Raw genomic sequence first — 288,358 nt, forward strand, 5'->3', positions numbered from 1 at the left:
ACCAGACTAGTTCCTTCTGTGTGCGGATATCTACTTAACTGAGAGATCATTCTTCCTCTGGCGCATTTTCTTTCAGACTTGCTCCAAACTGTAAACCTGTGGGGCTGTGTCTACGTTCTCTGGCCCCTCCGCTCAGACTGTGCTCTGCGCGTGCGCGTGTGTGTGTGTGTGTGTGTGTGTGTGTGTGTAACCCTGAGTCTCTGGTTGACACGACTTGCAGTTTGTTTTGAGGACGGACACTGTAGTGCCTCCGAGTTCCTTTTGCTGAGAATTGCTTCGGTTGGTCTGAATCTTCTGTCATTCCATACAAATTCTAAGACTGTTTTTCTCTTTCTGTAGAAGTTTGGTAGAAGTTACCTAGAGTCCACAGATGTAACGTGCTTTCTTATTACGTGCATTTCACTATCCTCTGCGTTCCCCACCTCTTTCCAGTTCTCTTCCTGGAAAGATGGCCTAAGCAGTAGATTTCCAGCACCTACATGGTAGCTCACTAGCTTCATAATTCCAGTCTCAAGGAGATTCAGCACCTTCATCTGTCCCCTGCGGGCACTGCATGCATATGGTGCACGGACAGGCATATAGGCAAAACACCCATACACATATTATTAAAGATCTTTTCCTCCCATTTTATGATCCTTGCTAGATTTGTGACCTACACACACACACACACACACACACAAATACCAACACATAATAATTGTAAATCTAGAGTCTATGTAGAAAAGAAAACATGGCATATGTCTTTGTGAGTCCAGCTTGCTTCTTTTAAAATACTGATTCCCATTTCCACCCATTTTCCTGCAGATGCCATGATTACAGTTCTCTTTATGGCTGCATAAAATTCCGCTGTGCATTAGACATTTATCCAAACATCTAATGGCTGGCACCTAGGTTGGTCCTACTTCCTGACTATTGGGAGCAGCGCGGAAGTTAACATAGATGAGCAAGTATCTCTGTGCTGTGCTGGCTTGGCAGCCTCTGGGTATACAGCCAGCAGTGGTACAGGCAGGTCCTGTGGTAGTTCTGTTTTCAGTCTTTTGAGGAATCTCCATGCCTGTTTCCACAATGGTTGCACACGGTTCCATCCCACCAGCAGTGAGTACGAGTCCCTCTTCCCTGTGTCCTCCTCATCAGCATTTGTTGTCATTTGTTGTCATTCTGACTGGGCTGAGATGGAATCTCAACGTGGTGGTCAGACTTTTTGTTCCCCTGATGGCTGAGGCTGTTTACACTTTGAAAAGTATCTATTGACCATGCTAGTTCTTTTCTGGTGAGCTGCGTTCTTGGTTCATTAGTCCATTTTTTGGCCAGGTGACTCGGTGTTTTCAGTGTTTGACTTTTGCAGGGTTTTTTTGTTTTGTTTTGTTTTGTTTTGTTTTAATGTATCCTAGGTTTAACTTCAGAAATGCCATTTGTTAATTCTTTTTTTTTTTTTTTTTTTTTTTTTTCATTTGTTAATTCTTGGTACTGTTTCCTTTCTTTTCTTTCTTTCTTTTCATTTTTGTTTTTTGCTTCATTGGTCTCACGGCTATTTGAGGGGGGTGAAGCGGGAGGAGTGGGTGGCCCCGATACCATGCCAGCCTTACTTCACGGGCTTGTAGGTGATGGAGAGCTCGCCTAGGTTGTGACCGATCATCTCTGGTTTGATCTCCACCTGGTTGAAAGTCTTGCCATTGTACACGCCCACCATGCTGCCCACCATCTCCGGGAGGATTATCGTGTCCCTCAGTGGGTCTTCACCACCTCCAGCTTCTCTATGGATGGAGCCTCCTTCTTGGCCTTTCTCAAGCACTTGAAAGTGAGTGCCGCTCCCACTGCTGGCCCCGGTTCAGTCTGAACAACTGCATCAGCTGCTCCTAGGACATGCCCAGCAGGTGGTCCAGGTCCATGCCGCGGTACGTGAACCTGAGGAAGGTCCACTTCTCCTGCTCCACTTCAGCCATCTCTGCGGCTGCCTGGGAAAGGAAGTGTTGGCTGCGTCTGCCCACTGTTTCCTTTCTTATGAGAGTCCTCCTTTTCAGAAGTCCGGGCATTGCCTATTCTTTTAGCAGTAATCTTACAAAGGCCTTACATTAAGGCCTTTGATCAATTGTGAATGGATTTGTAAGCATCATGTTGTCTTAGTTAGGGTTTCATTGCTGTGAAGAGACCCCATGACCATGGCAGCTCTTAGAAAAGGAAACATTTAATTGGGTCTGGCTTACAGTTCAGAGGTTTAGTCCGTTACCATCATGGCGGGAAGCATGGCAGCATGCAGGCAGACATGGTGCTGGAGAAGGAGCTGAGAGGGCTACATCTGGATCTGTAAGCAGTAACAGGAGACTGTGTGCCACACTGAGCATAGATTGAGCATATACAAGACCTCAAAGCCTGCTTCCATAGCAACACACTTCCTCTACAAGGCCACACCTACTCTAGTATGGCCATATCTCCTAAGAGTGCCACTCCCTATGGCCAAGCATTTGAACACATGAGTCTATGGGCGCATACCTGTTCAAACCATATGTCTAATTTCATATTTTGACATTTGACTATCCATTTTCCTAGTGCCATTTGTTAAAGAGACCCTTTTTGGTTTTGAAAAATGTTTACATTTATTAACTTATTTTATGGCTGGATATGTGTGGGTGTGTCCGCTGCAGCATGCATGTAGGGGTCAAAGGACAGCATGCAGGAGACGAGGAGCTGGTTTTCTCCTTCAACCACTTGAGTTCCATGGATAAAATTCAGGGGGTCAATCTTGATGGTCTTCCAATGTATGCTTTTGACAGCTTTGCCAAAACTTTGATGGCTGCAATGGTGTGAATTTATTTCTGGGTACTCTATTGTGTTCCATTGGTCTGTATGTCTGTGTTGTTTCTATGGCTCTGCGATGTAATTTGAGATCAGACACTGTGATGCCTCCAGAACTATCTCCCCGGGCCCCTTTGGTTTTTCTGAGACAAGGTTTCTCCGTGTAGCTTTGCCTATCCTGGACTTGCTTTGTAGACCAGGCTGGCCTCGAACTCACAGCGATCTGCCTTTGCCTCTGCCTCTGCCTCCCGAGTGCTGGGAGTAAAGGCGTGCGCCACCATGCCTGGGTCCAACACTATTCTTTCTACCCAGGATTATGTTAGCTAGCCAAGATAGCTTGTACTTCCATATGAACTTTAGGATTATTGTTTTTTCTAGTTCTATGAAGAATATCATTAAGATTTTCATGGCAACTACTTTTGGAAATATAATAATTTTTACAATATTATTTCTGCCAAATCCATGGGCATGTAAATTTTTCTGAATCTTTTAGTCTCTTCTCCAATATTTTTTCTTCAGTGTCTCTTAAATTTTCAATGCAAAAATCTTTTGCATCCAGGGCTGGGAGGTGGCTCAGCAATTTAGAGAACTTCCAGAGGACTAGGGTTCAATTCCTAGCACCTACGTGTTTGGATAACAGTCAACTGTAATTCTAGTTCCAAGGGATCCAACGCCCTCTTCTGGTCTCAGCAGGCACCAGGCACAAGATTACAGATACACATGCAGACAAAACACCGGTACACATAAAATTTTTAAAATACATTTTTAAAAGTTTTTTGTCTTTGCTCAGGTTTATTCCTAGGGGTTTGGATGGTTTTGTATGTTTGGTTTTAGGAGTTTGTTTGTTTGTTTAAACTATTGTGAATGGATTTCCCCCGAATTTTTTTCTTAGCAAGTTATGTGGAAAAACTGCTTTCCTTGCATGTTGATTTTATGTCTCACCACCCAGCTGAAAGTGTTTATTATATTTCACTAGTTTGATAATGGAATCTTTGGAGTTTTTGAAATGTAAGAACCATATGGTCTGCAAATAGAGATAGTCTGAGTTCTTTTCCCATTTGTATCCATTTTATTTCTTGTAACATTACTCTAACGCTTTGGGTGCTGTATTTAATTGGAGAGACCTTGGGGCTGGAGAGATGGCTCAAAGGTTAAGAGCACTCTTCCAGAGGTGCTGAGTTCAATTCCCAGCAACCACATGGTGGCTCACAGCCATCTGTAACATGATCTGATAACCCTCTTCTGTCCTGCAGGTGTACATGCAGGCAGAACACTGTATAAAAATAATAAATAAATAAATAAATCTTAAAAAAAAAAAAAAAGATTGGCAAGACCGAGTCCCTTGTTTTATCCAGCTTTTAGAGGACGTGCTCTACTTTTACCATTAGTGTTGGCTGTAGCTTTGTCATATATGACCTTTTTATGCCAAGATATGTTTCTTTGGTTCCTAGTTTTAAGCCACTTTTAATTTTTATATATATGTGTATATGTCTGTGCATCATATGCATGCAGTGCTCATGAAGGACACACGAGGGCGTTAGATCCCTGGGACTGGGACAGTTTGTTGGTGCTAGGAATTGAACCTTGTGTCCCCTAGAAGAGCAGCCTGTGCTCTTTACTCCTGCGCCATCTCTCTGGCCCTCTGGAGGCCTTTTATTATGAAGAGCTGTTGAACTTTGAGATGATCAGATGATTTCCATCCTTAAGCCTATTTACGTGCTGGGTTTCATTCACCAATTTGTGTGTGTTGAAACAAACTTGCATCTCTGGACAACACCACCTTGTTTACAGGGCATGGTCTGCATGTATCACTGCATCTGGCTTGCAGAAATTTTATTGAGAATTTCTGCATCTTCATTCACTGGAGAAATTGGCAGTTTTCTTTCTCTCTTGTGTCCTTATTCAGTTTTACTCAGGATGGGTTTGATGGTGTCCCTTCTCTGGTTTTACGAAACAGTTGGGTGAACGTTGGTTGGATTAGCTTTTTTGTTTCTTTGTTATGTTTTTTGAGACAAGGTTTCTCTGTCTAACAGCCCTGACTGTCCTGGACTCACTTTGTAGACCAGGCTGGCCTTGAACTCAAAGAGATCCTCTGCCTCTGCCTCCCGAGTGTTGGGATTAAAGGAGTGTGCCACCACGCCCAATCATTGTCAGTTTTGATTGAATGCTTTTTCTGCATCTATTGAAATAACACTGTGTCAACACAGTATATCCTTGCATCTCAGTGTTCAATCTTATCAATGCGTGGTTGCTAGTATTTTACAAAGTATTTATTAATGTAGTTGACATGAGTGTATATATGTGTGAGCATGTGCAGGCTGCTATTGTCCTGTGAAGGTCAGAGGAACAGCACACAACTCACTGAGGGTTACCTGTAGAAAATAGACTGTAGTGCTGGAGAGATGGCTCAGAGGTTAAGATCACCGGCTGCTCCTCCAATGACCACAGTTTGGCTCCCAGCACCCATGTGCTGGCTTACAACTACCTGTAACTCTAGCTCCAAGGTATCTGATGTCCCCTTCTGGCCTCTATAGGCATGTCTGCCCACAGACACTTAACTACCTACAAGCACATATATCTATTTAATTAAAAATAACATAAAAATAATCGTTTTTAAAAAGAAAATAGGAACATAGTTCTGGGATAGAAAAGACTTTAACTTTAGAGTGTGTGTGTGTGTGTGTGTGTGTGTGTGTGTGTGTATGTGCGCGCGCGCATGTGTTTAAGTTATTTAATAGATCCTTGTGATATCTGCATTTAAAAATTTAACTCTTGCATAATTTAAATTTTTTTATTTATAATTTGCATATTTACTTTGCTTCCCAATCGTGCCCCGTTTCTTCTCCTGGTTCCTCCCTCCCACCATCTTCCTCCTATCTCCCCTCTACTTGTCCTCCTAAGAGGGGAGGCCCCCTCCAACCAACCCACCCCAGCACATCAAGTGGCGTCAGGACTGAGCTCCTCCTCATCCACTGAGGCCAGGCAAGGCAGCCCAATTAGCACAAAGTGATTGAAAGTAGGCAACAGAATCCATGTCATAAACAGCGCACACTCAACTTACTAGGGAACCCACATGAAGATCAAACTGCCCATATGTTACATGTATGTAGGTGGCCTACGTCCAGTCCATGCGCGCTCTTTGGATGGTGCTTCTGTTTCTGTAGGCCCCCATGGGTCTAGGTTAGTTGATCCTGTTGGTCTTCTTGCAGGGTTCTTGTCCCCTCCGGGTCCTTCTATCCTTCCCTCCCACTCTTCCACAGGACTCCCTGAGCTCTGCCTAATGATTGGCTGTGAGTCTCAGCATCTGATTTAATCAGCTGCTGGGTGGGGCCTCTCAGAGAAAGGTGAGTTAGGCTCCTGTCTGTAAATATAGAGGCATGTCTGATGGTGTCAGGGCTTGGCTCTCTCTCATGGGGCGGGTCTCAGGTTCGGCCAGGCATTGGTTGGCCGTTCCTTCAGTCTCTAATTTATTTTTATCTCTGCACATCTTGCAGGCAGGGTAAATTTTGGTTCCAAGGTTTTGTCAGTGGATTGGTGTTCCCCTCCCACCACTATAGGTCCTGCCTGGCTAGAAGGGGGCCTCCTCAGTCTTGTGGCATATCCCCGCCCCCACCCCACCCTGCTGCTAGGAGGCTCAGCTAGAGTCATCCCATATCCTCCCTATAGCCTACCCTGTTGAACACATCCAGCTTGTCTCAGTGATGCTCCCACCTTCAGTTTCTCTTTTCTCTCCACGCCCTAAAACCTTCCTTTCCCACCCTTCCCACTCTTCCCAACCTCCCCACTCTCCTCACCCTCCCCACTCCCTTCACCCTCCCCACCCTCCCCACCCTCCCCACTCTCCTCACTCCCCTCACCCTCCCCACCTTCCCCACCCTCCCCTCTTTCCCCACTTTCCTCACCCTCCCCACCCTCTCCTCCTTCCCCACTCTCCCTCACCCTCCCCACCCTCTCCTCCTTCCCCACTCTCCCTCACCCTCCCCACTCTCCCCACCCTCCCCTCTTTCTCCATTCTCCCTCACCCTCCCCACTCTCCCTGCCCTCCCCACTCTCCCTGCCCTCCCCACTCTCCCCATCCTCCCCACGTTGGATCCCCTCCTCATTTCCTTCCCCACATTATCCAGTTCCTTCTCTTTTGTATTTTTTTATTCTCTATTTCTTCACATCTGTATAATATTTCCACTAATTGCAAGTTCAATTTTTTTTCCTTTTGAGTTTTCTTGAGATATATTACTAAGTTGTTTATTTGAAATCTAATTGTTGTGTAAGCATGCAATGCCACAAACTTACTTCTTAGTATTAGTTTTGCTGTATCCTATAAGGTATGTTGCCTTTTAAATTTTATTTACAGAAATTACATTTTTTCCTTTTGATTTCTTCATTGATCTATTAATCACTCAAGAGAACACACCTAATTCCCTTGTACATGTTCTAAAGTTTCCCTTGTTACCAGTTTCTAGTATTATGCACTATTACTAGTAGAGCAGGTACATAGCATGGTGTTCATTTTAAATATTTTCATGAGTACATTGTTATTTGTACATTATTATACAAATTGTATGTTATAAACAAATACATTTAATTGTGATATTTTGCATATTAATGTAACATACTTTGGTCATGGCTTTTTTTTTTTTTTTTAATTATTGAGACTTAGCTTGCGGCCTAACATACAATCTGTGCTGGACAGTGTTCCATGTGTGATGAGAAGAATATGCATTTCGGAACTGTTGGATGTTATGCCTGTACCATGTTTAATCTCAGCCAAAAGGCTGAGAAGTGGCAGAACATACAGTTCTGTAAATGTCTCCCTGGTCTGTTTAGTTTGTGGGACATAATTTAACCCTCACGTTCTTTGTTGGTTTATGTAATCGTTTCAGAGTTTTCACCAGTCCATTGGTGAAAGTGGGTGTGAAAGTCACCAACAGTTGTTGTATTAGTGTTCATCTCATCCTATAGATCTAATCGTGTCTCCAAGAGGACAGGGGATAGGGAAAGAGGCAAGGCGAGGAACCAAAGCCCGCTGGGAAGGAGATCCTCCAAGGTGGGCTTTCCCTGTGTAAGATGAAGTGAGGGGGTACAGCATGTGTCAGGTGAGGAAACAGAGTGGCTCAGTCTGTGTGGATGGATTAGATGCATGCATGGCAGCGTGGCTGGCTGGGTGGCCGGAAGGCTGCATGGCTGCCTGGCTGCATGGCTGCATGGCTTCAGGGGTGAATGAATGAATATAAGCAAGTGAGAAAGGCTGCTTGCAAGTAAGGGAGAACCTGAATGTCACAGGAAACCCAACAAGCCAGGAGATTCAGATCCGACCCAAGGACTGGGCTAGGGAGTCCCAGGGATAAAAAGCCAGAGACTAACGTGGCGAGCTTCCCGTTGCAATGCTGGGGAATGCTCTAGTGTGGAGAGAGAAGGGAGACCAGAGTGGCAGGCTTGTGGGTGGGTCCCCTGAAAGCCCAGACGGTCCAAGAGGCCCTGTGAATGGCCCGATGGCAAATGGCAGGTACTGAGTGGTAAGGGGCCAAAAGACCCAGGAGAGGGCGAAATGGAAACCTTTGTATCTTTGCCAGGTTTGGGGGGAACTTGCCAATAGGAAAAGCAACAAGAAAGGAGAGGCCCCAAGAGATGGGTACCTACTTAAAACACAGTGGTAGACATAGAACATTTTTCAGCAAATGCCAACAGCTTGATAGCTTTGGACAGCCAGATTTCACAAACTTCCTGCAGAGGCTCCTCCGTCATTCTTTCTCATTGCCATCTTCCTCCTCCTCCTCCTCCTCCTCGTCCAAGCTGTTCTCAAAGCACAGATTAAGAGCAAGGAGCTCCCGCTCCACATATCTCACGTGCCATTCGCTTATCTTCGCAGCCGTCCATCCAGACCGTGAGCGCCTGGCTCTCTGGCTTTTCATCTGCTTTCTCCCTTTCATCTATTTTTACCGTTGACATGCTACTATCGTTTTGTGGCTGCCCTCTCTTCCCCTTGCTGTCCTCTTACAGCCAAACCCTCCCTCCTTCTCTCCCCAACCCCCCCCCTCCCCGCCTCCTCTAGGATCTGCTTAGTGTTGTCTTTCCAGATTCCTCGGCTTAGCATACAGAAAGGCCACCGCATCTGTTGGCAGACTTGCCCCAGAAGAAGCACAAGAACAGAGGGGTCTCCAGACTTACTGTCCTCTCCAGGGTGACACTAGACAATAGATCTGCTTGGTCCTTGCTGGTGGTGTATCTGCAGTTATTAACCCGTCCCATGAGGGTCTCTAGCCTTACTCTAACCTAGACTTGATTGAGACCCCTTCATTCTAAGAAGTAGTGGCTTGGGGGTGGTTTTGACTGAGTCTTCATTTTGCACACAAGCTCTGCCTATCAGCTGACCCACGCAGGGTTCCTCTTAGGGCACCCGATGGCCAGTAAGGCATAGACAGATTGTGGTTTTTATGACTGCGTCCCATTGATGACCAAGAAGTGAGTTACTCTATACCAGCTTGTTAACTATGAGTCCACACCTCATGGGATGGATCACGTAAACAAATGTCCTGGTCACCAAAATATTAAGAATATAAGGTTTCATGAATGTGTCATCACTAAAATTCAATTCAAAACCAAATCCAAGCTGTTTTTGACAGCACGTGCCCATGTAGTAGCTTGTAAGTTTCCTGCCTTGGTTCTGAGCTTACATCACGTGCATCTTACGCAGCACATGCTGTCATCCTACATATTACCAAGGAATACTGCCCAAGACACCTCAGCTTGGAGTCGCGGCTGCCCTGTGTTGGGAACTGTAGTATTTTTACTGTGCAAACATTCCTGCTCTGTACAAGCACAGTGATTGAATTACAGAAAAAGAGACTTTTAATGTCTCCTGACATCATTCATTAGTGTGTAAATATCAAATTAGTACATCTGTGGGAGGTATTGTAATAGAATTCTTGATTGTAAAAACTGCTGTTTGAGTTACTGACTGGAATTTTGTAAAACCGCCATGAAATTAGGGCTGGACATTGCAGAATGTCTTCTTATTCCTTAAGCAATAAGTCTGAGAGCTATTGTACGTGGTACTTTAGAGCATTTGTTATGGATGTGTGCACACGCACACACACACACACACACACACACAGATGTATGTGCTACTCAGAGGACAAGCCTTGAGTGTCAATTCTCTCCTTCTATCATCCACATGATCCCTCAGGGATCAAACTCAGGTCGTCAGGCTTAGCAGCAAGCACCCTTACCCACAAAGCCATCTTGCCCACCCCTGTGTTTGGTATAAGTAACCCAGAGATGATTTAAAGTACATGGAAGGATAGTGTGGGGTCTGTGGAACACCCTGCCATTTTACAGAGAGGACCTGAGCAACCATGGGCTTGGGCATATGTAAGGATGCTGGACCGATTCTCCCCTTCCCCACCCCCCACCACCCCCACCCAACCCCCCTACCCGCCAATACTAAGGGACAACTGTAATTGTCCGAGAAATCCACAGATGGCGGAAGGAAAAGAGTGTGGTTTGATCTGTATTTAATTGGGAGATAAAGGTATTTCTGTAATTAGTACATTTGAGAGGAAGTCCAAGCACCAAGTTAGATTCCATGGAGTTTTCCTGCAGACCTGTGGTTGAGCCTCAGTCTTGCCACAAAGGCTAGTCATCGCTCAACTCACCCCTCAGGAATTTACCTCTCAGATGCAGACCCGGAGATAAGAGTCAAAGGAAGCCTGAGCTTGAACAAGGAGGCAAAGGCCTTTGAAGGGTTTAACTGGTACCAGCTTGCTCGGAGCAGTTTCTGTGTCTGTCTGCGACGTGGTGCCAACTGTGTAGAATGGTATGACCTTTCATCTCACCTAGATCTCTTGGGCAGCCTTCCAACAGGGGCTGGAAACAAGGTCTCAGGAGACCCAGGCAAACGGACCTCTGTTGCTCAGGCAAGAACAAGGCAGACACGGCTCAGTAAGCGGGACCATAATGCTTACACTAAGGCATTCTCCCCATCTTAACACAGGCTTATTTTTGCATACTCTGTGTACATGTAATTCACCATAAAAATATGACTGTCATTTCATTTTTTCAGATGGAGCCGAGACTTGTCATAATAGGTACTTAAAAAAAAAAAAAAAAAAAAAGGTTAATCCCAGCACTCTCAAGGCAGAGGCAGGTACATTCAAGGCAAACTTGGTTACATAGTGAGTTTAAGGACAGCTAGAGCTATGGGGAGGGAGGGAGGGAGGGAGGGAGGGAGGGAGGGAGGGAGGGAGGGAGAGAGAGAGAGAGAGGGAGGGAGAGAGAGAGAGAGAGACCTTGCCTCAAAAATAAAGGGCGGGGGGGGGACTAGAAGGTGGGTATGTTTGTAGGGCTGGGATGGGGTTGACAGACATGGGAGGACACACAGAATTCCCGTGACCCATGAGGAGCCTGAACGGTGTGCTGGAAAGCTGGCCATCGCATTGGGCACGAGTTGGGAGTTTGGAAGCCATCCTAATCTATGATGCCACAGAGGCAGACAGGTTGGGCATTCATTTTCCACATCTGGCCCCATGCGTTTCTGATACTAGACTGTGAGCCACTTGTTGGTTTGATGGGGGTGGGGTCGTGTTGATTGACATTTGGGGATTTTGGAATATGTGAATAATGGTTGAGCATCTCTAATCTGAAAATCCAAAGTGCAGCTACTATGAAGTCCATCATGTTGGCACTTAAAAGGTCTCAGATTTCAGGAGCTGGGTGTGGTGGGGCACGCCTTTAATCCCAGCACCTGGGAAGCGGAGGCAGGCTGATCGCTGTGAGTTCAAAGCCAGCCTGGTCAACAAAGTGAGTCCAGAACAGCTAGGGGTATTACACAGAGAAGAAACCCTGTCTTGGGAAAGAAAAGGTCTCAGATTTCAGAACATTTGGGGTTTATGGTTTTTCAAATACTCAACCCATATGATCCTGACTCAACCAGCCCCTTTGGGCAGGTGGCTCTTTCACTTTTCTGCATTGCATGACATGAAGTCTCTCCTGAGAGCCTTGGCCTTCCCTCTGCTATGTCTTAACAGAATACACAAAGAAAGCTTGTCAGGAAGCGCCTTTTTGTTGGCGTGGGGGTTTTTGAGATAGGATCTCATAAAACCTAGGCTGGTCTCAAACTTGCTATGTGGCTAAGGATGGATTTAAAGTCCTGATCCCCTGTCTCTATTTCTGGAGTGCTGGGATTATAGGCATGTGCCAGAAAACCAGCTTTATGATACTGAAATAGAAGAGTGTAAGATTTACTCCTCTGATGTAAAAACTGTGCCTTTATCTTTTTCTGTGGTCCAGCCTCTGCCACACACTCACAGATGCCCCAAAGCCTTAAGTAGGTTCTCTCCCACTATATCTTTTTTTTCAATCAAATTTTTTACATTAATTTATTCATATTACATCTCGATTGTTAGCCCTTCCCCTGTTTCCTCCCATTCCTCCCTCCCTCCCACTTCCCCCTTTCTCCCCTCCCCTATGTCTGTGATTAAGGGAGACCTCCTCCCCCTATATATGCTCTTAGAATATCGAGTCTCTTCTTGGTAACTTGCTATCCTTCCTCTGAGTGCCGCCAGGCCTCCCCATCCAGGGGACATGGTCAGAAAAGGGGCAACAGTGTTCGTGTGAGAGTCAGATCTCACTCTCCACTCAACAGTAGAGAATATCCTGTTCGTCAGCTAGGTCTTGGTAGGGATTCGAAGTTTACTGCCTATATTCTCCTTGGCTGGTGCCTTAGTTTGAGGAGGACCCCAGGACCCAGATCTGCCTGTCATAAAGTTCTTCTTGTAGGTTTCCAGGACCCTGTGGATCCTACTATTTCCCCATTCTTCTATGCTACTCTCGCCTAAAGTCTCAATAGGATGTCCTCTCCTCTGACCCACTTTCTTGGTAAGTAAAGTATTTCATGGGACATATCCCTTGGACTAGTGTTTTGATATAAGTGAGTATATACTGTTTGTCTCTTTGCTTCTGGATGAACTCACTCATTATAATTTCTGGGTCAATCCATTTGTCCACAAATTTCAGGAATTCCTTGTTTTTAATAGCTGAGTAGTATTCATTGCTGGTGGGAATGCAAACTAGTACAACCACTTTGGAAAGCTATCTGGCGCTTTCTCAGAAAAACGGGAATAGGGCTTCCTCAAGACCCAGCCATTCCAACCCTTGGAATATACCCAGAAAATGCCCTACCACACAATAGGGACATATGCTCAACCATGTTCATAGCTGCTTTATACATAATAGCCAGAAGATGGAAACAGCCTAAGTGCCCCTCAGTAGAAAAATGGACTAAGAAACTGTGGTACATTTACACTCTCCCGCTATTTCAACATTTTCAGAATAGTTTGAAGCAGATCTCTCAACTCCATGGTCCATGATTTCCACCTTCGTAGCTTTGTGGAGGCTGACAGAGCCTCAGCCCCAAGTCCCTTTCCTGCTTCAGAGCCCACAAAGTGGGCCCCCCTAATCAAGAGCACCTGAGGTGTGAAAAAACAAGGCCAGGCTGGAATCGCCTCTTCTTTAAAGACTTTATTTGCCATTTCATCCTTTTTCCCACCAATGCTCAAGCCATCAAAGCCATTTGCAAACAGCTGGAAGCATTGTTGCAGCAGCCCAGGCAGCTGGTTGAGCATGCGCACCACAGCCCAGAACGTCATGCAGGCACCAGTGGATAATATCCACTCAGGAGCCTGGAACTACAGATCCCAACCACAGAGGGAGGACAGGCCACCTCCAACTCCATAGTGATTTGCCTTGAAAACACTAAGCCCTGTTGCAGTCATTGTCCTTTATCTTTTAAATTTTTTCTTTTGTTGTTTAATAATAGAAAACAAAAAGTAAAACCTTCTATAATTTATAAGCTATTTTTTTCTATCTACATTATATATAAAATATAGACTCTGTTTTACTTTATAACACACATCTTTTCCCTTTGATAAATAACTTTAAAATATCTAGTATACATGCCTTGCCTTTTTATATATAAGTTTGGTTTTATACATATACATACATATATACTCATGTTTGTCAAACAATAAATATACACTAGACAGTGACAACCAAACCAATGCAATTTTGGTTTTAAAAAAGGAAATGAAAACAAATAACATACTATAAAAGCACCAGGCAGCAAACAAAGCCGTAATTGCTAGAAAGTTCTCCCTCCCCCTAGACAAGGGACAGGGCAGAATAAAGGAGCGGGTCAGGTAATAGGCTTTTGCTTCTTTGCCTGGGATGTCCCTCGGCACTATAAATATGCTGTTGCATTTCTTAGAAGCTATGGGGCTCATTGAGCAGCCTAGCCCTTGTGGTGGCTGCAGGGGACAGCAGAGAGCTAGACAAGGCACAGGAGACAACCGTGACATGGTGACCCCATGGCCACAATGACTTCCCTGCTCTGCTGGCCCAGGCAAGCCTTCATCGCTGCACTAAGCATCAAGCATTTCAACTAGAATCTTCGTTTTATCACTCCGTTCTCTGCTGGTGCAAACAAAAGGCGGCAGCAGGTCGAGAGTATTCAGTAGTGCAACACGTCAGTAGCCTGGAAGAGAGCCAGAGGCTTCGGCGGCCCTCTCAAGGGCTCCAGCAGATAAGGACCCTGATGCAGGGGAGAAAAGGTCAGTTGGGTCAGCAGGCCTCTCTTTACGAATGCAGCCGCTCAGATTGGCACGCTCCAAGGAGCCCACTGACCTCTCAGAGGAAGCACAGGAGGGCTTACCACCACTGCAGAGAAGTTCTAGAAGACCCAGCTAAACTTAGGGCATGATCTACCTGCCAAGTGCTGACCGGTGTGGGCCAGCGGGACAAACAAGTGCTGGAGATGACTCCGGAGCTATATGGCAGACTCCAGAAATTTCTCTTCTCCCCCCCCCCCACCCCCACCTTGCCCAAACAGGATGGTCTGACAGGTGCTATTTTTCCCAATAAGTTCCCGAATGCCATCACCATGTCCCGTAAGCTCCAGGGGTTTAGTGGGCAAAGGAAATCACCAGAGGATGGAGCAAGAGTCAGAATGAAGGTCCCTTCTCCAGCAGTGGGACAACTGGCAATAGTAGAGTGGGCCTCAAGTCCTCTTCAGGGTGGACATCTGTCCCCTAGCCTCCATAAAGACAGATGCACATTAGAGACAACCCTTCTGTTAAAGTCACAAGGTTTTCTGAATACTTTTAAGACATAATTGAGGCTGGCGGGGTGGCTGAATGACAAAGAGCTTGCCTAGCATGCACAAAGCCCTGGGTTCTATCCCTCACACAGCATGTTTGTAAACTGCGGGTTTACCTGTCACAGCTCAGTGAACACTGTGCAGGGGAGTGGGGCAGGTCTGAGCTCTCATTCTGACGTCTCTTATCAAGTAGCCAGCTGGATCACCTGGATGAGCCTGCCCTGCCCTGTGTGGTAGCCAGGAGGGTGCAGTAAGTCAGAAAGAAACTGCCAGTCAGGAAAACGGGCTCCCCAACCCAGGATCTACCACTAAAGAAGTGGGTGACTGTGGCCATGACAGTCCTTTCTGAGAGGTGAACAAAAGAGTTTGATAAATGACACACTCTCAAGTTCTTTCATAGGCAACTGGGTCGGCTTTCTCCCTAGGGCATCATCAACAAAGCAGATTTCCTCCAGTGCCCACTGGAAAAGGAGGCCAGATCAGAGACCTGGTTCATAGTCACAGGTCAAGTTCAATAGCTACAGTCACTGGACAAGGCGAAGTAAGAGGAGTTTGATGATACAAATGCATAGTTGAAACCTAAGGCCCAGACAGACCTAAAGCTCCCCCCGCCCCCCACTTCCTGGGGAAGGATGTCTTCCTATGTTACAAGCAGGCCCCAGCAACAAACTCCAAGGCCATCCATCACGGCCAACAATGCTTAGAAAGTCCCCAGGGCTGAGGACTGCTGGGTCACTGACAATTACAACCCAACATAGGAAACACCATCTTAAAAGCAGCTGAGTGACATTTCCATCTGGGGAAGAGAACAAGACAAAAAAAAAAAAAAAAAAAAAAATATCCCCAACTATTTCTTATAACTGCCAACCTGCTGGCAGGACATCAAATTTTGCATCCTGTTCAACAGGACAGTGTTGTGTGGGCCACTCTTCCTACAGCTGTGCCTTGAGGTGGGAGCACGCCTCCTACAGGGCTTCCTGAGGAATGCTTTTCCTGGCAAGAACTACAGAAGTACACACAAGACCCGACACAGAGATGTGCTGCCAGGAAAACTAAGATGCTTTGAAGGAATCCCATGATGCAACTTTACCACTGAGAGGAGAGGTCTTAGAGGAACTCAGAGTGGCCACAGGAGTCCTAGTCGCCAAACTTTGCAGATAACCTGGGGCATTCCCAAACACTCTGTGTGTGTGTGTGTGCGTGCGCGCACACTTGCTTTTGTAGAGGCCATCAGCAGTATATATAAAATGATGGGGAAAAAGGCAAGGAGAAACCGAATGGAAAGGCCCCTAACAGCCTCTGTTCCATCAGGCCTTTAACCCATGTAAAAGAAATTAGAAAGAGGTTGGGGTATTGCTGGGCCTTAGATCCAAGTCAGTTGCAGAATGTTGTCCAGAGCTTGGGATTTCAGCTGCACATTGCTTTTGCTTCAGCCACTCAAGAATCTCCACATGGAAAGGCAAAGGCTGGATGAACAGTAAAGAAGCGCCCAAACCCATCTGCTGTCATTTTTACACTCGGAGCACTGCCTACCCCTCACTCCCTCCTGTCTCTACCTCTACCACATGCACCCCAGTAGGTAAGATTCCAGTACACTTACTACTTCCTCCTGCTGCTCTCAAAGAATACATCCTATTTCTATGTCCCCTAGCCGCAAATGTGAGGTGTGTGCTTGTTTTAACCCCTGCATGTTTATCACAGAGATCTCTAGGGGGAACCTCTCAAACATCATGGGAGAAGTTCTTAGGTAACTGACTTGGAAAAATGAACTTCGTAGAGTCATTGGTCACACCCCCTGCTTTAATCCTTAATATAGCTTTTCAGGGTGGCTGGGGGGGGGTGGTGGTGGAAATTACTTCCCTAGAGAGCAATTTACAACAGCAGGACCACCACCACCCCCGCCCAAAAGCCTATGATGTGGCCATGTGCACAGATCAAACTTTTGGTCTGATAACTGTGAACCTGGAACACTGGCCATGAAGGGTGGCAGCCAATCAGGACCATGGAAGGTTTCAGCTGAGGCCCCAGGACGGAGGAGGGGTCCTAGCAAGGCAACACCTGCCCCTTCATGCTAGAAAATGACCATCATTCTACTGGCATGACTATCTCTGTGTCTCATCAGGATCTCAGGCAGGAACACTGACTGGACTCTAGGCAGACTACATATAGGGACTAGTCTATATATCCAGCCTTAAAACTGCCAGGTGCCTGCTGAAAGCTAGCACAGCGAGCCAAGAAAGTCAATCCCATTTTCAAAATGTATATGATTGACCTTTCTTTCAAGACCAGACTCAAATTGTAAAAAGGCTGTTTAGTGATACTGAGGCCAACAAACATTTACAAAGGGATGTGTCTATGTGACAGTTGGCTTTGTCTCAGCCTACTTCTAAGCTAGTACGTGACCAGCTTTAGTTTCAAATGAAGGGTAAAAAAAAAAAAAAAAGCTACCAGGAGAGAAAGTAAAAGATGGTTTTTTGTTTTTCCAACTTGAACCTTCTCCACCTATGTACACCCCTTTCTGGGCTTTAAATCCCTATTTTAGAAACACTGGGAATTATGTTTCCTTCTGGCTTGTTGTTTTTATACCTATTTTAAGAGTTTCCAAGGCTGGGCGTGGTAATGCAGAGGCAGGTGGATCGCAGCAAGTTTGAGGCCAGCCTGGTCTACAAAGCAAGTCCAGGACAGCCAAAGCTACACAGAGAAACCCCATCTCAAAACCAAAAAAGAAAACCAAAAACAGAGCTGTCAGAGTCCTAAAAGCCAAGGCCAAAGTTAAGGAGAAAAACCTTGACTTGTCTTAAGGGAAAAGGAATCTATGGGGTGAAACCAAAGGCTTCCTATTTAAACCTACAAAGATGGGAGTCCTAAAAGATTTTCTTCAGGTCAGCAGTTGGGCCTTACAGCAACCCTGGGGCTGGGCTCGTGTCCCCTTCTTTTGGAAAGCTCATATTGCAACACTCAGGCAGGCAGCTACAGTCAAGCCCATGTCACATTGTGGAGTTCTTAGCACTGCCTAGAAAGCCTGGTGGCAAGATCACTCACACTGGCCCCGCCCCCGGCCCCGCCCCCTGCTGAAAGTGGGCCCTGAAGTAGCTCCTTACAGCCTGTCTGTCATCTTGGGCAGCTCAGAGGTACAGCTTACCGCTTCATTTGCTCTCCATCATGGATGCCCACGGTACCAGGCTAACAGCAATGAGCCAGTTAGATCTAATGCGTCCTAGGAGACAGAGAAATCAAGGAAGCTGTGCACTTTGCTACCAAGTACTTCAGATCCTTAAAGCTAAACACACAATGCCTTCCTGGAATTACAACCTTCTCGCCAGCCCCACCACCTCCTCCACCTCCCTATGACAAACAAAACAACCTATGTAGACATTTGGTGAAGTACCCTTTCTTTCCAGGAGGGGGCGCCGATGGAGAGCCTAGTTCCCACTGAGCTTGTCATCTGATACAGAGCCTTGGCTTGCAAAGAAGGCCAAAGTTTGTGGGTGGATGAGGTAGGGCGCAGGGGGCAGACCCTCCTTGCTTCTCACAGTAAAAGACTGCAAAGGTGCTAATTAAACTTCCTTTTTCTTATCAGATACCCAGTTATGATGGCAGGCCCTCCTGAATAGGAGACCGGCCTACCACCACCTTTGACCACGGGGCCCTCTACCTGAGATGGGGACCACCTTCATAGTGCTGTGCATTCATGCTGCCCTCCTCCCGTAATCCCCACCCATGACTACCCACTCCACTGTGCATTTCCCCCTAACCGGCCCCACTCAGCAGGATTGAGTCCACCAGGTCCCAGTGCTAACAGTAAAGGGACATCCTGCTTCTGCGCATGGCCTCACTGATCAAGTAGGCTGGGCTCAGCTCTGGCTCCTCAGTCATGATGGCAATGTTCTGCCACTCTCCAGTCTGGCTGGACCTCTTGATGGTGTCTACCACGCAGAGGGCATACAGGCAGTCGTCGAAGGTGGCAGCCATGGTAAGAGGCCGTCCGTCCCACGTGCGCCGGTCATCCTGATCCTGGAAAGCCTGGCGCACTGCCTGCATCATCTTCATGGTGCCCCGCAGGTAGGGCGAGGGGATGTCGCTGAATGCCTTCTCGGGCAGCAGGGAGTTGCTCACGGATGTAGTGTCCTGCAGCAGCAGCTCCTGCTCTGGGGCGCTGTTGCGCTGCCCATAGAGGTCGGTGCCCACTGCCAGGAGCCGCCCCGCGGAGCCCACCACGGTCACGTCCTGCTTAAACTCTCCGGGCACGTTGAAGTTCAGGGTAACGGTGCAGCACACTCCACCCTCCAGCACCATCTGGAAGGTGCAGAAGTCATCGCTGGTGATCTGGCGGATGCCCTTAATGTGGTCCGTCTGCTTGACAAAGGTCTTGAGCAGCCCGTGGACCTTGACAGCCTTCTGGCCCGTGAGGAAGGTGAGCAGGTCGATGATGTAGGTGCCCACAGAGTGCAGGCCGCCGCCACCCATCAGGTCATCGCAGCTCCAGTTGTACTTCTTGCCCAGCAGACTGCCGCTGTGCACCTGCACCTCACACACCAGCAGCTCGCCCACGTAGCCCTCCTCAATCAGCTGTTTCATGCGAACGAAGGCTGGCAGGAAGCGCAGCACATTGCCCATGATGCTCATGAGCTTGGGGTAGTAGTGGGCAGCCGACATCATGCGGAAGGCGTCCAGGGGCGTGGCAGTGCGGTCACAGATGACGTTCTTGCCTATACCTGGGGAGAGGGGAGAACAATAGATCAGTGTCCTGTGTGGAAGGAACGCTAGGGGGCGCTGTAGCCACCAAGGGAGCACCTCTGGATTCTCCCACTCCACAAACTAGCCAAATAGGATTGGCACAAACTGGAGAAGAGAGACAACAGATACTCGTGACCTTCCACACACACACACACACACCTAGTTGCACCCTGCCTGAATCCGCTTCCCAGTTCCACATGGCACTAGGTTTAGTTTGGCTGTCCCTTCTCAGGACCACACATGCACAGTAAGAAGCCATTTTTAACTCCTGGAACCCGGGTGAGGACAGAGGCTCTGGCAGAGGAATGAAGTAATGATTGCTTGCATCGCCAGATGCCATGTAACTGTATCACACAGCGCTCTGACTACAGGTTCATGTTGCCAAGGACAGATGTAAACAGAGTATCCATCCCTACAAGGATGGGTGACGAATACTGACTGCCAGCATCTGCATTACACCTGTGGACTATAGAATCTGGCTATGATCTGTGCTGTACCCTACCTCGAATGCCCCCCCAAATCAAACCATCTAACAGTCATCTCTTTAGTTGTATTCTCCTGGACATGATAATAACCCTTTTGGAATTTTTTTTTTCTATTACGAAAACTATGAAAGACCAAAACAATCCACTTCGCCATATACACCCCAACTGAGCAGCGGAAGGGCAAGCCTTGGCAGCTCTGTCGATGAAAAGATTCTGATGAGCACTCTGGATGAATATGCACGGGACACTACTCCACCCAGAAATCCGTGGATAGATCCTTGGGGGTACAGTGTCTCTTCCTTTGGGCTGTTGGTGCATGTTGCGGGTCCCACATCCAGTAAGTTCCATAAAGAAAAGAACTAGCTGTTGCGAGTCTTATACCCAGAGCCGGGAGCGTCCTGCACACACCCTTACCTGGCCCCAGCCCTCTGCCTGCAGCCTGAGAGTCCTGCTTTGCAGATGGGCGTTGGTAACACCCCTGCATACTCTATCCTTGAACACCATAAGCAACTCCTGCCCCAAAGGTGCTTTGTACCTATTATTTATAACTCAAAACCCTGGAACTGTATAGATGGCCAAGAATGGTAAGGGAACTGAAGTGCAGCCTTGAAGCGGAACAGCAAGCACTCTGGAGGCAGAAGCAGGTGGATCCCTGTGAACTTGAGGCCAGCCTGGACTACATACAGGGTGAGTTTCAGGACACCTGAGGCTACATAAAGAAACCCTGTCTTGAAAAAGAAAAAACAATAGTGAGTCATCACGGGAGATGGTGGCCCCAAAGACCATTCAACGGCAAGAGGACTATGATGCAGTGGTATATGAACAGGCTGTATTCATCCACATGGTATGACTTCATCTCTCCTTAAAGAGACAGAAACACATACTGGAGGGGAAACATCGTTTACAGTGGTTAACCCCTGACTCTGGTCATTAGGGTTGGGATTGACCTTTCTCCTCCTGAACGAGGGCCTGACCATCTTAGTGGGTCCTCTCTCACCGAGCTAAGGTACCCCAAAGATTTGTGTATGATCTTTATAGCATACTATGATCAGAAAAAAAACAAAAAAACAAAAAAAACAAAAACACTAGGTTGTTTTGTAAACTTGAAGGAGACAGGGAGACCTTAGAAGGCTCTACTCAGAACCTTGTGTCTTGAATCTCTTCTGGTCCTTGGGCCCCAAGAGCTGGTACATTTTGACAGGCTCGGGCTGCACGCATGCTCCTCTTGCTCCAGCTGTTTTACAATCTCTTTGCATGTGATGTTGGAGAGTAAAATGCTTGTTGCAGGCGAGGCAAGACCTCTGCCAGCAACCCACTGCCCTAACCCCCTTCCTTTTTATTTTTATTTTCTTATTTTTTTGAGTTAGGGTTTAGCTAAGTTACTCAGGCAGAATTTTAATGCCCACTCAGCTGGGAACTATGATCTTCCTGCCTCGACTTCCCAAGTAGCTGGGATCAGAGACCTGCCACCACTAGAGAAAGGGGTGCTTTGGACTCACCTTGTTTGGTCTCAGGAGACAGACTATGCTATCTCTCTAAGGAAAGGATGAGAGAGGCCCATGGGTAACCACCCCATATCCTCCTGGCAGTGGGAGACATGAGGTGTGGTATGCAGCACCCCTCATGACAAACGTATCTTCCCTCAAAGGCAGAGGACCCCGAGCTTTGGGACTTCAACAACCTCCCAGGGCACTCACACTGCAGCAGATGTGGCAGAAGCCCTGGGAACAACACACGGGTTCCATCTCTGGACACACAGGAAGGGCAAAGCGCGTGAAAAGCAAAAGATGTAGCTGAGAAAACGCACTTATGTGTTTGTAAGCCCCAGCCGCTTCCTGGACGCTGCGAGGGTTCCGTCAAAGTCTTCCAGTGTTCACAGCAATAGGAGCAGGCATGCCGAGCAGCCACTGCAGCTGTGGCAGATAGCAGCCACACTGCGACTTCACCACGGCCACTGGGAACCATCGTCCCACAGCTGGCCCACTGAGAGACCTGTCCTCGCATCCAGAAGTGAATGCCTTGGGATACTGCCACATCTGTCCACGTGGTCTTGTGTGATCAAGAGTGGGTGGCAGAGAATACACTGGACTTTCTGGGGCCTCTAGGGAAAGCTTTTTAACTGTCCTCTGCATGGCCACGGACGTTAAGCCAGACATAAGACCTCTGTATCTAAACTAACTTCATTTTTCAGACCAGAACCCCCATCAACAAGTAAAGTGAGAGCTGTTTGGTTATTAAGGAGAAAGGTGGGAGCTGAGGCTGGGAGGCGCAGGAGGTGGCACAGGAGCCTAATGGAGGGTAAACATACTCTCAGCAGGCTGGCGGGGGGTGGCGGGGTGGGGGTGGGGGCTGCTGTTCTTCATCACAAGCAGCTAGAAGCCCTACTGAAATGAGGTTTCTTCCAGCCCGCTGAGTATGTTTTCTGTCCATGGGCTAAATGCCCACAGCCTTTGCAAGGAGGAGGAAGTTTCCAACTGTGAGATACCAGTCCCAGCTGTGAGCAGCTGTTTCCCTCATCTCCGCCAAGCTCAGGGGTCTCCCAGGTTGTGACTAAGTCCCAATTCACATCTTGACCTCCAAGAGACCAGTACTTCTGTGCGCTGACACCTCCATGCAACTGTTGCCTCCACATCCCGGGAACCTAGGTGAGGCGCCTCCCAAGGACAAACACGCTGGGTAAAGACACCACCAACTCTCTGCTCTCCCGTGGAGCAGGCAGAGGGTGGCAGCCACCCAGGAACCAGAGCCCAGAGCTGTCCCAGGCAGAATCAGCCTGGATCTTCAGAGCACCCCTCCCTGCTGGCATATTTCCAAGTACACACTCCCTTATCTAATCAGGATGCAATCTTCAAGACCGATGCCAGGTTCCCACGCTTCCTCCCCATCATCCACTTGTGCCTCTTATCCTCTGGAAGCCCCGGGCAGCTGTCCAGCAGATTGGCAAAACCCCCAAAAGACATTCCATCAAATAGAGCTTTCTCCCCTTATCGGAGGATAAAGAGAAGCCCTTTCTGCTGGTAACTCCTTACCCCAACTTATACCCTGACCCTTGACCATTCTGCAGGTAACTCCTTACCCTAACTATACCCTGACCCTTGACCTTTCTGCAGGTAACTCCTTTGTAGTCTGACCCTCCAATACTCTCAGGCACTGGGACCAATAAGTGTGAAAAATGAATAGGAGCTCCCAATCCAATTAGTAGAGGAAAACAACCAGGCAATGAACATTGACAGGTGCAGATCTGAGAGAGGAGCGAACAATGCAATACAGCATAAAAGAAGGGCGGCCCAACTGCTTTGGGCAAATGAGAAAGCTCTGCTTAAGAGGTGACATTTTAGCTGGGTTCTGAAGCATGTGTTGGAGTTTGCCTAGTCAACATTCAGATGGTGTCCCATATAGAAAATGATTTAAAACTAAGGTACTTAGCACAGGATCCAGAAGCCACCAAGCCTGGACTGTTAATAGAATACTGTGACTCTATTGTGCAGTGCAATTTTCTGAAGGTTAGGCTCACTAGATTCCTAAAAGAACCCACCATTCAAAAAATAAGCTGGGAGTCTAGAAAAATGGTTCAGTGGTTAAGAACATGTTACTGCTCTTCCTAAGTTTTGTTCCTAGCACCCTCATCAGGTGGCTCACAACAGCCTGTAACTCCAGCCCTAGGGGACTTGACACCTCTGGCTCCCATACCTACCCATACACAGATACATAAAATTTTGTTATTTTTTTTTTTCCCCAAGACACAGTTTCTCTGTGTAACAAGAGCCCTGACTGTCCTGGACTCGCTCTGTAGACCAGGCTGGTCTCTGTCTCCAGAGTGCTGGGATTAAAGACACACACACTGTACCCAGCTGGGGTTTTTAGTTTGGTTGGTTGGTTTGTCTTTTGAGACAGGGTCTTAACTATGTAGCTCTTTCAGGCCTCAGAGATCTGCCTGCTTCTGCCTCCTTAGTGCTGGGACCACACTCATCTCTTAATTTTTAAAATCAATCTTTTTTGTTTGTTTTCATGGTTCAAATAGAAGCAGATCTCGAAGGGAAGGAAACAAACAGGAGGGAGAGCCAAAGCCCTGGCTACAGCAGACGCCATCATCTTCTCAGTGGCCTGCCACCCAAATGGAGAACATTTACCAGTAGCCAGCTCCCCTCACAGCAGCCATCATTTACCTCTGGCCACTCTCTCTCCTCCCAGCTCCTCCTTGCCCCTGCTCCACCCCCACCCACCTCTCTCTCTCCTCCCAACTCATCCCTGCCCCTACCCCACACCCCTCTACTTTGACCCCTGTTTCATTCCCCAAGGCCTCTCTCTCTCTCTCTCTCTCTCTCTCTCTCTCTCTCTCTCTCTCTCTCTCTCTCTCTCTCTCTCTCTCATACACACACACACACACACACACACACAGCATCAGTATGGACAACTCGTCCAATCCTACCTGCCTGGCCCTTCCCTCGTACAAACCCCACTCTTTAATTGCCTGAGCATCCTGACAGACACTACGTCCCAATTCAGAAAACCCATCTGATCATGAGGGAAAAATGACACCGCTTCAAATAGTGAGTACAAGGGACTGCAGCGATGGCTCAGCGGTTAAGAGTAAATCCAGTTGTTGTAAAGGATCTGAGTTCTGTCCCTAGCACCCACGGAGGCAGGGGAGGAGGCAGCTCTCAACTGTCTGTAACTCACTCCTGGGAATCTTTATGCCTCTTGCTTCTGCAGGTGTCCACGTTCACAGGCACAAGCCCCACCCCACCCCCAACACACACAGGTAAAACTTTTCTAAAGTAGCAACTACAGCCATGTGCTAAGTACTTACTTCCTGCCAGAGAAGGCTAGATGCTTTACATGCTCCTCTACCATCCAGTCCTCCCGATCCTGGGAGGCAGACTCTAATACAGCTGTGGAAACAGAGCCTCTTGCCTTGGGCATTAGTCACATCTGGGACTTGAACTGGTGCCTATCGGGTTTTATACACTGTCCCCATCTCTGAGCACCCTAGCAGCCCTGCAGCATGTTCCCCAGTATTGTATGCTACAGGGGCCTAAACACAGAGCCAGTGTCTGCAGCATGCAGCCCCAAAGGAGGCTGGGAAGAGAGCATGTGACCATAGAGAGCGAGCATCAGAAATCAGGGCAAAGGAGGCTGGGGAGCCTCACGCACAGCTGGGTGGCATTTCAAGGCTCAGAGCAACTTGATTAAGTTCCCACCCTAATTCTGAACTTGAGATGGAAATGGGTCAGGGTGACCCATATTCAGCTCCTTGGTTACAGCCCTGGGTGCCATCGCTGGGCTCAGAAAGAGGGTCACCACTAATGAAAGGAACTGAGCATGCGTGGCTGGGCAGTGATAGGACCTGAAATGGAACTTTAAACGTAGCTGTGCAGACTTTTCTACACCAGACTCCCTCCAAGTCCAGCACGACCCCCACAGTCCCCACAGAGGCAGGATAGAGAGATGACGAAGCACGGGGCCATCTACTCCAAAGTCCTCCAGGAGACTCTCCCCAGCACAATTCACACAGGTCACCTAAACGCGAAGAATATTTCTTATGTAGAAGTATTGCTAAATAAGCAAGTTAATATAGCAACGGTCCTGCCTCGCGGCCTGAATGCCTGTAACTCGAGGAAGGGTTTCATGCCTTGCAAGCAGGACTGTTAGCATGTTGCCAGCGGAGGTGTCCTAGCTGCCTGCAGCCCTATGATGCAGGCTCATATAAACTCCTTTGCAACCCCTCAAAGATCCTAATCAGAAATGACCTAGACTCTACAAAACAGCTGTTGTGAAGACAATGAAGTGTGGCTCCTCCCAGAAGCCCACACCTGGACATACCGCCTGTATCCCATAATGCCTTCCTATTAGCTCTGCTTCTTATATTTGCTAAACATGTCTTTTAAGAAGCATCAGCTGTGCTTCTTTCGGGCACGTCCTGAAATTCTTTCCTTCAGCAAAGCCAAGGACCCGGCTTTACCCAAGCTGAGGTCTCTTAAATAGGGCCTCCTTGGGTCCTGCTGGCTGTATGTAGCATATTGCTGTCTCCACGCCCACCATGGCTCCAGTGTGCTGCCTCGGTTCCCTTTTGCACAGGAGCACTGTGAAGAATAGAAATTTCCCATGCTGTTTCGTGAGCATTGCTATCACAGAGGGATGAGACCACCAATGCTATACCTCTCCAGAAGGCTACAGTAACACAGAAGATACGTTGTTGAGAAGTCACCAGCCAGCTCCTCCCAGCCCAGACATTCCCAGAAGTGTTGTTTTAGGCGGAAAATGCCCTTCTCTCCCCCATAGCTCATGGTGTTTGCTTGGAACTTTTGGGAAGTGTGTCATGGAAGGCCTTGAGGTTTATATTGCACCTCCACCTCCTGCCTCATGTCTGCTTCCTGTTTCTTGTCCCACCTGCATGCCTCCTGCCATTATGTCTTCCCTTCCTTCAAGGACTAAGTGCCCTAAAACTGCAAGCCAAGTTAAACCTTTTCTCCTAGAAGGTGCTTCTGTCAGGGACTTCTGCTAGCAGATAAAGAGCTTCACAAGCCTGCCTCCAGGTTACCTAGCAACAGCTGACCATCTTCACCCGCCGCCACCACCAGGGGGCCCAGGATAAAAAGGACAAACCCACCAACCATCACTCTCTTACTCTGTCTCTCTCTGAGGCGCCCCTTGCTCTCTTCCCTCTCTCGTCTCCCTTTCCACAATAAATCTCATACCATGCGTTTCGTGTGGTGTGTATTTCATATTTAACAACTTGGGCACAGCAAGGAGAGAAAGCTGCTGCTTTTGACCTAGGGGAGGTTAAATGCGTGTGGAGATGACATGCCCATCAGCAGGAGTCAAAGCGCTGAAGCGCCCCTGGTAGGTGGATCTGGGGAGAAAGGAAGGGTAGGAAGATGGAGGAGGAAAAACAATCAGGACTGTGCCTCAGTGGTCACGATTCTGGGGAGCAACCACTCTTGAGTCCTGGCCACGTTTCCCTACTCGGGACAGAGTCCTAGAGATCCACCAATTGGATCCTGCGAGTAGAATTATGGCGCTAAAGCAGCCATAATGTCCCCATAGATGTAATCGCTTTGGGTGGTGGTGGAAGGTGGGGCAAAAGGCAGAATGCTGAACCATTAGCCCATCAGAGTCACTAAAAAAGAAAATGCAAATGACAGTGTCCCATGAGATTACTAGACCTGCCAACAATTTCATTCCTCAACCCCCTTGCAAGATGGTAGCTTAAAACAGCCATTAGCCCAGCTGGAGAGGAAATACAGAAATGTACATTGTTTTATCCTCCATAAATGGAGTGTGAGTTCTCATCAGAACTCCTGGTGTCTCCCAAGGCACACAGTCTTTAACCTAACTTTACTGCCTGCTGCTTGAAGCCAGTCTTTTCAAGAGAAACACCTCTCTGTGGGTAAGAAAGACCACAGGCTTCAAAAACTAGGCAACATCTCAAGCATGGGAGCGAGGGTGGGGTGGAGGGGAGGGAGACAGGGGCAGGGGTGTATCTCCGTGGGAGAGCAGTTGTTTAGCATGGACAAGGCCTTTGTTCCATCCCCAGGACTGAAGGCAGAAACAATAGAGAAAGAAGGGAAGAAGAGAAAATAAGCCAGGGGCATTGGCTCACACCTGTAACCCAGCTCTCAGAAGGTACAATTGTCACAAATCCACAGCCAGCCTGTGCTCTAGATGAGACCCTGTCTCACAAAATAAACAAGGAGGAAGAGAAGGAAGAAGAGGAGACAACCCTCTAAGAGGGGCTCTGTTTAGAGGAGGGATCTGAGCAGATAACCCAAAGGTTTTTAGGGTTTTTTAGTGTTGTTTTAAAAACAAGTCATACAGCCCGAGTTTCTGGCCTCTCTGGAAAAGTGGAAAGCTCAGGGCCGGGCGTGGTGGCACACACCTTTAATCCCAGCACTCAGGAGGCAGAGGCAGGTAGATCACTGTGGGTTTGAGGCCAGCCTGGTCTAAAAGGGAGTCCAGGACAGCCAAGACTACACAGAAAAACCCTGTCTCGGAAAACTGAAAAAAAAAAAAGTGGTAAGATCAGGGTTGGAGAGATGGCTCAGTGGTTAAGAGCATTGATCTCTTTTCCAGAGGACCTGAGTTCAATTCCAAGCACCTACATGGCAGCTCACAATAGTCTGTAACTCCAAGAGCTGACACCCTCAGACAGATGGACAGACAGACAGACAGACATGCAGACTAAACACCAATGCACATAAAATAAAAATAAATTATTGAAAAGTGGAAAGATCTGAAAACATTGATCTTCTTCCCCGGCGTGGCGGACGGCACTTGCCTTATCAGCCCCTCAGATAGAATCGGTAAAGTACTCAAGGGTTTTAAAAAGAACCTATTATTAACCTGTTATTAGTCTCCTTGTTACCAAGGTGACTGTGTCCCCACTCCCGCTCTTTCCAAACAGCGCGAGCAGGTGTTTGGGTGAGGCAGGAAAGAGCAGCAGGAAGGAACAGAGGACTCAAACTGTTCAGTGCCCACAAAGCGCCACACCAGTGCCATGTGGCCCATTTATGACAGAATGGGCAAGTTGAGGCTTGACTAATTACAGGAAGACCAACAATACATACCAGGGTTAGGCTGTGCGGCAAGGCTGTGATGCCAGGCCCCATGTTTCCCATTTAAAAAAAAAAAAGTTTTTACTTACATTCATCATTTATTTGGGGGGCGGGAGGGATACCCGGCTGTGGCCCGTGTGTGGAGGTCAGAAAATAGCTAGGGGAAGTTGGTTCTCTCCTCCTCCTATGTGAGTCAACTCAGGTTATCAGGGCTGGTGGCAGGCACCTTTCCCTACTATTTCTCCTGAGCCATTTCCCAGCTAGACAGTGGCTGCACGGGGAAGGATTTGTGCAGACCGCCTGAGCCTCCATGCTCCCGGAATCACTCAGAAAGAAGCCCCCAGCTCTGGGAGCTTACCCTGAGATGTGGTTGAGTGGCTGGTGAGGCAGCAGAGCCTGGTGTTTGCAGAGCACAGTGAGAAAGAGGTTGCCCGCAAGACAAGAGGACTGTTGCTCTTTCTTTTTGAGGTCAACTGTCTGATTACTCCATATCCCAGGCAATAAACTGACCAGATCAACTTAAAGATTGCTATCAGGGAGGGAGCGGCTGAGGAAACCAGCCATTGGTGGTGACAGGGTTCCACAAGCCAACACAAACACCCCCCAAAGGCTCTAACCTCTACAAGCCAGCACTGGCCTTCTTGGCCAAAGGTTCTGTGTGACTTTGGACTTGCCTGAGGCTTTACCTCAAGACTCTCATGAGAAAAACATTGTGTGGTCAGGCTCATGACACCCAGGGCACCAAGACCCATAGTATTGCAGGCCCTTGCAGAAGCCAGGACACCTCAGTGTGGCAAAAAACAAAAACCATCTTCAATCCCCAGTTAGGGGAGACAGAGGACATACCCTGTTAGGACACTGCCGGCCTTACAACCTCCACCCCCAAAGACTAGCACAGTTAGGAAACAGCCACAGTCCCTTTCCATAGCCCCAGGCAAACCAGATCATGCTCTCCGCCCCCTCATACATAACAACTGGGGATAATTATCAACAAGCCATTTCTTAGAGCTCCTTCACCTACATTGTCACCATATTATCCAATCAGTGACTAAGCCTAGTGAGTGGTCATCCTAACTGGAAACTGATAGGCAACCCAAAAGGTGTGTGCGCACGCACTTTCGGAGAGTCTGTGCGGCTCTTTTATCTAGGTGGTGTGCTGGGATTTACCCCACCTAGGAGTCCTTGTAGGAGGTACCGTTTCTATATGTTAGGTCTCACAGGCAGTCCGAATATCCAGAAATGAGCTCACCCTGGACTACAGGAGGATTTGTCAGTTAGATAAAAGCCAGCACTCCTCCGGAACTTGTGAAACAGGTTTTCCGGTCCCTAAGAGGAGTCAGGTCCCTTACCTCTGACAGAAGGGACATATGGCTCTCCAAGTGACACATACCTGTGGCATTCACCAGAGCCCATGCTGGCCTCCAGGCCCCCTCAGTATCACAAGCTCCTGTTATACATGTCAAAGGCCACAGTAACATCTAGGTCCTTCCTCTCCCCTCCCCCTCTCTCCCCCTTCCCTCCCCTCCCCCCACCATGGTCCATTCTCTATCTCTTGCTTTTTTGTTTGTTTGTTTGGTTTTGGTTTTGGTTTTGGTTTTGGTTTGGTTTGGTTTGGTTTTTTTCAAGACAGCATTTTTCTGTGTAGCCTTGGCTGTCCTGGACTCCCTTTGTAGACCAGGCTGGCCTCAAACTCACAGCGATCCACCTGCCTCTGCCTCCCAAGTGCTGAGATTAAAGGTGTGCGCCACCACCGCCCAGCTCTCTTGCTATCTTTCAGTCTCCACTATTCTCCTTAGCCCTGGCCCCGTGCAGTCTGCTTCCGTTTCTCTCTGGACTCTTGCAGGTACCCCTGGATATTTTCACAATAAAAACCTTCTCCCTAAAAAAAAAAAAAAAAAAAAAAAAAAACCTTCTCCCTAATAATGGAGCAGGCATATTGACCGTTTCATTACTGTACCCCTCACATACACTGTGTCCTGTGAAGCCAAAGCCAGTAATTTGCTTTCCCAGCAGCCTTTGCACACATGGGCTACACACATGAGTTTTGACCAATCAAGGATCTTACCTGAGCCTGACACATGAGGAGAGAGGAAAGAGAGTCATGCTGACAGGGGCCAGACACAACACTTCTCCTTTGCAGGCTGTGGTGGCAGGGATGACAGAAAAGCTTTGGATGCTCTGTGCCACCTCTACCAGATGCCACAAAGTCTATCCATACTGGTTGGGGTCCCCAGTGTGTTGGGGATCGCTATTTTAGCCATTCTAGCCACTTACTATAGATGACTATGAGCGAATTAACAACACTCCCCCAAAGTCCCAGTCAGCTAAGATCAGCCCTCTGACCTCTGTGGGGGCAACTGAAATGCTCCTCGGATACCAACTTCCCTAGCCTGCTAGAACCCCTCCTGAGAGAGAACAGGACAGGGGAAGTGCTGCACACCTATTAAGAACCCAACACACCGCAGACTAACTGGGTGGATAAGAATGGGACCCGCACAACATGGATTTAGTCTGTAAACGCTGTAAGCCCAGCCACTGGATAACAGAGGAATCTTGGTTCCCGCATGTCTAAAGTTAAAGTCATTACACTACACCCACTTCTCAGGGCTGTTGGAAGTACAAAGAATAACCAACATGAGGCACAAAATTGCTCCTAGCAGCCTGATGAGGTCAATAACAGATGCAAATAAAAACTGCAAGCTCTAACTGCAAGAGTTCAAAACAAGCCATTGGCTGAGCGCTAAGTGTGTTAACTATGCAGTGGGGTGGGAGGGGCAGGTCTGTAAATCTGAAGACGTCCTAGGCCTGCCATGGTGCAAAAGCAACAGCAGGTGGCCTGCAAGCTCCCTAAGAGGGTGAAGCGAGCCTCGTACAAGAATCACACGTGGTAGTAACAGTGCCAAGTTTACTTTATGCCATGTATAGCCCGGGCAAAGCCTTTGAAAGTGTTCCTGCTTGTTTGGAGTGGCCACGGGAAGGCTAGGCTGGACAAATGTAGGGCAAAGGTTGCCCATTAGCTGCTTCTAGTAAATAAAGATGACCTGGCTAGCTATAAGAGACTGTCAATTAAAAATCCTCTGGCAAAATTACAAACAAGAGGCGGGAGGAAGTCTCATAGAACTCAGGTTGACTTTGAACTCCCTGTGCAGGGATGACCTTCTGATCCTCCTGCCTCCACCTCCCAAGTGCTGGGATCATAGGCACACACCCACAAACTGTTTTTATACTACACTGGGATGGGGGTCAAACTCAGGGCTTCCTGCATGTTGGACCACTCTACAGACTGAGCCATGTCCCCAGCCTGGGGTGGATGTTTTGGTAGGTGTATGGTACTCTCGTCCATAGGCAATAATTACAGCTGTCAACAGAGCTCAGGAGCCCTAAAACCTGAAGATGAGGAGTGAATGGTAGAGAGGCTGTTTGCAAAGCGCTTGACTCCTGATCCAAAACCTGAGCTTCCCTCAGCAGCCCTGAAGCCGCCTGTTGATTTCCTCTCTCGGCTAGCCTTTCTCTTAAAGGAAAACTGCTTAATTTTCCACCTGAGGTGAGGGTTTGGGAAGTCAGATCATTCAAAGCTAAGAGGGGAAGGAGACTAGTGGCACTGCCCTCTCCCTGACACCCCTCCGCAGTGGCTGGAGAGGGGCCCGGGTTGGCTGTCTTCTTTGCAATAATTTGCAAGCAAGGCAGACTGTTTTTAATGTGGTATGTGAAGTCCCGAAAAATTGATGCGCCTGGGGTTACGTGGCCACAGCAACTGTCTTTCAGAGCTAAAACAACCCATAGCCCTCATGATGGTGTCAGGTGGGGAGGTCCCTCTCTGCAGATGAGGAAGTGGCGTAGATGTGTGTGTATGTGTGTGTGTGTGTGGTGTGGGGTGTGTGTGTGTGTGTGTGTGTACTTGCATGCATACCGTAGTACATGCATGCAAGTCAGAGGATGCCTTGTAGGGTCAGTTCTATCTTTCTGCCACACAGGTTCTGACTATAGAACTCAGATCCTCAGGCATGGTGGCAGCCATCTTGACGTCTGTCATCTTTTTTGTTGTTGTTATTTATTCATTTTGGTTTGCTTATCTGTTTATTTCATTATTATATTGAGACAGGGTCTTTTTACATAGCCCTGGCTGTCTTGGAACTCACTATGTAGAGTAGGCTGGCCTGGAACTCACAGAACCACCCCCCCCCCCCCACCCGCCTCTGCCTCTGGAATGCTGGGGAATAAAGGGATGCCCCACCATGCCTGGCCTGGAACGATATTTGAATACCTTTTCATCCCTAGGCTACAGGGAGGCCTTAAAAAGAGGCCTGGATGGTGGCACACGCCTTTAATCCCAGCACTCGGGAGGCAGAGGCAGGTGGATCACTGTGAGTTCAAGACCAGCCTGGTCTAGAAAGCGAGTCCAGGACAGCCAAGACTACACAGAGAGACCCTGTCTCAAAAAACAAAACAAAAACAAAAAACAAAGACTGGTGTCTGGGACCAGAGTCCCGACAGGGCTGAAACAGACTCCTGCACACCTAACCTGGCCTCCATGGAAGGCACTCACCGATTCAGAGACTCTGTAGGGACACAGGCCTGGGAGAAGGCTGCCTGGGGATGCTGGAAAACAAATCACTCCTCAGACTTGCCAAGAGCTTGGGCAAAGCCTGTGGGAACATGCCTACTGTCTTAGACCAACGTATGTCCCCAGGGACGTGCCAGATAGAGACGGTAAGGATGAGGACATGCTGGCTTGGCTCACTCTGTTCCCCAATTGGTGAGGTGGTGATGGTGTCCCCCACTCACCTTCCTGTCACTAACACCTCTGGCCTCACATCTCCTGATTATGTAATTGAGGAACTGACCTGGACTCCCTAGGTTGGTGTAAGGTCACTGGTTCTTTGATCTCTGAGTAACTAATGACCAAATCACTAAACAATGTAATTAGAAGAACCCATCCCCACCTAAGTGTCATGAACCTGTATTTTAACATTTGGGGGGAAACATGGTATTTGACAATGTACTGGACTCCAGGAGAATGACTGACACAGAGAAGGACACTGTTCCAATGCTGGCTACACTTGAAGAACTTTCAATGCCTACCTTTCTCTGTGAAGCCAAGCTTTTATAATCACACATACACACACACACACACACACACACACACACACACACACACACACACACACGCGCGCGCACGCGCGCGCGCACATGCAGCAAAACACAAAATCGGGGGAAATGAGGACAGTGATGTCCTGAGTGGTTCCAAGCCTGAGAACATAAGCAGGTGCACATCCTGTTTAAAGTCATCCTGATGAGTTAAGAATAAAATGTAAGACATTTTCACTCTTTTAACGTGTATGTGTTATCTTTTAAGCATGTGCCAAGTTGTTAGGAAAGAAACACTTTGTTATTAGGACTTAATTACTTCTTAAGTGAAGTTGGTGAATCTTTTGGTCTAGTAGCACCTTATAAATATAAGTATTGGCATATTAAAAGGCACAGTTAATAGAGAATGGGGCCTGTGTTCTAGAATATTCTGTGTACACACCACCACCCCAAGCCACAACAATAAATTCTTTAGAAGGGAGATTATTTTATATTGGTCAGTACTTCAGTTTACCCCTACCATAATGCCTGAGTTTTGCAGGGCCTCTTTAAAACTTACTGATAATTTACAATACAAGTCAAAACTTGGCTCTGAGGGGGCCTCGGAGAAGAGCAGAGCTCTAGTGAGGTGTGAGAAAGAAGAGAAACAATGGCTCTCTAACTCAGAGGACCCCGAGGTGCCAGTCTGATGGGGGTACTGCCTCCCTGGCCTCTAAAATAAATACTTTCCTGAGCTCCCTGGTGCAAAGTAAAATAATCAGCCATCTCTTGGGTGGGTTTAAATGATTTGTTGTAAATCATCTTAAACTCCTCTAAAATTAGTAAGCTTCTTGGCCCATGTCATCGAAGTTTGAATCTATCATTTCATAACTCTAAGTTATTTCTCCCAGTCTCAAAAGGCAGACTCCAGCTCCAGGAAGGAGGAGCCCCTAGGATGCAGAAGTCAGTCAGATTTGCTTAGGGGCAGCAGAGTTCAAGTTCCCTCCCCTGAGGTATCTCAGGGCTGAAATTCTCCGATAGGAGTTGTGGTATTGGTCTGTCTGCCTTCTGCACCTGCTGACCAACCAAAAGGCCACTGCTACAGATAACGCAGTTGCTTAGCAACTGCTGCAACCCAATGCCAGGGGAGAGCAGAGAAGGTGAGTGTTGGATGCAAGGTTGATGGTCTAGTGTCAGGCATGTGTTATCTCAAGATAGCACAAGCAAGAGAAATTCCACACAGGCAACTGCTCCCACTGGCAACTATCCCCCCCTCCCCCCACCCTCCCATACTGTCCTTCACAACTGCAGAGTGGTGGTGACAGGAAACGTTCTTAAAGACCATCCTGTCTTTATGACACAATGGTCTGTATCCCCTGCAGCTAGAGTTAGGAATTTAGGAATGCAAGGTCCACAGAGGACTCATATCCTGTACTTGAGCCTAGAGAGAGAAGTGCTGTTCCGCTTTTATAGTGTTTTGTGAACACTGGTCAGATCTCCCCAACTAGCTCCCTGTGCTTGTTGTATGTGAGCTAAAACCCACAAGTACAAACAGAGTGTTGTAGGTGAGGTATGTATGGTGTAGGAAAAACAAAGTACCTGAAACAAAGGCAACCCAACACCCCTCCCACCCCACCCCCACTTCTAGGGCTTAAAGCCTGAAGAACAATGCATTGTGGGTATACACTTGTAATCCCAGCCCTTGGGAGACAGATCAGGAGTTGAAGATCATCCTCAGCTACGAGAGGAGTTCAGGGCCACCCTGGGTTACGGGGACACTCTGTCTCAAGCCTCTTCCACCAAAATAAAATACACAAAATGCCATAGAACACACTGGCTGAAAAACCGAAGCACTTCCAGAGAAGAGTAAAAGCAGACGCTCCATAGGGACACCACCTCGCTGGTACCTTCCTGTGTCCATAACAAAGAGCTGAGGTGAATGAATGGCTTGGAGATGTTTGTCTTGGCTCTGGCTCAGAGTTTCAGCTCAGGATCAGTTGGTCCCTTCTCTGAGCTGGCGGGGCACACGATGGCAGGGACATGGAAGAATGAGGAAGAGGAAGGGGCTGCGGTCTACCACACTGTCTCCCTCGAGAGCACACGTCCCAATGACTGGGCCCCATGCCATGAGCCAAACAGTATACGCTGTCCAGCCCCGGGTACTGGGTTGTAGCAATCAACAAAATGGACCAAGATAGGGCCCATGTTTTCAGAAGAGATTGTCAGAATGGATTAAACAGGGAAAGGACATATCCATCAGGGTGACAGCATGGCCTTCAGCACTGTCCTCAATCAGGAAGCACTGAGCCTTGCCTTAGAGACACAAGGGGGCAAAACTAAAGGCAGAAATGCCCACACTTTAACTCGCAGACCCTGACTACTTGGGATCTGGCCTTAATCACATGTGATGTCTTACACAACTCTTTAGAGCTTAGCTCCAAAAGACCCACGGCCCTTACCCCAATCGGCCAATCTTAGTAGACAACACAGCTGCAAAATGAACTACTTGACAAGATAGCAAGATGTGTTTATCTATCCAGATATGGGCCCCACAGAATTGGCTCATGAGACAAGACCAAGTAGTTTGCTTAACTGTGACGAAAGAGGTCCTTTTCCTTCTCAGAGCCAGTCAACCACCACCACTACCACCACCACCTCATCTCTCTCTGCCCACCTATTATAGCTCTGTCTCTCTAAGCAGTATATTTTCTTTAATACATTTTCTCCAACTAATCTTTTCTATACTTGGTTCTGGTCTGGTAAGCCCTCCCCCGCCCCTTCCCCATCCCCAGTGACATTTGTCTCCTACAGGGTATCTCAATTTTCCTTTTTTGTAATATAATAAGAGATTGTGGCTCAGCATGATGTTCAGATATTAGAGAAGCCACGCTTGCCCCTGGGAAGGCAGATGAGGGAGTAAGCTGCTTCTTCGGCTTCTGGCTTCCTCCTAGATAATAAGTGTGGATAATAACATACCCATCAGCAAAGATAATGTAACCTAAGACAGATGGCGAAAATCAGCCTCCTTCCCCTAGAGCTAAGGAGTCCAGAATACCGGCTTGGAGACCTCACGATGGCCTTGACCTTCTTTCTCACCAAAGAAACTTCCTCCACATAAATGTCCTGTCCAAAGTAAAAGCCAAGGGCAGGAGGAAATAATCACAGGTGCTCTTTATTGAACATGGTCAGCCAGCCACTGGGTCAAATAGTTCATCTCTGATCATCCTTGCAGTTAGATAGACTACTGCCTCCATTTTATATAGATGAGGAAGTTGATGGTCAGAGATCATATATTTAGCCTGTGCCACATGATAGAACAGTCAGGTCCGAATTTGAACTTGAGCCTGAGCAATGAGGTGGGGGTGGGTAATAACATAGCACTCCCCTCCCCCAGGGCTGGGGACCTGTTCCCAGGAGCTGGTGCCAAAGGTTGTAAGTCCTACTGAGTGTGAGATAGATACCTCACAGACAGGAGAGCTGGCACACTGAGAGACTTCACAAGCTGCCTCAGAATCCAAAGCCTTCCCATCGTCCCTTCTCCCCGGCCCCCTACTTCTGGGACAGTAATTGGCTTTCTTCAAAGCTCCCTTGTCTGCCTAGAGACAGGATCCACCAGAAGAGGAAGCAATGGCCAAAGGCTTTTTACTGGAGGCTAGTAACCACAGAAGCCTGGACCCATCAGCAGACAGACAGAGCAGACTCAGTCCACACAACACGACAGACTTCTGTCCCACACTATTATCCTTTTGCCTGACTGTCTAGAGAATCATCTGCAAGTCACTTTCTCTTCTGCAGGCCCAACACACCCTCTCAAGTCACCACATCATCCCCAAGTGCACTGGGTTCCCCTAAAAACCATTTACTGTTACCCTAAATGTTGCTGACATTTCTACTCTGTCTCTTCCCTTCAGAAAAGGGGCACATAGTTTTCCAAGTGATGTTGGACTAAAAATAATCACCATTCTACGCTGCCCTGTGCATTTACTCCATCTCTATGTCTCCTGGTTTCTAACAGCCCTTCACACTGAGGGGGATGACTCCTTTGTGTCCCTATGGTATTGGTGTAGCTCAGGCTTCAGAATGTCAAAGTCCTAGTCCCCAGAACTTGTGGGTGTGTCCTTTGTGTGAGGGACAAAAGGGACCATGAGAAAGTGAAGAGCCCAGATTACCCAAGTGGCCCATTGTGATCAGGTGCTTTCCCTAAGAAGGAGGTGAGAGGTTAGCATGAGAAACCACAGGTTGGAGATCAAGAGACTGAGATCAGTCGCACAGAGGTCATACGCCAAGATGTACAGGCAGCTGCTACAAGCTCCCAGAGAGAGCCCGGTTCTGGCAACGGTTGAATTCAAACTTCTTACCTTTGGAATTGCTAGAGAATAAAAATAAATATATAGTTTTAAGCTACTACACATGTGATGGCAGCCAGGGGAGAGCCATAAGTAGATATGAGGATGTGTTACATCAGGGGAGGGATACTTACCGCCCAAGAATGCACTGAGCAGCACTGATCACATCACCCCTCAAAGACCCACACCTGCAGAGCCACTGAGAGGCCATATATCAGAGAACACCTCAGGGAAGGGACAAGGACACCTGAGACAGTCACTTAGGGGGCTTAGACCAATGGCTAAAAAAGGGGAAGAGGGAGCAGATCCACTGAGCATCCCCCTCAAGGGGAAAAGGGGCACAGGCTTCAGGACCCCTCTCCGTCTGAGCAGAGTGGCCTGCTGTGAGAAACTGCCCTGAACATTCCAGATGACTTTTTGGTTCCTCTTTCACTTCCAACCCTTGGCCATATCCTGAAAGGCTGGGAGCCATATCAAATCATAAGGCAGAGAGACAGCTGTGGGGAAGGCCTGAGGCCCTGGTACCAACTGGTGTGCAAACATCTGCCTCATCTGGTTCCTGGCTAGAAACCAAGCCAGGGTGGGAATAAGAAATACATCTGGGCAAACTGCCTAGGAATGGTGAAATGGCAACAGTGACTTGCAGTAGTGGTGGCAGAAAGGATCCGTGTCCACCACCTGGCACCCCTCCAGAGAGCCTGGATGCATTCGGGGACAGAAAGAGCCGGGGCTTTTTTTTTTTTTTTTTTTTTTTTGTTTTTTTAATGCAATGATTTATACCAAGTGCATTTGGAACAAAATCCAAACTCTGCATTATTCTACTACTACTACTACTACTGTTGTTGTTGTTGTTATTATTATTATTATTATTATTATTATTATTATTATTATTATTATTATTATTATTATGCTTTTGAGACAGGCTCCTATTATGTTGCCCAGGTCACCCTGTCTCAGCCTCCTAAACATTAGGGTTATAGGCTGTGATACCACGACAGTGTTGCATTAATTGTATTTTCAGTAGTGTGGTGGTGGCGGGGGTGGTGTGGTGAGACAGGCCCTAATGTGTAGCTTAGACTAACCTCAATCTCAGAGCCATCCAGGTTCCTGCCTCAGCCTCCTGAATACTGCAATTTACTTTCATCTTTTTTTTGGGGGGGGGGGGGAATATATGTATGTGTTTGTGTGTGTGCAGATGTGTGTGCAGAGGTTAGAAGTTGTTGTGAGAGTCTCCTTCTATCACTCTCTATCGTGTCTTCTTTATTACACTTATTTACCTACAGTTGGGGGGAGGCGGTGAGTCCACACGGTGGCACCTGTGTGGAGGTCAGAGAACAACCTGTGGGAGCTGGTTATCTCCTTCCATCATGTGGGTGGTGGGGATCAAACTCCTGTCAGAATCAGCTGCGGACACCCTTACCCACTGAGCCGTCTAACCGGCCCTTATCTTCACATTTTTACGGTTTACATATTTGTATGTGTGGGCACACATGCATACATGGAGGTCACAAGGGGATGGCTGGATCCCTCAGAACTGGAGCGCACAGGCCTTGGTGGGCTCCCCAGCTTCCTAACTCCGGTCCCCGTGATCGAGCAGTAAGGGCTCTTAACCACTGAATCACCTCTTAGTCCCACCACCTTAATTTTGAGACAGGGTCCCTCAATTGAACCTGGAGCTCACCAATTAGATTAGATCGGATGGGACAGCCAGGGCCCAAGGGATCCTGTCTCTGCCTGCCTGACCCTAGAAGTGGAGGCTTACATATGGCACTTGGTTCTTTGTTTGTTTGTTTGTTCATTTGTTTTTTGAGACAGAGTTTCACTGTGTAGCCTTGACTGTCCTGGACTCACTTTGTAGACCAGGCTGGCCTCGAACTCACAGTGATCGCCTGCCTCTGCCTCTCGAGTGCTGGGATTAAAGGCGTGTGCCACCATGCCCAGCTCCATACCTGGTTTTTTTTTTTTTTTTTTTTTAAAGATTTATTTATTTATTATGTATACAGTGCTCTGCCTGCATGTAACACCTACATGCCAGAAGAGGACACCAGATCTCATTACAGATGGTTGTGGGCCACCATGTGGTTGCTGGGAATTGAACTCACGACTTTTGGAAGAGCAGCCACTGCTCCTAACCTCTGAGCCATCTCTCCAGCCCGGTACCTGGTTCTTTATGTGGGTACTGGGACTGAACTCAAGTCTGTATGCTTGTACACCAAGCCCTTCGGTGACTACATCATCTCCTCAGCCCCTGCACTAAATTTCAAAAAAAAAAAAAAAGAGAGAAATATAGGCTCTAAGTCACACCCTCAGCTGCTCTCTGCCCTCCAAAGGACACATCCCCTTTCTCTCCTTTATACCAGTACAGCATAAAGTGAAAATCAGCTGGATTTATGAAACAAAACACAGACACTGGCGTGCTCACCAGGCTTAGCTGCAGGTTCTCCGGGAAAGGAGCTGGTTGCTGCCCTGTGCAATGTGTTGTTCTCCATTCCAGTATGCTCTGTTCAGTTTCCTCATCTAGAGAGGAGAATTGGGACTCTGGCCTCACAGAGCTTGTCGGAGCAGCAAATGGGATCAAGTGCAGGCCTGCCTCACACAGGCTGTGCTTTCTATAAGGTCTGTGGCAAGTCTACCTTAGCCAAATCTAGGCATGACTTTTCCCCAATACTTTACATGGCCAGGGACATTTTACATTTTAGAAAGTTCATATTTACTGTGTGTGTGTGTGTGTGTGTGTGTACACGTACGTACGTGTGTGTGTGTGTGTGTGCATGCATGTCACGTACGGAGATCGGCAGATACCTGAAGGGGGTTGTTTCTCTCTTTCCATCACATGTGTACCAAGAATCAAACTCAAATCATCACACTTGGTGGCAAGTGCCTTAAACCTGAGCCATCATCTCTCCAGCCCTCAGCATGCTCGTTCGGTTCCCCCCCCCCCCCCTTTAAGCAATAAAATACTTTTTTTTTTTTGCTTTCATCGGGATATTTTATCAGAGCAACCGAAATGGAACTAGAACACACATCATCCCAACACATCACTGGTAGGCAGTTCCAGCCTTCACTCCACTCTCTCCACTCTTCAAGTTCCTTGATAGACTAACGAAGGCCTTCAGAGTTTGTCCCAGCCAGTGTTCCTCGGCTTCACGATGACAGAGCTATCCCAGTGCAATAAAATACTTTTAAATTGGGGCTTGAGAGATGGCTCAGAGGTTAAGAGCACTAGCTCTTCTCCCAAAGGTCATGAGTTCAATTCCCAGCAACCACATAGTGGCTCACAACCATCTATAATGAGCTCTGGTGCCCTCTTCTGGCCTGCTGGCTCACATGCATGCAGAATACCATATAAATAATAAATAAATTAAATCTTAAAAAAATAATTTTAAGTTACGGTGTGAACAGGTTTTTTAATTCAGCTTTAAAAAAATAATTTTAAGTTAAGGTGTGAACAGGTTTTTTAATTCAGCTAATAATGATGTCTTTCTTTTTCCTGTGTGTATGCATGTGTGCAATGCATACCCATCAGTGTCTGTTCACATCAGCATCAGTGTACAACTTGCTCACAGGCCAGAGGCTACAAGCCTTAGCTGACACTCCCTCCCTCCTTCCTCTCTTTCCTCTCTCCCCAGTATCTTCGCCTGGTAACGACATCGGGTTATTGCTTAGCAGCCTGCAAGAGACTATAAATGTAACTTTTATAAGCACTAAGAGACAACAACAAAACCCAATGTGACTTGCCTTATAGTCACATCCACTTCACTGCACCCCCTGGAGCAGAGCCCTGAGAACCCTGAGGTGCCACCATGTCTCCTGCATTAGCTAAGATCTGAGTCAGATCTGTCACAACACTCACTCACTTCCCCGTCAAGCCTGGGTTAGCCACGTAGGAGTCAGGAACATGCCTGGCCCTGGGAGGCGGGAACATGCCTGGCCCGGGGAGTTGGGAACATGCCTGGCCCTGGGAGGTGGGCACATGCCTGGCCCTGGGAGTCAGGAACATGCCTGGCCCTGGGAGGCGGGCACATGCCTGGCCCTGGGAGTCAGGAACATGCCTGGCCCTGGGAGGTGGGCACATGCCTGGCCCTGGGAGTCAGGAACATGCCTGGCCCTGGGAGGCGGGCACATGCCTGGCCCTGGGAGTCTACATGTGGCCTCCTTCTCAAGTTTATCTCTTTGACATATACAATTTCATTTGTTTGGCTTTTGAGACAAGGTCTCACACTGTAGCTCAGGCTGGCTTGGAACTCAGAGCCATCTTCTTGCCTCTGACTCAGCCTCCCAAATACTGGGATTCCAAATACCAGTCACCGTGTCCAGCTACCGATGTTCAAATCCTGACCAGAGTTATTATTTGAATGTATGTTTATAAAATAACTCCTTAAGCTGTATGCTTACCTAACTTTATATTTCCCCTGCATGTAAACTTGCCTCAAAGAAATTATTTTAATGTTCCTTTGTCCTCAAACATGCATTTTGTATGTTTAGCACAGAATGTTCCCTGTCACTGCACAAATTCGGCACCCAAGGAGCTTAAGTCAGTTGTCGGGTTTTGACTAATGGGTTTCCCCGGATGCATAAAGGAAGTCATTTAGAATCTCAGTGCTGGAGGCAGAGCAGGGATCTATAGAGCAATGAGCCAGGCATGGTGACTTGCACACACACACACACGCACACACACACACACACACACACACACACACACACGCTCACACAGGCAGCAGCTTCTCTCTCCTATTGTACATTGCCATCACCAAGAGCAACACCCAGATAGGACCTAGAGTGACATCCAGAGACCCAGAGCTGTTTCTTGACTAAGCCACCATGCTTGTAGCCGGATCCACTCTTTATTCCCAGCACAGAACAGGAGAGTTAGTTCCAGGAACCTTGCACATTTGGAAGAAGTGTGCTAGCCAGGTGTAGTGGTTACACACCTATAAATGCCAGCATTAAAGAGCCTGAGGCAGGAGAATTACTGTGAGGACTAAAGGCCAGCCTGGACTATGTAGCAAGCAGCACATCAGGCAAGATACAATGTTAGAGCCTGTCTTTTTTAACATGTTGAAAAATAAAGTAGGGGCTGGGGAAATGGCTCAGAGGGTAAAGCGCTTGCCATCCAAGCCTGAGGACTAGAGTTCAAATCCCCCAGAGTCCACATAGAAAGCTGGATAAGCATTGTAGCCACCTGATAATCTCAGCCCTGGGGACCAAGGCCGGAGGTCTCGGGGCATGCAAGCCAGCTAGAGCAGCCAGAATTGGTGGATTCTGAACTCCAGGTTTGGTGGGAGACTCTGCCATGGGCAGAGAACCTGACTTCAGGTGTCCACATACATGAACAGCACATGCATGCAAACATACACATGCAAGGATAAGATAGACGGGTAGGCTGTAAAACTACTTTGGAAGTTAGACACCGTTTCCACCAGGAATACCAAGTATCTACCAACAATTTTACTCCCGGAAACTCGCTGATGGCAATGCACACATACAACAACCCAAACGTGTTCATAGCAGTTGTGTTTACAGTCGTACCAAACTAGAAACAACTGTGTCTGCTAACAGCTGGATAGGAGAGCAGCTGCAGCCCATGAAACAGAATTGACTTCAGAAATAATCTGCACTACTGAGACAGGTAGGCGCAACCCTTCAAAGTATTACACCAAGGGAAAAGAAGCCAATGCAAATGACACAGAGGAGATGCCTCTGCTCATACAAAAGCGAAAAACAAACAAACAAACAAAAGCAAGCTATCACAATAGAAAGCGGGGCACCACTGTCTGCCCAGACTGCCCTTGGGGCGGGAGGGTGCAAATCCACAGCAGGATGCCTAGAATGGTAGAAAGAGTATTTATCAGTTGGTAAACTGCTACTGCCCTCAAACAGGTAGATGTCCCCCACAAACAGGAGCCCTCCTCACCCCCAATAGCCCATCCATTGCAAACCTTTCTGCAGCTCTGGTGAGGTAGGGTTTGGCCATACCAGATGAGGAATCGGGCGGGGAGGGGGGGGGCTTTGCCCACAGAACAACATAGTTTAGTTTAGGGTTAACCCACAGCAGACGGTGATCAAGAGTACACTTTTTTTTTTTTTGTCAAAATGACACGTTGTCAATGAGGAAAAGTAACAAGAGAAGTAGGAAGGAAACGTTTCAGGTTTCGCTATTTCTGAGCTCTGCCTTGGCCCTGATTGCAGACTAGTGTCTCTGCTTCAGATCAAAGCTTTCAGTGAAGGAAAGATTATCAAGGAAGGGCAGTATCTGGGGTTAGAGGAAGCAGAAAGCATGAACACAGAGGCCCTGAATGTACAACTTATTCATCGAATGGGGCGGGTGGGGAGCCTGGGTTTAATCATACCTTACGAGTACCCTATTAGAGAACATGAGATGCTTGAGGTCGCTCTCCATCACTCTGTATAGCAATTCCTCATTGGCTCTCAGGTGCTGGCGGCGGAGATAGGGAGACGATAGAATTCTGCCCAATGCCTTCAGTAAGGATTGTTTCTGCAGCAGGTGCTGAGGTGAGAGGCGGGTGTCAATCACAGCACCAGCCACTTGACTAGTCAAGAAATAGGAGAGAAAATGATTCCGTATGTTGAGTTTCTTCCCGTGAAATGAAAAGGGAAGAGAGCTGAGATCGTGGGACTAGAGTGGTCAGGTTATGTGAGCATGCAGGTCCACTATGCCTGAGAAATAGGAATTTAGACACCCAATGCATGACAAAGAAGAAAAGAGGACCAGAAACTTGAGGCGAGTTGAACAGTGTTGCTCTGGAGTATAAGGCGTGGCCTGGGCTAGACCGTGACCAGGGAAAATCAGCCACACACGCCACCTCTTCAGTGCTACTCAGAGAAATGAGAACTGAACTGTGTAGTGGGTGCGGAAAAAGGAGGGAAGGCTACAAAACTAAAACTGAAAACCAAAGACATTGCTGAAAGAAATTAATAATGATAAATGGAATGCATAATAAATAACTAGAATGATGTCATGTGCCGACAGATGAAAAGGTGGCAGCATTCCCCAGGCTGAACTACAGATTCCCCACAGTTCCTCCCTGCCAATTTACTTGATGCAAAAAAAAAAAAAAAAAAAAAATTGATTAAGGAGGCTCTAAAATTCATATAAAAATACAAAAGACAATGAAACAGCAAAAACAATCTTGACCGAGAATAAAGTAAGAAAACCTGTGTTTTGTCATTTCATAACTTACTACAAAAATGCAGGCACAGAGCTGGTGTAGCACAGGTGCAACGATGGATAATAGATCCGAGAAAGAGAATTAAGCCTAGAAATGAATCCTCGCTTTTATGTTCCTATTTCTTTTCATTTTATTTACTTACTTATTTTGTGTGTATATGCATGTGAGTAAACACAAGCCAGTGTGTGTGTGTGTGTGTGTGTGTGTGTGTTTATGTTCCTATTTCTTTTCATTTTATTTACTTACTTATTTTGTGTGTATATGCATGTGAGTAAACACAAGCCAGTGTGTGTGTGTGTGTGTGTGTGTGTGTGTGTGTGTGTGAGTGTGTGTGCGTGCGTGCGTGCGTGCGTGCGTGCGTGCGTGCGTGCGTGCGTACAGGCCAGAGGACAACCAATGGGAGTTGGCTCTCTCTGCATTGTGGGGTCGGGGGCTACAACTCAGGACATCGGGCTCAGCGGCAGGAGCCTATACCAACTGAGTCATCTCTACAGCACCCATCAACTGATTTTTAATAAGGGTGCCAAGAAAACCCAGTGGAAAATGAATAGTCTTTTCAGGACCTAGTGCCAGTAAAAGTGGGTGTCCATATGACAGGACTGGCCCTGGGCCCTTCCTCACATCATACGCAGAACACTGTGAACTTAGATGGACCAACAACCTCTATACCACAATTGATGCTCCAAACTCTTGGAAGAAAACAGAGCAGTAAACTTTGATGCCACAGGTAAGGAAACCCTTTTAAGACATGACACCAAATACAAGGGAACAAAAATTAAAGAGAGAGAGAGAGAGAGAGAAGAGAGAAGAGAGAAGAGAGAAGAGAGAAGTGAAATTGGGAGGGAAACTGGATTTCTTAAATATAAAAAGTTTGTAATTTGAAGGATATCATCAAGGAAATATATAGCAATAGGAGAAAACATTTGCAAATCATACATCTGAAAAGGAGACGATGTCAGCAATGTGTAAATCCCTTTATAATTCAATAATAGTAAGATAGACCAAATGAACATTGATTGAGAAAAGGACCCAAGTAGACATCTATAAGAAATGCCTAAAAATAACCAAACATTTGTGAAGAGGTTCAACCCTTCTAGTCATAAGGGGAATGCAAATCAAAACAATAAAATATCAGCTCACATTGACCAAGATGGCCAAAACAACAACAACCAAAACAACAAACAACAAAAACAAAACAAACAGAAAAAAGCAAGGGTTGGCATGGCTATAACTACTGGCAGGAACAGATGATGGTGTGCCCACTTTGGAAAACAGTCTGGCACTCTCTCCAGAGGTTAATCACAATGTGACTCTGTGACGCATTAATTGCATTCCTGGGTATATATAAAAAGAACTAAGGTTGTACGGTAACACATACTTGCACGTGTATTCATAGCCACACTATTTATCGTAGCCAACTTTTGAAACAACCCCAGTGTCTATCATTCAAGGAATGTATAAACAAAATAGAGTTTATCTACATGGTGGAATGCAGTCAGCTATAGAAAGGAATGAAGTTGTGATGTATGCTATACCGTGGGCGACTTGTGGAAATGTTATGACATGAGCAAAGTCCCACACACTCACAAACCCACGTGTTGTATGATTTCATGTATGTGAATTCCTCAGAGTTGGCAAACCTGAAGAAACAGAAAAAAATTATAGAGTTCTCCTAGGATTTCAGTAGAGGGAAGCGAAGAAAAATAATTGATAATGAATGTAAGATTTTCTTTCAGGAGGATGAGAAAGTATTAACTTAATTATTGTGATGGTTGTAAACTAAAAACTGGGGCAGGCAGAGAGAAAGTAGAAAGCTGCAGATAAGACACATATAGCAAAATGCTTGAATATTTCACATGTTAAAAGATCTATTTTTATTTGGGTGTGTATGGCTGTTTACCATGTGTGTACAGTGCCCACAAAGGCCAGAAGAGGGGCGCCGTATGCTGTAGAATTGGAGTTATGAATAGCTGTGAGCTGCCACGTGAGTGTTCAAAACTGAACCCTGGTCCCTGGAAGAACAGCCAGTGCTTTTATCTGCTGGTCCATCTCTCTGGCCCCCTGCTTTCACCAAGCTAAACAAAATAGTTGGAAATCAAAATCTAATTCTAAGTGAAAGTTGGGATAAATTCCTGCGGAGTCATAATTCCCGGCCACCATGTAATGCACTGGAGAGGGCTTTGTGAGAGGCTGTATAAGCCAGTTGAGGGCTCCCAGGGGAGAAATCTCTTCCGGGTGCAGCATCTTCTTTGCATGGTAGAGGAGGATGAAGACACAGGGCTATGAAGCCCAGGGTGATGACCACCATTCTTCTAAACTCCCCATCCCAAATGCTAGGGTTACAGATGTGCACCAGCATAGCAAATATGTGTATGTCTATGCTCCTGGAATGGAGAGAAATCACTGCCAGGCAACCGGCGAGAAAGAGTGACTTACCCAGAGCCTCTTGCCTTTCACGAGGCCATCTGTAAGGATCCAGTGAGACACTGTATGAGAAAGCCTTTTAAATCCTTGTGATTAGGGGTTTTGGCATCTAAACTATGTAGGCTTCAATTTGGGCTCTGCTTTCTTGCTATGACCAAATAAGAGGTTTAATTTCCTGAGGTCCAGAGGTAGCCAGATGGATTTCTTTTAATAATACACTACCTTTAAGGCAGTATATCCTGAGGGTTTTTTTTTTTTTTTTTATGAACATGTAACCATATAAACATTTGAGACACATGGGTATCATTCAAACCATCCCTTGGAAATCTGGTGGATATTTTACACTTACTGCATGTGTCAAGGTGGGCCACTCAAGTACTCAGTAGCCACAAGTGGCTCCCAAAGTGCACAGCACAGATGAGGACACAGGCATGGGCTGTGTGTCCTGGAAGGAGGAGATAGGGTGATTCAGGAAAGAGGACAGCACAACAGAAGTTGTTGACATGTCACCTCGGTGGTGACCAGGGCTGCAGTATCTCGCTATTCTAGGAGGTGGGGATGGAGGCGGGTGTCCCAGGCTTCTGTCCTTGTTGCAGTCCCTCCTTCTGTCATCCCTGTGTTCCACATATGGACACACCATGCCTGGTCTAGCTTCATGCCAAGCTCCAGTCATCAGAGGCCTGAACGGTCCTGGGGCCAGGAGTCTTCTGGGAGGCCTGGGAAAGCTGCTTCCTGTCGCTCCTCTCCTCCCCTCCCCAACTTCTGGGGGCAGCATTCTCTATCTCCAAAGAACAGGCCTCCTGCTCTGCTGCTCAAGGCATATTCTGTTCTCCCAACTGTGATATTTTGGGTCTTTTTGGCAGGAGGTAGGGATGGGCAGGGGTGTAAAGAACCCCCGAATGTTCTCACACGGACATCTGGTGCTTGGATTTTGCTGGCTCCAGGGACAGCACTGTAAACCCACTAACACTAATTGCTTTTCTGTCTGCCTCCACTTCTAGTGGAAATAAAATGCCTCTCTAGCTAATGGAAAATGAAACGCCCATGCGCCCGAGTTACCACCTTACATAAGGGCTCTTGGCATCTCTTCTTCTCCCCAGCCCCTGTCTTCTCAAAAGCCCTTAAGGCCCCTACATGCACAGGAGAACAGGGCTCCCGAACGGTACCCTCGTGCCTCCAAGGACTGTAGAGCTCCATCCTAACATATCTGGATGTCAAAGGAAGAAGGGGAAAGCAGAGGGAGAAGGGAGCGGGAGACAAAGGTCCCTCTTTACTTCAGATTCGTTCTTTCAGGAATAGTTTGTCCACCATTTTGTTTTGTTTTGTTTTTGTTTTTGAGACAGGGTTTCTCTGTGTAGCCTTGGCTGTCCTAGACTCCCTTTGTAGACCAGGCCGGCCTCGAACTCACAGCAACCCACCTGCCTCTGCCACCCAAGTACTGGGATTAAAAGTGTGCACCACCACGCTCGGCTGTCCATCAATATTTTATGTTGAATACAAAGACATTAAGATGTTTACTGACTGCCCTCCTCCAAGTTCAGCTGCCCTAAAAAGGGAGAAAAAACAGAAATAGCTGGAACTGAGGTTCAAGAAAAGATACTGGTGTTGGGCTTAATACTATGGTCACACGAAAGACTTTGTTGACAGCTCTTCTGCAGATGCCTGTCCTGCTTTAGGTCTCACCACAGAAAGTGGAGACCAGTGAAGTCCCCCATACCTATCCCCCACCCTCAATAAGCTACTTTCTTCTCCTGTATCCAAACTACTCATTTTCAGCCACAAAAAACAAAACACAAACAAACAAATAAAACAAAAACAGACTACATTTCCCACTTTCCTTTGCAATAAAGAATGACCATGTGACTAAGTTCTAGCCAATAGGATATAGCAAAGATGACAGATAACTGTACCATGGAGCAACTTTCCATCTCCCCGTTTCCTGTTATGAATGCCACTGAGGGTAAGACCATGTCGGACCACAGAGGGCAGGCCAACACATTAGGGTGGTGGGGTAACAAGACAGGATCGTGATGGCTGATGCTACGGAGCTGCCTGCCATATTGCTTACGGAGGGACAGCAATGTGCAAGAGAAAGTGGGTTAGGGTCTGGATTACAGGAACTGAAATTGGTATCCTTGGATTTTGTCTGCTGAGGAGAAAAAAGGGAGACACACTTGAAATAGATGACACGACCATTTGGCTTTCACCCCACAGCTAGCCTCTAGCTCTCACTGCCTTCCATCCCCAATGGAGACTCTTATCCTTCCTAACTCCTGAGCTGCTGAGATGCTTTTGTCCTCTTCTTCATCCCATGACTCCTTCTGCTCACTGCTGCTTTGGGGCTCTACCCACAAAAGCACCACGCCTTGACCAGACCCACGCCAGCATTTAGAATAAAAGGTTCACATTAAAAACAAAGCCCTTTGCCCTGGCCCGGCTCTGAGGTGCCCAGTTAAAATGATCAAGACAGTAAGAGCTTTATCTTAGAATCCAAATCTTCAGAGCCAAGACTGGGTGTTTGTGTGCACACCACCTTCTGCCCATCTCTGAAGTCATATCAAGCGCAGAAGGAAACTGAGGTCAGCTATACTACAGGACTCCGTTGGCTGCCTTTGTCCAAGTCATTGGGTTTCTTCAGCAGACAATTGCAAACGCAAGGCCTTGTTTAACATAGCCGGTGATGAAGTAAGTGGGGTGACTCCTGCTCCACCATTCCTTTTCCCCAAGCTCACCCAACTGACTTTTGGAGATTGCTCAACCAATAAGCAGAAGTTCACAGAATTTCTCCTCATGGGCCAGCTCTCAAAGGATAGGCATGCTTGGCTTGGCTCCCAGAAAACACTCTGGGGCTGCCAAAGGTATGTGAGCGATGGTCCCTTCCCCCCACTGAACACGGGAGAAGAGAGTGGCCTGCAGCCCTGTCAAGTGGCATTTGTCCTCTGTGTGGAGAGTGTTGTATGAAATGACAAGTTCTCTCTCTGGCTCCGGAAATAGCTGCCTGATCAGAACACAACTGAATGCAACCTTGGGCCGGGCTGTGGCGGGCAGAGGTTAATGTCGTTTCCATCTGAAGGCAGGACCTAGTTCCAATTGTTTTGTTTTGACTAATTAAACTTGCTGCACAACATAACAAGTGCTTTAGCTTGGGTGGGGAGGCCAAAGGCTGCTCTCTTGTTCTTCCCTGTGAGGTCAAACGTAAGTGAGATAAGAGGCACATTTGGTCTCAAAAACCAACATTAATTAAGAGCAGAAAGTAGGTTTTCTTTTTTTTCTGTTGGTGCTGCTAACCTCTAAACATTGGTGTTGGCCTGTAAGGACCTCCCCCAGGTGACCTGACAGGGAAAAGAACAGCCCTGTAAAGGAGCTGGGGTGAACCACACAGGCTCCGAAGGAAACTAGGCTAGTGGGTCGAAATAAAATCCAGCCAGAAGCAAACGAAAGATCTGATACACACAGGAGCTAATCTGATGCCCAGCACAGCCCTTGGGCTCTACCCTCTGAATTTATGGCTGACTGTTCTCAGATTCTGTAAAGGGAATGGCGGCCACTCTGTTGCTTTGCTTCCAAATGTATTTACCTTGGAGTGACTTGATTGTTTTTAGAGAAATGACACCGTTTTGTTTTGTTTTGTTTTTCCCTCCTTAATTAAGCAATGCAAGCAAACTTGAAAGAGAAAATTAAAATCGTTCCCAGACCCCACCACCTAATCAAGGACCTAGCATTAGGTTACTTTCAGTAACTTCTTCCTCCATAGACACCTGGGAAGATGGAGAGATTTATAGGCAGAGGCAATTTTGAAGGAAATATATTGCATTTTTTCTTTAATAAAAGAAAAAAAAATTGGAACCTCACTAAGAAAAAAACTAACAGAAGAATCCGCAGGCTTTCTGAAACGATGTAGAGGCAAACATGCCCAGCCAGTGGATCCCAGGACAGCTGTGAATGTCTCCCAACACATTTGTGGATGACAATACCATATCACAATATCAAAAGGTTGACCCACCTCCCCCAACCCTACCCCGAAACTTTTAGCTGTTTCTGAACTGGCAGGATTCTGAAAGCAGTGGGGGTAAAGGTCACAGCCAACTGAGGTTACCAGAAAGGCTGGTAACAGGAGAAACGAAGCCCCAAGCCCCAGTGACTTGAAAACATTTTCCTTGGCACTCTATCAAGATGCCTGAACTTCAGATAAAGGCCGCACACTGTGTTGGTATCTGTGCTGGGACAGTGCAGCGCTCTGCTCTGACAATGCGAGGGCTCACGCTCTGCGCTAGAGTGGGTTATCCGACTTTCTCAGTTGGGAAAGAGTGTCTCTCTGATATTTAGGAAATCCTTACAAGTGCGAAGGAAAGGCATCAAGCACCCCCATAGACTTGCAGGAAAGAAATGGAGAATGGTTTCCGAGACTCCTGGCATGGACAGGGTAGGTCTCGCCAGTTTAGATGGGAGAAGAGAAAGAGGCAGAAAGGGAGGAGGAGAAAAGCAGGGCAGAGCCCCACTCCCTGAGAACCAAGGCCTTCCCCGCCTCACTCTTCCCTGGACTCTTCCCCTCAACTTTCCCATTTTCTCAGTAGAGACTTGAGGACATAGTGGGAAACCTTTCAGCATTACAAGGAGCTCTGACACAATCTCATGGTGAAGCCTTAAGTTCTTTCTAGAAGATTCCATGCTGCTAGGAGTAGCCTAGCATATGTGTCGCCCACATGGGCACTCTCACTGCTTCCCAGAGCAGTGTGACAGGAGGAGGTCCTAGGCAAAGAAGCCAGCTCTAATCCTGACAGGATCCACCTGTGGTGTGGCTCGGCCCTCCTCCTCTGTGTGCTGATCACGCCGGTGTAGTCACCTCATCATCAGAATGGCTCCTTCTTCCAGGACCACTAGCTTCATGAAGGTGTTAGCTGAGTCTATGACAGGAGCTGAGGTGCCAGTGTGGAAGGCGGCTCAATCTGCCCTGTCACCAAGGGCTTTGGGCCAGGCTACACCAGTCAGAGACTGTCATTACCTATGTGAGACCTGGGTGAAGCTTCAACTTCAGAGGCCACGTGGGGACCTCAGGGCATAAGCCATACAGTGTGTGTGTATGTGTATGTCCTTTGAGCAAAGCTATCATCATCTGATTCTGATCTGAGAGGCCATCGAGAGAGTCCTGCCTGCTTCAGAGACTATGTGCTTTTGAGGACGAGACAGAGTTACAATGATGATAACCACGGTCATGTTTGCTCAGCACTGTTCAGGCTTGAGTGGTTTCAGTGACACTATGTTCACAAGAAGTCCAAAGGCAACCCGCCCTGGGAAAGCAGCTCACCCAGACCATCATGGAAATCTAGGCTGACAGCTGAACCATGTATTTCTGCCACTATATACTGAGCTTTGCCCACACATCCCCCCAAAATGTCTGCATCCAAGATTCATATGACTCTCCTGTGTGATAGTCCCCTCATTTTTTAAATTACTAGCCACAGGATTTGGTGGAGCATCTGCCCACAGTGGCCCAACCCTTTGTGTTTTTTTTTTTTTTAAGGTAGCAGGAAGAAAGAGAGGGGACCTGTCTATCTTAAACATCTGCCAAGTGACAGACACCATGGACTAGGTTCCAGCTGCCTGTCACCGGCCAGCAGTTCTCTCTCCTGCTGCCATGGCACTTGAGCGCAGTCAGAGCTGGCACCCATGATGACGGGAGAGCACTAAGCATATGTTCCCCCATTCTAGGGTAATCAAAAGACAAAGGTCTAATTAAGAAAAGCCAATAAAAATCCTTGCTAAGGGATGGTGCCCACAGAGCTATTTGGCTCCAGTGGAACAAAGGGGGCTCCCCACTGGGTGTGGCTCAATCCTTTACTCTCCTCCAATAAGGTAGGCCATGGGTGATGTAACCAGAAAAGAGAGGTATTTCTTATCAAAACAGGGAAAGCCCCCCCCCCCCCATGGAAGCATGACCTAACTCTTTCCTCCAAGGATGCACCCACTATCAGCTCCAGGGCCATCAGACAGCCTAGGATGCCGCCAGACAAGCCTGTGTACAAAGGAAGATGGTAAAGGCAAAGGAACAAGCTGGCAGAGATGACACAATCCCTGGAGGTTTTGTTCTGTTGAGACAGGGTTTCTCTGTGTAAGAGCCCTGGCTGTCCTGGACTTGTTTTGTAGACCAGGCTGGCCTTGAACTCACAGCAATCCGCCTACCTCTGCCTCCCCAGTGCTGGGATTAAAGGCATGCACCACCACCATCTGCCCGCCTGCCCCACTCCCCCAAAATTTTACCAAGCAAACCAGGTTCATTTGCAGAGCTCCATCTAATTCCATCCTTTGCACAGAATAATAGGAGTGGCAGCCCACTCAGATATTATCTAGCACAAGGATGTCTGCTAGAAAGAAGACAATATAAACTGCACACGATTGCCAGGCTCCTGCAAGTCACACAGAAACCAGGTTGATGGTTCCCATCTGCTCTACAGTTGCCAAAGCAACCTCATCTGTTCTCAAAAGAGATAAGGGCTTGTTCATGCTCATACCAGATGCTCTTCGGGTAGGCTTTTATCAACGCGCACGCGCACACACACGTGTACACACACGCACACACACACACACACAGACACACATACACACACAGACACACACACACACACACACTGGGTGTGGTAGCTCACACCTTTAATCCAAGCCCTCGAGAGGCAGAGGCAGGGAGCTCTCTGAGTTCCAGGCCAGCCTGATCTACAAATCCAGCTCCAGCATAGGCAAGGCTACACAGAGGAACCCTGTCCTCTTAAAGCCAGTCCTGTCTCCCTCCATCTTTTCCTGACCTGAGCACACGCAGCTCTAGAGCACACTGCACCATGGGAAACTTGGCCTTTCTCTGCCATCCTGTTTGCCCTGCCTTTCATCCACTGAGGCCCTTATCTGAGGCAGGGGCCCCATCCCAACACCTCCAGTGGACCCTAAGACGAAGATAGCACCAAACCCTATACACACTCCCCTTTTTCCTACACACATACATCGTATCTGTGGGAAAACTTAGTTCATAAATTAAATATCATATGGGGTGGACAGTCAGGACAAGGCGACATTATCTCATAGAGGACAAGGCGACATGTCACATTCAGAGTGGCACAGAGAGAGAGAGTCTAAGATTTCATTACATTGCTCAGAATGGCACACAATGTAAGGCATGGATTGTTTGTTCCTGGAGTTTTCCATGTAATATTTTTCAACAGCAGCTGACTGCAAGTAATTAAAAGTCTGGATCCAGGGGCTGGGCATGAGGGGGACTGTGGTGCTGGAGACTCCTCTAGCACTCTGTGCTTAGAGATGTGTTTCCCACTTCCAGTGGCTGAGCCAAGAACACTTTGCTTAAAGAATGCACTGTCTGCTTAACGGTTCAATCGACTGAACTGGGCCCGGAGGACAGAACCCAGAGACTTAAGCTCAAGACACAGAACTAGTGCGGCTCACCAGCTGCCATGGCGCTGTGGATACAGACAGCAGAACTGAAGGTGGTGGGGTGCTCACCGCTTCACACACCTGTCACACAAAGACCCAGAACAATGACAAGCTCCAAACAGGAACAAAGCCGGGGACACTTCTCATAATTGCGGCAGGAAAAGAATTGGCAGAACACAGTCCTTTCAGCCACAGTGTGATTGGCAACAGTAGCTGTCACGTCCTTGTTATAACAATAACATAGACATCTGGATTCAGAGCCTGCTAGGAAGAGACTAAGCTAAGAGAAGACAACATGCCTCAGTGTAGCGTACACGTGTAGGGGGACAGACACACACACACACACTTTGGTGCTGGAAAACATTGTCCCTTTAAAACACAAAAGGATTTCACAGCATTATTTATCATTTACAGCAGGAAACGAAAGCAACCTGAGAGGAGACACACACACACACACACACACACACACACACACGTAATGTCGATTTCCTCAGGTCTCTCCTCCTGCTGTACCTGAGACGAAGGTGTTACCTTGCAGGTAAGATGTAAGGTATCAGGCTTATCTGACCTGGCTTCGGTCCTCGCTATTTTCCTACTCAGTTAAACCCTATACATCAGAGCCCATGAAGGGGGCAGGCAAGAGCACGAGATGAGGAGTGGACCGGAAGTTCAGTCTTAAGGACCGGGGCTGGAGGGAGCGAAGCTGTTGGGGTCCTGGTAGTTGTTCCGTTCTCATCAATCAATCATTGCTGTCAGATGGGAAACAGCAACCCAGACACAGGGACTGGCCACAAAGACTCAGGTCTTTTTGCAGAGCACAGACACCAGAAATGAGTCTCCTTTCATGGGGACTTACTTCCGTCAGTTGTACAGATTATATATATATATATATATATATATATATATATATATATATTTTTTTTTTTTTTTTTTTTTTTTTTTTTTCTTTTAAACAGACGAATGTGGAGAATCATTGGCTGAATCATCAGAATTCAGATCCGGACCACCACTGTCAGGAATCTCCCAGGGGAGCAGGTGGATTTCATCTGCTACCATTGTACCTTATTTCTTAATTCTATTCGTCACTTAGAATTAAACAGTGTTAAAGCCGGCAGTGTTTTAGAAATCTAGGGGGCTGGGACTCAAATCCAAGTTGAAGGCACAGTCCCAAAAGGGATCCACGGTTCCAACCTCGGTGTGGCACCCCTGCAGGTGGGTCCTGGCTTTGACTTTGCCAAGTTTCCTGTCCCCAACAAGCTTGGCACGGAGGATAAACAGCAGCCGCTTCTGGCCAAGTCCTGACTGCCATGCTAAACTTCTCCCACACTTCCTCAGGAAGAGTGAACTTGGTAAGAAAGACACGGGCCCATTTGAAATGGTGAGCTGCTCTTCAGAGAAATGGCTGGGATGGGTTGGGGCTCAGGGATTGATGAAAAGTATGAGGGAGACCTGGAGTCAAGATTCCAAGAGGGGAAAAAATCCTATGGGTTATAGTAACCCAGGGCTACCAGCTCCGTCTGTCACCACTTCTCTTTCTTCTCCTCTAGCCCTCCTTGCTAGGATGGGAAATCCAACTGTACTCTGATGGCCTCTGAGCTTACTGTTGCTTCCATCTGCAACCTGCTGTCCCCAAGCACACTGGGTCTCATTCCTCAACTCCCTTCACATTTCTACCTGCCAGCGTTGCCCCCATCTCCTCAACCCCTTTGTTCCTATGACTTCCCTTAACTGCATGGCTTTTGGTCACTGGCTCAGCTTCAGCAGAGGAAAGACAATCCTCTCTTTGGTGTGTGTCTCTTCATCCTTCCAGAAGGCACATAAGCATCACGAGGACAAGACGCGGCCTCTTCGCTGGGATGCTGAATCTGGCTCAGAGATGGCACTTGGCGCCACATGCTTGCTGGCATGTATGGCGCCCCTTTCATGCTTTTAAACTTGACATGCTGGGGAGAAAGTGGCTGCCAGGGGAAACCCAAGTGCCTGGAGCCTCCCCCCACCCTCAACTTCTTTGTTTAGACAGCTTTGTGTCTGGACACACATCCTCTCACCTTTCAAAGGTGATAACCAAGCCTGGGGGCACAGCAGAAGAGGCTGGTTGGGGGTGGGGGGAGAGGAGGCTGAACACAGAAGCTGCCTTCTGCTTTGGAGTGGAGAGAGGCTGGAATGTTAGGGGAATCCTACTGTCAAACCTCAAGAACGATCTAGATTCCTGGGCATCTCCTTAGAGAAGAACCCAGATCCTGGAACCTTCCAGATACAGTGGGGTATGAGGAGCAACATTCCAGGAGTTGGGAGTGGAGAGAAGAGCAAAGGAGAGGCATGGGTGAACTTGTGGGAATGAACTTCCTCTTGCCTGAGGAACACCTCTTACTTGCAGTCAAAAGGAATCCAGCCAAAGAACAGCTCTCACCTTTCCTAAGTCTCTAGAACAGTGGTTCTCAACCTGGGGGGTCGCATATCACACATCCTGCATACATATCAGATAGTCCTGATTCAGAACAGTACCAAAATCACAGCTTTGAAGGTAGCAACAAAAATAACTTTATGGCTTGGGGGGAAGGGGTTCCACCACAATGGGAGGAACTGAATTGAAGAGTCACAGCATGAGAAGGGTTGAGAAGCCTTAGAATAAACGCAGCTGTGTGTGTATATATATGGCTTGAATTATCAAGATGTTGAGTCACACAGCTAGCTGATGGCTCAGTGTCAACAAAGGGCTGGGTTTTTTCTAAATCTTTCAGAGGAAGTAGGCTTGGGGGGGGGGGGGTGCTCTTTCGCGTGGGACCGTAATGTCACACCGAAGCAAGCCTGCAATGCATTTCAAGTTTTGCTCTGTTACTTTTTAAATTCCATGCCCAGTAATTGTGCTTGAGAGAATCGACTCTAAACAGGATGCTGTAAATCACACAATTACATAAAAAGATACTCATCTATGTACTACTTAAAACAGGAAGAAGAAAAAGAAGAAGAAAAAAAAACCTTGAAAACAAACCAAGTATCTAAAAATAGAGATGATGACATGTAAAAATCTTAGCCCAATGCCTGGCCAGATATCACATTTGACTTTTGAATCACTAAGGTGTAGGCCATTTTTACCACCATCTCTACCTGCATTTTCAGAAGCCCCCTAACCAAACTCCCCATCAATTTCCCCGCTCTAGAGTAACCTCTGTATTTGACAATTGCACAAGAGCCATGGACCACCACCACCGGCCCGTTTTCTCTGCCCATCTACTGCAGTCTTCATGAGGCTTTTCCATGTAAGGCAAATGAGAAAAAAGTTCTTAATTTAACTGGCATTTGTGTTTTGTTGCTACTGTCATTTTAGCATCTGCAGTGTGTGTGTGTGTGTGTGTGTGTGTGTGTGTGTGTGTGTGTGTGTGTGTCTTTACATGCATGCATGTGTATATGTTTAGGAAATAGCTCATGAAGCTCTGGCAGACTTACAATAGCCTTAAACTTCTGATCTTTCTGCTACCACCTCCTTAGTGTGTGTGCTATTATCCCCTATGCCTATTTATGAAGTGCTGGGGCTCAAGTTCAAGGCTTCTTGTATACTAGGTTTCAGACCTGGGAGCAAACCCAGGGATTCTACAAATACAACTGTTAAGTGTACACCCTAGCTCATCTACAGCACCCTGAGCCCCGGCAAAGATAAAAATCACAGAAGCAACTGTTCGAACTATTGGGCTGGAAGCCAGATCCATCTACAGGGGTTTCCCAATGGGGGAAAGGGGTACAAAGGGGTTTTTTGGGCATGCATGGCCTTATTCCAGGGCTGTCAGTCAAATACATCCCAATCTATCATGGAAAAGACAAGGGACAGTTTCTCCCTTAGGAGGAGGCACAGCGAGTTCAAACAGGAAATCAGGAGCTATAGTTCCTCCAAAAAGAAATATATCTAGTGTAGGAGGAAAAAAAATCATCAGAAAACTAGGACTGGTTAGGATTCATGCCCTTTTTACCTATCCCCCCCCCCGCCCCCTTCTCCTCCTTCCCTCCCTCCCCCCTTCCCCATCCCCCTCTCTCATACACCATGCACTGATACACAGTAGCCCATGCATAAACACCTGCACATATGCTCTCCACTCCCCTCTCTAATTTAGGCTACCATTTGGTCTTTAGTGACAATAAAATGAACAAGAGGCTCCCTCCAATGGTGAGGTAAACATCCCAGAACAATCGAGAGGGCCATGGTGCACAAGTTGCCAGGCTGGGATTTCAAGAGAGACAAGTTGAGCCAGGCTCGGCTGACACATGCCTTTAATCTTGGCACCGTAAGTGTGAGGCCAGCCTGCTCTACGCGACAAGCTCCAGGCTAGCCAGGGCTTCATAGTGAGACCCTGTTTCAAAACATAAAAACAAATGAGAGAAAGTAAGAGTAAGAGAGAAAGAATAACCCTAAAGGTGCAGAATGGCATGGCCAGAAGGAACATGGCTCCCACACAGCCTGACAAGGAGCAAACTGAGGCTCAGTAAGCCATGTTTAGTGTCCCCAGCCTGCGCCATGGGCACCTCCAGTCTCTCCCCATCCACAGCCCCAACTCATTCCTTCCACTTCCCTACTTGCTCATAATTTTATTTTTAACAATGCCTTGAGAACATAGGAGCAGCCATTCCCCCAATGTAGAGATGTCTGTGTCACTACACCGCAACCCTTCACGAGTGAGTCACTGGATCTTAGAGGTGGATGAGGAGAAGGAAGATGGAATGGAGAAGAAAGGGGGCCATGTCCTTTTGGACGCAGATCATTTCCATCTGGGTCAGAAGTCTGTGCAAAGCCAGACACCAGGGACTGGTTTCTTTGCTCAACAACAGACTTTTCCCAGAGGCTGTGGGAAGAGGGCGGGACTTCTCGGCATAAAGTTTCTCTGAGTGAGAAGGAGGCACCCTGGTGGGATGCCTTAGCCTGGCTCGACAATGATGGAAGTTAGGGGCTTCTGGGAAGCTTTGTCTGACAGCGTATGGTGAGCAGGGGGACCGGAGGCAATGCTTTCAACCCTGCGTGCTGTAACTGGCCATTTTAGCTAACAACACCCTTGAGGTTGCTGACTAGGCAATGCTTTCAACCCTGCGTGGTATAACTGGCCATTTCTTCTCTTGCCTGTGTCATTTGAGGTACACATCCTTGAGGTAGAAGAGCATAGCCAGCAACAAGCATGGTGTACACAAAGTGTTACCCCCACAGCTGGCTAACTGGACACTCAATCAGCCAAGGGAAAATACATTCTTGTTTTCCTTACAAGAACCCTGGATGGCATTATATTTGAGAGTAAATAAGGTTTCTCCCAGGCAGGGAGAAAATGGCATGCAAATGAACCAGGGCTGGGGTGTGGTTCAGTGGTAGAACACCCGCCTAGAATCCAGAGAAAGGCTGGGAGGAATGGCTTGATGGTAAAGAGCTTGCTAGAATCCACCATGGCAGGGCTGGGTGTATGGCTCTACAGTACAGTGCTTGCTTAGCTGCACAAGGCTCAGGATCCCATCCCTAGCACTTCAACAACCAAACAAACAAATCCAGAAGCCGTCACTGCAATGTGCAGACTGGAGTCCCACTGACTGCTGAAACACAATCACAAGACGTGGGCATGCCTGGGAAGCAGACTATTCGGTTTGTCTATTGAAACCTAAGAGATACATGCAAGACAGGCAGGTGGCTAGCCACTTCCCGTTGGTGTCACGTGTCACTCTGAGGATGTATTCAGATCCACTCCACCACGCAGGGGAGGACACCAAAGGCACTAGGGTACTGAGCCACACACACCTGAGACTAAGAACAGAGCTGAGGCCAGCTCCCCTGTGGCCTAGAATGTACGCTCTTGCATATACCTCACACTGGCTCCCATGAAGGAACTTCATAAAGTTTCTCAGAGATGGGCCCTGTTACTCAAAATAATACCATCTTCAGCAGATGACCCTTCACTCTATCCCTGAAATAATTAGTGACAATAGGCTCAGAGAGTCAGCACTCCACCACTGAACTGAGATCTACCTTTCTTCCCCTACCCTAGACACGAATGAGGACACACAGAAGCCAGGAAAGGTCATTTGCCCAAGGCTTAAACCCAGGCACTCTGGGTACCAGAGGCCATGCTTTTAGCTCCTCATTAGGGACTATTTTTCTCCAGAGCTGAGCTAAAACGCATGGAAATCAGAAGGGCAGGAAATGGCTCCAGACCCCATCTGGAAGTTGTGAGGTTGTTAACATTCTTTCTGAAGCTGCTTGAGAGAAAAGGCAGAGTCAGCAGCCCTTGTTCAGGCCTGAAAGCTTCAAGATCTCCATTCCACGCCATTTCCTGCCGGTCACATGTAAGCCGACTCCCCCCAGCTCCGGCCCCTGCCCATCTCTCCAGAAAACCAAGCGGTCTCCACCTGGCTCTCATAGAAATTAAAATTAATATGTCTATCAGTTTCTTCCTGAAGGAGGAAAAGGACTGGGACCACCTGGCTTGTATACAGCACGCACAGCCCAAGGGCCACTGCTGGGGTTTGGGCCCCTATTATGTGGCCCCTTCTCAAATCTGCAGGTCACAGAAAATGGCTTCCTGAAGCTGATGAGGCCAGCTGAGGTAGTCTCTCTCCTGCTCTCTTCTCTTCGTTCCGCTTCTGTGGTACCTCCTAGGAGCAAGTTCTGGATAAAGAAAGCCACTTGCCCAAGGCCATATATACAGCCAAGTAGGTCACAGGCCCATCTTGTTAGACCTAGAGTATACAGATTCGGTTGCCATAGAAACAGACATCAGTGGCACTTGGTGTCCCCAACACAGCGCCTGATTCATCCTACTGCAACTCTTCCTATGTCGTGTAGGGTATAAGAAGACGGGAAGGCATGAACAGCCACAGGCCCGGCCTGTTCCCACTAATGGCCGCAGCAGCTCCTTCATCCTTGGGCAACATACCAGGATCTCAGGACCTACCCGTCTTTATGACCTTTAAGTCCATAAGACCTTTAGGGACTTTGTGATTTATCTATATCTATCTATCAATATACATGTGATACACACACACATATATATAACCACTTGATTGCAAGGCCCTCAAGTGTGAACTCTGTAGATCACAGCTGTTATGGCAAAAGGTTAGGACAAGGTAGGTGGTGCCTCTAGTCGCCCTCTAAGGTGGCCAGGTACAGCAGAAAGGCAAATCCCTCTGAGAGCCCAGAAGCAGAGGCCTGGGTCACTGGAGGGGGCGATCCTTGAGCTAGGCACAGAGTTCACAGGCAAATCGGGTCTGAAAGAAAAGCCTGAGCACTGAGCCATTTGCCAAAGGGTTCAGATCCTCCTCATATTTCTTTTGTTCTAGAAAAGACTGGCTGTGTCTATTGGGAAGAGAGCATGACCTTAGTGCCTTCTTCATTATCTGTGGCTTGGGACATGTCCCTTCACTTCTCTGCCCTTCCATTTTTGCCTCTGTAAAGCACTGTTTATTTCACAGTTGTGATGAGCCAAAGCACGGCGGAGCATCTTTTCATAAAGCATGATGTTGACAATGGCATGTTGCTGTGTCCTGACGACCCACTGGGCACAACAGAGGTGACAGAGGACTGAAATACACCAGTCTTTGCAGTTGGCTTAGTCATCTCAAAGTCACACTTTCAAGGCCACACACTCTGCCCAGAAGCCACAACATGCATCTATCCCACGGCCCTGAAGAGAGGACCTGCCCGCAGAAGGGCTTGGCTTGCAGAAAATCCAACACCTTTGCAAACATTTGACAAGTGGGACGGAGCAAGTGAGAAGATGGGAGTGAGTCAGAAAGAGTTTAAAACATAATGATGGAAACATAAAATAAAATAACCTAAACTTTTCTCATGTCTTTCTGAACTCTGTTGGCATCTGGACAGCTACACTCGTGACTGTCATATCCCACGGGCTAATAAAAAAGCTTTACCCCACTCTTTGCCAGGCCTGGTGCTTCCTTGGCTTTCTGCATCCAGACTACAGGTGACTCTAGCTGGTACCTTTCCAGATGCCAAGGAATCTTTAAGAGGCCCTGGGACGCCAGGATGAGCCTCATGGCCGTGTGGTCACCAAATGTGGCAAAGAGAAGACTGTGTTTGAGATGAACTTGACCACAACAGAAGGAGGAGAAGGTTCTGGTGGGAAGCTGCTGATTATAACCCTTCAAAAGGCTTCTACATCTTGGCTGAGCACTGAGGCCCGACAGCTCCCCAAGCTATTTGCATACAAGCAACCTCCAAAGGTTGGTAGAGCTGTGTACCGGTCATTTTTGTCAACTTGACACAAACTTAAGACGTAGCTGGGAGACAGAATCTAAAATGCCTCCATAGGATTGGCCTATAGGTAAGTCTTGATTAGTGACTGATGTGGCTTCATTTCAAAGTCACACATTCAAGGCCACACACTCTTCCCAGAAGCCACAACATGCATTTATCACACTGCCCTGAAGAGAGGACCTGCCCACGGAAGGGCTTGGCTTGCAGAAAATTCAACACTTTTGCAAACATATTCTTTCTGTATCTCTCAGCCTCACGCTGACTGCCCCCTGCTCTGGTCCTAGTAACTCTTTTGACCCGATGTGAGTTTCACTCAGCCTGGAGAGATACTAGTTACAGTGCCACGCCCCGTGAGGACTTGGGGCCGGAGAAGAAGTGAGGAGGATGTGTAGCGGGGGAGGGGCGATGCACACCACCTGAGGCCTTCGTGGCCAGCAGTGGAAACACAAACTTGACATTTACATTTTCCTAACTGTTGATCTCAGTCAGGCACCACCAGTGTGAGTACATGCTTGCTGTTCTTTTCCACCATCCTTCACACCTAGACTGCTAATGAAGGTTCCGAGTTAAAGTCTTTTTTTTTTTGGGGGGGGGGGGGTGGTTCAAGGCAGGGTTTCTCTATGTAGCCTTGGCTGTCCTGGACTCCCTTTGTAGGCCAGTCTGGCCTCGAACTCACAGCAATTCACCTGCCTCTGCCTCCTGAGTGCTGGGATTAAAGACATGCACCACCATGCCCAGCTGGACTTAACCCAGGAAGCCAACACACAGCTTCTCTCTAAGGAATCCCCAGAGGTCACCTAGCCCTCGCGGGGGGAGGGGGGGGCGGCAGGAGGAGGGGGGGAAGGGGGGGGAAGGGCCTGGTAGTGAAATGCCGATTTCTCATTTTCAAAACTTCTTTTCTATTCATATGCATTATCTCATTTATCGTCTTAATTTTTTCTTATATTTATCATATCACTCTTGTGTGTGGCTGTCATGTACGTGCACATGTATTTATGGAGGCCAGTGGACCTCACACAGTCAGATGACAGCCTCCTTGTTTTTGCACACAAGTCTGTCATTGGCCTGGTACTCAGTGGGCTAGGCCGACTGGACATCGAGCCCCAGGGACACACCTGTACCCACCTCACAAGTCTGGGATAAGTATGCCACTGACGTATCTAAGTGGGTTCTGGCGGATCACACTCGTGTTCAGCAAGCCGTTTACCAACTGTGCCGTCACCCTAGCCCTCATTCATCATTGTATCTTGGTTCACCGTGTGTTTGCCCTTCAGATAATGTATTTTTATGACCTGCATTTTCTGTAGCACACCTCTATCTCTTTTTCTCAGCACACCTGCCTCAGCAAGAGTTCCCGCTGGGCCTCTCTCTGGAGCAGGGGCTTGCTGCTTCTTCAGATAGTCCAGTAACAAGGCCCACAGTGTATCTTAAGATGGATGGCTGCCAGCCTGCTTTTGCTCTGAAAGGCTTTAAAAAGCTCCATGTTGGGCAACTGTCCTCTTAGGCACATAAAAGATGGTACCAAATGTTTTCACTGGCACCAGAGTCCCTGAACACACACACTAACTTGCTGGAAACTCAGATAAAGTCCTAAGAATGTGAGCCCGAGTTACTTCTCTCTTTGGTAATTTTCATTTTTCTGAGGATGGACCCCAGGGCCTCCCTCATGGTAGGCAAGCACTCTTCCACTGAGCTACACTCTCCGGTCTTTCGAGCCATGTTTATGAAGCGATGTTCCAGGGAAGAGGCTCCCAAATGAAACAACAACAAAATTGTAAAAAAAAAAAAAAAAGATCTGTCTGTGGAAGACAAAAATTAGTTCTTTCTTTCTCTCGCCCTCTGTCCCTTCCCCTCTCTCCTTCCGTCCCTTCCCCTCTCTCCCTCCATCCCTTCCCCTCTCTCCCTACGTCCCTTCCCCTCTCTCCCTCCATTTGTCTCCCACCCCACGCCCCATCTCTGCCACCAGTAAGGCAAGGGGGAAGGGAAAGATGGAGATGAGAAACTCAGAAAAGGGGAGATGTGACTGTGATGAGGACGGCTGCTTCGTGGGGTCTTTTTCTTCAAGACAAATTTTCGAGACCTCACACAACCCAAGAGTTATTGATAAGTACTAAAAATCATGGAACTCCCAAAACACCTTTTGAGATGAAATGTCAGAGAGTGGAAAGCCAAAGCAACCTGCCTGTGTGACCAAACTAACGTGTAGCCGAATGGGGACCAATTCCCAGGCTGAGCCTTCTTCCTCCACATCATCCGTGATGTGCTTCACAGACCCAACAGTTGTCTTCTAAAATAGACGGCAACCACAGTACTGGATGTTGGCAGTCAAGGGAGGCGGCATCTCTCGGGTCACACAGTTTATGTACCAGCCCAGCCTGGTGAGTGACCCAGATCTCCTCCCACCTGTACCTTCCCCGGGCCTAGCTTGGCTTAAGGAGTTTGTAAAAAACAGCCCAGCCACACACTTACCCCAGGCCCCTGCACACCTGCAGAGTCCCCACACTCCCAAAAGGCCTGGCTTAAATTATAACCTGTTCCCCCAGAACTCCGCCTACTATGATGTCCCCACAGCCCAAGGCCACGAAACTAAAGCACCAGTCCAGCCAGGTGGATGCCCCAGATCCCTGCCTGTACTGTTCTTGTCCCCCACACTTCCAGGCCCAGCTGGAATCAAACAGCCTGTATACTTACTGACCAAGCCAAGTGGGTGCCTCAGATCCCCACCTGCCTGTGTGACCCCACAGTCCCAGAAGACCTGCCTCAGGTGAGGTGGCCCAGGCTGGGCTGGTGCACCTGCCTGCCCACCTGCACCCTCCTCACATTCAAAGCGAGTGGTTCTCAACCTTCCTAAAGCTGCAACCCTTTAATGAATACAGTTCTTCAAGCTGGAGGGACCCAAACCATACATTTATTTCATTGCTACTTTATAACTGTAACTTTGTTATTATTATGAATCACAATGTAAACATCTTTGGACTATGCTTTTGCTACTGTGATGAATCATGTGGTAACATCTTTGGAGACGGAAGTTTGCCAAAGGGGTCATGACCCACAGGTTGAGAACCACTGCTCTAAGTCCTGGCTGACAGTACAGTTTATGTAGTGGGACTGCCAGGAATAGACTACCTGAATGCAAAATGAAATCATAAAGCCTGCCAATAAATGGATGGAGCTGCACTGAGGTGACCCAGGCCCAGAAAAACAAAGGCTGCATACTCTGTCTTGTTTGTGGATCTCAGCTCCGAGCCTTTGGATTTGTATACATGACCTAAGTAACTGCAAAGGCCAAGACATCAGAAAGGAGTTTGAGGACTGAGGGGGGTCGGGGGAAGGAGCTCTAGAGATGGGGACGCTATGACATTGGTGCTATGAAGGGGGAAGGGAAAAGCAGGGAGAGGGCTTTAGGTGGGAAGGTAATAAAGAGGAAGAAAGAGGAAAGAGAGATAAATAAATAACCCTAAGGCTGTTTAAAAAACCACAGAGAAACAATATTTTAGAAGCTTACCTAAACAGACATATAACATTATTTAAAAATATGTATAGCATTAGCGGAAGTGTCACCGGTGGCTGATGTGGAAATGGCTCATTTGTCTTGCTTCTCTGTCCTGTTTTCTTTCTGGCACTCACCTCTTTAGGACACCATGTGAGCAGGGTTGGGATCTGGTGACAGTTGTGCAGTGATGGTTGTTCTCGGTCTCTAGACAGGTCTGTACAGTTTACCTGTGCGTAATTGTTTCACTGTATAGCCCTGCTGCTCTGGACCTTGCTATATAGACCAGGATAACCTGGAACTCAGAGTTCTGCCTGTCTCTACCACCCAGTGCTGGAGTTTAAGGTGTGCCTAACCACACCCAGCTACCTACTTTTTTTTTTTTTTTTTAGGTGGCCTGGGATTTAATAATTAAACTAAGCTGGCTGAAGAGCAAGTCCCAAAGACCTACCTACCTCCATCTCCCTAGAGTTGGAATTACAAATGCACACCACTATGCCTGGCTTTTGTTTTGTTTTGTCTATTAAATATTTTTTATTTTTTAACATATACATTTATGTTATTACACATATATACAATAAACTATCTACAGCAAGAAGACCCATGAAACAATCAGGAACTATATAAATGTTACATTCTTAGTGTTTTGGGTATTTGTATTTGGCAGCCTTGAAGAAAACATCTTTCCTATCTTGGTACGTCTAAAATTCTGAATATAAATCAATATCTATTGTATCTCGTCATTACCAACTTAAAACATCTATCTAGATCTAAAAACATCTTAACCCCTAAACAACTAAGCTTAATTAAAAAACTGATCTATCTGGTCTTCAACCTCATCAAAAACTTGAGAAGGAATAAAATTGATTACCTGAGTATAGTTTTTTTTTAAAAGCATGAGTTCTGGGTATGGAACCCAGGTCTAACAGAACAATCTCCTGTCCCCCTGCAAATTGCATTTTAGGAATCAAGCTTTTCACTAACTGTAAGAAAAGTCCCAAGGTAATAATCTTATGCCTCAATACAAACTTGAATGATGGTTTACGTTTGGCTCCTGGTTTGTTCTCAGGCGACATGCATCACCGGCTACAAACTCCCTCCAAAGCCCGCTGGCTTCCTTTCCAAACCCAAAATTGGACAGAGAGGGCTGCTTGCTTGGTGCCTGCGGCATAACGGCGCATTCCATTTAAAAAGCAACTCCCCCACTGCAATATTGAAAAGCACTGAGGCAAGGCCATTCCTGCTAGAGCCCTCACTCAACTCTCTCTGTGTAGGGGTGAGGCGAGGAGCTCCTAGCTTCTTGGTCACTCACCCCCAGGCTGCCTAGCACTGCAAAGTGGTTTCAGAACCATCCCACTGCTGAATGACCAAGAGTCAAAAAAATAAAAAATAAAAAATAAAATAAAAAAAGCCACAGATGAACCCTGTGGACCTGCCTAGAGACAGAAAACTACCATCACTGCATAGCCTGTCACCAGATCCCAACCCTGCTTACATGGTGTCCTAAAGAGGTGAGTGCCAGAAAGGAAACAGAAGAGATAAGCAAGACAATCGAGTCATTTCCACATCATCAGCCACCGGTGACACTTCCGCTTATGTTACATTTTAGGGATGGGAGAGAAAAAGGAAAAAAAAAAAAAAGAGTCAGTCCATCCAGTCCCCTTGCCTTCCTCTTATCAACACCCCTTCTGTCCTGAGGTCTCGTCTCCCTTAAGGCTTCCAGCCTGTCACATCCCACAGTACCACTATGGATGTTGCTCGAGGGGCAGCAACAGGAGGCTACAGCCCATCCTCACACCCTGCTCTGCCATGGAACCTTCTCTCACATTCTGACCACATCTCCCACCAAAGTGAGGCCACTGGGGAGAGAAGGTAGACTGGTGCAAACAAGGCGCTCTGCCCCTCCCACTTCCTCTCCTTGTGTCTGGTCATAAAATACTCGAGTGTAGTATGTGTTGGCTAGGAATATTCCACACCGGCACACAAAGCCCTGCCTACATAGATTCTCCATCACTGGCCTCCCATTAGCTGTACATAGCAGCCCTGCCAGGCTCCTAGGATGATGTCCCCTGCCTGGGTTGCTTTTCAGGGATTGGAGGCCACAGACCAATGGATGACCAATGGATGACCAATGGGGGTTGTGGAACAGGATGAAAAAGCCTAGACTCTGTCTTCATACTAAGCCTGACTCCTTTATAGACTTAACCACTGAGCTAAAGATACCTACCAACCGTCATGACAGAGACAGCAGGCATAAACAGAAAAAAGGAGGTAGTGCCTGTGTTTCCTGAGATCTCTGCCTGCTTGTGGGGAGGATGGGAGAATGTCCCTCCCCTTTATTAGCAAATACCTCTCCCACTTACCCAACATCTGGCACAGCCACACGATGGATTTCAGAGACTGGTTTGCGACCTGAAGCTACTCTTTGGAGAAAAACTAAGCTCTTTCTCCTCCTGTCACCATGTCTCCCGGGTCATTAACTTTATCAAACAGCCGCAGAATCGAACCCCTTTCTTCTTACATGAATACCAAGATGAAGTAAGCGCAGCCGTGAAAAGCACCAGAGCCAAGGAGAACAATAGTTACAGTGTCACAGCCTGGGGCAGAGTAAGTGCTGGGCAATGTGGGAGCGCAGAACAGAAGCTGAGCGCAAGGCATCATGGGAACCTCTGATGGTAAGCTCCAGATTCTTGGTATAAAGGGAAAGGAGGAAGCGACAGGAAGAGAAGCAGATGTTGGGGCCAGGTCTTAACAGACTACCGGGAAGCAGGGAGGAGATGGAATAGGGTAGACATTCCATGAAATAGGTTAAAGGAAGCATAGTGTGTTCTCAGAACAGCGGGACAGCAGCCAGGAGACAGCAACCAGCCAAATAAATGCTAAGGCAAGGCGTGGTAGGAGAGCCTGGGAAGTGGCTCAGTGGGTAGAGAGCTTGCCTGGCATATGTGATGCCATGGGTTCAACTCCCAAACGTGGTGTGGGGTTCACACCTGTAATCCAGCACTTGGGAGGTGGAGGCAGGAGAATAAGAAGTTCAAGGTCATCCTTGGCCACATAGTGAGTCTGAAACCCTAGGATACAACCCTGTCCCATACTCAGCTGGCATCCAGGTCTCCTCAGAAGATCAGCAGTCATTACATACAGCCATGGGGCACAGGCTCAAACCAAATATTCCCAGGGCATCTTTAGAGCTGCCTTTCTTTCTTTTCTTTCTTTCTTTTTTTTTTTTTTTAAGATTTATTTATTATCATGTATACAGTGCTCTGCTTGCATGTACTCCTGCAAGCCAGAAGAGGGCGCCATATCAAATTACAGATGGTTATGAGCCACCATGTGGTTGCTGGGAATTGAACTCAGGACCTTTGGAAGAGCAGGCGGCGCTCTTAACCACTGAGCCATCTCTCCAGCCCTTCTTTCTTTTCTTTTCTTTTTTTTTTCTTTTCTTTTCTTTCTTTCTTTCTTTCTCTGTCTCTCTGTCTCTCTCTTTCCTTTTCTTTTTTGTTTTTTCAAGACTTGATTTCTCTGTATAGCCCTGACTGTCCTAGAACTCATTCTGCAGACAAGGCTGGCCTCAAACTAAGAGATCCCCCTACCTCTGCCTCTTGAGTGTTGGGATTAAAGGTGTGCACCACCACTGCCTGGCCAGAGCTGCCTCTTTCTAGAGCCTTCCTTGTCTGGACTCCTCCAAGGACACACTGTGCTCCATTCAAGGCCACCTTCAGCTCTTCATCAAAGAGGTGCTCTGCCTCTATGGCTTCCTAAGCTGCTTTTTTCTTTCTTTTTCCCTGACGTTTATTTGTTTTTATATTATGTTGCATACGTCTATGTGTGGTCGTGTAAGGACAGAAGACAGTCAGTAATTCTCACTCATGGCTAAGCCTGAAGAGCCATCTGGAGAGAGACTAAGCCTAGCAAGGAAAGGCAGACACAGGCAGATCCCCAAAGCTTGTGGGCCAGATAGGCAGCCCAGTTCATATGGCAAGCTCAGAGTCCAGTGAAGAGATTCTACCTCAAAAAAAATAAGGTTCAGAGGAAGACTCCTAATGATGACCTCTGACCTCACGGGCATACACAGGAATGTGCTGATGCATACACATGAACATACATACACCACAAACACACCAATGAGTAAACAAGTCATTGGTGTTCGTGACCGGGCCTCACGGGAAAAGTCTGCCATGCCAGCTACAAGGATCACAAATTCAAGGCCTACCTGGGCTACAGAGTGATCCTGAACAATTTAGTGAGATTTTTATCTCAAAAAGAAAAATACGACTGAGTAAGTAGCCTGGTAGTCAGTAGTACAATGTCACCTCGCACGTACAGGCCCTAGATTCAATCCTTGAACTGAAGGTAGGCATCTTCTACCTATTTGAAATTTCAGGTCTTAAGTTTTCATTCAATATGCCTTAGATACTGTCTTAGTTACATTTCTATTGCCTTGACAAAAACAAAAGCAAACAAAAGCAAACAAACAAACAAAACCTCAAAAACAAAAAGCAAAAAACCACCATGACCAAAGCAACTAATAATAGAAAGGGTTTACCTTGGGGCTCATGGCTCCAGAGGGTTAGAGCCCATGACCACCATGGTAGGGAGCATGGCAGCAGACAGGCATGGTGCTGGAGCAGCAGCTGGAGAGCTCACATCTTGACCCACAATCACAAAGCAGAGAGAGAGCTGGGAATGCTGTGGGCTTTTGAAACCTCAAAGCCCACCCCCAAGTGACACACCTCCTCCACCAAGGCAACACCACCTAAAAAATCCTTCCCCAACAGTTCAACCAACCAGGGACCAAACCATCAACCATATGAGCCTAGGGGGCCATTCTTATTCAAGACGCGACAAACACCTTCCTATGCAAATCTAAAGCATGGTTTTCTGGCCTTCGTAATTATTATATTACTGTGACAGAGTTCACTTAATCCACTCTCCTACTCATAGACACAGAGGGGATAACTGCTTAAATTATTCAATATCATAACCAACGTTGCAATAAACAACCGCGCTCATGCAGCTAAGTAAATTCCCAGAAGTCAGTTTGTTGTGGTGAAGGGTGGTGTGATTTTCATCTCTGACAGCTATTGCCCACTTGCCAGGCATCTACTTCGTTAGTCTGCGGCTTTATTTTCTCCATTTGTAAACGAGGGAAAAGTATTGACAGGCTCTCCAGTTACCCCCGATAAATGTCTGGTGAGCCTAGGAAATAGGAGAAAGATATTCCTATGGGACACTAGGTCAAAGACGTTTGTGTTAGTACGAAACTCCGACTCAGAGACCAGAGGCCAGCCTGGGTCAGCTCACACTGAAGGCAGACTGCTGGTCCCCTGTGACTCTCAGAAGCTCTGGGTGTGCTGGGCCTGTGCATCTAGCATCCTAGAGGAGCCAATGCTTACCCCATCCAGTCATTTTCAGAATGTATCTGTGTTGTCAAGAGATGAGGGTGAGAAGAGGGACCAATCCACCCCGAAGGCCAGGCAGTAAGGATCAGCTGAGAGTCCACCTCCAGGTCCCAAGTTCATCCTAGATTTTTGCTGCTCTCTCCTTGTCCCTGCACTGGATTCTATCTTGACTGGCCTGCAGGACAGTCTGATGACTGGAGCTGTTTTCTACCCTCATACCACACATGGGAGCCTCTAGGCCATGTGACCACTGGATTCTAGGAAGGCCACTACTTGGAATGAGGCTGAGTCTTTCATCCTATTTTAATTAATTAAGATGTAAATGACCCTCTCCGCCTGGCAGTTCCTGTTGGGCAGAGCAAGAAAGTCTACTGGTTCCTAGAGTGTAGGTGATGTTTCAGCCCAAATAAATCAAGGTCGAGATACCTGAAAATGGAATTCAATTAGTGCAAATTCAATTAGCGCGCGCGCACACACACACACACACACCTTTATTTGGTGACAAGGTCTCTGTCCCAGACCATCCTTGAACTTACTAGGCCAGGATGCTCTTGAAATTCTAATCCCTGGCCTCCACTGGGATTACACGCATGTGTCACCTCTCATGGCGAGGGAATCAAACTCATGTCCTCACACTTGTCAGACAAGCACTTTATCAGCTGAACTATCTCCCCAGCCAGTGTCTATTTTACTTTTCAATTGATGATGATGATGATGATGATGGGGATTACACCCAGGGTCTGCCTTGTGCTATCTTGCACTCTGCCGCTAAGCCGCAACCCCAGCCCCAATAAGCATTGTTCTTTAATATTGTACCCCAATATCCTGGCCGCAGAGATGGTGAATCAAAAAATAAACAGTTGGAAGTGAAAGAAGGGCTGGAGGAATGACTAAGTGGATAAAAGGCTTGCTGTGTACGCATTAAGGACCTAAGCTCAAATCCCAGAACCCGCATTAAAGCCAGAATGGAGTCTGGAGAGCCAGCAAGGCTGCAATGCAGAGAAACAACAAGGAGACACACACTCCACACCTTCACACACCTCACCCTCACCCCTACCACCACCTTAAATGTGCGGGAAGGCAAGGAGGGATCCCGGAAGCTGTCCTCTGACCTCCACATGTATTTCATGAAACGTTCGTGTTCTCACAGACACACAAGTCACAAAAGCACACGTTATCATACACAAAGAGATTAAAGAGCAAGGAAGAAATGAACAAACAAAATTATTCAAAATCATCTGCCATATCAGATAGACTGCTGTGGGCTGTGCCTGCAGGTTCTGGAAAGCCTGGAAGCAGCTGGATGGCTGTCTGAGGAAGCCAAGCTCTCTCATTCACCTTCCCTGTGACACCACTGCAGGCTTCGAATCTGTCTGTCTGTCTCAAATTAACCTGCCCGCCTTCCCTTTAGTATGCATGAGAAACACCCTGTTTGTATGTCAGGAGTTTTATTTGACCTTCAGAGAGGCTGAGCTAGCTGCATAGTCCTGCCTATGCCTGGGGCTGAACAACCCGCATTTCTCCTCCCATCTTCACAGAACCCCTCTTTCCAGTGCAGTGTCGCAGTCTAACTTAACCCTGGCTTCGCAGGGCATCTGTCCCATGCTCAGAGGGTCTTATAAGGTCCTCGCTGCAGGATGCAGACTGGGCAGCCATGGTTGCAGGGCCTCCCAGGGCGATTCTTAGGTTAATCACTGTTGGGGGAAGGTCATGACTCAACAACAGCAACAATCACAACAAAGTCCTCAGTGGTTCAACAAGTGTCCCCCAAAGAGAAAACAGAACAAATGAGAACCCCAGATCCTGGCTTGCTTCCACCCCAACAGCAGAGCAGCAGGACGGTGAGGCCAAACAACAACAACAAAAAAGCCACAACTCCAAACACCACACAGCCACACCTGAGCGGCAGGAGCTGTGTGCTGAGAAATTACATGCATAGTGGCTAAAACTGAACACTGCCCAGGATCGAACAGCAACCAATGAGGGCTGCCTTCGTTTATGTGACGGGAATCCCTGCAGGAAAATTAACGCAAAGTGGCTCATCTCACCAAACCAACATGGACTCTTCCAAACTGGAGGCCTCCCTGCCCCGCCCTCTGCCATATGCCCAGGGCTCTTCTTGAAATGTACCAAATAAACTTATTTTCCTTCTACTCTGGTCATAAGGGTGCATTTTTTTTTCACCAGCCCACTAGAATCCCCTCCAGTCTGAATTATGCTCCAGCTTGCCCACCGCTTGCAAGGCCATGGGTTTCCTCCCTAGCCATAGAAACAAAAAGACCGAGAGCCGCCCCCACAGGACCGAGTCTATGCAGGTGGTACCTCTGCCCCCAGGCCTCTCCAGTCCCAACCCGAGACCATCACGGCTTGTCAGACATTGCCCTTCAGGCTGAAATGAAGAGCTCTGGGTTCTAGAAATCAATAAAAATAGTTCCAGGGAACGCAACTAGGTTGCCCGATGCTCCTGTATAGTTGAAGGCCTATTCCATACCACAGTTACCAGAAGTCCTTTCTTTTTAGAGCACAATCTTCCTGGACCATCACCCCCACGGACCCTGGATCATCATAGCATGCCCCATGGCTGCCCACAGAGCTCTCTGGCCAGCTCTCTGGCCAGAACAGCTATCAATGTAAACAGTGTGGAAGTTTTTATCCAAGCATCACCAGTTCATTTCAAGACATGTGCAGCCCTTGAAACACTTCACAATAGATGCTTCTGCTGTTGCCTTTTGTCAAAATCACCCTGGTGTGTGTCTGTCCTGCTCTCCATATATTCTCCAGCCTTCTGATCTTCCCCCACAGACAGGCAGGATCCCCTGTAATAATGGATGGACTGGGGTGAAAAGGAAGAGTTGGAGCCTGATCCAGCTCAGCTGCTGATCTGAACATAATCCAAGCATAGGAACCACACTACAGCTCATACCTGCTTGGGCTAACTGCATGGTGTAATTAGCATTTACTGCTGAGTTTTTCTGAAGACCTCCCACCAGAAGCTGGGAGACACATCCCTGCCTTTGGCGCCAAAGTTCCACAGGGTTCCCTATGGACGTCAGCTCTTCTTCCTCTGCAGCCATGCTACCACTACACACCCCGAGAGCTTGACTTTCCTTGTTCCTGAGCTGATGAGATTCAGGGTGAAAATGTCCTCTGGAAGCAAGAAACCTGATATTCTTGCAAATGACAGACCTCATTCAAATAGCACGAGTCACACACATCACTGACCTGTCCCACAGATAAACGTCTTGTAGAAAAAAAAATATCTGCATTTAGAGTTCTTTTTCCACTTTCATATAGAAAACACATTATTTTATGAAAACCGCTAAAAGAGTTCCCAACACAGACACACACACAGAGTAAGAGAGAGGAAGAGGTAAGGAGGGAGAGAAGGAAAGAGGGAGAGAGGGACAGAAAGAGAGAGAGCACAAGTGCAGTGAGGTAAAGTACAGCAATATGCTAATTAGCTTACTTTAACCATTCCACAATGTACGCATATTTCAAAGCACAACCCACAACCCCTATTTCTAGTCACATGCAAAGGAATTTTGGTCATCGGGCTGCGTCTGCATTTCATTTCATTTCACATTATTCACAAAAGCCAAGGTATGAAATCAGTGTGTCTATCAATGTATAGATGAATAAAGAAAATCAGGTGTAAATAATTGGGGGACATAAAGCTAAGCGATTCAAGCCAAACCCCAAAAGACAAGAACTGTACTTACACGTGGAGTTTCAACAAGTCAGTCTCACACAAAGAGTAGGAAGGCTGTTCCCACATGCTGGGGGGACAAGAGGATGGCACAAAGGGAGAGGCTGTTGAAAGGAAGCAAACCTCTAGAATGGAGGAGTAAGATGTTGCTTGGACAAGAGACTCTTTTTAACATTCTCTCGACACAAAGACGCTGATCAAGTGACAGAGACACTAATTGGCTTGGTTGGCTTTTTTCTATAATGTACACACAGATCAAAACATTGCATTGTAGCCTACAAATACAAAAATAAAAAAATTATCACCTTAGAAATAACTTTGCCAGGAGGAAGAGGTGTTATAATAATGTGTGTGTACATATACACACATATATACATACATATATATACTGATTATAATGCAAATATCAGTCCTGCTGTGACAGCACTGTGTCAATTACAGGGTGACATGGGGACGCCTGCATACATGAGCAGAGACTAATCACAGTAAAAGCAAGAGGCTCAGCAGCTGCCGCAGGTGGCACGGGTGAATAGTGGGGGCAGCGGCTAGCATTCCAGTGTCCCTGGCTGGCAGCCTTCCGATCTTACAGACAGACACTAAGCAGATCCTGTCTTCCTAGGGGGCCAGGCTCCCTGATGCTCTTGGGCATCATTTCTACTCACATTTGAGTAAGGAGGAAATAATATGCATTGAAATGAACTCTCCAGGCTCCCCTAGCTATGATCTCCCTTTCAATCACCTTAGTGATGTGCTGTGCTCACACTGTGTCCTTAATCTGAAGAGACCAAGACTCTGCCTCATGCATTCCTGTTCCAAGCAGCCACAGAATTAAAGCTGTCTAGGCTGTTGCTGCATACTCCTCAGAGCCAAGAGCATGTCTCTCATGTCCTTTGGCAGTGCCATGCCTCTGAAATGAAGAACAGACTCTTAAAGCCAAGGAGCGCAAGCGCGCAGGGCCTGGACTCTCGCTGACAGGCCTGCTTTAAAATAAACAGCATTATCCTTGCCTTGCCAAATTAAGAGGTTTAGTCTGCAAGAATGAATCCTTGTGACTCTGGACAACATCCTAAACACAAGTCACAGCTGAAAGGGACCAACAATGTCAGGCCACACAGGACACAGGTTTGTCCATATGTCCAGCAGCAGACCATCTGACCCTCTGGAGCTTGACGAGACTGCATGGGTCTGATCTCTTGAAACAGCATCCTTTGAGAATGGCAGAGCATGGACGCCATGGTGAGAAGATGTGTGCCAGTCCAGGAGGCAGAAGCAGGGGGAGCAGGAGTTCGAGGTCATCCTCAACTATATAACGAGTTCAAGGCCAGTGCATGTTACATGAGACCCTTCCAGAAGAGAGAAGAGGAGGAGTGCTATGTGGCAGAAGATCTGTTTGCTCAACTAGGTAAAGCAGAAAGTGATGCAGGTGAGGACACAGGACAGAGGAAGAGGGAATCAAAGCTACCAGGCTGGAGTTCACACCTATGATATTGTCCACCTGTGTTCCTGGCCTAGTGTGGACAAGAACAGAGACCAAAGATGCCACAGTCTGAAGACTCCAGTCTAGCAGGGACAGGCCTCTCAAAGACTTGAGTCATTAAATGGGCTCTGTTTCAAATTATATTCAAAATGCTCAACATGGACCACGTGTCAGGGTACACACCTTTAACCCCAGAACTCAGAGGCAAAGGCAGGGAGATCAGTCTGAACTACATAGAAAGTTCCAGATCAGCCAGAACTATACATAGCAAGACTCTGTCTTATTGATAGCAGATAGATAGATAGATAGATAGACAGACAGACAGACAGACTCAAACACATGTTTGTTTGCTGTAGCTTCCAAAACTCTGCCCTAAGAACCAGCCTGCAGGACCAGAGCAAAGCAGAAGTGAAGTGGGAGTTTGGGGTCAGGTGGGGAGCTGACTGGATCACACAGCCGCTCTGGGCCATAAGCTGCTACAGTGCAGGGAGGACAGGCCTTCTGAGAGACCATTCAGCCCAGAAAGAACCTGGAGACCAGGTCCAGCCAGACTGGACCAGGAAGTAGAGAGAACAAACAGTAGCCAAGAGCCACACCAGGATACCCGTGGTCATCTATGACTCTCATAGGGACCTTCATGTGAATGTGCATGTATGCATAGTCATGTGGGTTCATGGGTGTGTGTAAAAGTGTGCATGCATGCCTATGTTCATGCACATGGAGGCCAGAGCACTGTTCACCTTGGCTTTTGAGACAAGAACTTGCACTGGCCTGGACCTCACTCAGTGGGCTAGGCTAGCTAGCCAGCCAGCCCCAGAGATCTAACTGTCTCTACTTGCCTGTCTCTACTTGCCTAGCACTGGCATTATGTGTGTGTGTCTGTGTGTGTAGCTTTCCATGGGTTCTGGGTGATCAAACACAGACCTTCGGCCTTCTTTGGCAAGCACTTTGCCAACGGAGCCGCCATCTCCCCAGCCCATCATGGGGACCCTCTTAGCCAATACTATCTCTCAGGCACACCCCTGCCGTGGCCAGCCAGTCACATCGACTCTATAAAAGTACAAGCGTATGTGAGTGGAAGGGAAGGCCTGTGCACTAGTTGCTCTTGCTCTGGCCCAAACACCTTACAGAATTAACTCCCCAGAGAATGTATGTGGGATCACGGTTTCTGGGGACTTCTGTCCATCATGGTACAGACACGGTGGCAGGGACGTTGGGTCTGTGGCATAAGTGTAGTTGAGCAAAACATATAAAGGAAGCCGTTCTTATCATGACTGACCGGGAGACAGAGACCATGCCGGCTATGGCCCTCAAAGTCATACCCTTAGTGACCTCCCACCATCCAGGTCCCACATCCCCATACTCTCACACAGCCTCCTGAAATAATGCCACCAGCTCGAGGAGTGCGCATCCAAAACATGAGCCCGTTGGGGGCCATTTCAGGTTCAAACCAGAACAAGGAAATGGGATTCCAAGAAACGGAAGTCTGATATGACGTCACTGCCTGCCCTGCCAATCGGGGTAAGGGATTTCAGAAACCACATGTGCATGCCGAGTCTTTCCTCATTTCGCCACCGGCCACTGTCACATCCTCTATCCTCACCAGACTCTTCTCTGCCCACATTCTAGCTGCCCAAAGCTGAAGCAACTTCCAGAATTTGGGGGCCATCCGGTTTTAGGCAAAGACGGGTGGCAAACATTTGCTCATCTGAAAGGAAGCGTTTTGGAAGCCGTGTGCTAAAGCTTTAAGCCTCAATGTTAAAGTCAGTAGTTTGCCAATTTTCCAACCATTACAAAAAGGCCAGAGAAGATAGTAAGTGGAAGACATGATCGTTGGCAGGGGCTGCTGGGACAACGTACCACAGTCTCACAGTACTGGAGCCTGGGAATCCAAAATAGTGTAGGCCTGTCTCATTTTTCCTGGGAGATCTGAAAGGAAATCCATTCCATGCCTCCTCAGCTTTTAGAAGGTTTTTCACGCTTTCTTTTTCCTTCTTTTTGTTTTGTTTGTTTGTTTGTTTGTTTTGTTGTTTGTTTATTTTGTTTTTGTTTTGCTCCTGTAGAATTGAACTCAGGACTTTGTGTGTGCTTGCTGGGCAAGCACTCTACAACTAAACCAAACCTTTTTTTTTTTTTAAGTTTTCACCCATTAGACCATGTCTTTCTGTACCTGGACTATTTCTCTGGACCTACTGTCATGCCTGACATCTCTGTTGCCACACGTGACAGGAATTTATTCTTCTTTATGGCTAAATGCATGCTAACCAGTAGATGTGAGTTTTCCAGGCAAAATCACTGGGTAGAAATGAAACAGGTGAGGGGAACAGGGGCACATAACAGCATACATTTGAAGCAATGGCACAGACTAAGTACTATACTGTAGTGGTGACACTAAGGACCCGAGGCAGGGGATGAGGGCCTTCCATCTTGAGGAGGAAGGAGAGTCAGAAACATGGCAGGCCTCTTATCTGAACCTGGTGTCTGCAGTTTCAGTATTCAAGGCTAACCATAGTCTGAAGTTATTACATGGAAAATTCCAGAAGCGAACAATTTGTGTTAAGTTTGAAACTGTGTGCTGTGATGAAATCTCGCACCATCCCACTCCATCCCACCCAGGATGTGAGTCACGCCTTTGTCCAGCGTATCCACTTGGCCACCTGCACCTGTTAGTCACTTGTAGGAAGGGGGTGCCTCAAGTCCCGCCCCCTCACTGTTTTTGCTCTTACTGGTCTTCCACCAAATAAGGATATTGAGAACAGCTCTAAAAAGGAAATGGAAGTTTCCAAGTGCCATAGCAACAAGCAGCCTCCCTCACAAATGCCAAAAGGGGCTGTCTCTTGCCACCTCCCTGTATACTGTTCTCACAATCGCTTTGACTGTGACACTGCTCTACACTTCCTAGGGACATTTATAGGTAAAGCCAGTGACTTCTGCTACTAAACTTCCCTGGAGCGTACAACCTGTGGGTGCAACCATGGAAGGGACATTTCTACCTGGGGTTGAGAATAAGAACCTCGCTGTCCCTCTGGTAGGCTCTGTGCATAAAGCTAACATCCAGCCCCGCCTGTGGAGACTGAGCCAAAGGCTCTCTACAGCAGGGCTAATTTTAAATGCTGGAACACAAAGCTGGGTGGAATGACTCCTCCTGACCTTGGGGAGTCAAACATCAGGGCAGCTTGGACCAACTGTAAGCAAAAAAAAAGGGGGATTACCTGAAGAATCACCCAGACACTGCAATTCCTCGGCTTGCAGTAAGTACACTTATGTCCTGCACCATAATATCACTGTAAACAGAAAATACCCTAAGTCCGAACGTCTACCATTTAATGTACCTGGCTTATGAAACGTTCTATGGGATGTTGATGAGCCTGCAGTGTCATGATTGTGAGCTTGACCAGGACCTTTGCTTGCTACCGAGGCTCTCAGTATCCCAAGAGAGACCTGAAGCACTTATCACTTCCTGGGAAAGACCCCACGCCAAAATTAAAGTATGTTTTTTACTAAATGCATACTGCTTTCCCACCATAGTAAAAACAAAAACTTTCATTAGGTGAGCCATTAAGGCAGACCATCTGTCTGTACTAAGACTTGATTTCTTGTGGCCCATAAAGATAAGACAGCCAAATATGAGAGTATGAATGGTTCTTGTCACTCTGGGCACAAATCCTGGCCCTCCCCAACACAACTCTCATGAGTCCCTAGAGCACCAAGAAGCAGGTATGTGATTTAGTTCAAAGTCATGGCCACTGCCTTCAGTATGCTTAATGGAGACGCCACACTTGCTCCCACATGGTCTGACATAAACCTGGGCTCTGGAGCATGTACAGCTGCTAACCAATCCTGGAGTGACTCAAAGGCCACCACCACAGTGAAGCAGGAAAGAAGACAGACAGGTATGTGTGCACACATGCACGCATGCATGCACACATGTGCATACACAAACACACACATGCACACACACACACACACACCCACCACCACCATCACCACCACCACCACCACCTCACCACCTTCCTCTACCCAATTCTGTTCCAGACACATCCCTCCAGGTTCTAGAATGTCCAGCTGGGCCATGATTTTCATACTGATTTGTCTCAGGTGTCTCCCCCACCCAGTTTCAAGGAGTTCTGAGGCTCGAACCCCGAGCCTCATGCATTCTTGGCAAGGGCTCTACAATGGAGCTGTATCACCAGCCCCACAGTCACAATCCTTAACAAAGCTGATGTTCCTTTTTAGAATATACAGTGACCAAGAATGCACTCCCAGTCACTCACACAGAATTACTCAGTTCTCACAGGACCTACACGTGACCAGGAGTATGAAGGACAGTCTACCTAGCATGCTTGTCGCAAATCCAACCCTTATCTCACACTTGGTTCCTGGGATTGTTATTGTGTGTCTGTTTTGTTTGTGCCATCTCTGGATTTCAGACTCCCAGATGGAAAGTGAGTATCCAGCAGACTGTTTGCAGGATTTAGACAAAGGGAGGTCTGCTTATTGCTTAGCAATGGGAACTGTGCACCGGTAGTCAGGCCTCAGGCCTGCAAGTAGGACCTTCCAGGCAGTGTCTTAGGCCCACATGATAAGCCAGGTGGGTAACTCCCAAACCTCAGGCCTTGAGATCATCTAGCCACTTCTTGACCTTAGCGAGGCTCTCACCTGTGGCTGGTCTAATCTCATGCGATGCTGTGACATTCATGCTAGGGGACCACCATTGGCAATCCTGGCAAGATTGTTAATGAGGATTAAAGTGTCTCAGAACCAGAGGGCCCTGGGAGAAGTTCAGGGTCATTCCCCTGGGAATACCAATGAGGAACAAAGCCTTGCCAGATGCTCCTAGCCCCACACATGGGAACCACTACCCCAGCCCTACTCCCACCCCACCCACCCCACCCCCAGTGCTGGAATCACAGGTGAATGTTGCCATGCCCAACTTTTATATGGGTATTTGGAATCTGAACTCGGGCTTTTGTGCTTGAATGACAGGCAATTACTCACCGAGCTACCTCCCAGCCTTGGGATCCCCCTAATCTAAGGTCCTCAGCGTGACCCATGGGTCTAGAAGAAAGGGAACTGACCCAGCGCAGAGGCCTGGTTGATGAAGTAGCCTGGCTTGACTCCCTGAACCAGGTGAGGTCAGGGAGAGAGGCTGGGACTTCAGCCATGAGGAACAAGACGTCAGAAGGAACAGGGGCTCTAGCAAGGTCAGCACACCCTGAAAAACACAGAGCCTCAGGAGGTGACTTGAAACTTGGTGTGCGAAGGCCTCCCAGGTGTTTGAGGGGTGAAGATAATCAAAGGCCAAAACTTGCTTGTCTTGGACCTGGGTGCGCTATCTTCACTGCCATTTCATGGGGACAATAGTGCAGACCAACAGTGGAAACAAAGGCATCAGACTGAGCAGTGAGAACCACGGGCAGGAATGTTCACTAAAGGCCCTGGACACAGATGAGGCTCAGCAAGTTACATTCAGCCCTGGAGCAGGGGGTGACATGGAGGCTCGTGCTGTGTGTTCTGTTCACTAGGCCACACCCAGAACCTCCATTTTCACCGTCATACAAGAGAGAAATAAATAGACATGCATCACCCCAGTTTCCCTGCAGAAAACTTCCTGAACATTCTATGTCATGTGGGAAACGGCAAAATTATACACTGCCTCCCATCAGGGTTCGCCTCCAGTCTTGTGAGCATGCGTTTCCATCAAAACTACCAACGGGAAACACATCCCATTTCCAGGTCTTTCTGTTATGTTTTTAAAATGCAGAGTGAGAAGGAGTTGTGCTTGCCCCGCCCCATGACGTTGTTTCAAAGGTTGCCTTGACTGCTCTGGAAGGCACTAGGAGCAGACACAGCCTCTCCCCTCCCATCATCACCTCCCATTATACCTGCTCTAACTCAGCTACAGACACTTCAGACCCAGAGATATTATCTTTCCTGTTTTGTAGTCATCTCAGCATCGCCCACAGTGCTTTGTACAGAGCAAAGTCTGAATAAATGTTTATTAGATGAATAGAACAAGCTACAAAAGGTAATTTTTTTTTCAATATTCTAAATACAATGGGTCCTTGCAGACTCCCCGTGGGGACAATTATTCGAATCATTTCAAGATACAGAGATCTAGAAATACAGGTAGCAGTGTCCTGAGTTGTTTTTTTTTTTTTTTTCCAAAGCATCATTTCTTCAGGTCTCCTTAATAATAGTATGTTTTTACAACTTCAAACGAACACACCAACGAAATAATAACAGAAAACCAGGCCATGTAGTGCATACCTGCCTGCAATCCTGCACTTGGGGCACTGAAGCAGGAGGACCATGAGTTCAAAGCCAGCCTAAGTGCCATAGTGAGAACCTATCCCAGAGGTTGTCAACCTGTGGGTTGTGACCCCCTTTGGAGGTGGAATATGACCCTCTCTGCATATCACACATTTACATTACAGTTCACTAATGGTAGCAAAATTACAGTTATGAAGTAGCAACAAAAATAATTTTATGGTTGGGGTCACCACAACATGAAGAACTGTATTAAAGGGTGGCAGCCTTGGAAAGGTTGAGAACCATTGTCTTAGACCAAGGAGTAAAAACAAAGTAGTAACTTAGACTTAAGTAAGAGCTATACTAAACCAAATGTTAAAGAATAAACACACACACACACACACACACACACACACACACACACACACACACACCAATACACATACACACGGGGGGGGGGGGGGGGGGGAGGATAAGGTCATGAAATTTGAAAGGGGACCATGACAGAGAAGGAAGTGATCCTGGGAATGGGAGTCTAGGGGAAGGAGGGACTGTGACATGTGATAGGAAAGGAGAAAAGTAGAAAGTAGGAAAGGTTGTCACAGACATAATTAGCTAAGATTAAGTTCTTAAGGTAGGCCCTCATCCAATATGACTGGTATTTTTATAAAAGGAGGAAAGTAAGAGACAGACATACACAAAGGGAAACACCATTTAAATTTTAAAAAGAGGCTGGATGTGGTGGTGTGTACCTTTAATCTGTACTCCAAGAGGCAGAGGCAGGAGGATCTTTGTGACTTTACAGATCTGTGGTCTACAGAGCAAGTCCAGGACAGCCAAGGCTACATAGAGAAACTCTGTCTGAAAAGAATAAAACACAATTTTTTTAAAATTTAAAAATTAGTAAATTAACAGAGAAAACTAAAATTAAAACAGACATGAAGGGCCGCTGCTATTAGTCCAGTAGCATAAAGATCTCCCACAGACCCTCTCAGTCCTGAAAAGGGACCACTACCACGCACATGGATCTCCCTGGCTCCTGCCTTGCAAACTTAGACTAAAAGCCTGCCGCTCACACACAAGCCAGTCCCCTCTATAGTCTGTTACATCAGCTCTTGGGAACTAACACACGCCCATCAAATGAACAACACAGCTCCACAGACAGCATACGCAGAGGGTTGTATCAGCATCCCTGTCATCCTAAAGAGAGAAGAGGTGGGACATTAACAGGGTGCCGCCCTGCCCCATCTTACTTTACACCCTCTCTCTCTCTCTGATACCTCTTCTAAGCCAAGTAAAATAAAAATCCCAGCGAGCAGGCTGGTACAGACCCGGGGTCCTAGCCAATTCAGGAGACCTAGACAGGAGGACTACACATTCAAGGCCAGCCTTGAACTACTTAGCGAGACCCTGTCTTAAGATGAAAAAAGTAAGAAGAGGGCCAAGGATGGAGCTCAGGGGCAGAGCACATGCCTAGTGCACAAGGCTTAGGTTCAACCAATCCCCAGTAATTCACACATGAAAACAAGGGAAAAAAGAAACTGAGATAATGATTGATAGGAAGGAGGGAAGGAAGGAAGGAAGAAGGAAAGAAAGGTAAATAGATGACAGCAAGTACCCTTAGTTCCTCTGAGTGAGAAGTACATCCCCTTCCCATCTGTGGTCACACAGGTCCCCACACTCACATGTCGCCTACAGAGCAGACACTTTCCACTCTCCACAGATCCACTAAGTGTTCTCCACCCTCCCACATACTACTCAGAGTTTGGAGGGGACAGCTGGCAGCCCTGGATGGATACCAACACTGCCCAGCCGCAAAAGGGGAGGGGAGAGCCGATAGACCAGGGACCCTCCAGACCCTAGGACCTTGGCTTCACCTCCAGCTGCCACTGACAGAAAAGCTCCGTTTGCCTTGATAGGAAAACCCTTAAATACACGATAAATGCATGCAGGTAAGATTGTCATCTGATTCTGTGGTTCTCACGGGAGTCTACAGTTTAGTCATCTGAGGCCCTTAGACCTAGATAGATCCCTCTGCGCATGCTCTGTACACATGTGCACTCATGGCCCCCAGCTCTTGTCCTTGCAAGCAGCTAGCAGGAGCATGTGCCTCCTTAAGGATTCTGGAAGATTGGCAGTGAGTGGATGTGTAAAGGTGTGTGTGTGTGTGTGTGTGTGTGTGTGTGTGTGTGTGTGTGTGTTTGGTTTCTGACCCGACTGAACTGAAGGCACACCCCCAATTGCTTCTCTCAGAGCGCCCTATCATTGAATCACCTTAGTAAATCCAGATGCCACCCTTCACCCTTCAAAGGTTTGGTTTCCTGAAAGAGAGAGCCAACCCCAGGCTCAGAGAAACTCAGAAGCTCCCTGGGAGTGGCGAAACCACCTTGTCACTGCTTTACAGGTGCTGAGGACCAGAGCTCGTGTTATTTTAAAGAGGAAGCCCCACCCTAGCTCACCAATGCTTTGACAGAGTGACAGGTGTGTCAGAGATGCAGGAAGAGGTGTATCATTAAGCCATAACCATGGCAAAGCCCAGCTCCCTCCCGCTGCCTGTCAGCTGCGCGCATCCCACCACCTGTCTCAACTCAGGAAGCCCATTCAGAGAAGAAACAAACATCTCTGCCAAATTAAGCACAGACACCCACACACAGACCTAGATACGAAAAGCTCAAAGGTCAAATGGTGATGTCACCTGCCTACAATACTTGTCCCCACACCCACACACTCGAATCTGCCCCAGTCATCACCTCCTGCACTCCCAGCCAGTCACTAAGGCATGGTCAGCCCTTTGGAGGCCACAGGAGAAGAGACTCCATTTCCCGCCCTCTCACAGCAGACTTCTGACGCCAGGTTTGTGTGGGTTTCCCCCTCCCATGAGCAAGTCACAGCTGCTGCAGCAAACACCCCCTGGTTGTCCTCTAACAATTTCATTCTGACAGGATGAGCCATGAACTGGTGGCAGGTCCCATAGGTCAAGGGCTGAGCCCCAGGACTGCCCCCACATACAAACACACACGCTTTAGGTGCCAGCTGCAAGGCCAGGCTAGCCCGCCTGCCTCTGACCCACCTGCTTTAAACCAGGGCTCTATTAAAAATAGTAATAATAACAGCAGGGCATGGTGGTGCACGCCTTTAATCCCAGCACTCAGGAAGCAGAGGCAGGCGGATCACTGTGAGTTCGAGGCCAGACTGGTCTACAAAGTGAGTCCAGGACAGCCAAGACTACACAGAGTAATCCCGGCTTGAAAAAGCAAAAAAAAAAAAAAAAAAAAAAAAAAAAAAGGTAATAATAAAACAAATAGGCTTATGAAATAACTTAATGGTAGAGCCCATTGCCCTGGGCTCAGTCTGCAGCACCATTAAACAAACAAACAAAAGCAATGAATGAATCATTCCTGATTCTACATCCAAGTGTGACAGGTACATGTGTATTTATCCCATCATTGGGGGTGGGAGTCGGGGTACAACAGGATTGTATGTTTAAGGTCAGCCTGAGCAGTGTAGGGAAAGTGTGGCTCAAAATTAATTATTTAAGCCAGGATTAGTTAATTAATTAAACCAAGGTGCCTGCCACCTCCTCCTCTGGTTCAATTAATTTGCTTGTATGAGTCACAGAACTCTGCCTGGGAAATCTACTAGTTTATCAGAAAAGATTGTAGGGCTGGGTGACAAAGCGCTTGTCTAGTGTGAACAAGGCCCTAAATTCAGTTCTCAACATACACACACACACACACACACACACACACACACACACACACACAGGGGGGTGGGGTGGGGGAAATCACAAAGGACACTAATCCTTTTGGGGGTCTTGGAGCGTCCCATCCCTCTCTGGAAATGCCTCTCCCTCAGTCTGTTCTGCTACCCAGAAGGATGGGACTTTACAGACACTTCATTAAGAAGACTTGGTGATGAAAGTGATCATCATCCTGACCTTCACCCTTTCTCTCTTCCCAGAGGCTGCAGGTTGAGCTGCGAGCCTCTGCCTCTCTAACTCTGCCAGTCTTTCCTGTGCCGGTCACCAGCAAGAAGAGATGCAGGGGTTGCCAGTCTTCAGTCCATTCATTAGCTTTCAAAAGCCACTCAGCACTGTGAGATCTAAGGATTTCAGGATGTGTGCCAGGAAAAAAGAAAGGCGATCAGATATCTACAATCTACACTACCCCAGCCTCCTCCAGCAACAGACTTGGCTCAATCACTCTCCTAGCTTGTCTGCTGTTTGAATTCCTGAGTATATATTGCTGGACATGATCTGGACACAGCCACCCGGGGTTAGGAGCTCTCTGCACCCTCAGCCCAGCTCCCATGCAAGAGAGCCCTCATTTCAAGATGGATGTGGGGTGCAGGATGACACACATAGCAGTGACTCCACCTTGTAGTGAGATCTCACAGGGTAAAGGCAAGGTGAGGTTTCTGGGCTAGCATGTAGCTGTGTAGCTCAGTGGTTGTTCACTTGATTAGCATGCACAAGGCTCCATCCCCTGCACCACAAAAGGAAGTGAAGTGTTTAGCTGGGCGTGGTGGCATACACACCTTTAATCCAGCACTCAGGAGGCAGAGGCAGGTAGGTCTCTGAGTTCAAGACCACTCTGGTCGACAGAGCAGAGTGAGTTCTACACAGAAAAACTCTGTCTTGAAATAAAGCAGGAGGAGGAGGAGGAAAAGAACTTTAGGTTTTAATATATATATAATATATATTTAAAACCAAATGTACTTGTCATCCTAGCATTCAGGAGACTTGAGCAGGAGGAGGAGGGATGCACACTCATGCACACACATACACACATGCGGAGACAGAGAGGGGGAGGGAGGGAGGGGAGAAAGGAGGGAGGGAGAGATCCTGTGCTGCCTGCTCCCCGCATGAAACTTGTTTATCGGTATTACCGTGGATACCGTGGATACAGCCCCAGGCTTGTTCCACTTGCTTCTTGTCCACTGAATACAAGTTAACTTTTCAACTACCCACTGAAGCAGGAATTGAAACACACATATAGGCAGAACTTGATTGGTCTTTGGCCACAGGTTAATACTGAGCAGGTGTTGACTCTTCACCTCTGACCTCAAGAGCCCGGGCTTTGCAGACTTCTCAGCAGGCTTCGGAAGCCTACTGGGGTAAAAGCTGTCTTATTCAGTCCCCCGGGCATTACTGAGAAGAAAAACCAATACCAGGTAAAAATCAGGAGATTTAGAAGAGACAGGCTAAGCCTGCAGGAAGCTGCCTTACTCAGAGATCCAAGAGCAGGCAAGTGGGGAGTCCATGGAGAGCACTCACTCTGATGAAATATGGGGAACACTTCGGCTCCTCCCTGTGCCATTAACTAGCAGGTGGATTAGCAGGCACAGGAAAATTCAAAGCTGCAGCTGTTCTGTCGTAGGTAAGAAATACATGGCCTGTCCTCCTTTGTCTTCAGCCCTGAGGAGCCCAGCCACATGGCTCAGCTTAGAAAGTGGGGAAGACAGCAAGGACAGGACAACCTTCCCAGTCACATTCCCTCTGGTGCATCCTGACTCAGACTTTGCCAGAAGCAAATGGGCACCTGCCAGGGATCAGAGCCATGACCTGGAATTTTCCATGGCCGAAAATGGAAGAACAGTGGCTAGGAAGACCCATTAACACCCAGAACTGTCTTCTACAGATACCAGGTACTTAATAACTATTTGTTAGGCCTTGGTGAGCAAAGAGCCAATCAGAGGGCTTGACTCTTCAGTAGCCCCTGATATTCTGGTGGAGGGATGGAGAGTCGCCATTGCCCCCTCAGCTGGGGTCCTTGTGAGGTGGCTCCGGGGTGCCCTTTGAGACGCACCCGAGTATGAAGGAGCCTGGTCTGGATAATGTTTAGTGTCCCTTCTATAGCCGTAAACATGACCCATTACTGATGGAATCCAGGCATCAGGGCCATCTGTAACCAACAGCCGAATTAGCGCAAAGCCAATCTCCATGCATAAACAACCCCATGTCTGATGCTCTCTGCAAGTAGTGAAGAGCCAGTTTTTGCAAGAAAAAATAATGACCCTGGGGTCTTTCACTGGCTTGGTTCTGGGTGAGCTCCATTGTTTACATGGAGGTTCAAAGGGTCTTTAGGCTAGACTCTGGGTGCATCTCCCCTTTCCCTGAGCACTCCTCTATGAATTCCCATACTAAACTGATGTAGTCTCTTCCTAAACCCCAAATCAGCTTCCTTCGGGCTCAGCCTGAAATTCTTTTCTGCAGCAAAGTCAAGAACCCTAGCTTCCCTTGAGTGGGGCCTCTGCAGTGTGAATTGGACACTCATCCATCCCTCAACCTCACCCCAGGCTCTGCTCCTCCCAGAAAACACACAAGCCAAGCTCTGCTTTTGCCAAGCAAGCCATGCCTTAGAGGGTCACATCCCACCTCTCAGAATGATGGCCACTCTGACTGTCACACGTACTGGGTATGACATTGATGAGGAATCAGTTTGTTAACGCCCTAGGTGGCAGGGTTGGGGGGATGGGGGCCCTCAGAGAGTCAAGACAGCATTTCCAAATCCTCAACAAACAAACAGGTTTGCTTTTGGGTTATAATAAAACACTGACCCAAAGCAACTTGGGGAGGAAAGGGTTGGGTTGCACTGCCACATCGCAGTCCACCACTGAGGGAAGTCAGGGTGGGAACTCAAGCAGAAACCACACTTTTGGGCTATATTTCTAACTACCCACAGTGAGCTGGGTCTGCCCACACCAGTCAACAACCAAGAATGCCCACAGGCCAGTCTGATGGAAGCAATTTCTCAACTGAGGTTCTAGCCTCCCAGGTGACTCTAGTTTGTGTCTGGGTAACAAAACAAACACACAAACAAAAAACCAAAAAAAACTAAACAGCACCAGAAGCAAAAAAAATAGAGGCAGTGCCTCTTCTGATGGAACCATCAACCTCTCCTCCTTGCCAGAAGGTTCCAGTCTGCTTAACAAAGTGACAATAGATAGATTAGCAGGAGAAAGGATAGACAGCTTCTAACATGTTTGGGCACAACACCCAGGTGATGCCCAGCTAAATTCAGAACATACCACCCTTCCTCATTGGCAGGGCTTCTGGGTGTGCCTTCCTTCATCAGCCCCGAGATGTAGCATCCCATGACACTTCTGGGCTTGATGAACTTGTCAGTTTACTTTCAGTCATGTCAAACTTGAGGGCCTGGGAGCAGAGTCCAGGCTCTGAAAAAGCCAAGTACACCAAACTGCAAGCAAGCTCTGACAAGCCAAGCCTTCCTTGGTCAAGGTACACTGGAACACTTTTTTAAGTGGAGAAGATCCTCCTGCCCCAGATCCTTTCATGGCTCACCTCATTTGCCCCATGAGGTGGGAAACCTGAGCTGGTCCATTTCCAAAAGCTGGGATTTAAATAAACTCATTCAAACTGAATCAACAGGTGGCTTAACCCAGGCCCCCACCTCCCACCCTCATCCTCCTCTGGGCCACACCCAATCTAGCTTGCTCTTCTTGATCAGAAAGCAACTGATGGAGCTGGGGATATGGCTCAGTGGATGGAGTGCTTGTCTAGCAAGGGGAAGCTAGGGCTTACACATAAGCCAGGCATCACATAAGCTAGGTGTAATGGCAGATGGACCCAAAGTCATCCTCAGCTACATAGTGAGTATGTAGCCAACCTGGGCTACGTGAGACCTTGCCACCAAAAAAAAAAAAAAAAGAGCAACTCATCAGATCAAAACACCTCCAACATCTCCCATTCCTTACAAAGGCCAGCTCAGAGCTGAGCAAGCCAGCGTACAGGGGCTTCCGGGATGTCATCAGTTAGAGAGCACCCATCTTTTCATGCACAGTATCATGGGCAAGCAGTTAAGCACCACAGATGGAAGAAAGGTTTAAGGAGCATGCAAAGATGCAAAGCACGTGACCTGCAACACAGCCTAGTATGCTTCAGGAGCTGTTTCCCTGCATTAGCATCTCCAGCCTGGCTTTCCTGGCCCCAGAACGTAGAAAGGAAAACTCCACAGAGAATTTGCTTGGAGATTTTGTACGAACTTGGGCATAACTGCTGTTTGGTATTCAATCCCCTGCACCTAGCCTATCCATATCAGGAGCCACAGATTGCTTTAAATGAAGCAAAAATTAAATCCAAATAATTTAAATGAGCTAAGACTTCAGTGCAAATTAACTAAAACTTAAATCCAATCCATCATTTGCACTAACTACAATTGGAGGAACTGAGGTGAGGTGGCAGTGGGGCGCGGGGAGGACAGAAGAGCTGTCTGTCATCACAGAAGCATCGGCACCACTTTAGCAGGTATCCATCCACTTGGTACCAAGAAAATGGTTCCACAGGTCATGGCCAGCCACTCTCTATTTTTAGTAAAATGGAAGAACTAGAACATTCCATAGGATATCACACATCTGTGGAAGATGGAAGAAGGACATCATGTCATGAAACCTAGATCACCCCTTACTCATCTATTAGCTGTACGGACCATATAGATTGTATGTGCATTTGTGTGTCTATAGCATAAACTCACTTCCCACAGCAGCACGCTGCTTGTGCCCATGTGTCTGAGACTGAGCAGATGAGGCACAGGCCTGCTGCAAACATGAGTTCTCCTCCATAAGTGGCTTTCCTTTGTTTCCCCTAGGATCTATTTCCTCTGGGCACAGACCCAGGCAACTGGACAGTGTCATATACCCATCAAGGTTCCCATGTCCACAGATAGGAGGTGGACAGACACGCCTCAGCAGAGTGCATATGCATTCTGGGGCCTGGGAGGACAGGCTCTTTTGTATGTAGCATTAGAACAAAGGCTCATCACAACATCAACAGCAAAGACTAAGTCTCCATGATATAGACTCTCAGGCCACCTCAGACCTCCAAAGCTAGACCCCACGGGGAACACTTTGTACACTCAACTATGACGTGTAAGACACACATCAACCACTTGCAAATGAGTGGTTCTCGGCTCTTCGAAACTTCGAAAACAAAAACAAACAATACCTTCAACCTCATCCTAAAAGACTGAAATGTCTGGTATTGCTTGCTAGGCCACCAGCCCACCAGCTTGAGAACCACCATGGAGGAACCCCTTGTTTTATAAGGGGAACGGAGGCCAGGAAGGTTAGCGGACCTCTGTGAGGTCACACAGGATCAGAAGAAAACTCATTCCCACCAAGGTTACCTGACTTCCTAGAAATGCTTGAAGGAATGAGGAAAAGACCCAGTTAAAACAATGCCTGGAACCACAAGTCCAAGGCTAGCCTGAGAAACTTAGTAAGACTCTATCTCAAAATAAAAGGGGGTTGGGGGAGGGAGAGGGTGTTAGGTTACAGCCAATAATAGTTAGAATGCCTGCCTAACATGTAAATGTCCCTGAATTCAAACCCAAGGAAAACACACACACAAACATAGACATAAAGACACACAGACACACACATACACAGACATATAGATACACACACGTAACCCCTGGGTCACCAACACCCAGCTGGGATGGGTCACTATCATCACGTGAGTATCTCATGGGTTAAGAAGAAGCATCAGGGTTCACTAACATAAAAAGGACGACTCCATTTAAGTTGGATAGGAGGAAACCTGGTCATGTATAATAACTGTCAAATGTTGAAGCAATGTGTAAAATGAGTCCTAGGGAAAATGTGTGCTGCCCCTTGTGTAGCGTGACCCAAATGTGACCTGTGTGGCAGCAGATGAGCTTCCATTGGCTCCTTGGCTCTCTGCTGAGCCTTGTGACTAGCTGTTATGTAAGTTTTTTGGAAGCTACAATACTGTGCCTTCTGTGGGTGGCCATATGGCCTGGGTTTTTATCTCAGTTAGAAGGCAGAAGGGGGGGGGGGATGAAATAAATAAACCTGATTTCTTTCCCTTTGAATTTTTTTTGGGGGTGGAGAGAAGGAGCTGTCCTCAATCAGTAGAAGAGGCATCTCATCTCCAGGGGTAAGTGACAGAATGTCCTCCGGTTTTTAGGAACAGTGAAGCCACTCCTAAGAGCTCAGCTGCAGCAGATGGTACAATGACAGCACCTACTGGCTGTGAGCATGACAGGGCGGTGTCCTCTACCACCTCTGCCACTACAACCTTTACCAAGGGTCTGGCCAGGGCGTGGCTACAACCAATAAAACCCTTGATCTGCTCAGGGCTTCTTTGTCAAAAGCACATTGTGCCCTAGTCCAGTGGAACCCAGGCTTTAACGAAGATGACATTAACACACCCCCAACACCCACAGTGATGATAAATCTGTGCCCAGAAACTATACAGATTCCCACTGAACTGCTTGCTGGCTTGACAGCTGGTGGGAGCAGCTACCCACACTGATGTGTTGTTCTCAGCAATGTGCTTAAAGAAATTCTAAAAAATCACCACTGACGGCACAACACATGTGGGTTGGCACATGTGTGTGTGTACACATGCATGCATATACATACACAGGACCATGTGCACACACACACATACATGGACAAGCACATATTGTGCACACATATACCCATACACACACACACACACACACACACACACACACACACACACACACAGTACTGGAAAGTAGCCTTTCCTCTAACCCTTGCCCTGTGACTTTGCCCTAGGAATTCATCTCCCTCACAGAGAAAGGGGCAGGTCACTTCCCTGTACAGAGCAGAACTGTTGTGTTTATATAAAGGATTAAAGAAGCAGCAGCCAATGGCGATGAAACTGCGCCTAAAAATAGCATCAAAACCAAATAATTTGGTCCATTGGTGCAAGTTATTTGACTTCATATTCAAAGTGGGAACTAGAGAGACTGTAAGATCCACTCCAGCACCTGCCTTTTAATGGAGCAAGGCTCAGTTTGGGGAAGGCTACCTGCTTGGGGAAGGACTACAGCAAGTCAGCGCTGAGGTTGAGGCTACAACCCTGCTTTCAGGTTCCCACGCCAACGCCCCTTTGACCCTCAGCTTGCTACACAGGACTGTCAGGTTCTCATTATATGTTGGGGTTTGTTGTTGTTGGTTTTGTTTTGTTTTGTTTGTCCTTATTGTTGGTTTTGTTTTCTTTTTTTTTTTTTTTTAATTGTTTGACTGGCTTGTATATTTATATAATGCATTTTAGCCATCTTCACCACCTTCTCCTCTCAGCCCCCACCTTCTCCCACTGGAATTCACTGTTGTTGTTGTTTTCAAGACAGGGTTTCTCTGTATAGCCTTGGCTGCCCTGGATTCACTTTGTAGACCAGGCTGGCCTCGAACTCAGAGAGATCCGCCTGCCTCTGCCTCCCGAGTGCTGGGATTAAAGGCGTGCGCCACCACGCCTAGCTCCACTGAAATTCTTACTATTTCCTACTCTCCCATCTTCTTTTGTGTGTGGCCCACTGAGTTCAGTGAGGGCACTTACCCAAGTGTGGGTGAGGTGATGTAGTGGATAAAGACAGTTGAGCTGTGGCTGCATCGTTGAAGAAAATGGCGCCCCTCCCTGAAGAACCACTAACTGCCAATAGTCTCGCCAGGAGAAGAAATGCAGCTTTGCGAGCCCCTCCCCCATCAGTGGTGAAGCCATGGCCCAGTCCTGGCAATTAGCCAGCTGCTGGGGATTTTGTTTTGTTTGGGTATGTTCCGTTTTGTTTTGGTATGTTTTGTTTTGTTTTGTTTTGTCAGTGTCTCATGTAACCCAGGCTGACACCAAATTTGTTCTGTAGCTCTTGGTCTCCTGATGCCTCTGTGCTGAGATTACAAGGGCACACCACTCACACACACACACACACACACACACACACACACACACACACACACACACGTGCATGTGCACACACAGGCACTCGTGTGCGCTATCATCCCTATATCCTTTAAAAGGAGAAGTTAATAAATCATTTTTCACACAGTTTCAGGTTCAAGCAGCAAAAGTAAAGATAAGAACAGATTAACTCCCTGCAGCTGTCCTTGGGTTTGGGTCACACAAAGTGAGGGCTGTGAATGGCCATGCTCCAGCCAGGAGCCTAGACTTCTCCAAAGTGAGCAGCAGGTCCACATCACTCACCTAATTGCCGGAGGCTCCGTGGTCACCAGTTCACCCCCTTTTGTTTCGAGAAATCTGTCTTTTCCTTTGCCCAATGCTGGATTTATGTGTGTTTGTGGTCACCAGCTGTCCCAGGCTCAGAGGGTTACAGAATCAAAGAACTAGGGAGACCCTCATCGCCCTGCTCCTTGTATCTGTGTTGTGTTTTGTGGAGCTAGGAGCACTGAGAAACACCCTCTGGCTTGTCTCTCCCTGGAAAAATGTATTTTCCCCATTATTTCTATCCTGCTTAGGTTTCTACTGCTGTGATAAACCCCGTGACCAAAAGCAACTTGGGGAGAAAGGGGTTTATTTGGCTTGTACTTCCAGATCATGGGCCAAGGGAAGCCAAGGGAAGCCAAGAAAGGCACTCAAGCAGGGCAGGAGCCTGGAGACAGGACTGGTGCAGAGGCCATGGAGGAGTGCTGCTTGCTAGGTTTCTTGCCATGGCTTTCTCAGGACCACCTGCCCAGAGATGGCACCACCTGAGCCAGGCCTTTCCACAACAGTCATCAATCAAGAAGGAATTCTAAAGCCGGGCGTGGTGGCGCACGCCTTTAATCCCAGCACTCGGGAGGCAGAGGCAGGCGGATCGCTGTGAGTTCGAAGCCAGCCTGGTCTACAAAGCGAGTCCATGATGGCCAAGGCTACACAGAGAAACCCTGTCTCGAAAAAACCAAAAAAAAAAAAAAAAAAAAAAAAAAAAGAAGGAATTCTACGGGCTGGAGAGATGGCTCAGAGGTTAAGAGCACTGGCTGCTCTTCCAGAAGCCCTGTCAATTCCCATCAACCACACAGCGGCTCACAGTCATCTGTAATGGGATCTGATGCCCCTTTCTTCAGTCATGCAGATATACATGCAAATAGAGTACTCATATATATAAAATACACAAGAAACAAATTGAAGAATGAGGAGGAGGAAGAGGAGGAGAAGTAGTAGTAGTAGTTCCACAAGCCAATCTGATGGGAGCTGTTTTTTCTCAATTGAGGTTCCCTCTCCCAGAAGTTAACAAAGAGTTAACCAAGACAATGGCCATATTTTTTACAAATTCAAAATCTAGGAAAATAATCCTTATTCTTACTACTGTATAAGCCTTCATCAGGGTTTGGGCTTTCAGAGTGTGTGTGTTGAGGGTGGGGTGGGGGTGAGGTGGGGGGGTGAAACAAGGTTATTACAATCAGGTCCAAATTCCCCAAATTCCAAAAGGCAGAAGAGACAAAAGGCCACGGTGCCTATTAGCACACCAAAGGCCATGCTGGGCTCCAGGCTTATCAGTATCACAAGAACCTGTTACACATTTCAAACTTCAGTAGAGCTTCCTAGCTCTTCTCACCTGTTCCCTCAACCTAAACTCCTCTAGCTCACAGGCTCCCCCAACCCCTGCCCTCATTTTCCTTATAACCCCCCCCCTACCTCCTCACATCCCTCTCTGCTCTCCCGCGCTCTCCCTCTGTCTGTGTTCCTTGAGCCGTCTCTGCTCTTGCTTCTCTCCAGGCCTGTTCTGCTCGCCATGTTCAGTCTACTGCTTTCTCTGGACTCTTCCAGATGCCTCTGGCCTCCCCCTCCCTCTCCCTCCCACAACCCCCCCTCTCTCCCTCCCTCCCCCCTCTCCCTCTTCCTCTTCCTCTCCCTCATATCTACAACAAAAACCCTTCCCCCTTAAAAATACCATGTCAATCTCTGTGTGTTCAAGGCCGGGACAGCCAAGGCTACACGGAGAAACCCTGTCTCAAAAAAAAAAAAAAAAAAAAAAAAAAAACCAATAAAAGAAGAAAAGAAGAGGGCTGGAGAGAAGGCTCAGTGGTTAAGAGCACTGACTGCTTTCCCAGAGGTCCTGAGTTCAATTCCCCGCAACCACATGGTGGTTCACAACCATCTATAATGTGATCTAATGTTCACTGTATATATAATAAATAAATAAATAAATAAATATTAAAAAAGAAAGAAAGAAAGAAAAGAAGAAGAGAGCTGGTTGGTGGTGACACACAAGCCTTTAATCCCAGCACTCAGGAGGCAGAGAAAGGCAGGTCTCTGTGAGTTCGAGGCCAGCCTGGTCTACAAAGAGAGTCCAGGATAGCCAGGGCTCTGTTACACAGGACAAACGAACAAAAAGAAAGAAAAAAGAAAAAGAAAAGAAAGAGAATGAGAGTGAGAGTGAGAGAGAGAAAGAGAGAGAGAGAGAGAACAATGCCATGGCAGTCAAGTCAACTAATACAATCATCAATATATACAAATATCTGTATCCTTTTATTCCCCCATAATTATAAACTTTCCATTTTTGCTACAATCTTCCTAATACAGAATTCTAATGGCTACTGTATCTAATCGGTGCCTTTCCTATGTTGAAGTAAGTGCCCCACCACAGAACACTTAAGTTTCCGGAGCTTTGCTAATTATAAACAAGACTTCACTGAACACTACCGGACCAGCAGATGTCTTTGTTACTGTTATTTTATTTCCTTAGGAGCGCTTCCTAGAAGTCAGCTCCTCATTTTCCTCCTTGTTAGAGAAACACACGTGCCAACCGACAAACTAGTCCCATAGCGTCTGAGAGACTTCTCTCAGGAGACACGGGTTTGGTCCTCATGTGGCTGTTAGTGATTAGGTGTAATAACGTTGACAAGCCACTCTGAGCTCTTCCGAGGACATGTTTCCTGAAGCTGTCGTTAGGAGACAGGTGTGACAGCCTCCCTCCCCCAGCCCCCAGGACCTGCCTGAGGTGTCTGCCTGCCAGCAGGATTCTCTTTCCACTATTCCACAGGGCATCCGGTCTGAGGCATCAGATCTTCTCTCCCAGTCTCCCTTCGTCTCTGCTTTTCAAGGAAAATGATTTAGTTAAAGTTGGCTGGGGGCCTTAAGCATGGATCTGTAGATCAAGTTGGTGGTGCACAAGGCCCAGGCATGCAACTGGCTGTTCCTCCTCCTACAGCGTCCTCACCACTGCTTCCTTAATGTAGGTCAGCTATGGATGTCCACAAACTTCCGTATGTCGGCAAGAGATGGCCACAGGGCCCTGTGGCAATGGTAAACATATCCAGGCCTGCACTTGGGAACTTCCGAGAACTCGGCATGCAAAGAGTTGCCTGTGTCTCCTCTCACAGCCATGTGCCTCATAGCTATGTGTACACTGTGGTCTTCAAGGACACTGGAGCAGCACTAGCCATGTCCCTACTAAAACCAATGAATGGTTTTAGACTTTCCCCCCCAGAACACCCCAATGCAGAGGGAGGCAAACATCATCTGCCTTCTTTTGTCCTTTACACAAATGTTGGCCACTTAGTAGACTTCTTTAAAAGGGGGGCTCTTTTCAGTCCCCAAAAACCCACATCCTCTGTTCATAACAGCCTATGTCTCCAGCTCCAGAAGACCCAACGCCCTCTTCTGGCCTCCAGGGGCACCTGCACCGACCCATATAAACACATACACCCACACAATTAAAAATAAAGAATAAATAAATCTCAAAACTGACACACATATCTGAGCCAAGAACCAGGAAATTCAATGCAGGTCTCCTCAGGACCTGAAGGAGCCAGTATAATCCCACTAGAGGCCAAGAGGCTGGAAAGAGCCTGGGTGGGCTCCAGGCTTTGGATGTAGGCAGCTGCATTCAGTCAGGAAGGAGTGACTAAATCTCACTTCCACAGACAAACATAGCATTGTGGTACCCATGGGCATTAGGGGAAAAGCCAGGCTCTCTGTACTCTAGATGTGAATAGCCACGCATATTAAATCAGACAAGCTTGTCCCTTAGGGCTCCACACTTGTCCCCCAGGACTCTCAGAGAGCCACTATCATCGTGGGGTGTAAACAAGTGTCCCTCACAGTGGTGCTGAGGAAAGAGGAGCATTTGCAAACAACCCATGCGGCGCCTCCCTCTATTTTCATGGCTACTGCTCTTTTCTTCCCTGGTGCCCTGGCTCTAAGGGGGGTGGGGGTGTGGGGGGAGGAGACCAAGCAGAGGAGGTCAGCTCACCTTCTACCAGCAGGTATTCATATCCATGTACTAGACGAGCAGAGTTCCCTGGGACACCTCCAAATAACGAGCCAGCCAAACCAAGTACTGTGTTCCTGGCTTCAGTGGAGAGTCACTCTGCAGACACCCAACTCTGCCATATGTGTGTTCACACTTCTTTCCACCTTTACCACCATACCACCATCACACCACGCACCATACCCAGCATGTGTGCGCTCCTCTCTCTCCCCCCCCCTCCCTCCCTCCTCTTCTCCTCTACCCCCTCCTCTAAGCTCTGACAAGCTGGGATGCAACAGTCCATGTTCCCTAAGGAATGTTCACATTGATGGCTATTGCTGCCACAGCATTAATGGAACTCAAAGGGGGGAAAGCCACAATAATCAGCAAAATGGTATTGACTCTTGAGCTCAGGCTTGGTGCTCTAAATTGTTAAGCCTCTCAGATGAAGGAGATGGGGGAGGGGGGTGGAAAGAGGAAGATTGGATGCTTTCCCTGGTGTCTCCTATATGCTGGCAGGAGGTAGGAATGACATTGCTGTGTAGTCAGTCCTCAAGTCCCAGGTCCCAGGTCCTCAGGTCCCAGGGCCTGGCTGCCAGCTGTGCTCACAGCTTTTTGCAGGCTCAAGAGACCTCACACTAGCTGGACACTTTTGATTCCCATACTCAGGAGGCAGAAGCAAATTCTAGAACAGCTAGGGATACACAGAGAAACTGTCTCAAAACCACAACAAAACAAACAAACAACAACTACAACAAGAAGAGACCTGGCAACGAGCTGGGAGCTAAGTTAATAAAACACTTGCTAGGCAAGCTGCAGGACCCCAGTTCAATCCTCAGAACCCACTCAAAAAGTCACATATCATAGCACTCTTGTAATCTCATCACTGGGAAGGTGAAGACAGCCAGATCTCTGGGTAGTGGTGGCGCACGCCTTTAATCCCTGCACTTGGGAGGCAGAGGCAGGCAGATCTCTGTGAGTTCAAGGCCAGCCTCATCTGGAGACATACGGAAACTCCTGTCTCAAAAAACTGAAAAGACAACAACAAAAAAAAAACCCCACTAAGAGGGCAGTACCAAAGCTGAGCTCTGACCTCCATAGGCACACAGTGGGTGGAGCCGGGCTGGTAGCTGCCCCCTGCATGTGAAGTCCCTTGGTTTCTTTGCTTCTATCTCTACAGGGACCAGAAAGCCCAATCCCTCCAGAGTTGGTGCTCAGGGAGGGTGGAAGGCCCTATGTTCGTGCTCATTCCCAATATCTCAGGGTGAATTTAGGAAACTCTCCGTAGCACACTTTCTTCACATCAATAATAGAGTCCTTACTAATAAACTGAGAGGGCTATGATTAGACCCCGAGAAACCTCCACTAATTAGTTCTGAGACACCAACACTCCAGTGTGTACATTTCCATATCTTCCCGTTCCTTGGAGAAAGTGAAACACTCTCTCTCTCTCTCTCTCTCTCTCTCTCTCTCTCTCTCTCTCTCTCTCTCTCACACACACACACACACACACACACACACACACACACACACACACACACACACTCATGAAGGCAGGGCACCAGTCGTCCCTTAAAGGCCCCACACGGTCCCACTTCTTAATCTCTTATTATGGAGATTACATTTCAACGTGAGTTCCCAAGGAGACAAACCAGGGCACAGGAGCATGCAAGGCTGAGCCCCCTAACTCCCTACAGCACCCTCTCTTCCCTCCCAGCCCTGCCGCACATGGAGCACTGTCTTTAAATGTTTCAGGATGAATCCATTTTTGCAGGGCTTTTCACACCCAGTGAAGAAGTCATTTGGGCTCCTGTCAACCTGGTTCCTTCCAACGCTCCTGCAAGTGATCTGCCTTGCTGACCCTAGAGAGATCTGTCACTTGCTAGTGGCACTAGTTGGAGCCTGAGGAGGGAAAAGGATGTAAGGAATACTGACAGCTCAAACGTGTGTGTGTGTGTGTGTGTGTGTGTGTGTGTGTGTGTGTGTGTGTGTGACAGTCTTTAAAATTTTGTGATTGGCATGTGATATGAGTCCTGGGAGACTATAGAGTGATAATTTGATGCAGGCCTACATACGGGATAATCAAATTGGGATAACTAGCATTGCCATGGCTTCAACTCTTATTGATTTCTGGGTGGGGGACCTTCAAGCTCTTTTGATTATTTTGAAATCTGTAACTAACTGCTGACAAAGCTGGGCATTCTCAATCCATTGTGTCCTAGGCAGTCACTGCGGGCACCATGCAAAGAGCTCACAGTGCTGGTGAGGTCGAGGCGATTCCTCAGTCCGACTCTACTCATAGAGGTTTCTCCTTAAAGTGCATCTATGCATTGTCATCATTTATTCATTCACTTTTTTCATGTATACAAGTGCTTTTCTGTATATATGTATATGTATCACATGTATAGCATGCTTGCAAGGCCAGAAGAAGGCATCAGATACGTGGAAGAGGTACAGGTACATGTGAGCTGCCCTGTTGGTGCTCAGAACTAGGTCCTCTGAAAGAGCAGTAAGTAATAGATTTCTCTGCTGATGTAATAAGCCAATTCAAGCCGAATTAAAAGTATAAAAGCAGGTTTACTTGAGAATAGTTCCCAGGTAAGTTCACCAGTCTCAGGGGACTAGGCCAGGAAAATCATCATATGGAGAAGGAAAGGGGTAGGAAGAAGGGAAGAAGAGAGGGAGGAAGGGAGGGAGGGAGAGAAAGAGGAAGGGAGGGAGAGAGAGAGAGGGAAGGAAGGAGAGAGGGAGAGAGAGAAGGAGGGAGGGAGAGAGGGAGGGAGGGAGAGAGAAAGAGAACAAACACAGCAATCTTCCTCTGGGGGAAGATGTTTAAAAACCCAATGATGTCATATTTTTGTCTTTTTTTTTTTTTTAAGATTTATTTATTATTATTATGTATGCAGAGCTCTGCCTGCATGTACATCTGCAGGCCAGAGGAGGGTATCAGATCTCATTATAGATGGTTGTGAGCCACCATGTGGTTGCTGGGAATTGAACTCAGGATCTCTGGAAGAACAGACAGTGCTCCTAACCACTGAGCCATCTCTCCAGCCCCTGTCATATTTTTGTTTTAATCCCAAGTGTGGGATATGGGGCTGCTTTTACTTTATCCAGTTGATAATTGCCTTGTGCACCTTAGAGAGGGGCGTGGTCTTTGCCAGCTGCAGTTAGTGGGATTCTGAGGACTCTAAGAAGATATAAATACCAAAGCCCAGAGAGAGAAAGGAGGACGCTTTGATGAGATGGTCAGAAATTGCTCAGAAAAGGATATAGAGAAAGAGGAAGAGTGCTTCAAAGATGGCTCCTTGTCTCTTTGCTGGTCAGCTGGACTGCTGGATATCCTGAAGACTGAGATTGATATTGCCCCAAAGAACCTGATGACCCTAACCAGCCAGAAGTAGCTAAAGAGGACTCTGCCCCGTCTCCCCATTAACCTTCTTTCTCTCCTACTTAATGTTGGGGTGGGGGTTAGAAGGTATTAGAAGGGATAAGGGGAGCAGAAGGAAGAAAGGAAAAGGCATAAGAAACCAAAACAAAATAGTTTTAATTTTTTTTTTTTTTTTTTTTTTTTTTTTTTGAGACAGGGTTTCTCTGTGTAGCCTTGGCCATCCTGGACTTACTTTGTAGACCAGGCTGGCCTCGAACTCACAGCGATCCGCCAGCCTCTGCCTCCCGAGTGCTGGGATTAAAGGCATGCGCCACAAAATAGTTTTAAAAAGTTATGCCAACACACAACCTTTTTGGGGGGCAAATGACCCCTACACAAGCATAGCCTATGGCCATCAGAAAACACAGATATTTACATTACAACTCATAACAGTATCAAAATTACAGTTATGAAGCAGCAATGAAATAATTTGGTTATGGTATATTGGTTAGGGTTAGGGATGATCACAACATGAAGAACTGTATTAAAGGGTTGCAGCACTAGAAAAGTTGAGGACCAATGGTATAGTCCACGCTGCCCTTGACCCTCTTGCCTCAGCCTCCCGAATCCTAGAATTATAGGCAACCAATATTGGTCCCAACTCACACCTTTCTTTTAAATTATTTAAGAACCACCCTCTCTCCTTAGTCTAGTAGAAGCCCAAATTCATTCGAAGCCCCAAAAAGTTAGGTTCAGTCATCTCCGATTATAGAGATAAGCAGGGGTAAAATGCAGAGAAAAGGGGACTGGAGAGAGAGAGAGAGAGAGAGAGACAGACAGACAGACAGACAGACAGACAGACAGACAGAGACAGAGAGAGACAGAGACAGACAGACAGACAGACAGATCAGCAGGTAAGAGCACTAGCTGCTCTTGCAAAGGGTTCAGTTCCCAGCACCCACATAGGGGTCACAACCACCTGGTAACTCCAGTTCTTGGGGACCCAAAACCATCTTCTGGTTTCTGTAGGTACCAGGAACATACTTAGTATACATACATGCATACACACACACACACACACACCAACACACGCACACACCAACACACGCACACACGCGCACACACGCAGGCACCCACGCACCTTCCTACACATAAAATAAAAATAAATAAACCTAGAGAGAGAGATCTATTCAATGTGACCACATTGGGAAAAGTGACAAAAGGAAAAGGAGTGACACCCACCTGACCCCGCAAGTCCATCTTCCAGGCTCCTAGGTGAGATTTAGATTTAAATACAAAGCGGCAGTCCTGGCTAAGGTGTGGTCCTGCCCATCACTAACAAGTCATTGTCCAGTTTCTCTTGTAAGGTGATCGGACAGGTTTTCATAGCTATGTGTAATCTTTTCCTGGGACACAAGTTCCCTACTCTGGCTGACTCCTGACAGCAGCCTTTTCCCTCTTCCAACTTGAATTCCTGGAGAAATTCTAATTCACTGAGGGCTGTTGTTTGGATACTCAGAAAGCTAAAGGCAGAAGTGTCTTCCTTTAGATTATTCCGCCAGGACAATTACCCTAGAGTAGTTGTGGTGTATGCTCAAAGCACTGGGTTTCATCCTCAGCACAGTACATATATGTGTGTGTATACATATAAGCCTATATATAATCTTATATTTAATAATAAGATTGGTCTCACTGGGTCTCACATACATTATTTCTTTTCACTATTTTGTCATAGTCAGTTAGAAAAACAATGCAACAATGTATTTCATGAAAGTGCTTGCTGCTGTTGCAGAGGACCCAGGTTCGGTTCCTAGCACCCACATGGAGGCTCACACCATCCAAAATTCCTCCAGTTCCAGGGAACCAAACTCCTCTCTCTTCTGACTTCTTTGGGCACTATACTCACACATTGGACACACATTCACACATGCACAAAAACTCATACACATAAAATAAATAAATCTTTGAAAATTAAAGAAATGGTTACATAATGCAAATCCCAACCAAGTCTCTGTTCTTTTAATCAGCACAGGAGCGTGCCTTCAGTAAGAATAGCCACCCTTCGGGAGGCTGAGGCAGGAGGATCGCTGTGAGTTCAAGGTCTAGAAAGTGAGTCCAAGACAGCCAAGGAATACACAGTGAAACCTTGTCTCAAGGAAAAAAAAAAAGAATAGCCAACCTCAGTGAACCTGGCAGTATGTTTGCTCTATCTAAACACTGTAGTTAACCATAGAGATGACAGGCAGGAGACAGCACCAGACAGAAGCAGAGACAACTGGGAAGTGGGGAGGGGTTGCACTTGCACTTTCTAGGTGGCTGTGATGCCGGGAACAGGAAGCTGCAGACAGCGTTTGTCTGCCACATTGGAAACAAAAGAAGGCTGGTGTGAGGTGTGGTGCGGGGTGGATAACTGTTGTTGACACACAGAGAAAAAACAAAACTGCGAGGAATACACAGTTCATCCACCCAAGATCAACAGCTCCTGGGTTCCATGAGATACCCCACATCCCTGTCACAAATGGTCAGGCATCTCAGGAGCGTGGTAAGGGCCTGATGACTTCTATGCCTCCTGCTGATCACACATCAATAAGGCTACTGTGGTGGCCTCCAGTATCTTCAGCACTGGTCCTACTGTCCTGGAGGATACCAAAATCTTTGGGAGCTCAAACCCCTTTTGTAAAAAGGCACAGAACCTCCACACATTACATATGTACTTTAAATCCCATCGATATTGTAAACACAGGGTAAACACGGTCCTACTGCATCGGGGTGTGTGTGTGTGTGTGTGTGTGTGTGTGTGTGTGTGTGTGTGCATATGCATGTGTGTTCAGTACAGTTGCAGTTTCTTTTTATGGATAGTTTCAGCCTATAATTTATTGATCTGAATACGTAGAATCCATAGACCTTGAAGGCTGACTGTACTGAGTTTACAGCAAATACAAAGAGCTTGGCTTAGATTACCTTCCCTCTGTGGGAGGGATGAAGGGAGGGAAGGAGGGGGAAGGGGGAAGGAGGAAGAGAGGGAGGAAGAAAAGAAAACTTTTTTTTCTCCCCAAGACAGGTTTTCTCTATGTAGCTCTGGCTGTCCTGGACTTGTTTTGTAGACCAAACTGGCCTCGGACTCACAGAGATCAGCCTGCCTCGGCCTGGGATTAAAGGCATGCACCACTACACCCAGCCAAGAAGAAAACTTTTAAATGCTATTTTCTAAATCTGGCAGAAAATAAAAAAACAAAAACCTTTCAAACGCACCATCTTGGGCTTGGTAGAGTACTTGTCTGGCATTCACAAAGACGTGTTGTATCCCCAGCACTGTATAAACAGGGCATGGTTGTACATGCCTGTAATCTCTGTCCAGGAGGTAGACACAAGAGATCAGAAGCTCAAAGTTAGAGAATTGGTCACATGAGTGACAACAAGAAATGAATGTTCACTGAGCTGATACATATACCTAGTGGGGACAACAGGCCAGGTTTGACACTATCGTTCTCATTTTAACTGTCCCACATGGTAGTACCATTTGCTCCATTTCACTGGTGAGCTAACAGAGGCTCAGCAACAATGGGTACAGCGTGGGCCTGGTGAGAAGGCTCAGCAGGTAAAATCACTTACTATAAAAGCCTGATGACCTGAGTTGGATCCCTAAAATTCAAGGTAGAAATAGAGAACCGACCTCCAACAGTTGTCCTCTGACCTCCACATGCTTGCTGTGACACAGTCACACCCACACACAATAATAATTTTGAAAGGGCTGGTTGATGGCTCACTGAATAAAAAAGAGCTTGCTGCCAAGCCTAGAGACCTGAGTTCAAGTCCCAGAACCCACCTAACAGTAGACAGGAAGACCAGGTCCATGAAGTTGTCTTCTGTCATCTACATAGAACCCACCTAACAGTAGACAGGAAGACCAGGTCCATGAAGTTGTCTTCTGTCATCTATATACACTATAACAACAATATTTATTTTTTAGTACTAATTTTTAAAATGAACACCTCTCCCCAAGTCACACATTCCTGTAGCTGGCTATTTTAACCACACACAGTATTTCATGTGACAATGCTCCATCATAGGTCCCAGCTAGCAAATGGGTCACAATATACCTGTGTATTATGCATGCTTTCTAATTCCTCTTTCATTGCCATTCTCCTAGTTCAGGTATCAAAATGCCCAACTCCATTTACTTTCTCCCTCCAAGCTAAACTTCTACAGAATTCCCCATTTGCAGAGCCCGACACTCTTAGCAAAGGACCATTGAGTGCACCTAATATGAGTTAGATGCAATGAGCCCCGGTCATGGTTGGGTTTTCCTAAACATAAACAGAGTAATGCCTCTCATTTACATAATGCCCAAGGGCTTCCTCAATTCTACACCTAACTGGCAGGTCAAAAATCACTTCCTGCTGTGTATAGGGGCAGGAACCCAGAGCATACAATCGCTCATTTTCTTCTTCTTCTTTTTTTCTTCTTCTTTTGCAGTGTTAAGATAGGAAGAGATCCAAAAGAAACTCCAGGAAGAACTGGAAACGCAGGCTCTGCTAGCATTTCAGAATGGTTCCCCTCAAGCCCAAATATGTCCTCGTCATTATCTGTAGCCTGCATGACCCCCTGGTGTGGCAACAATAGCCTGAGACGTCATTTCTCACCTCTATCCCAGAGGTCCTCCTCAGTGCGAAAGCAGCCACTGCTGCCAGGAAAGGGTGGACTGCTCCAGCTCCCTAGCAAATGACACCAAAGGCCAAACAAGTCAGGACAAGAGCCATGCAAGTGAAGATCAGAGCTCTAGGAAAGCCTCCAGCTTTACACACTGCCCCAGGGGTGAGTAAAGCGTCAGTTCCCACGGGTCTACACCGCCACCTCAGAACCTGAGGACAGGGAGGATGGTAGCGAATGTCATCACATTCCACACAAGGCCAAAGGTATTTTGGGCACATTTCACTTCCAAGATAATTACTCACGGAGGGAGGCCCTCTCTGTTTCCAAAGGTGGAAACGCTGTCGTAACTCCAGCATCTAGCTGGTCCAGTATTGCAACCATGGGCTAGGTGGAAACTGGGTGTCTCTGATACCACCCAGGACTCTGTATTTTGAAGGGCTCCCCCACCCCCACCCCTGGGTAATACCAATCAATACACAGTAAAGTTAGAAGGGGGCAGAAAAGCACCCAAGGCACAAAAGCGTTAGGTTGATGGGTGCATCCTGTCCCTAATCTGTGACTCCAGAGATCACGTGTTCACCAAACAAAAAGGTGTTCCACGTTCACTGGTCATTGAACAGGTATTTGCAGTCCGTCGGCTAGATGGCTGACTTTCTGGTATGTCTAGGGGGTGAAGAGTTATTCAGGGAGCAGGACAGACAAGAGCTCGGCCCTCAAAGAGCTGCCTTCGAACAGAGGGAGGGAAAATGAGCAGTTAAGAGGACAACCATGAGGCCGGGAGTGGTGGCGCACGCCTTTAATCCCAGCACTCGGGAGGCAGAGGCAGGCAGATCTCTGTGAGTTCGAGGCCAGCCTGGTCTACAAAGCAAGTCCAGGACAGCCAAGGCTACACAGAGAGACCCTGTCTTGGGGGCGGAGGGGGGCGGGCAGAGGAAGGACAACCATGGGACTCATGGGCTGTAAGGGTGTCACCAAGAACAACAAGGAGACAGCAGAGACACAGAAGGACCCAGAGCTGGAAGAGAAACTTTTTTTGATGGAAGGGAAGGTCCAAAAAAACCACTCCCTCAAAATAACCCTTGAGCTAGATCTGTAGAGAAAGAGTTAGCCATTCAAAGGGAGGAAAGAGAGCAGTCCAGCCATTCTAAAGGGGGAGAGAGCGGTCCAGCCATTGAAAGGCAGGGGAGAAAGCAGTCTAGACAACCGTCCGGAGCCAGTGCAAAGAGCCAAAGAGTCAGATAAGTGACTGGGGAATTCCAGGAACATAACAGAGGCCTTAGTATCAGAGGGTGGCGTATCATCCAAGAAAGCCCAATTGCTCAAGAAGTAAGAGGTATAGCGGAGGCAGGACCACATGAAGCCAAGCGCCTCCTAGCACAGGTGTTAGTCCTACTCCCTTGGGAAGCACTGAAGTGCCATTTGCAGGTGTTATTGATGACAGACGCCCACACATTCCCCTTTCCCATAGTACAGACTGGGCTTAGGCAAACAGCCAGTTACTGAGTGACCTAAGGAGAGAGGGCCACTGCAAAAGGGCAATGTTTTGGCAGGTTCTAACTGACCCATGACTAGCTGGGAAAGTGATACTAGCCTGAGCAGCTAGCCACTCTGGACCAAAGTGTGAACCAAACTATACTAGCAACTTCTAGGCACCTGTAGTTGAGGGCCTTTGCTGGGAGCAGCTCAGAAGGAAACTGATCAAATGTAGTGTGTCGGGTGCTAGCTCATCCGGCCGTACCTACATTTAAATAAATGAGACTATGCCCCCAGCCAGCTCTCAGTTTGTGCATTTATGCTACAAATATACTAGTGTGGGAATGGCAGCGCCTCGAGATGTCTCATGCCATGATTGTGTAAGATGGGAAAGGACCTACATGTTGAACAACAAATACACTTTAATTTCACCTGCCCAAAACATGACTAAGGATATAGTCACATTCTAGGTATACGTATGTGTGTATCTATTTGTATATAACAAATATATTACATATACATACATAAGCATTCAGTTATCCTTATCGGCAGGTTATTGGTCCCAGAATCCCCACAGGTACAAATACTCAAGGATGCTCAAGTCCCTCACATAAAACAGCTGAGCATTTGTGTGTAACTTACATTTTCCTCCCAGCTTTTACCACCTCTGGATAGAATAGCTAGTAGGGTAGAACTTCTGTATGTGGCTGTCATACTATATTGCTTAGGGAGTGATGACAAGAAAAACATGTGTATTTGTTGTTCAGTACATGTACAATTTCTTTTCCTTGTTTTTTTTTTTTTTTTTTTTTTTTGAGTATTTTTTGTCTCACAGTTGGTCGAATTCACAAATGCAGAACTCAGCAAGCACGGAGCCCAAACTGAATATGTAGCTATATATAATACACTGAAATTTTATATAATATTAAGTGCTGTGTGTGTGTGTGTGTATGTATTTCTGTGTGTGTGTGTGTGTGTTAACACTGTAAATGATAGATAGCAGGTTTCCAGTAGCATCAATGGGACTTTACCGATCACTCAAAAGAGGATATGAAAATTCTTAGTCGGGCGGTGGTGGCGCCCACCTTTAATCCCAGCACTTGTGAGGAAGAGGCAGGCGGATCTCTGTGAGTCTGAGGCTAGCCTGGTCTACAGAGTGAGATCTAGGACAGCCGGAGCTGCTACACAGAGAAACCCTGTCTCCTAAAAAAAAAAAAAAAAGAAAGAAAGAAAGAAAAAGAAAAAGAAAATTCTCACATGTAGTCTGTCAGTGATGGCGCCCACCTTTAATCCCAGCACTTGGGGGGCAGAGGCATACGGATCTCAGTTCAAGGCCAGCCTAGTCTACAGACAGCCAGGACTGTTACACAGAGAAATCCTGTTTCAAAAAACATAACAAAACAAACAAAAAATTCTCACATGTACATTTACCATTATATCCAGAAAAATCTTGAACAGAAGACATTGAAAAAAGGAGTAAGGTTGATTGTCTCAGAATAGTGCACACTTACTCTATACGGTGCACACTTACCTTACGCTGTCTGACATTTGTACTGTATAAATATATAACCAGTTCAAACTAACAGTACAGTTTGAGTTGTAAACAAACACATTCAAATTGGTTCTAAAAAGTACAAAGGTTGATGGTACCCAGAGCCTAAAAGGCTACACAGGGGAAGGGTGGGGTTGAGAAGCAGAAGTACAAGATTCAGGAAGTACCAACAGATCATCAGTTTTGAAGGCTGCACAGTTGTTAACTCAACTACAGGAACAATGGTGCTCCTGACAGGGGTTTGAGCATAAGAACTAAGAGACTCTCCAAGAAACCTCCACTGGTATCTTAACTGTAGCTCATGGAGTTCTAGTGTTCCTGTTCGTGTGTGTGTGTGTGTGTGTGTGTGTGTGTGTGTGTGTACATGTGCCTTTCTGTACATGTGCATGAGAGTGTGCACATGTGCAGGTGTTCTTGCATGTGTGTGCGCATACATGTGCGTGTGTGTAAACACACATGTGCACAATCGTGTGGGCAGGTGTGCAGGTGTGTGCCCATGCACATGCTACAGTGCATGTATGAGAGTCAGAAACCCATGAAATCAGTTCTCTAACTCCATCTCCTTGTGGGTCCCAAGGATGACACTCAGGTCACCAGGCTTGTATGGTGAGCCCCTCTACCGACTGAGTATCTCAACGGCCCAAGCTCACAGGATTCTTGAATGCCTTGCAGGACATGAGGCTGGCCGGGCTCCGAGGCCAGTTCTTGCATGTCATGCCATCCAGCTAAGGCTTTTCCTAAAATCAAAGGCAATGGAGCAGTGTCTATGGCTCTCCACCATGACTTCAAGCGCTGTGAAGGGTGAACCAACAGATGAGCCAGGACCATCTGAAAAGTTCAGAAACTAGGTGAGGGCCTAGGTGTAATGGGAAGCAATGCCTAAGAAAGAGTAATAAAGACAGAAAGATTAAGGAGATGGCGTTTATACTAGGTGAGGAACTGGTTCCAAGGATGGGGAAGAAAGCAACAGAACCACTCCCCCCCCCCCCCCCCGTACCTCACCCCCCCTACCTCCCCTACCTCTCCCCTCCCCCAGCAATCTCTGACAGAAGAAAAGGAAATGTAGTAATGGAGCAGCTTAGGGGGTAGCAGAAGATAGGGCTGGAGGGGCTGGCTGGTGAGTACAGCTCTATAGCCCTGTGGTCATGACACATCAAACTCAGCTCTCTGAATCTGGGTAGCCCCACTTGTAAAATCAGCCAGACGTCTACCTTAAGAGACTTGTTTTCATCACATTAGAATGCTTTATACAGGACAAACTACCACACTGGCTGACCCACAAGAGGTTTTCCGTTATAGGCAGCCCCAAATGGTATACAAATTGTGTGTGGCAGAAACATCTCTCTGGCACAAATGCCACTGAGGCAGTGTAACTGGCCTGAAAAGAACAAGAAGATAAGGTACAGAAACATCCCTCCTGTTGGTTATCAGACAATTAAAACAATGGATTCCAAGAAACTGGAATCCCCCCCCCCCCCCAGGAATCTCATGCTGGGAGTGGAGAAAGCATAAAGCCTGGGTCAGCCAGAGGGGAAACTTTTCTCCGGGGAAAGCGGATTTGCAAATTTGTCTTTCCACCTGGCAGGAGGGTGGAGCCAAAACAACGATGGGTGGACTGCACCTGGACAGGAACTGCTCAGCCATGCATAATTCTGGCCCTCTGCTTAAGCCTCAACCTCACTTCAAGACCTTGAAAACAGACTTGAGAGGTCACTGGGAGGGTTGTTTTGTTTTGTTTTTGTTTTCGTTTGTTTGTTTGTTTTGTCCCTCTTCCCAGTATTGAATTTAAAACTTCTCTACTGTTAACTTGGCTGTTTTAATTGGCTTATGGAGGTCAGGTGGTCGGACATGGCTTTCTGGGGCATAGATTGTGACCCGAAGTGTGGTAGCAGTAGAGCTTTGAAGGAAGATTCTGGAAATAAAAGGAAGACATGTATGATGCCACTGGCTCAGTCTCACGTATCTGGTGCCCTCTCCTCATCACAGGCCATGACATGGATGGAGCCACAGGTGGGTCATTCTTGCTGACAGAGGGAGACTAGGTCAAATCGCCAGGACTCATTAAAGGGGGCAGCTCATTTCAATTCCAGGTTAAGCATTAATACGTGCAAACCCACCAAGGCCAGCCTGATAACTGTTTGGGGTTTTCCACTTCCTTTGTTCTGTGTGTAGAACCTCTTAACTATGACTGTGAAGCCAGTCTAGAGTGGCCTCAGAAGGAAGGTACAACCGAGAGACGCCTCATACCCTTCCAGGGAGGAAGTCTCACACCTGTGTCGCCACCTCTAAATTCAATTCGGTGCGTCTACATTTTCCATAATCACTGACTACAAACTTAAAAAGAAAGAGAAGAAAGCCTACAGCACACCACTAAAGCATGAGCTCCTAGCTGTCCCTTTGTCACATTTAGGAAACTCAGTTGACAGAGCCTCCGACCCTCTGAGGACCAACTCACATCAGTCTTCCCAATACAAAACAAAATCTTACGTGGATTCCTTTCTCCAGTCCTGAGAGTTGAAACCTAATGCCTTGTGCAGACCAGATACGTGCTCTACCATGATGCAACACCCTCAATCCTTACCCAGAGAATAAAATAAACAATCATAAAATAATAAACACAGAAGTATCCAGAAAAGCATAACATGGACCACATGCCTAAACACTTTGGTGGCCAAAGTATGAGATAAAGAATGAGGTATATATACTGTTAGTGAAATATTTGCCTAATATGCAAGAAGCCTGGGTCTGATCTCCGGAACCAAATAAACTGGGTATGGAATCTGGGCACTTGGGGTTGGAGTCAGGAGGATCAGAAGTTCAAGGTCATCCTCAGTTAAACAGGGTGTTGGAGGCCAGCCTAGGACACATGCCACCCTGCCTCAAACAACAATAATAATAAGTACTAGAGACCATGAGAACATACGAACATTCCAGTTCTGTAGATTGGCACTCCCTTGTTCTGGGCTTGCTCCATGGTTCAGAGCGATGCTACTGGAGCGGGGAGGAGAATGCTCCCACAGGGTTTTAAATAGAACCAGTCCTGAGCCTCTAGCATGGATGGGGCTCAAGAGGAACCTATTTTATATAGATTGCCCTAGTAGATTTTATACTATGGCTTGTCTATCATATACCTGATACACAAATGCCGAGCAAATAAGGGAGGTAGCTACTCAGTGATAACCAGCCATGAGACAGAGTAGAAACATTGGCCAAAAGCCAATGGAATTCAGTTCAAAGCTAAAGCAACCAAGCTCCAAAAGCCAAGCGCTTAACACTATTAATGACTAAAAGAAAGACCTGTAAACCTCCACTTTAGGACAGACTAGTTTGTCGGAGCTTTGCTCTTCACCAATAAAACCCTGACCTCCAAGGGTTAAACGTCTGGGAATAGCAAAGAGTGGGGTTGCTTTAGGTGTGGAAAAGAGCTGCGGATGATCAGACCCACTCAAGAGATTCGTCTGAGAACAGCAGAGCCTCCTGCCTGCTTGTAAACACTGTTTGTCTCGGGAATATTCCTGAAGCAAAATACGGAGGTGCCATCGCACGTTTCCAAAGGAAACTGCAGCCGTCTGGCCCTTTCCCACACAAAGCATCTTTGCCTCTGAAACCACAATGCCTGTCTCCTAAGAACATAAGGCATGTTATTCCCAGTTGGAGTACAAGGCTACTCCCGGGAAACTGTGCTCAAAGGTTAAATTACAGTCTTGACTAACCTCTGACACATCTGAGAAGGTTCTAATAGCCCCGCCCACTCTCACTTCCACCGGTTTTTTTTTCCCTTGTTTGCTTCCAGAGCAGAAGAGATAATTCCAGACAGCTGTCACGTTTCGAATCTCACACTAAACTCACTTACAGAGGAGGGAAACAAACCATCCAAACAGGGTGCCACAGCTGTTCACAACAGGTACACTCGGGAAAAACCTTGCCACGTGGGCGGCCCTTTATTGAAGGGTTCCTGGCCGCGCGCTCGCCTCTCCAAGACGCTCACGCACCAACACACCGGACCATTAAGTAACCCATAGAGCTGGGGACCGAGTTTCCTCTCCCGGAACAACAACCCATCTTCGGATCTCTGCATCTGATCTACCTGGTTCCTATATCTTGAACCCAAGCCTATTCCAGCCTCTGCAGCACACACGTGGGGATGCGCTTCCAGCTGGTGCCAGGAGCGAAAGCGTGGAGGTGGGGAAGGCCACCGACTGGGAAGGGGAAAGCTGGGAGTAACAATCGTGGGTCTGGGATCCCTGGGGTGTACGCTTCTGCAGTTGGAGAGAACGCGAAGCAAAGACCTCCGGCTAAAGAACGGGCGGGGTGGGGGTGGGGAGTCACTCACCCAGGGTTTTGACAGCGATCTGCTTGGTGAGCGGCGGCGGAAGGTTGATGCACACCAAGTCCACATCCTGGTGCAGCAGCACCTCATCGATGCGGCTGGTGTAGAAAGGAACGCTCATCTCTTTGGCCAGCTCCTCGGCTTCTTCCTGCGTGCGGCCCCACAGCGCCTTCACCGCAAAGCCCTCATCTTTCAGTAACGGGATGATGACACGGGCGGTGAGGCTGGTGCCGAACACGCCCACCCCGGGAAGCATGGCTGCTCAGGTCCGCCCGGTTCGGCTTCTGCCGGGATCTCCAGTCGAACACAGGCGCGCACGCCTCTCCGGCCAGTCCCACAGTCGCCGGCTCTTGCAACCGACCTCGCTGCGCTGCGCCAGCCGCCGAGCCCCGGGCAAGGCGCCCGCGTGCGGCGGCGTGACAGCGCACGGAACCACAGACCCTGCAGGCTCCCGGAGCCTCAGCGCCGTGACTGCTGCAGTGCCCGCCACGCGGGGTTCGTGTCCTTCCCGGAGACAGCAGCAGAGACTCCGCCAGGACCCACGAGGCCCCGAAGCCCGGTGGAGCCCGGGCTCAGGCAGCGCTCCGGCCGCAGCACCGGCTCGTTCCGTGCGCCCCGCCGAGGCCGCCCCATGGCCAGCTCATCCCCGCAGAATCTTTCTACTAGGTCGCGCTCCCACTTCACCACCCACTCTGGGCTCAGGATCTCCTTTCTCCGCGGTCCTTGGTGCCGAATGAAATAACTCGGAAGCCGACTAAGGATGCCGCTCGCGGTATGCCAGGCGCAGATCGCGAGCTGCAGCACTACAGCGGCCACTACTCGGCGCCAGGCTCCTCATTCTGCTGCCATATTCGATGGCTCGCCGCGCGCCTAGGGCGGCTTCGGCCCCGCTCGGGCTCGGGCTCCGGGATCCCGCGGGTACGAGGGCGGAGTTGGCGACTTTGACTGTCAGGGGCCGAGGTTCCTGCACCGCCCTTGCCGTAGCGCCGCGCGCCATTGGCCGCCAAGCGTTGCCCCCGCCCCTGTCTCCTGCGCCCGAGGCTCTGGTTGCGCGCAGCACCAGGCCCCTAGAACCCGGCTTGACTCCTCCCTGGCCCCGCCTGGCTCGCCTGCTGCCCCCGGGTGGCTTCCCTTTCTCTGGGATCTCCGCCTCCGCCGCCGCCGCCACCGCCTCCTCCTTGCTGTGCTCCAAGCTCCGCCCAAGCAAGCAAATAAATCTATCAAAGTGGGCCACGCCCTTAATGGGTTAGGACTGGGTCCCAGGGAAGAGATTGGCAGACGCTGGGACCCCGAGGAGCCTGGAGGAGGACCCCACGAGATGTGATCAGCGTGGGTCACAGTCTCCTCTCTCGAGTGTTTTTTCTGTGCGAGCCACTGCGTGGGGAAGCTTTCCAGGCACTTAGCCCTGAGGTTATCGGAAGCCCATTTCATTGATGAAGAAAGTGAGCTCTGGAGAGGTTAAGGGATTTGTTCAAGCTGACACACATAAACAACAGTCCCAAGATCGGAATGCGGACACCAGCGTCTCGGCGCTAAACCCCTAGAGTTCAGACTCCTAAGTGTGCCAGGCCCAACCCCAGCCAACTATCCGGCTGCGCAGGCTCCACTGGTTGTCCACCCCATGTTTGCGCCCGATATGACACAGGCGACCTCACCCAGACTGGGGACTCTGTAGTCACTGTGACACGTGTGTCTTGAGTCTAGTCTTCCAAACCCGTGTGTACTTCCTGCTGCCTGCCACTCCTGGCCACTGTCCTCTTCTTTGGTTCCCAGACACAGCGTTTCTTTTGGCCTTTACTGCATCTGGGTCCAGGAGGATGCTGGGTATCCTCGGACTGAGATGCATGGAAAGCTCTAGTCAGAGGCTCACTCAGTAGTGATTATGTGAACCTCTGACTTCCCACTATATTCTCAGCACTTATCATACGGCCTAACTGGTAGACAGTAGGTGCTCAACTAAATAAACTAATGGGTAGTCCCCTAACTGTCACTTTGTGCCCACTTAGTGCTGGTAGGGAGGAGTCAATGCCAAAGGGCAAGGGGAGCTTCCCTCTAGCTCAGTGTGTGTGGAAAGGACAGGTTACTATTGGCTATCCTGTTCAGCTCCCAGCTTGAAGAGGCATGTGGTCTGCTTCTACACAATCGTAGAAAACATGGTATACTGGAGCGTTTAAAGCAACTGGCAATGAGGCGGGGATCGCGTACACTTAAAAAAAAGCTTGTGTGTAGCAATAAGAGGAGCCAAAGTTGACCTCAGGACATTAGTAGAAAGGACAAAGTGCTCTGGGACTGGCAACAGCCTGAACAGGGTCGAGACAAAGAGCAGACAAGATATGCCCGCTGATGGCTGGCTGAGAAGTGGTAAAGAAAAAGTGGGTGTGCTACCATCGCTAGCAGGAAAAGGAGCAAGAACCATAGTGTGTTGCCAACTGAGCAGGTGCTGGCCGCAGCCCAGACAGGTGTGCTCAAGTCTTGTGTCAGAGGTGGGAAAGCTCCTCTGACACAGTGTCAGTGAGAAGGATACGCCCTAGAAATGCTCTATGTAATATATATGCCCTCTCTTTTGATATTTATTTCTATTTACTACACATTTCCTATTTCAAAGCAAATGTTAGCCTGTGTGTATAGCTTGTGTGAGTTCCATTATAATCTTGTTTGGATTTGCCTGTTTGTCAGTCTGGTTTTCCTTTTTAATTTTGTTTATATGTACAAGTGTGGGTATATACTACGTGTGTGCATGAGCCCTTGGAGATCAGGATCTGCTAGAGCCGGAGCTACAGGGAGTTGTGAGCTATCTTATATGAGTGTCAGGAACAGAACTCAAGCCGGCTGGTGGCGGCGCACACCTTTAATCCCAGCACTCAGGAGGTAGAGGCAGGCGGATCTTTGTGAGTTTGAGGCCAGCCTGGTCTACAAGGTGAGTCTAGGACAGCCAAGGCTAACACAGAGAAACCCTGTCTCGGAAAAAAAAAAAAAAAAAAAAGAACAGAACTCAAGTCCTCTGATAGGACAGTGAGCACTTTCACCTGCTGAGCCACCTTTCCAGCCCCTAGTTTGTTTTTTGTTTTTGTTCTTTAGTTTTTTCTTTGTTTATGTTTTGTTTTCTTGGAGATAGGGTCTCATGTAGCCCAGATGGATCGTCTCACTATGTAGGGGAGGCTGACCTTGATTGAACTCTGGTCCTCCTGACTCCGCCTCCCAAGCCCACCATGCCACAGGTATGTGCATGAATACCTTCTCAGTCCCTGGCTACACCATCAGTCCCCGTTATCCACAAAGGAGATGGGCAGGGCTTTATTTATGTCTTTCAAAGGGAGGCTGCCCTTTGTATGCCCCTAGTGGGCCATTCCCAGCAGGGTTATCAGTAGCTGGGCGCTGTCCTTGCTGGCCTGCCTGCTTTCACTCCATAGTCTCCTCTCGGCAGCCAGAGTGAGCTAAGTGATCTTTTCAAAGGTGAGTCATCTCATGCACCACCAGACTCCATACCTACAATGGATTCCGGTCACACTGAGATTCCAAAGTCCTTAGGGAACCTGCACAGCCCTCCCTAACCTAACTTGACCTTGCTCTGATCTTGCATACCTCAGTACTTACACTTCCATCCACAAACTCTGTATTCCAGTGTGTTGACCTTTTAGCTATGTACTGTGTAAGCTGAGCTTGCTCTTGTCTCAAGGCCTTTACACTAGCTGCTTCCCCTGCCTCAGACACACACACACACACACACACACACACACACAGAGAGAGAGAGAGAGAGAGAGAGAGAGAGAGAGAGAGAGAGAAGAGAGAGAGAGACAAACAGACAGACAGAGAGACATACAGGCCTACTGCTCACTTCACTCCAGCTTGCACTCAGACATCCCCTTTCCTTAGATCCAGTCTTGCCTGACCACCTCGTCTGAAATGACCTCCTTATCACATTTCATCCTTTATCACTTTTTCCCCATTACACCACTTGCCTAAAGGTTGCAGACTCATTGTGATCAGGCGTATGCCTGCCTCCTTCACTTCTTAAAGCCCAGTACTCATAGACACCCAATGTACAAAGTGTAGTCTTTGGGAGGTGACTAGGATTTGATAAGGTCGGAGTACCGTGATTGAAATCTCGAGGTTTCATTTAAGGAGAGAGGCCAGAAGAGGCAGAAATGTGTGTTGTCTTTTTTCAATGATGCCTGGTACCACTCTAGGACATGGCTAGCAGTCCAGCATCCCCAGATGTGGCCCTTGCCCTTGGACCAAACCCTGAGCCAAGACAAATCTCTTTGCTTTATGTTTAACTGTTATGTGCTATTGTGTTATAAACAAGAGAATACTATTACTGGGGACGTATAAAATCTTTAGATGGGCACAAGAGTGATTTGGGCACTGGAAATGCCAGGCTGCCTCTCCCTCAGGTGCTAACATCGAGAGACCTGTTGGTTTTGGGCGTAAGTTGAGAAACCATGGCAGAAGCTCTATATATTCAAGTGAGGAATAGATGAAGCCTTTGAAGTTGAAAAGTACAGTCTGTGGACACGTGCAGAGAGAGAAAAGTGAGCTAAACCAGGGTTTCAGGGAGTGTGCAGGAGTCAGAAGGGAGAATTTTCTAGACTGCTCTACTTGAGGTGGAGGAGGGGAGCCTGTGGAGGTGGCTGGGTTATCACCTGGAATTGCTGAAAGATTGAAACCACATCCTTATCCTCCAGGATGGAGAGCAGTTTGTGAGGGGTTTGAGGCACAGCCCTCACAGAGACCCCTGCAGCCACGCAGGACTGCTGCAGGGGAAGAAAGGACTGGCAGCGGATAGACATGCTCCTCACATGAAAAGAGCTCAGCTGGCCTCTCAGATGCAGTGGATGTTATCTGCGTGTTCATTTCTGTCCTACTGGTTCGGTAGGTCTTACTTCATCTACTGTTCCAGAGATAGGGTGACTCTGAGTGTGCCTCCGCCCCAGGCTCCGATAGTAACAGCCATTTGGACGAACAGTGTCATCACACACACAGTTTTTGTTTTCAAGTATCTGTGCAATATTCTTTACAGTTCTTATGTGAAAGCCTGGCCTGGGAGTCCACCTAGTGCGGCCTGATGGTTAGACACTTTAAAACAGTGCCAGCAGAAGCTGGACAGATGGCTCAGGGGTAAAGAGCATGCACTGATCTTGTAAAAGACTTGGGTTTGGTTTCCTGTGACCCTAACAAGTCACTGTCACTGTCTCACAATCAACTGTCACTCCAGCTCCATTGGATCCAATGCCCTCTTGTGGACTAAGAGGCTTCTTGTGCATGTTTGTGCATGCATGTCACACACACACACACACACACACACACACACACACACACACGCCCCGAAATCAACAAAAAATATGTTAAAAACAGTGTTGAAAGCAAGCCTAAGATTACCTTTCCCTTTGGCTATAATCTGCATGTTGAATGTCCTCCAAGCATCCCATGTGCTCAAGGCTTGATCCCCAGAGTGGCACTGTGGGGAGGAAGCTCTGGAACCTTCAGGACTTGAGGCCTAATGGGAGGTTCTGAAGTCACTGGAGCCACGCTCATGTAGGGCGCTGTATTGTTTTTTTTTTTTTTTTTTTTTTTTTGCATCAACTTGATACAAGCTAGAGTCATCAGAGAGGAAGGAGCTTCAGTTGAGGAAATGCCTCCATGAGATCCAGCTGTAAAGCATTTTCTCAATTAGTGATCAATGTGGGAGGGCCCAGTCCATGGTAGATGATGCCATGCCTAGGCTGGTGGTCCTGGGTTCTACAAGAAAGCAGGCTGAGCAAGTCAGTAAGCAGCACCCTCCATGACCTCTGCATCAGCGCCTGCTTCCAGGTTCCTGCCCTGCTTGGGTTCCTGTCCTGCCTTCCTTGATGAACAGTGATGTGGAAGTGTGAGCTGAATAAATCCTTTCCTCCTCAACTTGCTTTTTGGTCATGGTGTTTTGTTGCAGCAATAAAAACCCTGACTAAGACCTGGACAATGGAATCCTGGTGCTCTCTCTCTCTCTCTCTCTCTCACTCGCGCTCTCTCTCTCTCTCTCTCTCTCTCTCTCTCTCTCTCTCTCTCTCTCTCTCTCTCTCTCTCTCTCTCTTTCTCTCTCTCTCTCTTCCCCTGCCCCATGCCATTTTCACCTGGTGCTCCACTAGGAGGCAAAGTAAACAATCTACTTGACCATGGTCACCAGAACCAAAGGCCCACATCAATCAATCTTTTTTTTTTTTTCTTGACTAATTACCTCAGATATCTTTTTTTGTTTTTTGTTTTGTTTTGTTTTTCGAGACAGGGTTTCTCTGTGTTACCTTGGCTGGCCTGGACTTACTTTGTAGAGCAGGCTAGCCTTGAACTCACAGAGATCCGCCTGCCTCGGCCTCCCAAGTGCTGGGATTAAAGGCCTGCACCACCACGCCCGGTTTACCTCAGGTATCTTAACATAGTAAAACAAAAACAAACAAAAAGACAAAGCTAAGCTAAGATACCCGCCTTTATCCACAAATTAGCTGCCAGTCTTTGCCACTTTCATTTGGGCGAAGAGTTTAGCCCCATCTGAGTGTCTTTTAAAATAATCTGGTGTTGGGAGATAGATGTGCTTATCACAGAAGCATGGGAACTGGAACAGACAAAAACCGGCTGCGGTGGTCCGTGTCTAACCCCAGGGATGGGGAGGTGCAGACAGGCGACACCTGGGACTAACCGGCCGACAAGACTAGCCCAACTGGTGAGCTACGGGCTCAGTGAGAGACCTTGTCTCAAAAAGCGTGGTGGTTTTTCATTTTAGAAATAAAATGGAGCTGGGTATGGTGGTGCACGCCTTTAATCCCAGCACCTGGGAGGCAGAGGCAGGCGGAGCTCTGTGAGTTCGAGGCCAGCCTGGTCTACAAAGGGAGCCCAGGACAGTCAAGGCTACACAGAGAGACCCTGTCTCAAAACTTCTCCCAACACAGACAAATTTTAAAAAGATAAAAAAGGAAAGAAATAAAATGAGAAAGCTGGAGAGATGGCTCAGTGGCTAAGAGAGCTTGTTGTTCTTCCAGAAGACCTGAATTCAGTTCCCAGCATACATATCCCTCAGCTCACAGTCACCTGTAACTCCAGTTCCAGGAGATCTGACGCCCCCTCCTGGCCTTTATAGGCACTACACACACCCACACACAAACAATCTAAAAGAAGTTAAAAAAAAAAAAAAAGGAGACTTGAAATTTCTTCTTATATTAAAATAGTTCAGTAATAATTTGACATACCTTTTGGTATAAAAACATTTGTAAATATTATGGGAATTTCAGAAAAAGATATGATAAGGCCCAAGCAGGGTGAGGCACACCTATGACCCTAGCACGCTTTGGGTAAAGGCAAGAGGATCATAGTTCAAAATTAGCACAGGGGACACAGTGAGATCTCATCTCAAAATCAAAACCAAAGCCTTCTCCACCCCCAGAAAGATGGCAAGTGGGACGTGTCACTCCACACTGACAGGGCCACCATAGACAACTGGGTTTCTGTGCTTGATGCTTTTAGGAAATATTAGTATTTTAGTAAAATACAAATGAGGAATGGCTTGCTGTTAGATACAGGTTTTGTTGTTTTTTGTCACAGAATGGAAACAGGCTTTGGTTATTTTTAACCCAGTGGCCACAAATAGGCAATAACCTTATAGATAGTATCTGTCTTGTGACATGCTTTTGGCTTTTTTGGAACTCAAGCTGTATCAGGTTGAAAAGTGGGACTAAGTTATGATGCTAGAAGCTGTACAGCAGGTCTACCAAGCAGTTTTGCAAACTTGGTCCCAAGCTTGTATGCTTAACTGGCTTGCAGTAGTTGAGTTTATATATACATATATATATAATTTTTATTTTATGTGCATTGGTGTTTTCCTTGCAAGTATTTCTGTGTGAGGATGTTGGATCTTGGAGTTAACAGACAGTTATGAACTGCCCTGTGGGTGCTGAGAATTGAACCTAAGTCTTCTGGAAGAGCAGACAGTGCCCTTAACCACTGAGCCATCTCTCCAGCTCTCATCTTTAACTTTCAATGCCTTTTCCCCCTACATTCAACACAGCTGCCATTTGCTGAATGCTTGCCATATATGGGACACTGAGTTCAGCTGGCAGACTGTGTTGTTCTTCCTGGCTCCTCCATGCAGGCACCGCCCTCTCCCTCATTACACCTAAGACACTGATGTTGAGGCTTGAGTAACTTGGGGCTGGCAATGTAGCTCTGTTGCCTTGCTTGCCCGTCAGGCACAAAGCCTTGGATTCAGTTCCCAGCGCTGAAGAAAGCCAGGAAGCATAGTGATGTAAGGGTCTGAAAACCATTGAAGGGAGACCCCAGGCTCAAATAGTATATAAAAAAAGACAAGGAACATTTAGTCTGAAGAAATAGCCTTCGTACAGCGGTCGACCATCCATACAAAATGGTGGCGGCCCTGAGGAGGAGCTGAAAGGTTCTTTTAAAGGCTTCTAGGGGACTCCTATCTGTGGCTATGTGACTCTAACGGGGATTGGCCAGTGCAGGTGGAGGCTATGTGACTCTAGCCATGGGCCTTTTAGCAATGTCCAATTCTCATAGTGACACATACCTGCAATCCCATCACTTAGCGGTAGAAGCAGGAGGAAGGCAAGTTCAACATCATCCTCATTCTTGCCTCTGTAGTGAGTTGAAGGCTAACTTGGACAACATGAGAATCACACACACACACACACACACACACACACACACACAATTAGACTTTCTCTCTTGATTCCATATTCAGAAAGTATGCAGCCCATGAATATACCAGACACTAAGCCCTATTGTTCACCTCCTCATCCCACTCCCACGCCAGGAATCCCATCCCGCCAAGAGAAGGGAAGCACACTTAATTCTCCTGAGGGTCATAAGACCAGACATCTAGGTCAGGAAAAGGAGAACTCTGCTGCCGCTGTTCCTTGGAGACAGGAGCCCGGGTATCAACCATCTTGCCTGCCCTGGACTGCTCGGAGGACAGCCCTCCATTCCTTTGCGTCTCCAACTGATAGGAAATCGGAGAGCTTTATAAAGCACCCAGTAGTCACGGACAGGCTTAAAACCTACTTTCCCAGTTGCAATCCATCTAAGTCCCTCAACAGATGGCGCGGGCTCTGCCCTCCGCTCTGCTGCTCTGCTCAACGTGAAGCGCTTTTGACCTCATGTCCCTGCTGTCCTTGTCATACTTGCACCCTGTTGCTCCCTTGGGCTCTACTTGAAAGCTCTCTACATCACGGCATTTGCACTCTCTGCTCCCTGCTCTGGGGATATGCTTCCTTCTGCCCTTCATCTTCAGAGCTGCTTCACGTTTGGCCACAGGACTTAGCTCTGTGTTTCCCCCACCCTCTGAAGATAGCAAGCTCCTGTGGTTTGAACTACACACCCCTCCTTATAGACCCACAAATGTCCTCAGTCAATCAGTGCTTTTTTTGTGATGCTTCCTCTTATTGGCTCACTAACATCTTCACAAGGACCAAAGGGGTCGTAGGAGTAACCTCAGGGTGAGTAGGGCTAGGCAAAGTCAGGAAACAACAAAGGATCAACAGAGACAGACCTGGAATCTGTAGCAGTCTTGAACCCAGAACTGGCCTTGGAGATGCAGGTATGCTATGAGCATCATCTCCATGGGGCAGCTACTGCTGTAGATGGAGACCGAGGCTTCGGTGAGAGCTTGAGCTGCAGCTGGACCTATAAAGGGGGAGAAGGTACTAGAGCTTATTGCTGGAGTTGAGTTTGTTGTGTCTTCAAATGTTACAGATTGAACTGAGTCTGTGGCTTTTGTTGATGGAAACAGGCCATCGGTTGCTGCAGCCCTGCCTTGGCCAGCCAGCACCACAGCTAGAACTTTCCCAGGCCTGACCAAGACTAGAGAAGAACTGGGCAGATACTAGAGGAGCTGGGTTGAGGCAGGGAGCCAACATCTGATAGAGCAGTGCACACAGACTCACCAGCCGCAGGAGCACTAGCAGGGATGTGATCACTTCTTGTGATAATTTGAATTAAAATGTGGCCCCATAGGCGCATAGGGACCGACACTATTGAGAAGTGTGGCCTTTCTGGAATAGGTGTGTCATTGTTAGAGGAAGTGTGTCACAGGGGTCAGACTTTGAGGTCTCCAAAGTTCAAGCCAGACTTAGTGGCTCACTGTCTCTTACTGCTGCCTACAGATCCAGACAGAACTCTCAGCTACTTCAGCCCCATGTCTGCCTGCATGCCGCCAAGCTTCCCTCCATGATGATAATGGACTAAACCACTGAGCTGTAAGCCAGCCCCAATTAAGTGTTTTCCCTATAAGTGTTGCCATGGTTACTGGGCAATGTCTTCAGTCCCATCACTCAGGAGGCAGAGGCAGGCTGATCTCTGAGTTCCAGCCCAGCCTGGCCTTTAAGCAAGTTCTAGGACCCCCAGGACTACACAGAGAAAGCCTGTCTTGAAAAACAAAAATATGGCCAGGCGTGGTGGCACACGCCTTTAATCCCAGCACTCAGGAGGCAGAGGCAGGTGGATCACTGTGAGTTCAAGGTCAGCCTGGTCTACAGAGGGAGTCCAGGACAGCCAAGGCTACACAGAGAAACCCTGTCTCAGAAAAAAAGAAAAAAAGAAAGAGAGAAAGAAGAAAAACAAAAACAGGAAGAAAAAAAAACCAACAACAAAACAAAAAGAATTGTGTGGTCAGGTTGTTGGAGAGATGGCTCAGCTGGTAAGAGCACTGTCTGTTTTTCCACAGGGCCTAAGTTCAATTCCCAGCAAATACATGGTAGCTCACAACCACCTATACTGGAATCTGATGCCTTCTTCTGGCATGCAGGCACACATGCAGATTGAACACTCATACATAAAATAAATAAAATAGTTTTTAAAAGGAAATAAGAATTGCATGGTCATGGTGTTTCTTCACAGCAATAAAACCCTACCCAGGAGCTGGGAATGGTAGTGCACCCTTTAATCCCAGCACTTGGGAGGCAGAGGCAGGTGGATCTCTGTGAGTTCAAGGCCAGCCTAGTCTACAAAGGGACTCCATGACAGCCAAGGCTACACAAAGAAACCCTGTCTCGAAAAACAAAACACAAAACACAAAACAAAACAAAACAAATCCCTCCCCAGGACACTTGCGCTGGAGCACTGAGTGAGGGCCCCTCCACCTCGCTTCTCTCGGGTTTCTAGGTGTTCCTGGGGTGCTCCTAGGAGCATCTAGCCCACCTGTTCTTAAACCACACTGGATCTGGTAGTCCTTCAAGTGACTCCTTTGCACCAGCTCCACACATTGCCTGAAGGCCGGATACTTGCACAATCTTGCACACTTGCTTCCAGCTCATGCCTTTGTTCCTCGGAGTACTTGGTGCCCTCTCTCTGCTCCTTGCTTGGAGTCTTAAAAGGAATTTCTGGTCCTGGAGAGACATGGGGACCCAGAACTGCAAGACGCGGTGCATCCTGGGTAAACCTGAAAGCCTGGCGTTATATGGGTCCTGGAGGCATTTGGAGACCTGCAGGTAATGGCTGGATTTGGGGCTTTTGGAGACAATGGCGCCCTTAAGGAGCCTGGAGGCATTTGGAGACCTGGGGGCAGTGGAGCTCCAGAGAGCAAAAGTGTATTTGGAAACGGTGGGGGAGCTTCCTGCCTTGGAAAGCCTGGGAGAGCAGTAGGCTCCTGCATCTTGGCATACTCTGTTCTGGAGTTATAGCATTTTGTCACAGGACCTGGGCTTAAATCACCTCTGAGTGTTAGGACCCCCCCTTTCCTCCCCCTCTGCAACTTTTCCACCCTGCAGTCCGTGCCACCTGTTCTCTGCTTTCTGACTGTGAATGCACTGTGACCAGCCTTGCTGCGCTTCTTCTGCCTTCTCATCGTCCATGGTGGACCTAAACTGTAATTAAAAAAAAAAAAAAAAAAGTCCATCCTTCTTTCCTTAAATTGCCTCCTGTCTGGTATTTGGTCACAGCCAGCAATTAGTGCACAGTCCTTTCCAAACCCCAAGAGGTGCTCTCCAGCCACACCCTGTTTAGTGTCATTTGCATTACTTGGTGCAGTCTTTGGTTTGCTACATTGATGGTGAGTTTCTACAGGCAGAATGCAAGCATCTTCCAGCAAAAAAAAAAAAAAAAAAAAATTCAAACTGGTTCGCTGACAGCTGTATCCCAGAGCCTCAGCCGGCCCTTCCTGCTTTACTAGGAGACAACAACAAAAGCTGTTGAATAATCAGTCATCTGCAGAGGCCCAAAGGCCAACTTATGGGAATTTGTTCTCTCCTCCCACCACGCAGACGTTGAGTCTTAAACTCAGGCCATCAGGCTTAGCAGCAAGCTCCTTTACACACTGAGTCATCTTGCTTGCCCTCTCTCTCTCTTTCATTTAGTTTTTTTTTTTTAAGTATACAGAATAATGGGTTTCATTAAGACAGTTTCCTGCATTTATTTCTTCATACCTCTCTGGTGTTCAGCCCTCTCCCAATTCCCTCCTCCCACTCACTGGTTCTCTCGTTCTCTCCAAATAATCTCCCTTTTACTTTCATGTCACAGTTATGTTGCACACATGTATTCACACACACATATATACATTTAGCTCTAGATTATGCATATAGGAGATAACATTATATTTGTCTTTCTGGGTTGGGCTTCTTTTACCAAATATGATGAACTGCAGTCCCACTTATTTTTCTGCAAATTTCATTCTTTTAGATGAATAAAACTCAAGGAATAAATAGATGATAGATAGATAGATGAACAGAGAATAGATGGATGGATAGATGGTTGGATGGATGCGTAGCAAGGTGGGTCAGTAGGTAAAAGTTCCAGCCACACAAGCCTGATGAGTAGGCTTCCCAGGTGGAAAGAGAGAACTGACTCCTTAAATCTGTCCTCTGACCTCCACACGCACAACAGCACAACAGTGCATGCACACACACACACACACACACACACACACACACACACATGCTGGCACGTCTCGGAAGGACACATAAACACTCCAGCTTCGGCTTGTGTGGATTGTGTGGAACTAGCTTCAGGGTGTCGGTTGGCTTGCTATGTTGAGGCCAGGCAGAAGCTAGTCCAAACCAATTGTTCCTGTCAATTTTCTGTGAGGAAGGTGTGTGGAGCACAGTGACTGAGGGAAGCTACAGTTCTGTGGGAGTCTGACTCTCAGTTTCATAACCTTAGATGTCCCCCACCCACACTAAAGGTCTGTCCCCCGGGGTGAGTCCTCCCCATTGTCCAGACAGGCTCTAACCCTGTAAGCCTCTTTCCTCTCCTGATAAAGCTGGGCTTCTAAAAGCTACACTCTTGCTCTTTCTCTTTTTCCAAACAACAATGCTGTTTATTATGAAACCGTGAATTTTAGAAAACAAATAAGCAAAGGTACTTTTGAGGAACTAGGAGTTAGACAGATTCCCTGGCAGGCAGGCAGGCAGATAGGGGGAGGGAGAGGAGCCATGACTTGGTAATAAAGATAATGAGTTTCCAAGATGGCTGTTTTCATCCCCTCTCATGACCTGAGACAAACCCCTGGCAGCTTAAAACAAAGGCTTGAAGGTTCTCTCTCCTGTCACCAGGCCCACTGCAAATACACTGGCTCAACAAGTTCAAGGCCAGATCAGGACTTGTTACCCAACAGTTGTGGGCCTATCAGCCATCCTGTCTTTCTTCAACCAGATCAACCATAAGTTAGGGGAGGAAAAACTTCAAAGACTTTTGAGTTGACACTGGATTTTTTGGCTTCCCAACTTCCCACTCTGCTTTGCAGAGGTTCTCTCTCTCTCTCTCTCTCTCTCTCTCTCTCTCTCTCTCTCTCTCTCTCTCTCTCTCTCTCTCTCTCTCTCTCTCTCTGTGTGTGTGTGTGTGTGTGTGTTCTCCCCTCCCATAAAAGCCTTTCTTCAGCTGCTGATTCTATCTGCTGTGTTCATGGTTTTTCTGCTATAACCTGTCAAACTCACAATTTTTCTTACCCTTTAATCCTTTACCTGATTAAGACCTCTAGTCAGTAACACCTTTTCTAAATCATTGCTGCCCATTGAACCCAGGGTCTTGCACCTGCTCGGCACCTGCTTAGCCATGTGCTACAGTCCCAGCCTTGAAGAATACCCAACCCAGAACATTCATACACTTGGTCATTTATCGGACCATGAAGGAAATCACAAGACATTCCAAAGAAGTGATGTCACCAAATCGTGTTCTTCTACCACAATGCACTGGAAATAGAAACCAAGAATAGAAATGCATTCATCTATCCCATAACTCTGACAATTAAAAATATCCCCTAAGTAGGCTCTATGCTAAAAGGAAAACTATGATGAAAAGGAAATATTTAGAATGGAATGCAATGAAATCATGCATTACGAAAATATACATGGGTCAGCTAAAAATTGAACCCAGTGAGAAATTTAGATATTAATTTTATTCAGTAGATACAAAATCCACTTTAAATTTAATGAGTTAAACATTCATATAACTCAGAAGAAGAAAATGACCCCCCCATGAAAATTAGAATAGAGAGACAAATATAAACACAAATACAAAGTATGAAAACCTAGAATATAAATATTATCACTAATGCTAAAATATTATTAATTAAGGGCTTAGTGAGGTGGCTCAGTGGATAAAAGTGATTGACAGTCAAGCTGGGCCACCTGACTTGATCCTCTGAATTCACATGAATACAGGAGAGAACGGACCCCACAAAGTTGTTCTCTGCACACACACACACACACACACGCGCGCGCGCGCGCGCGCGCGCGCAATAATAATACACAAAAGTAAATTTAAAATAAATTGCTAATAATTAAGATAGACAAATCACTGGAGAAAAGGCAAAATAAACAACATCAGGAATGAAAGACAGTAAATGAAGTGTAGCTATAGTTTTGAAACTTCAATTAAATGGACTTTTTGAGACTATAAAAATTATATTGACCCCAAGAAGAAACAGAAAGTCTGTAAGAGACAGTGAATATTAAAGTAACAGAATGGTCAGTCAAACATCTCAAAGAGAGGAAAACAAGTTTTATAATTTTTCCCCCAAGACAGGCTTCTCTGTGTAGCCCTAGCTATCCTAGAACTTGCTTTGTAGACCAGTGTGGCCTCAAGCTCAGAGATTTGCCACATGGTGGTTCACAACTCTCTGTAACTCCAGTTCTGGGTTGTAATCTCCTCTTCTGGCCACCATAGGCACCAGGCATGCATATGGTATATATACATACTCACACACACACACACACACACACACACACACACACACACACACACAAATCTTTACAAAAAAATAACACATGCAACAAGTCTAAAATAAAAACCTAACTTGACAGTGACATTTAAAACTCCCTAAATCAGGATTCAAATAGTCACTTTTGTCACCTGTTAGCTCCTGGGTCCACTGTCTCACAGGTCAGTGCACACACTCCTGCCCCTGAGGAATCAGAGGTAATCAGATTGCAAGCACATAGTGTAGGCCATGTATCAACTAAGCTTTAGATCCACCTTACCCCCAGAAGCCTTTAAGGATGCTCTCTCTTCAAAGCCTCACACTATCTGCAGCATTAACAACTCCCTTACTGAACTCTCACCCAGAGGACAATTTGTCTGTGTACGTCTCTGTTGGAGCTATCTTCTTTCCTTTCCACCTCCCAAAGCTAATGCTACTCAACATTGTCCTGGAATTTGAGGCCAGCATGGTCTACATAGTACATTCCCGCCCCCCCCCCAAAAAAAGCAGGGTGTGGTGGCACATGCCTTTAATTCCAGCAGAGGCAGGCAGGCGGATCGCTGAGAGTTCGAGGCCAGCCTGGTCTACAAAGTGAGTCCAGGACAGCCAGAGAAACCCTGTCTCAAAAAAACAAAATAAATAAATAAAAATAAAAAAATAAAAAGCAACAGCGAAGGAGGAGGAGGATGAAGAGGGAGAGGCTCGAGGACAAGAAGGAGGAGGAGGAGGTGGTAGTGAGATTGCTCAGTGGTTAAGAACATTGGTTTCTCTTCCAGAAGACTGGGTTCAGTTCCCAGCAATTGCATGGTGGTTCACAACCACTTATAACCAAATTCCCACAGGATCCACCAGGTTTTTATGGTCTCCTTGGGGACAGCACTCACACTGTACACAGACATGCAGGCAGGCAAAACAGCTCGTGTGTAAAATAAATGAAAGGAAATGTCTTTTAAAAAAGGAAATGTCAGTCTGTGTCGGTGAGAAAAGGGTGGGCTTTGAGAGCAAAGGGACTAGGGGTGGAACGCATCACTTCCTACCCACGGGGCATTGGGAGTGTCCCAGCTCTTTGAAAATCACCCCTCCCTTTAAGATGCGGTCTGGGTTTCCCCGCCCACTGAGTGTGGCTTGGCTTCGTGACTCACTAAGTGAGTAGAAGTGACAGTGTGTGACTTTGGAAGCTGGGTCATAAAAGGAACTACAGCTTCCTGCTCACTCACCCTTATATTCATCTTGAATCAGGGAAAACCAGGGACGAGTCCTGAGGACTCCAGGCAGCCTGGCGGGGGTGGGGGCTCGGGGGGTGCCCTGGAGAAAGGAGGAGACTTCTAGTCAATATTCTGTGAGTGCGCCTTCTCGGAAGCAGATCTCCTGTAGACTCCAGACGTGTCTCAATCCACTTGATCTGCTAAATAAAACCCCACAGCCCAGATGATTAAACAACACACACTTCTCGGAGCTCTGGAGGTAGGAGGTCTGGGGTTAAAGGGGCTGGCGGATCCAGTGTCTGACGAGGACCTTTTTTTTTTTTTTTTTTTTTTTTCCCTTCCTGATGTGGCCTGGGAAGGAAGTGCTCTCTTCCTGCCCATCTGAGGGTGTTAAGCCCATCACATGGCTTGTTCCCATGACCTTATCTACACCTAAATATGCCCTAAAGGTCCTACTTCCAAACACCATCACGGTTCAGATTACATCTTCAACACCCCCTTGGGGTGGAGTGGGGGAGCATTCAGTCTATAAAGGATAGTTGTCATGAGCAACTTTAAGCAGTGGGAGAAAAGCAAAGCTGTCTCCAGATTCCTGAACCCCAGATCCTATGGGGTGGTAAATGTGGTTCTAAGATGCTAACTTTGGGGGCTATGTTTTGTGCAGCAGTAGGAAATTGATATATTACCTCAGACCCAAATAAAGAAAAAAGAGGGGGCGGGCTGGAGAGATGGCTCAGAGCTTAAAAGTACTGGTTGTTCTTCTGGAGGTCCTGAGTTCAATTCCCAGCAACCACATGGTGGCTCACAACCATCTACGGTGAGATCTGGTGCCCTCTTCTGACACACAGGCATACATACAGGCAAAACAGTGTATACATAATAAATAAACCTTAAAAAAAAAAAAAAAAAAAGAATGGATTCTCTCTTCATACTTCACAGGCAGAACTTGAGACCTTTTTAAAAAGATAAAATGGGCAAACAGCCAGAGTCCTAAGAAATGGTTTTGTTTGTTTGTTTTGTTTTGTTTTGAGACAGGGTTTCTCTATGTTCGCCTTGGCTGTCCTGGACTTGGTTTGTAGGCCAAGCAAGCAATCCTCCTGCCTCTGCCTCCCAAGTGCTGGGACTAAAGGTGTGTGCCACCATGCCCGGCTCTAAGGAGTGTTTTAAACCCGACACACACATATTTTGTTAGATTTTTGTTTTTGTGACAAAATACTTGCACAAACCAACTGAAAAGAAGAACTGTGTTTTGGCTTAAGGTTTTTAAAGCTTTTGGTTCATGGTCCTTTGGTCTCATTGCTTTGGGCTTGAACTGGGGGAGGGAGGTGTCTTGTGAGGGGCTGTATAGCAGAGCAAAGATGTTTATTTCCTAGGACAGGACATAGAGATGCAGAGAGGAAAGGCTGGGGACAAACTACACGTTTTAACTTTTAAAATATTTATTTTATTATTAATTGTGTGTATAGGGGGTTGGGGATGGGCACAGGAATGCTGGTATCCCGGAAATGCAGAAAAGGGCATCGTGTCCCCTGGAGCTAGAGTCATGGGCAGTTATGTGCTGTCCAGTGTGGCTCTGGAAACCAAACTCTGGTCCTCTGCAAGGAGCAGCCAGTGCTCTTACCGCTGAGTCATCTCTCCTGCCCCGGCCACTTAAGTCATATGACTTAAGTTGTTTCCTGCTTTGTTAGCTTGGCTTTTAATAAACAGACATTGTTGCTTGGCAGAGGAAAGTGAGCCACTGTGTGTTCGAGGCCAGCCTGGCTTGCATAGTGAGGCCACAAGACCCTGTCTGAAATATTAAAGGAAAAATTCACGCAAATATTGTCATAGTGGAAAATCTTACAATACATATTTATCTTTGTATTGCTCTGTGAAGTAAAATTGCTTGCTCCAGGAATAGCCCCATTTTAATAACTTTTGAAACTCATTGCCAGCTCCCTCCCCTCTGGGAAGATTATCCTGGTGTATAGTTCCATTCCCATCAGCAACACAGACCAGCAGACCTTTCAGACTGCCCTGAGCAACAGCTTCTCTGTCTTGCTCACCACCTCCACGAAGGGTCCTGCTTCCTAGAAACCAACAAACGCCCAAGACTTTAACCAACAACATAGACTTTCATTCGTTGGATTTGTCCACTTAATGTTTATGTGCGGAGCTGGGGATTGTGACTGGCAAGCATTCTTATACTGTGCTCTATCCCCAGACCAACATAGTTTTTATTTATACCAACACCAAATTAAAAAAAAAATCATAGGAATATAATATGTGTCATACTATATGTCAAAATTGAATGGTTGTGTGTCGAGTAAATGTTGTGTTTATAGGTGTTCTAAGCCCATTTCCTTTTGGTGAGTGACTTGTCTGTCTAGACAGAAGCCATGTTCTCATTCCACATCTCCTCTGAAGGTACTCAGCATTACTCAGCATATTTGGCCTCCGTTCTGAAACAAGGCTGGCATTCATGGACGATACAGCACACCCACAGTGTTCTGTGTTTACCTGGGCGCCCATGCCCGGTCTGAGGACAAATGATCTTTGAGCATTTATAGTAAAGACAAAGGCTTGTCCAGGAAATGATTGCCACACCTTGGGCTGCAGAAATAGAAGTACCTGTCTCATCGTTAGTTTACGGGGTCCCTCAGCGGCCCAGGGTTCCATTCTACCTTCTCCTGAGAAGTTTTGGCATTGGTCATTTTCAACTTTCAAAGGGCTCACCTGCATTTGAGTCCTCAGCAGGTAGCCTAGCCCCTTTCCCAGTCACAGAAATACAACTCGAGCTGTGTTTTTGTTGTACGAGGCAAGAAGAGTCAGAAGAACATGTGTTCATCTCAGCACTGGGGAGAAGACAGGAGGACAGCTGGACCCACTGACCACACAGTCTAGTCCTTCTCTCATAATGACCGGGCAGAGGCCTGGGGAGATGACAAGTGTGAGGACCTGAAGGATGGAGCTACAGATTCCACATGAAAAGTCAGGCGTGGCAGCGCATCCTTGTAATGCCAGCATTAGGGGAACAGAGACAGGGGGATCCTTGGGGCTCAATGGCCACCCAGCTGGAAGTTGTGAGACCCAAGTTCAGTGAGAACCCCTGTCTATGAAAAATAAGGTGGACAGCAATCAAGGAAAACACTGACATCAACCTCTGGTCTCCAAGGGCATACAAACACACAAGTATGTACACATACCTGCAAGAGCACACACACATGCACGAGCACACACACATGCACAAGTACACAGGTGTGTGCATGTGCATGTGCATGCACACACACATATACACACACACAAGAAAGCTTGCTCTTGAGGAATGACACCCAAGATTGTTTTCTGGCGTCCACACACATGTGCACCTGTGTGTGCACCTGCCCACACAGGTGCACACACACATACAAACACCTATTGGCAACATTGTACATTTGTGGTTTCTGAGGTAAGCCTTGAGAAGGGAAGAATGGGAAGTTTCTAGCAATTTCTTTATGCACAACTGGGCAGTGTTAACAATGATGAAAAGGCCTGGGCTATGACCTCAGCCAGTTCAAACTCACTTTCTAAACCAACACACACTCATTATTCCAGTGTCCACTGAGAGCTGTGCTGGGCACTCCACTCAAGGCCAAAGGAGAGAAACTCTGATCCTTGGACCAGCTCCCCTACCCAGTGCATCAGCCACCAGCCCTACTCCACCATCAAGAAGAAGGGTGGACGCTGATCCGTCATAGAAGGATGCAGCATGCTCTCTGCATCTCTGTGGCCAGTTGAATGTCCTGGCCTGCTGACCCTTTAGCTGAGAGAGGAGGGAATTGTGTCCACTCAGAGAGCTTCCATAAACTAGTAGCTATTATGCCACAAGCAGCAAACACTTACCTGGCATTGCACTGGACTATTCTGCAACTTCAAGTGTCCTGGGAGAAGAGAGAAACAGTGAAAGTCACTGAATCAATCAATTAAAAAAAAACATTTACATACTTGTGTACACTTGTGTGTGTACACTTGTGCATCTGTGTGTACTTTTGTGTGGGTGGGTGTGTACACTTGTGCATTTGTGTATGCACATGTGCATGTGTGCATGTGTGTGTGAACACATGTGCAGAGTTCAGAAGAAAACTCATGAAAGTTGGTTCACTCTTTCCAGCAGGTGGATCTCAGTATGAAATAGATCATTAAGCTTGGCTACAAGCATGTTTATGACCTGAGCCATCTCACCAGCCCTAGATTATAAAAAACAATACACATAAAAACAGCCTGTGGTAGGTGTCCGGGTGGGTCCAGACCTCAGTGGAGGAGGCCCAAGGCTGCTGTTTTGTTTGTTCACTTGTGGTTCCATCTGGCCATCAGATCTTTACGACACCTGTGTGCTCACAAATTTGTGGCTCAGTGGGACACGTCTTGAAAGCTGGCTCCTGGGGGCTGGAGAGATGGCTCAGTGGTTAAGAGCACTGACTGCTTTTCCAGAGGTCCTGAGTTCAATTCCCAGCATCCACATGGTGGCTCACAACCATCTATAATGTGATCTAATGTGCACTGTATACATAATAAATAAATAAATCTTTTTAAAAAGAAAGAAAGAAAGCTGTCTCCCAAGCACTGCAAGCACGTTTTCTCCTCTGAGAACAATAGAAGCCTGTATTACCATGTCCACCCAGTAGAGACCTACCATACACATGCACCAGGACCAGCCATAGTGCCAACATCATTAACAAATGCTCTCAAGGGAGTCTGAGACTTTGAGGGAAGACTCGAGTAGTTGGTTGTACCCCTCAAGAGCTCAAAGCACTGTCACTCTTAGCAGGAGTGCAGCTCATCAGTAAACAGCTGTCATGCACAGAACTCAAAAGCAATCTCCCTACCATGGAGACTGGTTCCAGCCCCCCCCCCCCCCCGACTCCCAACCCATATCAAAAGTGTGAGTGCTCAAGTCCTTTATGTAAGATTTGGTTTTTTTTTTCAGTTTTAAGAACAAATTTTAATGATCATTGGCAAATGCTGGCCGTTCAGCCAATGTGGTAAAAGTGAGAATCCATTAGCAACTGCCTAAAGTCTTACAATCCCATAGGTTTACAGAAACAAGCCTAAAGCAAAGACTGCCAGGCCATGTTGAAGTTGCTCTTGGAAGGAGATTCTCATTTTATGGTCTCTTAATGTACTCCTTCTCTTGCTGGATAGTTTCCCTCAACGGAAGACTATTTTTTTTCTTCCATTTGAGTTTTCTTCAGTTTTGATCGGTCAAATCTTTCCACTTCAGACAAGTCTGGCCTGCCACTCATCTTGACTGCCAGCACCAAGGCTCCTATCAAGCCAACAGCTCAATGTACACCGTGGTAAGGACCAGACTGGTGTGTCAAGATTTATTTCTTAATTACATGTATATATGGTTGGAAGGGTGTGTGTACACGAGTGCAGGTGCTCATGGCAGCCAGAGCATCAGATCCGCTGATGATGGAGTTACAGGGTTATAAACTACAACCCCCTTGGAAACAGTACATGCATTTTTTTGTTGTTTTGTTTGGGGGGGGGGGTTAAGACAGGGTTTTTCGGTGTATCCTTGACTGTCCCGGCCTCACTTTGTATCTACCAGGCTGGCCTCAAACTCACAGCAATCTGTCTGCCTCTGCCTCCCAAATGCTGGGATTACAGGTGTGTGCGCAGTACACTGAACCATCTCTCCGGCCCCTCAAGTCCTTTATATAAAATGCCATGGTGTGGGGCCCGAGCGATGGTTCAGTGGTCAAGAGCACTTGCTGTTCTTGCAGAGGACCCGGGCTCAGTTTAGTTCCCTCCATCCACATGGTGTTTCACATCTACTGTCTTTAATTACAGTTATTACAATGTGTTGTCTTTGGGCAGCAGTCATGCATGCAGTGAACATATATACACACATACATACACACACACATACATACATACATACATACATACATACATACATACATACTTGAGAGATACTCATACACACAAAAATTTTAAAAACTCTTTTAAAAATGACATGGTGAAAGCTGGGCGTGGTGGCACACATCTTTAATACCAGCATTCAGGAGGCAGAGGCAGGTGGATCTCTGTAAGTTCGAGGCCAGCCTGGTCTACAAAGCAAGTCCAAGACAGCCAAGGCTACACAGAGAAACCCTGTCTCAAAAATAAAGAAAGAAAGAAAGAAAGAAAGAAAGAAAGAAAGAAAGAAAGGGGGGGAGGAATGGGAGGATACAAGGGATGGGATAAACATTGAGATGTAACAAGAATAAATTAATAAAAAAAAAATTAAAAAAAAAAAAAAAGAAAGAAAGAAAGAAAGAAAAGCAAGCAAGCACGGTGTTTGCATTGAGCCGCCATACCTTCCCATACACTCAAGTCATCTCTAGGTTACTTAGGGTACTTCATAGACTGGAAAGGCTCTGCTAGTTGCTATTCTACTACATTGCTTAAGAAATAAAGACAAGGGGGGAAAAAAGAAATAAAGACAAGGAAAACATTTGTTCAATAAAAATGCAAACACCAACTATTGTAGGTCTAACTATACAGTGTAAAGCCGAGAGTTGAGAAAATACTCAAACACACGCAGAAGGGGGACTTGGATTTGGAAAGCGTACAAGAGCCACTCTCCAGGTGTTCTTGCTCATCTCACATTTGTTTAGAGAACAGCAAATTCAAGCTTTGCTTTTTGGAATTTTCTGGAATACTTCTTCAACTGTTTTTGGTCCAAAATTAGTTGAATTTGTAAATGTGGAGCCTGGGAGTTAGAGGAATGGTTGTATCTATATCATCGCTTGAAGAGAAGACCTTTTCTCTCTATATATTTAATTTTATGTCAGGATTGTGCCAAAATTTAGAATTTTGTACTGCATGAGACAAGAGATGAACTCTCACTGGGCATAGTGGTGCACGCCTTTGATCCCAGAACTCAGGAGGCAGAGGCAGGCAGATTTCTGTGAGTTCAAGGTCAGCCTGGTCTACAAAGTGAGTCTAGGACAGCCAGGACTACATAGAGAAGCCCTGTCTCAACAAACCAACAAACAAAATGATGAACTCTCTAAAGATGTATTCTTTTTAATCAAGAGAAAAAAATTATAAGAAAATCATTACTGGGGCTGGAGATATAGCTCAGTGGATTAAAAACACTAGCCAGTCCTCTACAGGAACCAGGTTCAATTCCCAGAATCCACATAGCAGATTCCTGTATCTACATACATGATGGCTAACAGTTGTCCTGAATTCCAGTTCCAGGGGATCTGATGCTCTTTTTTAGTCTCTGCAGACACCAGACATGCATATGGCACAGAGACATACATGCATGCAATACACACACACACACACACACACACACACACACACACACACACAAGAAAAATACAAAGAACACATTAAAAATGAATTCTGATTAAGCTATAATGGTCCCTAGCTACAGCAGTGATAGCCAATTATGAACTATTTTGTTCTAACCTAAATTGAACATGCTAAATTATTTATGTTTGAACCTAAAGAACATCCTAAATATACCTGTATTCACTCCTGAGTATTCAAAACGTTTACAGCACACAGTTATGCACCTTACAGAGCAGGCTATTTTCTACTAAAGGGGATGGGATGTGAGAAATGAAATGTATTCTCTCAAACCACAGGTTTATCTCTAAAAGTATTAGTACTTATGATGTTCAATGCACTTATTTTTATTATTTTTTACTATAAAAATGATTTTAAAATACACCAAGTTAAAAAAAATACACTAAGTATCCTGGATATATAACTGTTGGTAGAATATATGTGTGCCTCAAACAATCTGAGGGTTCAGTCCCCAGCACCTCATAAAACTGACTGTAGTAGCGCAGGCCTAAAATCCCAGCACTCAAGAGGCAGAGGCGGGCTGGAGAGATGGCTCAGCAGTTAAGAGTACTGTCTGCTTCCAGAAGTCCTGAGTTCAATTCCCAGCAACCACATGGTGGCTCATAACCACTTATAATGAGATCTGGTGCCCTCTTCTGGTGTACAAGCATACATGCAGGCAGAATACTATATATGTAATAAATAAGTAAATCTTAAAAAAAAGAGGCAGAGGCAAGAAGGTCCGATTCACCTACTTGCTTACTATGTAATATTCCATGCTACAGTGTATTCATTCACTTTGCCATTCTGTTTGTCTGATGTGTCTGTTTGCAGGAAGCTCCTAGCATTATTCGCTTTGTTGCCCAGGTCTGCACCTTCTTCTGCGGAGGGTGTGCACACTGTGTAATGAAATGGCAGGGTCATGGGCTCCTCAAATGCTCGATTTTGAGACGTATTGCCAAATGGTTTTACAAAGTGCTCGTAAAGCTTCGTTTATTCTTGGCAGCCACTTTCTCTGTTTCTGGCAAAGGTAAGCAGAATAATTTTTAATGTCTTACAGGTTTCTTAGAGGTTTCTTTTCCACAAACACCATTTGAGTGAGTGAAGATTAAAGTTAGCCGAAGGCCAAGGGTGAAATTTCTTTCCAAATGACTTAAAGAAAAAACCCAAACCAACCCCAGAAGTGTAAAAGTGCTCTGGGCAAAATACACTGGGGAGTGCCTTGTTGCCAAAATATCTGAAAAGTAATTCCAGATGGTCGGCTCAGAAAATGGACAGCGAGCTAGGCAGCCTCCTACAGTTTTCATTAGAACAAACAAAACACACAGGATCTAATCACCAATATCAGCACAATGCCACTCACAGACACCTAAGCAAATCAGAACCCTGTGGTATGACCACAGCAACACTAAGAAGCAGAACAGGTTTGAGAGGGGGGGGGGGGAAGAAAAAGAAATTAGGCTGCAGGTGAAAGAAACTCAAGGATAGAGCATTTTCCTAGCAGCCAACTCCATCCCCACAACTAAAACTAAGACAGACACCAGTCTCTATGTTCCCAAAGAACTGTTGGAAATAGAAAGGGAAGAAATCTTCCGCAGAACACTAGCACGCCCTTTACAGTGGCCAAGGAAGAACTTGGCATCTGACTCACTCCAAAGAAACTTTGAAAGCATCTTTTGCACGACTGGGCAAGAATAAGGTCACCAGTGACACACACACACACATACACACACACACACACACACACACACCTGGCTCTTCAATAGATTTCCTGCCTAGATCTCCTGTAGTTTTAAATGAAAATCCCACATCATTCTATTTTACCAATAAGAATGTTGTGGTGAAAAACCTGCTAGTGGTAAAACAAAACAGAACAAAAACCCAAACAAACAAACAAAAAAAAAAAACAACCCTGATAGCCCAGACAGGCATAGAAAGCACCCAGATAAACTTCCTACTCAGCTCACATCCCAAGGGAGAAGCCCCAAAAGGCTCACTAGCTCAGCTGACAGCCCAGGAGGTAAAGACCAAAAAAAACCAAAACAAAATAAAACAAACAAAAAAAAAAAACCCAAGGGCAAAAGTTTGTTAGCGCAAAGCCGAAAAAGCCAAAGGCCACAAAGCTGAGGAGCTCAAGAGCTAGAGCAATAAGAGCCAAAGAGATAAAAGCTGAAGAACTAAAGGTAAAATCCTAAGCCTCCAAAAGCTAAAAGCACCAAAGACCCCTTTTACTTCTGCTTTATTAAATCTGTGTACAGACAGCTCTTGGATTAAAGGTGTGTGCTAGGGCTGGCTGAACCACACCTTAGTCACCTCTTTTCAAAAAACAAAGTTCTTGCACTAAAGATGTATTAGGGCTCAACCACAAGAAACAGGGATTTACAGTTCAATCTCTGGGATCAAAGACAAATGTTTACAGCTCACAACCTCAGGGATCACATTGGGATCAATTATCCTGCAAAAGTCTCCATATAGCCAATTATTATTATTTTTTTTTATGGAAGATGATATGAAAGCTAGTAGCTAGTTGAGAAAATTGTCAAGCTATGCTAGTTTAAAAAGGAAATAACTGCCAGGCCTGGTGGCACAAGCCTTTAATCCCAGCACTTGAGAGGCAAAGGCAGGCAGATCTCCATAAGTGTGAAGCCAGCCAGTTCTACGTAGCAACACAATGAATGAGAGAAGAGTGAGACATCTTGCCAGCCTCTGCTTTATTTCTTACTTAATTTGGGGTTAGGGGTTCTAGGGTAGAATCCAGAATCCTTGCACAGACGGCACTGAACCGCATCCTTAGCCCTGGGCTATCTCTAACTGTGGGTTTTTAGTTTTGTTTTCTGTTCAGAGTAATGTGATGTATCCAAATGCTTGCTCTGGAGCACAGAGCTGCCTTTGAATTTTGATGGTAATACTGACCAGTTTATGAATATTAGAGAGTTAAGAACCAGTTGTGAGAACATGAGCCTATAATACCAGCATTTAGGAGGCAGAAACAGCAGGGGTTCCAAAGTTTGGGGATAGCCTGTGCTAAATAACAAGTTCCAGGACAATTTGAGATACACTGTGAGACCTCCCATCTGGGGGGGTGGGGGGAGTTAGGTCTTCGGCTTTATGTTAGAGCCTAGACCCTATCCATCCAAAACATCCAGTTTTTAAATTTATTTTATGTGTACAAATGTGCACCACATGAGAGCATGGGAGTTATGAATTAATGTGAGCCACAGTGTGAGTGCTGGAAATCAAGCCTCAGTCCTCTGCAAGAGCCATATGTTCTCTTAACTGCTGAGCCATCTTTTCAGATCCAGCCTTTAAAGCAGACATTCAAACAGGCAATGGTGTCCTCAGCTTGGATAGGAAACTGGCGTTCTAAGATGTCTAGCCATTTGTCTTAAGTCCTGCAGCAGGTAGGCTTCTGCACTGAAGGGGAGGTCCTTCTTAAAACATGCACTTTGCAAAACTCCCCTATGGGCAGCCGTCCCACCTGCTTGTCACAAAGCTCAGATTCCATAGATAACACCGTGGAAGGCACCACTCAGTCTGACACACAGGGACTCCATGTTTGTCCCATTCAGCCCCAGGCTGCCAACCTCTGTGGTGCTGACTAAACGCACAAAACTCAGAGTCTTTGTTTTCCCCAGCCCAAAATGTGTTGCCTTGTTCTTCATCACCCTCCGGCCATTCAGTAGTCCTTGGTGAGGCACAGTGGTCCACCCATGGCCTTCAAAGATGGGATGGGACATAAGATTTAGAAACTTAGAAGTGAAAGAGGAGATCACGGTGAGTGGGCAGTTTGGGGACTGTGGGAAAGAGTAAGCTTTGTCACAGGTGGGAGCAGTCTTGGTGGGCTTTACCCTTGGGCACCCCATGAATACCTTGTGACAGACTGAGTGGAGCCATCCTGGGTTTGGAATTCTAGAAGCAGACCTGGGAACCCCACCTGGTCTATTGTCTTTCTAATGGACCCTCACCGGGAGAAGGAGCCGGTCCTTCCCACGTGACTGAGGGAGTTGGGGAAGGGAGAAAAACAAAGTCGGCTGCAGGGAGAGCGTGCAGGAGCAGCGGACAAGCTAGATCAGCACGCCGGCCAGAGAGACACCTAAGGATCCGTCCCGTGGAACGGCTACCGGAAGGTTCACTCTTTCGTCCCTTTAAACCTTTTTCCTTCTTTTATAAGCTAGTTGGGTTGCATAATAAAGTTTAATTGCTAAGAAACAGAGTCAACATCTGGCGCCCAACGTGGGGCCCGATGGGTTCCACAGTCCCTAAGGGTACGGAGAAAGAGTCAGTATTCGAAGGTATAGAAATGCTGTTTCAGGATATCAGCAAAGTTACAACTGCTGTTGCAAAACTTTTTCCTACATTATACTTAGAGAAAATTCTCTGTTTTTTCATTGTCCTTTTATTACAATATTTCATGTTTAGAAAGATTAAAAGAAAGGCTAATGACATAGAAAAGCCGGAAGGGGCAGTAAGTTCTATCCTTTTGGAAAAGATTGCAGATTTGACTGGACAGATGGAAAGGCTGAGAAAAAAAAATAAAGAGATGAAAAAACAGAAAGAATTTTTGGTAATTGGTAGTGATGAAGGACAAGAAATAGAGAGACCAAAAAGCCAAAAAAAACCAAAAGAGTCAATAAGCTCTATCCTTTTAAAAAAAATTACTGACTTGACTGAACAAATGGGCAAAATGCAGAAAAAACTGGAAGGGCTAAAAAAGCAAAAGGCACCTGTGGTTAAAAAGGATGGAGAAGGTCAAAAACCAGAGGCAAAGAAAGCTAGACCGACCAAAAGGTCTTTGGAAGTAAATGTCCCAGTGGAGGATACCTCCACAGTCGCCCAGACACCTTCAGCTTTTCCAGTCACTGTAAAACATGTGCCTGAGCAAAATGGTGCCGAGGGTTATGAAATGGCCTGGCGTCCTGTAGACATGATGGATTTAAAACATTTTAAGAAATCCATCGTCAAATATGGTATGCACTCTACATTTGTTAAACAAATGTTAAATAGCTGGGCCACACAAAATAGACTTGTTCCCCAAGATTAAAAAAATTTAGTTTCAGCGGTATTAGAAGCAGCACAACAGTTACAGTGGTTATCATGGTGGCGAACAGAGGCTATAAAAATAGAACAGGAAAATACGACACAGAGAATAAATATTAATAGAGATCAATTGCTTGGTGAAGGACAATATACTAATATTAGAGAACAAATTCAAGCTGAAGATAGGGTGATTGAACAATGTCGTAAGACAGCCTTGAGAGCTTGGGAGCTGGTAGAGGAACCTGAGAAAACAACTATTCCCTTTACTAAAGTGTTCCAAAGACCCTTAGAGCCCTTTACAAAATTCTTACAGAGGTTAGGATCTACAATAGATAAGGTGATGCCAGATTCTGACAACAAACAGGCATTAAAACTTATCATGACTTATAAGAATGCAAATGCTGACTGTAAGAGGGTGCTTAGACCATTAAAAGAAAGAGGCGCTCCACTAGATGACTGGGTAAAGGAGACAGTTAATATCAACTCTCAGGAGTATCAAAATAATATTGTGGGACAAGCTTTAGCCAGAGAGCCCAGATATCCTAATACTCGGTGCTTCAATTGTGGTAAAATTGGTCATGTGCAAAGAAACTGTAGAGATAAAAGGCGCAATAACCCAGGAGAAAACGTAACTCGTAGGAGAGAACAAGGAGGTTCTGGTTATGATGGTAATGAGGTGCCAAGACTCCCAGGGTACTGTAGTCGCTGTGAGAAAGGGAAACATTGGTCTCAGGATTGTCAGTCTAAGAGAGATGTGCAAGGCAATATCTTGCCGACGGGAAACGACAGGAGGGGGCCATCGGCTCGGGCCCCCATAAACAATGCCAGCCAAATTCCTTTGGCCAGTCAAAAAGTGACAAACCCACAGGAAAACGGGAACTGAGTGTTAGTGATCTAATGCATGCTACTGAAGGCAGTGCAGCCTTAGATCTGGCTTCAAATATGTCTCTTACCCTATCTCCCCAGGTTGAATGTTACAAATTAAATACTGGTGTTTTCAGACCTTTGCCTTCAGGCACAGTAGAAATGGTTCTGGGAAAAAGTGGGCTGACTTCTCATGGTTTTATTGTGCATCCCGGTATTATAGACGGAGATTCTAAAGAAAAAATAAAAATCATGGCATGTGTGAAAAAGGAGATGAAAATCAATGCCGGAGATAAAATTGCTCAACTCCTACTGTTTCCTTACATTAAGGGCAAAGCCGCTCCAGTAGAAAGGACTGGTGCATTCAAAAGCACAGAGACCCGGGTGTTCTGGCAAACAATAATTAATGATCAGAGACCTAAGTTAATTGTACAATTAAATGGTGTTAAAATAAAAGGCTTGGTAGACAGCGGAGCCGATGTCTCCATCATTTGCCAGAAGTCTTGGAACCAAAATTGACCACTTAAGAAGGTTTGTACAAAAATTGTAGAAATTGGTAAGCTATCTCAAATAAAACAAAGTGTACAGTGGCTTGAGTGTGTGGGACCAGATGGGCAGATAGAGAGGCTGAAACCCTATGTGGCTGACATTCCCATAAATCTATGGGAAAGAGACCTCTTACAACAATGGGGTACTCAGATTACTATTCCTGCAAATACCGTGATAAACAAGGTTAAAACTATGGGTGAACTGGCACTCGCTTCTGGGAAAGAGATTCATGTAAGTGATCCGGGGCGACTACAAGCTATGCCCATTGTCCAACCTCAAAACTCTTCAGGTTTAGAGTGTCAAAATTTTTAAGAGGGGCCACTGCTGAGATACCAACCGCCTTGCCCCTAAAATAAATTTCAAACAGACCTGTATGGCAAGAGCAGTGGCCCTTAACAAAAAAAAAGTTACAGGCGCTTCACGGTTTAGTGAAAGAGCAGCTGGAGGCTTAACACATCAAAGAATCATCCAGTCCCTAAAATTCCCCTGTGTTTGTGATAAAAAAAAAATCAGGTAGATGGAAAATGATAACAGATTTGAGGGCCATAAACAAGGTGATTCAACCCATGGGCTCACTTCAACCTGAAATTCCTTTGCCTTCCTTGCTACCTAGGTCTTGACATATAATTACAATTGATTTAAAAGATTGTTTTTTCACCATACCTTTACATGAGAAAGACAGGGAAAGGTTTGCTTTCTCAGTACCTACTCTAAACAGTAATTCTCCAATAAAGAGATATCATTGAAAGATACTTCCACAGAAAATGTTAAATAGCCCAACTTTATGCCAGTATTTTGTGCAGCAACCTTTAGAAATAATTCGTAAACAATTTCCTCAATCTATCATATACCATTACATAGATGATATTCTGCTAGCTGATTCTGATCCTAGTGTTGTAAAAAAAATGTTTCAAAAAGCACAAAAAATTCTACCATGCTGGAGATTACAGATTGCTGTGGAAAAAATACAAAAAAGAGATTCAATTACCTATTTAGGCTATAAAATAAGTAAACAAAAAATTCGACCACAAAAGGTACAGATCCGTAGAGATCAATTACAAACTCTTAATGACTTTCAAAGATTATTGAGAGATATTAACTGGTTAAGGCCTACAATTGGGTTAGCTACCTATGAGCTAAGTAACTTGTTCCAAACTTTACAAAAAGATTCGGATTTAAACAGTCCTAGATGTCTGACCACTGAGGCAAAAAAGGAGTTAATTCTGGTAGAGCAAAAACTTCAAAAGACATATGTGGATAAAATCGATCCTGAACTTGGTTACATTCTGGTTATTTTGCCTTCAAAACATTCTCCAACTGGGCTTCTTATACAAAGAGAAGACAAGATCATAAAATAGATATTTCTGGCAAATAAACAAAACAAAAAATTAAAAACATTCATAAAGAAAATTTCTAAATTGATTACAAAGAAAAAAATAAGATTGCGCCAACTGTCAGAGATGGACCCGACAAAAATTGTAGTGCCTCTTACTGATTCTAAGATTATGTCTTTATGGGTAATTAATGAAAATTGACAAAGAGCTTGTAGTAACTATTTGAGAGACATTAACAATAGATACCCCAAAAGCAAACATATACAGTTTATAAAAAGAACTAATTAGATCCTTCCACATATTGTAAAGAGGTCACCAATCTCAGGGGCACCCACCTTTTTCACTGACACAAATAAATCAGGTATGGTTGGTTATAAGTCTGAAAAAATGACCAAGGTGATTAAAAGCCCATTTACCTCAGTTCAAAAATCAAAATTATATACAATCCTTATGGTATTGTTAGATTTTCCTAAATCTCTTAATATAATTACTAACTCTCAATATGCTAAAAGAGTTGTTTTACATATAAAAACTGCTAAATTTACTCCTGATAACACAAAATTGACTACCTTATTTATAGAACTACAACAGGTCATCAAAAACAAAAATTATCCCTTGTATATTACTCATATTCGATCCCATACAGGTTTACCAGGCCCATTGGCACAAGAAAATAAAGAGATCAACAAATTATTAATAGGTAATGTATTCAAAGCCTCAAAATTTCATAAAAAACATCATGTCAATGGTAAGGGGTTAAAAAAAAGATTCTCTATCACTTGACAACAAGCCAGAGAAATAATTAATAAGTGTCCTACATGTTCCTTATATAGTCAGCTGCCATTACCTGTGAAAATTAACCCTAGAGGTAACAAAAAGAACAAAATTTGACAGATAGATGTGTTTCATTTTACAAAATTTGAAAAAATGAGATATGTGCATCATACCATTGATACATATTCAGGTTTTCAGTAGACAACTGCCTTAAGTTCTAAAAGGGCTGACTGTGTGATTACTCATTTGCTAAAAATAATGACATTTATAAAAATACCTACACAAATTAAGACTGACAATGCTCCTACATATGTGTCCCTTAAGATAAAAAACTTCTTTATGTATTATAATATAAAACATGTTACTGGTATACCTCACAACCCCACAAGACAAACAGTTGTAAAAAGAGCTAATCGTACCTTAAAAGAAATGCTTATTAAACAAAAGGAAAGGGTAAAGACACCCCGGGACCGATTAAATAATGCTTTGTTGACTCTAAATTTTCTTAATGTAAATGATGAAGAGACGTCAGCTACAGAAAGACATTGGGTGATAAAAAAAAACTAAAAAATTGGGTCAACCAATATTCTACAAGGACTTGTCAAGTATGAAATAAAAACCTACGGTAGTTTTGAGATGGGGTCGTGGGTATACATATGTTTCCACAAAAAATAAAAAAATATGGCTACCAACTAAACTTATAAAAATTAGATCTGACCATATAACAAGTGAGTCTTAAAAACTACCTGGTCCTTAACAACTTGACATTGTTTCTTACAGCTTAGAGAACTAATGCCCTCTTCTGTCCTGTTGGTGTATTTACAGATAGAGCCCTGTATTTACAAAAAACAAGACAAGGCTGTAGACAAAACAGACAACATGGGTGATTTAACCTCAAAAGCATGCCTCTGGCATCCTGAGCAAGGTGCCTCAACTGATGTTTCCTTAAAAAATTATACATGTACTAACATCCATATTAATGATTTCAAAAGTCTGTTTACTTTCAGAGCAAAAAACAAGACAATTATGAAGATCGAACTTCTGCCACTGGCACTACTGCTTCTTCCCAAATTTGCATACATATTAACAATAAATCGGCTAGCCAAAAAGATCGATCCCAAAAAGACTAGACAAAAACAGCTAGCTTTTCCAGCACTTGGCCAATATATTATTTTTCTAGGGTACCCAAAAAAGATTTTTCTCCAAAACAACATAAAATAATTTTGAGAACACGACGCCCCCATTCCAGTAAGTAGAATGGTGTTTTTGGTGGGTTACCAATGCTCTCTTTGCCTAACGGGGTTAGTTACAATGTAATAAACGTTCATTTGGGGGTTTCTTTCTTCTATCTTTCTTTCTCTCTTACTTTCTATCCCTTTTAATATTAAGGAAAAGGGAAAAAGGAAGGGAGGACACATGTTTGTAGACTAAAAGTAGATTATTGAATCTACTAACTTCAAAAATCTTACATTGGTATTGTAGATTGAAGAAAATTTAAGACTTTTGATTGATGGAAATTTAAGACCTCAACTTTTGCTTCATTGATAAAAATTTAAATTGTATATTGTCTTTCATTTTTGCCTTATGTATTGTATGTTATATGTTGACAAAATATTATATATTGTATGTTAGAAACTTAAGTTCATTTTATTCAATGTTTATTTAATGTATTATTCATGTACCACTAATGTCTTAGAAAAAACTGTTCAGGAAGATTGGAGATAAAAGTTGATAGTTAGTAGTTACGAAAAAATCCTACTAAATACTAACTTACTTTGTCATAAAACAGGTTTGTTTAATTTCTTATATATGTCTCCAAAGAAATAGTAGCTAACTGTAGGAATAGATAGAGTTGGTTTTCAAACTCTTCAGAGATCCACAGAATATGGCATTTAAAGATGAGGGCTTTCCTGACAGAGAGAGACATCTACTCCTGGCCGCTCTCCATTTGCATCACTGAAGATGGGGGCTTCAAGAGACGCAGGTGACAGAATGGTCACTGGACAGAGAAAATGCTCTTATCTCTACTACTGATGACAGGCTGACTGGCTGCAATGATCAACAGTGATGCTGGAAAGTTGACTGTCCAGCTTTAAAGAGACTAGATGGACCGGACCGTCGGATTTCCTGCTTCAAAAAGCAGTTTGTTAGATGTGTTGGGGCCAATAAGGCTGAAGACTGATTGCCCCAATGAAGGAGAGACTTCGGTGAATATCCAGGCAGTCTGCTCTCTCTGTCCTATGCAACTTGAAAGTTGCCTGCCAGCACATCCTTTATTAGATAGATTTTCCTTCTTAGATCTCTGATGGGATTGAAGACTAGATAGCCACAGTGTTACTAGAAGCTTTAGTTTAAGAATTAAAAACACCTTTATAGATAGATAATTGAAATTTCTCATTAAAAAAAAAAAAAAAAAGGGACTCTCTTTGGTAAAATAGTGGAATATTTTTTCTCAGGTTAACTAGTATAAAAAGACTTGGTTATGTACTGATACCTGATGATTTTGTATATAGGTATATGTGTGTTTATAGTTCTTAATTTTTTTAAAGAGAAGGGGGATGTGTGGGAAAGAGTAAGCTTTGTCACAGGTGGGAGCAGTCTTGGTGGGCTTTACCCTTGGGCACCCCATGAATACCTTGTGACAGACTGAGTGGAGCCATCCTGGGTTTGGAATTCTAGAAGCAGACCTGGGAACCCCACCTGGTCTATTGTCTTTCTAATGGACCCTCACCGGGAGAAGGAGCCGGTCCTTCCCACGTGACTGAGGGAGTTGGGGAAGGGAGAAAAACAAAGTCGGCTGCAGGGAGAGCGTGCAGGAGCAGCGGACAAGCTAGATCAGCACGCCGGCCAGAGAGACACCTAAGGATCCGTCCGTGGAACGGCTACCGGAAGGTTCATTCTTTCGTCCCTTTAACCTTTTTCCTTCTTTTATAAGCTAGTTGGGTTGCATAATAAAGTTTAATTGCTAAGAAACAGAGTCAACAGGGGACACTCTCTAGGAGCCTAGCTTTAACATTTCAGTCTTCTCGTCCATGCCTGACCACTATTCTCTGTTCTAGAATATGTGCCATGGTCAAAGCCAAGAGCCATGGCCCATCAAACCATGGGTGGGCTCCCAGACAACAGCATTCTCTGGTGGTATTTTATGAACTAGGGCTGTGTGAGAGGTCAAGTTACAGACACAGTAGCCAGGACTCAGGAGGCGGAGGAATGGAGGATCTCTGTGAGTTCTAGGCCAGCCTGGTCTACAAAGCAAGTCCAGGACAAACAAGGCCACACAGAGAAACCCTGTCTCAAAAAAACCAAACCAAAACCCAAACCAACAAAGATCCTGTCTCAAAAAAAAAAAGAAAGGAAGGGAGGGAGGGGGAGAAGGAGGAGCTTGAGAGTTAGCTGAGTGGTTAAGATCAAGAAGGTAGCTGGGAGTGGTGGCACACACCTCTAATCCCAGCACTCAGGAGGCAGAGGCAGAGACAGGCCAATTTATGTGAGTTTGAGGCCAGCATGGCCTATAAAACAAGTTCAGGCTAGCCAAGGCTACACAGAGAAACCTTGTCTTGAAAAACCAAAAATAAAAAATAAAAAGACGAATAGTATATACTCACTTATATCTGAACACTAGGCCAAGGGGCATATCTCATGAAAGTCTTCACTTACCAGAAAAATGGGATAGTGGTGAGGACATCCTAAGATGAGAGAAATATAGGAGATAGAGAAATAGATGGATCCAGAGGGTCCTAGAAACCTACAAGAAGAACATTATGATGGGCAGATCTGGGCCCAGGGGTTCTGCTCGATCTATGGCATCAACCAAGGACAATTTGTGCAGTCATCATCAAACCCCTACCCAGACGTAGCCAAGGGACAGAACATTCTCCACAGTTAAGTGGAGACTGGGGACTGACTTTCACACAAACTCTGGTGCCCCTTATTTGGCCATGTCCCCTTGATGGGGAGGCCCGATGGCACGCAGAGGAAGGATAGCAGACTACCAAGAAGAAACTTGATACCCTAGCATCATATTCAAGGGGAGGAGGTCCCCCTCAGTCACAGTCATAGGGAAGGGGATTGGGGTGAAAGCGGGAGGGGAGGGAGGAATGGGAGGATGCATGGGATGGGATAGCAATTGAGATGTAATATGAATGATTTCATTTTTCAATAAAAAATAAATAAATAAAAAGAACACAACATAGTGTTTTTGCAGAAGATCCAAGTTTGGTTCCTAGTACCTGTGTCCAGCACTACTATCTATAATTCCAGCTCTAGGAGATCCAATACTCTTTTCTGACTCCCAAGAGCACTGTGCTTATATACAACAAATCTACACATAGGCACACATGTATACACACAAATAAAAATAAAAGTAAGCCAAATGTAGTGGTGTATACCTTTAATCCAAGCACTTGGGAGGCAGAAGCATGTGGATCTTTGTGAGTTGGAGACCAGTCTGGCCTACAAAGAGAGTTTTAGGACAGCCAGGGCTATTTATTACATAGAAAAATCCTGTTTCTCCCTGTTCCTCGTCCCTCAAAAAAAAAAAAAAAAAACAAAAAACAAAAAACAAAAAAAAAACCAAACCAACCAACCAACCAAATATAAAATCTTAAAAAGAAAGAACAAAGGGGAAAATAGCATCTGGGAAGGAAGATTGAGTCATTCAACGGGCTACAGAGAGTGGCCCTGTCTCAAAAAGAAAACTAAAAGAGAGATAGAAAAAGAAAAGAAAAGAAGATTCTGAATGCATCAGTCACATGCCTTCTAAAAATACCTAAGCAGGGCCATAAGAATCCTTCTGTCTCCCCATGGCAAGAGGTGATCCACATACACAGAAAAACACAGTAGGGGAGAAAGAACCAAAGAAGCAAATACGTATTTGGGTTTCTCAAATGTTGGCATAACAGCCCTGAGGAGACAGCGCAGGCACAGCCTAATAAATGCCTCTGGTCCCTTGCCAGCCATAGTATTTGTGTCAGGCCACTGGGAGCCAAGGAGGACTGATGGGAGTTCCATGGTCTCAGGCCACATGCTGGGAAGTCAGCAATATCACAGAGAAGCTGAGGCAGCAGAATCTTCCAGAAATCTTCCTGAGAGGATGACCCAGTCTCTCTGTACCAGCAAATGCCGGTGGGAAAAGGGATCAGCTGGGGACAAGGAGACTGTCCTCCCCATTCAATAGCGTGTATAGAGAGCCCCATTTAGGAGGAAATGCAAACTCCAGTCACATGGGGCATGGCCTTAGGCTCCCATATGGCCCTGGGTTCCACTTAGCCTAAGCACCCCATCCCCCCAACTGCTGATCTGAGACCTTCAGTTAACCAGAATGTCCTCTGCAGGCCCCTCTAACTCCCTATCCAACCCTGCTGTGCTGTGCTGTGCTGTTTCCCTCTCTGGTCCTGCCATTCCTGGTCCTTGTCGCTGGCAAAGCCAGGGAGTACCAGCTGCAGGCTTTTAAAGAACAGGGGGACTTGAGAAAATTGCCAAAGCAATAAGCACCTTCCCTGCCCTGCCCTGTCCTGCATTCCCATCACAGGCTCCTTCATAACCATAACCGCCACCCTGTTTCATTCTTCTCCTTCTTCCGTTGGCTAGGGAGGAACCTGAGCAAACACCCACTTACAGCAAGATGGAATCCGTGCCTGTGTATGGGCAGGCTGCCTTATATTTGTACAGTGCTTTAGCATCTACAAACATCCCATGCATTATCACATTTTTGTCTGACAACTGATAACCGGGCCAGGTCGTGTTAACACTGCCCTAAGAATATAGAAACTTAAACTTGAAAGAGCTTATGCAATAGCCCTAAGGTCAAACAACTACTCCGTACCAAAGCAGAATGCAAACCCTGTCATATAATAGCTGCCATAAATTGAATGCTTACTATCATGGCTGTGTTCCTGCTCCACGTGTTAAATGTAGTTTAACCTGCATGTAAACTCTATTATGTCATTTTACACCACATAGGGACACTACATGACATAAATGTTTCCTCTTCACAGTTCATGACAAATCATGACCTCAGCCAGGAAACAAAGTAATACAGATGAGAGTCCTAAGAGAAAGTTTAGAAAGTACAGTATCAATAGTGAGCAACAGGGTCTAGGAGTGCAGGCCTGTAATTGCTGCTACTTAGGACATTCAGGCGGAGGGCCAGGAGGGCCAGGCCCACCTGCGCTACAGTGTTGGTAAAAGGGTTATTCAAAATAAAACACACAAAAGGAGCAAAGGAAAGGACTGGGGAGATGGCTCAGTTAGCAAAGCACCTGCTGGGCAAGCTGAGGACCTGAGCTCACCGCCCAGAACCCATATGAAAAAGCCAGATATGGGGATGTCACTTGTAATGATGGGGAACAAAGATAGAAGGATTTTTGGGGGTGTACTGGCTAGCCAACCATCCTGATGGAATCGGTGAGATCCAGGCCGGGGAGAGACCCCATTTGAACTAAAACTAAACAAAGCTGGTGGCTCCTGAGGAATGAATTCTAAGTTTGACCTCCGGTTAGTGCTTGTGTGCATGGCACACACACACACACACACACACACACACACACACACACACACACACACGCATGCACATGCATAAGCACACACACACTAGCATCTTTTGTTTTTGTTTTTTGAGACAGAGTTTCCCTGTGTAGCCTTGACTGTCCTGGACTCTTTTTGTAGACTAGGCTGGCCTCGAACTCATAGAGATCCACCTGCCTCTGCCTCCCAAGTGCTGGGATTAAAGGCGTGCGCCACCACTGCCCGGCCACACTAGGATCTTGACACAGGGTCTTTATTCAAAAATGTGACCTAAGCAAGAAACTGCAAGTTTCAGCAATTAAACCTGTAGCCTAAATGAAAAGAAGGGTAGTAACAATAGCAGCCAGTGCCTGACAGGAAACAGAGGGAATATTTCAAAGTATTTAACTGCAAAGAAAGATAAACAGTGGCATATAGAAGTGTAGGCAGGGCTGGAGGAGGCTAGGAGGGAGTGGGTGAATCCAGAGACTGCAGAAGCTGGAGAATAGCTTGTCACCTCTAGGTCTGAAGGGATGTGGGAGCTAGTTCAACACTATGACAAAATAACTGACACCATCACGTTATAAGAAGGAAAGGGTATAACTGGGCGTGGTGGCCCACGCCTTTAATCCCTGTTCCCAATAAATCCATACCTCCCACTGGGCCCCACCTTCTGAAGGCTCCGCCGCCTCGCAGTAGCACCAAGCTGAAGACTAACTCTTCCACACATTCTAGACCAAACTACAGTAGGGCAAAGGACAAACGTGTGCTACTGGGGGACCAGTGATTGCCGGAACTGGAATGGAACCGCTCCCTAGGATGGGGTACAGTCATTTCTGGTGCTGTATAGTCCCCTCTACATAAGTCTCCATCAGCAGGAAGCTCCTGGAAGCCAGTGGGCAGGGAGCAATACAGGAAAGCGGCCCCTGGGATCTTTGGGACCACTATCAGTGCAGAGAAAGGCAAAATGAACAGGAAACCCGGAGCATGTAGAAATAACCAGAAGGGTTCCGGTACTGGCCCCTCCCAGGCAGTGGTTTAGCTAAAGCCATTTTGGAACACTGACTGCTTCTTCAGCTGAGCGGCTGTGCCTCAGCTCCTGCTTTAAATGCACCCAATTTGCATAAACCGCATACTAAGGAGAGTGTCAATATTTCCTGCGTTTCTTTTCCCAGAGACTTCACAGTGTTCCTCTTTTTTGGGCAAGTGTCTCCAGGGCTCCTAGCCAGGCCTCAAAAGACAAGGGAGAGTTCATTCGCTGCCTCCCCCGTCAGAGCACTCAGCAATGCTACTGTGGAGTATATAGCTGCACTTTGATTCACCATGTGCATAGGTCCCCATAAACTCACAGCAAGCTGACAGTGTCCTACGTTGAGATGCACTTAATCCATCAAACCTTCCAGATATCCTAACTTAGCAGCATGGCACAATACAGCGTCGGGTGGCTATAGGGCTCTGGGGCCGACAGTGGCTGGGATCTGAATTGTATCATCAGCCCAGAAATAGACTCAAACCCGAGGCTGAAAATACAGTTTCTGCCAGGCGTGGTGGCACATGCCTTTAATCCCAGCCCTTGGGAGGCAGAGGCGGGCGGATTGCTGTGAGTTCAAGACCAGACTGGTCTGCAAAGAGAGCCACAGAGAAACCTTGTCTCAAAAAAAAAAAAAAAAAAATACAGTTTATCATTTTTGCATCATTATAAAGTAAAAAAAATATATTAAGCCATCATAAATCACAGAAATCTAAATTCAAAGGGCTAAAATCAGCATCTCAAAGATATGTCTGCATTCCCAAGTTTACCGCACTATTAGACAGTAGCCGAGATCTAGAGACAGTTTAAATGTCTATGAAAGATGACTGAACAAAAACAATGAACTGTGTGTGTGTGTATGTGTGTGTGTGTGTGTGTGTGTATGTGTGTGTGTGTGTGTGTGTGTATGTGTGTGTGTATGTGTGTGTATGTGTATGTGTGTGTGTATGTGTGTGTATGTGTGTGTATGTGTGTGTATGTGTGTGTATGTGTGTGTATGTGTGTGTGTATGTGTGTGTATGTGTGTATGTGTATGTGTGTGTATGTGTGTGTGTGTGTGTGTGTGTGTGTATACACACGCGCGCGCATGTATCCAGTGTAATGTTGTTCAGGCATAAAAAGAAGAAAACCTTGCCAAGTATAACAACATGGACAAGTCTGGCAGACATTATGTAAAAGTGAACTAAACCAGACACAGAAGGACACATAATCTCATTTACAGGCAGAACTTTAAATCAATGTACAGAAACAGACAATAGAATGAACTGGACAGAGGCAGGGAAGAAGTGGGAGAGATGTTGATCCCAGCATCTACCTTACAATGTTGAGCATATACAGCTCACTGAGCAGATTGCTCGCTTAGCTGTATGAAATCCTGGCTATGAAAATACCCAGCACAGCACAAACTGGGAGACAGAGCGTCAGAAATTCAACCTTCCTTGGCTACAGAGGGAGTTCCAGGCCAGCCTGAGACACACAGCACAGAACCTGGTCCTAAGACTGGAAAAAAAAAAAGAAAAGAAAAAAAAAGGGAATAAGCTCTGGGCTCCCAGTGCCGAATCTGGAAACTGTGATTAACAGCTCTATATTGAGGCCGGGTGTGGCGGCACACTCCCTTAATCCCAGACACTTGGGAGGCAGAGGCAGGGGGATTGCTGTGAGTTTGAGGCCAGGCTGGACTACAAAGTGAACCCAGGACAGCTAAGGTTACATAGAGAAACCCTATCTTGAAAAACAAATAAACAAACAAACAAAGAGCTCTGTCTTGTGCCTGGCCCCTTCAAGAGGCAGGGGCAGGGGCATCTTTGTGAGTTTGAAGGCAGCATATTCTACACAGAGAGTTTCAGGACAGCCAGGGGTACATAGAGAGATCCTGTCTTAAAAAAAAAAATAAGTAAATAAAATAAACAACAGAAACGTTGTAGTGCATCCTTGAAACTCACTAAGAGTTCATCTTAAACTCTCTTGTCAGCTCACACACATCCACACCCCAAATGACAACCTACGCGCTGTGGTAGACGTGTTAATCACTTTAATCGCAGCAATCACTTCACAATGTATATATGCATCAAATGATCACATTGTATACCTTGAATACATACATTTTTGTCAGTGGTACATCAATAAAGCCAAAAAAACAAAAAACAAAAAACAAAAAACCTTCTCCCTCAAAAGAATGAGGCAAAGCGGAATCCAAGCATCCTCTTCATCTGTGTCTACCCCTCAGTGTGTCTAGCTCTTCTTTCTTAAAAGGATTCATCGCAAGAACTTGGTGTCAGAGAGCATATTAGTTTCCAGACTGACTGTGTTTCCAGCTTTCTGGGGCCTACAGCATCTGGTTGTTATGCAGGCAGAGGCAACAACATCTGCACCAACACCTCTGGTGGGGTGATACCTGGTAGGTGATGCTGCCAGGCCTTTGTGCTATGGATGGAGGCAAGAGGGTAGGGCGGGCTCCCCCCACAGCAGCTGTTACCGTGGGAAAGAGAGGGAGGGCTCTCTGCTGAAAAACAGGAAAACAGAGTGGGAGGCTTACAAACAAAAGACTGGCCCCACCTGGTAAAGGGAGTAAAGGTGCTTTGCTGACAGCCTGCATAGTAGGAGAAAAATGACTCTCACAGATTGTCCCAACTTGAACATGTATTTCATGGTGCGCGCACGCACACACACATACATACACACGCACACACACACACACAAATGTAAAACAAAGCAAAAAGCCCTCACATGAGAAGGAATGCTTGGGGCCAAACTAAAAGGCCTCAGAAGCTTGGAGGCCTTTCCAGGATGTTCCAGAACCTTTAGGAGACCCAGCATCTCAGAATTTAAATGATAGCTACTCTGCAGTGACACCTGGGTAGACTGGGGAGGGAGAAGAATGAAAAAGGAGTCTCCAGTCTGTGTGTGTGTGTGTGTGTGATGGTCTGTATGCTTCTATGTGTGTCTATGTGAAGGAAATGGTTGTCTTAGGGTTTTATTGCTGTGATGAGACACCATGACCATGGCAACTCTTTTTTTCTTTTTTTCTCACCTGCATTTATTTATTTTAAAATTTTTTTACATATGTTTATATTATTACACATATAGACAATAAATTACCTACAGCAAGAAGAATCATGAAACAATCAGGAATTATGTATATGTTATATTCATAGTGTTTTTGGCTATTGTATTTGGCAGCCTTGAAGAAAATCTTTCCTATCTTGGTGAGTCTAAAATTCTGAATGTAAATCAATATCTATCATATCTCAATACAGCAACTCTTATAAAGGATAATATTTAATTGTGGCCTGCTTATAGTTTCAGAGGTTTAGTTCATTATCGTCATGGTGGGAAGCATGGTGGCATGCGGCCAGACATGGTGCTGAAGCATCTGAGAGCTCTACAGCTGGATCAGCGGGCAGAAGGAAGAGACAGTGAGACCCTAGACCTGGCTTGAGCTTCAGAAACCTAAAAGCCCACTCCCTCTGACACACTTCCTCCAACAAGGCCACGCCTCCAACAAGGCCACTTCCTATATGTCTATGGGGGCCATGTCCATTGAGACCACCACAAGTTATGTTTAAACTGTAAAGGTCAGGCAGTGGTGGTGTATGTCTTTAATCACAAAACTCAGGAGGCAGCGGCTGGCAGATCTCTGAGTTTGTGGCCAGCCTGGTCTACAGAGTGAGTTTCAGGACAGCCAAAGCTATACAGAGAAACCACGTCTCAAACAACAACAACAACAACACAAACAAAAACAAAAAACACCTGTAGAGGGGGCTGCATCCCCTGAGGCACTTCTACCTTTACCACCAGAGTCCTCACACTGTTTGAGAACAGTTCTTAGACAGTATTTTTGCAAAATGTTTTTGTTTGTTTGTTTCTTGAGACAGTTTGTCTGTGTTAGCCTTGGCTTTCCTGGACTCCCTTTGTAGACCAGGCTGGCCTCGAACTCACAGAGACCCACCTGCCTCTGCCTCCCTGAGAGCTGGGATTATAGACATGTGCCACTACACCTGACTGTGAAATGCTAAGACAGAATGCAGGCCACATTTAAGGACCACAGAGTCTCAGATACACCAGCTTTTGGGACAAGGTTGGCTGAAGGAGTACAAATGCTAAGTCTCTGACTCTTAGACTGGGTCTTGGGGGAGGGTCAAACACATTTTCCTTTATGGCCTTTACAAAGACTCAGTAACAAAAACCAGGGCCCCAGTGGACAGAGAAATCAAATGGGCCACAGTCAGAACGCCCACTGGAGGCTTTCTCTTGCTGGAAAAGATGGCTCAGCAGTTAAGAGTGCTTACTGCTCTCCCAGAAGACTCAAGTTCAGTACCCAGTACTCACAAGATATACCTCACAATCACCTGCTATTCCTGCTCAGGGGATCAGATGCCCTCCTCTGACCTCTGTGGGTACACACACACACACACACACACACACACACACACACACACACACCTCTTAAAAAAAAGAAACAAGCCGGGTGTGGTGGCGCACGCCTTTAGTCCCAGCACTCAGGAGGCAGAGGCAGGAGGATTTCTGTAAGTTCGGGACCAGCCTGGTCCAGGGCAGCCAAGATTACACAGAGAAACCCTGTCTCGAAAAACCAAAAAAAAAAAAAAAGAAAGAAAGAAAGAAAGAAATGCCTTCTTTTTTTTTTCATTAATTTATTCAGATTACAACTCAGTTGTTATCCCATCACTTGTATCCTCCTGTTCCTCTCTCCCTCCCGCTCTCATCCCTACTCCCCTCCCCTAGGTCTATGACCCAGGCGGCTCTCCTCCCCCTCTATATGGTCATAGGCTATCAATTCTCACACAGTGCCTTTCTGTTGGGGTTAATGCGCATGGACTGTTCTACCCTCCAGTTTTGCTCTAGTAATGACACTTTGCTCTCCCTCTACTATTTCACATCTGAATGGTAACCAGGCCGAGGAGCCTGGAGGCTTATGGGAAAGGGCAATACCAAGCATGTAACTTCCTTTATCTCAGCCTGAGTGGCAGGTAAAGAAACCGGGTTCATTCTTGTCACAGAAAAGACTTGAAGGGGTTCATGAATGATGGTTCAAAAAATGTCAGGGTCTGGGGACCTTGGGGAGGGAATATTTTTTGGCTGCTAGCTGTCTGGTCAGTGACCGCAGTAAGGTTTGAGCACAGCGGAGGTACTTAATTGTTTCTCCACGCTCTCATCCCACCTAGGTTTCAGAAATCATGGGTAGCCACACTTGAGCTGCTCCTCAAGGGTCCTGATTAGGCAATGGAACATATTTGACAACTTGCCCCTCGAAGTTGGTGCTTCATTAAAAAAGGAAAGCACCTGCAGATATTTCGTGCAGACCTTTAAAAACTTGTGGTGTCAAGCCCAGATGTGCTTTTGGTCTCAACCTTAGCCATTCCAACCCCTCACACATCGCCTCCTCAGAGTTGTTCCAGACTTCTCCGCAGAAAGCAGCTTTCTTCTTAGGCCTGTTTAATCTTCTTCGTCCCCCGTTATTAAGAATTATTTTTTATTTGTTTAGTTTTAGTATTCCTCTTCCACAATCCCTCCTCTGAATCCCAAAATGAATAAAAGATGTTTGTCCCATCTTCCATTGCTGGTCAGCTGACTGGGATTCTTTGGGTTTGGGGACCTAGACATCACCACAGTTTAAAGTTCCCCGGGGAGCAGGCAGCAGCTTGCTGACCTATGGCAGAGCTGAATACGGAATCACCAGAAGACAGTTTTGAAACACTGACACGTGAGAGCCCTCACCTTGGGTCACCTCATCTCCTGAGGACCTTCTTGTTTCAAAGGTGCTTGGGTGAGCGTGTTGCACAGTCAGGGCTGAACTCCCTGTGCTTCGGCCACCTCCTTAATTAGGTTAGTCCAAGCAGTGAACTTGCCTCTCCAGCATCCTCTGTCTTCAGTAGGGTGAAACTGGATGACTTGAACCTGCACTTCTTTTTCTACTGTAAATTGCATGTGAATTGAGCCTGGCACCACCTTAAGGCCATTAGTCATTTGGTGCAAATTACCTCCTGGCTCCTCTCCTTTGGGAAGCTATCTCAGTGGACTGCTAGAGGGTGTCGGCAAGTGCAGAGACAGGCAAAGTAGGACAACAGGGGCAGATCAAACAAATCCCTTCACCCGAATCATAGTCTCCATTCCCAGCATTCCGCAGAACTTTCTCATCTGGCCCATGCATCATCCACCTGTGGGATAATGACCTCAGCGTGCAGTTGGAGGGTGCCCTTGAACAAGCCCGGCCTGCAGAACTCTCCCAAAGCAGTTACTCAGAATGTTAAAATGCCTTAGGCCAATTAAATCTGGTAGGCTGTCTGTGTACCAGAAAACAATTCACAAAATTGGGCAACTCCCCAAGCCAAGACAGAGCAAGAAGGTTCTGAGGGCTCTGGCAAAAGATGCCCAGGACAGCATGTATAGAAAAACAGAACAGGGGCTACAGCAGGGTCATCTACTAATTAAATAGCTTAACTAGTTGTTTACAGCTTCACCTGTTAATTGGCTAGAGAGCCTCTTGCAGCCAACCAAAGCCCATTTCCTAAGGTTAAACTCTATACTGGTTTGGTCTGTTGAGCTGGGCACAGATGCTCAGTCCAAGACCAGGGTCTCCTACACATTGTGTTCAATAGTGAAGACCAAGAGGCCTATAGGACAAGGGAGGGGGTGCGAAGGGGCCTATGGGACAAGGGAGGGGGTGCGAGTTGCTATGGTGTGACTCTAAAGATCCTCCGTAGCGCCTGTTCTGAGTGCTCAGTTTTCAGTTCGGTGAGGCTGTTTTGAGAGGCAGTGGGGCATAGATAATGGAAGTAGTCAACCAGGAAGGGGCCTGGAGGTTAAAGGCTGACTCCTAGTCCTGGCTGCTGGCTGCTTTCTGGTTGGCCAAGAGCCTCCAACACACTATTGTGGTTGGAGTTCCTCCACCACACCTGTTCTGACATGATGGACCCAAAACCCAAGAGTCAAAAGAAATCTCTACCTTAAGATTCCTTAACCAAAAAAAGAAAAACAACAAAAAAAAAAAGGGCATGGTGGCACATGGCTTTAATCCCAGCACTTGGGAGACAGAGGCAGGCAGGTTGCTGTGAGTTCGAGGCCAGCCTAGTCTATAAAGCGAGTCCAGGACAGCCAAGGCTACACAGAGAAACCCTGTCTCAAAAAACCAAAACAAAAAACAAACAAACAAACAAAAAAAAACCCAACAACAACAAAAAAACAAAAACAAAAAGCCTTTCCTTAAATGTTCTTTGGCTTCTGTGAGGAATCTTGGTCACAGTGATGCCAAAGTTACTCATCCAGGGTGGAGTTCACGTATGCCAATCACCTGAACTGCCACGAAGTAGATGACAGGGCTAGGTTCCAAGCCAGGAGCCTATGAAGCCAAAGCTGGCTGTTATTTTCCTGGGTTGAGCTGGCATCTTATTGAGAAAGGCCCATAATCACCAATGCTTTAGAAGTAGAAAGTTGTGGATGTTAGAAGAATAAATTTGTTAATATTCCTGTAGCAACACAGAAATAGTTATACTAGAGGGCACGGAACCACACATCAGACTCTTGTCAGTTCATTTCAAGAGCTATGGCTAGGTTTAAGGTTTTGGAGGTTGACAGTTGCAGACAATTACATACTGCAGGCATGAGTGTCATATAAAGAATCGTGTGTGTATGTGTGTATGTGTGTGTGTGTGTGCGTGTGTGTAAAGAATCATATATAATAGAAACAATGTAATAGACAGGTGTACTGGATATTATTATGTCAACTTGACACAAGCTAAAGACTGGGTTGTAGGTAAGCCTGTAAGGCATTTTCTTAGTGATTGATGGGGGAGGGCCCGGCCCATTTGACACCAGCTAAAGTCATCGATTAAGAAAATGCCTCCATAAGGTGGGAAGTGTCATCCTTGGGCTGGTGGTCCTGGGTTCTATAAGAAAGCAGGCTGAGCAAACCATGGCGTTCAAGGCAGTGAGCAGGAGCCCTCCATGGCCTCTGCACTCCCTGCCCCCACGCCTGCCCCCTTCCAGGATCCTGCCCTGCTTGAGTTCCGGTACTGACTCCCTTCGGTAATGGATGATGATGTGTAAGCCGAAACAAACCCTTTCCTCCCCAACTTGCTTTGGCCTTGGAGCTTCATCACAGCTACAGTAACTCGAACACTAGACTCTGATCTACAAGTCTTGGCTTTCTAACTTTTAATTTTTTCTTCTCTACCCTAGGTCTTGGCTTTGATCCCAAAATATAAAGGTAAAAATTTCCTTTTCATTATCTGTCTCATTTCAGCAGCAGCCAAGCCACACAAAAAGTTGGAGGCTCACCCTGTGAGTGCTGTTTGAAGTCTGCAGAGGGGGAACAGGAGCGCTTTATGTTTAGTTCAAGTCATACGTTTGCTGTTTGCTGAACACCCACAAAATACTGTCACTTTGCCAAAGTTAGACACTTCGGATAAAGCAAAACACACCCTGTGAGCGTCTGTCAATGGAGTAGGCACCGGAGGGACGGCTCTGAGGTTAAGAACACTTGCCGCTCTCGCAGAGGGCCACTTCTGACTGCCTCAGACAGAAGGCACGCAGTGCACAGACAGCCAGGCAGGCGAAACAGCCGTAGATGAAAATAAAATAAAATACAAACAATCCCGCCGAGGTGAAGTTGGGCTGCTGGGCAAGGGTTTCCCTTAGCCACTGTAGAGAGCTTGGCGCGAACAGCTTGCCTTCAGCAGGACTGACTCGGCTTCCTCCTGACCGATAACCTAAGCTCTCCCAGAGAGATCTGATAACATTCCTGAAGCCGTTTCCTACTATTGTGGCTGACATTTTCAGAATGCGCCCAGACCCTCTCAAAGATTTATCAGAGAAATATCTCAATTCTTATCATTACAGAAGGAGAAAGTGTCGAAGTCACATCCGTTCAGAAGTCTAGAGGAACTATGTGCTTTGCTTAGTCTATGATTTTGCTCCTCATTAGAACTTAAAATGACTATGCAAAAACAGACAGAAAATAACTGCGACTGTACATTCATTTCCTGATGAACTGAATTTTATCATTTCACAAAACTGGAAAAAATATTTTTTTTTCTTTTTTCTTTTTTTGCTGCAGCCTGAAGAGGGATTTTATTCTGCTTAGGTATGGATAATGTCCAGAGAATAAAACCCAGTGAGAAGAAAGGTTTCTCTACAGATATGGAGTCTTTTGGGTGGGGAAGGATTGACACAGGATTTCTCTGTGTAGCCTTGGCAGTCCTGGAACTCCCTCCATAAACCAGGGTGGACTCACTCAAGAGACCTGCCTGCCTGCTTTTGCCTCCCCAGTGCTGGGACTAAAGGCATGTACCACTACACCCATCTCAGAAATGTAGGGTGTTTTTTGTTTGTTTGTTTTTGGGTTTTGGTTTTTTGAGACACAGTTTCTCTGTGTGTAGTCTTAGCTTTGTAGACCAGGCTGGCCTTGAACTCACAGCGATCCACCTGCCTCTGCCTCCCAAGTACCGGGATTAAAGGTGTGCACCACCACTCCCAGCCAAAAATGTAGTCTTAAAGTCAACTTGGAAAATATATATTCTTTTACGTTTGAGATACTAACAACCAATTCCTAGGCCTTGCACATACAAGGCAAGTGCTCTACCACTGAAGTGCACTCTCAGCCCTTAAATGTATTCTCATACAAATGATGGTAATGTCCTTCTGCTGTGTTGGCTTTCCCTAAAATATCATGTGTTCTTCTTCCCAATGCTTCCCTCGGTATTCACAGGGTCCAGCTTTCCCTGGCTCTGGAAACTTTATAGCCTCAGATTCTAAGAGAAGAAAAGTAACCGTGAAGTAAAGTGACCTGGGAAGAAACAGGAGACTCAGTGCTCAAACCTAAATCTGAAAGTTCCATCATCTCACTCACCCTCTGTCCCTCGTCACTGACTGATTCATGCCAGACGCCATGCATGATGCTATAGACTCATTGGTGGGCAGACAGATACGCTCTGTTTAAGGCCAGAGCTTCTCATATGTCTGTGTGCCTCAGAGTCACGCAGAGGAGTCAGTGAAACCAAGGTGGCCACACCCGCCTCCAGCAAGTCTGCATCTGTGGGTGCATGTGGGCTCTGAGACTGCTTCCAGGTGATGGTGAAGATGCTGGTCTGAGAACTCTGCCTTGAGACCCAGCACAGCAGGAGACTTCAGTTATAGCAGCAGATGGCATTCTGATTTGTCCTGCATGAGACGGGAGTCTAGAGGTTGACCTCAGCTGTGGGGACAGGAATGTGTACCTAGCCACTGTCCCAAGACCTTAATATCTCTGGAACTGAGCTACAGCAAAGACTGACCAATTCCTTTACATCCTGGCTTGTGTACGTGTGTGTGCGTGTGTGTGCGTGTGTGTGTGTGTGTGTGTGTGTGTGTGTGCATATATACATGCATTCTCATATGTACAAGTGTGTGTGTGAGCCTGCATATATGCATGAATTCTCATATGTACGAGTGTGTGTGTGTGAGCCTGCATCTATGCATACATTCTCATATGTACAAGTGTATATGTGTGTAAGCCTGCATCTATGCATGCATTTTCATATATACAAGTGTGTGTATATGTGTGTGTGTGTGTGTGCGTGCATGCGTGCGCTCTGAGCCTGTGTGTGTGTGTATATATATGTGTGTGTGTGTGTATACACACACACACACACATACAGAGGGTGGGGATGTATATATGTATGTATGTATGTATCCTCATATGGACAAGTGTGTGTATGTGCACATGTGTGCTCCTATGCATTTGGAGACTACAGGACATCCATGTGTTTTTTGTTGTTGTTGTTTTGTTTTGTTTTGAGATAGGTTCTTTCACTGGCTTGGAGCTCACCAAGTAGGCTTGCCTGATCTCCCTGTCTGTCTCCCCAGTGTTGGAGACACAAAAGAAAGGCTTTTCACATGAGTGCTTAGGTCTCCATGCTTGGAAAGTCTACATGGTGGAAGGAGAGAGCCAGTTCCTGTGGGTTGACCTCAGACCTCCACCCGTGTGCTGTGACACACATATACCCACACAGAGATAAGGAAATAATTGTAAGAACATTTTTTAAACCTTGTATTAAAATAGTTTTAAAGATTTAAACTCAGAAATGCTGTTGAGCTGTGGTGGGGATGGGCCAAGGATCTGCTGAACACAGGCAGACCCCTGTCAACAAAAAATGGGGTCACCTGCTCTTTCCTTCCAGTTTCTCTAAAGAATAAATCTCTAGCCAGGCAGTGGTGGCCCATGCCTTTGATCTCAGCACTCGGGAGGCAGAGGCAAGTGGATCTTTGTGCGTTTGAGGCCAGCCTGGTCTACAATGCGAGTCCAGGACAGCTAAGGTTACACAGAGAAACCCTGTCTCGAAAAACAAAAACAAAAACAAAAAACCAAAACCAAAACAAAAAGAATAAATCTCTAGCTGGGTGGGGTGGCACATGCCTGTAACCCCAGCACTTTCAGAAACAGAGGCAGGTGGATCTTTGTGAGTTCAAGGCCAGTCTGGTATACAGAGTGAGTCTAGGACAGCCAAGGCTACGCAGAAAAAACCCTGTCTTGAAAAAACAAAAACAGAATCTCTAGTCTGACACTTGGGGCCCAGGGTGGGGAAACCTGCATCTACATTTTAAAGCTCAGTATGATCTATTTTCCACAGTCACAACTAAGACTACAATATTTTTTTTTTCTTCTTGGTTTTCTTCAATACCAAACAAACATTCTAAGGAAATGCTAGCCATGAGAAGATAGCGTTTACAGAAAGCTGAATGGCTGCTGATGGTCCTGGGACCTTCTTTTCCTGGTCAGAACCAGCCTCACAAAGAAGCACTGAAAAGCTGGGGTGGGGGCTGAGGTTGGGTTGCCTGTCTCCTTCAGGCCAGGAGGGCCACCCTTCCTGAGGGAGCCACACACAGCTGCCTTCTCATGAACAGGGCCTTTCTTTTCTCCACAGGGAGGTGAGCAAACAGCCTGAGGTGGGGACAGTATGGCAGGGCGCTTAATCAAACAACTTAGAAATGAGGAGGAGAGGAAGGAAGCCCGGGGTGGGGGAAGGTCCTGAATGCTTGCTGCTTATGAGATGGGTATGAATTCATGGGAGGTTATTTGTGGATATTTATGCCAAGCCCTATTCAGAGTTGTCCTTGAAATGACTACTGGAGCCTTAGAAATCAGGGGTGATATTGTTCAATGGCTGGTCCCTGTTTCCGTCTCCTGTGTAGCTCTCTGTGGCACACACATGGTTATGTGGAGACAGAATGAACACATACTGAGACCCACCCGATCCGGAGACTTTCATATTCCCAGGGAATTACTAGTAGAGATTTTTTTCCACTCTTGTTTATTTTTGACAAGACATATGAAAATGAAAATGAACCAAATCATTCACTGTTGACTCAAAGATAGACACTGGGCTTAGGGGTGGAGGTGGTAAGAATAAAAATCTATTTGGGCATTCATTAAGAAAGCAGGATAAGAGCCGGTTGTGGTGATGCACACCTGTAATCCCAGCACGTGGGAGGTAAGGGACAAGTGGATTGCTGTGAGTTTGAGGCCAGCCTGGTCTACAAAGTGAATCCAGGACAGCCAAGATAACACACAGAAACCCTGTTTAGAAAAACTTGAGAGAGAGAGAGAGGAGGAGGAGGAGGAGGAGGAGGAGGAGAAGGAGGAGAAGGAGAAGGAGGAGAAGGAGAAGGAGGAGAAGGAGAAGGAGGAGAAGGAGAAGGAGGAGGAGGAGAAGGAGGAGAAGTAGGGAAGGAAGAAGAAAGGAGAGAAAGAAGAAGAAGGACGAAGAAGAGAAGAAGGAGAGAAGAAGAGAGGAGAAGGGAGGAGAAGAAGAAGAAGAAGGAGAAGAGAAGAAGGAGGAGAGAAGAAGAGAAGGGAGGAGAAAGAAGAAGGAGGAGAAGAAGAAGAAGGAGAAGAGGAGAAGAAGAGAGAGCAAGGAGAGAGAAAGAGAGGAAGGAAAGAGAAGGAGGAGAAGAAAGAAAGAGGGAAGGAAGAAGAAGAAGGAGAAGAAGAAAGAAGAAGGAGAAGAAGGGAAGAAGAAAGAAGGAGAGAAGAAGAAGCAGAAGGAGAGAGGAGAGGAAGAAGGAAGAGGAGAAGGAGAGAAGAAGGAGAAGGAGGAAGGAGGAGAGAAGGAGAAGAAGGAGAAGAAGGAGAAGGAGGAGAAGGAGGAGGAGAAGGAGGAGAGGAGGAGGGAAGGGAGGAGGAGAGGAAGGAGGAGAAGGAGGAGGGGAGAAGGAGGAGAAGGAGAAGGCGGAGGAAGGAAGGAGGGAAGGAAGAAGGAAGAGGAGGAGGAGAGAAGGAGGAGAAGGAGGAGGGAGGCGAAGGAGAAGGGGGGGAGAAGGAGGAGAGGGGGGGAGAGAAGAGAGGAGAAGAGAGAAGAAGAGAGAAGACGACGAAGGAGAAGAAGAAGAAGACGGAGAAGAAAGAAGCAGAAGCGAAGGAGAGAAGGAGAAGGAGAGGAGAATAAAGAAGAAGAAGGGAAAGAGAAAGAAAGAAAGAAGGAAGACAGAAGGAGAAGAGAAGAAGGAAAGAAGGGAAGAAAGAAGAAGAAGAGAAGAAAGCGGAAGAGAAAGAAGAGAGAGAAGGAGAAGAACAGAGAAGGAGAAGAGGAGATAAGAGAAAGAAGAGAGAAGAAGGCGAAGAAAAAGAAGGAGAAGAGAAGAAGGCGGGAGAAGAAGAGGAGAGGAGAAGAAGAAGAAGAAGAGAAGAAGAAGAAGAAAGAGAGAAGAAGAAGAAGAAGACGCGCAGGAGGAGAAGAGAGAAGAAGAAGGGAGGGGAGAAGAGAAGAAGAAGGAGAAGAAGGAGAAAGGAGAAGAAGGAAGAACGGAGGAAGAAGGAGAAGGAGGAAGAGAGGAGCGAGAAGGAGGCGAGAAGGAGGAGGAGGAGGAGGAGGCGGAGGAGGAGGAGGAGGAGAGAAGAAGAAGAAGAAGAAGAAGAAGAAGAAGAAGAAGAAGAAGAAGAAGAAGAAGAAGAAGAAGAAGTAGTAGTAGTAGTAGTAGTAGTAGTAGTAGTAGTAGTAGTAATCGGGGGCTGGCGAGATGGCTCAGAAGTTAAGGGCACTGACTGTTCCTCCAGTTGTCCTGAGTTCAATTCCAACAACCACATCATGGCTCACAAACATCTATAATGTGATCTGATGCCCTCTTCTGGCCTGCAGGTGTACATGCAGGCAGAGCACTGTATATATAATACTAAGTAAACCTTTTTATTTTTTAGTTTTTCAAGACAGTGTTTCTCTGTGTAGCCTTGCCTGCCCTGGACTTGCTTTGTAGACCAGGCTGGCCTCTAACTCACAGTGATCTGCCTGCCTCAAAAATAAATAAACTGCTTTTGAGCAGGGCGTGTGTGGCACACGCCTTTAATCCCAGCACTTGGGAGGCAGAGGCAGGTGGATCGATGTGAGTTCGAGGCCAGCCTGGTCTACAAAGTGAGTCCAGGACAGCCAGGAACTACAGAGAAACCCTGTCTCAAAAAACCAGGAAAAAAAAAAAAAGAAAGAAAAAAAGAAAAGAAGAAAGATAAATCAGGCTTTGGTTATACAAAAGTTTTGCTTTTATGGAAAGAAATCTGTCTGCAGTTCCTGGCTTGCTGCAGAAGGAACACAAGAAGAGAGGATGCACAGAAGTGATAACACTGGGAAAGCCTGGCTGGGGCTCAGCTGTGGTCCAGCACGGCCGGCGAGGCGAAGGGTATGAAGGATGGGGGTGGGGAGACAGCAGTTTCTTTTTTTCTCTATAACCAGCAACCTCTGGATTTGATGGCAAATAACCTCTGTAATTTTTATACAAACTTCAATGGCAATCCGGGTCTGGCTTTTATCTTTGGAGAGTGTTGTAAACAAGATGAGACTGTTGGAGCTGGCAATGTCTCTTGAGCTACAGTTAAGCATTGCGTATGTTTCCCGCATCTGTACACATCTGTACCCAAGAGCCCAGTTCTGTTGCCAGTCTAGTTTTTTCCAGCCCTCCGTCTTCATTTTTGCCTATAATATGTCAGGGGTTTCTTAAGTACTTTCCTTATTGCTGCCAAGAGCAGTCTTTTTGTTGTTGTTGTTTTTCGAGACATGATTTCTCTATGTAGCCTTGACTGTCCCGGACTCACTTTGCAGACCAGGCTGGCCTTGAACTGCCTCTGCCTCCCAAGTGCTGGGATTAAAGGCGTGCGCCACTATGCCCAGCTTCCAAGAGCAGTCTTAAGAGACAACTTTGGCTTGTGGTTGAGGGTACATCCATCATGGCAGGGAAAGCCAAACTGCAGGAGATTGCATACACAGGAGCATGAGATGACTTGCTCAAGTCTCCACAGACCAGGACTTAGAGAGAGGACAGGAAGTAGGGCTGGACTATAAAGTTCTAAGACTCCACCCCCACCCCAGTGACCCACTTCTTCCAGTGAGGTCCAAAGATTCCTCAACCAACCACCCCAAACGCCACAACCAGCTGGGAAACCAAATGACCAAACACATGAGCCTGTGAGACATAGTTCACATTTAAATAGTGGGGGGGGGGGCATGTAGGTCTTTGGCTACTTTGTGGGTTCTCTTTTCTTCTGCCTTCTCCACCCCCTTTTCACTCTTTTAACCCCCTGACACTAAAAAGGAGATTAAAAAAAAAAAAAAAAAAAAAAAACAGACAGAAGGGAAAGGAGTGACGTCATTATTGGACTACTTCCTGCTGACAAGGGCCATTGACACTTCTTGGATCAAGTTTGATCTTTACCATCAGGATATCTAATTTCTTCTTGTTTCTTGGGGCAGAACTACTTAAAAAAACAGAAACCAAGAGCAAGCCAGTAGCTCACCAACAACCAAAGCCAACAACTCATCATGCCTCTCAGGGCCCTAGCATTTATATACCCTCTGAAAAGTCCCCAGAATTCCAAAGGTCACATCATCACAGAAACTATTTGCAGCTGGCAAAATCATGTCCCTGCCAGAGCACGAGGCAAATCATACTCAGCTACTATGGGCGATCTGAAGCAGCCCCATAGCCTACTCCTGGGATTAAAGCGAAAATGGATAATATAGTCCCATAATACTCCTGTGTTTTTCAAGAAACCAAAATTCTCACTACCGTGGTGGGGATGGGGGGTGGGGTGGGGGGTAGGGGTAGGGTGGTGGGGATGAGGTGGGGAAGGGCATGGTAGTGGCAATGGTGAACAATCATGTCCACAACTTCCTCTACTTCCTGTGTATGATTTTCTGTCTCCCGGAAAGCCTGGGAGTGTGAGTTTCTCCGCTGGACGGTCTGAGTGTTGTAGGTCTCCAGGCGGAAAAGGATGAAGCGGGTGTCCTGAGTTCCACTTTCCCCAGGAGTGTCTGGCTCCCCACAGGAAATGGTAGAGCACAGAACAGGGTCCACCCCACAAGATTTCTGGTCCAGCAGTGGGTACAGAAAAAGAGAGTTTTCTCTGCAATAAGTATTACAGCTCTCAGATAAGCATGCAGAAGAGAGAGAGACCCCCTTCTTCAGTAGTGTAGGGTCACAGCTCTTTTAGCTGGGCAGCCAACACCAGGCCAAGCAGCAGCAGAGCTCAGGGCTCAGAGACCGAGTCAGGCGCTGACAAAGGCCAGACCTGACTCCGGCGAATAGAATGGCTACTTGAGGAACGCTCCCACTACAGCAGGCAGATGTGCCAACAATAGCAGAGGTTAAAGGCAGAAGCTCACAGCAGCCGGCAAGTTCCAACAGTAACCACAGCAGTCCCATGGCAACTGCCTCACAAGTCCAGGGATCCAGCAATGAATTCTTCAGCGAGAAGGGGAGGTCTCTTTCCCCAATGCTACAGCTCAGAATAACACAGCCAGTCTTAGATGATCTTTGGCAAAAGCAGATGGTGCACACCGGTGTGTTGTGTGTGTCTCATCTCATGTGAAACAGGGACTTATAAAGCTTGGGTGGTGGGGAGGGGTTTTGAGGATGAATTCGATTCATTGCCTGGGGCTAGAATGATGTCACCGATCTAGCTGCACAGGGCAAAGAGAACAGGTGACAAGCTCAAGAGACGGACCACCTGGAACCACCTTGGGGTTGTGTCTCATTGCTCTTGAGGCAGACATGGAAACAGGAAGAGAGCTTTGTCCCCCATACTCCGTCCTCAGGATGAGATTTTTAAGTCCCAAGTTTGAGATTTCTGGGGTTTGAACATGCTCCACTCACTAGTTCTATGCCAATTTCCCTGGAGGCATGGTCCACAAGCCCCACGCCTCTGGACAGGCCAAACTACTGGCCAGGGTGTCAGAGACAATCTGCCACCTGTGGGAGAGTTCTGGGACAAGGCTGATAAGACGACTGGCTCATTTCTATCTCAGCTTAGAGACTGCGTCAAGAGGATCAGGGTCTCTTGGAACCAAGAAATAGAAGATACAATAGTTTAAAGGGGCAGGGATGGGGGTGGGAAAAAGGTGGGGCAGTGGGGGAGGAGAGGAAGCAGAGAAAAGTGTCAGCTCATCTAGGTTGGAATGAGGAAGCTAGCCTGTTCTAGTCAGACATTTCAGTGTTAATCAGGAATTATTTGTTGAGAGTCCACCGTAAACAAAGAAAAAGATCATCCCTCTGGGGAGAGTGCCTTGCTGTCCTCTCTCCACTGAGCATGATACAAAAGAAAATAAAACTTCATGGCAGGCTATAGGAGCTTCAGATGAGCTGCAGTGAAGGATTTTTTTTTTTTTTTTCCCATAATGAGAGCTGTTAGATGCTGGGCAGGCTTACTGAGAGATCAGGGAGCCAGAAGCATGCAGAGGTTGGCTCATACACATCAGCTCTGTGTGGATAGACTTGCAGCTCACAGCAACCAATTGCTCAAATAAAGCTAGGGTAGGATGGCCATATGCCATGTCTTTCTGCATGTATTACTTTGAACCTTGAACTGCACTGGGTAGCCTCTTGGAAATGTTGAAAACAGTTCATCTGGAGAAAGGAAAATTAATATCTGGCCCTCCGAAGAGGGGCATCGCAGCAAGAAATGTTGAGTTTAAGTACATGCTTTCAGATGTTAGGACCATAATATAGCCAGAGACTAGAAGGATGGCTCAGCCTTTAAGAGCCCTGCCTGCTCTCTGACAGAACCCTAGGTTGATTCCTAGCATCCACACTGGCAACTCACAACCAGCTCCATGTAATGTGACTTCCTCTTCAGACTTCTTTTTTTTTTTTTTAAGATTTATTTATTTATTATGTATACAGATTTCATTATAGATGGTTGTGAGCCAACATGTGGTTGCTGGGAATTGAACTCATGACCTATGAAAGAGCAGTCAGTGCTCTTAATCTCTGAGCCATCTCTCCAAGCCCCCCCCTTCAGACTTCTGTTGGCACCTGCATACACACATACATACACACACATACACACACACATATACACACACCACACACACACATACACACACCACACACATACCATACACACACATGCCACACACACACATACCACACACACACCACACACACACACCACACACACACACCACACACACACACACACACACCACACACATTCCACATGCACACCAACCACACACACACACACATACCCCACACACACATACACCACACCAACACCAACACACACACACCACACACACACACCACACACACACACACACCACACACATTCCACATGCACACCAACCACACACACACACACATACCCCACACACACACATACCACACACACACCACACACACACACCACACACACACACCACACACACACACACACCACACACATTCCACATGCACACCAACCACACACACACACACATACCCCACACACACATACACCACACACACACACACACACACACACGCACACACCACACACACACCACACACAAATAAAAATAAAGGAAAATAATAGAATCAAACATGGAAGGGCAGTAGCAATTTGAGGAAAGTGATGAGAATATGACAAAAGGCCAAAAAGTTGATATTCAGTTATTCATTTAGGTTGTTTAAGTGAACATTAATGGCCCAGTAGCCAACTGGATGAAGAACAACCATTCTCCACACGGAAGACTGACATCCTACCACAAGAGACAAGAGAAATAGTCTACTAGATACCTACATATGCGGGAAAAATCAACTACAGTAAATGTTCTAAGACAATCAGGCTTTTTTCCCCCCTAAAGCCTAATGTTTCTGTGTAGTCCTACCTGTCCAAGAACTCACTTTGTCGAGGCTGGCCTTGAACTCAGAGACTCACCACCTCTGCCTCCCAAGTGCTGGGATTAAAGGTTTGCTGCTTGCCCCACTCATCTGCCAATGTAGCTCTAACTCCACACAATGGGTTCATTTGCATCTTAGTGGGTGAAAAACCAAAGCAAACACGTGGAAAAAGTGGAGGAGGCTTTGTTACCCGTGGAAGGTGAGGAGAGCTTGGGGAGCCATTCCAGGAAGTGTAGGGATTTTCTCACAGAGCCTGTCCATGTGCACACGTGCACACAGGTTGACTCATTCCTGAACATGCTCAATGAGGCTGTATATTCCTGATCTCGTGTTTAAAGCCAACACAATACACACAGCTCTTGCCTCAAAGGGAATAAGAGTTTATTCTAGATTAAATGAGGGTGACCACAGCCCAGAACAGTGACTTGGGTTACCTTAGATCCCACATTCCAATGAGGGAATGATTTCGTCACATATTACAGTAACAGCACAAAGAATTAATAGTCAAGGCACTTAAAAAAAATACATAGCTGGATGCTTGCACTACCTTTTAACTCTATTTTATTTGGGTTCCTTAATGCTTCTATCTCCCTTCCAACACCTGACCCCAGGTAGGAGAGAAAGGAGGTTAGAAGGGACAGGGTGTAGACCTCTTAAACTTACTTCTGGCTGGGTAGGACCATTGGGTTCCTTGGGGTAAATTCAATCTTCATTTTAGGATATCTCCAACTTTTTCTTGTCAAAAATGGCATCAATAACAACCAGGAGCAGTGAGGGTTGGGGCAGCCTTCTTCTTTCTCAGACTCCCCCAAGCCCCCAGCTCTGGCCTTTATTCCCTCTCCAACAGCCTCAGAATTAAACTATTTGCAGCTGACAAAGATCACCCCTCTCTCAGGCTGCACGAGGCAAAACAATCCGCTGCTGTGGACAGTGTGAATCAGCCCCATAGCCCACACCTGGGACTAAAACAGAAACCTGTTTACACAACATAATTGAGTTTTTAAAGACACCAAAACTTTCCACTACAGGCAGATGCAACTGACACGATGACACAGAGTGTAAGAATACTTGATGCCAAACCAGGCAACCCAGTTTCCATTCCTGAAACACATGTGGTAGAAAAGAGAAAACTGATTCCATCAAGTTGTCCTGTGGCCCCCACATGTGCATCACACACACACACACACACAGAGAGAGAGAGAGAGAGAGAGAGAGAGAGAGAGAGAGAGAGAGAGAGAGAGAGAGAGAGAGAGAGAGAGAGAAATGTAAAAAAATATTAAATAAGAAATAATCAGCCAGGCAGTGGTGGCGCATGCCTTTAATCCCAGCACTCAAGGAGGCAGAGGCAGGTGGATCTCTGTGAGTTCGAGGCCAGCCTGGTCTACAAAGCAAGTCCAGGACAGCCAAGGCTAAACAGAGAAACCCTGTGTCGAAAACAAAAAGAAAACAAAACAAAACAAAAAAATCATTGGTTGGAATGGTGGTAGAAGAGTAACAGAAAAGGAGGAAGGGGCATCTCTGCTACAGGCCTCTGGCACTAACTGATGGCATTGCCTAGCCTTTGAGTTGGTAAAAGCCAGGAGTCTGTTCATAAATCACAAAAGCATTTACCAAATAGTCGTGAGGATGTTAGGTAACACACAGATATGTGCAATAAAGGACTATTTAAAGGGCAGAGATAGCCCAGGATAATTTGGCTTTGATCTTGCAATATCAGTCACAGCTGTAATCAGTCCATCAGCCCTGTGGAGTCTTTAACATAGGCGTGGCTTTCCACTTCCCCTGGGAACCTCGGTTTGCAAAGGCAATAATTTAAGATGGACAACCGACATATTTGTTAGCATGCTTTGCTCAAGATCCTGGGGTCCATGGTTAAGGTTACATGGTGGACAGGAGTGTCTCTGGGCATGCTCAGCTTCCATCATGAAGGTGTGTTAATAGAGGCATTTTCCCCAAAGTGTCTGTTTCACTTAGTGGTAGACAACCCTATATGGGAAACCTCCTAAACACAATTGTGCCAATTCCAATTTCCTTTTAAAGAAAAATTTAAACCCCAAAATAGTTTCTCTCGAAGCTGTTCATTGTACGATCAACAGTCATAAATGAAAGGAGTTAAACAGAACCCAGAAGTTGCTCAAATGTCCATGCAGGTAAATGAGTTTACAAAGTGCGGTCATGCCTCAGACAGCAGTTACTTTCTCTGCTTCTGCAGAGTTATGACCTAGAAAAGGTCAAGTTCATCAGTGTCTTAGTTAATCTTCTATTGCTGTAAAGAGACACCATGACCAAGACAATTCTTATAGAAGAGAGCACTTACTGGGGCCTCCCTTACTGTTTTAGAGGATGAGTCCATGGTCATTAAGGCAGGAAGCAGGCAGGCATGGCTCTGGAGCAGTAGCTGGGAACTTTACATCTTGATCCACAGGTGGCAGCAGCAGCAGAGAGAGGTTTTAAAGCCCAGCCCAACTAACACACCTCCTCCAACCAAGTCATACCACCTCCAGTAAAGCCACCCCTGCTAATCCTTCCCAAACACTTGCACTAATTGGGGCCTGAGCATGCACACATCTGAGCCTATGGGGCCCTTTCTCATTGAAACCACTATAAATAGTAACTGGAAAAAGTATAGATCCTGGCATGCCACTGGCTAGCTCTATGCCTGGCCGGAGCCTGAGCTTCTCAATTATAAACTGGAAGGGACGATGGGGTCTTCACAGTGGGTTGTTAGGTCGTTAAGTGAAGAGATCCACACAGAGCATACAGCAGAGAGTCTGGGGGACAGCTACTGCTCAACAACAGACAACTGGAGGGGGGGGGGACTAAAAAGAGGGCGAGAGAGGATGAGCCCCTCCACTTTACTATTTTTGAGGGGTGTTTTCTCTTTAAAAATCTCCTACCCCAATTTACCTCTTCCTGTTTGTTTGGTCCCCAGCTGGAGGAACTGTTTGGAATAGACAGGAAGTGTAGCCTTGTTGAAGGACGCGTGTCACTGGGAGTGGGCTTTGAGGTTTCAAAAGCCTGTGCTAGACCCAGGTCTCTCTCTTCTGCTGCTACCTGTGGATCAGGATATAAAGCTCTAAGCTACTGCTCCGGCATCACGCCTGCCTGCGTCCTGCCACAATGGTCACAGGCCCACCCTCTAAAACTGTGAGCAAGCCCCCAACTAAACGCTTTTTTTTTTTTTTTTAAATAATAGTTGTTTTGGTCATGGTGTCTCTTCACAGCAAGAGAACAGTAACTAAGACGCAGGGCCTCCCTATGAAGTTCTAACAACAGGCCTGGAATTTCACCTGTAGACCAGGTTGGTTTCAGTCTCACAGAGATCCACCCACTTCTGCCTCTGGAGTGCTGGGATTAAAGGTGTGTACAACCTGGCAGGATTTATTTTTATTTTTCTGGTCAGGGTCTTATGTAGGCCACCTGGCTGGGGGTGTGCAGCGCACAGTGTGGTAGAAACAAGACACAGCCTCAGCGAGGAGGAAGGTGAAAGCCACCTCTGAAGAGTACTCTTTGACAGGCACAGTTGTTTTCTCCTGGATGCCTGGATGTCTGTGTTTGTCTGGCTTGAGGTCAGTTGAACGTCCATGTGGAACAGTGGGTTATTCCTGCCTTTCCTATGGTATTGTGTTGTCTGGGAAATAAACAGAGACAGGAAAGAGCTGGAAGTATTTGTTGATGCAGAAGGATAGACTGTGAATGTGGACAGTGCAGACAGTTAAGAGAAGCCGTTGCTCACTGAACCTGGAAGGTAAGAAAAGTTTAACTGAAATCTCTTTTAGAGATTCCTTTGTCTTCTCTGGGGATGTCTTAAGGAGAACAACTGAACACCACCATCCCCACACTGTAGAACAACTGAACACCACCATCCCCACACTGTAGAACAACTGAACACCACCATCCCCACACTGTAGAACAACTGAACACCACCATCCCCACACTGTAGAACAACTGAACACCACCATCCCCACACTGTAGAACAACTGAACACCACCATCCCCACACTGAAGAACAACTGAACACCGCCATCCCCACAATGTAGAACAACTGAACACCACCATCCCCACACTGTAGAACAACTGAACACCACCACCATCCTCACACTGTAGAACAACTGAACACCGCCATCCTCACACTGTAGAACAACTGAACACCGCCATCCCCACAATGTAGAACAATTGAACAATACCACTTCCACAATTGCACACCGCCATCCCGACACTGTAGCCCAGGGTACCAGCTGCTAACTGGTTCAGGAGCTAGCTGTCCTCAGGCAGTGAGGGCAAGCCCATGCTGCTCATGACGTCATCATGCAGCCTCTCCAAGTGCACTCCTGAAGGAAGGAGAAACTTTCTGGTTGGGCTGTGGCAGTATGACTGTGTGTGGGCGCCTTGCCTCAGCCCATGATGCACCAAAAATTGACACTCTCAAAGATTTCCTCAGGCTCCACCCAATAGCCCCTCAAGATCCATGAAAGTGCCGGGTGTGGTGGCTCATGCAGTTAATCCCATCACTCAGGAGGCAGAAGCAGGTGGATCTCTGTGAGTTCCAGGCCAGCCTGGTCTACAACGTGAGTCTAGGACAGCCAAGGCTACACAGAGAAACACTGTCTTGAAACCATCCCCCCAAAATCCATGAAAGCTCACCAGGCTTAGGCAACAGGATGACATTCCTGCAAGGGTTCCGGTGTCCCCTTTTCATCTCTCTCTCTCTCTCTCTCTCTCTCTCTCTCTCTCTCTCTCTCTCTCTCTCTCTCTCCTCTCCTATTTGGTTTTTCTAGACAGGGTATCTCTGTGTAACAGTCTTGGCTGTCCAGTAACTCTGTAGACCAGGCTGTCCAGGTGGTGGCCCAGCAATCGTTCATTATTTTTTAGTTTTAGAGTCAGAGTCTCACTAGGTGTCCTTGGCTGGCCTCAAAGTCACCATCACCCTGCCTCAGAATCCAAAGAATTGAGATGACAGTGAAGAGCCTCCGTACCTGCCATTTCTTGGTTTGAGAATTCTACATAAAGGTATACCTTTTAGCTAAATATGTTTTAAACTGTCAGTCAGGTGCAGTGGTGCATGCCTTTAATGTCAGCACTAGGAAGGCTGTGGAATGCTGTTAGTTTGAGGCCAGCCTACAAAGCAAGCTCCAAGGCAACCTTGGCTACACAGAGAAACCCTGTCTTAAAAAACCAAAACTTAAAACTAAAAACAAATACATTATATATGTATATGCATATATATTAAACTGTCTATACTAAAAAAAAAAAAGGAATATTGGCTATCTTATACATTAATAAAATGACTTGGGGCTGGAGAGGTGGCTCAGAGGGTTAGATCACACAGTGCTCCTGCAGAGGCCCCAAGTTCAGTTCTTAGCACCATGTCTGGCAGTTCACAAATGCCAGTAACTGCAGATCCAGGGGGATTTGGCACCTACACTCACACGAACATACCCAAACACAGACACACAAACACATAAAAAATAATAAAAATCCAATATTTAGCAATTATATCTATATTAAGATAAAACCATTTAAATATCAATTTTAGTTACTCTGGACCTAGACTACATATTCCATTAGTTGCTAAGAAAGTTGTTTTGAATAGCTGAGAATGATGGGAGGAGGAAGATTTCAAGGGCAGCCTCGGCTACATAGTGAGTTTGGGACCAGCCTGAGCCACATGAGACCCTGCCTCAACAAGATTAACAGGAAGTCATTGCAAGAATGTAAACATGAATGCTATATAAACACCCAGAGCAAGGTGTCCAATGACAGTGTTGCTGTCTGTGGCTGAATCCCCTGCTGGGTGGGATGGACAGATAATTAAGCTGAGCCAGCACTTCCGTAGGTCACGTGTCAGCATACAATTAATCCTCCTCTTGCCTTTGACTTTTAAAGTGGCCTGAGTGAGTCCAGCCTTTTCCCAATGAATAATACAGTGCTGGAATTTTCTCCTTCGGTTGAATCCTGCAAACTCTCTCAGGCTCTCACTATCGTGTCACTTTCTAACCTTGGGCCAGCCACTTAACCCTGTGTCTGGATAGCTGCACTTGAAGTGACAATGCCAATACTGTCCTGAGAGTCACGGAGAGATAGCTTATTAATGACTTGAAAGCACTTAGGATGTATCAAGTGTTTTAAAAATCTTCCTACAATAATGTATGGATAGCTAAGTGAGGCACGATGGTCAACTGCCCTCAGAAATAAACCACTTAGGTGCCATTTTGGTGTTCTGTGAAATTTAAAGCATTGATGGTAACCTTCATTTGAGGCAAGATTTTTTTTTTTTTTTTTTTGGCCAAAGGACAAATGCATCTAAGTAAGTGGGTAAGTGAATACTTGTGAACTTGCCTCCTGCTCAGTTCCCTGTGAGTGTATCAGAGCAATATGACATGGCCGTACGCTATATATGTAAAGTTGGGATCGCCTCTTTGTTTTTGCGCTTTCTCTTCTCTCTCTCTCTCTCTCTCTCTCTCTCTCTCTCTCAGTATGAGTGTGGGTGTGGGTGTGTGGGTCACAGGTTGGCATCAAGTGTTACCTTTGATTGGTATCAGGATTAACTTTTTGAGACAGTTTCTCTCACTGAACCTGGAGCTCACCAATTTGGTTAGACTGCTGCCCAGTAAGGCCCAAGAATCTTCCCATCTTTGCATCCCCAAATCTGGGGTAACAGGTGCACACTGCCACACCCCCACTTTTTATGTAAGTGCTGGGGATCTGAACTCCAGCCCTCATCCTTGAGCCTCAAGCACGTTACCAACAGAACCATCTCCCAGCCGTCTTTGGACCTCTGTGGCCATGAGGAACACGGGGTTTGGGCAATAAAGCGTGTAGGAACATTTTAACAGTGTGTGCTTGTCCAGTCACTCTGGTGGGGTATGTGGAGGAAGAGAGCCAGAGGCAGTGGACACTGGTGTGCCTGTCTAGAGTCAGAAAACATGCAGCCATGCTTCTATCCGAAGCATTTCCAGATCAAAAGAGACAGATAAAGGTTTGAAAGGAGCGCTGCTTGCTGCCACGGTCCCTCTTCCAGATGCTATGCATTTGCATTTGTGCCTTCTTCTTCTTCTTCTTCTTCTTCTTCTTCTTCTTCTTCTTCTTCTTCTTCTTCTTCTTCTTCTTCCTTCTTTTGTTTGTTTGTTTTTTTTTTTTTTTTGAGACAGGGTTTCTCTGTGTAGTCTTGGCTGTCCTGGACTTTGTAGACCAGGCTGGCCTCAAACTCACAGTGATCCAATTGCCTCTGCCTCCCAAGTGCTGGGATTAAAGGCGTGTGCCACCTCGCCTAGCCTGTACCCATTTCTTAGGGTTTTACTGAGATGCAGTCCTCTGTCCATGCCAGGAAGTAAAGTTGCCATCTCTTCCCTTTCCCAGGGCAGAGACAGCCCCAGTTTGGAGGTTCTACAATCAGAGGCATCCATCGAAAGGGAACCAATGGTAAAGGGAGCCAGAAAGAGCTCTCTCTGAGAGTGGCGGAGAATGCAGATTTCAACTTCTCCCATGCTGCAGATCAAACCAGGGCAGGATGCATGCTAAACCAGCTCTCTGCTACCAAGCCATATGCCCTGCCTTTAAGAAACTTAACTTACTGGGATCTGAAGCGATGACTTAGTGATTAAGATTACTGGCTCCTTTGGCAGAGGACCTGGGCTTGATTCCCAGCACCAACATGATGGCTCCCAAACATCTATAACTTCAGTTCTAGAAGGATCTGATATCCTCTTCTGGAATCCACAGGCACTACATGTATAGGACACACACACACACACCACATACACACATACCACACACACACACACCCCATTCACACACATACAATAAAAACAAATCTGAAAAAGAAATTTAAAAAGGCAACCTCCTTACTGGCTGAGCTGTGTGGATGATGTAAGCTCAGATCTGTGTCCTGTGGTGAAAGTGACAGGGTTTTCTGTGGCAGGATTTTGAGACCGCTTAGGCAGAAGCTCCTAGACCTGACCCTGGGAATTCTGTGAGCCACATAATCTATTTTCCCTGTCGCTACTTAAACATATTTAACACACACAAAGATAGAAGCAACACAGGACCAGGAGATGGGTCACTTAGCAAAGCATGAGGCCTCGAGTTCAGTCCTCAGAAGCCACATAAAAAAACCCGGGCATGGCAATAAATTCTTGTAATCCCAGTGCAGGGGAGCCTGAAACCAGCTGACCTCCAGAGCTCAGGGGCCATTCAGCCTATTTCAGGGGGCTCCTGGCCAATAGGAAATCCTGTCTCAAAAAGCAAGGTGGCTAGGAATGAAGGAGGATGTGAGGCTCACCTCTGTCCTCCATGTGCATGCACACATGCATATGTACTGGGACACATAAGAACCCATGGGAAGATAGAAACAAAAGCTTAATGAACCCTCTTCATTCATCGCCTAATTCCACATCTTCCCTGCCCCCTTCCGGGTGTAATTTACTTACTTTAAAACTGCCATACTGCAGTCGAACAGCCTAATAAGGTTTTGAACGTGGGTAGCCAGCCAGCCATTCTTAGAGTCAAGTAACATTTTCCTTCTCTTCCTAGAGTTGAGGTTCTTTTTATTTAAAAAATATTTTTATTACATTTATTGTATGTGTGTATGTGTGTGTCTGTGTGTGTGTGTGTGTGTGTGTGTGTGTGAGAGAGAGAGAGAGAGAGAGAGAGAGAGAGAGAGAGAGAGAGAGAGAGAGAGAGAGGGAGACTATGAGAGAGAGAGTACAACTGGCAAGCCCACATGTGGAGGTCAGAGGACAACTTGCAGGAAATGGTTCCTCTCTTTCTACCATGTGAGTCCCGGGAACAGAACTCAGGTGACCGGGCTAGTTAACAAGATGGCTGAGCCATCTCACTCACCTCGTTTGAGTTGTGATACATGCATCCACTTGTTAACCACCACATAATCTTACCGGACACGTTTCAGTACCCCAAAGGACTCCTTCCTACTCTAGACAGCCCTACCCACTCCAGCCCCTAACCCCTGGAAACAGCTGGTTTGTTCTCTGTCTCCAAAGTCCTCTTTTCTAGCACGTGTTAGAAGTAGAATCGCCCAATTCTTAGGTAGCCATTTGTGACTGGTGTGCTCAGATTCATCCACGTTGTCCCGTTCCCCTTTCTTGGCTAGCGGATGCACGATGCACACAGTCTGTTCATCCATTCACCCATGGAGAGACAGCGGAGTTGTGCAACAGTTTCACATGGGCTGTCAACATGACTGGAACCAAGACTGAAACTGCTGTGCACATCTGTGTGGGGTTTTTCTTGGTCAGCGTATTTGATGTGAGAAAGCTCAGGTGGCAGCCCAGAAAAAAAAAGGAGGTCAGAGAGAGAAGCTTTTGCTTTTCACCTTACTGTCTCTGCATCATACTGGAACGTTCACTCATTATCCTACTTGCTAGTCTGTCTGCTCCATTTGCACATTCTCCTGTCATGGTGCTGCGTCTGCAGTCCTTCACTGGTATAAAAATCCAGCGTCTTTAGACTTCCCAGAAGGACTGAAAACAAGGGCCCCTCAGGGAGCCTCAAGGCCTTTAGCCCCAGCGTCCAGCCTGATGGACCGAGCAGTGGCTGGATTCTCAGGCTGTCCAATGTGAAGACGCCGTTGGACTGACTGCCCAGCCTCTGTCGTTGTATCAGTTTGCTTTCTGGCGCTGTGAAAGGACACTCTAACCAAAAGCAACGTGGGAAGGAAAGGGTTTATTTGGCTTTTACACTTCCACATCACAGTCCATCATTGAGGGAAGTCAGGGCAGAAACTGAAGCAGAGACCATAGAGAAATGATCCTGGCTGGCTTGTTCTTTAAGGCTCACTCAGCTTGTTTCTGATACATCCCAGGACCACGTGCCTATGGGTGACACCGCCTACAGTGGGCCAGGGCCCTTTCCAACATCAATCATTAATCAAGAAAATGCCTCCCAGACTTGCCTAGGGCCAATCTGATGGAGACATCTTCTCAATTTAGAGTCCCTCTTTCCAGGCGAGTCTAGCTTGTGACAAGTCGGCATTCTAACCCATCCCACTTTAATATATGTTCATTTTCTAAGTACCTCTAGAGATCCTGGACCAATAGAAATTGTTTCCATTTGGCGAGGGGGCAGGAACAGCTTTTATCCAGTATCAACAGCATCATTTTTCTGATTAATTACATCTGCCCTTCAACGCTCGTTTCTGTTGTTCCCCAGGGTCAGAGCCAGCCTGCTCCCAAATATCAGCTGAGGGAAACAAACAAGGTCACTTTATCACTTAAACAATTTTGGTTTTGTTAGCCAAATATCCACACTTGCATTGGTACAACATCCTAGATTTCGTGTGTGTGTTTGTGTGTGTGTGTGTGTGTGTGTGTGTTTTCAAGACAAGGTTTCTCTGTGAAGCCTTGACTATCCTGGACTCATTTTGTAGACCAGGCTGACCGCGAACTCACAGTGATCCGCCAGCCTCTGTCTCCCAAGTGCTGGGATTAAAGGCGTGGGCCACCACCACCTGGCGTTATTTTATTTTTCCAAGGGAGAGAGGGCAAGGAGCATCCTAAAGCCCAGAGCCACTCCTGTGCTCAGCAGTCGGCTCGGACAGGGTCCCCTGAGCACCTCTGAGTGCTAGGTAACAAGTTACAAATCCAGCTCTTTTGGCCAGGCGTGGGGGACGGGGGTGTTTCCAGACAGGGTTTCACTGTGTAGCCCTGGCTGTCCTGGAACTCACTCTGTAGACCAAGCTGTCCTCAATCTCAGAGATCTGCCTGTTTCTTCCTCGTGGGTGCTGGGATTAAAGGTGTGCTCCGTTACAGCCAGGCTACGAACCCTGCTCTTTTAAAGCTTATACTCTAGAGGCCCTAGAGGAATTCCTCAGAACCAAGCACTGCAGAGTTTAATGAGCTAAATGCTTTCACTTTGAAGCACTTTTTCACTTTCAGCGCTTTCACTTTCAAGCACCTGTGTTGTCAAGGGATCGGCTCAGAAACCGTAAGTGTACGGTGCCTGGAACCGCTGCTCCCCTAAACCTCGGAACTACCATTGATTCTTGCTCAGCTGCATAAAGCCTGGACCTGGAAAGTCACAGCAAAGCCACTGCACTTTCCTGTCCTGTGACACCTTTTTGGCCACTGATTCCAAAATGATGGGGGCACATCTCAAGTAGGCAGCAGAACTGGCGGTAGTTCATGACCATCTATCTATCTGGGCAGTGAACTGAACCTTGGAAGGTCACAAAGACGCATACAAGTCGCCGAGCCTTCCGCTGACCTGTGGTCCCACTAGTGCCGCAAAGCAAAGCGGGGCCCGGGCCTTGGCTGCTCTCCCGTCTCCGGCAGGGGCCGCTGCAGCCGGGGCGGGACTTGAGGAGGCCCAGCTCTCCGCCCCGAGGCCTCACCAGCTAGGCAGGTCTGGGCTGCCTTCTGCAGGTGCGTCTCATGCCCTGGTAGGGGTCCCGGCTTTGTTCTGGCTCCACGCGCCCATCCCGCGCATGCGCGCCCGGGTGCCGGTGAGGACGCCCGGGACACGGTGGGTGGCGGGTTGGGCGACGGGTGGGAAAGAAACCCCGGGGGAGCAGCTGGGCCCAGGAAGGCGGTGGCCCGGAGGAAAAGCACTTTGGATAAGGTGAAGGGGGGCGGGCAGGGCTGTAGTGGTGGCAGTGGGAGTGCAGAAAGGATCGGAGCAGGACACAGTCTGAAGGTAGAGCCCGCGGGATTTGTTGACGGTGGCAACGGAGAGATGGGGGAAAGGTCAAGGCCAAGCCACCATCCAGGAGAATGGTGCCGCAAAGTTTTGCGAGTGGCGTGAGGGCTGGGGCGTGGAGGGCGGGGGAAGATGGGAGATCGGGAGCGTCAGGTGCAGAGAGCTGGGAAGAAAACCTTCAGGCGGTGGGGGCTGGAAGCAGGGCACGCACGTGTTCCGAGAGCTCAGCTAGGTCCTAGGCCGGTCCCTCCGTTAGGTTTAGCTGGCAGGTAGCCTTGACAGGAGCATGTGTAAGTGGAGCGGGTCAGCGTCAAGAACTTGGGGCTGCTGTACTCATCTCATTTATGGAGCTTTTTGGTGTCCAAAGAGTCTTTACGGAAGGCCTGTGAACGTTTGTACAGTACTATTGCCATGCATTCTATCCCATGGCTTAAAACTCTTGCATGCCAGTTGATAATTGTGTATATATGCATGCATTATATATATATATATATATGTATATATATATATAGAGAGAGAGAGTAAGCAAAACTAATTAACATAGCTAATTATCATCTTGCTGTTTTTTAGAAGTAAACTTACTAAAAATTATCAACGGTGGTTGCTGTGCCATGCAATAGACCAGTAAAACTTATTCTTCTTAGCTGAGAGTCTGTGCCCTTGGCAAATATCTCCATGCCCCCCGTATTGTCCCCCACACCCAGCCTCTGGTGACCACTATGCTGTTCTGTGATTCCATGAGTTTGACTTTTCTATGCTCCTGAGCCTGCCCTGCTGTGCTTATGTAGCTTATTTCACTTATGTTAGAAGGGTCATCTTTTTTTTTTTTTTTTGTCCCAAATATGATGAAGGATCCTTTCTTTTAATATTGTGTTATGTGTGTATAGGCTACACTGTCTTTATTCCTTGCTTTTAACAAAATCTCAATGGCTCGATTTTACCAGTAAAGACACTGGGGTGAAGCCAGTTGCTGGGGTGAAGGCCTGTTAGCTCACGGAGGCACAGAAAGCACCCAGCTTACCGCTCTCCTCAGCTGAAGTCCCAAAAGGAAGCTCTCCTCCTCAAATACCCTCAATCTGCAGGCCCCCCTCTACTTCCTGTGTGTCTGTCAGCCCTCCTGACCTCTACTTCATGGGTTTTTTTCCCCTATGCTTACTTCCTGCCAACTGGTTCTTTGTTCTGCCTCTTGACCTATGGTTGACTTTATTTAATTCTGTTTACAATATTCAAACAGAAAGCCCTTGGATGAAAGGTGTTGCCAGGGTTGAGCCACACAGCTAGAAACAGATTTTTCCAGTAGACAACACAATCTCAGGGTTGACGGTGATCAAATACCCTGCAACAGCTTCTCTATTGATTAACACCTAGATTGCTTCCGTGTGGGTGACACCAAGACTAACATTCAAGTACCAACACCTGTCCCACACACTGACCTTCAGGCCCTGTACAGCAAACGTGGAGGGGATTGCTCGAGTACTTGACTTGGTAATTCTGGTTTGACTCTTTTTTGTTTTGTTTTGTTTTGTTTTTCTTTGTTTTGTTTGTTTTTTGAGACAGGATTTCTCTGTATAGCCCTGGCTGTCCTGGACTCACTTTGTAGAACAGGCTGGCCTCCAGCTCACAAAGATCTGCCTGCCTCTGCCTCCCAAGTGTTGGGATTAAAGATGTGCACCACCATGGCCAGCTTCTGGTTGGACTCTTTTGAGAAATTTCCATAGTGTTTTCCAAAATGGCTACACTACCATTTCCAGTGTATCACAGTTCCTTTCATACACATCCTTGCTCACATTAACTTTTGTCTTTTTGATAGTAGCCACTCTAGCAGATTTGAGGTGAGATAGTTCGTTGTGGTTTAATCTCATTGCTCCAAAATCTTTTGAGACTATTCAGACCTTGAGTTCCAATCCAGCCTGAACTGCACAGTGAGTTCTAAGCCAGTTTGGGGTACAGTATGAGCCCCTATGTCAATCTCCTTCCATATACCCCCAACACAGATATTCAGCCTGGGTCTTTTTTTTTTTTTTTTTTTTTTTTCCTGTACTTTGTGAAAGTAACTTTTATCCTCTTGGCTCAGTTGTTGTCTGGGAAGGTGACTGCCTCTTTCTGCTATCCTAGGCCTAATCCTGGAAACTTCCAGCCTCCAAACAATCTTATCTAGGCCTAGAATGTTTTAGCCTCTGAGATTTATTGCTTACTAAGCTCACCCTTTCCTATTTTTACTAAGCTCTGGGCTGCCTGGTTCAACTCAGCTGTTCTGGCTCAAACCCTTCTGCCAGCTGACTAATTTAATCTGGCTTCTCTCTTGGCCTGGAATTGCTCTGCTTGGCCTCAAACTAACTCCGCAATCTGTTCTAGTCTTCTGTCTTCTTCTCATTTTCTGGTTTGTTCCATCTTCACCTGAGTTCTCTCTCATCTCTCTTATTACTGAGAGAGGGTAAAAGCTCCCTCTCTCTCTCTGAAAAACTGCCCTCCTCTCTCTCTCTCTTACCCCCCCCCCCTTTCTTGGTTTTTCAAGACAGGGTTTCTCTGTGTAGCCTTGGCTGTCCTGGACTCCCTTTGTAGACCAGGCTGGCCTTGAACTAACAGCGATCCGCCTGCCTCTGCCTCCCAAGTGCTGGGATTAAAGGCGTGCACCACCATGCCCGGCTGAGCAGCCATGTTCTGAGTTAACATTCTTCTACTGTTGTTGTTCTCCTCCTCCTCCTCCTCCTTCTCCTTCTCTTCTTCCTCCTCTTCCTTTGCCTCCTCCCCCTCCTCCTCCTCCTCCCCTTCCCCCCTAAGCTTCTAGTGCAGTGTCTCTGACCACAGTAGAGATAGGTTACATGCATCTTATTTTTAGGGGGTTTACTGAAGTACATCGCATACACTGTCAAAATCAGGTTTTTTTTTTTTTTTTAATTTTACAGTTCATAAGTTGTCAAAAAAGCACAACAAAAATAAGGATGCAGAACTTTCCATTGCTCCCATGGGCCCTGTGTGTTCACCCCACCCCCCCCCCCAAAAACCACTGATGGGAATTCTGTACTTATATTTCCCCTTTTCAGACTATCATGTAAATGGTCTCAGAGTGTAGTAGCTAGTGTTCCTAGTATTGTGTGTGGTTTCTTAAAAATTAATTTATTTTTCTTTATATATATGAGCATTTACTTGCATGTATATGTGCCATGTGCATGCCTGGTGCCCAAAGGGCCAGAAGGGGGTCTCCTAGAACTAAAGGTACAGATGGTTGTGAGCCACAGTGTGAGTGCTGGGAATTGAACCTGGGTCCTTGGCAAGAACAGCATATGCTGAGCCATCTCTCCAGCCCTAGCATTGTGTTTCTATTTGTTTTATTTTTATTTTATTTTTTGTAAATAGTTTACGGCTTCCAGACACAATGCAAACATAGTAGACTTCCTGTGTATTATGTACTCACTTCCCCCAATGTTACATCTTACTTAACTGGAGCGCTGGGATCTAAATCAGGACATTGGTATGTGCCCCACCAACTAGTAACTACACTACTAACTCACAGACATTCATATTGTGCAAGGCATCTCACTAAGGTCCACTTCAGGCGTGTAACCCACAGGAGACAATTTCCCAGGTTTAGTCTTCGTAACCTAATTGTGTAGTGAGTGCTGCTGGTTAGGCTGTGCAGCGCCCTTCAACTGGGTCTGTGTACTATTTCTAGTAATTACATAATGTATCTTGGGAGAAAAACCACACAGAAGCAGAACTTTGCCCTTCCCATTGCGTCATCTGTGGGCGGTGCATGAACTCGCTGTGTCTTGTTACTGGTCGAGCTAACCCGGACTGATTGGCCGAGGAGGTAGTAGCCACATTTTCCACAGGGAAGCTGCTACTGCACGGGACTTGAAGGAGCCATTCATGGGGTTGGATGTGTGAGCAATTTGTTCTCTTTCCTGCTGAACAGTCTTCATTGTGTGAAGAAGCATAACCTGTCACTTATTTGTAAGTAGATGGGTATTGGTTTGCTTCTATTTGGAACCAAGGATTGTCTGATTAGGCCTTGGTGTTCTGTTAAATATAAACCATGCCACCAAACGCCAACACTGGGCAAGGCCTCGTGTGACCACAATGAATCTGGACAAAACCAGACCGCTCAGTAATCCTGTCTAACCCACGAATGCAAAAGCCTGTTGCATTCCAACAACTATTCGGCTGGCCTCTCTTACCTCTTTTCAATAATGTCCCCTACAATGTCCAGTCAAAGTGGCCTGCTTCTTCATAGCAGCGATTCTAGAACATAGCCCCAACTCATGAGACCCCTCTTCCACACCCTCACAGAAGCCAGAACCCTCCCATTAATTCTTTGAGACACTTGTAATTCTTTTTTCTTTCTTTTCTTTTCTTTTTTTTTAAGATCTATTTATTATTATGTATACAATGTTTTACCTGCATATACACCTGTACACCAGAAGAGGGCACCAGATCTCATTATAGATGGTTGTGAACCACTATGTGGTTGCTGGGAATTGAATTCAGGACCTTTGGAAGAACAGCCAGCGCTCTTAACCTCTGAGCCATCTCTGCAGCACCGAGACATTTGGAATTCTTTTTTTTTTTTTTTTTTCAAGACATGGTTTCTCTGTGTAGCCTTGACTATCCTGGACTCTTTTGTAGATCAGGCTAGCCTTGAACTCACAGCAATCCGCCTGCCTCTGCCTCCCAAGTGCTGTGATTAAAGGCGTGTGCCACCACAGCCTGGCCGACGCTTGTAATTCTTATGGAACCTGCAGCCTGGGGGTGTGCTGGACAAGCAATCTTCCAGGACACTGCCCCTTTATCCCTGGAAAATGGGTCTGGAGAGATGGCACATAAATTCAGAGCACTTGCTGCTCTTGTAGAGGCCCGGGTTCAGTTCCCAGCATCCACACTGCGACTCGTAGCCATCCATCACTCCAGTTCCAGGGGATGTGGTACCCTCCTCTGAATGCCTAGGGCACCAGGCACACATGCAGAGCATACAAATACATACATGCAAGCAAAACAGCCATGCACATAAAATAAGTAAATCTAAATAAAAATAAAAATATTTCACACTTACCACTCATCAAATTCTCTCCCTGATTTGTGCTGCCTGGAAGACATGGACAGTTCACACAGATACTCACATAGTTGCTGAAAGCCTGGCTGTTCTTCATATCACCACAAATCCTGTTGCTCACCCACACCCAATTCCTTTACTAACTTCTTATGGATTCTTCATTTTAAAATAAACATTGAACATTCTAGTAAGTACCAAAGTCTTGTCGCCCCTATCTCTCACAAAGGACTAATTTTTGTTTGTTTGTTTGTTTGTTTTTGTTTTTTGAGACAGGGTTTCCCTGTGTAGCCTTGGCTGTCCTAGACTCACTTTGTAGACCAGGCTGACCTCAAGCTCACAGCGATCCGCCTGCCTCTGCCTCCCGAGTGCACAAGGGACTAATTAACCTTTTCCCACCAACAGTGTGTTTTGATGAGCTCTATCAGATGATATAAAACTCTCTTATTCTGACTTTTTAAAACTGGTTACATCCTGGCAGTGGTGGCACATGCCTTGAATCCCAGTAAGGAGGCAGAAGCTGCCGGCCGGATCTCTGTGATCTACAGAGGGAATTCCAGGACAGCCAGGGCTACACAGAGAAACACTTTCTCAAAAACAAAAACAACAAAAAACTGGTCAAAATCCACAGAACATACAGTTTACCATTAGTCCCTTTTCTCATCTCTGTGACTAAGTACCTGGCCAAAGAAGCTTATGGGAGGAGGGGCGGTTGTGGCTCACAGTTTGAGGGGACAGGCCATCATGGCAGGAAAGACATGGCAGCAGGACCCTGAGGCAGCCGGTCACATTGCATCCGCAGACAGGAAGCAGGGAGAACAAATGCTGGTGCCTGGCTAGCTTTCTCCTTTTGATTCAATGCAGGACCCCAACCTGTGGGATGGTGCCACCCACATTCAGTGTGGGTCTTCCCTCCTCAACTAAACCCTCCCAGAAGCACCCTCATAGACAACCCTAGAGGTGTGTTCCCATGGTGATCTCCATGGAGATCACCTGACGGTTGACAATGAAGATAACCATCACGGTCCTAGCCATTTAAAAAGCACTGTGCAGTGATGGTTGGGGACCAGAACATCCTTCCCCAGAATTTTTTTTCCATCTAATAAAACTGAACCTTTTTCCCATTATTTTTAAATATATCTCATATATAGTAAAATTAATTCTTTTTGAGTGTAGTGTTCTGTAAGTTCTGTTAGACATTGCCATGTAACTGCCACATGCTCAGGACACAGGGACACATTCATTATTCCATTTTTCCCCATGTCTCTTTGAATGCCCTCCCCTCTCCTCATGATCACAGATGGAGTCTTTGCTTATTATGGAATGCCATAGGAATACAATCATGAATTATTTACAATAACTTTTTTGGTATGTGAATGAGTGTATATTTTCATAGTCATGTGTGTACAAGTGTGTATGCACAAATATACCTATGCCTGTGGAGGCCAGAGGCCATTTTTGGTTGTCTTCCTCTATTGCTATATCTTACTTAATTGTTTTGAACATTTACTTGTGTGTAGGGGTGAATGCTCATAGCCCAGCACTCTGTCAAGGTCAGGGGACCCCCTAGTGGAGGAGTCAGTTCTCTCATTCCACCGTGTGGGTTCTGGGCCTCAAACTCAGGTCATCAGGCTTGCACCGGCCTACTGGCCCTTTGCATTATTTCTGGAGGCAGGGTTTCTCACTGAATATCGAGCCTGGCTGACTGGCCAGCCATTTCTAGTCCTTTGTCCCTGTTCCCGCTCCCTTTGGTGCTGAGGTTACAGGCCTGGGCTACCTCACCCTGGGTTTTAAAGGAGTGCTGGAGATTCAAACTTGCTGGATGAGACTCTTACTGTCTTAACCTCTCCAAGCCTCGGATTCTGCTTGAATACCAGCCACATTGCATACTGTGAATGTTTTCTTGCTTACTGAGCTTGTTCCTGTAGATTTGGCTTTTTCTAGGCTCTTCTACTAAACCCAGTGTCTGGAGCTAAGTGATCTTGGATCAACCCTACTGTTGTTTCTCTCTCTCTTTGAGATAAGGTCTTGCTATGTAGACTGGGCTGACCCCGAACTCACTATGTAGACCAGGCTGGCTCTGGACTAGTCGCAATCATCCTGCCTCTGGCCTCTTGAGTGCTGGGATTGCAAGAATTGCCTCTATGCCCAGCCCAACGCTGTCTTTGTCACTGCTTTCCTCTTAGAAACTTTCTTAAGTATAGACATTTACTAAATGTGCCTTACAACTTACAAGTTTCCTTGACACGTTGTCACCCACACCTTATTTGTTGTAACAGTATACATAGACCCTGGCTTGTTTAGTTTTCAGAAATCACTTTGTCATCAAAACTCTTTGATCAGAAATTCAGGAAGGGGGCTGGAGAGATGGGTTAGCGGTGAGAACTCGCACACTGTTCTTGCAGCGCCCATGTCAGGCAGCTCGCAACTGCCTGTAACGCCAGCTCCCGGGAATCCATGACCTTGCTTTCATGTGCACAACCCCCTCCACAGACATATATGCACACATGGACATAATTAAAAATAAAAAAATACAGCAACGGGGTTTTAAAGAGTGTTTTGTACCATTACAAATGCAGCAGGGTTGTTTGTTTTTTTTTTTTAAATAAGAATTCTCATGTTTGGGGGTGGGGAGATGGCTCAGTCAGTAAACTGTTGGCCTTGCAAGCATGAGGCCCTAAGTTTGATCCTAGAACTCACATTAAAAAATAAAAAGAAATCTAGATGTGCTGGAGGTATGTGGAGGCCGAAGCAGGTAGATCCCTGGGTCTCAGCGACCAGGCAACTTTGCTTACTTGGCAAGTTCTAGTTCCAAGTGAGGAAGCCTGTCAATTCTGAGGAGCTGCTCCTCTGGTTTCCATGTGTGCATACATGTGAGTGTATGAGCAACACACACACACAGAGACACACACACCCACCACCTCTCAACACACACATGCACACAAACCTCACACTTAACCCCTTTTGCCTTCCCAAGCTTCCACAACAGTGATTCCAAACATGAGTGGCCCTCAAGGGTACCCACTGGCAGCCTAGCAGGGGTGGCATAGGAAGGCAGAGGCAGGCACATCGCTGGGAGTTCAGAGATCGAGGCTATCCTGGTCAACAGAATGAGTTCAAAGACAGCCAGGGCCACACAGAGAAACCCTGTCTTGAAAAACAAACGAAAAATACAAACCAAACAAAACAGATTACTGGTGGTTTGTGGGCTTGGCCATCCGTAAGTCTCTGGTCTGGGTAGGTGTCAACCTCATGTTCCCAGGTTTTCAGATGCTACCGCAGGTGTGCAGGCCCACGGGAGAAGCACTGCACACCGGTGCAGCAGTCCCGAGCATAAACGGAAACAGCCAGGCTGAATATCAAGGAATTCTGTTACCTTTTTCTTTTGTTTTGTTTGATTTTTGTCTCACTTTCCCCCCTTCTTTTAGACAGGCTCTCGTGTGGCCCAGGCCAGGCTCTAAACTCCCTACATGGCTGAGGATGGTCTCAAACTCCTGCTTCTCCCGCCTCCTTCACGCTAAGGGTATTCTTGCCAATACAGCCCTTCCTCACCGTGACGTCACTCGGGAGCTTTCAGCTTCACCATTGCGCCATTTCCTTTTTAGTTTAATAAAAATCACAAGATAAGGATGTGGGGTCCAGATGCCAAGTACAATCAGAGCCCCCGGGATCCACCTATCCCCCAAAAGCTTAAAAAAATATATATATATATATATATATATATATATATATATATATATATATTTTTTTTTTTTTTTTTTTTCTCAGCATGTTGGCACACAGGCTTGTAATCTCAGGCTTGAGGGGGGGGGGGCTCTGCAACTGGAGGAAAATTATTCAAAGCTACCCTGCAATATGGAGGGACCAGAGAACAGACTCTGCCTCAAACAACAGCAAAAACAAAATTAAAACCTGTGAGATTTCACATTAAAGTGCTGTGGTGAGCACGTGTGAAGTGGGCTGCACTAACTGGGCTCTGCTGGCTGAGTACACTCATGAGGTTTTCCACTTCAGACTAGTTATCTTGAGTCAAGTAACAAATGAGACAACATCTCTAATGAGACAGAGACCCATTAAGCATTTGAATGTTCCATGACTGTTTCTGTGTTGTTGCACAGCTTTTCTAAAGCCTGCCCGGAGGAAGTAGTACTTCAAAGCAAAACCTGATGCGACTGCTCCAGACTGTTCCGAGCCGATTCATTCCCCAGCTGTACTGTAGACGGAAGCCTCCAGCATCCCCACAAAGCAAGATCCGCCTCACCATGGCCCGTCCGAGTTCAAGTAAGTCATCCTTAGAAGCGGCCGCGGCTGCTGACGGTGCTGAGGGAGCTTCCACATGACTTTCACCTGGCAGTTGACAAGGAGGAGGAGTTTAGATGTTTGGTATCTGGTAGGCCTTGGTTCAGCTTGGTCACAAACGCAAAGGCTTCATCCTGACTTTCTACAAGAAATCTGGATCCATCAACCCTTCTACATGTGCGCATCTATGCCCTGAAACAGGTCACGCCCACCAAGCAGCCTAGGGAACTGAGTGAATAGAGAGTAAGTGTTGTTGTTAATTTTCCAGTAGGGCCTAATAATGTTTATTATTGGGTCTATAATTATTATTATGTTAGTATAATCCACTAGCAATCAACCAAGACACAGACACCTATTATATTTTAAAATAGTCTTAGTTAACCTGGGGCAGGGCAGATATTAATCCTCTAAACTACTTCCCATAGTGGGGCAGGTATGGCATACCTGTCCCAATCCCATGCCATCTGCTTCTAATAACTAAGATCAAGCTACCTCCCATCCAGAATCACATACACTTGCTAATGTTCTTCATCTGGGCCAAATCCTCCATCCATGCCGGCCATGTGCTTTTCCTCCACCTAACTCATTGTGGCCTTCTCTCTTCTGTAGTCTTTCCTTCTTCCCAAGATTCTCTCTGTCTCCCCAAGCCTGGGAGCCCTAGCCAAGCCTATCCCATTTGCCCTGCCCAGGTATGCCAGCCCTTTCTTAATTAGCATCAAAGCACATCAGACCAACAAGTAAGTACATTAGATCACAGAGGGATGGGAGGCGAGTGGAGATCCCTGTTAGGTGTGTGCCCAAAGCCCTCACTTCCTTGAGGTACCGTGTACCCACCCATCAAGTGTATAAGCTGGTGTCCTCATGGCACAGGAAACATTTTTGAAGCGTATTTATTTAAGGGAGAGAGACACGTGTGTGCTGTGGTGTGTGTGGGTCAGAGGGCAACGTGTAGAAGTCTTTTCTCCTGCCGCCACTTGGCTTCCAGGGACTGAACTCAGATCATCAGGCTTGGTGTCAGGTGCCCTTCGGGCCATCTCATCAACCCCGAGCAATGCTTTTGGCTGTAGTATCTGAAATCTTTATTTTTTTAAAGGTTTATTGCTGGGCAGTGGTGGCGCACGCCTTTAATCCCAGCACTCGGGAGGCAGAGGCAGGCAGATCACTGTGAGTTCGAGGGCAGCCTGGTCTACAAAGTGAGTCCAGGACAGCCAAGGATACACAGAGAAACCCTGTCTTGGAAAACTAAAAAAAAAAAAAAAAAAAAAGGTTTATTTATTTAATGTGTGAGTGTTAGCCATATGCATGCATGTGTGCCTGGTGCCCACAGAGGTCTGAAGAATGCACCAGATCCTTTGGAACAGATCCACAGATGGTTATGAACTACCATGCGGGTGCTGGGAACCGGAAGCCCATTCCTCTGCAAGAGCAACGAGTGTTCTTACTTCCTGAACCGTTTCGTTAGCCCCTGGTGGAGTGTCTTACAGTGTAATTTCATTCAGTGCCAAGTTTCACCCCATAGACGATTGATGTGGGACACAAACGTGCAGTGGGTGCTCTGAGTTGACACAGGTTTTTATTTCCTGTTCAGGTATGGCAGATTTTCGGAAGTGTTTTGCAAACGCAAAGCACATAGCCATCATCTCCGGGGCTGGTGTCAGTGCGGAGAGTGGGGTTCCGACTTTCCGAGGAGCTGGAGGTTACTGGAGAAAGTGGCAGGCTCAGGTTCGTAATGCTTCCAGATTCCAGAGGCTCTTCCGAAGGAAGCTGTTATGGAGTCTGACTCAGCATCTGTACAGATGTCTGAAGCCCAGAGGCAGTGTTTGAAATTGCCAGTGATCATCTTGTCCTCTTGGTTTTGGTGTCAACACAGTCTCTGTGATGACTGCGGTAGCAAATCTGGGGCCAGGGAGATGGTGCAGTGCATAAGAGCACTTGCTGCGCAAGCGTCAAGCACGAGGACCTGAGTTTGAATCCCAGAGCCCACGTAAAGAGCTGGACATAGCGGTGTTTGCCTGAAAAACAGCTTTGGGATGTGGAGACAGGAGGGGCCCGGAAGCTGCTGTTCTTCCAGCCTAGCCTCACTCACCAAGAGGCTACGTCCCATGGGAATAAGGCAAGCAGGGCTAGGAAGACACCAGTGTCTGGCTTCTGAATACTTCTGCACAGGTGCGCACATCTGCACACTTATGTTATGACATGGACACACAGACACTCACACACACACACACACACACACACACACACTTCACCCCAGAAAGGAAGCCCATGACGGACCAAAGTAATGATTGCACCACTGTCTCTTCAATATGGAGAAGTAGTGAGTTTCTTATTGGAGTTACTAGCGAGAATATGGTGAGGGGTTACCGTGACCCCAGTGTACAGAAGCCCAGAGCGTCTCTACACAGCTGGCGGGCAGCTCTCCAGTGAACACCTTTCTCCTTGGGTGGTCAGAGTCTCACCTCACAGCAGTTGCTCTCTGCTTTTTACTCTGAGGTTGGGGTCCTCAAGGAGCTGTCAAGTTTTTGTCATCCAGGACGTGTGACCTTTTGTTTACCACCTGAGGCTTTGGGGCCTCTCCTTCCCTCCTACTCCTGGGGAAGTGCTGTATTTGGAGGGTCTCTCCTGAGCAGAACAACCACTTTCCTACCCTCTGGATGTGAAAAGAGTGGATCCTTTTTTTTCTTTATTCCTTTCTTTTTAATAACAATTCAGTTCTCCTAGGAACTGCACTAAAGTAGAATCAGAAAATCCTGGTTACTCACAATTTATAACTATAAATTTAGATATAAGTATCTAAAGATGATTGGAATTAAGTATTAAACATTGTGGAATTTCTGTAAACCTTACTGAAGGCTTAGAGCTTGGTATTTAAACAATTATATGAAGGACATTACAGTATAAGTTCTGTGGGGGGGGGGGAATGGATTTGATTGTTAAAAAGATTTATTTTTTATTTTATATTATTTATGTGTATGTGTGTGTGTGTCTGTGTGTGGGTATATGCATGTATGTGTGGGTTCCCAAGGAAGCCAGAAGAGGGCACTGGATCCCCTGGAGCCAGAGGTGCAGCTGGCTGTGAGCCACGCAGTGTGGATGGAGAGAATGGATCTTGGGTTCTCTGCAAGGGAGGCGAGTGTTCCTCATCACTGGGCTATCTCTGCAGCCCCTGCTTGCTTGGGTTGTTGTTTTATTATTCAGTTTTTGTTAAAATAGACATACAGACAAATTTACCCATTTTAGCGTATAATTCAGTGAGTTTTCCCAGATAGATAAAGTCATACTGTCAACCTCGTGGTTATAACAGAGAATATTTCTACGTTATGAACTAGCCTGGTTTGGTTTCTATTGCTGTGGTGAAGACCATGGTCAAAATGTGACCTGAAGAAGTAAAGAGTTTATTTCATCTTACAACTCTCAGGTCACAGTTCACCTGCGGAAAGTCAACGCCAGAGCTCAAGGCAGGAACTGCTGCAGAGGCCGTGGGGGAGTGCTGCTGCTTACACCACCCAGTACCAGTGGCTCAGGGGTGGCACCACCCCGAGTGGGCTGGCCTCTCACAAATTAGTTATTAATCAGGAAAATGGCCTGCAGACTTGCCTACGGGCCAATCTGATGGAGGCATGTTCTCAACTGATCCTTTTTCTCAGATGACTCTAGCTGTGGCAAGTCAATAAATCACTAACCGCTACACACATATACAAGTACACATGCGAACACGTGCGTGCATGCGCGTGCGCAGACACATACAGGTACTTATAAACTACACACCCACACGTATATATGCACATATATACATGCACATCTACACACACTACATGCACTCATACACAAACTACACATATAAATACTTGCTGTTACTATAACGGATGTGAGATGTTCGGCTTATAAAGAGAAAAACATTAATTTTGACTCAAAGATTTGGAAGTTTTGCTTCACAGTCCACTGGCCCTGTTGCTCTTGGCCCTGTGATGAGACAGAGGGTCATGACAGAGAAGATGGAGAACACACAGCAGACGAAGGCTCTTCCTCTCCTGGATGAAGTGACAAGGGCCCCTCACAGTCCCCTTCACATTATTCCCAGTGACCTAAGCTCTCCCACGAGACCCCGTTTCTCAAAGACTCAAGCATTTCACTTGTGCTGAGCTGGGAGCCACACCTTAATAGCTGGGCCTTTAGAAGACGTTCCAGACCCAGACTATGGCACCATTTCTTCAGAATATTCTGCTATGGTCCTTTCTCCTATTTCCTCCCATCCTCCGGGCTTGGGGAATCTTTAGTTCTATATATTTATTTCATTTTTATTTTAAATTGTGTGTGTGTGTGTGTGTGTGTGTGTGTGTGTGTGTGTGTGTTGCACATGCATCTGGTGTCCTCAGCGGCTAGAAGAGGGCGTTGCATCTTCTGCAGTTGGAGTTACCAGCGACCATGAGCAGCCTAATTTGGGTGCTAGGACCCGTGCTTGGGCCCTCCTAATTGCTAAGCCATCTCTCCCGGCTTGGGAATCCCTACTTTTAGAGAGCAGGGAACTTCATGCGTTGCGTCCATTGTGAAGCTCCCAGCCTCAGAACGCTGGCACACAATGCAAGCTTCCTACCTTTTGGTTAGTTGAGTGAAGACAAAATTAACCACCTTACTGCGAGACTCACAGAATTCACGGGGCTTTCTCACAGAGTGCAGAGGGCATGCGCTGTACTTTCCTTCCTCCTAAATGTTGAAGCAGGCGAAACTGGGATGCTCTGGCACTCCTTAGGCTTACAAGGGGAGAAGGGAATAGAGGGCCCTTACAGTCCAGGAAGAAAGAAGGGCCCCCCAGAGGCATCTCTAGGGAGCAGCAGCCGGTGGCAGGAAGGGCTGGGTGGAGCTGCTCTAATGTCAGAGGAAGCAAAGAGTCTGCCTGTAAGCAGAGAGGTCAGAGGGCATATCTGATTCCAACTCCACCCCAAGGGCCCATGGATGTGCTGACAGTTCACAGGTTAGTGTACAGGTGCTCCTGGCCAGGGGGTCCTAGGAAGGGCACAGGGTCCCCGAGGGCTACACCTTGCACCTGCCATGCACAAAGGGAAGGCTACCATCCTGTCTCGGGTGGGGGTGTGCCTGTCATGTGGGGCATCTTTGACACACTTATTTTCAAAACTAACATAGACAAGAATGAACAGTTCAGTGAGGACCTGAGGTGACACAGGCAGGATATAGAACATTTCCGTGACTGTTAAGGGTTTCCGTGCGCTCTTCCTGTCAGCTTCCAGCACAGACAGCTGTGATGTGTTTCTGTCACAGGAAAGAACTGTCTGTCATTAAAAAAAGGCTAGTGCCTTAAGTACAGACATCTCATGTATTTGGTTACTATATATTATTTTAATGTGTATGTATACATGTGTTTACTGTGGCTCATATATGTGTATGGTTCAGTGTGTGTGCAACTATATATGTAATTTGTAAGTATGTATAACTGTATGTATGCATAAATATGTGTTATGGATGCCTTGGGTGGGGAGTGGTCATCTAGGGTACTACCGAGTTCATTCCATGGGACAGACAGAGAATTGTATGTCCTGGAGACACTCACTCAGACAGGAAAGTAAAGTAACTGGGAGAGAGAGAGAAGCCACTGACAGTGTGTGACAGCCTGAGATCTGAGCTGGGGGCATGTCCTGCCCCGCCCCACAGTGAAAGTAGAGGGAAAGTGAGTTATCGCCCTGGGGGCAGTTGACAGAGTGAAAGTAAGTTACAGATCGAGAACAAGAAAGACTTGCCACAACGAGAAAACCAACAAAAGGGACAAACTTTATTAGAATAAACAGCTCCCATCAATGACATGGGCTGGGGGCCTCTGGAGATGGGAGCCTGCCTGAGGCTCTAGTTTGGTTTTTGGTTTTTTGTTGTTTCTTTTTTTGTTTGTTTGTTTTGTTTTGTTTTGTTTTTGAGACAGGGTTTCTCTATGTAGCCCTGGCTGTCCTGGACTCACTTTGTAGACCAGGCTGGCCTCAAAATCACAGCAATCTGCCTGCCTCTCCCCCCCCCCCCCCCCAGTGCTGGGATTAAAGACATGCACCACCACACCCAGTTTGGATATTTCTAGGAGCCCTCCCTTACTGTCCATGTTGTAGCAGTTGCAGTCTTGTGTGTATGTGTGTGTGTGTGTGTGTGTGTGTGTGTGTGTGTGTTGTGTGTGTGTGTGTGTGTACATGCAATCCCCTCTTCCCAAGCTTGGAGCAGCCTTTTTTGTTTTTTGTGGTTTTTTAAAAAAAGATTTATTTATTATGCATACAGTGTTCCGCCTGCATGTACATATACCTACACACCAGAATAGGCACCAGATCTCATTGTAGATGATTGTGAGCCACCATGTGGTTGCTGGGAATTGAGCTCAGGACCTTTGGAAGAGTGGCCAGTGGTCTTAACCTCTAGCCATCTCTCCAGCCCCAGCAGCCTTTCTTAAAGGGGCCAGGCCCTGTTTTCCAGATTGGCCCAAGTTCCCCTAACCTTCATTCATATGTATGTATGTATGTATGTATGTATGTATGTATGTATGTGTGTGTGTAGTTTATTAAGTATGTAGCCATGTGTATGTGTGTGTGTTTTAAAGATTTTATTTATTTACTTTATATATGAGTGCTCTATCTGCATGTGTGCCTGCATGCTAAAAGAGGGCATCAGATTCCAGTATAGATGGTTGTGAGCCACCATGTGCTTGCTGGGAATTGAACTCAGGACCTATGGAAGAGCAGATAGTGCTCTTATCTGCTGAGTCATCTCTCCAGTCCCATGTGTGTAGTTTTTTATGTATACATACATACATACATGTGGTTTGTGTGTAAGTAGACATAACATGTATCTATGTAGTTGTATGCATGTGTGTATGTATTTATTCATATATATGTACATGTAACTAAATGTTTATGTTTAGTTGTTTACATGTGTATTTCTAAATACATGAAGTCAAAGTACATACTGAATATATTGTATAATTGTGTATAAGTATATATACATGTGTAGCTTGAATATATTGTATACATTTAAATGTATATATATGTATTTTGCATGTTAGAACATGTAGCTACATGCATATGATTGTGTATGTGTATACGTGTCTGATTTGCATGTATGTGTAACTGCATGTTTATATGTAGTTATGTGTATGTAATGCATATATGTGTAGCTTATGTATACTGATCTGCATGTAGCTGTTTATATGCATGTTATTGTGTATATGCAAATGTCTTTGTGTAGTTTTAGCATAAATGTAACCATGTATGTGTATAGTCGTGTGCACGCATCCGTGTAGGTAGGGTTTATATGTAAATATGTATGGGTTAGCTCTATGTATGTCCATGCACATATGTGTAGTTTGTGCACAATACATATAACTATGTAGTTGTGTGTGTGTGTGTGTGTGTGTGTGTGTGTGTGTGTGTGTATGCATATATATAGTTATGTGCTGTGTGCTTGTGTGTGCTATGGTTTTAGTTGTGTGTAGGTATGTGTGTCTGTGCATGTCGAGATGTGTGTAGTTATATGTCTGAGCTTCTTTCTGTGCCTGCTGTATTTTACTGAGGTATTTTTCATTTCATGTTTTTCTTAGAGAGCCCTCAAAATGAAATTGACTTCTTATTTCCTGAGCTCCATGAGGGTAAATTCAACCCCAGATATTTTCACATGTCATTTTACTTCCTGTTCCTAATTTGTGAGATAAGTGAGGTAGGTTACATTGCTTCTGTCGCGTCTGTAGGGAAGTTAAGAGTGACCTGTGTAAAGCCCTGGGTTGGTCCTAGCCTAGGACCGGGATCTCGGCTGGCGCTATGCGGTCTAGCCAGACCCAGCTGCCCGTCTCCACTGCAGGTCCTCGCTCATCTCTGCCTCTCTCCCCTCAGGACCTGGCGACTCCTCAGGCCTTTGCCCGCAACCCATCCCAGGTGTGGGAGTTCTATCACTACCGGAGGGAGGTCATGCAGAGCAAGGAGCCGAACCCTGGGCACCTGGCCATTGCCCAGTGTGAAGCCCGGCTGCGTGACCAGGGTCGGCGGGTTGTGGTCATCACCCAAAACATCGATGAGCTGCATCGCAAGGCTGGCAGCAAGAACCTGCTGGAAATCCATGGTGAGGGAGACCAGCCTGTAAAACACAGCCTATCTACCTTACACTGCTGGACACCTGTTCGTCCTGCTGTGACACTTCCCTTGGGGACACAACAGTACCAATAGCACCTGAACAGCTCCTGCTGGTAACGGGGGACACCGTGCCCACTGCACAACTCACGTGTTATTTCCTACAGGCTGGTGGTAGTTGGATTATGCACTGAAAACCAATGGTGCCAGCACCCCTGGGTTTTGTTGTGACCTACCCTGCATTTTCCCCAAAGCCCCCACTGCACAGTATCGGGTGTTATTGGTGATCCTGTCCACTAGAGAAGCGCTGCCTGCACAGCCACAAGCCCCTGCCCCTGTGGGAGGAGGCCGTGTTGTGACATATTTACCCATGGAAGGGAGCAGACAGGCCTGGGCGCTAGTGCCACTCAGCAGGACTGGACATGGCAAATTATGCTTCAGTACCCTGGGGGTGTTTATTCATCCTGTCCTCAGTGGGGGACTGCCACTGAAGCCGCCCTGTCCACCCTAGAGCCCGAGGGAGGTGTTGGCCCAGACGCTTTTCTGTAACAAGCTCACCATGTTGTAACATCCGTGGGGTTTGTCTTGGGTCCCTCGGCTTCTTTCCTCTGTGGATTTCTGCCCAAGGCCATGAACTTCAACATCTACAAAGCTATGAACCCAAGAAATGAATTTCCCCACATACAGGCTGAGAAGCAGCCACCCACGTTGTCTATTCTGTATAGGGGCCGGCCGAGATTTCTGCTTTCAGCTGGCTTAGTGTCGCTTGATACAGGAATATGTTTCTGTTTTATTGCACCTTGTATAACCAAAAAATATTTCATTTTGTCCATTATCATCATGGAGGGGAAACATCGCAGCCTGCGGGCAGGCATGGTCCTGAAGGAGCCAAACCTCAAAGCCCGCCCACACAGTGACGTACTTCCTCCAACAAGGCCACATCTCCTAAAAAAACGCCACTCCCCATTGGCCAAGCATTCAAACACGAGTCTGCGGGGGCCGTTCCTATTCAAATCACCACGCTGGTTAACACTTTTAGCTTTGGACTCGCTTTATAGACCAGGCTGGCTTCAAACTCACAGAGATCCTCCCGAGTGCTGGGATTACAGGCGTGGGCCACAGCTCCCGGGTCTTTTTTAAACTTTTTATTGATTCCTGGTGAGTTTCAGGAATGCACCCCAGTGTTCCTCATCTCCCAGTCCCCTCATATCTGCTCTACAGTCGGGACCAAACATAGCAGCATCCTGTCCAAAAATGGAAAAAAAAAAAATCCCTAAAATAGTTTTGTTTTTGTTTTTTTTCATCAGTGACCAAATGCCTTCAGAGAAAGACGGTTTGTTTTGGCCCACGGTTTGAGGTGACACAGTAAATGTGGGCTTCTTTTGGCTCACAGTGTGAGGGTCTGACCATATCGCAGTTGCACCCAGGAAGCAGAGAGTTGAACCCTAGTGCTTCTCTTGTGCTCTCTCCCCACCCTTTTCTTTCTTTCTTTTTCTTTCTTTCTTTCTTTCTTTTTTTAGACAGGGTCTCACTGTGTGCTCTCAGCTGTCCTGGGACTCAGTAAGTAGACCAGGTTGACCTTGAACTCAGATATGTACCTGCCTCTGCCGCCTGCCTGCCAGGATGTGAGGGATGCACCACTAAGCCCAAGCCCTCTTTATTCCGTCCAGAACCTCAGTCTGTAGGGTGCTGCCACTTGTATTTAAGGTGGACCTTTCTCTTTCTGTTAAATTTTAAAAAAATATTTTATTTTTTATTATTTTACTGTATTTTCCCAAGATTCCCCCCCCCCCAGCGCCGCCCCCCCCCCCCCCCCCCGAGACAGGGTTTCTCTGGGTAGCCTTGGCTGTCCTGGACTCACTTTGTAGACCAGGCTGGCCTCAAACTCACAGAGATCTGCCTGCCTCTGCCTCCCTAGTGCTGGAATTAAAGGTGTGCACCACCACCGCTCAGCTTCCTTCAGTCTTTCTAAAGCCAGCGCTTTACATGGCATTGGTGGAGGTCATGCATGGGTCAGCGCTCACAGTTGTGGTGGGAGTGTTTGGTCCTTCCGGGCCTCCCGAGATCGATTCCTGACCACCTTGCTATGAATGGCCCAGCTCACACAGTAATGCAGCTTGACGCAGAGCTTGGGCAGCACATAAGCATCGAAGACATTGGCTTTGGAAATGTCCCTGACAGTAACAACCTCTGCCGTGCTCTGTGTATGACCCCCCGGCTTGTCCTTGGGTGGGCGCTGGGCACAGTGTGTGCACTGAATTGGCTGCACATGGCTGCCGTGCCTTTTTGGCTCTACTGTTGTCTCTTCTTATTTTGGTCATCTTGGAGGCAAGCCCTGAAGGAGCTGTTTATTTTATTTTATGGATATGGTGTTCTGTCTGCGCACCATGTGTGTGTCTACTGTCCCTGGAGTCCAGAAGAGGTTGTTGGATTCCTTGGAACTTCAGTTTCAGATGCTCGTGAGCCACTATGTGGGTGCTGGGACTCGAACTTGTGTCCTCTGCAAGAACACCAAGTGCTCTTATTCACTGAGCCATCTCTCTGCCCTGGTCTTCTTCCCCTCAGCTAAATGTCTTTGGCTACATCTTCACAGACTTGCCCAGAGGCGTAGATGCTAGGTGATTTTTAGAATCTGTCAAAATGATAGTTGAAGATGAACTGTCCCAGCTAGCCCCTCAGAAAACACACCTCTAGGATGCTTCACTCGGGTCACACGCCACTGCCAGAGTGACATACTGCACTAGTCTGGGGCCTGTGGCGGAGCTTATGTTTGCCGGGTGATTAATAGCTCCATCAGCTCGCCATAGGGTAGAGGAGAGGTGGTCCCCCAAGAAGCCAGCGTAGGCAGGCAGACTGTGACTGTCTGTGTGCGCTGTGGGTATACACCTCAGGGCACCCTGAGCATACATACAGCAGCTGTTTGAACTGTAGGTATAAACTGTTGTAAATGGTCACTATTACTAGACATTCTTTTTATTTGTTAGTTGATTGCATTTTTTTTTTTTTTTCCCGAGACAGGGTTTCTCTATGTAGCCTTGGCTGTCCTGGACTCAGTTTGTAGACCAGGCTGGCCTTGAACACACAGCGATCCACCTGCCTCTGCCTCCCAAGTGCTGGGATTAAAGGCGTGCGCCACCATGCCCGGCTTGATTGCTTATTTAGTGAGTTTCTTTGCTAGAAGAGACGCAAGTTCTATTAAATCTAAGTTAAAATTTTCTAACGCTCTAGATGACGGACCTTTAGGGTGTGAGCCTAACCCTGTACCAGCCACACTGTCTCTGCTGCCCACTGGCCTTTGTAATTTAGCTTCTAGTTAGTCACTCCGAGCCTTAGCTTCGGGCTCAGCGGCTGCTTCCCTCTCAACCACTCTAGCTGCATCTGAACATCCGTCCGGGGTCATCCGGGTGATGCTAGCCATGTAGCTCTTTCCCCTCCAGGTCATCCTGCCCTTGAAGGCATTTGGTTCGGTCGGTTAAACAGTACTACCTGTGTGGTGCTTTGAATAGGAATGACTCCCATGGCCCATATCTTTGATTGCTTAGTCATCAGGGAGTGGGTATTTGAGAAGACTTGGGAGGGGTGGCCCTGCTGGGGGAAGTTTATCATTAGCCGGTGGGTTTTGAGGCTTCAAAAGGCCCAGTGTTGCTCTCCCTGCCTGTGCCTTGCCAGTGCCCTGAATGATGCCATGTCCCACATGCCCCTGCTACAGTGACAGCAATAGACTGGCCCTCTGAAATGGGAAGCCAGTTCCCAGTTAAAGTAGTGAATCTACCCTTTAAAAATAAACAGAGGAAGACAAATCATTTTCCCACTTCTCAGACGTGGAGACTTTGCTCCGATGACACCAAGTTCTGAACTTGCTGACTCGCGTCTTTTCTTTCAGGAACCTTATTTAAAACCCGCTGCACCTCGTGTGGCGCTGTGGCAGAGAATTACAGGAGTCCCATTTGTCCAGCTTTAGCAGGAAAAGGGTAATTACATTGGACTGCAGAACAGATGTCGATTGTCCTTGAATTGTGCATGAGCGTGAGGAAATTAAATGTTCATTGAAGATTCTTTTTTAAAAATAATTTATTTTTCTTTTATATATATTGATGTTTTGACTGCATGCATATGTGTATGAGTGTGTCAGACCCCTTGAAACAGGAATCACAGACAGTTGTGAGCTGCCATGTAGGTGCTGGGAATTGAACCTGGGTCCTTCTGAAAAGCAGCCAGTTATCCGCTCTTAACTGAAGATTCTTTTGGATGCTTCTGAAGCATAAGACTAGACACTGTACAGCTATCTGACGAAAGAACTATTTGCCTCATAATTTACCATGCTAAATAAAAACTGTCAGATGCCAGAGTATTTTCTCTGTAATCCCAAAGTTTTATTTATACAATTTCATGTCCCAGCTTCACTTCTCTGTTAAGAGACCACAAGAAAGCACAGGGAAGGGTTAACTGTGACAGTGGCAAGGGTGTAGGGGGGGTTATTGGTAATTTTTATCTCTCCTTCATTTCATTGAGAATTTTCCAACTTTTTTGTTTGTCTGGTTTGTTTGTTTGTTGGCTTGTTTGTTTTTGTTTTTTGAGACAAGATTTCTTTATGTAACATCCCTAGCTGTCTTGGACTCACTTTGTAGACCAGGCTGGCCTCAAGCTCTCAGAGATCCATCTGCCTGTGCCTCCCTAGTGCTGGATTACAGGCCTGAGTCACCACACCTGGTTCATTTTCCATCATTTTTATGATGAATGTTTATTATTGTTATAACTAGGAAAAACTTAAGAGTCAACTGAAACTACTGAGAAAAAAATAATCTTCTGGGTCATTTCAGAGCAGTGTAAACTTATAGAAGTAAAATACTACCACGATTCCATTGGAGGAACATCAGACTTAACCTAGGCAGCCTCCCCTACACAAATTCCCTCTTGAGGCAAAACCAACAGTCAGTGTTCAGGGCTAGTTCTACTAAGGTAGCGTGCAGGAGCTGCCTTCATACCATATGCCACCAGGCAGATAGACAGATGACTGTGTCACCTTCTTCATTTGCCATTCCCATTGGCATCATTCTCATTAACACTATTTATTTCAGGGCCCCAGAACCAGAAACTCAGGACGCCAGGATCCCAGTCGACAAACTCCCTCGGTAGGTAAAAAACTGATGTGCATATCTGGTGTTCAGCATTGAAGAAAAGAAGGGCTGGAGAGATGGCTCAGTGGTTAAGAGCACTGGCTGTTCTTCCAAAAGTTCTATTCCCAGTACCCACATGGCAGTTCACAACTGTCTGCAATTCCAATTCTAGGGCATGTGACACCCTCATCCAGACAAACATGCAGGCAGAACACCAGTGCACATAAAATAAGGTAAAAAAAAAAAAGTATAAAAAATAGAAATAAAAAATCTTAACTTTTTTTTTGTTGTTGTTAAGTGAGATGCCTTTTAAGTGTGTACAAATGCAGCAGTCATCCCTCAGGGCAGAAGGACAAAAGATGAAGTATCTTCCAGGTGGTTTTTAGAAAGCCAGTGTCACTCTGTTGCCCAGGCTGGCCTCCAGCTCCTAGGCTCAAGTGATCGCCCTGCCTCAGGTCCCTAAGTAGCCACAAATGCACTACATGGCTTTGATCTCTCTGTTTTGAGTCCTCACAGATCTCTTGGGGTCTGGGAAGTTTCTGAGGTCGTTCTATGACAGATGGTGATCTGTGCACAGGAAACACACCATAATAATAATCTAATTAGTGAATTGCCCTCCTCCTCTTCTTCAGTGTGACTCCTAATCCAGGACTGAGGAGGTGGCAAAAGCCTTGCCTTTCAGAACTTTCAGAACTAAAAAAATGGGGCTGGATAGACTGCTCAGCGGTTAAGAGCACTAGCTGCCTTTCTAGAGGACCTGAGTTCACCTGCTTGTAAGCCCAGTTCCAGGGGATCTGATGCTCTCTTCTGGCCTTGAGGGCCCTGCAGGCTATTGGTACACATGCTTAAATGCAGCCAAAACACCCACACACATTAATTAATCTAAAATAATCAAAATAGACTTTTGTATGTTATAAAGTACATTAGATTATAAAATTGTCAGTTTTTCAAAACCAGACATTGAAACAGTGCTTCCAAAAGATGTTTCTTGGAGGCCGGAAGACGGTCAGTGGGTAAAGTGCTTTCTAGGCAAGCAAGAGAACCTAATGTGGCTTCTCAAGACTCCCAGAAGAGCTAGGCATTGCTATGAGTGCCCGTAAGCCCAGCGCTGACACACGGAATCTCGGGGCTTGCTGGACAGCCAGTCTAGCCAGAACAGCAACCTCTAGGCTTAATCTATCTCAACAGGTAATATGGAGAGCAGTAGGGGCACATGCACAGGCAAGAGCATCAGCACACGGGTGCCCATGTGCACATGCACAAAATGAGGCAGGCAGACCTCTGTGAGTTCCCGCCCAGCCAGAGCTACATATTGAGACCATGCATCTAGAAACAAAACAAAACACAGACAAACAAGCTTTCACTTTTAAAATTATGTCTGTGTGTGTGTGTGTGTATGCCTGCATGATGGGTATGTGCACCCGAAATGTGGTGCTCTCGGAAGTCAGAGGCATTTGGATTCCCTTAAGCCTGAGCCAAAGATGGTTGTGAGCCACCAGACTAGCTCGGGTCCTCTGCAAGAGCGGCATGTGCTCTTTACCACCGAGCCATCACTCCAGTCCCGAATCAGTGCTCTCTCAAAAGGCCTTATATTCTGTTGACACTTCTCTGGTTTATTTTAACCACAGAGCCTTTTCTTTTCTCTTTCTTTGTTTCTTTTTCCCTCTCTTTCTTTTCATTTCTTTTTTTCTTTCATTTATTTATTTATTTATTTATTTTGAGACAGGGTTTCTCTGTGTAGCCTTGGCTGTCCTGGAACTAGCCCTGTCTAGACCAGGCTGGCCTTGAACTCACAGAGATCTGCCTGCCTCTGCCTCGCAAGTGCTGAGATTAAAGGTGTGCGCTACCACCACCTGGCTAAGAAGAGAGACTTTTAAGGTTGAGCCTGCTGGCACAGGCTTGTAATCCTAGCTATTCTGAAGGTTGAGGCAGGAAGACCACAAATGTATTGCTAGCCAGTCCACGAGTGAGTTCAAGGTCAGCTGGGGCAATTTAGCGAAACTCTTATCTCAAAGTCAAAAGTCAAAAAGGAGTCCGGGGAAGCGGCCTGTTGGTAGAACTCCTGCTGTACTGCAAGCAGAGAGCCCCAGGTTCCAGCAACAGGCAGAGCGAGGCGGACGAGAGAGGACTTAGAGGCACAGAGGACTTGGCAGGAGGCCAGTCTCACGAAAGAAGTAATCTGAAAAAGCAAATGGAGGTCATTGGTGGAAATCGTTGGTTTAGGCGTTGGGGCCAGCTTGGAGCTGCTGCTGTCTCCCGGTGCGGGCAATGGGAGCGTGTTTGTACCAGTGAGTGCAGTAGCCAGGGAGAGGAATACACTTTAAAGCCAGGTCAGACTTAGCTCAAAAAGTGTCTGTACAGCTCAGTGGATGAAGGCAAGACAGGAACTTAGTGCCTGCATCCCTGGCAGGCTCCCATCTGCTGGCCTGCTGGCCTGGTGGCAGCCAAGCTTTCCTGGGAGCCTGGGCAGTCCTGGCCCAAGCAGTTGAAGATGCCTTAAGACTGACCCTCTTCCAGGTGTGAGGAGGCAGGGTGCGGAGGCTTGCTGCGACCTCATGTGGTGTGGTTCGGAGAAAACCTGGATCCTGCCATCCTGGAGGAAGTGGACAGGGAGCTCGCCCTCTGTGACCTGTGTCTAGTGGTAGGTCGCCTTCATCCCTCATCTTCAGGCTCTGGAAAGATGGGTGGAGGGTCTGGTTGCCATCCTCTTCACTTCTTCTTTTCTTTTTCTTCCTTGTCCTTCTACCCCCATCTTCCTCCTTTTCTTTCTTTCTTTCTTAATTTTAAGATTTATTTATTTATTATATATACAGTGCTCTGCCTGCATGTCCACCTGCAGGCCAGAAGAGGGCATCAGATCCTAGTATAGATGGTTGTGAGCCACCATGTGGTTGCTGGGAATTGAACTCAGGACTTCTGGAAGAGCAGTCAGTGCTCCTAATCTTCCTCCCTTTCGTCTTCCCTTCTTCCCTTGCTGAAAGGCACGTATGGAAGTCTCATAGTGTCCTGCAGACAAAAGAAGCAATAAATATGATCTTTTTTAAAAAAAAGATCTTATTGTTTCTAATGATGCTTAGGTATGTGTATCTGCATGTGGTTATGGACTCATGAGGACACGTGAGTTCAGTGTCCTCAGAGGCCAGGGACTTTGGGTCCCCTGGAGTTACAAATAGTTGAGAGCCACATTGTGGGGAAGCATCATCTTTTGTTTTACTTACCTATCAGGTGTGTATGCATGATCTTTGCGTGTGACTGTGCCACATGCACTTGTGGAGGTGAGGAGACACCTCTGTAGAGTCAGTTCCCTCCTTCCACCTTGACCTGGTTTCTAAGGACAGAGCTCAGGTTGCCTGGCTTTTACAGAAAGCTCCTTTACCTGCTGGGCCATTTCACCGGCCCTGGCCTAGATCGTGAAGTGATGCGCGCTCATTATTAGATGTCATTGATAAAACGTGAGCGGATCAAAGCAGAAGAAGGAAATTAGAAACCTCTCCATTGCACCATCTGGAAATAGTCACCAGTAGCATTGTGATTGTCTTCTAGAGCAGGAGTGAGTGAACGGCAGCCTCTGGGTCGACACAGTCCTGTGCCCTGTTTCGTGAATAGTTGTATCAGAACCGCTGCGGTTCCACACACAGTCTGTGACTGCTTCTGTATCTCAGTATCAGAGCTGTGGCAGAGACGGGATGGTCTACAGAGCCTAACAATTTTACTGCATGGCTCTTTTCACAAAAAAAGTTGGCCACTTCTGATCTAAACCCTTCCTCGTGCAGGTGTATAGGTGTCAGATACACGATGCACATTCTGTCTTGAGACCGCTTTGTTCATATAATAATTGGCATATTCCACACCCACATTTCCAAAGCTGCCACATCCTTTAGTTTAACTGTCCCACGGGCGATGCACTGAGAAGATCCTATCGCAGGGCATTTGGGTTGTTTGAGTAGCATCTGATACATCCTCCTGCCTCTACCTCCCACACGCTAGGATCACAGGCACGTACCCTACGCCCAACTTAGGCTGTTTCAGATTTTGGTATTTTAAGCAACGTTGCGTGACTATCCATGGACAGGAATCTTAGCATGTTCCTCAAGCAGTTTCCTTAAGACACGTCCCCTAAAAGTAGAATTAACTGGAAAAAGTACACTGAGTTCAGTTCCTTTAGTACATGTTTAAAAGCTGAGGCATTTGTCCTGGGTCTGTTTCTGTTCTGTATTTACCGCACACAGCCCATGTTGAGTGCAACCTCTGTGGTCATGGTCATTAGTGAGGAACCAATGCGCTTTACACAATGTGTTACGGCCTTTCCACTCCTGCGGAGGGTGTGTGCACGTGTCAAAAGGTTAATGGTGATTACTTCCCACCTTAAAGAAAGAACATTTGCATGTCAAAGACCAGAAGAAAAGCACCCCGAGTCCTGTGCTTTGGGTCATTTCTTGGCTTCTCTGTCCATTCATGTAACTGCCCTCTTGTGTCATGTGTTCTTCCCCACTTCCAGTGGTTGGCCAAACACCAGACAAGTAATGCCTTTCACTGGTCCCCATACTGCACTTTCCTCACACCTCTAGCTACCACCCTGCCTGTGTAAGTTTCCCCATGTCTCATTTCCCCTTGCTTTGTAGGTGGGAACGTCCTCTGTGGTCTACCCAGCTGCCATGTTTGCCCCTCAGGTGGCTTCCAGGGGAGTCCCAGTGGCTGAGTTTAACATGGAAACCACCCCAGCCACCAACCGATTCAGGTACAGGATGACAGAGCTGGATGACGTGAGGTGGAGGGGTGTGTGGAGATGTCATCCCCATAAACTACAGTTCTGATTTCTGTGGAGGACAAGAGAAAGGAGAATGAGGGCAGAGAAAGAGGGGTGTGTCTTTTCGTTTTGATATGCAGTTGACGTTTATAAAAGAACAAAATACCATTAACTGCAGACTGGGGTGGCTATGTTTCTCTACATGGGAGTTTCCATAGAACTTTTGTTGTTGTTGTTTTTATCACATTGACACGTTGTATTTTTCTCTGGACTTATACTTACATTTGTAATTTTCAAGTAGATGAGGTCACAGCCTTTACGTGTAGGTGAGAGGTTCCATTTCCTCATCCGAATGGCTTTCTTGGGTGAGTGCTGTTACAATGAATGCCAGGCATTTTCCGATTTCCTCAAAGTTTCGATTGATGGAACCCCAGAGGTCCTTACAATGCCAGGATTTGTACATGGCTGAAACAGAGATGGGGTGTGGCTCACCATGGCTCTGCGTGGGGCCCTTCAGCACTTGGACCCCTCAGTGCTCTCAGCCGGCATGTAGTCCTTTTCTCTGATCTTTATGATTTAACTGACGTACTTGGCATACGAGACACAGTCCCGAGGAGCAGACAAATCAGATACCCAAATCAAGCCTACCCTGTGAAGACCAGATGCTAGCGGTCAAGACTGGCAGGAAACAGTATGGTGGTGGGCACATTACCCACTTCAGGCTGCTGAGGAGAGCCTGGTGCAGCTGGATGGGGGTGGGGAGGAGGGCAGACAAGCATCAGGACATGGTGGGGTCCCTATGGCAAGCTCCAAGAGATAAAAGAATACACTAAAAGGATCATCTAAAAGAAGAATTTTCATTATTTTGGGACTAGCTGATACAAAGGCCCAAGGTAGACATACAAGTGGGCAGTGTGAGCACCACTAAGATGTCCACCTGGCTGCAGGGATTTTGAGTGGGGAGAGTCCAGGAGAGGTGATTAGGAGTAATAAAGTAACTCTGGTATGTGGAGAGGGAAGGCACTTGCAGCTGAACACTAATGGCTGGTGGAGGCCAGGCATCTAAGGAACCAGCCCCAGGACCATGTAGACAGTAATGCCGTTTATCACGGGTTTGAAGAGCCCTTGCTCTTAAGACACAGTGGCCACCTTTGATAGAGTAGTTGAGTGCTCACCTGGCTGTGCCATCATAGGTGGGGGACAAGACCTTCTTGCCTTGGCTGTGTAGCTGAGCCCCTATTGATCTCTTAATCTAAAAGTTACTTAAGAGAAGTCTAAAGACAAGAACACATGCATGCCTTGAATTTTATATATACGTAGACACACATTATCTATGTCATTGTATATGTGTATATATTTCAAGCACAAATGAATCGCCGTTAGCTTTGTCTTTAACACAGTGGCCTTTTGTTTGAGATGGGATCTGCTAGCAGGAGCTCACCTTTCCTCATTCCTACAATTTTCCCAGTGTTCCGTTAATCTTCCCAAAGATAAGGATCACCCCAGCCCTTACAAATAAACCAAAGCGGACACCCAGACTTCCTGAATCAGCATTTACAGCTGGAGGTAGCTGTGTATACTTTAACAAATGGTCGATGGGTTCTTGACAGGAACTCTGTGTGTGTGTCTGTGTGTGAGTATGTGTGCACAAGTGCAGATGCCTGTGGAAGTCAGAGGCTTTGGACCTCTTGGAGCTGGAGTTACAGGCTGTTGTGAGCTGCAAGATGTGGGAGCTAGGAACTGTGCTCTAGTCTTCCGCACGTAGCTGTGGAGCCCTTTCTCGAGCCCCTCTAGTTTATTTTCTATTTAACTTTGTAATGCTGGAGATTGAACTCAGAGCCTGTGCATGCTAGACAAGCCCTCTAAGATAAATCTTCAGCCCAAAATACACACCATATTTTAGTTTAATGTGTAGCCCAGGCTGGCCTCGAACTCATGATTCTCCTGTCTTAGGTGTGCTCTCAAGCCCTTGTCATGCGCTCGTGGCTGCTTGTTTGTCCTCCAGTGACAGGGATGTAGACAGGCAACACAGCCCAGAGTCCAGCCACTCGGCTACTCTCAAAGCTGATTTTAATTTTATGCAATCACATTTGTCTACTTTTGCTTCTGTGGCCCATGCTTTGAGAATCATATCGAAAAGCCCATTGCCTTGACCAGTGTTGTGGAGTTTTCCCGCCCTCTATGTTTTCTTCTAGTAGTTTTGAATTGCTTTTTATATATTGAGTGATGTGAGGGTCCAGTCTCATTTCTCAGCATGTGACTATCTGATTTCCCAGTACCATTTGTTGTAAAGACCTCCCTTTCCCATTGTGTCACTGGGACACAAGCTCAGTTGACCACAGACATACAGATTTATTTCTGGACTTCATTCCGTAATGCTGGTTGGTGTGTCTATCCTTAAGCCTGTGTCATGCTATTTTAATTCCTATCATTTTCTACTATATTGGGAAGATGTCATTTACCACAGAGAATCTGGCCTTGTTCATTGTGCTCATGAGTTTATCAGTTATTGAGGTTTGTGTATTTATCTATGAGTTTTAGGATTATTTTACCTATCTCTATGAAAAATGACATTGGAATTACAATAAGGATTATATTGCAGTATGGATATTTTTAACAATATTAACTCTCCTAATCCATGAACATGGGATACCTTTCCATCCATTTGTGTCTTCATATATAGAAAATATGGATACATATATAATTTCACTTATGAATTTGTATCACACTGGGAAAACACACTGCAATCATGTCTCCTCCACCAGTCAGAATAAAAGTCTTATATCACACAGGCTATAGACAGTTATCTGTGTAGCATTTTGTACTGTCAGAGCTTGGATTAAGGAAGTCCGTGAAAGTTAGATTTTGTGGTGCATACTTTTTTTTTGTTTGTTTGTTTTTCTTTTTGTTTTTTTTCGAGACAGGGTTTCTCTGTGTATCCTTGGCTGTCTTAGACTCACTTTGTAGATCAGGCTGACCTCGAACTCACAGTGATCCACATGCCTCTGCCTCCCAAGTGCTGAGATTAAAGGCCACCACTGCCTGGCTTGTGGTGCATACTTTTAATCCTGGCATTTGGGAGGAGAGACTGGCTAGCCTGGTCTACATGACAAGTTCTAGGGTAGCCAGGGTTACATAGTGAGACCCTACCCTGAAAAAAAGGTCATTAAACAATTTAAATACCATTAGTTGTATGTTATTATTAGCTATAGTTGTATGCCATCAGCTGTAGCTGTGTGCTCATTTTGTAACCTGTACTTACTAATTCTGCTGTATTGCTCTTGCTATTTAGGTTTCACTTTCAGGGACCCTGTGGGACAACTCTACCTGAAGCCCTTGCTCCCCACAAAACTGAAAGGATTTCTTAACTGTCCTGTAGAATGAGAAGATCATGTAGCACCAAACCAGGCCACCAACAGGAGACATGGTTTTGTGGATGGTGAGCTGAACTTCAAAAAATCTAAAAGTACGCTCCGAGCCCCCAGCAGACAGTCTGTCTGTCAAGTGATTGGTCTTCCAAATACCAACAGCAAGTGTGTTTTCTCTGGGTCAAGTGTCAAGTTCTTCCATTTTATTAGATTAGAACTGTTTTAAATTTTATATTACTGGAAAGAAAAGATTTGTATTTAAATTGCTTGAAAAGAAGGTAATTATTCTGATTGTGTGTTGGGCAAAGATAGAAATAGAGAATTAAAACACTAAAAGTTAAACCCTAGGATTTATTTATTTATTTATTTATTTATTTATTTTTTACAAATGTCTGTGGAAAACGAACTATCCTTTATAGCCGATAACCTATGGCCTAAGGATGTTCCTCCAAGAGTGCCTTTGCCAGGGCTTCTTTTCCTTTTTAGTATTGACCACGCTTGGATGCCTTACCTTAAAGAATCTGGAATCACTTACAGCAAGAACTCATGCAAAGTGAGAAATGGGACCAGCAAGTAGAGATGCCAGGATGAGAAAAAAGAGCACTGCAAATCCAGGATGTAGCGGATGAGCTGCCTCCAAGGAAGGGAGAGATGGGTGCTCATTGCTTCATCTCATAAGCGAAGGGCACTTCGTTTCTGCTGGTCGACATCACTGTTTAACGAAGGCCGCATGTAGTCGCCCCTGGTCTGAGAGCTCTGTGAGACCCTGAAAAAATGACCTTTTTACCTTGCAGTAAAGTAGTGAGAATGCTGCCCCGTCTTTCAGCTCCACCTGCCGATGCAGCCTGGGCCTGGATGAGAGGGATGAGGGGCCTAGAGGGACGCAGTGGCCATCAGCAAAGAGGATGAAGGGCAGACATACACAATGCTCTCCCATGGATCCAGGTAGTGCTCCAGGTAACTGCACCTGGACTGTCTTACCTCAGCCGCTCCCATTTATTTGAATACCCTGGGCTTCTGTTAATAGTCAACCTTTCTCATGACTGTGACCAAAATACCGGACAAAACTTAGTGTAAAGGCTGAAAGGTCAGAGGAACGCATCATAGCAGGGAAGACGTGGGGAAGGAACCGGCTTGGCCCATGGCTGCCCAGAAAGCTTTAGAAAGGACTTCCAGTTTCTCTCTGCTTGCTTTCTCTTTCTCCTTTGTGTGCAGTCTGCTCCTCACCTTCAGGGTATTACTCCTCCAGTGCACCCTGAGAACTCAACACAGGCACACTGCACTCAGTGTTTGCCCAACCCTGCACGGCTGCCTGCTGGGAACCTGCTGGGAGCAACCTGCAAGTGAAGAAATGACATACATGGAACACAGGACAGAAAGCCAAGCAGAAAAGCTGGGGCCAGGTGGTTTGTGTGACCCTGATGGAGGACACCTATGCAGCCTGGAAACTCAGCAAGTGGATTATGTGCAGCACAAGGGAGAGGGGGTGCAACTGTCTCCACGGGAGGACTCTGTGGGGAGGCAGTCTAAGGTTGCGGCCATCTTCGAGGAGGGAGCTGTGGTTGCTAGTTTTTGCACACACTGTCACCACTGGCACAGGACAACATTTGTGTTTCCCCAAACCTGACCTGGGGAAGGCTTTGCCATTCCCATGGATCTGAGGCATTGGGGTCCTTGACACTGACATGGCTGTACCCCTGTCAACAGTGTGCGTTCACTCAGTACTTCATGGCTCCTCATAGGTGTTTATTAATCCAATCATGTTGACAATTGAAATGATCTACTACAGGCAGCAAGGTACAGTTACGTGTACTATATATATATATATATATATATATATATATATATATATATATATATATATATGTGATTGTCATTTGTAACAAATCCTAAAAGTCCTTTGTATGACGGAGATAGATTCTCCGACCCACTGGGAATCTGGAGAACTAGGTGGTTGTTTGTAACTCCATGCTATTTGAAAAAGGTATGTGTATGTGTGTGTGTGTGTGTGTGTGTGTGTGTGTCTGAAGTGGGTACGTATACTGCAGGGCAGAGCCACATTGGAACCCCTGGAACCAGAGCTATAAGTGGTTATAAGACGCTTGACATGGGATCTGGGAATGGAACGTAGGTCCCCTGGAAGAGCAGGAAGTTCAAGTTCTCTAACTGCTGAACCATCTCTCCTGCCTCGGTGACACTTTTAGTGCAAATTTTGTACATACAGCTCCATCCTGTGCTTGTAATAGATTTGGCCTTCAGCTGAGCGTTTTCTAAATGTTAGTTCCGGTAGGGATCAGCACACTGCCGCAGACATTCGATTTATTTTCTTGAGATAGCTTTCACTTTAGCTCAGGCTGGCCTGGGATTTAAGGTTTTCTTGCTTCTGCTTTAAATTTTTGCTGGGCTTTAAGGCATGTGTTACTGTGCCTGAGTCTGAGAGCATTTTTTAATTTGTATTTTCTATCTGCCCAAGGCCCAGAGGTTTCAGAGCCCCCTCCCTCCCCAGCACTTACTTTGTTTTGTTTTTTTCTGCTTCCCCCTTCCCCCAGAGTTTCTCTATGTAGTCCTCTGTGTAGTAGTTTCTCTGGCTGTCCTGAAACTCACTCTCTAGACCAGGCTGGCCTCGAACTCAGAGAGATCTTGCTGCCTTTGCTTCCCACTGCCGGGATTAAAGGCTTTTGCCAACACTGGCCTTGTTTTGTTCTTTTTGTCCACACTTGCTTTGTTGTTTTTAATTGGAAATTGCTTCTAAGAGATAACAAGATTTAGAAGTACAAAGTTTATATGATGTAACTAACCATTTGTTGAACATATATGGTAGACATCAGAGATCAGTGATTTCAGAGTGGTTGCGGCAACGGCCATGTGAACTGATTACAGAGGGTAGAAGAGTGACAGAAACGTGTGCAAGGTTTAGAAAATAGTGTGGCCATGGGGTGGATGTTTCTGTCCTTGAACTTAGTCTGGAAGATTGCAAGTGTCAACAGTTCTGCTTCAGGGAACACCTATCAGAGAGGACAGTTCATCCAAAAGCATGGCTTCATTGGGAAAGGAATCATTTCGTATTGTAAAATGGATAAGAGACTGGAAGTCACAAGGGCTTTGTGTTCCCAGAAAATATGCGACAGAGGGATGTATCCCGCAAGCAATGATGCTCTTTCATTCATTCATTATTTACTACGCCCCGGCCGCTGTTCCATATAGATCAAAGCAACCTGGGAACCAAAAGAAAAAAAGGCAGAGATACTGGGCATTGTAGTGCTGTCCTTTCCCTCCCAGACTGACTGATAACCATGAGACGACACGTCCTTTTTCCGCGCACACGCCCTGGCGGGTTTTTTGTGGCCTCCGAACCAACAGGGGGCGTAGGGAGCGCGCGTCGCGCACAATTAGCGGCTGCTTCCGGGTCAAGGGTCAGACAGCCGTCTTTCCGTTGGCCATGGTGCAGCTCCGGCCACGTTCGTCGCGTATTCCCGCGCCGGCAGAGGCGATGGTAGACGAGGACCAGCCGACCTCGGAGGAGGTGGAGCACGGCCTGCTGCTTGCGCAGCCCAGCAGCGGCGCAGCCGCGGAGCCGCTGGACGAGGACGAGGACGAGGACGGAGACGACGAAGCCCCGGAGGAGCTGACTTTCGCTAGTGCCCAGGCGGAAGCGAGAGAGGAGGAACTGCGCGTGCGCGAGAGCGCTCGTAGGTGCGGTGCCCGCAGCAGAGAACCGGGCTGCTGGCGCGACTCCCTGGGCTCGGCCCGCGCTGATTTGTCCTCTTTTCTCCTAGGGATAAAACGCTGCTGAAGGAAAAGAGGAAGCGGCGCGAGGAGCTATTCATCGAACAGAAGGTTGGGGGCGGGACGTGTCGCTTTGAAAACATTGCCGGGGCTAGAGTTCTAAAGGCCCCTTTAGGATACGGTATTGGAGCTGGGCACGGGCTGGTATTTCTTGGTATCTGCCCTTGAAATACTGGGTCTTATCGGCTTCCAGAGGTAGTGGGGTTTTCTTGAGTTTAAAAAAATTCTAAACTAGGGCTAATAATTACTTATTTCACACCCCAGAGATATGACTTAAAGTGGCCATGCCTTTCTATTCATAAGAAGGACACTTAAACGTTGAGCTACTTTGGATACAAAGCATGTTTTTGGGTACAGAGAATGTTTTGGGCCTTTTAAGCCCAGTCTTTCTGTTGGCTTACAGGTAGCGGGGCAGTGGCCCAGATACAGGGCTGTTTGAAATAAGTAACGTTAAAAACAACTCTGGACGTACCTGTACATCGCTTTTAACATGTCTTCAAATGTCTTTATTCCAAAAGAAAAGAAAGTTGCTTCCAGATGCTGTTTTAGAGCAGCTAACTACAGCTTCAGAGCCTGAGTAAGTAACCGGGCTTCCACGTACGTGAAGCCATCTTTGATTTAAGTCTGTACAACTTAAGTCTCCCCAACTTAGAAGCTACACAGTGGTTTTGGAGTTCCAGATCCTAGTCTATCAAGTAACTTTGCCCAGCACCTGTCGTGGAGCAGGATGGATGGTAAATAGACGGCTTAAAATTTGTCATTGAGGGTCTGGAGAGATGGCTCAGAGGTTTAGAGCACTGAGGGCTCTTCCAGAGGTCCTGAGTTCAATTCCCAGCACCACATGGTGGCTCAGAACTATCTATGATGAGATCTGGTGCCCTCTTCTGGCATGCAGGTGTATATGCAGGCAGAACACTATGTAATAAATAAATACATCTTTAAAACAAAAGACTTGTCATTTAGTGTTGCAGTAGGCATTGAGCCAGAGCTCCTAAGACCCAAACTTTACTTAAGCTTATTTTACCTGCCACCATTTCCTTTAGAAGCTTATGTTTGTCTTTATTCCATGAAATAAGCCCCACTGAATTTTTCCTTTGCTCTTGGGACACCTCCACACATTCTGTTTTTCTAGACAGGGTTAGGCCTTCCTAGAACTCACTCTGTAGACCAGGCTGGCCTTAAACTCAGATTTGCCTGCATCTGCCTCTCAGTGCTGGGTGGGACCTTTGTGTATTCTAAATTCTGAAGTCCTTTTAAACCAGTATAATAGTTCCAATTTGTTGGTTATTTTTCTCGTAAGTGTTCAAGATCCGTTAGGCAAATGAGCAGGTGTTTGTGCTGTTTGGTGAAGTCCTTGTCTTTCATAACCATGGCCGTCCCCCATCACTTTCGGTAGTTGCTTCTGTGTTTCTTATTCCAGGCAGTTTAGTCAGGTGATAGTTACTGGGAGCTTGCTCTTTGTCTCCAGTGTCCAAACTGCTGGATGAATCGTCTTTATCATGAGACAGACACCACCCTTTGCTTGGTATTTGAAGTGCTAAGTTATAAAAACGGTCCCTGATAATTCACATTAACAAGCATACTCTCTGTATGCCTAACAGTGCTCAGATTTCAATTCTAAGGCCGGTGATCCGCCTTGCTAGCTCAGTGACTGGGACTTGGTGTCAGTACTGTGTGGTATATGAGTAAAAAATTAAGGGAGTAGTCATGAAGCCAGAAGGAACTCGGGTTATTTGTTTTGAGTACTCTTTACTGCCTGCCATTCTGATCTTTTGTTTCCCCCTCCTCCCTCCCCATAGCATAAAGAAATCCTCAGAAAACATAAAAGGTATGAATTGTTCTCGTTTAAGTAACTTTATGTAAGGGTGAGGGCATTTTAGGGCTGTTTGTGGCCCTTGGGCCTAGACAAAATTGACTTCAGACTGGTCCCCATTATTTCTTCAAAATAAAACTGTACTCACATGATATGTAATCACTGAAGTGAGTGCCATTAAGTGTTAATTTACATGAATACTATTCACAAAGTGGATTTTTATTTTTATTTTTTTAGTTAATTTGAAAAAGAAAAATGAACACCATGCAAAAGGAAGAAACTCCAAGAAAGTTAAAATACAGACAGTGCAGTCTGTTGGGTAATGAGTTTTGTTCTGTTTTCCTAATGGGATGTAAAGTTTCCTTTTAAAAGTTTTGGCTTATGAGGGGAAGGTAGTATTGTATCAGATTGGGCTATTTGTAGGAAAAATACGTTTTAATAGTAACTTTTACTTGCTGCCTTAAAACTTACTTTTTTTTTTTTTTTTTTTTTGGTTTTTCGAGACAGGATTTCTCTGTGTAGCCTTGGCCATCCTGGACTCACTTTGTAGACCAGGCTGGCCTTGAACTCACATCGATTCGCCTGCCTCTGCCTCCCGAGTGCTGGGATTAAAGGCGTGCGCCACCACGCCTGGCTCTCTTTTTCTTATAAAATGGCATGTGATTTAGCTATATTGTGTGTGCATACAATCACTTAAAGACAATGGTGAGCAAAAACAAAATGATTTTTCAAAGTGAAGTCATGTAGGTGCTGGAAGTCATAATACAGCCCTGCCTTGCATTTGTGAGGCCCTGGGTTTGACAGCCCCTCACCCCCAACTGCCAAAAGGAGAAAAAAAACTTGGGTTAAGGATGTGGCTGAGCAGTGTAGTACTTGCTTTTAGTGTATGTGAGCCACCTTGGATTGACCCTCCCCAGCACCACACACACACACACACACAAAATTACATAGAAGTAGCATGTATGTGCCTTCTAATTTATTTTGACCTTTTTTTGTATTGAACACCAGTCAGACTAAAAGCTACTTGGCGGTAAGGCTAAAAGATCAAGAGCTGAGAGATTCAAGACAAGAAGCAGCCAAACACTTCATCCACAATTGTTTATATGGTTCAGAATCCAAGAGGACTACTGGTAATTTTCTTATGGACTGTGTCTGTCTGTCTGTCTCTTAGTTCTCACAATGATAAAGAAGTGACAGGTGGTTCTTCCCTTTAGCAAACAAGTTCCTGTCTCTGAACAATAAGAGACTACCAGTGAAAAAGGCTGCAGCCCAGTTTCTGAACAGCACCTGGGGTAAGCTGGAGTTTTCCTCTCTTGGCTTTAGTAGTTTACAGAGGGAATGGTTTTGGAAGGCGGTGGGACATGACTGTAGGTTGAAGATCTTTTACAGTACCCATTTATATAAACTAGACACTAAAAAATTCTGAAATTTGTTTCTCAGGGTTGAGAATTCTTAAACATGGAGGCTTCTGTTGTTGTGTCATAGGTGCTCAGAAGCAACAAGATGCCAAGAGGTTTAAAAAACGGTGGATGGCCAGAAAGATGAAAAAGAAAACTTGTAAGTGAATCGAAGTAAAGCTAAACGAAGAACCTGTACTTTGTGTGTATAGAATTTAAGGTTATTTGGTGTAGAGGATTTCTCAAAATCTAGTCATTTGTAAAAAGATCATTATAAAAACTATAAACCTTTTTGTTTGGGAAAGTGGCTGGCTACATTTTTTTCTGGAATACAAGAGTGTGTCCTGGAGGGAAGAGCGGTTAAAGAGAAGAGGGGGCTAAAGAGACCACCATTCAGAATTTTCAGTACAGTGGAAAAGCTGTTCTGATGGTATTGATGGGATTCCTGCTGTCAAGGAATAAGAAAAGAACACAGGAAAAAGAAACCCAAGAGTAGGTAAATAAATAGCTGCTGGAGAAGACCTAAACTTCAGCCAGCACCTTTGTGTGTCCATGGATTACATTCACCTGAGATAAGTGTTTTTGATCTTTAAAGAAAAGGTGTGTGCATGCACACATGGCATATCAGGAGACAATGTACATAGAGTCTTCCATACCATGTGGGTTCCAGTCACTAGACTAAAGTTGAGTTCAAGTCACCTGCTAAGCCATCAGTTCCTTGGCCTTGGAACAACTTTCCAAATTTTATTTTTAACTACTTTGGGGGTTTGCTTGGTTAACAGTTACAGTACTTGTTAAATTTCTATTTTTTTAAAATTTCCATCCACAATGTCAGGTTTGGCTACTGCAGTTACCTTAAGGCAGTCTTAGATTGTACAACTTGGGCTGCTAGTAGGATCAATAATAACAATTGCTCTAAAAAGTATGTGAGAACCTAATACATAAATTCAACTGACACTAATATCTGTAGAAGTAAATTTTTAATGGCTGGTTAATTATATCACTACATTTTTATTGCAATATAGTACTCATTTAAGCACTTAAAAATGGAAGGTGTACAAAGATTAAATTAAGACACGGTAAATTGACTAAATATTTGGTTTTTATATAAATAAAGGTCATAACCACACTGTTGACATGTAATACTGTTATAATACAACAGTTAAACTTGTGAGTCTACAACAGAAGTCATCTGTAGTTAAACAGGAAACAAAGTTGAAAAAGACCATGTTAAAACAAAACTACTGGGACTAACAGGTTGGGATTGTAAGTAGCAACAAACATACTCACTCAGCTCCTGAGTATTTCAAGTTTTACAGTACACATTAAAAATGATTTCTTCCATCAACACTATTAAATTCAAACTGTCGGATGTTTATGCATTTTGCAAGTTACACTGATTGAATGCTTACACAGGAGCGGGGGTCGGAACAGCTCCCAATTTGTAGTTTACATCACCCACATGCTAACACAAACACAACTTGTTCCATTTCCTTCCCCCCTTCTCCCCCCAACAAAGAAGGCAGGACTTTTGGTTTCTTTTAGGTAATTGTTTTAAAGGATTTCTGATGATCAATTTGAACGTCTGAAATTCAGTAATATTTTAACTCTTAGACAACTAAGAGGTTAAAAGATGGAAAATATTTTCTCCTAACACTAAGTTAGAAAATCATTTGCATCATGCTGTAAACTAGGAAGCAATGTAAAGCGACAAAAACCTGTCCCCAGTACATAATTAAAAAAATCTAAATTTCAAATCAGCAGAGCCGGTCTACTTCCATGTTGACTATTTGCCACAATGAAGTGTGAGCTCCTGAAGTGCATAGCTAATGTAGGTAGTCTTCCACTGTGGCAAATGCACAGGATCCAATTCCTGATCGAGCCATCAGTCCTAAACATTGTGTGGCCTGTCCCATTGCTAGGGCAAGTGGAGGTTGCTTTGGCAGATTGTGGGTTTCTAAGGAAAAAAAAGATTAGAAAATGGAAATAGCAATTAACCATCTTTCAATCAGGACAATACAACATTGAACTACCTGATAGCAAGGCAGGTTGATATTTTTAAGAAAAGTTCTTGCAGAACTAAGGTTTTTAAAAATTTTATCCATCCATCCATCCATCCATCCATCCATCCATCCATCCATCCATCCAATCTGTATAACAGTCCTGGCTGTCCTGGATTTACTTTGTAGACCAGGCTGGCCTTGAACTCAAAAGAGATCTGCCTCCCTGTGATTAAAGGCCTATTCCACCATACCTGCTCTTTTTGATCTATGGTCTCACTTTTTATTTTTGTCTGGCCTGGAGATCTTGTTAAAGTATACACTCAACCTTTTACTACTTTCTCAATCTTGATGGGGAAGATGTAACCTTACTACCCGTCTACATAGTCAAGGTCAGGAGACACTAAACCAAAAAATGGCAGTACCAGGTTTTCATTCAAAGTTTCCGGTGGTGATGCCCCATCCCTGTACATGAACTCCAGTGAGGGCTGTCAGCTGCCTCTAAGGTGCACTGGTAAATGTTATGCAGAAGCCAGTGAAGGCCTGTCAAGAGTACAGAGCAAAGCCACCCTAGAATTGAAGAGGCTAACCTCTAATCATTAGTTCAGATATTTTAATAAATTGAATGTTCTTGGGTGTTACACATCACAACCTTCAGACAGGTGTCTTTTGTTTATGATAGATTCCCTTTCTACAAACACGATGGTCTGAAAATGCAATCTGCTTGCCTTTGCCTCCTGAGTACTGGGGTTAAATGTGCAGTGACACAAGAGATGAAGTGAACTCAGGGCGACAGGACCCAAGACTCAAAAGCTAGTAATTTCTCTCTGGAGATGGTGTCTAAACTTTACAAAGACATTAGGTTAGTGAAACTAGTCAGTCCTCTGCAGGCAAAGTTAATGGGCAAAACCCATGACAGTGACTGCCAAGTTCTGATTACCCCAGCTCAAAGAGTTTGCAATACAACAGGGGAAAATTTTTTCTGAAGGAATGAAACACATTGAAATAAAAGCATGGATCAGATTAGTCAGAAAATACGGTGTAATAAAAAGGGGTCCGATGGGCCGGAGAGATGGCTCAGAAGTTAAGAGCACCGACTACTCTTCCAGAGGTCATGAGTTCAATTCCCAGCAACCACATGGAGGCTCACAACCACCTATAATGTGATCTGATGCCCTTCTGCAGGTGTACATGCAGGCAGAGCACAGTATACATAATAATAAATAAATACATCTTTAAAAAAAGGGGGAGGGTCTGAGGGTAAAGGTTATTGAGGCACCGATTTATTGATAAATACAAAGGAAAAAATGATTTAAAAAAAAAAGCCTAAGAGAGCACTCGGTTCATTATTACACTCTGACCAAAGGTTTAAGCATTTTTAAGCTTTTAAGAAATATATAACACTGGCCTTAAGTCTTAAGTTTGTTGCCTAAAATAGCAGATGTTTTCACTCCTATAATGCAGTAATCTTTTTTAAAAAAATATTTATTAAATTTTGTATACAATTTTCTGCCTGCCCACCAGAAGAGGGCACCAGATCTCATTATAGATAGTTATGGGCCACTATGTGGGAACTGAACTCAGGAAGTCTGAGCCATCTGTTTAGCCCCACAATGCAGTAGTTAAAAACAAAACAAAACAAAACAAAACAAAAAACCAACACTGGGAGGCAGAGGCAGGCAGATCGCTGTGAGTTCAAGACCAGCCTGATCTACAAAGTGAGTCCAGGCCAGCCCAGGCTAACACAGAGAAACCCTATCTTGAAAAACCAAAAACAACAACAAAAACCTTTAGAGTAAGTTGACATTTGCCCTATATGAGCACTATTATTACTATTATCATCATCATCATTATTATTACCAACAGATGATCTTCTAGAGCCACTGAAAATAAAACACAAGCAAAATTCGTGTTATTCTATACACAAATCCTAATTTTAAAAACTAACACAAGTTAGCATATTTCTTACTCCCAAATGGCAGCATTGACCCTTATCAAAATAAGGATAAACATGAGCACTCATCAAAATATAAATTATCTTCGAAGGAAAACAGTTCAGAAATTAATTTTTATGTGCTGATCAACTGACATTTCATAGTAACTACAGAATTTGCATAAATGTATTTGTTCAGTATGTAATTACTGTTAACATCACTGCAGTGACATGATAGGAACAGAACTAAACAACATATTCTAGTTTCACACTTCCTATACACACTGGTAGAGCCTCACTACTTAAGTTATCTGCTTGATTTAAACACAAATGTTTGAGTCCAGTGGTTGGTACTGTTTACATCTTTGTTTTTAAAATAAATAAGTTTATTTGTTTATTATGTATACAGTGCTCTGCCTGCATGTATGCCTGCACACCAGACGAAGGCAGCAGATCTCATTACAGATGGTTGTGAGCCACCATGTGGTTGCTGGGAACTGAACTCAGGTCCTCTGGAAGAGCAGCCAGTGCTCTTAACCTCTGAGCCATCTCTCCAGGCCCCTGCTTACCTTAAAGCACAGAAGCTATGATATGGAGAGCTCAGGTTACCCTTACTCCTTTAAACACTGAGTCAAAAGGTGCAGAATGGTATCAGGGTGAATCAAGCTGAGATTCCTGAGTATCCAAGTATTCCCTCCTAGCCTCACTTACCAGTGGAACAATTATCAAACTCTTCAGAAACACGCGCAAATTCCTTCCACAGCAGTCTAACCAAGTTTTGTTCAGTATATTAAACATAGCTACTGACATAGAAAGGTTCTATGTGTTCCTATATTTTTAATATAAAGTCACCTTTCTTACCTGAGCTAGTCAAAGACACATGTTAACTCAGTATTCCACAACCCAGGGCTTCCACAACTCAGACCCGGTGACATACACTTGGGAGAAACAAAAGGCCATCTTCTTGCCATGTCCACATCCTCCATACAGGAGGAGACGCTCAGGCCAAGTAGATGAGAGAATTTAAAAGAACAAAGCCTGCCAGGCATGGTGGTGCACACCTTTAATCCTAGCACTCGGGAGGCAGACAGATCTCTATGAGTTCGAGGCCAGCCTGGTCTACAGAGTGAGTCTAGGACAGCCAAAGCTACACAGAGAAACCCTGTCTTGAACCACCCACCAAAAAACAAAGCCTGTTATTTCTAGTCCCAAAATGAAGGCTATGGGCTACAGGGCCCCTCTATAGTGGTTTTTCCCTTAAACACAAAGACCACCTAAATACCCATTCTAAACAAGAATCTTTTTATTTTATTTTATTTTTATTATTATTTTTTGTTTGTTTGTTTGTTTGTTTTTTTGAGACAGGGTTTCTCTGTGTAGCCTTGGCTGTCTAGACTCGCTTTGTAGACCAGGCTGGCCTCGAACTCACAACGATCCGCCTGCCTCTGGGATTAAAGGGATTAAAGGCATGCGCCACCACCGCCCGGCTCCAAGAATCTTTTTAAGTGTTTATATATGTGCATATTCCAAGATATACTTCACAATTTAGCACTTTTTATTCCATCAGAATTCATGTACTGTTTGGTATGGAGGAAATTTTCAGTATTTTAAAAAGAATGACGTGTTCCTACTTTACTAAGACATGTTAAGACAGTATCTTCTCAATGTTGAAAGGACGTAGCTGAAATCTGGTTGACTTGCTTTTGTTACTTACCTAGTATTGCACTGTTAAGAGCTGAGCACACAGGTTCTCTCTGAATTGGATCAAGCTGATTTCCAACTGGACTATTCCAAGGATCTGAGTACGCTAGTAAACTAAACGCGTCCTGTTGAGAACAACGTCAGTGCAGATGGTTAAGCGGCTGCGCTCACAGCGGCTCCAGGTTGAAAGAAAGGTTAAGATACAGTCTTCAAACAATAGGTGACTATAACCTTTAAACCCAAGTTTATGGTTCAGAATGTAGCAAAGTCTAACTGGTTTTCAATTTTCTTGTTCATTTCTGCCATTCCTCCACTACTTTTACAACACAAGCAAAGCGGGGAAATTCAAACCAATTCTAAAGGAATAAACTAATATTGATGAAGGGAGAGAGACAAAACATCCAGAGGCTTTATCACATGTGACCACTGACATAAATTTGACACTAATAAGGCCCGCCTCATTTTTTAAGCAAACGTGGGGACTGGACTTATCTCACTGAATACTTCAAGTCTAGTAGTGGAAAAAATAAAGCCAAGATGAATCTTACAGACTTCAGCATATTATTTTCCAACTACCCTGAAGCAACTGCTCTTACAACTTTAAAAGAACTGACACATAGCTTTCTTTTCACTCCTCCTGTCTTAACCATGAAAGGCACATGATAGTTTCAGATACTGACTTCAAGTCTAAGCTATATCACTTGCTAACTTTGTAGATCCTTGCAAAAAACAAGTCTGTCTTTTTTATTTTTTTATTTTTTTTATTTTTATTTTTTATTTTTAACAAGTCTGTCTTAAATGCCAGTTGCATCACTTGATTGTGATTTTTTTTTAAAAGAATTTATTTATTTATTATTATTTATACAGTGCTCTGCCTGCATGTATGCTGCCCGCCAGAAGAGATCATTAGATCACATTATAGATGGTTGTGAGGCACTGTGTGTTTGCTGGGAATTGAACTCAGGACCTCTGGAAGAGCAGGCAGTGAGTGCCCTTAACCTCTGAGCCATCTCTCCAGCCCTTGATTGTGATTGTGAATGATCACAAAATCACCCAAAATGTTATTGCACAAAACTGTATGAGAACTAATTAAGTTAGCAATGTCCTATGGTGGTTGGATGAGAATGGTACTTATAGGCTATCTGAATGCTTGGTACCAGTTAGTTAACTGCTGGGAAGGATTAAATGTGGCCTTGTTGGAGAAGGCTGTCACTGGCAGTGGGCTTGGAGATATTTTGAAAGCCTACACCACCAAGGCCTAGTTTCTCTGCTGAAGCCTGTGGATCAAAATGTAAAGCTCCAAGCTACTGCTCCAGCACCATGCCTGTCTACTTCTTACCACGTTCACGGGGGATAACCCTCTAAAACTGTGAGCCAGCCCCCAATTAAATTCTTTTATAACAATCACCTTGATCATGGTGTCTTCACAGCAATAGAACAGTAACCAAGACAATTCCAGTGCTTTAGTATTTGCCAAGTCAATAGCCTGACCGAGAGTAATATTCCACACACGCATATAGAAAGGAATAAATACACAATGGACATGAGACCCCAGTACAGACACAGACCAACAAATAGTGACATAGGTTGTAAACTTATGAACTGAGAACAATAGCACTGAAAATAGGGGATGCTATAGTTTCTGAGCATTGCTCAAACAGACTATTCCCCTTATCTAGCATTACTGAGCGTCTTTGCTAGAGCAGGTTTGGGAGTGGGGGGAACTGCTTCTTATGGTGCTGACCATGCTTTTGTGTCCTATACTCTACCTCCAGCTTACTGTCCAATCAACAGTCCGTATCTTACAGAGCTAAGTTATTAGTCGTATTATTTCCAAAGACTTTTTCAATCATCAACAATAGTTTACCCTGTAAACCACAGCCATCTAATGATGTGTCATCCCTACCATACAGGCACATTTTATAAGATACTAAAAATATGTCCAATGAGTGGCATAGAATCAAGTATAAACTATGAATAGATCTATACCCTGATACCACCAAAAAGGCAGAAATATCACCCCCCCCCCCTTTACAGTGTTTAAAAACAAAAACTTGAAAAATAATAGCTGTGGTAAGTTACTGTTGGCCAATACTCTACAGGACATGTCAGGCACTCAAGGATCACCTCACCTGAGGCTATATCCCCATCCTACAGATTATTACTGAGGCATCTTATTTGAGATGACAGGTAAAGATCACACAGTACTGTAAGAGGGAGGTTTCCACTGAATTACTAGCCTACACATTAATAAGTATTAAGATTTTACTATTTTTGGTGAGCACACTGCGAGACAAGGGCACACACTGCAAAGACCAGAACCTAATCACTGCTGTTAGCATTATTTCTACTGACCTAATGGAAACATGTAAACTGAGGCTAAGAGAAAGGAAAAAGTACATGGCTAAGGAGGAGCTATATCCTAAAATGCTCTAAAAACACATGATGAAACATTTGTTTTCCATAAAGGAGGCTGACTTTAAAGAAAGAAGCCTGGCAGACCATTAAATTTGACTTGAGAAGACCCACAGAACAATATCACAAATAACTGCTTACTGGTTCACAATTTTCCTAATGCTGCGACCCTTAAATACAGTTCCTTATATTGTGGTGGACCCCCAACCACAAAATTATTTCACTGCTACCTAGTAACTGTGATTTTGCTACTATTATTAATTGTAATGTAAATATCTGATATGCGGGATATCTGATATGTGACCCCCAAAGAGGTCATGTTGAAAATTGCAGGCTTAGAAGCAGAATAAAGTTCTAAGCAAGAAAACAAGCATCTGATGACTTGACTATAAAAACTAAAAAACAAAACAAAAAACGTAGGAATTCTGAGGACATTTCATATCCCTAAATACCACCTAAGTGAGACATTCTCAATAGTGTGGTCCAGGGACACATGGTGTCTATGCCCTTTTCAAGGGGGTGTAGTGGATGTAAACATGTTTTCCTTTGAACCCAAGTGTGGATGTGGAATAGACTTGTGTAAGGGTATGTGGTGTTTTTCTGCTGAAAATAGACTTGTGAGAGAACAGGTGATGTTTGTCCACTGAAAAAGGAATTGCCTCTTGCAGGGGCATGGTCTTTGCCACCTGATTAACATCTAGCATGGACTCTGAGAGGGCATATATATATATATATATATGAGCCCAAAACAAGAGGCAGGGCCTTTTGGTCTTGGCACTTCTAGACATTTCTAGAGAACCACTCCAGCAAACGCTCCGAGGTTCTGGCAGCTGTGGTTATAGTCACCTTTGCTGAATTGCCGGTTTGCTGTTTAACAGGTCTGCTAGAATCATGCTGACTATGCCAGTGGAATTGCTCCAAGGAACTAAGTCTAAAAAGGCCTATTTCTCCTGTTCCCATTAACCTCTTTTCTCTATCTAGGGTAGGTGAGTTGAAAGGGAGGTATAAGCATTTAAGAACCCCAAATAATGTAGGTTTAAAAAAGTCCAAAGCCTACAAGGGGGTGTGTCAAGGTCAAAACTGTTCATAGCATTACTAAAGTTTTCCTTGCCCTTTTCACTTCCATAGCTCATTTCCCTGATACACAAATGTCTGATTTATGGACTTAATGCAGAAATAAAGTATGAAAATCTAGCTCATCTATTAAATTGACACCCCAAAAATAGAAATGCTAGTTCTCATTTAAGTGAAGGTATTTTTTTTCATAAAATGTCAATAGATTTTAAAATTATTTTCAGTTTTGTAAATTTAGTTTTTGCTTTGAGTACCACAGATATCAATACATATAATCTATTTAAACAAACGCCTTTGGAAAACTTCTGTTTGTTTGAGGGGAGAGGGGGGACGACAGTGCTTGGGTAAAACCCAGTGGCTCTTGCAGCACTGGTAAGCACTTGCCCACTGAGCTGAATTCTCAGCCTCCACCAACAATTTTAAAGGATTGAAACATCAGAAATATTAAGAACCACTGCCCTAAACCAGCAGTCAGCATTTCGGGAAGAAGTACTATTAAGACCCTAGAAACCTAATAAGGAGCCTACATGTTCAGAGCACTCCTCAGCAGGTAGGTCTGAAGAGCTGCACAGCTGACACGTGTGAGTGCTGTAGATTACAATGTACTCACGAGAGACACACTTAACATGAAGACCAAGTAAAAGACACAATCTGGCCCTCAGATAATCCTCTAAGGCAAGTGTAGACAGCCACTTTCCTGATACATAAGCATCTGTTTCTACCAACTCTTTTGTATCTAGTACTAAATAGTAATTTAACTCTTAATTGCTGAGGATTACCAATAGAAACACAACTGTTATGTTACACAGCAGATGATGTGGTATTGTGACTACACTTCTCTTCCTTCTCAGCTACTGAAATATAAGGTGTAATGCCTTTAACTGAGGCTTCTGTGCAAGTAGATACTTACTAGTGCTGGCTTTATACCAAGGGTGTGGTACTGGCACTATCACAAGTTACTGATCACTACATTCTCAGTTCAGGTCCAGAACAAATACCAGCAGTCATCGCCCTTTTCCTGTAATATCCAATCATTAGTTACAAGGGCCATCAATTAGGTCTCCCTTTGCTTTCTAGGGTAAATTTAATGCTTTGTCCCAGCAGGTGGAAACTTGGGGAGATGGGACTAGCTACAGGAAGTAGGTCATGGGACTGTGTCTTTGCTTTCTGCTGTCATGGGTGAACGCCTCCTCCTCCACCTGCTCTTGCTCATGGCGCTCTGCCCTACAGGGGCCAGAATCAGTAAGACTGTGGGCTGAATGCAAGTAATAGGAGTTATGAAAGAGGATATGAACTATTTTCCTACTTCTACTTCTTTCATGGCATTTTTGTTTGTTAATGGTAGTAGATAAATGCATAAAAATATATTTGGTTGTGAAAATGTAAAATCCAATGTGAAGCCCCACAGTTTCAGAATGGCTGTTCTGCCTATACGAATGTTCACTGCGTTGCATTATATAGTCTACGGGTCTCTGTAATTTTGGTGTGTGTGTTTATTGTATCTGTAACAATTCAACTTTTAAAGACTCAAAAATCAATACAATTAAATGCAATCTCGCTTAACAAAGTACTCCATCTTCAACTAATACACAAAACTGTGGTTAATTTATTCTTTAATTTTATCTCTCTTACCATTTCACCATGGACATATCCAGAAGACATTTCAAGAATGTATTCTAACCATTCTAGACATGAACGACGAGGTAATCCTTAACTAATGCCCCTAAAATCCATTCAATTTGCTGCAGCCTTGAGACAATACTTATTAAAGAATACATCTCAAGTTTCTGGTTTCGGCAGCACACTACAATTGGCTACTATGTATGCATACAGGAGGCACGGAGCTGCTCAGCTGTATGTGTATATGACCCACTGTTCTTCTAGATCAGATCTGCCTAATGCCACCAAGAGTTTTTACTCACAAATGGGCAAGAAGATTCCGAAGGGAAATTCCAGGTACAAATTCCCAAGAATTTCCTGCACGTTGCTCAATGTTTAATAAAACTGTATCTTGGTGCCTCTGACATATTTGTAAGTCTCAAAGTAAAACATATGACATGGTTTGAATATGAAATATTCCCCCAAAGATCGTGATTGTAAGACTAGGTCCCCGCATAGCACTGAAGCCACTGAAATTAAGTGGATCATGAGGGCGCTAATCTCATCAAAGGCCTACCTATTGCAAAGTGGAAGCTGGAGCCTACCCGAAGGAAACAGGTCACTGGGGGCTTGCCTGCGAAGGGGGTAGTTGTCCCTAGCCCTGTCCTTTCCCTAGCTGCATTGCTCTCCTGAGATCCCTGCAATAAGGCTCTCTCTCACCACAGACCCAGGAACAAAGGAGGCAAGTGGAAACGGACTGAAACCTCTAAACTGTTGAGCTAAAAGAAGCCCTCCCCCCAACTCCCAGAAAGCAAGCAGCATTTTCACCTTCAGCATTTTCTTGTTTGTTGTGTTCTTGCCACATTCTCTCCTCAGCTGCTCACTCATGACTTGTAGCTCTCGGCCAAAATGAATCATTCTTTCTATGGCAGCCTGACTTCCTCCACACAGCTGGCGTCTTAACTGACTGGAGTCAACTTCTGTAAGCAAAATAAACAACTATCTCACTACTTTCTGAATGGAAAACAATGAACAAAATGAGAATGCAAGTTTTCTTAACATAATATTTTGTATGTTTTTTAGTAACTACTTAGCAGTTCATCTAAACACGGATCTATGTGTAACTCTTGAGGGAAGGTCTTGTAAGGCTGCCTTGCCTCCTAAGGGCTGAGGTAACAGGCATGTACCATCATGCCTGGTGCTAAACACAGAGATTCAAACAGTCGATATGGTGCTTTGTAGCTCAAAGCTGTGTTCTACTTGTCTCAAGAGTCTGGGATCCAATATTCAGTGTACAGCCAGGAGGCAAGAATCTTTCAATGTCTGCACGCAAAGTGAGGTGGAACTTGGAGGCAGGGGAGATAAGAAACACAGTAATTCCCTCTCAGGCTTTAAATGATAGAAAACAGAGATAGAGCAAAATGTCCTTGGAAGCTAAGATCCCAACAGGAACATAGATATTTTACCTTACTAATGAAAAAGACTAATTCTACTATTAAGGGAAATGTTACCATGTTGACTAGTCCTTAATAATTGATAACACTGTACCCATAAAAATCACTATTTGTAACACCATTCACGATGATGAAGAAAATAGCAAATATTAACAAAGTACTTGATAGAAATAGCTTTTCAGAGATGAATTCATCTGCTCTTCACAATGACCGAGAAGATTTATTTTACCCATTTTACAGATGAAAAAAACTGAGGCACGGAGCAGTTAAGTATTCTGTCCGAGGTCAAGCAGCTAGTAAGTGGCAGTTGCAGCTTTCAAATCCAGGTAAATCTGGCTCTAGAACTCGTGTCCCTTCCCAATGTGTTAAGTGTCTCTAGATTCAGAAGGTCAGCAGGGAGGGCCAGGCTGTCCCTTAAACAACTCCAGTGATGACCTTTCGGTCTTAAAATACAAAGAAATCTAATACTGCAGTGAATTCTAAGAAATAATTTATAAGCTTCAATCATTTTCATTGTTTGATAAGGTAAGTGAGACATTCAAATCCATCATTAAAGAGTCTTAAAGTGGGAGAAGTCACACCTAGGAATAGCACTATACCTGTCATGCTTGCATTTAGCGAGTTTAAGAGAGTCAGTTTAACTGAAATTTACAACATTATTTCTACCCAGTTGGTCTTACTGACTACATTGAAATCAGTGTAAGAACGGTTTCTATCTCCAACCTTCATCCCCGGGGCAGTGCAAGTACTCAGGGAAAGCTGGGCCAGGAGACTGGCACCTCCCCTCAAAGCCTGCTCTCTCTTCAGCAACCCCTGCTCTCAACCCCTGTTGAGTGACATGTTACATCTGGAAATCTGGCTTATGCTTAGCTGTGAATCAGTCCAAGTAAAAACATAACCTTGTAGCCACCATTTTTTATTTAAAATGTAAGAAATATCACTGCAGACCCATTTCGGTGTCACAATCTTCCATTTCGTGGTCATGTTTAGAGCTACCATTTAGGAAACCATTGGATGAAGTTTCTCCAACTCCATTGGAGTAGTGATCTGTTTCCATGTCTACATCATTACTGAAAATGAAAAAACAAACCTAATTTTAGAAATTAGTTTAAGATAAATTACTACACAACTTCGTAGCCTATAAGAAACTAATTTTCATAAGACAATAGCAATCTGCAAAGAGGTAAATGAGGTTAAATCTCAGATATATCAAACCATACGCACAATTGGCCTTCCACACATCCGCACTTCCAGAGATGGAGGAGCAGAGGCGCATGTGGAGAAGTCATGCTGTGGCACAATTCTGATTTTTCAAACTCAGGTCTGTGCTTCTCTGTTGTGCCTGAGTCTTCGAGACACCCCTCTCCACGGCCTCAGTCCATTTCCAGCATTTAATGAAGAAATTTTACTCTCCAAAAACTTAGAAACCTGGCTCAAAGAACCGAGTGCACTGCTTCCCTGCCCTCACTATTCAGTCTGTTCTAAACTTTTTACAAGTTTCTAGACTTTTCCATGTCTACATCATTACTGTAATTTTGCCTTTGGTATCCGTCCTTGCTACTTAAAAATATGCTGTTTCAAAAGCAACTAACAACAACAAACAAAACAAACAGAATCCAAGCCATTCTGTCTCATCCGCTTCCAGCTTCTGAGATCTAAACAGCACTACTACTCTTCCAGTGGTCAAATCACGGGTACACACCAACACGCCCAGCTCAACCAACCTTTATTTTTAAACAGTAGCCAGTGGTTTCTGGACAGGTTTCCACGCTTGCTCATCCTGCATTGTATCATAACCTTTGTAATAAAAACTACATATGGACATAGCGAAGCTACCATACATGCCCTTTCAGATCCACTCAGGCTTAAAGAGATCCACCTTAGTCTTAAGATGCCTCCTATGAAAAGTTAAGCAACACTTAACCCAGAAGTAGATAACTGGTGAAAATCGAGGAGATGTGGAAGGAGGACATTTTCTTCATCACAAAGAAAAAATTATTCATTTGAAAAAATAAAAAAAATCAAACCCTAGTACAGATAGATAACCCACTAGTCAGCAGCTGAGGGTATGTGAATAGAGGTGTGCACATGCACATCACCCTCTGCCTTCCTGTGCACAAGTCTATAAGGTAAAGACACACCTGGGAAGATAAGGCAAAGGATTCAGAACTACAGAACAGATTGATTCAATAAGAAAAGTCTGTTTATTAGAAAAATCTCATAAATAGGAGAACAAATTTTAATTTTTAAACCCTACTGTCATAGCTTTTAGTTATGTAAGCTTTTTAACATTTTGGACAATCTGATTTATTATTTGAGAGTCATTCCTTTATCTGCTCATATATATTTTAAAAGAGCCTTGAGGTCTCTTCAGTGTTGAACACTAAGATAATATACTGCTCTCCAAGAGTAAATGGCTTGTGCTCATGTATCCCAGAGTGTTCTCCATCAGGGTTGTGAGAGTGTTAATCATAAAGACAGGTACAGCATATGGTGTGAAGGTACAAAGCAAGGAAAATGATGTAACATCTAGGTAACTGACATCTACAGGACACCTGGACTTTGATCTTAAGGCCAGAATAGGAGTGAGTAGGTAGAACATTTCAGACAGTGGGAGGGAAAAGCACAAGTTCTTAAGTCAGAAATCCTGTAAGAACTTTCAGCTCTGCAACTTACTACCTATTTAGTGACCTTAAAAAAATAGCATTTACTTACCCCATCCCCCCACCCCACCCCCCGAGACAGGGTTTCTCTGTGTAGCCTTAGCTGTCCTGGACTTGCTTTGTAGACCAGGTTGGCCTCGAACTCACAGTGCTCTGCTTGCCTCTGCCTCCCTGAGTGCTGGGATTAAAGGTGTGTGCCACCATGCCTGGCAGCATTATTTTCTGATATTCAGCTATACATCTGTAAAATGGTTTAAACAGTTAATGCCATCTTTATCGACTTCACAACATTGGTGCAAATAATTCTTACTGGTTATCAGTTTAAAAGCAGTTGCTAAGTTTGCTGTCATTCCTTCTCTACTGCAGAGGAGACTGTTCTATCATTAACCCTGTGGCTAAGCAAAAAATGTAGGTGATGACAGGTCTACTGAGCAACTTCCTATCAAGAGGGTAGCATCTGAGAGAAAATGCCACAGACCAACAGGAATTTTATCATCAAAGGCAGAACTCTGTCAAAAATAAAATTCCAATTACAAAGTTCTAGAGTTTCCATTCTGATTTGTATATTTTTATTTTAATAAGTCAACTTGACTGTGCATGAGTTATTTTTCCTACTGTTCTCAGGCTTTTAGGTACCCCCTCCAACATCCGGTATCATATACCATTACCTTTTAAAGTTTTTGTCATGTGTGACAGATAACCCAGAAATTTCAATTTCTAAATTGTCAAATATAATTTTTAAAATTACATTCACTATTTAAAATATTATTTACTATGAAATTCCAAGCTAACAGTTAGTTCTTCAATAAGGAATTAAGAACACTGCTTGAAAATGCAGTGTTTCTGGTTCTAATTACAGGACCAATTTAATATGAACCCAGTTCAATTATCACTCAGCAGACTGAATGAACACAAATTTGCTCTTAGATGCTGGTATTCAAGTGATCACACTACATGGACTTTAAGAATTCATTAACGTTAAATCCGAGTGTGTGAAGGCCCATAGTATGTTCATTATAAGATGTTATCTTTTTTGTTTCTGTTTTTGTCTGTTTGGTTTTTTGAGACAGGGTCTCGCTATTTAGCCCTGGCTGTCCTGGAACTCTGTCAACCAGGGTGATCTAATTCTTAAAAGATCTGCCTAACTCTGCCTCCCAAGTGCTAGGATTAAAGGCATGTGCCACAACAACACAATTATATATATTTTTCTTCCCTTTCTTTCTCCTCCCCCACTCCATCTCTCTCCTCTCTCCCCTCCCACTCTTAGAAGTCAAACAACATAGGCAGCAGCAAGTTTGGTACCTAACAAGTCATCAATATTATTGTCATGCTAATGTCAGACTGTTTCTTATGCGAGTACCTGTACTGTTCTGCCCTGAGCAGGAAGACAGGCATGAACTCAGCTCAGCATCTGCCCTTATAACCAACCCCCTAGAGGGAAGAATGCAGCAGAGGAAGAACTAAGAAGAGCTCTACATGGAAGGAAGTTAAAAACCTACAGGACATAAGAGTCCCTACCCTTTTACTTTCTAGGAGCTCAGAGCTGCAGGCTCCAGTGTGGACCCCAGAAATTCTTCAGACATTATCAGGGAAGATGATATCTATGCCCTGGCCATTTCTAGTAATACAAAAGTTAGGGAAATCACTTTATTACCTGGTGAAGTTATTAACTTGCTGTGACCTTGACACATTGATACTGTTTAGTTCTGGTACATTCAAGCTGGATAACTGATGTTTACTATGGCAATATGATTGATGTGCTTTATTTGATATTACACCATTGCTACAACTTTCAAAACCTGAGAAGAAAACAGATAAAAACATATCATATAGCAACAAACAGCAATTTGATTAGGCTGTAAATTAATACTTTTATATTTTGATTTTATATATAACAATTTTAGAATGTAGGAAAGCCAACAGAGTATTAAGTAATTTTTGTTTTAAGCTTGATAATGTATTAAAAACTTCATTGTAAACAATTATAGATCTCATTTAACCCTCACAGTCATTTTGTGATGACACTACAGTGTTTATAACAAGGCTAAATTATAAGAACTGGGTTAATGAATTCATTGTAGTGCTAACATCATTGAGTATTCTTAGAAACACCTTGATGGTCCAGCTATATGTGCAATGTGGGATAGCCTATGCTTCTTAGGCTATAAACCTGAACAGCATGTTACTGTATTACATGCTATATAAGAAATCACAGCATAGGGCTGGAGAGATGGCTCAACAGTTAAGAGCTCTAGCTGTTTTTGCAGAAGGCCTGGGCTCAATTCCCAGCACCCACATGGTGCCTCACTGCCATCTGGAACTCCAGTTCCAGGGGATTCAATGCCTTCTCTAGCCTCTCCTGGAAATGTACACATGTGGTTCAAGCATACATAGATGCAGGCAAAACACCCATACATTAAAATAAAAACATACATTTTTATAAAGAAAAAACCAAAATAAAATGGTATTTATTTGTATCCCTTGACACAGAAAAGATTATACGAATATCACATGACTTTATGATGTTTTCCTGCTTCATCAAGACCATATTGGGTCACTTTGCATAATTTGCCACTGACAGAAATGTCATTATGTGCCATGTTATGATGTCATCCCCTTTTACTTATGAACACGCCAGCTGTGTAATAGTCGACAATAATATCTTGCAACTGGGGATACTGACATGCAAGCCTCGTGCTCATCATGTGGGACTTTGAACCAAAAAGCCTGAGGTGAAGCAGTACAGCTGACTGTTGTCACTGGGTAGGGGTAAAACTATCTCATCTGCTTCATAAAGTTAAATACAGGCTGGCAGGCTGACAAGCGGTCGGATGGCAGAGGAGAAGAAAGAAAATGGAGAAGCAGAAAGTAGACAGGGTAAAAGATTCTCTTCGAAAGCAGCTCAGTGCATATGTATGGCTTTCAGAGTACAGAGCTGAGAGTGCATGTGGGAAACAGAATTAAAGAGATACAAAGAGAAAAGAGAGGAGGATTTAAAAAAGATCTGTAGAAGTGGTGGCAAGAAAGCCAGCAAAGAGAATTTTAATTAAGAGAATACTAAGAGCCAGAGTGTGAGTACTAAGTAAGCTGAAGAGAGACAGCAAAGAAAATAAACTTGCAAGGGGGAAAAAAGAGCTTAGGAATGAGTCAGGAGAGACAGAAAGCCAAGCTAGCCTTGGCAATCAGCGGGACCAGCACAGCCAGATCACATTCAAACCCATACTTTAGTCTACTTCTTATAATATGTCTTGGTACTAGTATCATATGAATCTTTTCTGTACATATACAACTAAAAAGGGGTACAAAAGTGTGTAGATTTAAAAAAATTCTAACTCAAAATTATATAAAGAGCGAAAGTTTAAAAGATTATGTCTCACCAGAAAAATGTGCAGTACTGCTTTTGCCTGGCGCTAAACTGTGGATGCTCATTCCGTGGCTGGGACTCATACTTGGGCTACTAAAAGGCCGAGGACTGACGGGGTAACTGTCTTGAGATTTTGGACTTCGGCCTCCCAAACACCGCACTTCACTATCTGTACCATTCACCATTTCTATAAACTGACGAACTCTGAAAGAAAAAAGAAAGTTTGCTTAGGCATAACCATCACATCTGTATATAGCTATATTATTAAAATAGGTCTCATTTTAAAATTAAGATCAGTATGTTACTTGGTATCAAATCAAGTGAGTGTGTGAGATTTCAGACACACATGTACCTGGAGAGGTACAAAGAACAGCCTTACTTACCTGAGCCCTTCCCACACCAGGCTACATTACCAACCACTCAGCCAAAATGGACCTCAGTTGGCTTTTGCTGTGAGGCAACTGACATTTGACTTGCAAAGACTTTCTGCTGTGTAGAAGATTGAGATCCTAAGCTCAGTAACATCCAACTTTTTTTTTGTAAAATATGGGTCTCACTCTGCAGCCCTGTCTGTCCTCGAAATTGTGTGCAGACTAGATTGGCCTTGAAGTCTCAGAGATCCACCTGCCTGTTTTATGAGTGCTGGATTAAAGGAATTCCCTTTTTAAAAAAAAACAAGATGTATTTTTATTTATTTATTACATATACAATGTTCTGCCTGCACACCAGACAAGAGCAGTAGATCTCATTTTAGATGATTGGTGAGCCACCATGTGGTTGCTGGGAATTGAACTCGGGACCTCTGGAAGAGCAGAGAGTTCGAGGCCAGCCTGGACTACAGAGCGAGTTCCAGGACAGCCAGAGCTGTTACACAGAGAAACCCTGTCTCCAAAAACCAGCTGGGTGTGGTAGCGCACCACCATGCCCATCTCAGGAATCCCCCCCACCCCAAACAACAAAGACTCTTTTTTTTTTTTTTTTTAATGTCGAATCAGGATGTCTATAACCTAAAAAGCAGAAAATAGGTGTTGGTGATATGAAAAGATTAGAAACCTTAATCTAAGGATGCACCAAGGAGAAGGGTACAGGGGGTCCTCAAACTGTTGAGCACAGCAAATCTACTTTCAGATAAATAATCAAAGCACTGTAAGCAGGACTTAAGCAGCTACTCATGCAGCTCTGCTCACAGCAGACTTATCGTACAGCAGAGAGCCAGCAGTACCCAGCACCCATCAACAGGCAGAAGCACAGACAGCATGCAGTACATCCACAGCAAAACCTTACGGATCTTACACAAAGTGACTAAGCCAGTCACAAAAACCAACACTGTATGAGGGCTCTGGGTAAGTGAGCAAGGGAGAAGATAGTGTTTAGTGGACAGTCTAAGAAAATAAAAAAGCCCCACTGATACACAAAAGTGTAAGTGTACTTAGTATGTTAAGAATACTTGTAAGAATGGGTAAAACAGTAAATTTTATGTGTATTTTACTATAACTTTTTAATATATCCAGACGAGTTATTTGAGGTACCTCTTAGGAGAAGACAGATCACTGCCTTCTAAGTAAGACATTCACATTTTAAGACAAAAGGAAACAAAAGTATCATGTGCTTAGAGACCTTCAAACAAAGTACCTTTCCACTTTTGTTCACACATGCTAAGCATCTACTCTGCCACTAAGGTGTATATCCTTAGCTCCACATGTTTCTAAAAATATCATCTAAATGTGCTGTATTATAAAATTATATGTAAATATCTGAAGCAAGGCTAGACAAAAATCAAAACTATGAATCATAAAGATATTTTTTATTTTAAGATATATGACACATAAAATAACATTTTACTAAAACTCACTTTAATGTGAAAAGGAGATTAGGATTTCTTTCAAGTAAACTTGGGTATAGCTGTTGTGTTGTTTCAATGGCTTCTCCCATGCGTCCCGCTAACACCAACTTCTGAATTCCTAATAGAAGAAAGCAAAAATTAACTCTACAAAAGCAGAGGCAACCTTAAATTGCCCCAGAAAATAACAGTGAGAACTCCCAAAATAATTATTGTTAAACTTTTTCTAAAATTTTGAAGTTTAGATTGGAAAACCCAAGGAAAAAAATCCAGACATTAAAAATTAGAAAAACACAAGTATCTTTAGAGACGACTTAAAATATCACTAATAAATATCTAAGTATTACAGGGTAAACATCCACTGAGCAGTATCCTATTTTCAAACAGTAAGATTTAGAAGACTATGTTTTAAAGAAATAACACTTAAAATGTCTTACCGGACCTTCTAACTTGGGACCAGAACACCAGCCTTTGAAAAGGTCAGAGATTTGCTTAAGTCACACTCTCCTGGGTGCGTGTATTAAGGCAGTGAGAAAGACCAGCATACTGTGTGCTGTGCCATGCGGCAACTGCCATTACTCTAGCCATCTTACCTATAGAAGAGTCTCTCACTCATCATAGTTTTGCCTGTTTGCTGTTTCATCTTTCCACTCAGGAAATGTCATCAGGTGGGATCTATTCTAATGGGCTAACAGCACTGACTTTAGAATGTCTAACTTACTGTGGTTGTCAGGCTGCCCTGCCCCAATGAAAAAAGTATCAGCACTGTCCAGCACAAAGCCCTAAGAAATACATACTTATGACCAACACACCACCTAAGTTTAGGCAGTAAATTAGGAGATTTAAATTTTTCTCAAGGAATAAAAGTTATTTCATATACTATCTCCACTGTCTCATCACAACTGGAACCAAACAACAAAACAACACTTTCTTTGTATCGAGTGCTTGCTTCTTAAGCGTAAGGAGGCTTTCTCACCCCATCCTCCACCCACCAGGTGCTGACACCAAATCCAGAGCATCAGCTTCATCAAGGACCTTCAGCCTAACCCACAGAAAAACAGAAATGATAAAGGCATTTCTTTTTAAAGTTTTACAATATTATTTCTACATCTAAAACTCTAGTGTGACTTTTTAAAACACATTTTCAAAACTGTCAGTAAGTGTGGCATGAGGATGCGAGGCTCAAGGTCAGCTTGGACTACATGAGCCACGGCCTCAAATGCAAGGGCTCCCACCCCAACCACAAACCAAGACACAACAACAACTCAAAAAGTGAAGGAAAGTAAGTCCAGAAGATCCATTGTAAAACAATATATTGGGCAAATTTCTAATTACAAAAGTAAGTTTTCTAAAAGTTAAAGCAACCGAACTTATTACTTAAAAACAAGTATTTGCCATGCACTACAACGTCCTTACTTTGTCTATTCTTAATGGAAGCTAATTCTTCTAGAACAGTCTGGTCTGTAGATCTGGCAAAGGCCTCTGCTGTGGCACAGTACCCGTGGTGGACTAAATACGATGAAACCATTCTTAAAACAAAGAGAAGAAACACATCTTTTAGTCAGGAGAATGCATGTTTCAGACTACAATCTCATTTAACATCTAATCTGGGATTAGAGAATCAATCTAATTCCTTAAAGCCAGGCTCTTCTACTTTCAACTTTAAAGATAAGTTAAAAGTAACATTTTGTTCTAGTTATGAATAGTCCAAAAGATAATTTAAAATAAAGCCAAAGGCATTAAAATCATCTTTTAAAAATTTAATTCTTGGATCCCTATTAGCTCCTGGTTCCTTCCTCCCCTCCCTCTACAGGGTTTCTCTGTGTAGCCTTGGCTGTCCTGGACTCACTTTGTAGACCAGGCTGGCCTTGAATTCGCAGAGATCTGCCTGCCTCTGCCTCCCACAGTGCTGAGATTAAAGGATGTGCCACCATTCCGGCTCATTTTCCTCACAGGGCTTTTTCCTATTATTCAATCCTACTTTCTCTCTCTCCTCAATTTTAGATATCCCAGGAACATGTTGACGCCATGTAAAACGCCCAATTTAAAGATAACTGATTAATACTTGGTGTTCTGGTGTTCCACCTACTTTTTGTGCTCATCAGTCAAATGAGATGAGATCTCAAAGTGTGAAAAGAGACAGTGATGTGAGCCCAGAGAGAATTGCCCAGAATAAAATTCCACAGGGAAACAATTAAACAATGAGGAATCGGTCAATCAGTCTTGCAATTAATTTGATTGTTACAAACAAGAAATAAATTGTGTAAGACTTACAGACAATAACAGATCTAAGACAACAAGATTGTTTTTAAAAGCCACTAAGTGGTTAAAATACAGTTAGTAAAACTGGTAATCCAACAATATTAATCAAAATTCTATTATCTCTAACTACTTAACAATATCCAAAAAGGTTTTCTTACATTTTTTTTTTTTTTTTTTTTTTTTTTTAAGATTCATTTGTTTATTATATACACAGCGTTTTGTCTGTGCGCCAGAAGAGGGTACCAGATCTGATTATGGATGGTTGTCAGCCACCATGTGGTTGCTGGGAATCGAACTCAGGACCTCTGGAAGAGCAGTCAGTGCTCTTAACCTCTGAGCCATCTCTCCAGCCCCTTTTCTTACATTTTTAAGCTCAAGAAACTTGCAATTATAAATACGCTTTCAAGACTATGGCACACTGATGGTATCTTTCAAGACTATGCACACTGATGGTATCTTTCAAGACTATGGCACACTGATGGTATCTTTCAAGACTATGCACACTGATGGTATCTTTCAAGACTATGGCACACTGATGGTATCTTTCAAGACTATGGCACACTGATGGTGTCTTTGAAGACTATGGCACACTGATGGTGTCTTTGAAGACTATGGCACACTGATGGTGTCTTTGAAGACTATGGCACACTGATGGTATCTTTCAAGACTATGGCACACTGATGGTATCTTTCAAGACTATGGCACACTGATGGTATCTTTCAAGACTATGGCACACTGATGGCATCTTTGAAGGTCTTGGCTATTTTCTTGGCTTAGAGATTGCAATCAGAGTGATTTTTAGCTAAATGGTATTTAATTTTTGTATATATACCATCTACATCAGTCTTTAACAACTGTCACTTAATACTAGTGACATCCAGGCACTGTCCTTTAAGACTTTTGGCAGATGTATAGTCTAAAATTTTAAAGTTGACTGTCATAGGAAATTCAAATTTCCTGCTGTTCCTTAGAAAAGTCTGTAAAATAAAGCAAAATCTAAAGCCACTAAAAAGCTCTTCCTGATAACAGATTTAACACTTTCCTCTCTGCTTCTGGGCATCCTCCACTATTATTAATGAATTCAACGTATTTATGCTGCACTTGGGCTAACTCCACAGTCACTGCTCTTTGGTCTTCATTCCCTTTATCTTATCCTAAGTGTCTAATGGTAACTTATATAAGAAATAGTGGTAAAAAGTCACTAAGCCTTTTTATTTCTAAAATTACATTTATTTATTTATGTAGTGCGTGCATGCATGTGCACATGTGTACACACACACACACACACACACACACACACACACACACAATGGCATACATGCGGAGGTCAGAGGACAACTTTGTAGGAGTGGGTCCCAGGAATAGAACTCAGGTGAAAGGTTTGGCAGCAAGCCATCTTTTGCCATCTGGGTGGTGCTATCTTCCCTCCCCAAGTTTTTAAATTTTAATTTAATTTTGAAGTCTTTTGGGTAGAAGAAGCCTATGGGTAGATTCTTGAATAGGAACAACTGCAATCTCCCAAGTGGTAAGTACAGAGTAACGAAGAGGTTCTCTCCAGGCACTGGAGTCGTCCTGCTAACACTCAGACAGAGCAGCCCACACCACTCTGCCCTGGAGGATGGAGTGCGCACATTCTGGCTGTACTCTCATACTTCTCCACATGGAGAGTAAGCATCAGACAACTGTTCTTTTCCTCCCTATACGTTTGAACTACTGTTGAGGAAGATGCTCAGGTCATGTCCCTAAATCACAGAGGCCACAATGTAAGATCTAGGTCACCTCTAAACTAGCTTTTTTTTTTTTGGTCAACATTATTATACACGTAGCCGCATAGCCTATAGGTTTCACTGCGTTTTTTTTTTTTTTTTTTTGCTTTTTCAAGGCAGGGTTTCTCTGTGTAGCCTTGGCTGTCCTAGATTCACTTTGTAGACCAGGCTGGCCTCGAACTCATAGCGATCCTCCTGCCTCTTCCTCCCGAATGCTGGGATTAAAGGCATGTGCCACCACACCCAGCCTACTGAGTCATATTATTAAGGATAACAAATTAGTGAAATATTGTTATGATCAAGTGTCACTTTATTTCCTCCACCCAGTTAAGTCACACAAATACAACTCTGTGCAAAAATCAACACTATCTTATTCCAACTGGTTAATTACTTTTAAGATAAATATCTAATCAGTAGTGCACACAATTAGAATTTAAACTAGACTTCTGAATACAGATCTTTGAATTAAAAAAGAATAGTTTGCCTTATAAACACGTAGTGTTTAAATCTTTACATTCAAAATTGCTTGCTCTTACTTTTGTATCATGGTCTGCCACTCTCCTTCTCGATCCCCAATGGGAAACCGGTCTATCTGGGCCTGTATCTTGGTTCTCCATTCTCGCATGTAGTCTTCTATATCAAACACAAAAGGATGTTGCCCAAAGTTGGCATCAACCACTTCTCCTGGTGTCTGAAGCCCAACAGTAGGATACAAATTTGGCTGTAAGACAACATATATCTTTAATTATCTATTGATTGTACAATAAAGGCTTCATTATCTTTGCAATGCAAGAGTAGAACCATAAATTTACTTCATGAATATTTTAAAATCTCAATCAAATACTAGTGGAGGACAACTAAAACAAAACACATTATGTGTTGGGTGAAAAATGTTATTTCTTTCTCTCTGATCATCAAGAAAATGTAAACAACTAAGACACTCCCATGAATCGATCTGGAATTCTGTTGCATACATAATCCATGTGGCACTGTATTTTTAATATACGAAAATCTAACTCATGCTCTTAAGAATGTTATATAATAGTTACAAAGCTTTAAAATTAACATACAACTCAGGATTATCTCAGTCTTTATGAGCTACATATCTAAAAAAAATGCACATTACAGCAAGTTCATAGACAGCACCATCTACAATTTATTACAGTCATTACCAGAACACTTGAAAGGCCTGCCTTTTACAAAGACAATGGTTAAAACTTGCTTTAAGCAAGACCCAGTGTCCCTATAGGAATTCTCTTTGTTTATAAAAATATGAACATTTCATGAATTTGAGGGTCATCCTTGTATTGTTCCAATTTTAGTGCACGTGCTGCTGAAGCAAGTATACTATAGGGACTCTTAATGCAAAAATAAAACCTCAAACATATAATTTCAAAGGAAGATGAGACAAACCTAAATATATAAACTGAAATATACCCTAAGATATTAAAATAGAAAAAAGCCAAATGTAAAAAGAAGCAGCTTCAAATATACAATGCCAGATTGCTTCTTTCTGCTGTTAGTAATCAACTGTTGCATGAAAAAGACCATGTACCGAGCGCTCACTAGACACTAGGTCCACTCCGGAGAATCACAGGCTCTCGCTGCCATCACACAGATGTGAGAACAGAGAAGCAGAAGTTAGACAACTTGGTCAGGGTTGCTCCACAAGCAAAGACAGAACTAGAGCAAGTGTCATCTTTATCCCTGTGATACCAAATCCTCCCCACTTTTAGTGTTTGGCTTTGTTTCTTTGCTTTTATTTGTAGTTACCACAGTATTTTTCACTACAAAACAAGGTAAAGATTAAAAAGAGATAAAGTGTGTGTAGAGATTTTACAGTAAATTGAGGGTGTATTTAAAAATAGCTGTTCAACAAGCAACAGAAATCATAAAGAAAACAGTATGTAAAAATAAACACAAAGTCCTATTAGATTACTATGATATATAGTAAGACAAAGTAGTGACTCTTTTTGATGAGGAGATTATAGTTATATGTGGAATATTTTATTATGACAGGTGCCACAGTAGCCTTGACCTCATGACAATTCTCCTGCCTCAGCTTCCCAAGTGCTAAGATTACAGATGTGATCCATCATTCTTACCTTTAACTCTTAATCATCAGAACAAATTAAAAAGTTTAAATGTAAAGCAAGTCACTCAATATAGTTTTCTCATTTCATCAGCTAGAAAACTTGAGACTTGAGACCCAATCCAAAAGCTCAGAGCTTGTTAATGACATCACAAAAATGGGGAGGAGGGAACTGTCTCTTTACTTCTAGCCTGGCAAACTTCTTATTAAAACCCATCATAGAATTACTACTTTTAAAACAAAAACATGCAAGGGACTAAAGACAATAAAGGCATCAACAAAATGGAAATACTTGTAATTTCAGGACAAAATCCACAAGCTTAAGGAGGTGGTTTACCATGTAGTTATATGCATTTAGAAGATAGATGGATAGAAAATTCCTTTTACAAAAAATTTTCATCCCTGCTGGGCAGTGGTAGCGCACACCTTTAATCCCAGCACTTGGGAGGCAGGGGCAGGCAAATCTCTGTGAGTTCCAAGCCAGCCTGGTCTACAGAGTGAGTTCCAGGACAGCAAGGGTTACACAAAGAGAAACCCTGTGGTGGGGGGGGGGGGGGGGGGGGAGAGAGAGCGCGCGCGGAGGGAATCTCAAACAGATTCTTTATCCATTCTTTGCTTGAGGGATATCCAGGTTGTTTCCAGATTCTGCCTATTATGAAAAAAGCTGCTATGAACACAGTTGAGCAAATGTCCTTGTACAGTGGAGCATCTTTCAGGTATATGCCCAGGAATGGTATGGCTGTGTCCTGAGGTATAATTATTCCCAGTTTTCTGAGAAAGAGCCAGATTGACTTTCAAAGTAGTTGTATAAGTTTGCACTCCCACCAGCAATAGAGGAGTGGAGTGTTCCCTTTCCCCTACATTCTCATGGTATATACTCACTCATAAGCAGATATTAGCCAGTTAATTCAGGGTAACTACATTGCAATACAGAGACTGATGCACCAAGAACTATGCATGGTGTGGACCAGCACAGTCTCCTTGTGGGTCTCGCAATATGGGGAGTAGGGATTTCTTCTGGCATGGACTCTGCCCCTACCCCACGTTTATCACCTTCCCCTGGAGGGGTGGCCTTGCCAGGCCACAGAGGGAGAGGTTACAGGTAGTACAGATGAGACTTGATAGGCCGAGGTCAGATGTTAGGGGAGGAGGGCTCCCCTTTCTGAGGACTAAGGGAGGGAGGGAGAGCCCCTGAGGGAGGGAGAGAAGGAGCTACAATTGGGATGTAAACAGATTAATAATAAAAATTAAAACAACAACAACAACAACTAATGCACATAATTCAAATTCATATTACGAATATTTCTTCTAAATAAAAATAGTAAAACAACAGAAAATACTTAATCTGTGGCAATTAGATTTCAAGTCAGCTCGTAGCCTTGGAAATTAGCATTGTTTCAGGTGATCAGGGAACAAAAGTGATGCCTCCGCAGTTAAAAGCACTTGCTGCTCTGCAGAGGACCTAGGTTCAGTTCCAAGTACCCATATGACAGTTCATAACTGTCTCTAACTACAGGTACAGCCTCTGCAGGCACCAAACATGCATGTGGTGTGCATATATACATGCGGGCAAAACACAATTAGACATAAAATAAAAAATTGAGAGCAGCTAACGACAACAAAAGAAATACGTATCTAATTTTAACTGAATTAGTATGCTGAAAAACATTTCTCAAACAGATGGGAATTGAGGGGAAATTTTTTTTGTTTTGTTTTGTTTCTCTAGACAGGGTTTCTCTGTGTAGCCTTGACTGTCCTGGACTCGCTTTGTGGACCAGGCTGGCCTCAAACTCAGTGATCTGCCTGCCTCTGCCTCCCGAGTACTGGGATTAAAGGCGTGTACCACCACACCCGGTGGGAAAAATATTTTTAAAAAATATATGGTCTAGGAGAAATCCTCAAGAAGCAGGGAAAGGATCACCATCCAGCCCAGTGGAGGCTACCGAGTGGACACTGTCTCAAACAAGCAATAAAAAGATGTAAGATTGTCAGAGCTGTGTAAACACACTCTCACCCATGAATGGGTTATGGTTAAGGAAAATTAAGGGTTTTGTAAATATACTCCTTTAGGATTCAATGCTCCAGTAACTCTAAGGAAATCGTATAAGGGACATACAAATATTTTCTAAGTAATCCCTCTAAGGAAAAGACTGGTTTTTCTTTTTTTCCCCTTGCAGGAGAAAAGTGCAGTGTGCAGAAGTCCCAGAAGACTATAGACCCCCAGAGACACTATCAAAGAAAGCCTGTAAAAGCTACCACCATATCTACCTTGGTCTCATTATAAATGGGGAGGCTACTACACCACATCAAAGTGGGACAGAAAACCACTAGAAGCAGACAAAAACCATGCATTGCCTAAAACCAGGTATGCCTTTGTTGAGTGATCACTACTGCAGTGACCAACAGAGAACCACTTCAGCACAGCAACAAAGCCCTCCAACAGTTACAGGTGAACCTTGGCAGTCTTTTTAAGGAAAGATCCTTCAACAGCTAAGGATGCCACCATCTTACCTAGTGGAATTTACCTGCAGGGTCTAGGAGATAGTTCAGTGGGTATGATGAGAGTTTGCTGTGAAAGCAGGAAAAACTGAGTCCCAGACCCCAGAATGCAAGCCCCTCAGTGTTGGGGGCAGACACAGGTGACTGCAGAAGCTCCCTGGCTGGAAATCTGCAAGCTTCGGGCTCAGTAAGAGCTCTAGAGGAAGACTCCTGATGTTTTCCTCCTCTGACCTCAGTGTGTATATGCTGCTGCTACCATAGATGTATACCTTCCCACACAAAATAACTCACACCTGCTTACTCTGCCACTCTGACTGTCACCACCACAAATGCTCTATTCAAACACTAATTCCTTTCATTTACACACTTGCTTATTGACACATAGTCACTATAGTAGTTTTCACTCTACAGTGTATCAACTTTTTGCTTGTTTTCTAGTGAATCATTTAACAGCAAAACAATATTCTGCTAAATCTACCTTAAGGGTTTTTTTTTCCCCCTACTCACCTCCAGTTAGTGCCCTATGTCTCTACTTCCCGTTGTAACCAAGGTTCTCCAAAGTCATCAACAGTCTCTTCCTTTCTCTATTAAGTTCATTCCTATCAAATGTTCTCCACTCTGCAAAAACTTCCTTGTCGTTGTCATTATGGACCACTATTCTTCTGAATGCAACAGTCTGGGTTCTCACCTGACAGGATACATCACAGCCCAGGTGCAGTTGATGGCTCCTGAGATTGTCTGAATGAACAATGCCCCCTATAGGCTTGGACACTGGAACATTTGCTCCCTAGTTGGTGACAGAGATGTTTAGGATGAAGTATGTCACTGAGGACAAGCTCTGAGAGTTCATAATCTCTTCCCTTCCAAGCTGTCTCTGCTTCGTGTGATCTCTCAGCCTCCTGCTCCTGTCATCATGCCTGCCGCCAAACTTCCTTGCCATGGTAAGACCTATCCCTTAGAACCACAAGCCAAAACAAACTCTTCCATAAGCCATCACTGGTAGTGATGGTTTATCACCATCTTAGCAACAGAAAATAAGTAATACAACTCCTCCCCTTGATTCCTATCTTCACCTGGCTTTCAGTATTGTCTTCCTTACCTCACTGATTGTTTCTCAACTTTTCTGATAGTTCCTTATTTTCTCCTAAACTCACCATGTCCTAGAAATCCATCTACTTCTTTTTTGTGTCAACACACACTTGCATGTTGTCTGATCCAATGGCCCAGATTCAGTGCAGGGAATTGTCTTCTACTTTGCAAACCCAGCTGTGCATGTGAACATACTTAACTCTCAGACCAAAGCAAATTACTCCCCTGCTCTCCCAAAATGTCCCAACAAATCCTGGTATGGCGTCTACCGGGGAGGCTATGGCAGGAGGATTGCTTGGGCAATCAAAGAGTGTAGGAGCAGAGAAAGCAACATGGAGAGATCCTGTCGTAAAAATAAAGAAACCAAGTGCTAGAGGACAGCTCAGTGCTAAAGCTTTTACCTACCACGAACAAGAATCTGGAGTTTGAGCCTCAAACACAAAACAATAAGCAAACAAAGAAAAGTGTTCTGCTTATCAATAATCCCAGCTCCAACGTCAATTCTTTTGTTTCTTATGCCTACCATCTTAACGTCAAGTCTTTTTTCTTATTAAAAAAAAAAAAAAGTATTTATGTGTATGGTGTACGTACACAAGATTACAGAAGGCAGAAGAGGAGGAAGAGGGTGTCAGCTTCCCCGGAGCTAGAGTTTTGTGTGTTTTCAAATGCTGATTTGAGATCTGGTTACTGCCCAGCCATATGCTTTCTTATGCATGTTGAGGTATCTCCTGTAACCATGTGATGATAAGGAATGTTCCCCAAGGATCCCTGACAGGCTAAATAAAGATGCTGAAGCCTGTGACTGGGTAGAAGAAACGGAGGCAGAGTTTGAGGTGCCAGGGCTTGGGGTTGAGAGAATTGGAAGATGAGCACGAGAGGAAGTGATGGAGGACAGGAAACAGGAGAGAAACGAGTCACCATGAGGCAAGATGGCAATGAGCATGCGCCTATAAGGACAGACTAATGGAGAAGAAGATACCCTGGGAATCATCAGATTGGCTTTTATGTGGGTTTTTAAGATGTTAGGATTAAAGTAGCTCAGAATCTGCCCAGCATAGTGCTTATAGCTTAATAATAAACCATAGCCTCTCTGTCTGCGTCAGTCACTACTTAAAGAAAATTGTTGCCATAATAATAATACTTCATCATACAGGAGTTATAAGCTGCCTCAATGGGTTCTGAGAACTGAACTCTAGTTCTCTGGAAGAACAATATGTGTTCTTAATTTATGAAAACATCTCTTTAGCCCCGAAATCCTGTCTTGAACTCTGCCTGTCCACTTTTCTCCCCACTGTCTGAAATATTCTACATACATAGATAGATAATACATACTTTACATAATACTGTACATGTCCACTGACTTACTCTGTCAAAACTCTCAGCTCAAGTTCCATTCTGAGCAAAGTGGCAGCTTCTACAACTGTCTTGCCCCTAGTATGCCTTATTTCTCTCTGAAGTACACAAACTCCTTCAAAATATCACAATTCACTATTTTCGTGTGCTTATTCTTTAATTTCCTTACCTTAGGCATTAAGCTTAAAACCCAAACCCAGAAAATCTTTACTGGCTGCCAAATGATGGCAAAAGCACAAGACCTGACGCAGCAGGTCTCCAACATGCCTTAGGTGAATGAACAGTTTCAACTGTACAAAAAAAAAAACCCTTACTAAAAAGCTCAAACATAACCAAGAAGCTTACTTTAAATGAACACATAGTAACAAACGAGTGCTTTAGGGCAGGGGCAGAGCTCAGTGTAGAGGAGTGCTCATTACACGGGAGGCCGCAGGCTCAATCCAGACATGCAGAAAGGGTTTAGGTCATCTCACCTATGCTGTGCAACAGGATGCAGTACACACGCACTTGGTATGAGTGAAACTGCGCTACATGTCTACTTCTAGTTTCTTGTACTTATTTAGTTAAAAATGAAAAACTTCCATCAAAAAATTATGTCTTAATTCCAGCACTTGGGAGGCAGAGACAGGTGGGTCACTGTGAGTTTGAGACCAACTTGGTCTACAATGTGAGTCCAGGACAGCCAAGGCTATACAGAGAAACCCTGTTTCAAAAAACCGGGGGTGGAGGGGCTGGCAGGGCGCAAGAGGTGGGGGGGCTGGGGGGGGGCAGGGGAGGCGCACGGGGAGAGAAAAAAATAATGTCTTACCGGTAAGTCAGTGAAAGCAATACCTAAAAAGAAAAAAGAAAGGTATTAGTGGCTTGTTTTTTCAAAGGCAGATAATAGTAAAAAGCTGAATATCTAACTAAAGCAAAGGAAGAAAAACTGAAAGAAACGCCTAATTTTCTCAACAGCACTAATGTCTATCTGGGTGAATGCCGTCCTGTTAGAGATCATCAGTCCTATTGGTCTTACACACACTTTATTTCTGGGATACTGGCATTACCTCTAGTTTTTAAATGATCTTAAATAAACCTTCAGGACTGTATGAATGAGAACACTGGTTGCAACAGTGTCAGATTTGATTGTTTCACCCAAAAGCTATTATTACCCACACCATCACTAAATGCTGGTCTAGATTTAGTTTTATAAAATTTTAGAGCTGAACACAGTGGTGAACACCTGTAATCCCAGCACTCGGGAGGCAGAGGCAGGCAGATCTCTGTGAGTCCGAGGCCAGCCTGGTCTACAAAGCAAGTCCAGGACAGCCAGGGCTACACAGAGAAACCCTGTCTCAAAAAATTAAAAAAACCAAACCAAACCAAAATGTTTAGATTGGAGCTCAGCAATACAGTGTATGCCTGTAATTCCAGCACTCTGAAGACAGAGGCAAACTGATCAGTTCAAGGTCATCTTTAGCACAACACAGCAAATTCAAATTGAGCTCTGGTACAAGAGACTCTGTCTCCAAAAAGCAAAAATAAATAAAAACCACTTTAGGTAAAAGGAACAGACATTTCCTGGTGTGTGTGTGTATGAGCACAAAAGTAAGCATTGTACTTATGTCTAAAACAGAACAGAACAGTTTCTTGACAGGACATAGTAGCTAATGCATGCCTATTATCCTAGCACTCAGACCACTGAGGTGCAGGGACCTCTATATGAGGCCAGTCTGGGCTGCATATTGACACCTTATCTCAAAAACAGAACAAAACAAAAGAAATCCATTCTTTCTTGAGAGTGTTCCTGAATGCCTCAACATAGGCATGTGCCAAATACAACTGCAACACTAATGGCATAAGTATACTTGCATTCTTAGCTAAAAAGAATAAAACAAATGAGGCAAGTATTTCTATAGCATCTTCCTGTCCCATTTTAAAAGATTAACATCTCAAGTAGGGGTCAATGCCACTGCCTCTACACATACTGGAAGCATACAAACAATCCCAGCACCAGCACCTCTCTGGTTTTGACAAGCATCTAAAGCATAAGAGCATCTAGTACTATGCTGTGCCAACAAACAGAAAACCAGCCCATCCATAAGCTGCCTGACTCTATTTAGAAAAACAAAGTTAAGAGACACAGTGAATATAAATATTGCAGGCTGAACAACTAAGCTGAAAATCCAAACTTTAAAACCAATGATGCTATTATTGTTACGTTCTACCTCAAAACACACGATAGGTCATATTCAAAATGCAAACATGCTAAAAATAGGGCATAAAATTATTTTCAGATTGGGTAAGGCATATATGAAACCTGAATAAATTTCCTGTTTACACTTGGGTTCCCTCCTGGAGATATCTCACTCTGTATGTGTGCGTTTTTGTGTGTGTATCCTACAATCCAATGTTTCTGGTCCTAAGCATTTCACATAAGAGATATTTAACTTTGACATATTTTTTTAATATAATAATAATGCTTTGTAGCCAGGCTCCATAGCACATACTTAAAATCTCAGCATTCAGGAGGCAGAGGCCAGCCTGGTCTACAAAGTGAATCCAGGGCAGTCAAGGCTACATAGAGAAACCCTGTCTTGGGAAAACTAAAAACCAAAAAATAAAACAAAACCAAAAACCAAAAACCAAATTTAAAAAAAAAAAAAAAAAAAAAAAGCTTTGTGGTTGGTAAAGCTCTGTCCTTCTGAGTTTTACCAATCAGTAAATTGTTTTCATCTGTCAAAAGGAAAGCAAAGCCAGGTGTTCTCTTTTTATAATTCCATACAACATATTCTGACTATATTTAGTTTCATTTATTGGGAGCCAAATATAAAAATGTATTCCAAAATCATTAGAAAATTAAATAATACAAAAATAAAAGAACATTTTAACAAAACATGACTATACCACTTTTAATATTTTTTTGTAATGGAGCCAAATTATTTTTCTCAAAGAGATGTATTTATAATGTCTAAATTTACACTGTTTTACCAAAAACTCTTGTAATTACTAAAGCTTTTGGTCTTTATCAAGAATACTAACAAAAAATTGCAGATTAGCTCCAGAGATCTGGACATTTTTGGACATGTGCCAAAGAAGCAAGCACAACCTGTGGGTTCAGGCCACAAAAAGGTGCCTTGGAATGAAGCTGGTAAAACTATCTAAACTTCAGTTTTTCAATTTCCTGACTTGTCAAGACACTTGAAGATAACATTTCAGAAAGCAACAAATGTCTGATAAAAAAAAATTAAAAACTTCAAGTTAGCTAAGTTATATTCTTCAATGCCTCTTATTTTTCCAAGTAAAAACCTCTCCATTTTTCTTTATAGTAAGTACATGTACAATTTTTAAAACTTTACCAGTCTTACTTTAGAAATATCCCTCTACACATGCCCTTGGGAAGAGGCAAAGATGGGAGCTGAGTAGCATTTTATCTTCTAGAGTCCAGACCAAAAGCATGAAGACCTTTCCTGCAAGTAGCCAATTAGCTAATGCTTCCTGCTTTTCAGGTCTCTGTCACCACTACTCAACTCTGCCATTGCACCAGGAAAACAGCCACAGAAACCCTATAAATGAAATGGGTGTGGCTGTGCTCCAAAGCAGCTTCCGTGTGGCTCCTACAGAAGCTCTGTTCACAGGGATAACGTCTGCTAATCAGGGTCATGCCTACAGACCTGACCTCTAGACAGAGGAACCTAGCACCTGTAACTTTCCAGGCACCATTTTGGCTTTCTCTGATGAGCTTCCTGTGGCAGATGTTACAGGTATTCTGTTTTAAATAACTTAGACATGCTCAATAAGTTGCTTAAGGTTACATGGCAAAGAAGCCAAGAGTCAAACCCAGTCAAGACTGACTGAAGGACTCTGACTGATCATTATTACACTGCCTATATACTCAATATTTATTAAGTTTATGAATATCAGCAAACATTTCAAATTTACAGAAAATTAGAACTTAATTCCATCATTAGGTACCCTTTTCTTAAGAATCTTACCTTTTAAAATGGCTTTCTTATTCAATGAAAAGGTTTGATTTAACTGTTTGTGAAAATCTAATAGGAAAAAAAAAATCACATCACCTGTGATCTTCCCATCTCCCAAAATAAAATTTCTTCTCTGAAAAGTTTAAAAAATTAGTGTTAAAAAGGCCAATCGTGGTTTTCTAAAAATGTCTTGTTTTGCATTTTTGAGCTGTCAAGGCTAAAAACAGACTTCCCTTAAGATCTTAAACATTTTAAGCAGCTGGTACAAAACTAGTAACAGATAACTGTTTTGCATATAATTTGCATGGGATCATTAGCATGATACATGGATGAGAATGTAAGACCTTTTTTTTTTTTCAGACCTGTAACAACTTTAAAGTCACATAAAAGAAAAGAATTTCAGAATTAAAAGAAAAAAAACTAAGTGAAATATTAAGCTGGACAGAAATGCAAAGGTTTTACATCTGGACTGCGCTGAGGCACTACAGAAACCTGCTGCAATGCAAACTGAAACTTACAATTGTCTTCTACGCAATGTAACAAATACTTGCCATTTAAGAAATTCCATTAAGCAGACTGCTTGAAATCTAACTTTCAAAATACTATTCAGAAATAGTTTCTGCCCTCTAAGAATATTTAGTTTTTACTTCTATTCACTTGAGCCCATTAGAAATAATGTGCTATGAAGGTATAATTTTCCCAATGGTAAAAATGTGAAATTAAAAAAAAAAAAAAAAGCATTAGTCTTACTACCCTTTATATTTCTTGCAATTTAAAAAGAAAATAGGGCTAGAGAGATGGCTTAGCAGTTAAGAACTCTTCTTGCTCTTCCACAAGACCCCAGTTCAGTCGGCAGCACCCACACGGGGTAGCTCGGCCCACACCATCAGTAAGTCCAGCTTCAGCAGGTCCCACACCAGCTACTGGTCTACTCCAGCATACACGGCGTACACTCATACAAACTTGTATTTTTATTTCATTTGTGTGCACACACAGACATCTTTTGTGAAAAAGAAAAACTATAGTAACAACTACCCATAAGCTAATTAATGAGCATATGCACACTGAGCTAAAGCCTTTACTTATTTCCTTACAATGTTTCTTTGAATTGTTAGCATACTTTAGCCCACAAGTCTTTTACTTCTGTTACTTACTTAATTCTGCCCTGTACCACAGACCTGTCTCAGACACCATCCTTTAGCAATCACCATTAGCAGGTCTAACCGTTAAGTATGTCCATCTTCTTCTTTTACTAGAAATAATGAGCTGTCCATTCCTTTTAACTCTTCCCCACACTATTCTTAAAATTGACTTTTTAAATTACTACAAGTTTTCCCTCCAAGCCAAACTTGACATTTCTATCACTAGAATGAATGGCTCAGTAGTGGGTAAGTACGTCTAGTATTACTTCTGTATATAAATTAGCCTTCACAGGATACAAAATTTTACCACTTCCTTAACATCCACATGGACAGATTAAAAAAAGCATCTATCCATTAAAAAGAATCACATAATAAACATAACCATCATGCATTAGTAAAATAATCGCATTTGGCTATTTTGTACTCAAGACAACAAACATCTCAGTACCTAAACTATGTCCATTCTTCGTGTAAAAGCAGGTATTGTTGATAAGATTAACACAACAGCCAATGACATCACCAGTTGTAAAAGTTGGTCCATAGGGTTGTCCAGTTCCAGAAGAACAAAATGAATGTCCATCATCCCCATGGTAACCATATGAATGCTTATCCCAACCTGGAGAGACAGGTTTAGTATATTTACAATGAAGAACAAGGTTCCTGCGCAGTCATTTATTCACTAACAGTGTAAGATAAGCCAGAAGAACACAACAGATAATATACAGATAAAAATCTCCAAATGTACACCTACATGCTCAACAACTATACTATACAGTGTTTTCAGCATATTTTGCTGTCTGCATCATTAAAGAAAATAAATTCACCACCCAGAACACTAAAAAAGAAGAAAGTACTAAAGAGAAAAGATTCCTACTAGAAACACGAACACAGCAGTCATGCAGGACATGTTTTTCCATGCATTGCTTCTTTAGCTAACATAGCAAAGGAATGTTGTTTTAATTTGAATAACACATACGTCCTTTAATGTAAAATAGATTATACTTTTCAGTCACCACAAATTTCTCAAGGCTGTATCCATATGTAAAAGTCATGTAATCTCTAATCTTACACACAATTTAGATCCCACTTAAACCCTCATAAACGTTTAGCAAAAAATGCACAATTAAAGTACATTAAGTAATACAAGAATACAACTAGATGGCAGCGGTAGAGGCTTGATATGTTCCCATCTCAATGTGCTTCCTGTAGTTCTGCATAGGTAAGTTTTCATTTTACATAAAAATTTTGCTGCTTTTGATTTTTAACACCAGGAAACAGAATCAATTCCTTCTGCTAACTGGTCCTTCTCATAGAGCATTCCACGTCGTCCACACACTCCTGAGCTCATCTGTGTCATTTGTTCATATACAAGGTCATATACACGGGCTAAAAGTCAGGATGTGAAGAGACAGTGACATTAAAATGTTTCAAGTGGCTGATACAAGTATGTAAAGTTAAAAAAGACAAAACAAACAGGAAAACAAAGCATGGGTTTTATGCTATGTCAGTTCTACAGAGGAACATGAATTTTAAATACATTAGAAGTCACTCAGCTTCCACTTAGAATTCATAATATGAATGATCAAAATTTAAGACGTTATTATCTTTCAGTTCTTTCAATTACTTGAAAAATTTAAGCAGAGATGTCAGTCCTAACTGTCAGGCTCCAACAATACTGTAATTCACTTGCAAGTGTACCTGGTAGTCTATTCATGTTCACACCTTGAGCAGAAAGACCAATTCCCATGTAGCTGTTGGAGAACAAAGGAAAGGAAATGCAGGTTATTACAGTCAGATATGGACAAATTGCTAAACACTCTAAAACATAACCAGAACCAAGCCCAAACTGAAGTTCCGAAGGTAGCCACAGAAATGTTATTACAGTGTTCGTAGCAACAAAGAACACTCACTATTAAGCAGCAATAAAACCTAGATTCCCAGTAAACTATAGTAGTCACCGATAAATACATTTAAAATATTAGTAAGGATGGAGAAGTGGCTCAGTGGATAAGATGGCACCACAGCCAAACCTCATGGCTTGAATTCAGTCCTCAGGCTCTGCATAGTGGAAGGAGAGACTAGCCTTTCACAAGTTTTCCCCTGACTCCATACACACAAAATGCCAACACTACATTCTACATGCCAATAGAAGGAATCTGAGAGATCTCAAATAACCTCACAATATACCTTAGGTCTTTGGAAAAAGAAAAACCTAACATCAGTAGATGGAAAGAAACAAGATCAAGGCAGAAATTAATGAAAAGGAAACAAATAATGATAATACATATTATTAATGACACCAAGTTAGCTCTTTGAAAAGATTAAGAGCAACAAACCCTTGGCCAAACTAGCCAAAAGAAAAAGGAACCAATTTTAAAACTTAGAGATGAAAAGGAAGCCTTTACGACGTACATATATATCTATATATATCTATATATATCATCACTGTAGTTCAGAAGACTATAAAGATATACTTTTTTTTTTCTTTTTTTAGTTTTTTGAGACAGGGTTTCTCTGTGTAGCCTTGGCTGTCCTGGACTTACTTTGTAGACCAGGCTAGCCTCGAACTCACAGTGATCCGCCTGCCTCTGCCTCCCGAGTGCTGGGATTAAAGGCATGTGCCACCACCGCCCGGCTAAAGATATACTTTTAAAACATTATATACACCCTGTAATCCCAGTATTCAGGGAGGCTGAGTCAGGCAGATCTCTGTGAGCTTGAGGCCAGCCTGGTCTACAAAGAGAGTCCAGGACAGCCAAGGCTACACAGAGAAACCCTATCTTGGAAAGAGAACTGAGTATTCATTCATCTCTATTTCCTAACTGTGAATGCAACAAGCTCCAGCTGCCACGGCTTCCCCACCAGGAGGGGCATAGCCTTGAACTGTGAACCAAAGCAAACCCTCCTTCTTTAAGGTGCTTTTTGCCAGACATTCTGTCCTAGCAAAAAGTGTAAGGTAACTAAGACAGACATACAATAATGCTGTATGTTATCACTATACCTAAGTTTAAGTTACATTACAGAGCTTTAGTAATGTAGCAGCAAGGTGCTAACAAAACCAGTAACAACAACAAAAACCAAACACAGAGATCAATGCAATAGATGGAAAATCTAGATACAAATTCATGTAGGAGCAACCACCTGTCTTTTATTTTGTCTGTTTGTACAAAGATGCCAAAAATTCTCAAGGAAGGAAAAGGACAGCTTCTTTAACAAATGGCCTTTAGTAAACTGGATGTCTACATTTAGAAGAATTAAGACTTGATGCTTATTTTCAGTATGAACAAATGTAACATAAGACCTGAAACTCTGAAACAGCTTGAGGGGGAAAAAAAAAATAGAAAAAACACTTCAAGATACAGGCTTGGGAAGGACTTTCTGAGCAGCATGCCAGCCATTTGGGAAATAAGGCCAACAAAGAGACTAATGGGACCTCACGGCATTAAAAAGAAAAAAGTTTACATACAGCAAAGAAAACAGTTAACTGAGCAATCATTGCCACTACATCCATCTGTAGATTAATATCTAGACTAACAACACAGCAAGACAAAAACTAAACAATTCTACATAACTGAACAGAGTTCTCAAAAAGAAATACAAAAGGCCAATAAATACTTTTAAAAAGTGCTCAAAATTCTTAGCCATGAGGTAAAAACTGCTCTAGAGATTCTATTCTTTCAGTCAGAATGGTTACTGAAGTCAAATGGTACCTACCTCTGTATTTTGAGACAGAGTCTCACTGAACTTGCCATTTTAGCTAGTGACTGGACAGTGAACCTCTGAGGTCCACCTTTACCAAACCCTACCACGAGAGCGACGGACAAAAGCACCATGTCCAGGTGGGTACTGGGGATCTCAACTCAGGCTTCGATGCTTGTAGAGCAGCGACTGTACCACAGAGCTTCCTCACCAGCCTGGGAGCCATTTTCTTCAGTGATACACCATGATGAGAGGTGCGGGAGAGCAATACCATCAGTATCCCTAGGCAGATGGTCCTAGGTTATACAAGAAAGCTAGCTAAACATTAGCCTGAGAGGAGTGAGCCAGCAAGCAGTGTTCCCCCATGGTTCCTGCCCTCAATGCTGTTTCTCCTCAAGGTGTTTTTGGTCAGAGTATTTTATCACACAACAAGCTAGAACACACATCACCTTCTACTATGTATTCTTTTGGGGAGATTATTTTGTTCTAATTTTGTAAATTAGTAGCCTAGAATCTCCTGTTTTGATACACTGTCAGTTTGATTAGTTTTATAGAAACCCCAAGGTATATTTTTTAGTATAATTTTAGTAACAACTTCAAGTATCTTACACAAATGTGGCATTTTATCCAAATTAAGAATTCATATCCCAGGGGATGGAGAGATAGCTAAGAGGCTACTAGCACTGGGGGGCTCTTCCAAAGGTCCTGAGTTCAATTCCCAGCAACCACTTGATGGCTCACAACCATCTATAATGAGATCTGGTGCCCCTTCTTCTGACATGCAGGCATTACATGCAGGCAGAACACTGTATACATAATAATAAATAACTCTTTAAAATTCATATCCCATTTTGGGAGGTTCTCAAGTTTCACTGTGTCCTTTTGGGAACATAATTTGTGTATTTAATATTTCTCCCATAAGTTCCTCTAAACATATATGTTTTATTTGCTGGTGTCTATCGGCCTGACCCTTTCATGTCCTGCTCCATCTGCTGATCTCTCTCCTCTTGACAGCCAACTCTTCTACTCTTGTCCTTTGAATTTAAAGGGTTGCTACATCAATACATCAATACACTCCCACAGGCCTGCCCACAGGTCAATCCAATTTATGTAAGTCTAGCCTCAGATGACTCTAGGCTTTATCAAGCTGACAATAAAGGTTTTTTTTTTTTAAAGGACAAAATACGATATTCAAAAGTTTATAAACACCAATAGAAGTTGAGTAGGTTTAAAACAGAAGTAAATACAAAACATCTAAAAGTGCAACAAACAAACAAACAAACAAAAAACAAAAACAAAAAACCAAACAGCAAATTGAATCCAATTTGTGAAAGTCTAAGTTGACTACAATTGTATCATGATTTTAAAAGCCATTTGTTACTGTTCAGCCACCATTCTTCACAAAACACTCAGTGAAGTAATAAAAGGAAATGACTTAAATATGATACTTTTCTCTCAACTCCAATACAACACCTACACAGAACAGTAACTGTGAAACAACAGTGAAGTCATTCCCATCACAAACAGGAACAATGAGTGGCTTGTAACTGTTAAACACTGTATTGGAGGTCTTAGAAAATTTAATATGAAACAAAAAACCAGTAAAACATTAGGAGACAATATTCGTTTGTAACTGGTATAATTATATGCATACAAAACCACAGAAACTATTCAAAGCATTTAAAATTAGGTATTTTAGAAGACTAACTGGATAAGAAGAAAATCAGTTTAGCCAGGCAGTTTCGGAGTGAGCCTTTAATCCCAGCACTCAGGAGGAGAGGCAGGCAGATCTGAGTTCAAGGCCAGACTGGTCGGTCTACAGAGCAATTCCTAGGACAGCCAGGACTACACAAAGAAACCCTATCTCGAAATATCAAAAACGAAGGAAAAAAAATATATATAATTACATTTGACTTTCAGCAATAGCTAGCTGAGAATAAGACCACTGTATGTTAAAGTCACAAAAACATCCAAATAGTGAAATCAAGTTTCTAGCAAGACTCAGAAACAACATAGCAAATCTATAGGCACAGCATCTAATAGTTATCTAGATAACTTGACAATATACAAATAACCGTCTTTATAAAACAGTGGTTGTTCTGAAACTTCCTCATGCTATGATCTTTTAATACAGTTCTTCATGTTGTGGTAATCCCCAACCATAAAATTATTTTCATTGCTACTTCATAACTGTAATTTTGCTACTGTTACACATCGTAACAGGGGTCTTATGATCCCTGTGAAAGGGTTATTTGATCCCCCAAAGGGGTTGCAATCCACAGGTTGAGAACAGCTATTCTAAAAGTTGTAAGTACACTTAGTACATTTCAAGACATATTCTAATCCACTTTCTTAAACAAGAAAAACTGATTTTAAGATTTAGATATAATACAAATATAGAATTTCAAGAAAAGACAAAACTTAGGTAAACAGCAGGCCATTCCCTGCTAAGAACTTAACGGTTAATGAAATACTAACAAGCGCCTACTGTGAATGAAGCAAGAAAGCCCAGCAGCCTGTGTTGCTATGATGTAGCAGCACCAGCCCAAGCTCACTGGGAAAATGCAAGCAGCGACCACATACTCACTCATAGGTGCCCACAAAGCCCCACAGCAGGGTGCCCTGGCTTGCTTTCTACTGTTATAACAAACACTATGACCAAAATCAACTTGAGACAGAAAGGGTTTATTTCACACCACACTTCAGGTAACACTCCATCACAAAGGAAAGTTGGAGCAGGAATTCAAGCAGGGGCCATGGAGAAATGCTGCTCTCCCATGGCTTGCTCAGTCGGTCACTTATATAGCCCAGGGATGGTAGCACTGGGTGGCAAGGTAGGCCCTTCCACACCAACTTTTAATAATAGTAATTAATCAAATGCCCAACAGACTTGCCTACGAGCCAATTGATGGAGGCAATCCCTCAATTAAATTTCCTTCCTTCCAAGGTGCTCCAGTCCCAAAACAACTGATCAGCATAAGAGGCATTTACCAAGCTTATTGCTTAATGACAAAGACTGGACTTAGCCTCTCTCATGCTAGAAGAAATCTAAGAAAAACAGGATACTACCTGTTAAGGATACCACCTGTTACCTGAGCTTACTAGATACCATGATCTGGTTAGAACACAAGAAAGTGAGGAAAATTTGGACAAGGATCTAAACCAGTTATTAATGGACCAGTCATTAAATCAGCAAAACTCCCCCAAATTATCCTGAGGCAAGACCTAGAAACTCCAAAGGTAATGCGAGGCCAATGGTTCTCAACCTATAGGTCATGGCCCCTTTCACAGGGTCACATATCAGATACCCTACTTATCCGATATTTACGATTCATAGCAGTAACAAATTACTGTTATGAAGGAGCAATGAAATAATTTTATGGCTGAGAGCCACCACAATGTAAGGAACTGTTTTAAAGGATCACAGAATTAGGAAGGTTGAGAACTGCTACGCTAGACAGGTGTCCAAAGAATTGGAACAAGTATAAACTGTAATAAAATAAAATGAAAATGCTAATCCACACAGAGATTTGATGAAAAAGATAACTATTAAACTTCCTACTCAAAACGAAGTTGCAAAATCCTAAAAATATAAAACAAAATTAACAGTACTAAGAATTCATTTTAGGGCTCGAGAGATGGCTCAGCGGTTTGCTCTTCCAGAGGTCTTGATTTCAAGCCCCAGCAACCACATGGTGACTTACAACCATCTACAATGGTATCTGGTGCCCTCTTCTGGCATGCAAGTGTCCATGCAGATAGGGCACTAATAAATATAATAATAATAATAATAATAATAATAATAATAATAATAATAATAATAATAACAACAACAACAACAACAACAACAACAACAACAATTCATTCTAGATGATGTAACTCAATGGGCAGCAGCATTTACTTACTGACCATTAGTGTGGGGTGAGAGGGCATATATGTATAGGTCGGAGGAAAACTTCACACAACTAGTTCTCTTCTCCCCTTTAACTAAGTTCAGGGGATCCAACACAAGTTGCCAGTCTTACACAAGTGCTTTTTACCTAGTGACCTATGAACCACCTCATGAAACTAGCAGCACCTTATTTTGTTAATAAGCTGTTTTTATATAAAAGAATTATAATCACACACACACACACAAAGAAACAGTGGAGTACCACTTTCTGCCAAGTTCACTTATCTAGTAATTTCCCAGAGTTAAAAAGTATACTGTTAAGTTAAAAATGATTACCATACAGGAAGGTTAAACATTAGCTTACATTTGCGATACATTGAGAAAAATCATTGGAAGACACAATGTAAGAGGGCCAGGCATAGTGGCATACACCTTTAATCCTAGCATTCAGGAGGCAGAAGTTTGAGGCCAGCCTTGTCTACAAAGGGAGTCCAGGACAGCCAAGGCTAAACAGAGAAACCCTGTTTCAAAAAACAAAAACAACAAACAAACAAAAAAAGCTACCAGGGAGGAGGCACCAACCAACAAGTGATATTTGTTACCTGACATCCACTCTCAACAAGTAACGACAAAATTAATGGCAGGTACAGGTCAAAGTATTGACACTATTAACTGCCAGCCTCAAACTACAATGGCCAAGGAAAGCATGAGAAGAAAGAGGTACCAAGGCATAATAACTAATCACTCACTAACCACAGACTCTTACCAAAGAGTGATTTTAGGGAGTATTTCAGCAGAAATAGATGAATGCATGGGCCAAGACAACCATCGGCAAAGAAAAAGAACAAAATACATCATTAAAATAATATTAAATATTGAGATTTTAAATCTATTATTCAAACAGGAAAATATGATCTGATCTGTCTTCCATCCAAAGAAAAAACAAAGAGCTAAAGAATGGAGCAGAAAAAAATAATTGACAAAAATCTCCCAAACCTGGAAAGACAAAAAATTGTAGACTCAAAGAAAATAAACTCTTAAGTTAAATACAGAGAAAGACATAAAATTAGGGTGTGGGGGGTCACAGTTGTTCTCATTGCAAATGTCCATGGGTATGCACTATTAGTCATCAATAAAATGCAAATTACAAATGCAGTGAGATCCCATTACATAGCACCCACACAATCACTATTTATGACAGACAAAACCAGCACCACAGAGGCATACATTGTACCCACCTTATTACCTGAAACTCCACCAGGAGAAACATAGACATATGTCTTCCATTTGACCATGTCACATGTTAGCAAGCTTACAATTAAGACTAACCATTGTAAAAGTATACCACAATAAAAGGTGGTACACAGATCCAGCTAAAACTATGCTTGTGACAGTTATTAGGGGTTATACTTATCTTGAAAAACATTTTAAAAAAAAAGATGAATCAAAGGATGGAGAGGGAAATGAGATTTAAGACAAAGCAATTACCATCACTTCTATACTATGATATGAGTTCTTTAAAAGTATCAACTATATGAAATTGCACAATAAAAACCATAGGGCTTGGGCTGACGAGACTGCTCAGTGCTTAGGAGCACTGGATCCTCTTCCTGGGTTCAATGCCCAGCACCCACAACATACAACTAGTCTGTAACTCTAGTACCAGGGGATCCAACACCTTCTGGCTTCTGCAGATACTGCATGCACATTGGAACACAAACCATAACATATAAAAGGAAACATTTTTTAAAGGGCTTACAGGAAGGAGGAGGAGGAAGAAGGAGGAAGAGGACATACATGCAAAACCATTGTCATATCTTTAAAAAATAACAAAAACAGTAATGTGTTAAGTTTATAAAATACAATAAGACAGATACTTTATCTTGAAAACATCCTGATGTTTAGGTAAAAAGCAAGTGTCACAAGGTGTGGTGGTATGAGTGAAAATGGGCCTCCTAGACTCAAAGTGGCACTATTAGGAGGTGTGGCCTGTCAGAGAGTGGGCTTTGTGGTTTCAAATGTTCAAGCCAGGCCCAGTGTGTGTGTCTCTCTCCCTGCTGCCTGCTGATGCAGATGTAGAACTCTTGGCTCCTTCTCCAGACCATGTCTATCTGCATGCAGCTATGACGATAATGGACTAAACCTCTGAACTATATACGCCAGCCCCAAATAAATGCTTTCCTTAGTAAGAGTTGCCATGGTCATGGGGGTCTCCCCACAGCAATAGAAACCCTAAGACAAGGAACTACAGCTTAAGTTACTGTGAAGTGATAGGAGGGAAGTTATCTGGCAGAAGGAAGTATGCAAGCACAGGTATGGCTAGGTTTGGCTCATAACACACAGTACCTGTCTGAGGCATTGTGTAGCAGGAAAGACTCAACAAAATAGTAAAATCTGTATACATACACAAGCAAAAAAGTTAATATTGTGGCACTACACATTTATAAAAACTAAGATCAATGTTTCAAGACAGAAAATTTCAAATTATTAATTCTTCAGTATTTTTAACTAAGTCATAGTTGTGCCCACCACTGCATACCAGAGATTAACAGGATTAAAGATATACGCCTATTACCTTGGTATCTGTTCTATTTCCCCTCCAGTTACCCTTTGCTGTTATCTTTTGACTACTACTAAATTAAATTTTTTAAATTTAAAACTGTATCTTTCATATATAACATTCTTATATTAGTGTGTTTATCACATTCTGATAATGTAAGATATAACTTAAAAGCCTGTTTATCGTCCTTTTTTATTTTTTATTTTTTGCTATTCTCATGTCTCATGCCTTCATGCTGCTACCTCCACACAACTGTTATTGTTTTAAGCAATTAGTGTTATTTAACCTAGTGAGATTAACTGTAGACTTAAACCAAATTATGGAAGCTAGCTGTTAGTGGGAAAATGTGCTTGAATTGCTGAAAGGAAAAGAATGAAAACCAATAATTCTATGTCCAGCTAAACTATACTTTTAAAAAAGGAGAAATTGAGAAAATCTTAAATAAAATCTGAAAGAATTTCTTGTTAGCATTCTACACTGCAAGAAACAGTAACAAGGGTGAGCAAGGTAGCTCAGTAGGAAAAAATGCTTGGCCACTAGGCTAATGCTTGAGTTCAATCTCTAGACTCCACACGGTGAAGGAAAGAACCAAATGCCCAAGTGCTGTCCTCTACCTCCATGCCTGTGCTGTGGCACCTGTGCACACTCTTATCTTAAACATCCTATTTTGTGGTGGGGTGGGGTGTCCCTGATTTATTATTGGAAAATATACTATGCCAACAATGTCAGAAACAGACACACCACACACATACAAAAAATATTTTAAAGAAATATATAGGAAATTATGTAAATTTTTCTAATTTTTTCTTCTGATTTAAACACAGAGACCTATAAAATTCTTAAAATTTATAAAGATGTAACTGATATAAAAGCAAAGGGAGAATGTAGAACAAATGTAACTAAAGTGGTACAGGTGGTTTCAGCACTAAGATCTGAAATAGGCCAATGAAAGAAATTAAAAAGACCCTAAATAAATGACTGACATCATCAAGAATTAAAAGATTTAACATGAAGATGGCAAACTGACCTGGAGATTCAAAACTATCCTTACCAAAAACATAGCATGCTTTTTTGATCCTAAAATTCATGTGGAAATACATGGTGTTTCTAAGAGCCCAACAGAATCTTCAACAAAACTTGAGAATTCATTGTTGGGACTATGGTTTAATGCTTTGTATTTGTCAATTGCTTGCCCTCCTCCCCCAAGATTCTAACCGAAGAATGTAATGTACCCAAGTATTGCCATTTAACCTTGCCTGCCTGTTGGATTAATAGTTACCTGGGCAGGGCTGAAGGAAGACAGACATGGCTAAAATTCACAGGTTTTTGGGACAGAGAGGTTCTTGGGAAAGGAAGCAACCAGAGACCACAAGAGGATCTTGGGAAGGAGAGAGGAAAGAGAAGAGGAAGGAGGCCAGTGCCATGGGAGAGCTGGAGGAGAAACACATGGCCTGCATGGATCGAGGATTTGGCCCAGGGTAAGAACATTAGCATGTACTGGGGATTATGAATGGGAGGGAGTTTAGGGGATTAATAATCTGCCTTGTGCCAGGTGAACCAAGGCCATTTTAAAATATACCAGGTGTGTTTTTATTGATAGCAGGTTCGAAAATACCACTGTAGTAATTATAGTCTAATTATTAGGCTATACCTTTAAATTAACAGCAACAATTCACACTTCTCGGTTTCAAAATATACTACAAATACAGTAGTCAAGAAGAAACACTCAGCCAGGCAGTGGTGGCGCACACCTTTAATCCCAGCACTTGGGAGGCAGAGGCAGGTGGGTCTCTGTGAGTTCGAGGCCAGCCTGGTCTACAAAGTGAGTTCCAGGATAGCCAGAGCTGTTACACAGAGAAACTCTGTCATAAAAAACCAAAACAACAACAACAACAACAACTCCTGTATTTCAACCTAAGAGATTACAGTAGAATTTAGAGTCAAGAAATTAGCATCTAATCTATATTAAGATTTTTGCTTTAGCCGGGCGGTGGTGGCACTTGCCTTTAATCCCAGCACTCAGGAGGCAGAAGCAGATGGATCTAAGAGTTTGAGGCCAGTCTGGTCTACAAACCAAGTCCAGGACAGTCAAGGCTACACAGAGAAACCCTGTCTTGAGAAACCACCAAAAAAAAAAAAAAAAAAAAAAGGTTTTTGCTTTGTTGTTTGTTTTTTCCTGCTTGTCTTTGGTTTTGCTAAGACAAGATCACATGAATTGCAGGCTAGCCCCATCTCCATATATGGCTGAAGCTGGTTCTGATCCTCCTGTGTCTGCTTCCTAAGTTCTGGGATTGTAGGTGTGTGCCACTAGCAAAAGGAAGAAGTTAGTTCAACAGGGGGAGAACGATCTCTTAAACAAATGGTGCCTGAACAACTGGATATGCTTGCAGATAAAAATCAACTCAAATGAAGTAGAAAAATAAAGGAGAAACTAAAACAATAAAAACGCTCCAACACTAAAGCAATAAGCCTTTCGGGCTTTGTCTTAGGCAATGATCTCTTAGATATAACTTCCAAAGTGGGAACAATCTAAGAGGCAAAAAGACTTCATAAGAGTGAACTTTTTTGTGTGCTGTTAACCCGACTCCTACGAAACCTTAAAGACACCAGCACGCAGAAATGTACACCTAGATTTCAACAAGAAGTCACATAAAGGGCAAGAGAAAGTACAGTCTGAAGAGCAAGCCAAGCGTCAAAACCAACTAAGATATGACAGACTCTGAAAACAAAACAGCTGATTAATGTGTTAAGCATCACAAGGAGATATTAAACTCAACACTAGACATCAAAAATACCCAAAAATGTGTCTTTTGAGATCTCAGTAGAAAGCAGAACCAAGGGAAGAATTTATGTGCACAAAGATGGTCACGGAGACATCTCAAACTGAAATGCCATGGGAAAAACTACTTCTAAAAATAAATAAAAGTAGAGACAGATACAAAACGCTAGTGTACAATATTTACACAGCACAAGACCAGGGGCTGCCAAAAGCCCACTGCCCACAGCTAGAGAATGCAGCCTAAGGAACACCCCACTGGGACCTCCTTCAGTGTGGCTAGGATCTTAAGAATTTCCTTCAGAATGAGTCAGTACGAAGCCAAGTTGGGTTACTGAAAGATAAACAGTGGGAGACACTGTACTTTTTAGACTAAAGCAGTGACTTGTGAGAGTTGTCTAAATAAACACAGCTACTTCACATAGGAATTGGTAGCTTTTCAAAAGTTAACACTGCTTAAAGGCTGTGATTTGCAACCAGGTTCACAGTTTTAAAAGAATGAGCTGTTACTTCTTTCTCACTGGACCAAAACAGAGTCCTAAGAAACAAGCCCACAGCAATACAGCAAACTCATCTTCAGCAAAAGCGCACAGGTGGGGAAAGGCGTGTCTTTCCTGCGACTGTGGTTGGATTCTGACATCTATTTGTGAACAGCAGAGTACAGACACAGATTTGACAAGGGAGGTGGTTTGAAGGAGATATCCTTAGTCCTGGGCATCTGAACTTGGTGGCGCTGTCTGGGGCAGGCTCAGGGGGAATTGCCACTGGAAAGCAGCTTTGAGAGTTTAAGGAATCACACCATTTCTAGTTTGCCCTCTCTGCTTCATGCTTGTGGTTCAAGATGTAAGCGCTCGGCTTCCTGCTCTTTACTGCTTCAGCAGTTCTCCACCCATTTTTTTGTTCCGTTTGTTTGAGACAGGGCTGTGCTGTGTAGCCCCAGCTAGGCCTGGAACTTACTACATAGATCAGGCTGATCTCAAACTCACAGAGATTCACCTGCCTTCGCCTCTCAAGTGCTAGGACTAAAGTGTGCCAGCATACCTGGCACACTTGACAGACAGACAGAACATGACAGTATGCTCATGTAGAGGTTAGAGCACGACCTGAGGGAGTTGGTTTTCCTTCCAACAAGCAGGTCTTAGAGATTGACCTCGAGTCGTCAAGTTGGCAGCAAACACCTTCACCAACTGAGCCAATCTTTACCCATCAGCAGCTTTCTTTACCAACTTGCCCAGCCACAAGCACTAATCCTCAATGATTTTAAAATATGTCAACCAACCACCAAATACCCATTAAAAGCATAAAGATCAAGGGCAGACTGCCTATTTCTCAAGTTTTTGCCCAGCAAATACACAAACACAGTATAAGATAAATATATTGCTTTTGTGAAAAAGAAAAGGGGGTGGAGCTGGGCGGTGATGGCACACACCTTTAATCCCAGCACTTGGGAGGCAGAGGCAGGTGGATTCCTGTGAGTTTGAGGTCTACAATGCAAGTCCAGGACAGCCAAAGGCTACACAGAGAAACCCTGTCTCAAAAAACCAAAAAAGGGGGTGGGAGTGGAAAGTTCACTTCAAGTAATATAACAAAATGCAAATCGTGAATCATGATGATGTCATATAATGTTGAAAGTTATAAAGTTTCTCTTCTGTGACCCAAATACACCTTAAACCTATTTCTCACTACTGTTGAAATTAGCCTGAATAGACAAAAAACAGGGTAAAACACAATGTCAGCACACTTTGAGTTGAACGGTAGTTTGGGTTTTTAAAACACATTTATGTTGGACACAGTATGAAGCCTTGGGCTCAATCACATTGTCACCACAATAACAAATATTTATGTTCTTTTCTGTCTCAAAAGATGTTGCTTTCCTCCTTTGAATTAAGAATGTTGATACCTTGTAACTGGGGGAAAACAGCAGTTGTTATGTATAAAATTACTGACAGGGCCAGAACTGAATTGAGATTTCAAGTGTACTGAAGATAAGCAACTGGAGAACATGTAAGGACTCCGCTGTTTTGTATCTCCAGGTCACTTCTCACACATTAACTAAGCTCTTGTTAAAGAACTTATCTTGCTCTCCAACAAAAAAATGCAGCTTCCACTTTCCTTCTTTAATGCTTTCAACATGCATGTAGGGAAAAGCAATCTAGAGATTCCCAATCAAAGTCCTAACACCATTTGCCACAAAAACAGACATTGTCATCTTGAAATTGACTTGGAAGCATAAAAGAGTTCAGACAGCCAAAGTAATCCTCAGCAAAGAGAGAAATGCCAGAGGTATCAACTAACCTACCTGATTTCAAGTTATATAGTTATTGTTAACACAGGTTGGTACTAGCACAAAAACAGACAAGTGAGCCAATGGAGCAGAACAGAAGATCAGATTCAAACCTATGCGGCTATTGTCCTCTGGCTTCTAACAAGGATGCCAAAACTTTTTTCTCCTCACTTTGTAGACCAGGCTGGCCTGGAACTCACAGACCTGCCTGCCTTTGACTCCCTGAGTGCTGGGATTACAGGTGTATGCCACCACACCTGGCTTATCTGTATCTTTTAAAAATTCCATTTATTTATATGTATGCACACGTATGTGGGCATAAAACTGCCTCTGTATATGTGTAGAGACCAGAGCACAGCCTACAGCAATAGCTTCTTCTTTTACCAAGAGCGACCTAGTGCTTGAACTCATATTAGTCTTAAAGAACCTTACCACTGAGCCACCTCACTAGCTCTACTTCTTTTAATTTTAGGGCCAGGTGTGATGGTACATACTTTTAATTCAGCACTTGGAAGGCAGAGGCAGGCAGATCTTTGTGAGTTCAAGGCCATCCTGGTCCACATAGCCAGTTCTAGCCCAGCTAGGGCTACATGGTGAAACCTTATTAAAAACAAACACACACAATCTACCCCCCGCCCCCAAAAAAAACCTCCCAAACTCAAATAATTTTATTTAATTAGCACAGAAAATACTATCTCTTTATCGCCATTTTCATATCTATTTAGTTTTGACTGATGTCCCTCCTTCATAGCTTTCTGCCCCACCCCTACACCCTCTATTTCCAGCAGTCCCCCTTTTACTTTTGTATCTTATGTATTTATTTTACTACTCTTCCTGCTCCTCTCCTATGGAGTTTCTTTTTATGTCTCTCATGGGCCTCTTTCTGGTTTCCTGGCTTCTATAATACTCTCAAATAAGTACACATATATAGAAATTAAAAATAGGGTCTACATATGAAAGAGAACACGTAGTGTTTGTCTTTCTCTGCCAGAATTAACTGTTTAATGCAAATTTTCAGTTCCATCCATTTTCCTTGTTTAAATCAAATTCCATTGCCTATTTGTACCATATTTGGAAAAAGAAAAAAAAAAAGTCTGTTCATCTCTTGCGGGACATTTAGGCTGAGTCTGTTTCCTGGCTATTGTGTATATGGCAGCAATAAACATGGATGTGCAAGTGTCTCTGGGGTGTTTGAAAACCTTTGGGTGTAAGCTGTATTGTACTTTTAGTTTGCTTGTTTTTGTTTTGTTTTGTTGAGACAGGGTTTCTGTGTAGCCTTGGCCGTCCTGGACTCATGCTGTAGACCAGGCTGGCCTTGAACTCACAGAGATCCACCTGCCTCTGCCTCCCAAGTGCTGGGATTAAAGGTGTGTGCCACCAAGCCCAGTTTTAATTTTTTTTTAAATTCCCAAAAATTTAAGGGAGAAATAAATAGCCTCTTCAACAAACCTGACTGGGGAAATTCAATGTCTATAGAAAGACGAAACTATCTCTAATCATGGACAAAAATTAACTCCAATTGGATCAAGGCCTTAGCTTAAGACTTGAAACTCTGGAGCTGCCAAGAGGGGTGAGAGAAGGCCCTGATATGAGCATAGGCAAGGGAGGTCTGAATAGGACTCCAGGCACTCAGGAGATACAGTCAACACTAACAAATGAGACATTATGGAATAAAAACACGTTTTCATGGCAAAGAAAATAATCAAATAAAGGGACAAGCTACAGAATAAAAGAAAATCTTCAGACAATAACCATATATACACAAGCTTAAAAAAAAAAAAAAAAAAAAAGCAGCCAGCGTGGTGACACATGCTTTTAATCCCAGCACTCGGGAGGTAGAGGCAGGTGGATTGCTGTGAGTTTGAGGCGCCCTGAACTACAAAGTGAGCCTAGGACAGCCAAGGCTAACACAGAGAGACCCTGTCTCCGAGGAGTGGGGTGGGGGGTGGGGGGTCGGGGATGGGAGCAACCAACAAGAAAACAATCCAATCAAAACACAGCTACAGAACTGAATAGAAATTCTCAAAAGAAGAACTGGCCTCCATCATTTGGAAAGTTTGACGTTTTTTTTTTTTTTTTTTTTTTAATTTAAAAAATTTTTTTATTAATTTATTCTTTTTACATCTCAATGGTTATCCCATCCCTTGTATCCTCCCATTCTTCCCTCCCTCCCATTTTCCCCTTATTCCCCTCCCCCATGACTGTTCCTGAGGGGGATTACCTCCCCCTGTATATGCTCATAGGGTATCAAGTCTCTTCTTGGTAACCTGCTGTCCTTCCTCTGAGTGTCACCAGGTCTCCCCCTCCAGGGGACATGGTCAAATGTGAGGCACCAGAGTACGTGAGAAAGTCATATCCCACTCTCCACTCAACTGTGGAGAATGTTCTGACCATTGGCTAGATCTGGGTAGGGGTTTAAAGTTTACCACCTGTATTGTCCTTGCCTGGTGCCTTAGTGTGAGCGGGACCCCTGGGCCCAAATCTGCCTATCATAATGTTCTACTTGTAGGTTTCTAGGACCCTCTGGATCCTTCTACTTTGCTATTCTCCTTCACCCCAGTCAGAATGGCTATCATCAAGAAAGCAAATGCTAGCATGGATATTGGGAAAAGATAACACTTATTCATTGTTGATGACAGTGTGAACTAGTGCAGTAACCATGGCAATCACTGTGGAGTACTGTCTAAAGAGCTAAAAGTAGACGCAGGCATGCCTTTAATCCCAGCACTCAGGAAGCAGAGGCAGGCGGATCTCTGTGAGTTCCAGGCCAGCCTGGTCTACAAAGAGTCCAGTAGAGCCAAGGCTACACAGAAACCAATCAATTTACACAATCCCTCAGCAGTAATCTCAACTGAGACTGTTGTTCCAGTTGACCATAATTTCATTCTGTATCACACACACAAGTCAGCCTTCTTCCCTTACCAACTGAGCACACAGCAAGTACACACACACACACACACACACACACACACACACACACACACACACACACACACACCTGACACACAAAAAAATCATGGTTTCACTTTTTTTTTTTCCTTTTTGAGGCAGGGTCTCACTATATAGTTCTGGCTGGCCAGGAACTCCTTATGTAGAGGAGGCCTAGCCTTGAACTCACAGATCCTTCAGCCTCTGCCTTCTCCAAGGCAAAGGTGAGCACCACAATACACAGTTCCTATTCTTGAGCACCTCATCTATAGTGGTGTGTGAAGGTGGCTGAAGGACAGGGAGGCCAGAGACCAACACCTGTTTCCTGCTCTGCAGTGTTAAATGTTACCGAGTCTGTCCTGATCACCACCGCCTTCCAACAGCTGGTCACTTCATCATGTGTATTACTACTATTTTATAATAGATTATTTATTACATTTCTATTTCTCCTCTTTCCTATAAATTTCTAAGCAGTAGGGAGCCTATTTCAACAATGTCTACAGCCTTCTCCTCATTCTTGTCAAACCCTATTAGTCTTACTAATTCCCCAGTTTGTGGGGTATACGGGTAATCAGCACATGAGAGTTCTTCCTGCCTTTCAATCGCTACCACAATCTACTCCTAGGACCCACTCTTCTAGCTCCTTGCGCAATGCCATTACACATGGTGCTCTTTCCTATCCCCAGTTGGTTTTGCTGAATATGGATGCCTTCTCACTTTCTTACTAAAAATAACCACGGTTTGCTATTATCTATAGTGTTTACAATTGCCATCAAGGCTCTCTCGTATCCAAGTCCACTCTCACTTCTGTCAGTTTCCCTTAAAATCCCCGAAAGCCCCAGTAACACTGAGCCGTAAAGCCTCTGCCAAAGACCACACAAGTTCCTTCTCTTCCAGGAACTACCTTAGTCACATACCACGTACTTTCCCCAACAAAGCCTCTCAAATCGTACTAGTCTCCAAGAACTAGCATATACTCTATTCACTTGATACCTGTGTTTCCTTGAGCCAGAACTACTCCTCAGTTTCCCCATCTATGATCTCAATCTCCATTCAATACAGACAACTTTAATCTAGAGCTTTTTGCGTAACAACTGCTCTGCCCTACCCGACTGTCCTTTTCAAATACTAACCTGGATGGATTTCTACGGTTTCTTACTACATGTCAGAAAGCCCACTAGGAAGTGTAAATAAGACAACCTTGAAAAAAGTAACACTGCTTAGGCTCACCTAACTTCTAACCTTGCAGAACACCCAACAAACATATTCAGCTGATAGCATGCTGCTTGCTTCTATACTTTCTCTGTGCTTACTACATGTCCCTCTGTGAGCATTCACTTGTTGATGACAACCAACTGAAACTAGAAGGTGCCTTTCTAATTTTGTTTTTAAAATCTGAATGTGGGTTTGTGTGCTTGAGTCAATGCCTGAGAAGGCCAGCAGAGGTGTTGAAACCCATAAACTGGAGATAACAGCAGTTGTGAGCTACCTGGCACGGGTGCTGGGGTCGAAGTGGGGTCCTCTATAAGAACAGTACGTGCTCTTAATTGCTGAGCTGTCTCTCCAGCCCTAGCTCCTCCCCCTTCCCCTCTTCTTTTTAAATAATCTTCTCAAAGCTAGATAGAAAACTTTATTTTCTACTCTTCATTAAAAAAAAAAAAAAAAAAAGCTGGGTATGGTGGCACATGCCTTTATTCTCAGCACTCTGGAGGTAGAGGCAGGAGGATCTCTGTGAGTTTGAGGCCAACCTGGTCTACAGAATGAGTTACAGAATAAATAGCCAGGGCTACACAGAGAAACCGATTAAATACACACACACACACACACACACACACACACTCTCTCTCTCTCTCTCTCTCTCTCTCTCTCTCTCTCTCTCTCACTTACTTTGGGGGCATATTATTACCAGTAGAAAAATTGAGAAATAGAACACAGACTGAAAAACTTGCCAATTCTCCCAGAATCGCTGTCAAACAGTGGCATCAATATTTTGTTTGAAGAGTTAAAAATATCATATGCATAAATTATAGCTAAAAATTTTTCAAATAAAATGTTATTATCTCTCACATTTTGAATTAATGGTTTCTCCACTACCTCTGTGTCTATTAGCATGCATAATTTAAAACCTGAATGAAATTCCTGAGCTGAAATTACATTCATAAGATAAAATCATTTTTAGAAATTTCTCACCAGTCACTGATCATCACTGATCAACAAAGATATACCCCTTAATGTCTCCTAAAAATATGGTCATGTACAGAATACAACTAGTCTTTTACCATGAAATGTGTTTAAGACATATTTTTAAATAAAATTAAATAAAAACCGACACAGATAATTTGTCCTTTTAAATTATGCTACTTTATGAATATATATAAAAATTATGCACAGTCTAAATGAAAAGCTAACTCAGAAAATAAAATATATTATTTTTTGCAATAAAACAAATTTCTTTTTTTTAATTAATTTATTCATATTACATCTTGATTGTTAGCCCTTCCCCTGTTTCCTCCCATTCTTCCCTCCCTCCCATTTCTCCCCTTCTCCCCTCCCCTATGTCTGTGACTGAGGGAGACCTCCTCCCCCTATATATGCTCTCAGAATATCAAGTCTCTTCTTGGTAACTAGCTATCCTTCCTCTGAGTGCCGCCAGGCCTCCCCAACCGGGGGACATGGTCAGAAAAGGAGCACCAGAGTTCGTGTGATTGTCAGATCTCACTCTCCACTCAACGGTGGAGAGTATCATGTTCGTCGGCTAGGTCCTGGTAGGGGTTTGAAGTTTACTGCCTATATTCTCCTTGGCTGGTGCCTTAGTTTGAGGAGGACCCCAGGATCCAGATCTGCCTGTCATAAAGTTCTTCTTGTAGGTTTCCAGGACCCTGTGGGTCCTACTATTTCCTCTTTCTTCCATGCTACTCTTGCCTAAAGTCTCAATCGGATATCCTCTCCTCTGACCCACTTTCTTGGTAAGTAAAGACTTTCATGGTACGTATCCCTTGGACTAGTGTTTTGATATAAGTGAGTATATATCGTTTGTCTCTTTTTGCTTCTGGGTGAACTCACTCATTATGATAATTTCTAGATCAATCCATTTGTCCACAAATTTCAGGAATTCCTCCTTTTTAATAGCTGAGTAGTATTCCATCATGTAAATATACCAGTTTCTTAGTCCATTCTTCTACTGAGGGACACGTAGGCTGTTTCCATGTTCTGGCTATTATGTATAGAGCAGCTATGAACATGGTTAAGCATATGTCCCTGTTATGTGGTAGGGCATTTTCTGGGTATATTCCAAGGAGTGGGATGGCTGGGTCTTGAGGAAGTCCTATTCCCATTTTTCTGAGAAAGCGCCAGATAGATTTCCAAAGTGGTTGTACTAGTTTGCATTCCCACCAGCAATGAAGGAGTGTTCCTCTCTCTCCACATCCTCGCCAACATGTGGTGTCATTTGAGTTTTTGATCTTAGCCATTCTGATGGGTGTAAGATGGAATCTCAGTGTCATTTTGATTTACATTTCTCTGATGACTAACGAGGACGAGCATTTCTTTAAGTTAAAACAAATTTCCTTAGCCAGGCGTGGTGGCGCACACCTTTAATCCCAGCACATGGATCTCTGAGTTTAAGGCCAGCCTGATCTACAAAGCGAGTCTAAGACAGCCAGGACTACAAGAGAAACCCTATCTCAAAAAAATAAATCAAAACAACAATAACAACAACAACAAAACAAACAAACAAACAAACAAACAAAAAAAACCCAAACCAAAAAGAAACAAAACAAAACCAAATTTCTTTTAAACCTTATTTTCTACACAGGAAAATAAAAATGTACCATGTTCCTATTTCTCCTCAGCGCCCTAGAAGATGCACAGGGCAGACTCAGGGCAGCATTTTCACATATGCAACACTTCAGCACCAGATCCTTCTGTTCTTTTTCACTGTCCAAAGAGGCAGCCACACTAAACTTCTGACATTTCATGAGAAAACTAAGACCCTGGTATCAAATTTTACCTGTCCCATTCTTAAATAAACACAGTCTAAAGAAAATTCTATTTAAAGTGAAATAAACAAACAGATGGGCACACATCTTTCCAGGAAAACTGCAGGGGTATGTGAGCTGGTTTGTTCACCAATGCCATCAGATGCTGCGGCAGGGTTAAAGCTCAAATGCATATGGCTAGGTTGAAGATGTCACACTTAAGAGGCTACTTAGGTATATGATTCAGTTTATATGCCATTTTATAAATGGCAGAAGTAGACACAGAAAACCATTCATTTCTTCACACACTTGAATGCTAGCTTTGAAATATTCCCTACCCTTAAGTCAGTAGTGTGCAGACAATTACAAGGGTATGTGCATCATCATGAGCCTGATCAAAATGTCAATTATTTTAGAGAAGAGGCAATGACACACACACAAAGAAACCCCAAACCTAGGACTTAAAAACTGATTAGTTGAACTGGCAAAGAGGAAGTGAGAACAGGAAACTAACTCTTAAGGGGAAAGAAAAGGGCAGCTATAAAGAACTAGAAACCTAAGCCCACATATGCAATCAGAGTGACAAGAAAGTATCTTATAGATGAAGGGCAGGTAAGAATTAAGAATCAGCCATTTGGAAAAGCCAGACATCATGGCAAGACAAACAAACAAAAACCATGAGAACAGGGAGAATAAGGACAAAGTAATAATGCCACAGTAGTTTGTATACTTCGCCAAATAATTGTTAAAGAGATATAAAAAACAAAAAAGCAAACACCGTGACAACACAACAAAGAGGCAGATCAAAGGGAAACACTCATGAACTGTGTGAACACAAAAGGCAAATTTGTGCAGCTACTTTGCAAAACCTATCTCATAGTTCCTTATAGAGCTAAAAATGAGTTTTAACTACAATTTGGCAATCTTGTTTCTGGATATTTACCCAAATGAAATGAAAACTTGCATTTACAAAAAGAACTTGCACATATAAATGTTAATAATGATTATATTTGTGATTGTGGAAACCTACCCTTCAACTGGAGAGTGGGCTAGTACTGATTTGATCATTCATACCCTCAGCAATAAAAATGGCTGTTCTCCAAAAAATGCAGCAGCAAGGATGAATCTTGAATTCATTACGGGTTATGCAGAGCAGATGCTGGCAGAATTAGAAGGCTACATATTATGATTTCATTTATATGCCATTCTAGAAATAGCAAAGGTGCAGGCAGGGAACCCATCAGTGGCCGCCAGAATGGAAATGGGAAAGGACCGTCCACCACGGGCCCATTAGTTATAGTGGTTATGATGTACATATTTGTAAAAACTCACAGAACTCCACATCAAAAGGGATCGATTTTACTATGTGCAAAATACATACAATTTTAAACATGAAAGAAAAGGAGGATGATAAATCTTGGCTACAAACAGACGAGAATGAAAAATTACATAGGCTGGTCACATCATTAATGACTCTAGTAAAAAGTTTCATATTTTAGTGCAAAGCATATGTTCCAAACAATTTTAAGGAAGAGACAGGGCCAAGTCAGGTCTGTCTGAGAAAGACATTGTGAACAGTTACAAACAGGGAACACCTACACTACAAGACCCAACTCAGGGAGATGCAGTAGAGACGCCAAGAAAAAGGTAAGATTAGAAACCCTCCAGTTTATACCAATAGTGAAAGCATTGAACTGACTGGTTTTGAGGAGAACATTTCAAACAGGTTAAATTTAATAGTTGTGGAACACTCAGTTGCAAACATCTTGGTAGATGTATCTGACAGGAGTTCAAGGGAATAAATAAATGAGAAAACATTAGGTTTAAGGCTCAGGGTATTTGTAGCCATGAAAATATAAGGTTGAAATACTTCATAGATGGGATGCATGGAATGAAAGCTATAGATCCCTGGGAATCATCACTGAGTAATGCCAATATTATGGATCAGAATAAATAGAAGTTGAATATACAACTATAAAATTAGGCTTTCTCTTGGGAATTTCTGGTTTTATTTTCAGATTGATCACCTTAGCAAAACAGGCAGTTAAAAAGCTGTTGATGTAGCCCAGGCTTTCCACTTCTACTTTTGGTATGGCTGGCACTGAGTATATCCAGCAAAGTGAAGAGTTATGTATTGGACACTTTAAACACAGAAAGATCAACAGGAGAGACTCATATACAGGTCAACTTACTTGAAGAATCCAACATCTTGGTAGCAGGACAAGTGACCCTATATCGTTTAAAGGATTCTCTAATATCCCAATGAAGCATCAGAAAATAATATGACTTCAGATAAATTAGTTCTAGGAATATTCACCACAATTCCCATGGACCAGTCTCAAAATGTCTACACCTTTACCAAAGTTTTTTGGTTTTTTTTTGTTTGTTTGTTTGTTTTTTTGTTTTGTTTTGTTTTTTGTTTTTTGTTTTTTGTTTTTCGAGACAGGGTTTCTCTGTGTAGCCTTGGCCATCCTGGACTCACTTTGTAGACCAGGCTGGCCTCGAACGCACAGCGATCCGCCTGCCTCTGCCTCCCGAGTTTTACTTCTGAAAATTCTGGTTAAGAATGTCTTAGCTATTGGGAGCAGTGGCATGTGCTTTAATTCCAGCACTCAGGAGACAGAGATATGCAGATCTCTGTGAGTTCAGGGCCATCCTGGTCTACAAATCAAGTCCAAGACAGCCAAGAATACACTGAGAAAGCCTGTCTCAGGGGGAAAAAATAAAAAAGAATATTTTGGTTAAGACCCAATGTATATTTTAGTAGTCCCATAAGTGATTTTGATGTTCACACATATTATACACATCAATTCTAAGATTAAGCAGCACACCAAAGTTGGTTCCACAATCAGCCGGAGTTTTCACTCTGAAGCTTCCATACCACATACTAACCTCCAAGGAAGCTCTGGCTTTGGCTAAGCAAGTTTTAGAATTCAGAAAACATGAGTCACTCTATTGCTTAAACCTCAACACTCAGTTTTAATAATGATCCTGCCAGAAAGACTGTTAAAATCATGGGCTCAAACTTTAGTTCAACTAGTACTTAACCAGAACCAATCTGCTGTACTATAATATTTAGAATCTATTTTTCCAAAACCAAGATTTTTAAGATTATAATTTTCCAATTATACCATATACATTTATGAATCATTTAAAATATAATTATCCAAGAATAGAAAATGGTATGCCAACCAAAATTTATACTTACCCATCTCTTCCCTTACTGACAATTTTTACTTCAAAATAATAAATCCCACAGGCTGCTGGTATCGGATGCGTGGCTCGAACAGATGCTGCATCTTTGGGAGTTTTACCATGACCTACATGAGAAACAAGAACAGCAAAGGACAGATAAGATTTAAGAAAATAAGGCACTTGGATGAAATTTAATTTCTGTTCTCATCATAGCAAGTAACTAAAGACATAATGAAACATTTACCACGACAATGAATTCAATATGCAAAATAACTGAAGGTGGCTAAAGAACTCTTCACACTATCGCTGGTTATATTAAGAACTCAAACTCTGGCCAGGCATGGTGGCGCACACCTTTAATCCCAGCACTCGGGAGGCGGAGGCAGAGGCAGGTGGATCGCTGTGAATTCAAGGCCAGCCTGGCCTACAAAGTGAGTCCAGGACAGGCAAGGCTAACCAGGACAGAGAAACCCTGTCCCAAAAAACCAAAAACCAAAAGTAAAATAAACTACATTAATAGGTAGAGATCATTAAGAATTTATAATTCCGTTTTTGATATATCCTTATCATTTCTGAATAAAGACTGATCCACAATTCTTGAGTCAAAAGCAGTCTATTGAGAAGTACAACTCCGTACTTTCTTAAGAGATGGAATAACACAATGCTCTGTTAAGGTTATAGCGCATCTGATGAGTAAGGCTTTTCAACTTTTTAAACTTACTGTCCCTCAACTCTAATCCCAAAGGATTCCATCAAATTACTTTACTTTATTTACCAATTACTAACTTAACTCTGTCCTCAAGATTTAAATTATCCTGAAAGCTACTGTGAACAAACATGAGCACACACACACACAAATGTCTGTAATATCACAAAGGAAGCAGCTAGAGGAGCATGGGCAGTGAAGAGCACACACTCGCTCTTGTAGAAGACACAAGGACTCAAATGCAGACACCTACACACGACACATACATATATACCTAACTAAAAAACAAAACACAAAATAAAAAAGGAAACTACAGAAGAATAGACAGACCTTGGCAATAGCCCATGAGAAATACTCAGAATGTGAGTCAAATCTGCACCTTCCTCAGAAGGACTGTTGCAGAAATATTCTCCATCACTGTTCAAGTTTCTTGGTAGATATGTGTCACTCAGTACAACACTGTCATTTACCATCATCCTTCATAGATAGTAGAGTTCACCATGGTTGCTCTAAAACTGAATACAGTTTTCAAGTAAAAAATTATATCTTATGACATAGACACACACACATATCTCAGCAACCACTTTACCAAATTACTAATAAAACATCTTATTGTTTAAAATTATGTTTACAACTGCAATGCCAAGTAGGACATGTTCACTGGCCCAAGAGAAACTGAATGAACGTAGGGGTGTCAGTTCAGCTGCTCCTGTTTATGCCCTGGCGTGGGACTCTGCTGGATAAGGCTGAAGTATGACTATGGTCTGTGCTGATGGACTCCCTTTTCTCAGGCAGGGGCTATCACGCCACCTGATCTGCTAACCCCAGATTTTGCAAGGAGTGTCACATAGCTCTCAAGGAAGATTATAAGCCCAACCCTTTCCTGACAAGGAACTTGTTCAAGCGCAGGGAACTCCAAGAAGCACCCCACCCTATGCTGAGATCCTAACCTCCAGCAAATGACCTTTAATTGTACATAGAAGTCATCCCCTCACACACAGGATAATTAAGTACTGTTTTCTCCTTGTGATAGACAGCCCCCCACTCTCCCACAGTACTACAGCACTGCATGTAGATTAAGTAGTATGGTACTCTTAGCCCTAGCAGACTAGTTCCTTCCCACTGCCCAAGGTTTATAAATAAAGGCTGGCTGGCTGGCTGGCTAGGCTGGGGGGTGCTCTCTTACTCCACTATGACTGTCTGAGACTCCATTTATTGGGGGTATGGGGGAAACCACCGCTGGTGCCTAGTGGTCAGGCAACCATGGCGGAACCGTCTTTGCAGCCACTGGGGCCAGCTCCACCACTACTGCTTGCTCAGTGTTGACCCCCAGAGAGAACAGAAACTGGGCCTAGGATCCAGGTGGCCGGTCTCACCCAAAAGCATTCTAGCTGCCCCTGAGCAAGAAATGGGACCCTTGGAACCTTTGATCCCGAGGTCCATCAGTTCTCCTCTGGAGACAAGCAGGGCCTGAACTAGCCCGCAGGATGTGGGACCCAGGCTACTTACCCGCTGACACTGAACAACACCCTGGTGGTGGTAGTGACAGGGATCAAAGCAGGACCTAACTACACCTCTCCTTTCCTTTCTATTAACATGGAAACAAATTTTCTTATGTCTGTATGCTTGGATGATGGGTATGTACAAGAAGGCAAGTATGTATGTGCCACAACACACATGTGGAGGTCAGAGGACAGCACCTGGGAGTCAGTTAGTTCTCCCTTCACTGTGGGTTCTAAGGACTGAACTCAGATTATCCGACTTGCAATGAGCCATTTCACCAATCCGCATGGAAAGTAAGACTCAGCCCTATGACCACAGAGAGCCAATAAAGTAAGCAAGGAAGACAAAAACGGAAGAAGTAAAACGCAGTCTTCCCTTTCTACAGCCCAACAATTTTAACATATGTAGATAACAGATTTTCGGTAAGCCGAACAACAAGAAAACTATAACTGTACAAATATGCAAAAACGGTCATGTGCCAAAAGGTGCTATGCAGGCTACTGGGGAAAAACAGTTATCAACAATCTTCCTCAACTGTGGATACTCTGTGTTGCTATACTACTGACCCGCCAGGCAAATGCGCCTACTGGTGAAATAAATAGTAGTAGCATGATCAACCACTCTTTGGTTGTGATTGTCTACTCACATCTGATTCTATAAGCATGGCCAAGACCCAACGGCTAGGGAGGTCATAGGATTGAATGGGAAGCTGCTCTCATGGTTTTGCTAAAGAACCTGATGTGCCTATAAACTGCTTTTTAAGTGTTTGTGTTTATGCCCATAGACTAGTACTGCTGTCAGCTTTGGTCAAAGAAGCGTCTTTCTACAGTGGGTGGCAACTGCTGGTCAGGTATTGAGAATAAGTGACCACCCAATGCTCAACCCTAAATGGAAATCTGTAATGGAAACCTATAATAGAATTCTCCAAGGCATATCAAGGAACATCACAGAAGAGATGTACAGAGAACGATAAGAGCTAGAGGAAGGGGTGGAATATTATGGAATGCTGTCTTCCAAGTATGGCATAGCGAATGCAGTCTTGAACTCTCAGCAGATAGGATTATCTGCACAAGCTTGGGTCTGCCAACATTTGTTTCATGTAAAGGATCTACAGGTATAGTTAATGGTTATTAGGTGAGGAAGACATTTTCTTCGGTGGTGTAGGCACTGGCAAGATGTTCTTGCTCCTGTATCACCCAAACTGTGTAAACAACCCTAATGGAACTCATGGAGTTAAACACACAGAGGAGGGTGGTGGTAAATGGGAGAAATTAGTTGGAAAAGAAAGGTAG

The 288,358-nt window shown here is 44.9% G+C and overlaps 4 protein-coding genes and 2 pseudogenes across 4 annotated transcripts in view; 2 read left to right on the forward strand and 4 right to left on the reverse strand.

Moving 5' to 3' along the window:
- Positions 1-1,528: 1,528 nt before the first annotated feature.
- On the reverse strand, positions 1,529-4,941 carry LOC127187011 (40S ribosomal protein S15-like; annotated as a pseudogene).
- A 13,248-nt stretch (positions 4,942-18,189) lies between these two features.
- On the reverse strand, positions 18,190-115,358 carry Gfod1 (glucose-fructose oxidoreductase domain containing 1). The gene is made up of 2 exons (XM_051170558.1): positions 115,098-115,358; positions 18,190-19,656 (listed from the first exon to the last, which is right to left on the reverse strand). The coding sequence occupies exons 1-2, from the start codon at positions 115,348-115,350 to the stop codon at positions 18,737-18,739; spliced, it is 1,173 nt and encodes a 390-aa protein (XP_051026515.1). The 5' UTR covers positions 115,351-115,358; the 3' UTR covers positions 18,190-18,736.
- Positions 115,359-136,593: 21,235 nt separating this feature from the next.
- LOC127187050 (thymosin beta-15A-like) lies at positions 136,594-136,732 on the reverse strand (annotated as a pseudogene).
- Positions 136,733-185,330: 48,598 nt separating this feature from the next.
- Sirt5 (sirtuin 5) lies at positions 185,331-216,557 on the forward strand. Its single transcript, XM_051170567.1, has 9 exons — positions 185,331-185,385; positions 194,825-194,987; positions 196,594-196,727; positions 202,877-203,102; positions 206,994-207,081; positions 208,189-208,242; positions 210,745-210,868; positions 212,850-212,965; positions 216,267-216,557. Exons 2-9 carry the CDS (start codon positions 194,873-194,875, stop codon positions 216,340-216,342), a joined length of 933 nt encoding a protein of 310 aa, XP_051026524.1. The 5' UTR covers positions 185,331-185,385; positions 194,825-194,872; the 3' UTR covers positions 216,343-216,557.
- Positions 216,558-219,748: 3,191 nt separating this feature from the next.
- Nol7 (nucleolar protein 7) lies at positions 219,749-223,642 on the forward strand. Its single transcript, XM_051170577.1, has 8 exons — positions 219,749-220,035; positions 220,119-220,179; positions 220,647-220,705; positions 221,928-221,956; positions 222,179-222,260; positions 222,950-223,071; positions 223,156-223,233; positions 223,427-223,642. Exons 1-8 carry the CDS (start codon positions 219,782-219,784, stop codon positions 223,504-223,506), a joined length of 765 nt encoding a protein of 254 aa, XP_051026534.1. The 5' UTR covers positions 219,749-219,781; the 3' UTR covers positions 223,507-223,642.
- Positions 223,643-224,756: 1,114 nt separating this feature from the next.
- Positions 224,757-288,358, reverse strand: part of Ranbp9 (RAN binding protein 9) — a 77,222-nt gene continuing 13,620 nt past the window's right edge. Inside the window, exons 2-14 of the mRNA XM_051170591.1 lie at positions 284,871-284,982; positions 261,245-261,297; positions 259,995-260,162; positions 255,251-255,273; positions 247,946-248,130; positions 244,798-244,910; positions 243,394-243,502; positions 241,555-241,745; positions 239,832-239,976; positions 236,463-236,584; positions 234,889-235,040; positions 228,986-229,097; positions 224,757-225,295 (exon numbers count right to left, since the gene is read on the reverse strand). Coding sequence (XP_051026548.1) covers positions 225,165-225,295; positions 228,986-229,097; positions 234,889-235,040; positions 236,463-236,584; positions 239,832-239,976; positions 241,555-241,745; positions 243,394-243,502; positions 244,798-244,910; positions 247,946-248,130; positions 255,251-255,273; positions 259,995-260,162; positions 261,245-261,297; positions 284,871-284,982 — 1,616 coding nt within the window. The 3' untranslated portion in view covers positions 224,757-225,164. The remainder of the gene's footprint in view (positions 225,296-228,985; positions 229,098-234,888; positions 235,041-236,462; positions 236,585-239,831; positions 239,977-241,554; positions 241,746-243,393; positions 243,503-244,797; positions 244,911-247,945; positions 248,131-255,250; positions 255,274-259,994; positions 260,163-261,244; positions 261,298-284,870; positions 284,983-288,358) is intronic.

Source organism: Acomys russatus, chromosome 3 (assembly GCF_903995435.1).
Source record: "Acomys russatus chromosome 3, mAcoRus1.1, whole genome shotgun sequence".
Lineage (NCBI taxonomy): Eukaryota > Metazoa > Chordata > Mammalia > Rodentia > Muridae > Acomys > Acomys russatus.

What these genes read in the sequence shown, in the direction of transcription:
- Gfod1 (XM_051170558.1), bottom strand. Translation starts at nt 115,350, where the DNA reads ATGCTTCCCGGGGTGGGCGTGTTCGGCACCAGCCTCACCGCCCGTGTC. An exon ending in GATCGCTGTCAAAACCCTGG is followed by an intron (nt 19,657 to 115,097) that starts GTGAGTGACTCC and finishes CCCTCTCCCCAG; the next exon opens with GTATAGGCAAGAACGTCATC.
- Sirt5 (XM_051170567.1), top strand. Translation starts at nt 194,873, where the DNA reads ATGCGACTGCTCCAGACTGTTCCGAGCCGATTCATTCCCCAGCTGTAC. An exon ending in GGAGAAAGTGGCAGGCTCAG is followed by an intron (nt 196,728 to 202,876) that starts GTTCGTAATGCT and finishes CTCTCCCCTCAG; the next exon opens with GACCTGGCGACTCCTCAGGC. An exon ending in CCAGTCGACAAACTCCCTCG is followed by an intron (nt 208,243 to 210,744) that starts GTAGGTAAAAAA and finishes ACCCTCTTCCAG; the next exon opens with GTGTGAGGAGGCAGGGTGCG.
- Nol7 (XM_051170577.1), top strand. Translation starts at nt 219,782, where the DNA reads ATGGTGCAGCTCCGGCCACGTTCGTCGCGTATTCCCGCGCCGGCAGAG. An exon ending in GTGCGCGAGAGCGCTCGTAG is followed by an intron (nt 220,036 to 220,118) that starts GTGCGGTGCCCG and finishes CTTTTCTCCTAG; the next exon opens with GGATAAAACGCTGCTGAAGG. An exon ending in AGCTATTCATCGAACAGAAG is followed by an intron (nt 220,180 to 220,646) that starts GTTGGGGGCGGG and finishes TTATTCCAAAAG; the next exon opens with AAAAGAAAGTTGCTTCCAGA.